The sequence below is a fragment of the Euleptes europaea genome, chromosome 6 (genome assembly GCF_029931775.1).
Source record: "Euleptes europaea isolate rEulEur1 chromosome 6, rEulEur1.hap1, whole genome shotgun sequence".
Taxonomy (NCBI): Eukaryota; Metazoa; Chordata; class Lepidosauria; order Squamata; family Sphaerodactylidae; genus Euleptes; species Euleptes europaea.
Window position 1 is genome coordinate 77,479,862 of NC_079317.1, and position 288,358 is coordinate 77,768,219.

At 41.7% G+C, this 288,358-nt stretch overlaps 1 protein-coding gene across 2 annotated transcripts; it reads right to left on the reverse strand.

Annotated features, from left to right (window-relative positions):
- Positions 1–9,151: 9,151 nt before the first annotated feature.
- Positions 9,152–172,099, reverse strand: MPPED2 (metallophosphoesterase domain containing 2). 2 transcript variants are annotated; one of them, XM_056851102.1, is made up of 6 exons: positions 171,856–172,099; positions 110,534–110,715; positions 83,973–84,198; positions 20,078–20,193; positions 15,930–16,043; positions 9,152–9,616 (listed from the first exon to the last, which is right to left on the reverse strand). In XM_056851102.1, the coding sequence occupies exons 1-6, from the start codon at positions 171,981–171,983 to the stop codon at positions 9,498–9,500; spliced, it is 885 nt and encodes a 294-aa protein (XP_056707080.1). In that variant the 5' UTR covers positions 171,984–172,099; the 3' UTR covers positions 9,152–9,497. The 2 variants fall into 2 exon arrangements, with proteins under 2 accessions (XP_056707080.1, XP_056707081.1); XM_056851103.1 differs by lacking the exon at positions 171,856–172,099 and adding an exon at positions 95,025–95,122 and having other exon boundaries at positions 110,534–110,672.
- Between the last annotated feature and the right edge of the window lie 116,259 nt (positions 172,100–288,358).

The window sequence follows — 288,358 nt, forward strand, 5'->3', positions numbered from 1 at the left end:
CATTCAAGCATGTCTTTACATCGGGGACTAAATCCATCACGACATAGTTTAAGCAAGAAATTTATTACACCTTGTCTAAAAGCTCTTCAGAGTGGGTCTGAAAAATTAAAAGTAGGATTAGGCTTTCAACCCAAAGCATGTGCACCACCGGGAAATATTGCTGAATAAATAATGTTGCTTTTTTAATACAGTAAAAAAAATATTCATAGTGAAAAATATTTATATCCTTTCTACATTTTATGTGCATAGTCCAAATAGCACATTTGGTCCATCGAAGTGACTTGCATCCAACTCACAAATGCCCTTGAGTAACAAAAAGACAGGGTGATCCTGATGGATCAAAATCTGTCTACATTTTCAGTGCTGTCTCCGGTGAGTTCCAGATCAAACTGACCTTATCCAAAATCTGGCTGTGCTGCAATATTCACATGCAGCCAAAATTACAATCCACTTCACTCTCTGCTGCCTGTTCTGAAAATGCTCCTGTCGCGTGTCATTTTCAACTGACAAACCTACCTTGATAGATATTATATTTCCAAGCAATATTGCACCAGTTACAGCAAAAATAACGCAAGCCTGAAAAAGGAATGGTCAGCTACAGAGGTGTGCAGTTGATTTGTCTAGCTATACAAACTATACTCTCTTCAGGAAAAAAAATGGGCCTGAAGAACCCCAAACCAACACAATCACCACCAGTTCTCCCATAATAATATACACTGAAGTGGTTTGTGCCTAACAGATGATGGCTCACTGGGGCCTTCTCTGGTAAGTTGGAATTCTTGTTCACTCCCCGTTTCTTTCCTCTTTTTCTGGACCCGGACATGGAGCTCTTTGAAGCTCATCCCTGAAATGGTAGGAGTAAATTGAGTCCAGTATAATCCATTTGGTGCAGGTGAACTGATTGAAAGGCAACCAAATGTTGAATCATAGAGAAGTACTGAAAATATCAACCAGAAAGACAAAGTTTGTCTTCTTGCATCCCTGATTTGCTCTGTGTAATTTAGGATTGCCAAGTCTGTCTTGGCCACCGGCGGGAGGTTTTTGGGGTGGAGCCTAAGGAGGGCGGGGTTTGGGGAGGGACTTCAATGCCATAGAGTCCAATTGCCAAAGCGGCCATTTTCTCCAGGTGAACTGATCTTTATCGGCTGGAGATCAGTTGTAGTAGCAGGAGATCTCCAGCTAGCACCTGGAGGTTGGCAACCCTAGTGTAATGCCAATAATGACTTTGAATTGTGGCACAAGCATGATGGAGAACTTCTCTGTAATGGGCTCCTACTCTGCAATCTTATGGAAAGACTATGCGGCTCACTTCAGAACTTTTAAGGAAGCTACATGAGTGATCGTCTTTAGTCATGCTGAACTAAGCTCAATCATTCTTCACATTTCCTGCAGGAAAAAAAAAAAACAGGTTAAAGGCTTCCAAGTGATTGGCAGTGATTTTACTGTGCAATTTGAGGACAATATGATAGCTCTGCAATCAAAAGATCTTTGGATAGTACCAGAGGCGGATCTACTGTGAAACTAATGAAGCTTCAGCTTCAGGGCCCCTAATCCGAGGGGCCCCGAAGCAACTTTTTTTAAATGAGTGAATTTCTCAACAAAATCGATGGAGTTTTTTTAGCGATAGAATCATAAGCCAATGGGTTGAAGGGCTTAATATTGACCTTAGAATATGCTCTAAAACCCATTTCATATGGCCTCAAAATGTCCCTGTAATTGCCAGAAGCTATTCATAGCCTACATTTTGACAGCTGGATTGTCAAATCCTTCGTTGGTTACAGCTTAATAGTTTGATAGTTTTATTTCATCACTGTATGGCCCATTTTCAAGGACTCCACCCCACCACCCTGTTTGCTGACATTTGGGCCTCGAGGTCTTTGCAATGGCAGCAAGGCTCTTTGGACCTTGTTGGATGTTGCCTTATTGTTGCTGGTTGCAAAGGGCCCCCCATAACAGTTCAAGCTTCAGGGCCCCAGATATGTAGGTCCGCCACTGGATAGTACACATTAACCACACACAATTTTTGACTCAGTCTTTCTTGAGTGAGCATTCCATATGGCCTGATTTAATAGTCTCTTAAGATAATAAATTACGATGAATTTATATTGGTTAGTATGAGTGTTGATGTGGGCATCCTATCATGTTCTGTAGATAGATTAGATAGATAGACAGACAGACAGACAGATATAGAAAGAGGAAGAGTTTGTTTTATCTGCCGACTTTCTCTACCACTTAAGTGAGACTCAAACTGGCTTACAATCACCTTACCTTCCCCTCCCCACAACAGATACCTTGTGAGGTATGTGGGGCTGAGAGAGCTGTAAGAGAGCTGTGACTAGCCCAAGGTCACCCAGCTGGCTTCATGTGGAGGAGTGGGAAAACAACCCAGTTCACCAGATTAGAGTCTGCCACTCCAAACCACTGCTCTTAATCACTACACCACACTGGCTCTCTTGACCTTGCTTGTTAGAACTGTGAGAATATCTTCAATAGAAGAAGCTGTAAAAAGGAGAGTAGACATAGGTCAGGTAGGTACCTTGGTACGTTAGGGAGGTGGCTGGGTTTCTGGAGAATTTTGTTGTTTCAGTGGTTTTTAAGAGAGGGCTTAGTCAGAGAATCAGTCCAACAGGCTGAGTTCAAGAACACAGGCTGAGAATTCAAGAACACCAAAGAGTAAAGGTGAAGGTTTGGACAGAGTTCAACCTCGAATAGGAAGCAGGTAGGAAGGTACTGCCTTCCTCTGAGCAACTCTAATAGAAGCATCCCTATTAACAGTTTGTGGCAAGTTTCCTCAGCACTTCAACAGAATGCTGGCCTCTTGCTTTGTCTCCAACGATTTCCAGTTGCCCATCTCATGTCATTCATGCCGTACCAGACTGCAGTGACCATATATTTCTAGCTTCGACAATGGAGCCACCAAATTATTAACCACATCTTTCCAACACCAACACTGCACTTCCAAGGAGTGTGAGAAAAAGCACTGTAATCAAAATGTAATGGAAAACATTATGTGAATTCCTGTTTTTTTCCCCCAGTTGTTGACAGAAGAAATGGCCAACCTGTGGATTGGTTAGAGATAAAGGTTCATGGCTCTAGAGCTTGTTGAGAGTGAATCACAATGGAATGCTTAATAGGTTTTTAATTGACTCACAGGTAAACATAAATAAGAAGCAAGGATAGCACACAGGAGAGCTGTTGTTATGAGTGAAGAGCCTTTATGAAATTGAAGACCAAGATTTCAGATGGTGTGTGTTGTGGGGAAGCTTGCTGTCTTTGTTTTGCATGATATGTTGATGGCTACCTTTCCACTGTTAAAAGGAAATGTAATGCCGGGTTGTCTTAAGCAAGTGAATGGTAGGGAATAAAAGATTTCATGAACACCTCTGTAAAAGATCAGAACAGAAATTTGTCCCAAAATTTGTCCACTTGGCCATAATAGCTAAATGTAGAATTGTTCACCTAGACAGAAGACAAAGAAATGGATTATAGAGTTACGAATTATGTTACTCCCACTACAGGTTAGTGTCAAGGATGTTAGTTCTTCTGCTTATTGTATTGAAATACTGACAACTTCAAAATGGGTTGAAAAGCAGCTCAAGCAAGGATTTTAGTACGTAAGCACCAAAAAAGAATGCCAGATACTTTTTGTGATTTAGATAACACGAATACGTGAATAATAAGTGTTATTTACTTACATCCTGACCTAAATTAAAAAACCTTGCTTAAATCCTAGTAAACGTCAATGTAATGTCATTAGCTATTGGTAGGAGTTAGTTATTTTATCAATCTGCCTATTAGACACTGTTTTGGCATAATGCTTGTAGAATTTGCCTGGAGTAGATCAGATTGATCTGAAAGTCTCTGAGTCTAATAATGCTTGACCTCGAGGTCTGCTGAATTCACTAGACACAGAGAAGTGGAGAACCAATCGCCTTGGTGGAACATCCTTTTCTGCAGCCCTCATTTGATAAAGGCCTTGACTGCTTTCAACCTTTTCAACATGACTAGATGAAAGCTGCCCCCACTGAGTGGAAAGGTTAATCGACTACAGTGTTGTTAATCAATCACTTGAAAAGGCTGAGCACCGGCAGGTCCCTCTTCCGTCCAGAAGGTTCTTGCATAGTCATATGGGACCTTCTTTTATAACTTAAGAGGAAGAGACAAATACGAAGTCTACTTGCGCTCTGAAGGTTTTGGCAATGACAAGATTACAAGTGAGTTTGTATACGGTTCCAAAAGTGAGAATAAGAATAAAAATGGACATACTACAGTTGAGCCCCTAGAATTAAGATAACCTTAAACTGGTATGTGCTAGTTATGAAAGGGGAGGGGATTAGAAAACTATCATACATTTGCTTAAAATATAACTTCATCTGTTCTGTTCTAGACAATACATTTTGACATGTGGCCTTAACAAGCTAAAGATTGGACAATTCATCCAAAACTGGGTTACGTAGCATGGTATAGAAGCAGAGCAAACCCAGAACCCCCATCCCTTCCTCTACACTGGCGTGTGGAACTTGTTTGTTATGAGAGCCAGATATGATATAAATGTCACTTGGTTGGGCCAGGCCATGCCTTGCCAGCCCTGATCGAGAGTAACAACCATAAAATCAGCACATATTCAAATATAAATATATCAATAAACAATTAAAATACTAAAAACATAACACAACAATCTTCTGACTATTACAACCATAGGTGGCGCATAAAATCATAAACCATTCGCTGGAAGGTTGTAAATGGCAGGACCCCCTCAAGTTAAGTGATGAAAGGAGGGGGCGGGGTAGGGAGGCTAGCATAGATAACACCTGCGGCTGCCCTCAGTTGTAGGCCTGGTGGAATAGCTCTGTCTTACAGGCCCTGCAGAACTCTTTAAGGTCCCACAGGACCCTGATGTCACCAGAGCATTTCACCAGGCCGGGGCCAGGGCCGAGAAAGCCCTGGCTCTTGTTAAGGACAGCCACACATTCCTAGGGCCGGGGACCACCAGTAGATTAGTATCAGCTGAATGTAGTGTTCTTCGGGGTGGTAAAGCAGGAGAGGTGGTCCTGAAGGTACAAGGGTCCCAGACTATGTAAGGCTTTAAAGGTTAAAACCAGCACCTTGAACCTGATCTGATACTCCAGCTGGAGCCAGTGCAGTTGACAAAGCACTGGCTGTATATGGTCTCAGGGCGAGGCCCCTGTAAGGAGCCTCACCGCTGCATTCTGTACCAGCTGGAGCCTCCAAATCAGTCTCAAGGGCAGCCTTACGTAGAGCAAGTTACAGTAATCCAGCCTAGAGGAGACCGTCGCATTGATCACCATGGCTAAATTTGGGTGGGAGTGCACAGACAGTGCAGTTTAGAATTTTATCACACACTTTGGCCAATATAAACCATCCTCCCAGAAGGACTATTTGTTATGGTAGGGAGAACATGCATGGTTTCCCTGTCAGGGCAAAGAGTACTTCCTGGGGTAGGCTAATATTAGAAATAAACAGGGGAAGGGTTAGACCCATCCTTATCAAGGGCTCTAATTCAAATTGTTCCCCTCAGCAGCTACCATCAATAGACATTTAAAGATAATACAGGATTCAATCACAGATTTCCAATGCCTCATCTAGTTTGTCCCAAAGTTCTGCTGATTTCAACAAGGGAAGAACATACAATATACATCTAAGGAAATCTCCCCTATGGAAATATATGCCATTAACTGAGACGCTGCTGAGAATACCGGTGTGTCAATAATTTTAATGGGTAGTTTATATAGTTTGCAAAGAGTCCAAACAACTTTTTTTACTATTTGTATTAACCTGTGAGTAGAGCGTAACACTAAGGGTTTTAATGGTAAATTGTACTGTGCTGGTCTATAACTGTTTTTAATAAAGATTGATTGATTGATGCCATTAACTGTGCAGTCCTAAACACAGCTCTACCAAGCCCACTGTACTCAATGAGCTGAGAATAGTGTGGATCTTCTTAGGATTGCACTGCAAAACTACTTACCGTGGCTTTGCTCATGCTCATAATTTGGAAAGAAAATTGGACGCAAACCTATTTGAATCAGAGGGAGGGAAGTGTCTAACAGCATTGCTTCTAATGCCTTTCATACAATTAAAGATAAAGGTAGTCCCCTGTGCATGCACCGGGTCATTACTGACCCATGGAGTGACGTCACATCCCGACGTTTACTAGGCAGACCATGGCCGAAAATGCATGGTCACTTTAGCCTCCTTTATTCCCTGTTTCAGCCAGGATTTAGCCAGGATCGAACGCACGTTCGGCGAAACACATGTGTTCGATTCTGGCTGAATCCTGGCTGAAACAGGGAATAAAGGAGGCTAAAGTGACCATGTGTTTTCGCCCTATGTTTACAGGGTGGTTTACTCATTTTACCCTGAATATAATGGCTACTGCTCATGAAAAAAGAAGAAACAAAAGCTCAGATCCAGCAGAGCCCTACCTTGAGCGGAAGCACTTCTGCTTGCGCAAGTGGAAGTTTCAGATTTTTCTGCCGAACGCTCCCTGTAGCTCCACTGAGATCACTATTTATGAGCCGTAAGCCTGCAAGAGGAGTTACCTTTGGCTGTAGAATGTCCATCCATGCCATTTCTTCTTGACTTTGCCAATATGGTAGACCCAAGACAGGTTACCAGTTTTTTTTTAAAAAAAGTTAATTAAAAATAAAATTAAAAACACACCATGGGATATGTTTCTACTGCAACCTATTAAAACCACCTTCACACTGCTTCAGAATTCTTTTATAACAGCAAAATGGCAGAAATATTATGTTGGGCTTCTGAAGACAGGAGTGTCCACAGTGAGGGCATGACCACAAATAGCTGGGCAGTGGAGAACAGTAAAAAAGGTAAAGGTAAAGGTTCCCTGTGCAAGCACCGGGTCATTCCTGACCCATGGGGTGATGTCACATCCCGACATTTTCTCGGCAGACTTTTGTTTACGGGGTGGTTTGCCAGTGCCTTCCCCAGTCATCTTCCCTTTACCCCCAGCAAGCTGGGTACTCATTTTACCAACCTCAGAAGGATGGAAGGCTGAGTCAACCTTGAGCCGGCTACCTGAAACCAACTTCCATTGGGATTGAATTCAGGTTGTGAGCAGAGCTTGGACTGCACTACTGCAGCTTACCACTCTGCACCATGGGGCTCTTTTTAACAGAAGAACAGTAGCAATGTGAATATTCACAATCCACAGTATGCAGGTGTGCAGCTGTAGAAAAACAGGCTGGAACTCAGCTTATCAGCTGCTTAGCAGGGAACGGAGAGACTCAAATCCAACCCCTGCTCTCCTTCTCTAATAATTGAACAGCAGGATGTTAGCATTTTAAAAAAGGGCTATTTGCACAGATCTGCAGTTATTGGATTGACCTGGGGGACTGTGCCTACGCTCATAGAGCCCCTAGTTGGATCAAACAATCCAAGTTTTAGAAGATCTACTAAATTCAGAAGTGGGGCACAACGAGGATGATCGGAGCCTGGAGAATAAGCCCTACAAGGAAAGGCTGAGGGAGCTGAGAATGTTTAGCCTGGAGACGAGGAGGTTGAGGGGGAGGAGTATTTTTGCTCTCTTTAAGTATTTGAAGGCTGTCACTTAGAGGAGGGCAGGGAGCTGTTCCTGTTTGCACCAGAGAATAGGACTCACAATAATGAGTTTAAATTAAGGGTGGAAAAATACTGGCTGGATATTAAGGGAATTTTTTTTTTTTACAGTAAGAGTAGTTGAACAGTGGAATCAGCTGCATAGGGAGGTGATGAGTTCCCCCTCACTGGCAGTCTTCAAGCAGCAGCTGGACAAACACTTGTCAGGGATGCTGTAGTCTGATCCTGCACTGAGCAGGGGGTTAGACTAGAAGCCCTGTATGGCCCCTTCCAACTTTATGATTCTATGATTCATAAAGTTGGTAAAACACTGCATTAAGTCATTTGCAACTTTTAGACAATAAGCTATGCAGAGTAGAAAAAAGACTTCCCAAACAAGAAATATTTAAAAATCTTGCAATTTTATTTGCATATAAAGGCCGCTAGATATATAATATCGCAATAACTTCAAAGAAACAACTGCTTTCCTAAATTCCATTAAGGTAACATAAAAACAGAATAAAGCTCAATAGCATTTACAGTGGTAAAACAGAAATAACTATCTGCAACAATATTTTGTGCTAGCAAGATTGCATTTACACACAGTGCAAAATAAGGAAAGAAATGGAAAGACAATTCAAGAATATTTTAAATATAAAGGACAACAAAGCCTTATTTTAGATAGGCTTGATTGTATTCATTTGATTCTATACATGCCTGAAACTGCACCAAGATTTTAACTCAAGCTCTTGAAGGCCTTGAGCGCTTGGAAAAAAAGTGTCACATCCTTCATAATTTAGATGTGCTGTACAGCATAATTTTGCAGATGCTACACCGGCACTATTAAATGCCTAGCTTAGTTATAATGCACAAAAAATACATATATATAAAATCCATATTTAAAAGGAGTCCACATTTACATGTTTTTTACTGCATGGAACACCTGCTCATTGCAGCTTTCATCCCCGTATTTTTTAAAGCTAAAATAATTTAAGAAACTCACCAATATAGTGACAATTTAGATCATCACATACAAGATGCTGCTATCTAATTGGCCGTTAAAGAAGGCAGAGGCGAACTAAACCTAGGAGTCAGTTTTCCCTTCACTGATTCATTGCTATTAATAGGCAGCACATGTATCGGTGGGGAAAATGGACCATGGTCCTGATCCAGCCATCCGTTATGAGTTCAGAAGCTCTGATGGGCACTACAGCCTTTCTGACCAAGAAGGGTATCTTCCTTCACTTCCATGAAAATAACTGATGCAGATCAGCATCCATGGAGACGAACGGAGATCCCACCTCCTGCAAAACAGCTCCACAACTACTATCCCAAGAGAGTTAGGTGCATTTAAGTCCACTGATCTCAATGGGCCTAAGTGCATTTAACCCTGTTGGATGCACGGCCTGTTGTATGCATAAGAACTCATACAAAACTCTGGATCAGGGAACATACATATGAAACTAAAAATATAGGAGGGCAGAGAGTGGAATTTAGCACTAGAAATATTTTTTTAATTTTTTTTTTAAAATCAAACAATAGTTGTGCAAAGCTGGGTGTTTTTTCTTCTTCAAACACACTGCCTTTTTAAGCTTATTTAATAATATTAAAATAAGGTGTCTCACTCATTAAAAGAAAGCTTGGCTGTCCTTTTGAGAACACGAACAATTTACAATGGCAAGTTCATTAAGAAAACATAAAACTTCATTTTACAAATTCACAATGCTTTATCGATTTCAAATGGATGCTGCATTTCGAAAAGAAAAAAAAAGCACAACCTCTATCTTCTCTTTTTGTACCAACAATTTACAAAAAAAGCCCCACATCATTTGTAAAGAAACATGTTAAGATAATGGATTTTTTTTTTTAATTAGAAAAATGGCAGTTTATGGACCTTTCCCCCCCACTGCAGTAGTGCTTCATGATCCTTGCGGGGTTGGAAGGTCAAATATAATTGGCGGGTTGGTTGGTTGAAAGCTGACTGTACATGTTGAGGCATTAATGTACGTTGTGTAACCGTCTGTCATAATGCCGTAACCTGTAGGGAAAATGTGTCACACTTACTGTAATGTAAACAAACAGTGCTGACCTAGTACAGTGCCTCAGGGTGGCTGCTGACAGGGAAAAAAGCTCCTTGTAAGCAAGCCTTTGGAATCAAGCTCGGCAAAGCCTTTCAAAACCTTTGGAACACTCCAGAGCTGCCACACTATTTCCAGATTCAAACATGCAATGCACTTTGGCTTAAATAAGAACCACCTGTTTGGTTTTTTAAAAAAAATAAAACTGAAGTTTTGGAGGTAAAGAAGCCGTAGTTTTATAACAGAGCTGAATACGAGAGAGGCCCGCCCCATGCTTAGAGATCCTTGGCTCTTTTGTGACCTGAAATATTTCAGGCATAATAGGATGAATCAGGGACAAGCGTTTACCACCGACCCGCTCCTTTTCGTGCACTTATACTGAAGCATCCGATGCATGTTGAGCTTAGGCGTAAAGTGAAACTTCTTCCCAAATAGCTGCACGTTACCAGACTTATTTTCCTTTCACGCAGGGCCAAAACAGATGGGAGGAAGTTCACAGATCTCTGTCAGTCTGTAAAAGCGAAATTGTGCACAAACGCGGCTCCAGTTTGGATTTGAGCCATGTGGGAAAGAGAGAGGATATTTAACCCTTCAACTCCCTCTTAATTTCACAGGCTCCCGGTGTTTTTCTCAGCATTTCTTATGGAAAAAAGAAGGTTTTTAAAGGGTCTGCCTTTTCTCCTTTTAAACACCACTAGGCATGGGAACATATTTTGGTTCTTAAAACAGAGCAGGGATTGAAGAATTAAATTTCCTCTTTCTTTTCTGTGTGGCCCCTATCTGAATTGCGGCTGCATGTGTGCACAATTTAGTCTTTACAGACTAGAGATCCATCATCTTTGCCATGTTTGTTTTGGCCTTCGGCGATAACAATCAATTTGGCAGGCATTCAGTTGATTGCTCTTGTTATTTAACTTTAAATTTATCAACATTATCCGTAAATAATCAAATCTCTATCTGCACTCATAGTTTCAATAATCATACTTAGGTATTTACAAACATTTTCAAAAGGTGAATCACCAAACGCATTAACAGACTATTTACAAAATTATTCAGAATTTTCAGTCCTTCTGTCATTTAACTGCATTTGCTGTAGCTCCTTTTCCCAATATAGATCTAAACAAATTACATTGATTTTTTTAATGCTGTAACTCTTAACAGCATATGCCATATTTTTCGCTCCATAAGACGCACTTTTTTCCTCCTCAAAAGTGAGGGGAAATGTCCGTGCGTCTTATGGAGTGAATGCCGGCTGGGCGTGTGCACATCGGGCCGGCGTTCCCCGCCCCGACGGCCAGCTGGGAGGCGGGCAGGGCCGCACAGAGCGAGCCGGCTCACGCGCCCAGCCGGCCCTGTGCGGCCCCGGCCGCCTCCCAGCTGGCCGTCGGGGCGGGGAACGCCGGCTCATGCTGTCCAGACGCGCACGCGCCCAGCCGGCTCTGTGCGCCCCGTTAGCTGGGAGGCGGGTGGGGTGCACAGAGACGGCTGGGCGCGTGCGTGTCGTGACGGTGCGAGCTGGCGTTCCCCACCCCGACGGCCAGCTGGGAGGCGGGCGGTGCCGCACAGAGCCTGCTGGGCGCGTGCACCGGCTCGCTCTGTGCGGCCCTGCCCACCTCCCAGCTGGCCGTCGGGGCGGGGAACGCCAGCCCGACGTGCACGCGCTCAGCCAGCATTCACTCCATAAGACGCACGGACATTTCCCGTCACTTTTGAGGAGGAAAAAAGTGCGTCTTATGGAGCGAAAAATATGGTATATGCTGTTAAGAGTTACAGCATTAAAAAAATCAATGTAATTTCTTTAGATCTATATTGGGAAAAGGAGCTACAGCAAATGCAGTTAAATGACAGGACTGAAAATTCTGAATAATTTTGTAAATAGTCTGTTAATGCGTTTGGTGATTCACCTTTTGAAAATGTTTGTAAATACCGTCGGGGCGGGGAACACCGGCTCGCGCCGTCCCGACGCGCCGCGCCCAGCCGGCATTCACTCCATAAGACAAGTTTTTAGAGGAGGAAAACAAGATTTTTTCTTGTTTTCCTCCTCTAAAAACTAGGTGCGTCTTATGGAAAGGTGCGTCCTATGGAGCGAAAAATTCGGTAAACTTCCTCTAATCAGTCACTCCTAACCCTTCAAAATACCAATCTTGATGAGTTAGCCTATTTAAGTGATAACCTGCTTTCTGCTCAGAACAGAGACGAAAGCTGAGAATTTACAAAAACTAGTAGATTGTGGTAATTGAACAGGGGACCCCAGCCTTTTTGAGCCTATGAACCTTTGGAATTCTGACACAGGGTGGTGGGCGCAACTACAAAATTGCTGCTGCAGGAGCCAACCACAAAATGTCAGAGGGAGAGGTTATGTATAACACTAATACTAAATCTCAACATTTCAGGCAAAAGCTTTGTTTAGCCCTTTAAAAGCAACATATTGATTTAAAGATCCCCCCCATTCACACAGTGAAAATCCTTGTGCCGAAGCAACATTTTTTAACAGTTTGCACAGCCAATAAGAAACCCTGCTGTTTACAAGCTCAATTTGGCCCTGCCAACTTTCTAAATCAATTAGCAGGTTCTCCGGTCTAGTGGGATTCATAAACAGCTGATTGAAAACCTTTCCCCACAGAAGATCTTTCCTCCTCTTCTTCAAATCATCCCTCCCAGAACTATCAACTTCTATTATTTTATTTTATTATTTTTACCCAACTTTGACTTTTATTCAGAGCTGGTATTGTATCAAAATAAAATTTGATTGATTGAATTAGCAGGCACTAGGAAAAATGTCATCGGGTGCCCTGGCACCCATAGGCACCACATTGGGGACCCCTACAATAGAATGTGGGGGTAGAATAGTGGGGACCTCAGGTAAGGAAAGTGTAGGTGAAACTGCTGTGTGGATGCTGCATTGCTGCTGCAAACACCTCTGCATTCATAGTGAACAGTGAAAACTACATGGAAACATATGTGTCTATGGGCAGATATCCTCATATGCACAGCAAAAAAACGTATTGCTTAGATATGGCTGGTGCACATACAAATTGTGAAGGTGTGAACTAGACCACAGCTGTTTCTACTGTTTATTTCAGACACAGGAGAGGGGGCTGTTAAATTATTGTTTCTATGGCCACTTCCCAATGCGGACTCAAAATGGCTTTGAACTTCGTTCTCCACTCTCACAACAACCACCCTATGGAATACATTAGGCTGAGAGAATGTGACTGACTCAAGGTCACCCAGTGAACTTCCAAGGAAGAAATGGGGATTCGAACCCAGGTCTCACAGAATCCTAGTCTGACACTCTATCCACTATGGCATGCTGACTCCCAAAAGTAGAGCTTTTCCAGTGTGCTTCTGGTGGCTTGTGATGGATAACAGCTTGCTTGCTTCTGATTTGAACTGTATTTCTGTGAACTGAGATTTTAGCTGATTTTGTGTAAGCCGCTTTGAGTTCTATCGATTGGGAGAAAATCAGGACAATATTTTAAATAAATATATATTTTTAAAAAATTAGGCAGCCAAGCAGTTGGGAGTGGTGAGTTAAATGCACAGCCCCAGCTAAAGAGAGGTGATTCTCTATTAAGCTTGCTTCTGTATGTGTATCAGGGCTAGCTGGATTGGGACATCTGACATTGAACAATTACGAACAATTTAGGCTAAATGTTATCCCCCTTATTTTAATGAGCTGCTTCTTTGTCGTGGATGAGGCCTGAGCAGAACCTGAATGGTGTCAGCGCTCGTGAATACTAAGTAAATTACTTTTACATATACAGGATGCATGTCCAGCCTGTTTGTATTTTTAAACTGTACAGCGCTGTGCCTCACAGTAGTTTTTCATAATGATCTCCCATGCTAAGAGCCCTTTGCTTTCCATCAGTCTACCACTAATGCCACTGGAAGTTTGATTACTTTCAATCTCCAGAGCAACTACTAAAGTGACGGGCAATTTGCATGTTGTTGTGAAGTTTTTTTCTTCTAGTGTTCACTTAGCAGGGATATCCGAGCATTAATATTTATACAAAACCATTCACTCTTTTCCTAGACACATAAGAGTACTTGTCTGGATACTGCCATGGTTAAGACTATGCCAGTGCTTTCATCATAAATTCCTTATTTACAAGACTTCATAACCCAGGCATAAAAATTCATTTGCATTAAAAGTCATGTGGATTTTGGAAAAAATCAACAATGCCAGGCTCATGAGCCATCTTCTCTTCTGTGAAGTTCTTCAACCCTGTGAGCCTATGGAGAGCTTAATTAGAGTCAGCAGAGAAATCTCCAGAGGGGGTGAAATATAAAGCATTTAAATGTGTAATTTTTAGTCCTAGGGTCACAAAGTCTCGCTCTCTCTCTGCTAGTGTTTATCTCACTAGGATATAAAAGCCACTAACGTTCATTAATATTTAAAAAACTCTTACACAATGTATTTTAAGTAATCTCTCTTCGCCTCCTGCCACAGAAGCTTATTGAGCTAGAAATTTTCCAGGGCTTGAAATTAACAAGAAGGGTTAGATGTTTTGAAAAGGGGCTCTGAAATATCTTACAGGCTCAAAAAACCATAACCACAATACAAAACTTAATTCAGAATTTTCTTTAAAATTCCCTTTCAATATAATTTTTTTCACCATCTGCCTGAACATTTTAGTTATGCTGCCCATTGCCCTCGACTTTCTATAAGGAACATATGCAGAATGAAGCCTCCTGCTGCAGTAAAATCACCATCTTTGGGTTCTTTCATTTTATTTGACTGGCTCTAAATGGTTTAAAGATGTTCCTTACATTTTCACATCACACAGGCTTCTCAGACTGCCCTCAGTGGTTACAGCAAAGGGAAAAGAAAATTGATCTTGCTGCTGTCTAGTGAAGACTTACATTTCATCAGGGTGGTTGGTGCTTTGGAAGACACCGGAGTTTCTGAAAACACTCAGCCAGAGCATCTGAGCCCTGCAATTCCTTCCTTTGCTGAACTTTTAATTGTATCAGTTCGCCAATATAAAGCGCAAATGGAGGTGACTCCAAGGCCAGGTGTCAGGGATTTGTGAGGTCGGGGAAGGGACATGGGTGGTGCTCTCATCACATGCAATGTGATGTCACTTCCAGGGAAAACCTGGAAGTAACATCGCACTGCTCTAGAGATCACCAGAAACTCTATGGTTCCTACAGCAATACCATCTGGGCCTCCTAACCCCCCCTTTTATAGGCAGTGAGCAGATTTATGCTTGCCCATGAAGATTTATGGATCCAATGGGTTTCCAGTATGCTGTGCGGGATCCAATACCCTCAGCAACTCAGATGTGCTAACGGATGATTGGCATAGCTGTTTTTTGGAAGCCTTCAATAGGATTGTTCCCTGACATCCTCTTCAACCCCGTTCCAAATTAGCCCTCTGGCATACCATGGGGCTAAGACAGAAAAAGCAGGAGCTTAAGACGATTACAGCGAGCTTGATAACATACTCACGAGGAAGCTACAAGAACAAAGGGTGTTTATGAGCTTCTATACGATGGCAGTGAAAGCTTATTATGCTGCCTCTGTTGCATCTGTGAGCTCTTCCAGGCGCCAGCGGTGTGGGCCCCTGCGCTGGCGGAGGCCTTCGTCGGCCTCCTAAGGCCTTTGGGTCGGGTTGCTGGCGCATTTCAGGAATGCACTGTTAGAGTCCCTCCCAATTCTATGGTTTTAATAGTTACCTTTAGATTTGCCCCCTGGTTACTGGTCTCTCAATATATTCAATTACTAAAGGCATTGATATACTACCTTGCCCTTCCAGCTCAGGGAGGTTTATAATAATATTTATTTACCTTAGAACATAACTTTAAAACCATACAGAGGCGCTTAAAACATTTGAGAAATGTTGATTTTCTGGTGTGTATGTATTAGCATGTTATGGCCATTAGTGAATGATCACACTAATCATTTCTGCTGATGGGCAAGGGATTTTTTGCTGATTCACCCCTCCTGTGGCAGAGCTCTGAGTCTCCCCTTATGCTATTCCTGTGAGGACCCTGTCCCCCAGGAGAAGCATTTTGAGGAGGCACTTTGAGTTGAAGCAAAAGGGGAGCGGTGGAAAAGTCATACTCCACTGAGGTAAATCCTTCTGTCAGTGGAGATTTTCAGCGGTATCCAAATTGTAAAAATCTTTTGGTTAAACACAACATTCCCTGCATTTAAACTAACTTTTATACTTGTGCTTGGCATGTATTTAAAAGTCTTCTGGTGCAACATACTAGAGATTTTATATTCTGATATTTTTAAAATGAACATATCATGTTTATTTCTTACCTTCATGGATTCCTCCAAAGACATGGAGCTTGGGTCTTACTCGCCTCTGTACTGTGTTTAACAGTTCCACACAGCCAACTCTCTGCAGCTCCTTTGGAACCCAGTCTCGAAAACCTAAAAGCAAAATGTAATCAATATTCTTAATTTTCTCTATTCAGGTAAGGTTTCACATAGATTTTCAGGAAGCCATAATTCACTGAAGGTTTATTGCATTATCTGTAATCCTAACATTTCCATTAATGCATACAATGGCTTTTAAGAAACTTTTCATTGTCATTTTTGTCTCTTGGTTCCTGGAGATTTTTCCCCCTTTGAAGTCTGCCCCCTCCTTCCCAATTAACATTTTTTTCCCATTTGATTTATTAGACTACAGATATGGATTCGTCTATACTAGTTCTGTGACATTTATTCCCGGCAGTGGCGTCACCTCCCTGTTTTTTTTCCATAATGGAATTTGCCATGCTTGTCATAGTTATGTTATCACACACTGGCCAGATTCAGCCTTGGCCCTTCATGTTTGGTAGATACTCAAAATACCAAAACAGGGTAATGTGAATTACTTAATGGGCATATGAAACCACATGTATACTGAGGCCTACCCTATTCTCTGACATTTTGACTAATGTAAAGTGTATGAAATGGATAATAGATGGGACAGTCACTGCTTATACAATGTTCTGTATCTAGCAGAGCTTCATATAGTAACCTTTTTGTTTGGAATAACTGGAGAGGTGGAGATGGCCTTCAACATTAACAAATGTTCGGCAAATGCAACAAAAGAGCACAGAGATGTGTGTATTGCCCACGCTGAACCTCACATGCTCACTGAAGCTACAAGATTAGGTCAATAATATTCTATGACTTTCAAAGCAAAGAGGCCTGTTTATACCTACTTCTTGCCACTTATAAAAAAGGCAATCCAGCGAAAGGATGTTTAGCAAGTTAGCATTAATTAATTACTATTAAAGAAAACAGCACTTATTTGTACAGATAATGCAGACATTTCTACAGATAACGCAGACATTTCTACAGATGATGCATAAAAACAGACATCAGTTATGTAATATGTCCATGGCCTGGTTTCTTGCATTCAAAAAGATCAGAAGGGTAGAAAGACCTGAGAGGCGGAAGAGCCAAATCAAATCTTAACGGAAGCTGCACATTCGTCCTTGTTATTACCGAACAAACTTCAAAGGAGTTACACCAGGGATAAATTTGGATAATGTTATTTGAACACAGTGAGACATACATTCTACTGGTTCACATAGCTGGTTTCTTAAGTAAATATAGTTTGCAATTGAGTTAGGGGTGGGGGGAGAACAAATTCTGGCATTCTTTTCAGCGATGCAATTTAAGGTACCGTTTTTAAAGGATCATTTAACACCATGACTCACCATTGGAATTAAAGTTATAAACTCAGATTCTGGTAACATTTGTTCTTATCCTAGTTGTGCACAAATAGTTACATTAAATAAATTAAATGTTAGTAAAAACTAAAACATTGTACCAAGAAAGGGCCTAGCAAAACAGAGGCAAGAAAATATCATCTCATTTTTGTCAGAAAGTTGTCCTTTATGCATTCAGTGAATAGACAGTGATTTGAATGGTATTTTAAAACTAGCAAGGATCTGTGTGATACTAATGAGGAAATTTCCCCACTGGTCCCTGCTTTCTCCTCCAGCTTTTTACAACCCCATACTGCTGTCATAGCTGCCTTTCTCCCTGCCACTCTCCCCTCCCTGTATCACCCTTCACTGCACCTTTCTCCCCCATCCACCAGCTGCCTATACCTCCCACCTCTTTTCTTCCACACCCTCCTGGCTGCCACCTCCAGCCCCTTACCTGCTTCCTCCTCCACTGCTGCATTTCTCCCCCTTGGCGTGCTGCTGTCCCTTTCCGTCTTTGCCTTCCTGCCACCACCATCTCCTCTCTTCCTTGCCCTGTTGCTGTCGCCTTCTCTTTCCAAGGCTGCCTGCCCACCCTCACAGCCCCAATGCCACTTTCATTCAGCACACACCTCTTTTGGTTACCAGGAACCAGTTTCTTCTCCTCCTTCTGGCAGGAGTAACCACTGCTGATCCTACTTCTATGCCAACAACCACTGGTCCCTCTTCTGCTGGCCCTTGACACCCTGTAAAATGGCAGCTGAGATCTCATGACATACTGTTATGAGGCGCCTCTCTCTCTCTCTCTCTCTCTCTCTCTCTCTCTCTCTCTTTTTTACAAAAAAAAAAACTTTTGGAAATTTTAATCCCCCTGGCGTTTTAAAGAAAGTTTTCAGATATTTCTGAAAAGCTAGGTAAATTTTTTTTGAAGAAAAATCTCCCATAACTGTACTGGGCCCCATGGTGTACCCATGTAGTCTGAGGTTCAGCATTGATGTATGATGATGAAATTGTCTCCTGCAAGTCTGAATCTTCACACTTTTTATTTATTTGATTTATTTATTTGATTTATACCCTGATGTTTCCCAGCAAAGTTGGGCTCAAGGCGGTTAACAACATACTATAGATAGATTGATAGATCGATCGATCGATAGATATATAGAGATATATAAAGATAGATAGATAGATAGATAGATAGATAGATAGATAGATAGATAGATAGATAGATAGATAGACAGACAGATAGATATAGATAGATATAGATACACACACACACACACACAAGGTTAAAACATGTGGTTAAAACCGTAAAACCTAATCTAGATGAATTCAATATATAGATGGTGCCCTAAACTATACTCTTGCTCCCTTGCCTATTCTTGGAAGAGATCATTCTCACATGATGATGGTGGGCCAAAAAATGGCAATAGGGAGGCCACCAGACAGAAGTGATCGTAGTCTCTATCTGCAAAAAAGGTCACAAATGCCTCACAGCTAATCGTCGAATTTCTAATATTTTGAGAGTCCCTTGGAAGGGACGTAAGAGACCCGAATACCCTAAGCAATTGTGTCAGGCGAGAGCTCACAGATGCCATAGAGGCAGCATAATAACCTTTCTTAGCAGCCTTCACTGCCATCTCATAGAAGCTCATAAACACCCTATAAGATGTTCTTGTAGCTTCCTCGTGAGTATGCTATCAAGCTCGCTGTAATCAAGCTCGCTGTAATCCTGCTTTTTCTCTCTTAGTCCCATGGTATGCCAGAGGGCTAATTTGGAACAGGGGTGAAGAGGACGTCAGGGAACAATCCTATTGAAGGCTTCCAAAAAACAGCTATGCCAGTCATCCGTTAGCACATCTGAGTTGCCGGGGGGTATTGGATCCCGTACAGCATACTGGAAACCTATTGGATCCATAAATCTTCATGGGCAAGCATAAATCTGCTCACTGCCTATGAAAAGGGGGGGCAGAGTGGTAAGCTGCAGTACTGCAGTCCAAGCTTTGGTCATGACCTGAGTTCGATCCCAACGGAAGTTGGTTTCAGGTAGCCGGCTCAAGGTTGACTCAGCCTTCCATCCTTCTGAGGTTGGTAAAATGAGTACCTAGCTTGCTGGGGGTAAAGGGAAGATGACTGGGGAAGGCAGTGGCAAACCACCCCATAAACAAAGTCCGCCTAGTAAACGTTGGGATGTGACATCCCCCCATGGGTCAGGAATGACCTGGTGCTTGCACAGGGGACCTTTACCTTTAGGAGGCCCAGACGGGCCTTCAGGGAAAATGGTCTGACCATGGCACTCTATCCATAGAGATTGGGCCTATATTCACACCCACTGTACAGATCAAATCCAGCGCGTGGCCTGCTTGATGCGACACATACCCTTAATATATGATAGCATCAGTGTGTGAGAACCTGTTTCGTAGTTTCATCCAACAGTATTCCGCTAGCATTTAAAGGCCCATTACTACATGGCTGGGCCCAACTGGGTGGGCATCTCTACCACCAGAAGCCTCCCACAAAAGTGTCCTGTACTGTTAGTAATGGAAAGAATTGATGCTGTATACATGTTTTAATGGACAACATTTAGTGAGTCCAGTGGACTGACTCCACTCCATAGAACTGAAAGGCAACCATATTTTCCCCCTTACACTTACATATCCTTGATTATACTTGTACAAAGTGTCCCTTAATGACCAAACTAAAATGCTTACTGAGAAAGTTCTTAGCTTAAGGAATCTGGACACTATCAGTGTTTGTGTCACTTACCAAGAGGAGGTCCATGGGTCATTAATATATCAATACCTTCAGGAATAAGGTTCCATTTGTCCAGCAAAGATTGACCTCTGGGTAAGTTAAAGCCCCATCCATTAAACCACGGTGTCCTTTGGAGGAAGAATAAGATAAACTGTGTCATTATGAGAGATTACTTTTCACATTTGTGCAGCAATGCAAATTCTCGGTAGCTAGTGCTTCTTAAAGATCGTGTACAGACAAATGAGAGCAGAAACAGGCAGTTATAGTGAAATAGGTTTAATCCAGTCACATAGATCCTACACAATTGGCCACAGTCTCCAAGAGACAGACAGATGGAATGTTAAACAAATTTTTTTTGTCATAGAGCATAGATTTAAGATGCAGAAAAGCTATTATTTGCTGTATTAATTACACAAATGAAAATTACAGGATTCATTCTTGTGAATAATTACTACTCCATAGGGCACGTGTTGTTGCCAGAGGTTATGCTTCAAAACCTGAAACTGAGCTTGGCAGAAAAATGTTCTGAAAAGCCTTTTCTCATGCTAATGGAATTGTTTCATGTCTTTATTTATTTTATTTGTTGGATTTGGATGCCACCCATTCCGGACTAGGTCAGGCTCTGAGCGGCTCACAGCAAGAACACAATACAATAAAACACCATATATTAAATACAGTTAAAAATGAAGTTACATCAATTAAAAACAGGCGTCACCGAACTACAAGCAGTAAGAAGCAGTGCTGGGCAGACATCCAGAGGGAGAGCACAATCAAACAAAAGCAACCCCTATTAGATGATATATCATGACAATCACACTTGAATTTTACCAAGGCAGATACTGGAATATATATATGAAAACACACACTCCTATTATGTATAGGTGGTGTGCCAGTGTTTATTTAAAAGAAATATATTTATTTATTTAAAGGGTATTTATTTATTTATTTCACCACATGGATCTTCAAGGCAATGCTGCAACCTCTAGTCACTGTGGAGGTTGCACCAAGCAATCTGTATTGATCTCACAAACCATCCTACACTACCATATCTTATTTTAAAAGATCAGGCTGCCAGATTATGGAATTCACATTTGAGGGGTTGAAATTGCAGATTAATAATCCAACTACGTATTTCAGCTAACCAAATCATTTTCTTAGACACACGTATTCAGCGAACCAAATCATTTTCTTAGACACACAACAGCTGATGTTGCTTTTTATTGATTGTACTTCGTCCTTTTTGTCTTATTACTATTATTATTTCATTAGATTTATATTTATTAGATTGTAGACAAATGGTGTTGTAGTTACAGCAACTAATACATCTGAAATCCACAAAGCAATCTTAGATATGAATGCAGGGGGGGAGAAAATGAATGACTGGACAGAGGGTATTCCAGTTATCCTGCTTTTAGAAAATACATGAGGGAGATTCACATGGTTGTACAGCACATCATCTGCTGCTTGTTTTCTTTCTGAACTCATAATTTTCCTCAGTCCAGTTTATTGTGTGCTTGGGATGAAGCAACCATCTTAGGTACAAACCTAGATTCAACATACAGCTATATTAACCCACTTTGTAGTTGCACCCATTGGATCACTTTACAGTCAATCTTGGTATGCAACTAAGTACCTAGTTTTAAGAAAAAACACTGCCGTAGATGGGACAGCCAAGTCATCAAAAATTGTCTGACATTTCCTTTGCCACCCACAGGTAACACATGGGAGCCATCTCAGGTGAATAATTTCCGAACTCCTTGCCTGACACAAAGCATAAAGCACCCTCTGCAATACATCTCAAATCTCAAAGGCAGTTAATAAATACTATATATGACGATAACTAAAAACACCCAGAGGTGGCGATGGAAAGTGCCATAAATCTGCTGATTGGATTTGTACAGGTCAATTAATTTTGTTAGTATTCATATTATAGGTGCTTTTTTACTGTACTTTTTGCAAGCCCCTTTTGAGTTGGCAGGACAACAAAAATGAGAGTACAAAATGTAGATGCCCATAATTTAGTACAGCAAACCACTGCTTAGTAGGCTTCAGATGATGAAACATATATATATGCAGAAAGAAGTACAGAGTGGAAGCTCTGCTTTGACCCATTATCAAGGAAACATCTGTACAGCACTATATCTTGTTGTTACCTTGTAATCTTCAGTCCTCTCTAATTCTCCCACCCACAGCAGATAGGAACAAGAAGGATGAGCAGTAGGAAGGAATACTAAGGTATGTTATTGCCTAACAATGGCTGCTGTGTTCTCTAAGTGCTTCTGATAGGACATAAGCAGTAAGGAAGCTTAAAAGGATGCTGAGTAACAGGTCCAGCTCCTCCTCACCTTTCCCACACATAGCCTACCAGCCATATGGACCCTTAAGCACAGCAGGCTTTTAGATTGCAACAGAAGGGCTACAGCCAGCGTTAGAGCAAATGCTGTGCTCTCAGAAGGTGCCAGTTTAATCTCTGGCATTTGCAGTAAAAGGAGTTCTGGTAAGAAATCTGATAATTGCTTTGCTTGGAGCTAGGAAGAGCTGCTGCCAATCAGAATAGATATCCTGGGCTAGATGGATCAGTGGGCTTTAGTTGGTATATGACATCTTCTGAGAAATCAGAACTGTAAAGAAAGGGGCAAGGGAGAGGAGGGAGCGGTGGGCAGGTGTGTAAACGGAAACAAAATGCCAGAACAATCAGAAAAGGAAAGAATTTTTGATTAAAAACTAGCAGGCCAGATGGCACCTCCTCCACGTCTAGATTTAGTCTGAGAACTACCAGTTGCTTTCGCTACTTTATGGCTGTAGCAAGGCTGGACCAATTATTAGGTTTATCATCACACTAAGTGCGATAGAGCAGGTTAGTCTCTGTGTGCGAAGCATGGAATGAACTCAGATTCTTACTAGTCTCCACAGTTTAGATCATGGACACTGTTTTTATCAACCAATGGGATTACAGGGGCAGCATTTTCAGGTGTAGGAAAATTTAAAATGCTAGAAGTATGGTAAGCGGACATAAAGGAGAAATTAGTAGGACAGCTGCAAAGGGTTTTTCTCTTATCGACATTGAGGCGAACATTACTGAGATGTCAAACTGAATGGTGTTTGGACCATGTTAGGAGCTGTGTGTGTGATATCTCTGACCAGCCCAAGACCCATACAATTCAACATTTCAAAGATACCTCAAAAGTCATACAAGAATGAGACTGGTGTGTTATATAATATATACTTACAAATGAAAGTGGTAAACTCAGTAGCAACTACATCACAAAGATAACATAAAAATTAGCTCACTCAGAAGGATCCATTTGGGTTATGAAACTTTTCACCTTCACCATTTTCATGGTGATGAAGTCAGTAACACAAAGCCTGTTTGTTTCTTTTGTAACATATATTCTTGTGTCTTAAAATCAAAACAAAAAACAAATAATATATTGAGACTTCTGAAGAGAAGCAGTTCTTTTCCCTTAATACAACTGATTGACTGATGTTAATAATACAATGAACAAATAGCTTGGGAGATGAAATTTTCAAAAAGGTATTCTTTCAATCGCCTGCATATACCTCAAATCCATCTCTAAAGGAAACACTCTCAAGCAATAACAGTAATGAAAGCCTTTTTTATTTTGGTCAGCACTCAAAGTAAAACATGCAAACACCCATGATTACTAGGGAGGGTGATCATCCATTTGCAGAACAAAATTACAGGACAGGGCATTAAATATGCATTCTCAGAATTGTTCAGTTATAGGACTGCCCTGTAAATATGGCCTGAGAGTATCTATTTCAGTTTTTACATTTGGGATGTAATAACAGAGAATGTCCTCAACTGAATGAACTGAAAAGAGAACAGGTGACCTTTTTGCAAAATGAAGAAGAGCTTTTCAATAAAGCACGGAATGCGCAAATATTTGCATGCATCTGTGCCCTTTCTCCATTTAATGAAATGAATGGAAAGATAAAATAAGACAGAAAACTGTTGTAAAGGTTGAGCACATGAAAACAAAAACCAGCGAAAGCCTAAGACACACTGAAAAAAACCAAAATCCTTTCTGTAGCTTAAAAGAAAATCTGAGAAATGCTTCTAATATTTATGTTTAACCTCAAAGCTTCAGCTTAATGTATTTGAGCACCATGTTCTTGTAAATACCCTCTTGTTGCTCAGGAAAGTACCCAGTAGCAATTGCTATAAATCTATAAAGGTTAAAAAAATGCATTTTCAAGGAACTTGTGATTACAAACATCAGGATATTCAGCGGAAGACTAGGTAAGTAAGAGAGCAGGGCTGCCTTCAAGCATTATGATAAATTGTGGAATGTGCAGTGAACACTGGTTAGTCTAGAAAACATTAGGAACATATATTGCTTCTTGCCTCCTAGTAAGGAAGCCACTCTCCCTGCACTGCTTCCTGTTGCCTGTGAAGCCTTGAGGGGTGACCTACTGATCTGTGAATTCAGACACTTCAACGAACCAAAAACCATACAAAATGTAGTGATGCCATCCAACAAAACCCAGTTTGCATGACCAACCGCATTCAGACATAATGAACTGCGGTTTACTCACATTCAACCAATGGGTTGAAATTAAATCAAAAGAGTTTCCATCTAGACATTAGAAAGAATTTTCCAAAGTTAGAGCAGTTCCTCAGTGGAATAGGCTTCCTCGGGAGGTGGTAAGCGCTTCTTCCCTGGAGGTTTTTAAGCAGAGGCTAGATGGCCATCTGTCAGCAATGCTGATTCTATGACCTTAGGCAGATCATGAGAGGGAGGGCACCTTGGCCATCTTCTGGGCATGGAGTATGGGTCACTGGGGGTGTAGGGGGAGGTAGTTGTGAATTTCCTGCATTGTGAAGGAGGTTGGACTAGGTGACCCTGGTGGTCCCTTCCAACTCTATGATTCTATGATGATGGTTGAATGCTGCTAGTTATGTTCTTTGCACGAGTTCTGTCTTTGGCATCTCTATTTAAAAACCTTACGGTAGAGGATTGCCAATGACATCTATCTTAGATCCTGGACAGCCACCTCCAGTCAGAATGCACAAGTATTCCGTATATTGGACAGACCAATAGTTTGTTCCAACCAAGCAAAGGAGAAATACTTGGACTGAATGCAATTTTAGATCCACTGAACTGAACTCCAAAAGGTGCAGTTTAACTGAATACATTGGAAACTAAATGCTCTTTAATGCAAGACCTTCCATTTAACCTGGTGGTGCACTGAGCTGCCCATTAATGGTGACCAGACTGTCACGCAAGGTTCATTTTCCTTCATATCCTCTCCGCGGGGTTATGCATTACAGATGTTTTGTTTGTTTGTTTCCTTTGGTGCAGAGGGATTTTTAGGCTGCTCAGAATTTATATTAGCAAAAGAAAGGTCAGAAAAGGCCACTTTGTACTTGGAACGGAAGGGACTGATGTTTATGATGATTTTGCAGTGCAACGAAAATATGTGGTTCGCTCTTGAACTGGCTCCTTTCTGCTGGTGCAGCCTCATTGTTTTCAATGGAGCAAAATGCCCCATTTTCAGAAAAAGACCCTTTTAAAGGCTTTTAAAAGCCTTTTGGCAGCTGGGGAACGGCTTTGGAATAGCCACAGCGGTGCCTTGGCCATGCTGTCCCTGGCCACCGAAGGCTCAGGAGGTCATAGAGCATGGCCAGTTAGTAAAGTTGTTTACATATTACCAACTGCAAGAGCCCCAGCCAGTCCATCAGTCTGGCCTGCATCTGGAGAGAGAACGCTTAGAGCTGAACTGAGAAAACTGCTATTTCTTTTCAGATATGTGAAGGGCCCAACCAGGGAAATATTGCATATTAGAATTAGATATTGTTTAAAACTCTTTCTCTTGAGTCAGTCTGAACTGCGGCAGGAGAGAGAAGGCCTAGAGCTTAACTTAGGGAACTGCTAATTTCTTTTTAGGCCCAAGAGAGAAAAAGAAAAAGAAAGCACCCAGAGCAGCAGCAAGAGCCATTGAAAGAGTATATGGGGAAGAAGCAGAAGAAAATAATTTCTATAAGTTAACATTTTGGACTTTCTCTTTTCCTTGTGTTACTGGGCACTGTTTGCTAGGATTTGCTTTTGTTCTGAGTACCCTTTCTGAAGGACACTGAAGATCCTGTTCAAACGGTGCTACATTCATAGCCATTATGATTCAGTTTTACCTATAGTTGTAAAGTTATTTGGTTTATGATAAATGTTTGTTACCTTGAAAACCATAACACCTTGGGTTTTTTTCTTTTTGAAGCAACTTCACATTTGCTTGCCAAGCCACAAAGGTGCTTTCATTTATTGATTTTAATCCCCCCCAACTCTCCAATTGGATAAGGTAATTTAGGAGAGGGATCTATGTAGCCAAGGTTCTACTGGGTTACATAAAATCTAAGATTCAATATTCTAAAACTTGCATATTTTGTAATAAAAATCAAAATTTGGGTGTCAGGTTATATTGGATATAGCTATGCCTGGTTTTCTACCATTTGCCCTCATGTTTCTTAAGAGGTGGGGAAGAAAATGAAATTCCTTCCACAATTTGAGCTTAACACTACGTAACAACTTGTCCATAAAGGACAAAAAACCCTCCCATTTGAGGTTCTCAGACTCTAATTATATTGCAAAATAGTTAATGAGGCCTGTGATACATTTTAATATTGTAAAATTATGAAAATAATTTTAAACTTAACTCTAGGGCAAATTTAATGTACTTTAAAATTAAGAGCCAACACAAAGATTAAGCATTGCAGTATTTTTGGGTGCTCACAGATACGAAGTTTGCCAGCCCTACTTTTAATGTACTCTCATAGATTTTGTGTGTATGACACACACACACACCCCACACACAAAGTAAACCCTGCAAATGGAACTTTTCTCCAATTAAGAAAAGTCAAAGTGCAACAAAGTACTGTAAGGAAAAGACCTGCTCCAAGTTCTGGGATGGAATAAAAATGAAAGACTGGAATGCTTGTGATGATGCCGTGAGACGCGCATGGGACCTTCTCCTTGCTTCCAGTAATTTGTACATAACGTGGGCATAAGCCTGCCACATGATGATAAGCTGTACGCTGAAATTAAAATTAGGAGACATACTGAGAAAATGCCATCAAACATATGGCTTTTGTAAAGGTGACATCTCCATCAATATGAATACTTTCTGAGGAAATCAAGCGGTATTCCAATTAATACAGTATACCTAGCTTTTACAAAAGTATTCAATAAGATGATGTTTTAACAAGATCCCCCTGAAAATTAAGTTGTCATTTAATGTCTTCTTTAACAGTAACGTGTTTATGTTACAGCAATAATTATATATATTCATTGTGGTGCGGTGTTAATTTCTAAGCTCTGTGAAACTATAAAGGCAAGTTGGATAAAGAAGGTACACAGGACCTGAATACGCTATAGATGAAAGCCTCAATTCACCTTGGGCTATCAATATGTGGAAGCTGGTTTCGGTGAATATAATTCTTGCAGGATGAGGTACTGAACACTGCAGGCTGTGTAGTTTCTGACCATATTCATAGGAGTGCTGCTGCATGCACATACCTACAGTCTAGGGTTGCCAACCTCCAGGTAATAGCTGGAGATCTCCTGCTATTACAACTGATCTCCAGCCAATAGAGATCAGTTCCCCTGGAGAAAATGGCTGCTTTGGCCATTGGACTGTATGGCCTTGAAGTCCCTCCCGTCCCCAAACCCCACCCTCCTCAGGCTCCGCCCCAAAAACCTCCCATCGGTGACGAAGAGGGACCTGGCAACCCTACTACAGTCTCTGTTTGGAGGTATAGGAATAAGAGCAGAGGGTTAAATGGAAGGTGACTGAGGCTGTCGTAAAGCTGGGTTATAAACCACATTTTAAAAAAATTAATACCTCAGAAATATGTTCTAACTCTCAGTTCCACCACCACTTCCAGGGGAAAATAATGTATGGGAGTTCAGGTATAACACTGCCTCCTCGCTCCACCCTTTCTTCTCTCCTCTTCACCAGCATTTTCAAAGTAGAGATCAGTAAACCACATAATAATAAGGGCTACTTGCATTACTCTTTTGAATTAGAAGGTCTGTGTAGGCCCTCAGAAGGCAGAGCTGGCTCCAGTTTGCAGGATTTGGCAGAGACCTGCAGCAGTTGAGTTAAAGACAGTGATCTCTGGCAACTTGATGCTAGTCTAACGGTAGTAATCAGAGGAAAGACTGAACTTGCTACTTCCCTTACTTTATTTACAGTCATAACCATTAAGTTATAATTATTCTGCACTCTGTGTGCAAAAGCACTTTCTGAAATCTTGATAGTAAAAGCCACCAGAAAGTTTTTTAATCTTCTACTGTAAAAAAGGGTGGGAGGAAAAAGGCCTAGAAGAGAGAAAAAAAACATTCAATACAGTAAGGAAAAATAAGTGCCTTGAGGCAAACCCATTAATGATTAAAATGAATGTACAATTTAAAATTTAAATGTAACTGTCAAAGTATTTTGTTTTAATTAACTCTGTTAGTAACGTGCCTCCCCCTCTCACTACAAGCTCTAAAATTATCTGTATTCTTGGGCATAAGACTTGAAAAATTCATCCTTGATTTAAACTGATTGCAGCCAATTGGATGACAACGAAGATGAATTTTTCCTCTGTTTGTTTTGCCTTTTGGGACTTAGGAGTGTTTTCAAGCATCTCAAAGTGTGAAAAAACAAGAACTCTATTATAATGGATGCACTGCCTTCGGCACTATTCTAGGTGGAAAGTCAACTGATAAACTTTATAAATTAAAAATGATTTTATGAATTGACATTTTTATGAGGTGTAAGATTTTGATATTCTGTTGTACTTGATTGAAATTTTACAGAGTAACTAGATGCTAGTAGTGTCACAGTAGCATTTAAAAATTTAGGACAACTGAATTAGCAACGTATCTTCATTACACTACAGAACTGAGATGCCATGAAAGTTTATGTTCTTTAAGAAAATGGGCAATTCAAGGAAATGTCTGGTGACCCCATTATAGCAACTCCTAAAAGTTACCATTTGTGATTCTATATCAGGGTGTTTGAAATCCATATTTTTCAATTTAAAAGTGCAGCACATTATCTCAGGAACCAAAACAAAAAGTCTTAATGGTATTCTTGGATCCATCATAAACCCCCATTCTGTGGGCCTCTCCTCACTTCCAGAAACACAGGCTGTTTCTCTGTCCAGAGTTGCTTTTGTGGACACCTTCTTCAGGACTGATAAATATCACCCATCTTCCAAAGCTATTCCTACTCTCCCTTATTACCTTAGTTAGCTCTTGTATGCATTTATGTGTGTTTGCCACTCCTGTCTTTTATCAATAAAGTTTTTCTGGTTGAACATCAGTCTGGTGTATTAGAGAGTTTCGCTGGAACAATCTCTGTAAACATTGGTCTTTCAATCTCAGTTACCCTCTCTTGCACAATCCTTCACTCAATCTCCAACTAATTCCCCCAGTTCTCAAGAAGACTATCTACTTATGGTTACAGATGAAAAAAAATGGTATTTTTGAAGTTGTATGATTTTATTATTCCTTTCTTTTTTTTGCCGCCAAGTCACAGCTGACTTATAGTGACCCTGTAGGGATTTCAAGGCAAGAGACATTTGGAGGTGGTTGGCCATTGCCTGCTTCTGTGTCATGCCCCTGGTATTCCTTGGAGGTCTCCCATTCAAATACTTGCCAGGGTTGAGACTGAGAGTGTGTGACTGGCCCAAGGTAGGGCTGTTGATTCGGTTCGGCCCGAACTGAAAATCAGCCGAATTTCCCTTGATTTGGCGGTTTTTAGTTCGGGACGAACCGAACACAAAAATGAAGGGCAACCGGGGGGCCGAATTCAGTGAGTTCGGGAGTTCACAAATAAATCCGGCAAATTCGGGGCGTCAGTAAGCAGCATAACCGTCAGTAAGCAGCATTGTCCTCCCCCGGCCAATCGGTGGCCAAGCTGGGTCTCCTTCTGGCCAATCAGTCAGGATTGAATACTGGAGGAATCAGCTGATGTGCGGCCCGGCCGGGGAGAGAGAGAGAGAGAGAGGGAAATCCTCCTGTGTGGGGGGTGGTGGTGGTGCTTGTGCACATTCGCTCCTTTCCGTGGCTGCAGGGGGTGCATTTTTGAGGGTACAGACCCCAAACTTTCAGTGGAGATTCAGACAAACCTTCTTAAGAGACCACCCAAGTTTTGTCAACATTGGGTCAGGGGGTCCCGAGATATGGGCTCCCCCCTTTTTTCTTTCCATGGCTGCAGGGGGCGCATTTTTGGTGGTACAGACCCCAAACTTTCAATGGAGCTTCAGATGAGCCTTCTTAAGAGACCTCCCAAGTTTTGTAAACATTGGGTCAGGGCCCCCCAAGATATGGGCTCCACCCCTTTTTCCTCACCCCCTTTTCCATTTCCGTGGCTGCAGGGGGCGCTTTTTGGGGGGTGCAGCCCCCAAACTTTCAGCATAGCTTCAGACAATCCTTCTTAAGAGACCACCCAAGTTTTGTAAAGATGGGTTCAGTAGGGGCAGAAATATCGGCTTCCCCCCTTTTCTCTTTCCGTGGCTGCAGGGGATGCATTTTTGGGTGTGCCGACCCCAAACTTTCAGCGGAGCTTCAGACAAGGCTTCTTAAGAGACCACCCAAGTTTTGTAAACATTGGGTCAGGGCCCCCCGAGATATGGGCTTTCCCCTTTTCCCTATTGGGATGAATGGATCACCCTCAAGAGATGCATACATATGGATCTCATATTGGATACAAATGGAATCATATTGGATTACCCAGCCTCCCAGCCCCTCCTGATGGAACAGAAGACAGCCACAGTAAGACCCCTTTGGGGGCTTTAATGTATAATTTTTCCTTTCTGTGTGTGTGTGTGGGGGGGGAAGCAGAGTCTGTGTGTGTGTGGGGAGGGAGCAGTTTCTTTGGGTGGGGGGGAGCCAAAGGGGGCTTTTGCCGGTTCTGCCTGGGGTGTGTGTTCCCCCTCCAGTCTCTCTCTCCCTGGTTTGAGGGGGGGCTTCAGTTTTATGTCTTCAGGTTTTCCCTCATTCATAAGATCAGTTAGGTTATTTTGATGCTTGCTCAAAACTGGTTTTCAAATGGTGACTTAAAGAATGCATCTGCCTGGTCCCAAGTCCAATGCAAAAGGAGAAATTCCACCCCTTCCTGCTCATTCTGCATAGCTAGCTGCCTCTGTCCCTTTCCATGGTTTGCAAACTCCCAGGTGTCAGGTGTTGCTTTGCATTGTTCCAAAGGTGTTGCATTGCGTGCTTGTGTTGCTTTGCAGTTGTATTGCTTTGCAAATTTTTGACACCTGCCCCGCCCTTGCTCTCAGCTGTTTGTCGGGGCTGGGAGCTTTGTGCGTGGGCGGCAAGCTCTGCTCGGAGATACACATTAAGGGTGGGGGGGACCCCTTTCGGGGCCCATATCTCAGCCCCCCCTGACCCAATCTTTACAAAACTTGGGGGGTCTTTCAAGAAGCGTCCTTTGAAGCTCCTCTGAAAGTTTGGGACCTTTACCCCCAAAAATGCCCCCCCAGAGCCGTGGAAAGGCGCGGTTGGGTTTTTAATGGCTTTATTCGGCCGAATTGTTATCCCGAACTTTGAATTCCCGCCGAATTGCACGGACCCGAAGCGGGGGAGTTCGGACTTCGGCATATCCCGAATCTAAACGGGCCGAATTCAGCCGAATCCGAACTATATCGATTTTTTTAAAATTCAACAGCCCTAGCCCAAGGTAAACCAGCAAGTTTCCATGGCAGAGTGGGGATTTGAACCTGGGTTTCCCAGATCCTAGTCTGACATCTTAATCACTACACCACACTGGCTCTCTATTATTCCCTTATCAACTCTTAAATATTTAATAAGAGCACAGAATACTCATGCCACAGAGTTGGCATCTCCTCCTGCTGTACCCAGGTAAAGTTTTGAAAGTGATCCTATGAGAAACTCAAGTGGGGTTTTAAAAAGTGTTGAGATCAAGTGTATATTGCTGAGCTGGTCTGAATTCTGCATTCACCTAGCAGCAACAAATATTTGCATATTGATTTGAACTCCAGAAGAAGTTGCAACCCACTTTTCTTACCACCACTCCTTCAGCCAGCGGGGCCATTTTGAAAAATTGCCCGTATTGCGTGTGATGTGACATCACTTCCACGATTACCACTTCCAGTGACTTCTGCAGTTTTTCCCAGAAGTGACATCACATTGGACATGACATGACACCCCAGCAACCCTAGCATAGACCTCCATGCTGACCAAGTACATTGCCACCACAGAATATAAAGACCACATGAATGAGCCCTTATAAATGAACTAATAAAATAAAAGCTAGTGTTTTAGAATAAAATTATCAAATTTTAAACATTCAAAAGGTATTGTTCGACATACGTCTGTAAGAACTTTGAAATGTGTATAGTTATGTTTAATTCCATAGACAAGAAAGAGCTGTTCAAAACATTAAGTATGGACATCATATACATCTGATACCATTTACTATATATGTAAATTTATTTATAGATATTGTCCCTTTGCATGTGAGTTTAGTAGAAAGCTCAGAAGCTCACCTTATTGGGGATATACCATTTTGTCTCCACTAAGCCAAAGAAAATTATAGTACATATATGTGCTCTGTGTTCAAAAATGTATTTTAGCATTTTCAAAGTAGGCATTGGATTTAGGCTTAGTATGAAAAAAATAGGGATCAAAGAGAGGCAGTTCTGTCAGTACAACCAAGAAAGAACTAATTAAAAGAAGGGTGGGGCAATAATGTATCAGATTAAAAGAGAGAATCATGGAGTTTGGAAAGAACAGTTCTGGGGGCAATGAATGCAGCCGCTGAGTTAAGAGGAGATTCATATTGTAATTGAAAAAAAGATCAGTGTAAATGTGGGTCACTCATTTCTTTTAGCTTCAATATTGTTAAATAAAGAGGTCAGCTCACATAAGGGTTGGCTTATACAACATCTAATTTTAAGCCCTCCTCTCTTTGTTCTGTTTCCTGAAAGATGACCCCTTTAACCTTTCAAGGAGATTCTGATCACCACACATTCATTCAGTAAAAGCCAATCTGAGATAGTGGTTAAGATTAAACTTGACTGGAAGCATTCTGTAGTTATTAAGAAACACTGTACTAGGGTTCTTGTGAACTCCATGCCCCCTAATTTTAAATAATAGATAAAAATGCAACTTTCCTTTACTAGAAGGTACCAATCACCTCTACAACAAGTTACAAGTGCACAACCAGCCCTACCAGTTGCTTGCATTAGTGACTGTTCACAGGGTGGGAAGAGACTAAAGATTTCTAGAAATTTGGGAGCCAAAACAGGGGTAATGATTGGATGTTTCTGGAGTGGGGGGATGTTCCTGTTACTTTTTCCTTATTGGATCAAAACTTAATTAATAAGCATTTTCTATAGCAAATAATTCCTCACATATTATAATATTTCTAGATTACCTTTCAATGAAAATGTTCAAAAGGAGATTTGTGGGGGGGAAACTGTAAAATGCAAATATACGTTTTGCCACATACTGTTAATTGTCAATAGTAATTACCAATAGTGGAAGAGAAATTCACTAGAATTGATCCAAACCACTGAGGGGTATCCAAAGATGCCCTTCTATGAGTGGAAGACTCCTTCTACTTAGGAGGATACCTCAGCAAAAGGGTACCTTTACATGCAAACACATACTTTGGAACTAACACATTCTGTTATGCTTCTGGCCTTTTAGAAGAGCCTACTCTTTACTGCTAGGAAAAGTTGAGGGCAGCAGGAAAAGAGGAAGACCCAACAAGAGATGGATTGACTCAATAAAGGAAGCCACAGCCTTCAATTTGCAGGATCTGAGCAGGGCTGTCAAAGATAGGACATTTTGGAGGACTTTCATTCATAAGGTCGCCATGAGTCGGAAGCGACTTGATGGCACTTAACACACACACACACACTCTTTACTGCAAACTCACCCCAAAAGGGGCTACATACTTCCTCTTTTACAACCTTTCCTGCATTCCTGCTTCTATTCTGAGCTATTGTGTATGAAATCAGCAAGAGTTTAATCTATTATTCTTATTTTGGGCTTCAAGTGAGCTCTGTTCACTTTGTAAGAAAGAGCCAATGTGTGTTCACTTTACAAATGAAACTGGGGACCAGTACCTGGATAAATGTGGGGTTTGTCTCACATGTTCAACTGTACATGCATTGAACGTAACATGAGATTCACTCAGTGCACATACAAAATACAACATGGATTGTATGTGTGTTCATTGTAACTTGTGAAAAGGGATATAGTTAGCATAAAATACTTTATACTTTAAAAAAACAATGCTTCACTGATTCTTTTACTGAATGTTGACTTCTGACCTCTTTTCATGTAAGTAGAAACATTCAAAAAGCCTCTTCACTATTACTTATTTACAAAATATAACCAAAACATTACTCACACTACTAGTGGAATGGCAATCAGTATGAATTATTTATGTAAAGAATGGAGTATGGAGCCCCGAATTTCATGAACCTGAATAAACCTTCACTGAAGTACCAAAAAGAAGAAACTCTATCTATCTATCTATCTATCTATCTATCTATCTGTCTGTCTGTCTGTCTGTCTGTCTGTCTGTCTGTCTGTCTGTCTGCCTGCCTGCCTGCCTGTCGTCTGCACACATACACACCTCTGCTTTTGTGACACATTTCCCCTTTATTCAGCACGTTTATATAGCCCAACCCTTCCAGCTATCTGCTCAAGGTGGCTCTTAAAATAGTCACATGTGTTCATATGTAAGTCCTTCCACAGGAACTTTGAGTATATTGTAAATTTTACAGACATAATTCCTTGAATCATAGATATATATCAAAAAGGTCAAATGACATTTAGCTGAAGGAACAATATAATAAGGAATTTACATCACTATTTATTGGAGACTAAATGACTACAAAGTTAACATACATTTTTTCAGTTAAAAAAACTACTGAAAATAAAAGGCCATTATATTTTATAATACAAAAGGAATTACTTTTGTATGAGGTCATGACAGTACGAAGAAATTGTGTTTTTTTGTTGTTGCTTTTTTGCAGAAATAGCAGAGGTACTGGGTATTTACTTTAATATTTGTGTTTTGTTTTCGGCAAAACGTTGCAGTTCATGACACACAATCTTGTACTATTGTGGAGTACAGATTTTATACTCCAGGTTTCCAGCCCCAGACAGTCTGATCTGATAAAACTCTGAAACTTACAGTAGCCCATTATATGGACAAACTATTCATTTTATATTCACCTCCCTGTCATGTCAGTGCAGAGGTCATCTAAAGAGAGGGGCTAATTAATCAAGCTGTCAGAGCCAATGAGGAGGAGCATGTTAATAGGACTTTTATTTCACCCAGGAAAGCAGCCGCCTGACAGGAACCAGAAAATATAGCCTCAGTGTTGCTGTTTATTAGCAAGGCTGAGATCGGTAGTAATAGGAGCCAAGCAGCTTATGCTTGATAAAGTGCTGGGTGTCAGAAGCCAGCAGCGACCAGAAATTAGACTGACAAGAAGCAAGATTCTTTTAATATTGATAGCTGATAAATAAGTCAAGGTCCTAACATGCATCCCAATCAAAACATGACCGCACATTCCAAACAGGCAGGGAGAATAAGAACACTGTCTCTTCTTCCCCCCGCCCCAGGTTTAGTTTGTATCTGAATGCTGTCTTTTAAAAATATTTGTTCTTTTCATTGGTAAGGATGAAAAATTTGGCATTCAGCTATCCTAGTCCTGATGCTCAAGAGGTATGTGGGACACCTGTTGGGGATCTCAAATGTTGCCAACAGGTTGGAGAACAATTGCTGTATGTTTTTCCAACAACAGCATAGGAGAAGGTACAAGCATGAAATAGACGGTTGACACAGACTTGGTTAGGTAGGCAAAATACCCTCTCCAATATAAGGGTTAGGTTCCATTATTTTCAAAAAGAAACACCGCCAAGACCATGGTGCTACTGTTGGCTAAAAAGACTGACTCAGGAATTGAGGTGTCTCTTATTCTGAATGGGGTTCCACTCCTCTTAAAAGAGTGGGTTTATAGCCTGGAGGTGCTGCTGGACCTGGCCCTCCTGTTGGATAAGCAGGTGGTAGTGGTGGCCAAGAGTGTTAACTGTTGAGTCAACTGCAGCCTTTCCTAGGTAAGGAAGATCTTACCACTGTGGTGCAGTGAAAACATCTAGATTAGATCACTGCAATGCACTTTTATGTGGGGCTAAGTGCCCAGGAAGAGTGTCCAGAAGCTGTAGTTGGTACCCAATGCTGCAGCGAGAATGCTGGCTGGAGTGGATCGTATCACTCTAGTCTTGCTCCATGTACAGTGGCTTCCAATCTGTTTCTGGGCCCAATTGAAGGTGCTGGTCTTGATCTTCAAAGCTTGGGACCAATTGAAGGTGCTGGTCTTGATCTTCACAGCTTGAAACCTTAAGTACTAAGGTCAGCATTCCTTAAGTACTATTTCCTCTTACCCCAACCATTACAGTCATCTTCAAGGACCTTGCTTCAGGTGCCCCCATCAAGTAGGATAGACAGGTGGCAACCTGAGAAAGAGCTTTCTCAGCCCACAGCATCAAAACTGTAGATCAAAAAAAAATATTAACAACTTTTCTAGGCCATCTGTCCACTCAAATAGGGTCCCCAAAATGAGGACCTCCGTGGGTTGATTTCTCTGTCCCTTGCTGTCATTATCTTCCTCCAGTGGGTGAAGACTTTTTTGTTTTATTTGGCATTCCCATATTGACTGTTCTTCTGGTTTAATTCCTATTTTATATATACATATAGTTCTTACAGTTGCTTTTAATGTCTTTTGAACTGTTTGCTGCCCAGAGGACCCTAACTGGAAGAAAGACAGATACAAATATTTAAATAAATAAAAATAAAGTTACTTCAAAGGTATATCTAGAACTTTTTAGCAATCCTTAATTGATTAAGGATTAATCTGCAGCAATTTTTAACTCTGCTTTTCTCTCCATTAACTTAGTACTTCAAATGTTCTGGATACTGAACAAAATTAATTACTCTGGCTACTAAATGTATTGCTTTTATGGCAGTAATGTTTGATGAATGGATGATAAAACTGAAACTGAGTATTTTAATATTGTACAGGCCTGTGTTTCTTCAGTCCACTGTATATTTAATACTAAAGCCCACAGTTGTTTTTGTTTTATAAACTATTTTCAGGAGCCTTTTAAATTGTGTTTATTAAGTCATAAATTTCAAGATGAAGGCAGTGAGATGTTCTCTATTTACAGCTCATTCCTGAGCCTTGCGGCAGCTGGGGACAACATAGCCAAGGCGCCATATCCTCACCTCTAAAGAGGTTCCCCAGCTGCCACAAGGCTTCACAAAGCCTTTAAAAGAAAATGGGCTTTCCCCCCATAGCAAACAGCAATACTGCACCAGGTAAAACCTGGTGCAGCAATGTTGTTGCTCGAGGGGGCGTTCTCGGGCTGGCTTTGGAAGCTGACTACTGTCAGCTCTGCCCCAAGGAACCCACCCACACACCAGCGCCGCATATCTCTTCCAGGATTTAGGTCCCCAAGAGACTGCAGCGTTGGAGGGGAGGTGTGCAGCTCCACGGTGCCCAGGCGCCGACGGAACAGCCCCTACTGCCAGCATAAGTGCCCCTTATTCCATGATAAGAGGCCATTTACGGTGGCAGTGGGGTCACACCGCCTCCAGCCAACTTTCGTCCCCCCTCCTTAGTCGTTTCAAAACACAGAATCACTGTTTTTGAGTCAGAAGCTGGCAAGCACACATTCTTCCACTTTGTATGGGCCACTGTGAACAGAGTTCCTTATGCTGCTGCTATTATTATTTATATAGTCTATCAATTACATGAACTTTGCAAGGTTAAATAAAACAGATCACTGCTGAAGGCATAACAATAGAAGACTAACAGCCCATTCCTGAAACAACAGCGTAGGGGAATGGCAGGGAAGAGGCACAGCGGCGCCTCTTCCTAAGCCGTTTCGCCTACGCCGTTCACGGCTTTCCCACCTTCAAGCGGGGCTTTTTGCTGCATAGGGAACAGCAAGGCTGCACCTGCTAAAAAGCAAGCACAGCACCGCTGTTCCCAGTGCCGGCGTACCGGGCCGAACCGGGATAGGGGGCCACCTAACCAGTGGCTCCTCCTCCTGGCCCGTCCCCATGCACCGACGTGGCCACTGTACGCTGTGGCCTACGCCATGGAGAGGCCGCACCAGAGGAGGGGCGAGGCACAGCTCTGTGGCGCTTGGCCGCCGGCGGAGCCACCCTCCCCGCCAGCATAAGTGCGTGTAATCATGAGATTGCACGCACTTATGCTGGAGGCGGGGTCAGGCTGTCTCCTAAGAAGTTTCGCCCCCCCTTTCAGGAATGGGCTGTAAGAACAGCAGAGAAATAAAAGGAAAACATGGGTGAAATAAAAGGAACAGCATCTGATCAGGGCTCAATAAATTATGTACCCAAAAAGACTGGTGGTGGAATTCAAAAATTTCCTCCGGGAAAATGCAAATCAGCACTCATATATACCTATGGGTGCCATCAGAGAGTTGGGAAAATGTCTGTGTAAACTCAGCCACAAGGAATATGGAAATCTTTGGACACTGAGAGTGACAGAACACTGTGAAAAAATGCACTGCAAACAGGAGATGAAATCAGAAACTGACATTGGCACAAGGCCATAGAAAACACCAAGGTATTACACTGAATACCAAAAAAAAAGGGGGGGGGAGTTGGAAATAGAAAGCCTTTGCACATACACTTGTTTTGTCATCAGTATGATGGGCATGATAAATGGACTTAGCAGCAGAGCAGCAGAGAGGAAGAAAAGGGTCAAGATATAGCAAAGAAAAGCCAGAGTGAAGTAGATTATAGTAATTATAATGAGAACTAACAAGAGCACGAACCAGAAGTCTGGCTGTATAAGTAGAACATAAAGGGACTAATTCAAAAATATGGAAAAGGGTGGACAAAACAGAGGGGCAAAACAGAGGGACAAAAACGAATATAGGAAGAAAAGACAGGGGAGAATATACAAGAGTTCCAAGAGTATATGCTTTTATTACATGATAATTGACTGTATTTTGTTTTAATTATTTTTATTTATACCCCAATTTTCTCTGAGTGGGAGCTTAAATTTTTATTTATACTCCACTTTTATCTTTGATTGGGAGCTTAAAGTTTTCACATCATCTCCCCCCCCCCGCACTTAATCCTCACAACAACTACCTTGTGAGGGTAGATTCGGCTGAGGGATTGTGACAGGCCCAAAGTCACCTGGTGGGCTTCCATGGTTGTGAGGGATTCAAACCCAGTTGTCCCAGGTCCTAGGCCAACACTCTAACGACTACAGAAGAAAAAGAAATGCATACATGCATTTCATATTTTGATATTTTGAATTCAGAGAACTCTACCAGCTGTCAACACTTAACAGAGAAAAGAAGGTGAAAATGCTTGAAGAAATTTCAAGAATGGAATGGAAAAGGTCAGGTGTGCTTAAGTGTTTTTTGGCACTGTTAGCATAAAAGATTATAGGAGGTGACTGAGGATTAAGGTAAAGAAAGGAAAGAAATGAAGTTCCTGATTAGTGGTTGGGGAACTCATAAAAGATGAGAGATGGTGGAGGAGGAAGAAGAGCCAGCAGAAGGTACAGATTAAACAATTCAAAAAGCTGGAAGAAAGAAAAGACCTGAAATCCTGAAGAATCAAGTCTATCCAAAAGAGCAAAGAGATTCAGAAAAATAGGACTACACTAGACCCTTGTTACAGAAAAGGTATGTGCTGCACAGGGAAACTGTTAGCATATGAAAAGAGTCTTTGAAGTGACTGAAAAGGGTCCAGGTCAGTGGAGGAGGGTCTTTCTAAGGTTTATGGTTGTTACTCTCAAGTTTTATGTTACCTATTCTTGAGAGTCTCATTATTTTAGTTCTGCTCATGTTCTTTGTCATTTATTTCTTCCATTTGGGGGCAAGTCATAAAGATTTGGATTCAAAAAGTTCTACAAATGAATTTTATAGCCATTGACTATGATGACCCAGGTAAGGTCTCCAGGTACAGTTAAATGGGATTTCTCAATAAAAGAGCCCATTTGTGGCATTCTTTGAATGTGGAAGTGGATTAGAAATCAATAAAGATAGCAGCTGTAAAATTGCCTGGATGTTGCCAGGTCCAGGGGGCAGCTAACCAGTGGTAGGGGCATTTATTGCTGAAAGGTGGGTGGATTCCTGTCTGATGCTGCATTTTGGAAGCACTCTGAGACTAGTGAGAAGGTTCAGTGCTTCCAAGTGATTATGATGATCCCACTACATCAGAGATGAGTGCCCACCATTCTCCAGAACTGGGGAAGGGCAGGGAAGTCTGCCCGAACCTATACTGGGCCTGGGATATTTTGTTTCTGAGTGCATCGGAAGCCTTGTATTAGGGAATGCCCTTGCCCTTTGACAGGTCCTAGAGAGGGTCAGGAGCTCTCCCTGAGCACATTGGGATTCACAGACACTTGAAAGCAGAAAGCTATCTCACTAGTTCTGAGTACCCTGAGGTGAAAAACTGTAACCATTGGGGAGGACCAGGTCACTGGCTATCAAGGTCTGTCAAAATGTGTCCATCACTGGTGTTGAATGTTTTACCAGTTTGAAAGTGCAGATACGTAGAACAGAGCATTTTTTCCAGAAGAAAGATAAAAATCAAACCATGCACCTTAAAGACAAACAATATTTTATTCCAGCATAAGTTTTGATGGCCCAGTTTTGGCTGGCTGGACTCTGCTTCGAGCCTAATGCTATCCATACTCCAAATTACTTGTGTGAGACTACTGATTTCCTGAGGAATCTATGATCTATCAACTGTCTTCCAGAGAATAGCATCTCTCCCATGGTGGATATGGGGAGCTATATACCAACAACCCACACAAAGATAGACTACACATAATCAGCAACATTACCCATGATAATATGACAGCACAACTTGCGGCTCAGTTTTGCCACATTGTCCTTAAGCATGTTTACTTTAGACCTGGAAACAGCTTGCTCCTTCAGGATAACAAAGCAGTCATGGTTATTCATATGGCCCTACATTATGCAAACATATTCACTGCTGAATTAGAGCATCACATAACTGTACAGTGGTGTCCAGAAAACAAACCTGCCATGTGGCTGGTCTATGCTCAGACTGATGTTAGAATGAAAGCTGTTGAAATCTTGTTGGAATAATTTGGACGCATGGGAAAGAAGCTCATGAGAGATTCCAATAGGACTTCAACTACTTTCATGATACTAACATCAGTATACACAACAGGTGCATTTTCTTGATACCACTGTAAAACTATGTGATGGACACACCATCCCCCCCACATACAGAGATCACTAATCTCTACACAATGCTTTTGAGCTACCAGTTTGAGCATGCTAAACCATCTACAGTCAAGCATTATGTCACAACTGCTTTTGCTCCAAACGTTTGGTCAGGGACACATACCTGAAGAATTTACAAAAGGTTTCCTTGGGATTGCAGTACCCACCCAATGAAGTGAAGAAACAGATTGGTAAGTGTAAGCTCTAGCCCTGCGGCAAACCCAGAAACAGATTTCAGCAGATGGCAAATCCATGAAAGCAGTTTTATTGGTTAGAATCGACAGGTTTCAGAAGCCATATTCAAAAGGACACTAGTAAGGGTCAAAGGCAAGGCACATAGCATATATGGGAGAGCAAAAGGAGATAACCGGTTACCCAGGTAACCCCCACTCCTTCAACAGGCAGGAAGAAGCACTTGGTGATTCCCACAGTATGGGAATCTACGAGGAACGTAGGCTTAGACTGGCCTTGATCAGAATAGCACAACAGCAACTGGAAGCAGCACAACAACACTACCACATACCATCCTCATGGCCTGCTCCTGACAGTAAGTCAAACTAGTACCGCATAAATAGCCTACTAAAAAACAGGTCCAAAAGAGGTAAGAACATAACTTCACTCAGTGTTGCCTACAGCTCCCAGCTCAATCTAGTCATTGTTAGTGTTCTGTAACCCATTCTAGATAGTGATCATTCTCTCTCATACGTCTTGAGTGGCAGTCTTTTCTTTGCTTACAGGCAGCCCGTAAAACAGCTTCTTACTAACAACAGGCCACCTAAACAGACAGACAAATGCTAGACACTGCAAGAAACCAAGCTGCCAACTGTGCCAACATCACCATTTTTCAACAAAAGAACTCTAGTGAGAAACTCCAGCAGGAAATTGCTAAATTGGGATTAAGAAATTTCAAGCTATTTCTACCCCCTCCCCTAGACTGAACTGGGATGTGAGGTTTTATCTCCTTACCTTAACAAAATCTGGAACTCCCAACTAGCTTAGCATTACCACTGTACTGTATCTGTATTTTTCCTGCTTAAATTTCAATTTTACATAATTATATTTCATCCTCTGGCTCCCTGACCTTGCCTTTTGCTTGTTTTTATTTTTTAATACCAACTATATAAAATGACAGCTAATGAGGATCCATTCATTGCATCTAAATAAGTTGGCCATTGGAAGCTTATGGTGGTAGTTTTAAGGTTCCACAAGACTCCTGTATATTTATACCATGCCTACACATCGCTTTGCTTGCACACATAGATATTAAACCTGCAGTTAGGCGGCATTTCATTTTAAAGTTCTGTATAGCACCTAGCGATTCCAGGCACTCTGTAAATAAAAAATAGTAATAACCTTTAAACATGGTCCAGTTACCGCACAATACCTCCAGACTAAGTTTTGACTCTGATATGGAAGCAGTGAAAGGCACTGTGCAATCAGACATCTATATATCTAATTCCCAACTGTGCCCCCTATCTGCATATACTTAAATCCACAGATAGGGTGCAAACTTAATCCAAACAGATGTTTCTTCAAACTTGGGGTACTCCCCAAATATGCAGAAAAATCTGAAAACTAAAACAAAACAAAACACGGGGGTTTAAAATTCTCCCCAAAATAAAAATCATTTTCAGCACAAGCACAGAGAACGTGCTTACTTCAGGCTGCTAGCTGCAGTGCAGCCCAGGAGCCATGCAAGGCTCAGTGGGGGCCTCTGCGGCTTTCAGCAGGGGCCTCGGTATACCTACCCAGAGAAGTCCGGGAGAGCTGCTGAGAGAGGGAAAAAGAGAGGGGGAGGGGGGAAATCTTGATGCACCTGCCCAGGCGAGCCGCCGGGAAAGTAGGAGAGAGGGGAGAAGGAGGGAAGCCTCAGCGTGCCTGCCCAGAGCAGTCTGAGTGAGCCAATGGGGGGAAAGCCTCAGCGCACCTGCCTGGACTGCTCTGGGTGAACCGGCGAGAGCAAGGCTGGGGGGAGGGAAGGCTCAGCATGCCCGCCCGGACTGCTCTGGGCGAGCCATCAAGAGCAGGGCTGGTGGGGGGAGAGGGAAGCCTGCAGAAAAGGGGGGTGAATCTGTGGAGAGGGAGCAAGGGGGGGGGATACGATGGCTGCTCCTGCAAGTTTCTTGCGGGTCCCCACTTGTGGAAACTAAAAAGCAGTATGATATTGAATTAGATGTGCAAAACTCTGGGACGATTTCCCTGGAAGAGTTGTGGGCACAAATAACTTACAGTTCTAAAATGAGCCGGGTAACTTTACAAAGGCTATGTAGTAGTTTCTCTTCTGTTTCAGTTGCTCCCTATTGGTCCAGAAAGTCTCCCCACCTCTCCCACCTATACGCATGGTTCCCACCTTCTCGCAACTTTCCCTCGCTATCATGCATTCTCAACAAATGCATCCAGAATCTTGTTTTGTGTGGTACATATCCATCTTTTGTTTAATCTCAAGGCAACCAAATAATGCTTTCCAAGACATAAGACTACGGCTGTTACCGCACTAGGTATTCACAGTGATGTATTAAGAGTTTGAAAATGTTATTAAAAATACTGTTCACACTTTCTATGTATTCCCACCGATGTATTAAGAGTTTGAAACTGTTATAAAAAATACTGTTCGCAGTTTGTTTGGCCCCTTTAGCTGTGAAGACGTCTTCCAACCGTTTTTTACCAGTGGCATCCAAAAACCCTTTTAAAGCGATGTTTTTTATAACATTTCCAAACTCTTGATATATCGCTGGGAATACCTAATCCGGTAACAGCCTATGTCTTGGAATTATTTCCTTACCTCTGCAGGAATCGTTCTGTTATCTCAATTCAGAAGGGAATCTGCACCTTAACCTAATGACACAGCTATAGGAACTTTATTTACAGTATGAGAAAAGAAACCATTCCTTTCTAACAGCTCCATTAAATCTAAGCCTCATTTAACTGGTAGGACACTTTTACAATGGGCCTGCTGACATACGGTGATAAATAGCTGCATAACATCTTTCAACAATAGCCATGCCGGTAGCCCTAGCCATAATGTGTATAAACACTGAATATTTTTAAACAATGCACAGCCCTCAACAGCAGGAAGTGAAGTAACTCACAATATAAACATTTTCGCTAACCTATTTTCCTTTTTCTGAGAAAGAGAAATGTCTACTGAAAATTATTAGAATTAAAAGTTTCTGAATAGTCCTGAAAAGTCTTTGAAATTGTGGTCCGGGCAGAAAGATTTCCTGAAACCTGATGCTTTAAAGATAAAAGAGTTGGCAGTGGGATGAAAGCTGCCCTACCCTTTTTTAAAAAACATGTCACAGAAATGAATGGAATGGCTTATGAATACATGCATCTCGCTCATTCAGGAGCCACGCTGGTGCCTATCTGTCCTGAAACATCGGTGTTAGGTTACTGTGCAAATCTAAATAACCGTTAGCTAGCATGAACTTTTCCCGCAAGAACAATGAGGGGCAGAGGAAGGTTTTGCAAAAGAGGCTTAACAAACTTCCAGAACTTTAGTAAGATGCAAGCACAAGGGGCTTCTTTTAAGTGCCTGAGCTTTCACTACTTGGGCACCTTTTACAATTTGTTACACATTACAAATCACAGCAGTAGCGAATGAATGCACAGATGCCTAAACTGAAGGCTAAATGGAAGTTTATTTTGAAAGCTCCATGCGTTTCCTGCCCGTAGCCAGACTCTGATTTAATTTTACATACAATGATATCATAAAGCTGGACATGGAAAAGCTACAGTATTTACGCTGGAGACTAAGGTCTGACATTCTGTCTAAATGAAATTTCCCAGTTGTCCCAAACACTTTTTATCTTGTTTCCATGCTGGCAGTTAGAAATGTCATTGCATATTGCCACTGTGACAGATGAGGAAAAGCACGAGAAAGCAACCTCTGTACTTGTGCAATGTGGCAAAATGTGGAAAAAATTGAGATTATGCTCCACAGTGGTCTTGCATTTGCGGCTGTCCTATTGCCGACCCAGCGCTAAATGGGGAAAGAGGCAGCAGCAGCCGAATGGTGGACCCGCCCACCCCATAAGCAAAACTAGTATACAAAGTTGGTATAAAACGGCCACAATTTTATTGGTTACAGCTGAACAGGCCTTGGCTTAGCACTGGGACTGGATCTATGGCATCGGCTGACCCGACCTCCTACTTCCAGCCCACCTGCTGGGAAGTAGCATGGGATGGCAGTATGTGGGACTCCACTTGGGCTTGAACCACTTGGTGATTCACCTTGGAAGGAGGCTGCCCTGAGAGCCCCCAAGCTGGGCATTTCCCCTGCAAAAACTCCCCAAACTTCTGTCAGACTGACTTCTGTTAGTAAAAGAATGTGAGTTTCTGAGTTTCACAACCTTGTTCATTTTTCCCATTCATCAACTGAAACTGATCTCATTAAAAAGCATTCATACAAATTTATCTCACCCCCTTCCTCCAAGCAGCTTACAGTGGCATATATATGGTCCTCACATTTTATCTCCACAACAATCCGGTGAGACAGACTTATGGAATATAGGGTTGACCGGCCCAGAGTCAACCAATAACCCTTATGATTGAATGAAAATTTGAATCTAGACCTCACAGATCCCAGATCAACACTCTCAACAAGGATGAACAAAGACAGAAGTTTTCACAAAATCCAGTACAAATTTTAAGATTTCAAAAAATGTCTGCAGAATGCATGTTACATGCAAATTGGGAAAGCCCTAGTGGTTTCTGTTATAATTCTGAATAATTTATGCAGTGAAAATAAAATCGTTAAAATGACTGCCAAATAATGGAATGAACTCTCCCAACAAAAGGAGGAAAATTTTTCATCATTTAAGAAAATCTAATGCTAACATTATCTGCTTACAGGAAACGCATATACTCCCTAAGGATGTTTTCAGGCTGGAACATGCTAGGTTGGGTACTTTATTTACGGCTTGTAATAGTAGTAAAAAGACTAATGGAATAGCTATGTATATACCTGTTTTATTACAACCAAAAGTTATTTTTCAAGATATAGAGGGAAGAGTTTTGCTGCTGGAGGTAACAATTGGTTTCCAAAAGGTATTGCTTGTGGGAATATATGCACCTAATACAAATCAAAAGGTATTTTATGAGAACTTAGCATTATTATTAGCTGAATATGCTACAGAAAAAATGATATGGATGGGGGACTTTAATGGAGTTAAGGTACCTAAGGTTGATAGATCTGGGAAAAAGAAAAAAGCTAGCAATGAAGGAAAGTTACCAGGGATTTTTGATGTCTGGAGGTTGACACATGGTAATATGAAGCAATATACGTTTTTTTCACAGAGACATCTCACGTGTTCCAGGATAGATATGATATGGATGTCAGAGGGTCTGGTACAGAATTTAGAAAATTGTGAGATTCTACCTAGGGTGTTGTCAGACCACAACGCGGTATCAGCTAAAATTGAAATGGGAAATAGAGGTTATAAACCCTGGAGAATTAATGATTTTCTATTAAATAATAAAAAAATTGTAGATAAATTGAAAACTGAAATATTAAATTACTTTAAAGAAAATATGGATAAAGGTACCAGCGAAGACATAGTTTGGGACGCTGGCAAAGCAGTAATTAGGGGATTTCTAATTCAACAAAACATAAGATATTATAGGGATAGGGAGACTAAGAAAAAATGCATATTAGATGAAATAAAGCAGGCGGAGAGATATTTAAGTAGATTGCAAGACAAAGGGGCTAAACTAGAACAACAAAATAAGATTAGAAATTGTCAACATCAATATGAATTTTTACTTGCTGAAGAAATTGAACGAAAAGTTATGTATACTAAACAAAGATTTTTTGAACATGCTAATAAACCAGGTAAAATGTTAGCTTGGCAAATTAAACAGAAAGATAAAAAATTACCAATAACTCAAATAAGAAGGGAGGGCAAGATAACAAGAGCTAAAGAGGAGATAGTAGATACATTTGTGAAATTTTACACAGATTTATATAAAAAAAAGTTAGTTTCAGAGGTAGAAATTGAAGTTTATCTTGCTAAATGGGATTGGCGAAAAATAACACAAGAAAATAAAGAATTTTTAGATTCTCCAATAACCAAGGATGAATTGGAGCAGGCTATAAAAAAAAGTAAGCTGAATAAATCTCCTGGACCAGATGGTTTTACAGCATATTACTATAAAACATTTAGAGAGCAATTAATCCCCTATCTTTTGGAAGTCATGAATTTAGGGATGACAAAAGGTATTACCCCTCAGACCTGGAAACAGGCAAATATAGCCTTAATACCAAAGGTGAATTCTGATACATTGGAAGTTAAAAACTATAGACCGATTTCATTGCTAAATATTGATTACAAACTATTTGTAGCAATTTTAGCTACTAGACTAAAAGGAGTACTGAACCAATTAATACATGATGATCAAGCTGGATTTCTACCAGGAAGACTGATTAGTCAAAATGTTAGGGTGGTAATTGATCTTTTAGAATATGCGGAACAAGACACAACACCAATAGCTTTTATATTTTTGGATGCCGAAAAAGCCTTTGATAATGTTAATTGGCAGTTTATGATTAAGGTATTAGAATATATGGGTTTTGGTGATAGTTTTAAAACTGCCATAAAAAGTATATATACATATCAAACAGCTAATTTGATTGTGAATGGGTCTTTATCACCAAAGATTGAAATTCAAAGGGGAACGAGACAGGGTTGTCCTCTTTCCCCTTTACTTTTTATTTTAGTATTAGAGGTATTACTGGATAATCTTAGAAAATCTAATGATGTAGTAGGGGTAAGAATAGGGAGAAATCATTACAAACTTAAAGCTTATGCGGATGATTTAGTATGTTTTTTGATTGATCCGATTGAACAGTTTGACAGATGGAATAAAATATTGGAGGTTTATGGAAAGATTTCAGGTTTTAAAATTAATAGGGCAAAAACAAAAATTTTGGTTAAAAATATGACTCTTTCACAGCAACAAACATTGATCAAAAAGTCGGGACTCAATATTGAACATAAAGTTAAATATTTAGGTATATGGTTATCGAATAATAACCTTAATTTATTTCAGGATAACTATGTGAAACAATGGCAACAAATAAAAAAAGATCTGATAAGTTGGGAAAAGGTCCCTTTATCACTTTGGGGAAGAATATCAGTAATTAAAATGATGTTACTGCCTAAGATGCTTTTTCTGTTTCAAAATTTACCAATAGTGACAGGGGTACAGATATTTGAGGAATGGAAAAAAGATATTCTGAGATTCCTTTGGGGTAAAGAGAGACATAGGATTGCATATAATAATTTAATAGAATTAAGGGAGACGGGAGGATTGGGATTACCAGATTTAAAAATGTATTACCAAGCGGCATGTTTCACCTGGATTAAAGATTGGATTCTCTTGGAGAATCCTAAATTATTAGAATTAGAAGGATATAAACTACGATTCGGGTGGCATGCTTATTTATGGTATGAGAAACAGAAAGTGAATAAGGAATTTAATTCTAATATTATCAGGAAAAACTTATTACAAGTATGGAATAAATATAAAGATGCTTTAGAAAGTAAAACTCCCGGTTGGATAAATCCTATAGAAGCTTTTATGCGAAGAGGTGCACATCTAAATTTGGACTGTGATATCTATAGAGAATTGATAGAATATAGAGATGGGACATGGATATTGAAAACGCGTGAAGAACTTCAACTAAAAGACTGGTTTATGTTTTATAAACTAAATGATGTTTTTATTAAAGATAACAGATTGGGATTTAATCATACTAAGTCTAACTTTGAGATAGTATTATTGAAAGGTAATAAAGGATTGATTGGTAGGATTTATAAAGTACTTATAGAATTGAACTTAGAACAAGAAAGGATCAAACCAGTCATGTTGAAATGGATGAGAGATTTAGGATATAATATTGATTTGGAAATTTGGGAAAAGCTTTGGAAAAATGAATTTAGGTTTACTATTTCGAATGAAATAAGAGAAAATTTATATAAAATGTTTTACAGATGGTATATAACCCAGGTTTTATTAAGTAAAATGAAAAAAGATGATAAAGCGTTATGTTGGAAATGTGGTCCTGATATAGGAACGTTTATGCATAGTTGGTGGTTTTGTAAAAAAATTAGGAGATTTTGGCAATTAGTTATGAATGAAACCAATAATCTTATTAAAGTAAAAATCAAGCGAGATCCCGCTTTTTGCTTATTGGGCATTCCAAATAGAGAATTGGATAAAGGTGATAGAGTCATATGTCAATATAGTTTTGCAGCAGCTAGAATTATAATTGCAAAAAAGTGGAAGCAAACGATTAAACCTTCAATTAGAGAATGGAGAGAAAAATTATGGTTGTATATGCGGATGGCCAAAATTACAGTATCTTTACATGGTAAAGATATGGAGGAATTCAAAATTATGTGGTCAAAGGCCGCTGCATACTGGGATAAATCGGCAAAAACGGATTTTAAAAATATAGTTAACGAATTATAGTATAATGTGATTTTAATTAATGTATAATAATGTGATTTTTTTTTATTAGTCAACACACCCCATCGGAAGTCCATTGGTGATGGGCACTGTGGTGGGTGGTGGATTTTTGAAGTAGTAATATATATTCTTATATGTATAACAAATTATGTATAACAATATATGTATAACAATATTAACAATATATGTTTTTATATGAACAGTGTAATAACAGAACTGTACGCTCTATGTATTTTTATTTTTATTTCTTATTTTATTATGTATTTTTTTTCTTTTTTTTTCTTTTTTTTTTGGATTTATTATAAAAATCAATAAAAAAATTAAAAAAAAAATGACTGCCAAATCTTCAGAAAGTTTAAGTTTCATTTTGGATCAGACTGCTTAGCCCAAATGTTCACTTAGGCTTTACAATCCCTTGCCCTGTTATTATCCTAGTCATAAATAAACACGATATTGATATGTAACTAGATGCAAAGAGAAAGGAGTCATGTAACATCTGATGTGCATTCAAATACACATCCACTTTATTCCCATGAAGAATCACATGCAGAGGATTCTTGCCATATTTGATCTTCTAGTTAGTGTTCCCTGAGGAACAAAACAAAAAAAGTGTAACGAGAGAAAACAGTTCTATGAATCTTTCCTGTGGGATTCAAGTAAAATATAAAGAACGTTTCATGTTAAATTATATTGGACACAGACATAGCTTCTTATCAGACTTCTTATCAGATATAGCAAATCTTATTCTATAAAAGAGCTGGATCTGTCTTGGACATTTTAGAAAAGTGTGCATTTCTCCTTGCCTCTGATATTCTCAATATCTTATACATGGTTTTTGATAAATGAATGACTATCTCAAGCTGTTTCTCTAAATATTGGATGTTTTTATTTGTAAGAAACTGAAAAACTAGGAATTCAGTTGAGATGAAGTTAATTTCAGTGCTCATGTATGAGGAAAGAGCGTTACCAAAATGATGTTTAAGAAAAAATGCCATACAGATTTTAGCATCAACAAGATATTACCTGAACATGTGTTCTGCTGTGGTGATAATAATAACTTTCCTGAATGCAAATGATGCACTGGTACAATTACTAAGCTTTAAAAGTCAATTCTGTTTAAACTCTGAAGTACTTTACGTTATTTAATTTCTTTCCCCCCTAAAATATTCTTCAGATTCATAGATGTGTGTGTGTGAAGTGCCGAAGTGTCGCAGCCGACATATGGCGACCCCTTATGGGGTTTTCAAGGCAAGAGACTAACAGAAGTGGTTTGCCAGTGCCTTCCTCTGTATAGCAACCCTGGACTTCCTTGGTGGTCTCCCATCCAAATACTAACCAGGGCTGACCCTGCTTAGCTTCTGAGATCTGATGAGATCAGGCTAGCCTGGGCCATCCAGGTCAGGCCCAGATTCATAGATACTAGCCCCAAATCAAGGCTCTGTAAACACAAAAGAAGCATTGCAAATCCATTTGATGGCCTGACAAACAAAGGCCAAATTCAGAGTTTTTGGAGATGTAGGGTAGCCCCTTTCCTTTGGAAGGAATCCCTGCCAACCCAGTAATATATGGATGGCAAAATCAAATGATACAATCACATAGGCAGTACCAATGTTTGTGACACCGCATCAGATGAGGAATGAATGCTAGCATGAAGAGTACCCACATGATCCTTATGACCCAACACAATCCCACCATTCAAATGTTATAAGTAGTGCGGGATCCAGTTAGTCATGAGGAAGCTGCAGCAATGCTACTATGCCAAGGTAAGAACATGGAAATACCTTGTTAATTAATAACTTCACTTTCTACACCAGCTGTAGAAGAGTGAGAATGCAGTGGTCGGAGGGCATAAGCACGTTAATTCTGTTGCACCTTCAAGAAGGTAGGCCCTGATTCATATCTTCCCAAAGAGGGAATGAACTATAATTCACAGTTACAAAATGAGCCTCTGTACCACAAGACATACTCCTAAAATTATATATCCATTCTCAGTTATTAGATACAATTGGGGAAGTACTCTGTGCTCAGTGCAATACAGACTGAGGTTTTACAGCAGATAGAAGGGTTCGTTTTAAACACATCAACTTTAAAATCTGGTTAAGAATTCAGGCTGTAATTTTTTTTTACCGGGGGAGACGACGACAGTGCCGGCAGGCTAAAAATTACACTCATTTTTTCGGACTATATAATCTGATTATTTCAATATAATAAAGTTGCATCGTTGCTTCATAATAAGAACCATCTTTCTCTCAAAGCCAAATGAAGTGAAACCAACTCTTTGTGATTTATCTGGCACTATATTTTAGTTAGATGTAACATTAATCTTTAAGCAAGAAGCAAAACTGTTGATGGCAAAGAAATTAAGGAACTGGGTGCAGCCCACAGCAGAATAGATACCATCTCCCCAAGACTTTCCCATTTACCAGATATAATCTCCCTTCCCCTACAAGCGTTAACCTGAGTCCTCTTCAAAATTATAATGAACGCTCATACAATCTGTGCACAGTGTACAACTGTTTTTAAATGTATGTGTGTCTTGAGTAATTTTCATGCTACATTCAACACATGTTCTGCAGAACATATCATTGAAACCCCACACTGATCCAGGCACTTGTTCCGTTTCATTTTTTTAAGTGAATGTGAGTTGGCTCTTTCTAACAAACAGGTGTACTCATGCACATGCAAGCTGTACATGTGTTCACTATAACATGTAAACAGGACTGATGGATAAGGGATGTGTCAGCACAAACCTTAACCATGGTTAACACAAAACAGTGTTCATTCATAATGAAGGAAGATTTGAAATCAGTTAGCCTTAGCTTTAATTAAGGGAAAGGGAGAGAAGTTGGGAGAAGGGAATGCATGACCATGGTTAAGGGATCCAGCCCATGGCTTTTTGCAACTAGCCCTACATAAATGCATGACAAAGAATATACAGGAGGCTGTTTAAAATACATATTTTAGCATAATTGTTAGCACCACAAGACATTTAATATTTGACCTTTAAATTGAACAGAATTATTCTTAAGATTAACTTCTAGTCTGTTCTGACTACCACATGCATTATAGTAACATATTTCAAAGAAGGCAGAGACTACAAAAGCACGGGAAATTCTCTTCTGCTCTGTTATAGCCATAATATGAATGTACCTGGAAAGAATGAAAAGACTGCAATTTGGGATCTTTTTCTTCTTGGCTTTCCTCAGGAGAGTCTTTATTACAATACCACAGGCAATGCTGAACTCAAACCCGTATAACTGAGCTCAGCAAACTGACTGCAATTTCATTGCTTACTGGAATCCCAAGCTGGGGAGCCCTGGGCCTTGAAATATAATTTCCATGAAGCTATGCAAGTTTGAACAGCAGCTCTTCTATACTGGATGGTTAACAGCTGAGCGTGTCCAGAGAGGGAGTCACAGAATAGTAAAATTAGATTTAGTGCTCGAAGCGAAGATTCTCAGCTAACCTCATGGTTGTTTTGAAGAATTGCCACGCTAGCTGAAGAACACAGCCCTGGGAATGTAAAGCAGGAAATCAACAGTTGCCATAAATTACTAAGCTTCCTCTCTTCGACTAGTATGCTCAGTAATAAATTAGAAATTATTCAGATAAAAGGTTGTCCATTGAAGGGGAGCTATTTATACAATTACGTTTGTGTATTGTAACAAAGTTGATCCAAATAAGCACTTAAAGCATTCGTGCCTTTTTGCCCTAACTTACACATTTGTGCATTTGTGTGTATTACTGGGAAGGGGTGGAAAATATTTAATTCAAGTGATTTTTTACAAAAACACACCATACAAATGTAAACTCATGGTCAGGCTACAGATCCAATCTCTTTTAAATGCTGCCTTGAGGAATAAAAAGCTATAATGGGACCAATGTAGGCTTCAGTGCTGGACAAAGACTTACCACGTGTGTTGAAACTTGTATGCACTGTGGTTTAGCAGGCATGCAATGGTCTGAAATCAACATACTATTCATGCTTACAAAATATGGCTGCTTTGACAGTTTTGTCCTAGAATAAATAGAACAGTCAACTGTGTCGCCATTTTATGTTCCTAAAAACACACACAGAATTATCTGTTCAAACCCAAACACTTTGGATCCAAAGAATCATGCCATTAATTTTGTGAGGGGACTTCAGATTTTTATTCCGTGACTAGCAATTCTGTCTGTCTATTTTTACTCTACCTAGCCGCTAAGGAGCTCAGGGTGCCATCCATGGTCCTTTTGTCACCTGTTTATCCTCACAACATTGCTCTGAGGTAGGTTAGGCTGAGAGTGATTGACCTAGAAAGCTTCATGCAGCACTGGCACAGAGGGGAATTTCAAATGTGGCTTGTGATAAGGCAAGGCTATAGGCTTTGCAAAGACATTCAGTCGGAAATTCTACTAGGGTAGTATGATACTTTTAAAGGACCCCGAGCGGTTGTTTGGATCTCAGAGAAAGGATGAAATCCAACACACACAAACCACTAGGAATCAAAGGAAAAATTCCCATTGTTTTAATGTAACTGAATTGCAGCCAATGGACTTCTGGCAAACAAACTTCGGTGCACAATTTCTCAGTTGAACCTATCGATTTCAGTTTTAGCATGGCAAAATTCTACCAGTGTATAAATAATCCATATAATATTACACTATTTTCAAAGAACAACCTGGTTAACTATCATCCATGAAAAGTAAGTATCATGCCCTCCAGTGATTGTCACAGCAAAATAGTTGTATTTATTTCAAGTGAATTCGGAGTTTGTACTGCAAGAATTAAACAAGCCAAACATATTAGGTACTATCATGGGCCATAGTGTCATAAGCATTGACATTATTTTTTAAATTACTGTAATATTCAGAGAACTCAATTTCAAATTTACCTGTCATGACAGAGTACATTTCCAATTAATCACCAAAATATATTCCTAAATTTATAAATTCAGTAAGCAATAGGTATAGTGCAAACCACCGTTTTTCAAGGAGCAATTCTAGCAAGGTTGAAAGTTGAAAGCACAGTTTTCCAGTGATTTTGCTCTTATCTGGCCTATCAATTCCAAAAGCTACAGGGGCGGAGAGGGAGCCGACGGCTGCATTTCACTACGGCACTTGTGTTATGGCATTCCTCAGGGCTCTATTTTGCTCCTCAAGTTATTTAACACATATGTGAACCCCCAGGAGAGATTTCTGGAGAGTTCCTCCAGTGAAACGGGGTGAGAAGCAGTCAATATGCAATTCTATTTCTACTTGTGGCTGCTTTTTATCAGTCTTTAATATGTCTTAAGTATCAAATAACGACTATGCTGTTAGAGTTGGTTCAACCCATTCAAAAATACAGCACTAGGCTCTGTTAACTTACTATATTCGTTATCTAAATTACAACATCCAAATCTTAAATACAAAGTACAAAGATGCAGTTATACAAAAGCAAGTTAGAAGGCACAGAAACACCTTATTATCAACTGTGAACAAATAATCATCTGTCACCCTGAAAAAACGCGCGGAACGCCAAAGTCCAGAGGACGCCAAAGCTGTCCTAGAGTATCAGTCCTGCGCAGAGCAGCAATTATGTCAGCAGGGAGCTGGGCTAAAGCTGATCTTCTTGCCGCGGACAAACGGAAATTCCACTGATCAGGGTGCAGGTAATGATCCAAGGGATCCCAATGTGCGATCTAGATGTTATACAGCACGTTTCGCATCAGGCTTCATCAGCCAGTAATCTAATTAGTTTTCTTAGGGCATAGTAGACCAATAGAAAGACCTCTTTAGGATCCTTTATAGTTCCGTGTGTCCTTCTAGATCACAAGTTTGGATCCCTTGGATCATTACCTGCACCCTGATTAGTGGAATTTCCGTTTGTCCACGGCAAGAATATCTGCCTTAGCCCAGCTTCCTGCTGATGTCATTGCTGCTCTGCGCAGGACTGTTACTCTGGGACAGCTTTGGCGTCCTCTGGACTTTGGCGCTCCGCGCGTTTTTCCAGGGTGACAGATGATTATTTGTTCACAGTTGATAATAAGTTGTTTCTGTGCCTTCTAACTTGCTTTTGTATAACTGCGTCTTTGTATTTAAGATTTGGATGTCGTAATTTAATATGTCTTAGGCTTTTTTTATATAGTTGCTGATGCCACTTGTGCCACTGTGGCAGAAGGGAAAGAAAAGCAATGCCATAAATAAACCTATTCCTGTGCAGTTTGGCATATCTAACCCAACCAAAATCAATGGTCTGACTTGTCTAACTCTGCATAGGATTGGGCTGTCAGAAGGATAGTGTTATACAGCTGTATATCTCTAAGTACTGCTGTAAAATGAGATGCAGTATTAGGTGCACGTTCTGGAATTTCCAGCAAGTAATACACTTTGTAATAAACATGTGCAGCTTTTGGCTGCTGCTAGATGATGAGGAGTTCTGATCTGGATGGCCTAGGCTAGCCTGATCTCATCAGATCTCAGAAGCTAAGCAGGGTCAGCCCTGGTTACTATTTGGATGGGAGACCACCAAGGAATACCAGGGTAGCTGTGCAGAGGAAGGCACTGGCAAACCACCTCTGTTAGTCTCTTGCCATGAAACCCTCCCAAAAAAGGGGTCGCCATAAGTCGGCTGCGACTTGACGACACTTTACACACACACACACAGATGATGAGGAAGGTGGGATACAGATAAAAAACCCATTAAGCAGGTTCTATTGCAGGGTAGACATAAATATGAAGCAGAAAAGCCTGCTTCTGCCCTTCTCATTACTAGACCAACCAGTAAACCCAATTACATGTAAGCATTTGCTTTCTATAACATCAGGAAAGATTGAATAAAATGAGGAACTGATTAAGGAAAACAGTAGCACATATGCCAATTAAAGTACTTCGTACATATTTTTAAGCAGGAATATAAAAATCAAAACTGAACATGCACATCTGGAGATGTCATAAGCAATGAGTTTTATTTTGCTTTCATAAATTAATCTGCAGATATTAACACTATTTACACTGACTATTCATTTGCACCCTTTTTCTTTGCCATCCTCCACACAGCATGACCATTTAACCAGTGGTGTATGCCACCCAATGCTCTGGCTTACTCTGCATGCCCTCTTTCTACACCTTGCCATTGCTGGTCTATCTTATCAGTTTGGGAAGAAATTTCAACAAAATTCTTCCCCTGGTCACTGATATCTCTGGGAACCAAATCCATTAAGATATTTCTGACCCTGCTCATGCTACTTTAACTGTCTGGTGAACAGGAAGGAACTGATAAAAATAGGATTACAATGCCCTTACAGATGAACTAGCCAGAGACTTGATTGTGATTGATGCTTGAATAAACATACAATAGCAGGCCATACATCTCAACAAGGCTTTGATAGAAGTAGAAAAAGAGTGTAGGTTTTCACTGCCTAGACTGTCGTGTCCTTTTCTCAATGAAACATTTGGGAAAGAAGCAATTCACTGTGAAATCCCCAGAAGGGGTTTCTGGTTTGTTTCTTTCATTAGAAGTAAACCAGAGAAACAAATTCTACAAGCTTGCTATTTATACGATTCCATATGGCAACTGTGAATGCACAAGAATGAATAAGGCCATTTTTCTTCAAATGATCTGAATCCCAAGTTTCCATGGAGTAAAACTTAGATCAGGGCTACCCATTAAATTGTGGTGGGAAACACTAGTCTAAAGTAGGAAAGCAATTCAGGCAACATGGCTGCTAATTGTAATTTCTCATCTGCCATGCTCATGGACCTATATACAAATCATGTACATTATACACAAATAAGAGCCAGGGCTCTCTAGCTTTGCAATGTATTTCCAGTGTTGCTGTTGGCACTGAAGAATGTGGTCATCATAGGTTACATTCAACACTTTACAACCTAACTACAGCAAACAGGGTTTGTGCATATGAAAATCAAACTGAATTGTTTCTTTTAAAACTGAGAAGAGAGGCAACATGGTATAGTGGTTAAGGTATGGGACTAGGATCTGGGAAACACAGGTTCAAATCCCCACTCATGACATGGAAGCTTGCTGGGTGACCTTGGGCCAGTTACACACTCTCAGCCCTGACCTGGCTAGTATTTGGATTGGAGACCTCCAACAAATACCAGGGTCATGATGTGGAGGCGGGCAATGACAAACCACCTCCAAATGTCTCTTGCCTTGAAAACCCTATGGGGTCGCAATAAGTCAGCTGTGACTTGACAAGAAAAAAAAAACCTGAAGCATTCTAAGGCAGCTTTTATTCAGCTAATCTTGATGTTGTCTAGACAAACCTGTTTTTATGAGGATGCTTTTAGCATAATGTGAAGCCATCAAGCAAAAGTTATCTCTTATAAAATTTCAAGATACAGCAGGACATAAATTGCATAGTCCTTGACAAACACTCTAGCATAGAAGAATTATCCTCCTTTTTCCACTGGGAACGAATAGCACACATAGAATTCTACTTTTAGTTCAAGGTACATGTTCATCTTACATCACCCCACCAACAGCAAAGCTTTTAAATAGAATCAGTTCACACCACTGATGGGAAATCAATTGAGGTACATGTATGTGTGAACCTGCCCTATCCGTATTTTGTTAACATTCATTCACCAAAGGAACAGGAGTAACAATAATAATTTTTAAAAATCTGCCTGCAAAGCAACTGCTTGTATGGAGATAGCCAGTGGATAATTTTATATGTACCTAGTGGTATAAAGTTTTTCAAAAGTACCCAGGCTGCAAAATCCAGTGCTGGAAACACTGGAGGGACGTTCACAAACATTTCTGTAACTGCACTGTTGCATTAACTGAATGAAAATGGCAGACTAGCAAGCCGGTCCCTGGTGCTTTCAGCTATGTGGGGGTGGGGTGGGTACAGCAGATAAAGGTGATATACCTCTTCAATATAGCTAACAACCTAATCACAACAAAAGGAAAATGTGTTTAGTTTGAATGGTATTATCAGGAGTGAAACAATCTTATGCAGCATCTGGATTTTGTTTATGAAAAATGGGAGGGGGAAATGAAATACACTGCTCTTGTTATCCCCGGATAAAATTATTGGGTAATGTGGGTGGATACCATTGTGGAAGAATTTTGTTTCTCCCTCTGTTCGATCTAGAATGCCACCGTAACTGAGGAAAATGGTATAAAAAGTTCAGGGCAGGACAGTTGGGACCTCTCTCTCCTTCCTCTCCATCTATCATGGAGCAGAGACAAACGATGTAAGAATATTTGTGTTTCCACTGGGGAGAAAGGTAGGGTATAAACGATTAAATAAAATAAAAATTTTAAAAATCTGTTTCTCTTTCTCAACAGCAGCCCCTCCTGCCTTCTCAACAGTCGTTTCCCCTCTTCTACCCCACATTCCTCTTTATTTCTTTTTTGTTTAGTTCTTAGCCTACCTTTCTCATTGAGATGCAAGGTGGACGACTATGCTTTGACCCCTTTTAATGCTATATACACTTTTTAAATCCAAGGCCATTTTACACCTGGACAGGTAGTTAGGGGTTTCTTAAAATATACAGGCTAACTTACAGACTAACCTTAAGCTTGGATTTCAATTAGGTAGGCCAGCAGTAACTAGGAGGGTAGACTAATGAACTTCTTACTGACAAATAACCACTTGTTATTTGTCTTTTATGGTTTCTCCACTGTTCCTGTACCATGTTTTCAGATGTACTTATCTCCTTTGAGTAGATGTTCCTATTAATTATTTTCTTATCCATCATTAGTATATACTGCTGTGTCTTCGTAAACTGTTTAATTTAATTTTTGTTGAGTCTGTTCCCCCCCCCCCCCACTGATTCTGCATGGTGCACTGGGACAAACGAGGACTCAGACTGACACCAGGCTAGAGTACTGGACTTAAAGCAGAGACACCCAGATTCAAACCCCAGCTCATTCATGAAGCTGACTGGTCACTAACTCTCTGTCTAACCTAATTCACAACGTTATTGGGAGGTCTAGGGGTATGCATTCAGATATAGTTGAGCTGAAAATATAACCGGAATAATACCTTATTGGTATTTTTCAGGTATATTCAACATCCTAAATATATCTGAGAAGACTTCCAGGATACTGAAAAATTGGTCCCGAAAAATCCTGGAAATTTGCAGGATTTACTGGAATTATTGAGCCTGCATTTGCAGGCTCTGGGGGACTGTTCCCCCCCCCCTTTTCCTTTGTTTCTGTGTCGCAGGGGGTTTCTATGGGCTTGCCAGGCTGCTTGTGTCAATTTCAAGTCTGTCAGTTTCAAGAGGTTCCCCCCCTTCTTTGCCCGAGTTGCTTTGAGTCTCTTGTGTGGTTTTTACAGTGTTGCACAGTGCTTGCAACTCCCTCCCACCACTTGGATTTGTTCTGCTGTGGTTTCACTTTGGTTCTGTTGAGCTTGCTGGGAATTGTGTACGGAGCCATTTGTTCTGTTGGGCTTGCAACCCCCTCTCCCCGGGCCTGGATTTGTTCTGTTGTGATCCTCTGGTCCTGTCGAGCTTGCACTGCCACAGTGGCACTGGGTTCTGCTGGGCTTCTGCACATTGCCATTGATTCTGCTGGGTTTGCAAAAGTGCCTCCCCCAGACTTCAGTTTCTACTGTAGAGATTCTCTGGTTTGATTATGGTTCAGTTTGGTTTGCGCCATTGGCTTGTGGTTCCACTGGGATTACTGGGTTCTGCAATGATTCTGTTGGGCTTGTTGTTCATTCTTCCATGCTGCTTGCAGGCATGACTTTTGCCTGAAAACAGCTTGGAGGCCTCCACCCAGGAAATGGTGGAGGATGGCTGGGGGTACCCAGTTCAGGGGCCCATAGAATTGGACCCCTTGGTCTAATCTACTTGAAATCTGGCAGTTATTTAAACAACAAGCACCAGCAGCTCTACTGCAGTTTTGGTGCCTGTACCTTTAAAAACACCCCTCCCCAGCCACCCAGACTTTTTCCCCATAGAGAATAATGGACCTAAAACATTCAGAAACCCAAAAAGCCCCCGAATCAAAGTACCATACCAGTTCTTGGTATTAAGGAATATCAGGTATACTGATATTTTTCACATCCAATATAGCTAAAGCCGAAAAATACCCCCCCCCAAAAAAATATTTGCACATCCCTAGTGAGGATAGGATGAATGTGTGCTATCCTTAGAGGAAAGGTAGAATAAAAATAAATATAATGATATAGTAGGTGTTTTTGCTGTGCCTAGCCTCTCAATAAATTTCCCCTTGGGTTCATATTAATGATCTGGAAGAAAGCCTTGGTTACTTTAACACACTAATAAATTGAAAGGCGAGGAAACAAAACAGAAGAATTCTGCCAAATGACCTGGCATCAGCAGTAACAGTTTGTGCGTGAACATGTATGCACACACTTGCATATAACAGAACAGAAATAGGATTCATCCTGGTAAAATGGAAATGAATAAATGCCATGTCAAAAAATCTACGGACAGGCGGAAAGTCAAGCAGAGACATATCGGGTGAAAGACAGGATATGGCACCCCCTCAGTTAATGTGACACAGTTAACTGAAACAACGCCAGTAAATATTGCATAGGATTGCCAAATAGATAGTAAGATGGTGTAGCAAGCAAGTTTATCCCTTGAAGACTGAAAGTGGCACACCATCTCAGAGAAGATCTTTCAGCAAAAAATACTGTTTCAGAAGCCCACATGTAAAATAACAACTTCAGTCCTATACGCTTTTATACACACTTATGATCCTTCAAGAGGTGCTGGGGTTACCTAACGAAGGCAGAGAGACTCCACACGGTACTGAGATATTCAGATGTTACGCCCTGTTCTACAGTGAAGAGCTATCTGTCCAATAAGGCTTTCAATAAGTAACCCAACCACATGTGTCCAGTTTCACAGGAATAGGGGGTCAAGAAATACAAACATGACACCTTGTTTCAGGAAGCTGCATGAGTATTTTTGAAATCCAACAGATATAAGCAACGACATATGGAAATGTGGTACAGTGGAAAATTCCATTATAAGTTTAGAGTTATTCCAAAAGGCATCAACCAAGCAGCTACACACTCATATGTTCTTCATAAGAGCCCTTTGGGTATTAAAAAGGGTGGCAAGTTTGGAGTTGAAGAAATGTACAAAAGAAAAAGGACAGGTAGAATTATCCCTGTAAATATTACACACAAAGGATTCCTGGCGCAGCTGAGAGGTCTATATTAAGGCACTGTGAAGGAAATGGAAATACTTAGGCTATAGCAAGTAATCACAGAAAGACAAAAGAGGCAAAAACAGCAATGGGAGCTCAACAAGTCTCAAGCTTCAGGGAAGCAAATCCTATAGGCATTCATAAATCACTCTGAAGAACTCTGAATGGAAACACTGTGGAAATGCTACTGTTGGATTTGAATGGACATCACCCTCTGTAAGAGAGACCCACATAAGCAGCAATCTGGAGGCCATATCCTGGCCAGGGCTGGCTTCCATTAAAGGCCAGGGATTGTAGGCTGTATATCATGGAAAATTTCCTGTCAGTAACATTGATTACCCAGAGCAACAGTCTCCAGGAGGAAATTACAGAGCCTCATTGCTTGAGTTATTTAGAATTAGAATGGACAAGCACTCAAGATGATAGTACTGAGAACAATTCAGCACTTGCAAGACAGCCTAGTAAGAGTTTTCCATCTCTAAACCCCCAATATGCGCTCAGAAGACAATAAGCACAGAGGCAACTCTTTGCAAAATTAAATCACCAAGAATCAACCAGAGAATGGAAATTAAATCACAGGAATGTATTTCCCTCTTTGTAAGTATTAGCATTAATCTCATGCAAAAGTAAAATATTAGTTAATTTGATTCTCTATGCCTTCCAGACATAGGTCGAAATGAATCAATACAGGCAGAATGATTTCTCTGATAAGTGAGGCAAAGAATAGAAATAAGGGTCTGTAGATAAATCAAGTGAAAAAGTAATGACTGAAACAAAAAAAATCAAATTGTGAATATGAGCAATATATTGGACGAATATCCCTGTTGCTAGTTAAGCTGCATAATGATGAGAGGGCTACATCCCGCCCGAAAAACATTCAAGACATCATAGCTTACTATACATTATACTTTGTATAATTTTGTTCATATTTTTTAAAAAAACTTTCAAAACCCACAAAGGACAGCCCTCCCATACAGCTCATATAATTGACATAATTTGCATGCAAAGCTGCTTGAGAGTTACCAGAAACACTAAAAAGGTTCACAGAGATACTCTGAGACTTTTTCTGAAGATGTACAGCAAAAACAAGAGCTTAGGCAAAATATTTGAGGCACAACACATATTTACTCTAGGGTCTGCTGCATTTCTTCCTCCCCAACCCCCAAAATCAGATCATTTGATGCACTGAAGTTACTGAATAGCTTTGTGTTAGCAATAGGGTCGGTTAATCTGAAAGCACACCTGCCATGAATTAGGTCTGGACTGTGTCAAACCAGCAGTGTTAGTATAAGACTGATACTTTAAGTTCAATATGACATAAAAGTTCAGCATGGATAAAACACAATCCAAAAAAGCAGCCCAAAGTGAAGAGCCCACAGACCATTTTCAGCAGGCATTGTGGAAGACAACCGGAGGAGGGAGATGTCTTATTCCTTGGATGGAAATCCTCCAGCCCATGGACATGCTCCATAGGATCTACCCCAATATCTAGGATGAGGAGTTTCAAGGCGTCTTTTTCATATGTGCAGAGGAGTCATGATATGTTAGGTAATATTAACTGCCCCAAACTGCATCAAACAAACCTGGGTCCCGGAGATAAGGTCACAAAATTGTGACGAGACATTCTATTCTGGCTACTAGCTCAAAATTCCTCTGCCACAGAAATGACAATTTTTGAAAAAGCTGTCAGAGACACAGGGCATTGCTTTATCAAAATGGCACCAGGCTGTACCTTATGCTGGTATTTATTTACATTACAAGTTGAGCATCCCCTATCTGGACATCCAAAATCTGGACGGACCCAAAATCTAGACCTTTGGAGCTGACATGAAGGCAGATCCACCGCTGGGCTTCTCTAAAGCCGGGTGGTGGAGATCTCACTTTAGCTTCCCTGCTACAGTTGAACTTCACGTGGAGTTGACTGTGGCGGGGAGGAAAGCTAAACTGAAGTCTAGGCACACTCGCAGCACGTCCAGACTTCAGTTTAGCTTCCCTTCCCGCCGCAGCCGAACTTCAGATCCAAAATCCACACAGATCCAAAATCCGGACCACTTCTGGTCCCAAGCTGTCTGGATGAGGGATACTCAACCTGTATTTAAAAACCACCTTTCTCACTTGGAGACAAGATGGATTACACAGAGTGAGTCAATATAATCAGCAGGCTGGGGCATTCAATAAACCATACAATAGTTATAGAATACAATAGAGTTATAGAACCAATCAGATATCACAAAACAGAACTGAAGCAAAGCATAAATATTAACATGACACATTAAATGATGCAAAATGTACATAGTAGGATCCCAGTTTCAGCAAGCTAAACACAGTAGTATAGAGTAGACCACGGTCCCTAATGATTTCTCCAAGTAACTTTGTGAATCATTTAGTACACTGCAACTCTACTGCCTGCATAGAAAAGCCCTCTTGAATAATTCAGAGATGTAGCATCAGCGTCCCATGGACTGGAGAGGAAATTTTTCTACACACACATATGCACACAAGCAACCCTGTGCTCATTCCTAGGTACAAAAGAAGGACACATTTATTTTGCATCTATGGAGCAGGAAGTGAGAAAGCCCAGTATCACTTGCTGCTAAGACAAAAACTTGAGGGACCCAATTGAGTCCTTGAGCAATACAACTATCCATAAAATTATGCAGCGTCTATCACAGAAATTTCAGATAGGGGCTGTGGTATACGGGGAGAGGAGGCTTGAAATGGCCCAGGGAACATATTTGCCACACAGGGGATACACGTATAGACAGGTGACATATAACTTTCCCCAATAGACCAAAGAGAAGTTCCTTGCAGTTGTTTCAGGTTGGAAGACAGCACAAAGAAAAGGCTTAAATCCCTCACTATGCACTATGCTCCAGATTCAAACTGCACTCCTGCATGTCTGGGAATCAAGTTTCTAGGAATATCCAGCATGAGGCTGCTTGACAGTCCTCAGGGTAGATCTAGAACAGTGGTTCCCAACCCTTTTTGACCAGGGGCCACTAGGACTTTTTTGTTCGGTGCAGGGACTCCAAGGTTCAAAATAAAAATTCAGAGAATTTGAAAATAAACTTTAATCATAACTGTTAGTTAAACACTAAACTTAGAATAATATTTGAATATATATTTTTATAATAGAAAAGTTTTAATTGAAAATATTAATTTATTATGGGTTTATAACTTTGTTTCGCGACCTTAATTTAGTTCTCGCGGACCCCTGGGGGTCCATGGACCCCCGGTTGGGAACCAGTGATCTAGAAGCAATGTACTATGTGGTGAGGTCCTGGAATGCTCTCCATGTGTACTGCTAATTAGCAAGATTTTCTTATCAGCTGAGAGCCTTAGTCAATTTCATTTTCCAAACACTGGGAAAGAACTCAACTGTATTTCTCTGCAAGGAAATCAAGATATGAACTAGGAGTGTGAATTGAAAAGAAAAGAGCTCCTGTCTCTGGAAAGCAAGAAAAGAAGAGGGGAGGGCACCCCCCCAAGCACCCCCTCTACTCTTAGGGTTCCAAAGTTCAAGAAAGGCCGAAAGGGGGAAGACTGTCCAAATAGGTGTTGGAAAAAGATTAACTACTCTGAGTGCCTCCAGGGAGGAGCTTCTTCCCATTGGTTATGGCTGCCCCACCCTGGACCACCAGAGAAGTCACAGCTTGGTAAGCATGAACATTTGTGCATCAGTGCAACAAAATGACTTTAAAATCACTATGAACACCAGGGCTGGGGATTTCTTTGGTGTCTGGTCTCCAAGCAACAGTATAGTCACAATTTTATCTCTTTTTCTACAGCCACGAGAGCTGGAAATATATGGTGGTGGAAGGTGCCATCAAGTCACAGACAATTTACGGCGATCCCGTAGGGTCTTCAAACCAAGAGAGGTTCAGAGGTGGTTTGCCATTGCCTGCCTCTGCATAGCAACCCTGGTCCTTTGGTGGTCTCCATCCAAATTCTAACTAGGGCCAACCCAAGCTTCCAAGATCTGTCGAGACTGGGCTAGTCTGGACCATCCAGGGCAAGGGCAGGAAATATACAGTCAACAGGAAACTATTCAAACTCACAATAAATAACCAGCCCTACAAACTGGTGACTCACTGAGCAGCTAAATAAAAAGCAAAACAAAGAGATTTCATTGCATGTTTCTTTTCATGGTTTTTACTCCATCCAGCTTATTAAATTATTGTCAAGGAAGAGTAGCAACACCATTTCCAAAAAGCCACAGGTCTCTTGGTTGCTAGTTTCACCTTTGCTTTCAGTTTAATGGTTTCTGTGTCCTAATAGCTAATAGTCCCAATGTTTATACATCCTAACATCCCAATAGTTTCTGTGTCTTAATTTTCCCTGATCATTTGTTTCCTGTTTATTCTTTTTGACTTTTCAGAGTTTTCTGGCAGGAAACTGGGAAATGCTTGTGGTTGATTCTGTTGCTTCTTTTGTTATTCAAACTGGTTTGCTTTACAATGTTTGTGGTTCAATATACATAACCTAAAAATACTTGGTGGTAACAGAATAATCCAACAGCAATACTCCCCCCCCCCCTTATTTGGTTAAGCATATGTCCCAAGAGGAGTGGCACAATGATGAGTATTTTATTTTTTGTATATGATGCTGTGACTTTATCACTACAAAAGGTGCATATACAATAAAGTACTTTTAGAATTACTGGTAACAGTTATAACTACTACAACACATGAGAGAATGTTGTGCTAGCAGGCGGTGGTGTACTACCACTGTCCTAATTACAGTCAAAACAGTTGTGATGTTCACATCTTCAGCAGCTCTTCAGTTCCTGGTCATCTTTGTCCTCAAGATGTTTGCATGACGAAAGCCTTATGGAAGACTTAAAGGACCAGACACCAATTGTTCTATGTTATCCTTCACATGATGTATTTTTGTCCATTTGGGTATAAAAAATCTGTGCAACAAACATGCACTGTCATGCGTGAAAGTCATGCAAGTCACTCTTATGTGAATTTGGAAACCACGGGTTGGAAAAACTGCATGGTAAAAGCAGCTCTGAGATGTCCCGGGGGGAAAATAGAAAGAGATATAGCCTAAGTTTCATTTGGAAGTCGTTCTTCCAACAAACGTCCTCAGAAACTCTGTTGAGAGTGTGAGGTACAATAAATATAATCAAATATACCATGTAATAGAGGAAAAATTACAGCATCATGAAATAGAGTGAGAAATTTCTTTTGACCTGGAAAACTGCCAAATAGAAGAGCCCAAATGCACACAGCTTGTGTTTTCTGTGACAACACCTTCCATTCTCAAACAGCTTGTTGTTGTTGCTGTCATCAAGTGGTATCATGGGAACTAACAACCAATTAACAATCTGCACCAAGAAGTTGGAAAGGTATTTCAGGACAATGACATATATAATACCCTATAAATGTTATAAGGAACACAGAGCTGCATACAGATTGGTTACAGGAGGCAAGTCTTGAAACTACCAACATTAAAAACGCACATTCCTATCCTCAAACTGTGACAAGAAGATCTCCAATTATCTGCAAGCTGATGGTGAAAGTGATACCGAAAAATGCTAAAGCACCGAAGATTTATTTTAAACTTCTATTACAGTTACTTGAGCTGCTCTCCAAGAAGTTAATGCTGAAAATTCCTAGATAACCACATGGATCTCCAAGCAAAGGAGCTCACACATGGGATATGTACTATTGCCCCATCTAACAATTATCTACTAGGCAGGGAAACACGTGTGCATGGAGTTCAGGGCTTGCCACAGCTCCTCCATTACATCCAACAGAGAAAGCAAATTTCCTTTTTCACAAGGATCTGATTCCTCTAGTGAAATAAATGTAGGAGCTCATGCATGCGCATTAACTTCCATGTGTGTATCAGAGAGCACACACAGCTCTGGACAAAGGCGAATGCCTTATTAAAAGACATCTTGTATAATTTATATTTTTCTTTTCATTTTCAAATAAATAGAAGGACTGTTAAAGTTAGAAGTCAACTGATCTCAGCAAGATTTAAAAGGAGTCGGGTGGCATTCCTAAAGAGGCAAAAAATGTCAACAAACCCCTGTAATTTTAGAGCTGAGGGAACACATTCTTCAGTTTTATAATGAGGGCTAAAGGACACATGCCAAGAAAAATGAAACATGATCCTGTGCCTTTAAGCGTAACAATGTTACACAGTGTATGTGTATTTGTTTAACACAGACACACAAGCCCTTATTCTTTCCCCAATACTTTTTCTGAGCTGCTGATTTCTGCTAAAGAATTTCAGAGTTCCTGACAAAGTTGTACTATCCTCCCTTATACCCTCCGCCAGTTCAGTACTAATAGGGTTGAGGAACTTTATTGCCGAACATGGTGCTTTCTGTCCCTTTTTAAAGGCCTCAGTTAATTACCAAGTAAGACTATGAAAATAAAAGAAATGAGACCCATTCTACCCATCAGTATATCTGAAGCCTATCATGTAAGCTGCCAATTGGTTTTTCTCATCCTACCAACTCAGTATCTGCTGTTAATTTGCTCGCAATTTCGAGAACATGAAGACTGTCAGCAAAGTCCATGATGCATTACACAACTTATAATGGGGGGGGGGGAGAAACCCATCTGATGCTTTTCTGACAGTGTACAGAGACCAAGTGTGAAAGCAATGGAAAGCAGTAAAAACTTTACGGCTATTTGTACTAAAATATAATTGTAAATTCAGTGGGAAAACAGTGGTACCCGCTGTTTCGGCTCCTAATGCAAGGAAAATGAGCAGAATTATGACAAATTATTAAGGAAAACTAGCCATTCTCCTTCTCTCTTTCTCACTTTATAACTTGGTCTAAAAGTGAGAAAGACAGGAATTGGTTCTTGAAAGCTTGAAATAATCTAGCCATTCTATGTTATTTGTACCACTTAATATTTTGATTTTTAAAAAGAAATAAAATGAATGCACCTTATAGAAACCTTGAGCCTCTCAGAGGTGAGCTCCAATGAATTATTTGTGCATGACGTTTTGATCACCTAACAGATTAAATTCTCAGAAATAATGGGGAGGGGATATCCACTAGCATTCATTAAAAGCAACAGGGAAGTCATCTTTTTGTTTTCATTCTCAAGACCTGAATAAGGTAAACTTGATAAAAGTGTTAGAGAATGTTGCTGAACAATGTTCCTGTTGAGAAGAAAAAGGGTTTCCCACTCAAGAGTTATGAGAGCCATAGAAGACTTTTATAATAACCCTTACTAGGAAGTTATTGAGTTAAAGGACACAATCTTACTATAAAACCATTATGTTTGTGTTGATATCAATGGCATTTTGATGGCCAGCTGAACAAGAGACAAATGGAAGTGACAGAAGTTGGCATCATCTGCGGCAGTGAGCACTTACATATGGCGACCAACTTTAAAATTAATCGAAGCTGTTTTATACTGTATGGTTTTATATATATTATTGTTACACCACTATGGGATTTGACCAGAGAGATGAGCACCAAACCGCCTTATTTAGTACATTAAACACGATAGATAGTCGGCCCTGGTTAGTATTTGGATGTGAGACCTCCAAGGAAATCCAGAGTCACAATGCAGAGGCAGGCAATGGCCAACCCCTCTGAATGTCTCTTGCCTTGAAAACCCCACAGGGTCACTGTAAGTCAGCTGTGACTTTACTACCAAAAACAAAACCCCAACACAGATACCCAGCAGCATGCCCAGAATCTAGGCAACTTAGCCATATGATAATACTATAACAATAACTTCAGGACAGAGATGACATTTCATTTTCAATGTCCTTCTGGTTGGCCTGTCCCTTTTTAGGACCTGAGCTGTTCAGCAAAAGGCAATGAGAGGGGCCTCTCTCCCCATTTCCTGTGGCATTAGATATCTCAATTACTGCCAGAGTTTCAAATACCACAATACCCCTTAGAGTATTATAATGTAGAAAGCCAACATGAAACTAGATATAGTCTATGTGCTATGGAGACAGATCTTCAACTTTAGGTCCATGTTATGCCACAATAAACCATGTGGACAAGTAGATACATTCATGTTAAAATGTCACCTCTGACTCCACATAATTTAAGAGAAAATCCTATCAGGCTCCATGCTAACTCTACAGAGATTTTCTTTCTTTTCAGCCATTGTCTTTCTACTTTCAGCAACTCTGCTGCTAATGGCATTAAATACTACCAGACCCATCAGAGGAAACTCAAATTTTCTGCACCTTAGAGACTGTAGATACGCACCACTGCACACTCCAATTGCAAACACACACGAATGCTTCTGTGTGTTGCAAGTTATTTTCTACATACAAATTCTACTAAATTGTAAGTTAGTAGGCACTACTTGAATTCTCTTAGGTCTTTAAAAAGCTTTCAGATGTACCAGGAGAAATCACCTGTAATGAATATGGACTGATATTTCTTTCCTTTGGCCATTCCGAGCAGGCAATTTACATTTTCAAAATATATGGGTTATAGTCAGTTTTCCCAATTTGATGGCAATTACTCTTTAGAAACCTCTGACAGGCTGAAAATCTAAGAATTGCAGCTGTTATTCTTGGTTTGATCCCTCTTCTTAAATTAAAACCACTAGCTGAATGAGGATTTTTTTCTTCTGCAAATTTCAAATGAACTGCATATAAATCAAACTTTCCAGCATCTCTCACTTTAAGGCCCATGAGTCTTCTGGGCTAGAGCACCTGCATCCAATCTCCAAGACAGATTCAGAGAGAGAAAATACTCTTATTATTCAGATAAATGGTACTCTTAAAAACACATGGTTTTTAATGTTTTATCGATTTGCTGTGCTTTATGTTGTTGGCGATTTATGTCGTATCTTAAATTTGTTCTCGTTAATTGTAAGCTGTTTTGAAGGTCCTGGGACCAAAAAGCAGGACAGAAATATTTTCAAGGAAGTAAAAAAAAAAACCCAAAAAACACACCAAAACACCAGAAACCAACTTTTATTGATAATATTTAACATGACTGCTCACGTAGTTCTTGTCTGCACACCTGGCCTGATCCAGCAAGAGAGAGTAACTCCCTTCCACATGCATTGGCAGACTTCATCACACATTGCCCATGCTGATCTCCAGCTGAAGCCAATCCACATCTGCATAATAATTAACTCATCCATGCCCTGACTGGTTGCCCATGTCTGCTGCTGGATCAGGGCCTTGGATTTTATATTTGTTCCATAATTTTATTTTATAAAAATGTAACATCATAGAAAATATGCAAAAGAGAAAGAACATGGTTACATAATGAAACTGACTGGCAGTAGATTCAGAATAGATAAAAGAAAACACTTCTTCATACAGTATATAGTAATTGGATGGAATTCTCAAGGTTGGTGATATTTGCTATCTTCAGTGCTTTAAAAGTATGTGCAAAGTGCCATAAAGTCACAGCCGAACTATAGCAACCCAGTAGGGTTTTCAAGGCAAGAGACTAACAGAGGTGGTTTGCCATTGGCTGCCTCTGCATAGTAACCCTGGTATTCTTTGGAGGTCTCCCATCCAAATACTAACCAGGGCCTACCCTGCCTAGCTTCTGAGATCTGACAAGATCAGGCTAGCCTGGGCCATCCAGATCAGGGCAGCTTTAAAAAATGGTACGATAAATTTATGAAGGATAGGTCTATCAATGACTGTGAATGTTCGGATACCACATGAATACTAACCACTACATATGAGGGAATAACAGAGGAAGGCTATTTTTGTTCAATCCCTGCTTGTGAGCTTCCCAGAGGGATCTGACTGACCACTATGGACAAATGGATTCTGACCTAGATGCACCTTCATCTCAGCCAGCAAGGCAATTCTTATGTTCTTATGCCAAGATATTAGAAAGCCCTGTCCTGCTATTGGAGATCTTTTAAGTAGAAATTACAACAATTGAATCCAGAACCTCATAAATGGCAATCATGTTCTCTATACAGACCCATTTAACTAGAAACAAATCCTCTAACATATCCAAAACCCTACAAGACTTTTCCCATTCTAAATACAAGTGGGTCTACTTGTGGGTTTACAAATGGCATGATGGGAAAGATAAAGAGTTCCTTTACCAGATGGCAAACATCAACTAATAAACATCAAGTGTTTCCATTAGGACAATAAGACAGTCCTCATTTAAAGATATGTAATCCTGAAAGGTTATCATTTGAGTGTGTATTAGATGGGAGGATAGGTCTATCCATGGCTATTAGCCAAAGTGACTTAAAGGGAACCTTTAAGGGAATACCAGTGCCAGGAGGCAACATCAGGGAAGGCTTCAGCATCTATGCCCTGTTGTTGGACCTCTAGAAGAACTGGTTGACTACTGTGTGATACAGGATGCTGGACTAGATGGACCACTGGTATGATCCAGCAGGGCTCTTCTTACGTTCATATGAGAGGCACAGTACAAAGCATAATGAAATTAAATTTTAAAATCTCTCTTTTTTATTTACCGTCTCTTACATTTCTTTTCCATCTTCCAGTGGAACCCTAAAAACTACCCAGGCAGTTAACCACATTTCAAATCTCCCCTAGAGCTGACTAAGAAGAATTGAAAAATGCTACTTTAGAATCACCTTGCTCAAACAAGGTGACTAGTGTCTTTAACCATGAGTCTTAAAATGCTCACCTCTTCTCAATTCCCCCACCAACCAACCATCTGTACACATATTTAACACAGTTTGACACAAATTACAGACTTAATTGAAGTCAGATTAGAAAATTGAATTTGGGCCGTTCTCAAGTTTCCTTTGTATAATGCAATCCCTACTGTGTTGGTATTCTGCCCTAAAAATCCCAGCATCAATGCACAGAAGGAGAAAGAGAAAGAATAAGGAGCAGTTAAGAGTTCAGTTTTTTTGCTGCAGGAAAAGGGTCATGTTGCAGTTAACTCAGAGACTCAGAGTTAAGGGAATATCTTTTCCTGATTTGTTTTCATTTAATATTTCATAGCAAAGAGCCCACTTTCATGCATGTAGGATGCAAAATGTAATGACTTCTGATACAGCTAGAGAAAGTTGGATCCAGGGTGAAGCGTTCAGGGAACAAAGGAGATAATATGTCTAAGTATGATCAAAACACGAAGCATAAAAACCAAATCTTTAAAATATGTGGCAACAATTTTTGATGCACACAGAACCCCAAATCCAGATCTATATTTTATAAATATTTGCTGTTCATGCACCTGTTCAGTAGCATTGTGTAATATTACAACAAATCTCCCAGAGAAAGACAATCAACAAGATGCAATATTATTTTTTAAATCTAAGTTTATCAACCTGACTCAAAGTACCTAGATTATGTTGATCCTGACACAAAATAAATTATATACAAATATATCACTTTTTAAAAATTTCTATGTTAAGATTGCTGTAGCCTTTAGCTATCAGTACTAAACAAGTTGACTTGACGTGAAAATACATTGCCAGGATTTCATTAGCACTTAATACCGAAGAAAAGGTAGAATCCACCTCCTATTAAAGTCAATGGCAAAACTTCTACTTAATACAACTGAATTGTTCTCAAAGTGCTTATAATCGGGGTTTCAATCCAACTAATAAGAATTACAGTGGGTAGCCGTGTTAGTCTGTTTGCAGTAGTCAAAAAGGGCAAGAGTCCAGTAGCACCTTAAAGACTAACAAAAATATTTTCTGGTAGGGTATGAGCTTTCGTGAGCCAAAGCTCATACCCTACCAGAAAATATTTTTGTTAGTCTTTAAGGTGCTGCTGAACTCTTGCCCTTTTTGACTAATAAGAATTAGATTACATTATATTAGAAAAATATGCAGAAATGCTTTATTCTCAAATATTTCAAACTTATCATACTTCTCCCCCCTCTTGGGAATAACCTTAAACGCCTTTTTACAGAACTTCATTCCCACATTTAACAGCAAAGAAAGTCTGAAACTTTCTCCGTCCAAGGCTTCCTGAAACTGTTCATCTTGCCTACAGTCACTCCAGAAAGCACAAAGAGCTCTTTACCCTCCAGCTTCAACCACACTGTGCTGCTAAGGCCCTCAGATGACCTTGTCTTCTTCAGTGTCGATATTTGGGTAAAAGCGATTCTAAAATGTCTTCAAGAGATATTCTTAAACAGAATTAAAGCCAGGATTGTTAAACAGGATTAAATGAATTAAATAAATACTAAAAATAGCTGAAGATGGGGTGGAAGATAAAAGTTTGGTTGGTGGTTAGGTGGGAAGGAGACAGGAAGCAGGGAAAGGAGTGGATATGGGGACTGCCAGTTGGAGGGGGAAAGGAAATAGTGGGGGGAAGGAGATACATGGGAAAGTGAGACGCCCCCCCCCCCAATGTGCTTGTGGGATCTCCTTGTGGGTCGACACTATCCCTCTGGGCCTGGCAGCTTTGCACAGAAATAGGTTGATGGAGGAGGGTAAGTTGAATACAGGGGGCAGATAAAGGTAGGTTGGCTTACAGGTGAGAAGGAGAGAAGGGAGTAGGAAAGGGGGAGTGTCTATGAGACTTTCAGGGAAGGGAATGAGGAAATAGTGAGATAATTGAGCTGCCTCCCACAAGTCCTTTTGCGTCCTCTGCTTGTATATACCTATTTTGCACCTCATGACTTGACATTAAACAGATTAGGTGATTAGAGTTAGAAACCGGTACATGCTCAGATTTAATCTCTTCATAAATCTTGATAAAATTTTCCTTGTTCTTGTTTGGAGGTTCTAGCAGGGGAGCGCAGCTATCGTATACCCTTGACCGAAGCACAGTACACTCCGTCTATCTGGGATGGTCGTCCTCTTCCACCGAGCGCACAGCTTCGGGAGGGACGCACATGGAGTGGTGAGGGAGGTAGGGGACACCCGCCTAGCCAGCCAGATCAGCTGAATCAACGCTGGCAATCAATGGGGTGACAGATGTCGCAGCCAGATCGCCCTCATATCCAAATGCATATATTCCCCCTTGCCCTACGAAGGATCTTATCTCCTGCTGTTGGGAAAAGCTCTTTGAATATTTGGAGCTGCTTGAACAGCAATTTCCTTCTTTAAACATTATTCTAGCTGGAGATTTTAATGCTAGGGTGGGCCAGAATAGTGAGGAGATAATGGAGAAGCTGGGTCTCCCTGCTGAAGGTTTCCCCTCTATTTGTTTATCTGACTTGAGTTTTTCTAGGGACTTGGTTTATAATGATGCTGGAGTCCATTTAGCGCAATTATGCTTAAGGTTTAATTTAAATATTTTAAATGGATCTCCTCCTTTTGATTATCCTGGCGAGTTTACATATTTGTCTGTCAGCGCTGTAGTGTTGTGGACTATATGTTAATTTCATCGTCCTTGAATAATGAGATCCAGGCCTTTTCAGTTATGGATAGAGTTGAAAGTGATCATCTGCAGTTGACTTTATCATTTGAGATGGTCAGTTACGTTTCACAGGATATCCATGATAGTACATCGAGAGACAAAACACTTATTAAACTGCCCAGAATTTCCTGGTCGATTAAAGCTGCTCAAGCAATTGAGAGTATTTTGGTTTCTGATATCTTAGATGAATTTGTATCCTCTGTGGAGAATTCATCTCAGAATGGGGTTTGGCTGTCAAAGTTTAATAATGTCATAAACCAACTTGCTGGGGCATTAATGGCCCAAAAGGAACAGCAACCGCATAGTAGGGATGTACCAATATCTGGTTGGTTTGATAATGAGTGCCATGTGTGGAAATGTCAGTTACAATCAATTTACCAGCGTTATAGAGATTTGAATTTATTGCAACTTCCAAAGGAGTATTTCGACCTGAAAAAGGCCACCTACCTTTTATATAAAAATAAACAAAACAAATTTATGTTAAAAAATTGGGAATCCCTCATACAAGCAACAAAGAAATTCTGGTTATTAATTGCGAACTCATTGGAGAGCAATGGCTTGGTTAATGGAGTGATCACTATGGGTGACTGGCATGAATATTTCTCTATGATTTTTCAGGGTGGTAGTGATGGCCGGGATGAAATGTTTTATCCCAATTTGACCAGAATGGGATCCGGTCCAGCTTGAGGAGGTTGAATCTTTGATAGCATCTATTAAGCTGGGTAAAGCTGCTGGCCCGGATGTTATTCCATCTGATGCTATCAAATCTTTTCCTCATTGGTGGGCTCCCTTCCTAACAGCCCTGTTTACGGTTATAGATAGAATTGGGGTTATACCAGATGACTGGAGAAACGCCATAATAGTCCCTATTTTTTAAAAAGGCGATCCTCAGCTTCCTTCCAACTATAGGCCAATCAGCCTCTTGTCTTCCATTGGGAAGCTATATGCCAGCCATTTAGAGAGAAAGCTTAAAACCTGGATTGTAGATCAACAAGTCCTGGGATAGGAGCAGACTGGCCTTTGTCAGGGCAAATCAACATTAGATCATTGTGCCGTTCTAAACCATCTTATAAGCAAATATAGAAAAGGGAAGGGGCCTAAATTACATGCTGCCTTTTTAGATTTAAAGGGTGCCTTCAATTCTGTACCCAGATCTATGCTATGGAAAAAACTGTATGATATGGGGATTGATAAACGTCTTTTAATTCTATTAAAAAACTTACATTCTGGAACTACTTGCCAGATAAGGTGCTCTACTGAGGGTGAGTTAACCCCCAAGATTTCAACAGAAATTGAGGTAAAGCAAGGATGCATCCTGGCGCCCACTTTATTTAATCTTTTCTTAAATGATTTGGCCCCCTTCTTGAGTGGTATAGATGGTCATTGCCCAAAAATAGGGAATAAGCATGTAGCATTGCTTTTATATGCTGACGATGCAGTCCTACTTTCACTATCAAAAATTGGACTGAAAAGATTGATAAATCAGTTTCTAACTTATTGTTCTAGAAATAAACTATCCCTAAATTTTGAAAAATCTAAAATTCTGTTTTTTAGGAAAAATTGGAAGCTCACTAAATGGACCTTCCAAGGTAAATCCATTGAACTGGTTAAATGCTTTAAATATCTTGGCATCCATTTTCAGCATAATTTTAGTTGGGCCACTCATGTTAGGGAAACGGCAAAAGCTATAAATGGTACAGCTCTTGCAATTTCTCGTTTCTTTTTTACCAAAGGAAATCAGTTTATTCCTGCTGTACTTAAAGTGTTTAATTTAAAAATCTGCGCTAGATTACTATATGGTGCGCCAATCTGGATCTCTGCTTTCAACGCACTGCTTGAACGGGTTCAAGCAAAGTTCTTGAGAAAACTTTTAGGGCTTCCAGCCTGCATATCTTATGCGGCCATATGCTTGGAGTTGAACCAGAGACGTCTAGTAACTAAGGCCTGGATGATAACGATTAAATTTTGGCTACGTCTTCATTATAGATGTGACCCTAATAGCCTTATTTACCTTATGCTCGCTGAGTACCATAATTTGGTCCTGCTCTCTGAAAATAGTGCCTTTGCGTTGATCAAACAAAGACTTATCGATGTGGAGTTACAAGAATTGAAAAGCCTTGCTTCTGGCCGTTGCTCTCCAGTGCTCTGGGGTATTCCTTATGGTCCCTCCTTTCCGGAATACTTTTCCTGTTTGATTGAACAGTCCCTTTGTAGGGCATTTATGTTGTTTCGTTTTAATGTTCATCCTTCTATGGTGTTATATGGGAGATTTGAGAAAATCCCATACACAGAGAGATTGTGTCCTTGTGGGATGAACAAGATTGAGAATAACGAACATGTCCTACTTTACTGCAAATTTTATAAGGATCTTCGTAACATTTACTTAAAGTCTAGTCTGCAATCTCTTGAGGGGCTATCTGATCATTGTAAAATTTGTAAACTTGTTGTAACAAAGAACAGGAATATCATTGAATCGGTAGCGAAATTTCTCTACTATGCTTCTAGGAGGAGATTTTCTCTTGACTCCTGACGTTTTTGTAATTGTTTTCTTGATGTTTATGCCAATAAAGGTTGTGTGAGTGAGTGATAAAATTTTCCTTAACTTCTGCAACCAACAAGATAATTTAAAAATGGGAATGTAATTTAAAAGGTAACACTCTGGTTTCTGGGACCAAACAACTTGCTTGAAATTTCAAAGTTTTTTTAAAAAAATCAATGGGTTTATTACAGAAAAGGAACCATATAAGGGTAGGTACAACTCCCATAGCCCATTTTTAAAAGATCCTACTCAAATATTTAGGTAGACATTAGTATTTATACGCACTGTTGGCAACTAGCACCCTTAGGGATCTCTGGTCAGGGGAGAGTACCAATTTCCTCACCAATGACCTCATCTTTCTCCACCACAACTCTTTTCACAGCTAACCATAATCAAAGTACCAGGCTAAAGTTCCATATGCCTTTTCTACAAGGAAGATATATGAACTGCAGAAAACAAACAAAACTTGTTTTATCCAAGTTTTATTTTCAAATTGGGACAAAATATGCAAAACACTTCACTTTGTGTAAGAGACTTCCCTCTCACCACATACTGTACACATAGATAACTACCCCTACTGATCAAAGAAAAGATGACATAGACTCATCAGGGTACCTGGCAACAGGAAGTCCTACTAGTAATATCAATAATAGCAACACACCATATAACATTATGGCATATCTGAACAGCTGCCCGTCTCCAGACAGTGTCCCACTGAGATGCACTCTGATAGGCATCTTAACAGAGTAATCTGTGCTATATTCCATTCCTGACACACACTCAGATACACTACAGTCAGATGCCACAGTAATTTCAGGGCCATGACTGTTAGTATGGTCTCCACAGTGGTAGAAACTATTCCTGTGTGAGGTAGTTCTGCACCCCACCACTCACAGATCAAGCTGAAAGATTTCACATATTTCTGCTGATTTATTCACAGCAGAACTATGCAATATCCTGAAGTACTGGCAGTGCAGGTAAATGCTAGAATAGCATATAGAATAAGCAGTTCTATAAAGATACCAGGTCACTATTTTTTATGGACATTTTCTTGTAGCTGAACTGGATAATACTTGGGGGGGAGCTATTTGATTTGCTGCTGCTGCTGCTGCTGCTGCTCCTTGTCTGTTTCGATGCTGCTTTAAATTAAAGGGGGGAAATCCTACTTAAATTGCAAAATGAAATATGAAAACATGGGGGGGGGGCGCGATCATTTTAAAATGTTCATTTCAAATATTCCTAGCAGAAATTGTGGACAGCAGACATCTATCATCTTTTTTCTTGGAAATACTTTACAATAAGCACTCTGGGTTAAAGAGAAACTCTACTTTAGTCAGCTGAGACAAAGTGTAATGGAGATTTCAAGTATATACAGCATCAAATTAGCAGACTGTCAACGGAAGAGCAGAAAGAACAAGGTTTACAATGTCCTCCTTGAAGAGTATAAGGTTGGCTCCAAGGACACCCTTCCACTAAATGGAGAGTCTTCCACTAATAGAACTAAGATGCTTCACTTACAGAAGAAGGGATACAATCCACTGTGTTTTACTTACTTTATGTGAGTAAAGAAACGATCTGCATTGATCAGATGATCTACTCACTTAGAGAAAGTGTTCGTATAAAACTCATTAAAAAAAGGAATGACATCAAGCTTAACTGGGTAGCTCTAGGAAGTTTCACACTAATCAAACAGCATGCAGATAGTATAGTCAACCATATTCATTTTCTAACTTCAATTACTCAACTCAAACAAATACCATAGTCTATGGTTAAAATACATTTAAAGCATTGAATCCAATGGTTCCTTTCCACTAAGACAGGAATTTTCAACTGGAATAATAGAATCACAGGGTTGGAAGGGGTCACACAGGCCATCTTAGTCCAACTCCCTGCTTAATGCATGGCGAATGGAATTGTGCCTTGTGGAACTCCACACTATAGGTCCCACATTGATGACAACTAGTTTCCAATAGCAACCCTTTACATCCAATCTGTGATGAATGTTTTGAAGCAGTTCAAAACACATCCCCTGAGATCTACTTCTGCCTCCAAGCATCTCAACAAGATGGCATGATCTACTGTATCAAATGCTGCAGATAACTCCAATATGAGCAACAGAGATACCTGTGTCTATACTCAGACGGAGGTCATCAACTATAGCTAGCAGCACTATCTCTGTTTTGCATGTGTGCATTTTGTGCACACATAGCCTGGACATAGCTATGAGACATAGCTATGGGACATAGCCAGTCCCATAGCCTGGCTTGAAGCCAGACTGAACAGGGTCTAGAGCAGTGATGGCGAACCTTTTAGAGACCGACTGCCCAAACTGCAACCCAAAACCCACTTATTTATCGCCGAGTGCCAATGCGGCAATTTAACCTGAATACTGAGGTTTTAGTTTAGAAAAAACAACACATACATTAACATCTTTTGCCTTAAAAGAAAAACACAATAACAGAGCTTTCAATGATACAAACAACTTTTTATTGAAAGGTAAAAGTTTTCATTTGGCATGCTTTTGAACAATTAATGTGATTTTTGTTGTGTGCTTGCTGATAATTTGTCCACCCTTGGCTCATAGTTTGTAAGTTTGAGAGCAACACATGCTGCACTCAGGTCATCTGTTAGTCTGTTACTGGTGTCAGATTTGATATAATTCAAAGCTGAAAACAGCTGCTCACAAGCATAAGACGATCCAAACAGAGTAAGGAAAGCAATCCCAAGTGCTGTCATTGACTTAAAATTATTTGGCAGAGAATTCCACACTTTAAGGATTTCGTTTTCAGAACTAACTGTGCTATCCTTTGGCATCCCTTCTATCTTCTCAAGTGTTTCATGCAGGTCATGGAATGTATTTTGAAGCACCCAATAAAAATCTAAGTCAGTATTGTCAGTATTGCCTACTCTACTCAGACTGGCAGCAGCTCTTCAGGGTTTCAGGCAGAAGTCTTTCACATCACCTCCTTGCGTAGTCCCTTTAGCCGGAGATGCTGGGATTGAACCTGGGACCTTCTGCATGCCAAGCAGATGCTCTACCACGGCCCCTCCCCAGGCAAACTGCCACCTCACCCGACCTGCTGAAGCAGACCCTTCCCTCTCCCCCCTGCAAACTCCACCAGCAAACGACCCCCCCCCAAACCCAGACTATGCAAACGGAGGCTGAAACCCCCCCACCCCCTCTGGCTGAAGCAGACCCTTCCCTCTCCCCCCTGCAAACGACACCCCCCCAAAACCCAGACTATGCAAACGGAGGCTGAAACCCCCCCACCCCCTCTGGCTGAAGCAGACCCTTCCCTCTCCCCCCTGCAAACGACACCCCCCCCAAAACCCAGACTATGCAAACGGAGGCTGATTTCCCCCCCCCCCCGCCATTTGAGCTTTACCACTCAAACCGTTGCGGCAGCTCTCTCTCTCTCTCTCTCTCGGCAGGCGGACGCCCTGGTGGGAGGGCTCGGGGAGGCGCAAGCACGCTCCGTGGGGCAGGCGACTCACGAGTAGGGAGGCGACTCACGAGTAGGTAGCCGGTGAGCACCAAGTGCAGCCGAGCTGCTGCTGCTGGGCGTGGGAGGGCCTCCGGAGGCGACAGGCAGGCAGGCAGGCAGCTCCTACCTCGAACCAAAAAAACTCCTGGGAACCACGAGGCACCCGGGAGGCTACAGTGGAGGTGGGCGGGGCAGAGCCGGAAAGGCCAGCGACTTGCAGGAAGAGCTAAGTCACGGCCTCAGCTCAGAGAGGGAGGGGCGAGGAGCAGCTGAACCGCGGTGAGCCGGGTGTGCCGGCGGAAAGAGCGACGCGTGCCAGAAATGGCACGCGTGCCATAGGTTCGCCAACACGGGTCTAGAGCAAATGAGTTATCCAAGAAGACTTTTTCTCCTACTACCCTCTCAATCACTTTGCCCAGAAAGAGGAGATTAGAGACCAGATGATGATTTGCCATATCATTTTTCTGTAGGGATGGTTTTTAAAGTAGCAGATAACTGCCTCTGAGTGGCTGAGGGAAGGTACCCCGAGTTACTGGCTGTTTTATAATAGATGCTATGGGTTTCTTGATATGGTCCTTACATAATTTTAGCAGCCAGAACGGGCAAGGGTCCAAGGTACAAGAAGTGGCCTTCACAAATCCCAGGATCTTGTTAACATCCATCACGGAAACTGGGTTAAAATGATCTATGAGTACACTGTGTGTGTGTAAAATGCTGTCAAGTTGCAGCCGACTTATGGCGACCCCTTATGGGGTTTTCATGGCAAGAGACTAACAGAGGTGGTTTGCCAGCGCCTTCCTCTGCAAAGCAACCCTGGCATTCCTTGGTGGCCTCCCATCCAAATACTAACCAGGGCTGACCCTGCTTAGCTTCCGAGATTGGGCTGTACCATGCTGCCTTCCCTTCTAATGAGTACACTAGGTGGTGTATTAAGCTTTTCTTCTGGTGTACCTATATGTTACAGCTGAACATACTGTTGATCTTTCATCAGTTGAGGGAACACTGCAGTGTTCTCTGTGTACTCTTTGGGCCTGATGGCTCTCATAGGTTGGTGTCCCCACTTACTTGTTATCATCTTCAGACCATCCTCATCTATAAGATAGTCCACCTATATAAGGTGGCTATGTAGTATAGGGCGCCATCTGAATCTGTATATTATAAACTGGGATTTTATAATATTAGACTGGAATTATGCTGTGATGTATGGTATGTACTGACTGTTGGAAGCCGCTCTGAGCCTGGCTTTGCCAGGAGAGAAATAAATAAAATAAAAAGTAGCAGATTGTTTACAGTATAAGAGAATCACTGGATCCAACCCGCAGGGCTATTATAATGGCTCATGGCATTTATTATTGTACTTATTTTAAGATTTTAAATCCCACTTTTGATTGCTGTATTCAATGGTGGCTTTCACCATTTAGACACACAATTAAACAAACAAATTATCTATGTATCTAACAGCCATGGGGCCACACTGACAATACAGAGACTTTTCTCCAAACTTGGGGGGACCCCCAGGCTTGCTGAAAAATCCTAAGGCTACTAAAAGAAGGGGGGTTACAACCCCCCCCCCCAAACAGAGAACAGTTGACTGTGCAAGTGCACAGAACTGTTTTCTGAATGCAGGCAGGCATGCGAGGAGGAAGGCAGGAGGGAAAGAGAGACGATTGCACACTGCCAGGCCTCCACAGATGAAAAGGAAGACGATGACAAGAGTGTCAGCAGCTACTGTTGCTGTTACTCCCTCTCAGCCAAGTTTCAGGCAGGCAGGGAAGAAGAGTCTCAGTTTACTCCCATCTCAGGGGGTAGGGGGAAGAAGCAGGTATTGTGGCTCACCCCCCCCCCGGGCAACAACAATGCAACCAAGGCATTACTGCAGCTGCTCTTCCCCACCCCAAAGCTCAGGCAAGTGGAGGAGAAAGAGGAGGGAGAGATGCTGTCTCCAACCACCCCCTTCCAATTGATGCAACGAAGAATCTCCCCAATAGGTTTCCTCAAACAATGGTCCTTAGCTGGCTGGAGAAAAGCAGGGGAGGGGAAGGGCAGGAGTGATCACCACCATTATAGTTCCCATCAGAGCAGCAGAGAGGACAAATGGTTGGTCTGAGTCTGGGTTAGAAGGTGGAAGGATGGAGGTGGCAAGGGGAAGGTGGGGGAAACAGAAACAAGGGGACATAAGTGACGGGGAAGAAGGGCTACAGGGAGACAGAAAGTTAGGGGGCATGAGTGACCCAGAAGAAGGGGGGAGACAGAAAACAAAGAACATGAGTGACAGAAAAGGAGTGGAAGAGAGGGAAGGAAAGACGGGGAGTGGGATGCCCTCTCCTCACAAGTTCCTTATCTCATAATAATATCAATGTATACATTTCACTCTCATGCTCAATTGAATACTGGGATTAAAATTTATTCTATCAGAACGAATCAGAACTTTTGATTCCAAATGTTTGAAACTGTTGAATCCAATGTCAAATACCCAAATGCAATACTTGACAATACTACTTAACAATACTTCCCTAAGCAAATATAAGTTACACACATTAATTTAAGATACTAACCAGACCAGTTTGGTTACATATCTATTCTCAAATATATTCTCAACAGACCTCACAGAATTATCTGTGGCAGGAATTCTCGCATACAGCTGGACGAATCATATATACAACCCAAGGAAGTTTTAACTGAGACTTACCAAGGGGCGCCATATATCCGGAATCCTTTGACGGTTACCTCAGAGTCTTGCAAGTAAATACTATTGGTCAGAAGTGACTGAACATTGTCAAAATCCTCTGGTTTCAATTTGGATACAGAGGGAAACCGGTAGTAATCCTGTTTAACAAGGTCTGCCATGAATTCTTTATCAAATGTCAGTTCATGATTTCCAGCAATCACTATTTTATATTCATATGGCAGGTTTCCTGAAAGGACAACAACAAAAAAGCATTTAATTAGTACACGTGTGTTCTATATCAAAAATCCCAAATGTAATGGCACACTGGATACATTAGCATTCTAGTGTAAAGGAAAAGCCATTACTGCCACTCTGTGTCACTCAGCAAAAATATGCAAAAGAAAGGTATAGGCAGCTATGCTCTTAAACACCCTCAGGTCTCTGAAGAATTCAGGCAGAACCTCCAGATCACTAAATGTAGATGAATTGCCTCTTAACATCCTTTGACCACTCTGTCATGTTCCCAGTAAGGGGGTATAGAGTGGTAAGGAAGATCATATTCTGCTTTGCATATTTATCCATTAGAGAGTGTAAGTATGGAGTGGTGGGAATGCTAAATTATTCTAGGTAATTTTACATGGCAAGAGTGTTCTCTGGTACGTTAGCTATTGTTGTAGTATACATATTGAGGATCTGGCTAAAAGCGAGTCTCTGTAAGAACCTGGAAGACACTAAGAAAACTTCGCGCCCATCTCCCACAGCAATTCTCGTAGCAAACATAAAGAATAAGTTGCTTAACTCTATCTGTACAATCTGAAGGAAGTGTATGCATAAGTAACTGGAAGCTTTTTACTGTAACATTCTACAATACTCTTCATGGTCGCTTTATGAATAATGGGCTTGCACTTTTTCCAACTTTCTGTAATAGGGCTACATCAAATTTTTGCCCACAGAAATTTTGAGAGCCAAAAGTTGGATGTTTCAGAACAGTGAAGTAAGAATTCTTATGTAACCCTGTCCCTTCCTTTCCTTTTTCATGGACTGTTCGCCACCTGTTTGAAGCTGTGTCTTCCCCACCACTTCAGCACCACTTTTAACATATGGGATTCCTTCTAAAATGATCATAGTCAATAACAGATCGCAGAGGCACTCAGATTGGACTATGTGGTGATGTTATGGATCCATATCAGATTGAAGTAAATGTCTCACATGACCACATAAAGCTGCCTTATTCTGAGCAAGTTACCAAAAAGTTTGAAAAAAGGAGGTATGTGAGAAAAAAATCAATGTCAATTTTAAAAAGGCTAAACGTATACCGTATATACTCATGTATAAGCCGAGTTTTTCAGCCCAAAAAAAGTGCTGAAAAAGCCCAACTCAGCTTATACGCGGGTCAATACGGTAGGGGGAGGGAAGGGGGGAGGGAAGAAACATACCGCCGCCACCGCCAGCCTGCCCGCACGCTTTCTCTGCGGGCCAGGAGCGGCCCGCTGGGCCTCCTGCGCGCAGGGAGGGGGCCGCCGCCTGCCCGCGCGCCTTCCCTGGCGGTGGCGGTGGCCCCCACCCTGCGCGCAGGAGGCCCCGCGGGCCGCTCCTGGCCCGCAGGGAAGGAGCACGGGCAGGCGGCGCCCCCCCTGCGCACAGGAGGCCTTGTGGGCCGCTCCTGGCCCGCAGGGAAGGGGCTGCCGTCGCCGCCTGCCCGCCCGCCTGCCTTAAGGTAAGCCTGCGGGGCGGAGGGGCTGCATTTCCCCCTTGGCCTATACGCGGGTGCCTAATTTTTCCCCATTTTGGGGGTGAAATTAGGCACCTCGGCTTATACTCAGGTCGGCTTATACCCAAGTATATACGGTAATCCAAAAACTTTAATCAAATTATAAATATTACAATATGCCTGACCAAAGCACTGAACATCCAGATGTATTTTTTTTAACACGGACCAGGTATCTCACTTTGTTGTTAGTTTGGACCATCAGAGATAGCTATCCAGATGGTTGATCTTAGTGGTCCAAATTTCTCTATAAGCCAGGTCAGGAAGAAGTACTGTCCGAGAGTGTGTACGTGGCTATATCCAATGGTCCTAATTAGGTGTGTGACAAACCTATGTGTGTAAGTGCAATTTTACTAAAAGGATTTTTCTAGACTAGGGGAAGATATCTACTAGGGGAGTGCACAAAAATGGTATATTCAGGGGGTTTTTCAGGAATCCGATTTTTGGGGGTCCATTACTCCTTATGGGGAAAATTTCTGGGTGGCTGGGGGTGTTGTTTTTGAAGGTACAGGCACCTAGATTGCAGCAGAGTTGCTGCTGGCTGTCCTTTAAATAAACCCAAATCTCAAGTAGATTGGATCATAGGATCCAATTCTTTGGTGCCCTGAACAGGGTGCCCCCAGCCATCCTCCTATGAAGGAAAAAAAAAAAATCTCCAAGCTGTTTCCAGAGCAAAAGTCATGCCTTTAAGCAGCGATCACAGGTCAAATCATGCCTCCGATTGAAGAACCAGCACAACAAGACTAATAGAACCATTGCAGAACCCAGTAATCCCATTAAAAACACGAGCCAATGTGCCAAGCAGAACACAACCAAAATCAAACCAGAGAATCTTCACAGTGGAAACTCCAGGTGGGGGTCCCTTTTGCAAGCCTAGCAAAACCAGTGACAATGTATAGATGCCTAACAGCAAGGCAAGCCCATAGAACTCTCCCAAGACACAAAAACAAAGGTAAGAAAAGGGGAGGGGGGAACAGTCCTTGGAAGCCTGCAAATGTTGGCTCCTGAGCTTCCCAGTAATCCCCGAATATTTCCCAGATTTCTGGGGACCATTTTTTCAGTTTCCCAAAAATCACAGATACATTTGAGAAAGCCCAAATATACCCGGAAAATACCGATAAGGTATTTTTGGGGAATATTTTAGGCTCCAGTGGATCTGAGTGCACATAGTACCTAGATATGTAACCAAAGACTGTGGTATTTTGAGCCACATTTTGAAATATTTATAATTTTATTAAAGTTTCGCGAATATAATTTTAGATTTTTAAAATTGACATTGATAATACCATATATACAGGGTTTCTCTCTTTTTTCCCACCTGTTTGGTTACCTGATCTGTTCTGGATTGAAATCTTCCCCCCTTTTTGTTTATTTTCATTGTGTTATAATGAATCAGACCAGTGGTCCATCAAGGTCAGTATTGTTTACTCAGACCAGCAGCTGCTCTCCAGGGTCTCAGGTAGAGGTTTTCACATCACTTACTACCTGGCCCTTTTAACTGGAGCAGCTGGGGATTGAACCTGGAACCATTTGCATTCAACACAGGCTCTTCCACTGAGGCCCTTCTGCTCTCAAGCTCAATTACCAAATATCTCCCACCACCAAATTTGTCAAAATACTGAGATGCATTTCACAAGGTAAAGTTTCTACAAAATGTACACCACCCTATTTTATCTCATCCATAGTCTAAGGCTTTTTTCTTCTCTCAGGATATGGTTGAAGGACACACAATACTTCTCTAGCAGAAGGATCCATAGTCTTGATCACCTTCCACTTTAAGCTGATTAAGGTGATACAAATCCTTTTTGGCAAGATGCCAGAAGCCTCTCATTTTCTCACCTGCACCTTGTGAGAAAATCTTTTTACTGATGTGTATGTGGAATTTCCTACAAACCAAGAAGTACCTTGTCGCTTAACAGTTTTGCTCAAAATATCTCTTTTCTGTCTTTGATAGATGCAGGTTAGCAATCACTTGTCTCTGTCAAAGGAATGGACTAGCCATTCATTGGTGGATGACTTAGAATAACCTACCCATATTCATTTCTTCTTGTTGAGGTCATATATATTTCAACACTTTAATGTATTGGCCCAAAAGATATACTTACCAGCCACTCCAAAATGTAATATTTCTCTCCACCTGAAATGTATACATTTGGCACTCTTGGTGGAGCTTAGAGGAGAAGAGTCAATTAAAAATGTAAAGGAGGGGGGATGGCTTCTTTGTTAGACACCATCTTGAAAATGATTTAAAGAACAAGGGATTGTTCAGAATTGTGTTTAGAATCTTGCTTGGGTATATCTGGTATGAGGCTGTAGACAAAATTTAATAATTTCTGTTTTATATTTTTTTGCCACTTATTAAACAGTTTCTATTTTTTGCTTTTTAAAATACCATAAACATTTCTGATTTTCTTTCCCTTTACATATATTGTTAATTTTTATTACATCCCACAGGCCATTCAGAAGCAGAAAGAAACGCTTCTGTAAATTAATTACCTATGTAAATTCTCATTCATCTTGAAACAACTAACAGTTTAAGGGTCAGAATCAGAGTACAGTATACACAGGATGTTAACTCGGCTTGTATTATCATTACAGAGAAAAGAAACTTAGCCACATATACAGTAGATCTTTGGTCATCCCTCGCCAGTGCTTGTGGATTCATAAGAATAAGCCTTAGCCATGTTCCCTGATGATAAACCTGGGGTTTCTTCTGCTCCATATATAGGAAGGACTAAGGCATCTAACACTGCGATCCTAAAGATAGTTCCACCCTTCTAAGTCCATTGAAGTCAGCGGACTGGACTGCTAGTCACCTAGAAAGAAATAGCTGGTGACAATCAAGAGAAAAGGGGAGCCTTTGTAAGGAGAATACTCTAGAAATTAAGAAACCTTCCTTCCTCTTCCTGTGTGTCATGTCAGCAACCTTACAGAATCGAAGCAAGTATAGGCCTATTGTTGCTTGGATGGGAGACTGCCTGGGAATATACTGCCTTGAGTTCCACGATAGATACAAATGGAATAAATTCAATAAATAACAAACATTAGCTTTCTCTCAGTTGTTACATTTTGGATACACACAGTATCATGTAATACAGAAAGTAGGGGAGGGTGCTAGTTTCCCAGGATTTATGGTTAGTTTCTACGCATACTTTATTTTTCATTTGTGTGGTCTAGTGCAGTTTGTCCCTTTGATCCAAGGACATACTTATAGCTACTCTACTTTATGCAACAAAGGAGTTGGTTGCCTGAAGTTGGTTGTTTCCTGAAGCAAAAGCTTACGTGGAGAACGAACAGGCGCTCACAGACCTGAGTACATGTGCCTGAAGACCATAAACCCAAAGCCTTGGCAAAATCAGTAGCTGCTCATATCTGATTGCACTTTGAGCTTTGGAGACATTCCAAAAAGCAGCATGAGGTTGAAGACAATCTCTCCCCACCCCTCAGATCCAACCTCATGAAGAGGCTAAGCTCATCTGTGTCATGTTGTACTTCCAAAGTACCTTGAAGTGTTGCGGAACAAAATGGTTTCGCTTCAGTCTTTCTCCTGAGCATTCAGCAGGAGAAGGGAGTGCCAGGTGCATGTCACTTCCAAGATCTCGGGAGTGCTTCCAAAACACCACACATCTGCAAGTCAAGTCCACATCCTACCTCAGCCCCAAGCTCAGGAAAAGGGCTGATGCTCCTCATGCTCAGCTGAGGTGTGAAGATGCTTATCCATGACAGGTATGGCAAGCATATCAGACTTATCATATGCATGTCGTTTTTAACCTGCTAGTAACGCTGCCAAATATACTGCTAATGAATGTTTCTAATAAATTAGGATAAAGGATAAAAAATCTCTCATTTGCATAATGTTTTGAAAATTTGTTGGGATGTACTTGGATAGCATTAATTATGCATGCAAATTGCATGATTCAATGTGATACATGAGTATGGATTTAAATCAGTGAAAGTTTGGTTAAAAATCTCAATTAAGGTACAGACTCGGTGAGAAGACTGCCCATTTTTAAACAGTCGGCTATAAAATGGGGATAGCTATCTGCCTCAAAACATTGTTATAACATCAAAATTCAGAATCTATCTCAACCAGGCCTTTTGCAAACTAGGATCTCTACACTGATTATTTATTCAAGCATCTCTGGTCCTATTCCCCCCGCCACTGGAAACCATTGGAAGGATTTCTTGAAAATTACAACAGTTGTAAAATTTGACAAGGCAAGAAACAAAAATAAATAACAAAATCAGAAACAATCTTCTGCTGGGAGTGAACAGGATGCCGTGAAATATTTTATTAGTGATACTCAGTGGTCTGGGAGCCATGTGGTTCTTTCGGATGCCCCTCGGTGGTTCTTTTGGGCATCATTCCCCAATGTGGCCCCTGCCCCATATTCCAGTAAAAGTAAGCAAGGTCATTGCCTTACAGGACTTGTGGCTAGCATGCGGTTGAAATATACACTACTGCTGGGACTGGAGAACAGGTCAGCTGCGAGCCCTCCTGAGCTGCAGGCCTCATGCCAGGGATGGAAGTAAAAGGTCCATCCTCTCCAACATCCTCCACCCTTCTCTGCAGCCTCTGCATTCTCATTCCAGCATCAGGGAAGCAAGCTGGCCACGGAAAACAGAGAGTGCAACTGCTGCAGGCACACTGCAGGGAAGAGAAGCTGCTGTGCACAGTGGGATGGTGGTAGCCTTACTCCCCTTTCTACAGGACCAGCACACCCTCTTTTGTGAGCCTCGGCAATCTCACGCAGTTACCCGAGCTGCTGTGCCTCAAAATGAAGACAGAGTAAGAAGGAAGAGCCCTTTCTTTCACTCCAGACACACAAAATTCCACAGTCACGAGGACCAAAAATTCTGCAGACTCATAAATAATCTGGTAATTAAAAAGGTTATGTATTTAATATTAACAGTTATATATCTTATATTATTGCATGTATATGTTTGGTGGGGCGAGGTACAGGGCATACAGCGGTCATGTGGCTTTTTTGGTTTATGGTAATTGAGAATGTGGCTCTCCACAACCTACAGAGTGAGCACCACTGCCATAAATAATCTCCAAGTGAGACATATAATATCTCTGCTAAGAGACAAATGGGTAAAAGACAAATGCCAAATAGATTTTGCATGTTCACTGGCTATAAAATTCGATCACTGTAATGTAATAATGTAGAAAGGTACCCTAGTAGGTAAACTAGATATACAATGGGCTTGTTTGTATCACTATACAGCTACTGCTTTAGATTTAATTTTAAGCAACCAACACTTTCTATAAATTCATGTAATTCTCAACAGTTGCCCCTTGTGGTTTTGAATACAGGGTAATAATGAACAGGGGATCACTCAAGATACCCCAATGCCCACTCAGGGGTTGTACTGAAAAAAATCTTTAGGTCATTTTGAATCCATACACAGACACACTCAGATATGTTATTTTGAAATGACTTAAACCCAGTACAACTCCCTGGTGTATATATTAGCATACAGTGGCTGAAAAATGTCTTCCAAACTATTTGTGAAATCATGTCTAGGAACAATACATGCCCATGGCTATACTTCCTTATAATCATGAGCATTCCTTCATGGTTCGTGATGGATGTACTTCATTCCATCTTTAATCATTCATGGAGCTGAGTTTGCTGTAAATGCTTAAATGCTTTCATAATTTTGATCAGGCCTGGTGGGAGAAGCTGACCTGGCACTAGAGTTTCAATTTAATTTTCTGGGATTCGGGTAAATGAAACAGAAAAGAAAAAATGTCTTGCTTTAACAAAGTACAAACAGTACAAATAATGTTGTCCCCCCCCACCCTGTAAAGCCAGCACTAAAAAAATAGGCTTCATTCACTGATCCCAAACATACTTGAAAGCAAATCCAACTGGTTTCAGTGGAATTTATTTCCAAGGACAAATTGGGGGAGGGGAAGAAGATTTCCCTTCACCTCAAAAAGTTGAAAAGATATAACAATTACCTACAGGTTAGCACTGAAGCTAAGCAGAAAGGCCAGTACACATAAATAAGCAGCAAAGAATGAGTCCAACTGGACAGCAATCAAGATCACTACTGCAACGGGAACTCACCGTTAGGGATACACAAGACCTTCTCAATTGTTTCTGTAATTTTTTTTAATTCACCGAAATTTAGCTGTATCTTATTATACTCTAAGACATGATACTCTAAGATGGGACATTTTGGAGGACTTTCATTCATAGGGTTGCCATGAGTCGGAAGTGACTTGACAGCACTTAACACACACACACACAAGACATGATAGGATCTTGTTAGATTCTAAGACATGACTTGGTTTTGCTTTTAACTTTACAGTGGCAGGCCAAGATTAGAAATTTATAAACAGTAATTGCATGTGCTATGCTTGTGACAGTAGGATTTTCTAAATGGTTAGAATAGACTCCAAAGCCCAGACCAGCTTGCTGTTATGCATAGTTCCAAGACTCAAGAGAGTTTCCTGTCCAATACCTGACTGGGCTGGTTCCAATATATGACAATGGCATCTGATTTCCTACATGAAAATGTTGAGCCTCCTTCTAAGCTGGTGTTTCTATGGAGAAAAGTGCTTCTTCAGTGCAAATTTATGAAGATACAAGATAGAGGTTGTTAAAATATAAAAAACTCAGAAGCCACTGCAGTTGTGTACTGGGAGCCATATGTGAACTGGATAATTATTAATGATAGAAAGAAAGAAGAAGGGCTCAACATCCTGCAAGGTGGCAGAGCAAACCAGCCCCGCATCAGGGTCCTCCAACAAGAAGTCCTCTTCTGCCTGTCGCAGTCCAGTCGCCATTTTGTCTCACAGGGGACAGAGGAAGGGGCAGAAGACAGAGGAGAAATTTAGTTAAAAATTAGATAAGTAGATCAAATAGGGTAAGAAGGTTAGAGTAAGTTGTAGATAAGATCAGATAATGAAGATACGAAATGGAAATCTTGAAGAATTTTCCTTAGAGCCTATTCTAAGCATGGAGCTGTGCTGCAAAGCTGCTCTCCCCTCAGAGGCAGGACAGAAACTGAAGCCAGCAGGGCAATTCCCGCCAAAGAGACAGGAAATGAAGACTGATCCTGCTTCCCTGGGTGTGCAATGGGAATCATCACAACTTCCAAGATGCCCTTCCCTCAGAGTGAGAAAGAAGTAACAAAAGTAGAGGAAATGGACTAGGACCACAAGGAAGAACATTCCTGTATAAACTGACACTCTGATATTATCATAGATTCAAAAGACAACAACTCACTCATTTCAGTGAAGGAAGCAAGTCTTCCTTTACAATGCTGAGCTACCCCCTCCATGAAAGCGAGAAATCCTTCTTCCACAGGATGTCCATGTATGCATCAGAGAAACTACCAGGATCGAAATCCAAATCCTATCACTTGTTAATTAATACATGTTTCTTTCTTCCTATCATCTTCACCTATTAAACCTAATACATTTTCTGATGAAAAACAAATTCGAGAGGGGTAGACTTTTAGAGGGAAATGAAAAGGAGTCCTGTGACAACTATGAGATAAGCTTATGTAGACTAGCAGTGCGATCCTTGACTTCCAAGGATTTTACAAGTGTAGAACTCTGTTCAGGATTGCACTGCATCAGAGGCATCTAATTATAAGGGCTCTAGTCTCTGAAAGCTCATGCCACAATAAATCTATTAGTCTTTAAGGTTCCAGAAGACTCCTTTTGTTACTGATGTTATTGTAATATAGCCATATCTCAAAGCATCAGTGCTGAAAGCAAAATGGAAGTCTCTACCCTCTGAATAGAAAGGATGACACATCCCAGCTTCCTCTCTCCTTCTACTATACTATTATATGGGAAGCCCATTCCTAAAGGAATGGCGGTCGGGAGCAGCGGAGATGTGCCACCTCCTCTGAGGCTTCCTGGCGGCCGTGGAGAAAAAAAGGGGGAATTTAAAATTAAAAATAAAGAAAAAGGGGGGAAATTCCCCATTGAAAAAAGTGAGGCTGTGCCACCCCAAAAAACAGCCCTGCTGCCGCTGAAGGGGAAGTTCCCGGGCCAAATGGGCTGTGGAATCTGCCTAAAGGTAACTCCACCCCGGGAACGCCTCCCCCACGATGGCGTGGCTGTTCTCTTCCAGGATTTAGTTCCTGGACTGGACGCACAGGTGGCTGGGGCCGGCAAAGCTCCGTCACTCCCAGATACCAGCATGTTTGCACCCACGCCAGTGTGTTTGCCACTTTATCCCGTGATAAAGTGGCACCTATGCTGATGTGGGGTCATGCTGGATCCTATGGAGATTTCCCCCCCCCCCCAGATTGCAACCTAAGTTGAAAACAATTTTTTTTTACTTTGGGGGCATGTAAAGGGGGGCTGTCTTTAACGTATACAAATTTACTGGTATACTCATTCTATTACTAGCGGGCGCTGCTGTAGGGGGCTGTCATTCCCGCAAGAGGGCATGCCTTCCATCAGCTGGGTCCTGTGCTTCCAGGTGCATTCTCTCCCGCTGTTCTTTGAGGCCAAGTGAGAAAGCTTGGAGGAAGAGAAGCCAGCCTCTCTGTCAAACTGGGAAGAGGCTGGAAGCAGATTATGTGAATCACTTGCCCCACACAAGGAGAGCCCGTCCATAGACTAGGAGGGCAAATACAGTACATCTTGAGAAATAGTATTTTGTTAGCTAGTATAAATGTGAAAATATAAAATGGAAGTCTGTACCCAAAACAGCTTCCTCCTGGTGCAAGAAACCTTTTGCTAATCTAAAATTCAGAATCCTTTTAACCAGTACGACACAATTACACATACGTTACCTAAACTGCCCAAAAATCATCCTTACTTTTCACATACAATATCTAACTCACAAAAGGGGGAGCAACAGTACGGTTATATACACATACACACAATTAGAATGCCAGAAGTCAGACATTCCTCTGGTGATCAAATCCTTCTGATGAACAATCTCACAAATTGCTGCAGTTTTTAATCCCCCACAAAAAACTCCAGTTAAAAATGCTATCTGGTTTAGAAGGAGGCTGAAAGGATGCTCAAGAAACACACGGAAAATCCATCAAGGCAGGCAATAGAGCAAACAGTTGAACTGTTTTGGTTTTATGCAAGGAAAACACCAGGCTACAGCACAGGGATAAACAAAGGCCGAGACCTACAGAGTCCTGCTATAAATCTAAAGCTCACACATAAAAGCTCTTCTTTGTTGAAAATGTTGTTAGACACAACAAAACACAAATGTTACGTAAGAGCAAGCTCTGCCTCTGACCTTTCACTCTGTAACCGTCAGGCTTCATTAATTTTCACAAGGCCTGACAGCTCTAGCGTTAATACTCACGCTTGCTGATCGAGCCACACAGCAGGTTCAGACTGCTACCTTCTCCTCTGAAACTCATGCATTAGGGTTCCTTCCATGCTGGCAATGGAAAACCAAGTCTAAGAAACATTAAACACAAAAAACTACGTTACAATAATGTCACGGTTGAGCCATAAACCCATCCAAACAGGGGAACTACTGGAACCCCACCTAACTGTAAAGTCCTGACCGGGGGGGGGGGGGCATGACTTAATTTGTGTGGTTCCTAATCATCAGATTGTAAACCACTCTCAAGCTAGTGTTTATAATTTTATACATAACTGTTCAGTGACAGGTTCATTAGAAATAATACCACCAAATGGAGTAAAAATGGGCCGCATACAACATGGGGGATTCATCTGACACTCCAGCAGCTGTTAATGAGGGAATTCCTAACTTCTATGTTTTTTATGTCTCAACCAAAACATTATTCTAATGTAACTGTTTGTGATTAATACCCTTTTTAATTTTGTTAAATAAAAAAGAAACATATCACATAAATTAAAAAGTATCTCGTTCCAACAGCCCTGATATAATTTCTATTTATATCATGTATATCAGTTGATGAGTGGTTAGCATGGTTCATCAGTAAATTCCAGAACAACTTTCCACCAGAATTTATCAACTACTGCTCAATATGTTCTTGTTCTAACAGAATGCATCTTTACTCACACATATTTTTCCGACTTACACTCATGTAAGTATGTATAGGACTACAGCCTAAAATGACCAATGATTTCTTCACACAAATACTGTAATGATATGTTCTCAGATGTTATTGGGATTTTTTAAAACTAAACTTAATAAAACTGATCTTTGCTAGTAATATGTGACAACATGAATCACTACTTAGAAATGTTTTGTATTTACCTTTAAAACATTTAAAATTGCAAGGTAAAGGTATCAGAGACTGGCTCTTTCAATGGCGGGCAGCCCATTCCTGGGGGGACGTGTATACGTGGTGGCCAGGAGTTGCACAGCCGCACCGCCTCCTCAGAGGCTTCCCAGTCGCAAAAGAAGTAAATTAAAAAAAAGAAAATTCCCCCCAAAATGTGTTTAGCAAGGCTACGCCCATTATTTTGCTGGCATAACAATGACACAGTGAGAAGGGGGGTTAACAAGCCGAAATGGGTCTGGAAGCTGACTAATGTCAGTTCCACCCCTGGGAATAACCCAGGAAGACCCTGCATGCCAGCGCAGACTTTCCCTTCTAGAAATTCCCTGCTGGCATGGCAGCGACAGCAGCCAGCACAGTTGCATGGCTCCCTGGCACCAGCACGTTTGCCCCCAGGCTGGTATCCATGCCACTTTGCGCCGTGGTAAAGTGGCATGGACACTGGTGTGGGGTCACAGCAGCTGCTATGGAGCTTCCCCCCACCAGGATTGCACAGTTAGACTCTGACTCATCCAGATTAAGTTGTATACAGGTATCTAATTGCCAGAATGCCACTTAGCAAATGCTGCAATTAAACACCAAAGACTCGCTGATAATAATATAGTCTGTTAGTTTGATGACATGATGCTGGTTATGCATTGTGGTGCCACTATTCTTTCTGCATACGATTTTTAACAATAATCTCTACTTTTTGATACAATAATTAAGATCTCAATAAACTGAAAATCTGAAATCTGAATCTCTAGCAAGAATAAAAACTACAACATAATTATCTTGTCACAATCTTTGGGTTCATCAGATGGCGCACAAATTTAGTATGGGAGTAAAACTAAGAGACATCCTAGGGCCAATTTACAGTTATTCTATATTTACACAACAATAATTGGCTACCTACACAGAACAAAGCCCTGATGTTATTGAAACAGTGCTGCTAGTTTCCACTTTAGCAAGTAGTTTTAATATAATGGTCTCTCACTCCACAGTATTACAGAATATTTTATACACAAAGCTTTCCTGCCCACAACACTTGCATATATATAGGACCTGTGTGTGTACATCACAGCACGCATGTGGCTCACGACGGAGGTTCAAGCATCTTTTAAAATTCTACATAATATTTCAATGTATCTATGTACAACATTGGTATTTGGGAGAAAGAAAATACCAGGACCCACAAATTCCACCTCAAGTTTCTTCTCAGTCTGTTTTTAAAAGGTTCCAGTACTGAATCCCAGAGACTCAATACAAGGGAAATAATCTTACTGTTCATACTGCCAAAGGGCTTAAACAGAAATGGGTATCTTGAATTTGATTCAACCCAAATTGAAAAAGAACATTTTTGGTTGATATTACATTAGGCTAAAATATAGAAATGACTCCTCATACTATATAAATCTAATAAGAAAAACCCATCTCAATTTCAAAACTTTCAAAGCATTTTCTAGAAATGCATCATAGATCAATTTACATGGTACCTGAGTTGCTAAGCAAAACCAAATCACAGGTTTCAATTGGCTTAACTCATATTGGAAAGTGAGAGAGTAAACGCTTGGAAATGCAATTACTGCAAACAAACTCCATTTTCCCCACTCAGGAGGGAATTTCAGAGGACATTTTATTGCCATCAGATAATATTTCTAAAGGCATCAATACACAAATCCATTTCTTTGTAGAATCTTCATTCACTATATAACCCAATCTTCAGATTTTGAGCAAATTCTTTAGAAGAGGATATTACCTTGCACAAAGACACAGTCAATTTTAATCATTTGCACTTTGAAACTTCAGTGTGCCTGAACCAATAAAAAGTACCTAATGCACACAGCCCTGGAAGTACTTCTAACATTTCCTTCTAATTTTCCTTTGTTTCTGCAATTTACAATTGAAATTAAAGGGTTTCTTTTTCTTAATAAAAAGGGGAAATAGAAAATCTGTATAAGGAGAAAAGAAGGTCATCTTGTGAAACAATTACTCAATCTGTAATTAAGTTAATTATCAACTTCATGTTGGTACTGGAGGGGATGTGGTCCTGGGATTTTCATTTATAAATACTTTTTTCTTCAAAGACCAGTGAATACTACTATTAAGAATTTCAAAACAGTATAGTTTAGAAAGAAAAACATGATATAAATCTGACTCTGCAGATCTTAGCCAAAATGTGCTTTGAAAATAGTGAGAATTTTTGGAATGGATCAATCCAAAAACAGATTACATAGCCAAGCACTTCTGTTTCCTTTTGCATTCAGTGGAATTTTAAAGTGTATAATCAAATATGTACAGTGTATATGCCCAGTAGTTTCCAATATATTCTACAAAAAAATCCAATATATTCAGAGAGAGAAAGAGACTGACAGATGGAAACAAAAGCTGTATTTGACCCATAGCTACAAACTATATAATTTTTTCATAGGATTTAGATCTTTATGGCTTGTAAATGGTCTGAGTATATGTGCAATACTGCCATTTCTTTTCTAATCGGAATGTTCCCAATTTGGTAAACTAACTTTAAAAGACTTCTTTTTAATCCCTTATTTCTTTGCAACAGTCTGAAAACTGGAATAACCACATTGCAATTATCTAATCAATACAAATTCAAAGACATTTGTTTAACAGGTCAACTTTATGTAACTTGTAAGAACCCCCCCCCCCAACAAATTGTTCATAAGAAGAAGTCAATGGGTGGGCTAGCAGAATTTTGAGGAGGATTACATTAAAAGTGAGAGCCGGTGTAGTGGTTAAGAGGAGCAGACTAATGCCTTCCTCCTCTTAAACCCTTTACACACCCAACACAGCAAACCAGTGATAAAACTCAGTTGCACTTACCTATAAATGTTCATTGAGGTCTTCATGCAGACACACATTAGGACTGCGCCTGTGCACAGGCCTGCCACTGGAAAGACTTCTAGCTACTATCCATAAGGCGGCGCTCTCCCCCAGAGCCGGCAGACGCTTTCCTGCCCAAATGTCCCGTGCTCCAGGGTGGCGCCTCCCCTTTCCCTCAGTTCCTAACCACCGCAGCTGGGCCAAACCAATAAAACTAAGGTAAGGAGCCAACCGCGGGGCAGGAGGAAGGGAATGTGTGTCTGCACAAAGACCTCAATGAACAACAGTTACAGGTAAGTGCAACTGAGTTTTCATCCTCGTTTTCGTCCAGCCCCACATTGGGATTATAGCAAGCATGTACCTTACAAGAGGTGGGTGGTGACTTTACTGGAACAACGAGTGAAGAACGGCTTGACCGACCTCCGCTTCTCTTCTGGATTGTAAGTCCAAGGCATAATAATGGATGAACGTGTCACTGCTGGACACGTTCATATAAAACCAACCACTGGATGATATAAAACCACTATTATCTACTGCCATTAAAGTCATGGTCCCCACCAGTCATCTGAGCATTACACACAAGGTGTATAAAACTTGTGTTACATTGACTTTACTGCTTAGGAAGCATATGGACAACCAATAGTGAAAAAAGACTATAACCAGTTCTCTTTCTTAGGACAAATAACATTATTCACTGATGTTCACTGTAATCAAGAGCTGCTGAAATTTATGGGGTTTAAAGAAAATACCGAATTCCTATATTCTTGTACTATTCTAATTTTGCCTTTGCCAGCAATTTCTTTCCATGGGTGAATAGTAGTTATAATTACAGCTTAAACTTTCTTTACAATAGGATGACCAAATTGCTCCACAGTTTTGCCAACTTTTTCTCAGCTCTGCTCTGAGCTTCTAACAGCAGCCTGAACCACATAAATTAGACAGCTGTAACTTTTCTCCAACATGGAAGTATTTCTTTTACCTCCTACATTTCAACATTTTTGCACAAACAAACATTGCTAAGTCATGCTGTATTAGGCTCCTCTGTGAACTCAAATTACTTGCAAAATTAATACTTTTGCAAGTGTTTTATTACATCATTAGCGGTGTATTGCTTTGTTTTCCTACCACTCATCTTTCTTAAAGCTTTGGCTGTTGGGAGTCTGCTAAAGCAGACACTCTTCAGCTATAAGGTATTACTTACGTATCTTTAGGACCATGGCATGAAAAGAGAAGAACTCTTCACCAGAGATAGTAATTAACAGTGAAATTTAACATAATCCTCATTGGTTACTTAAGATCAGAAACAATTTGCATCTTAAGTATATTCAACACCAGAAAAGTGTTTGCTGTCTTCACCTCAAAGGCTGCCATCTCTGTTTTTACAGCTGGCCTTATGGAAGCACTTGTTTATTAATGGCTCAGTTTCTTCCATTATAACTGTACGCGTGTCTTCTCTAGCCAGTTGGTCAAGCAGATTCTGGAAATCATTTTAACATACCTAGATAAAGAAGCCATTTGTCACAGTAAGGGCTCCCCAAACCATGCATTCCTGTTACTATATGTTCTATATGCTTTATTTCTGTTCCTTACTCATAAGCATAAAAAAAGAAAGAAAATAATGATTTACTGGCAAAGCAGAAGATCTCTGCAAAAGCTTTCAAAATTACTTAGCTGGAATCTGTTCGTCGGGTAAAGAAGCCATACTAAAAATTTCAGCAAACTTACTCTAAACCCATCTACAGGGAAAAGTATTTTGAATATGTCCTCTAAAATAAAGACTACTAGACCTGTCATATACACAATTTGATTGACAGAAAAAATATTTTTTCAAACATAGTTAACAACCAAGAAATTTAATTCCCTGGTTTCAGCCTGTCTCCTCTGTGCCCTAACTCACATTCACTTTTTAATCTTGAGATAAAAGATAAAATCTTGTGGTAACATTTTCTATCCAAGGTTACTTCAGATAACAACTTTTCATACTGCATTAGTAAGATTATTTGCAGTAAAATGTACTAAAGTTTCTGGCTATCACATTTTATCCTGCCCTTTCTCCAAGAACCTCAGGAAAGCACATATGTGTCTCCATCATTCATTTGTTTTCCCATTAACACTCTGCCATCTTCCACCAGCCCACTTCAGGTTCCACTCCCACTCCTTCAGTTCACTCTACTTCTCTCTATAACTTCTCCTCCAACTCATGCAATAAACTAGGCTCAATTTAATGCATACATTATTGGTAGAGTTGCCAATCTCCAGGTACTAGCTGGAGATCTCATAAGAACATGAGAACATAAGAAAAGCCCTGCTGGATCAGACCAAGGCCCATCAAGTCCAGCAGTCTGTTCACACAGTAGTCTCCTGCTATTACAACTGATCTCCAGCTGATAGAGATCGGTTCAACTGAGAAAATGATTGCTTTGGTAATTGGCCTCTATGGCATTGAAGGCCCTCTCCTCCCCAAACCCCACCCTCCTCAGGCTCCGCCCCAAAAATCTCCAGGTATTTCCCAATCCGGAGTTGGCAACCATAGTTATTAGCCTTTTGTGCTCCTGTAATGCATCAGTTCTTTAGTCCCACTCCAGCCCCATAAGAACATTTTGACAGCCAAAATGTACAAGATTCATCAAATTCAGGAATGCAATTCAAGTATTTGTTTCTTGTGACTAATACTAAAATCTGAATTTGAAACATGATCATGGTGTTTCAATGACAACTATGCATTTATTTCAGCAAGTTTCAAGTAAAGAAAACCAAAACTGAAAGCTTGGTTTCACTGTTGGGGCCATGGCTGCCAACTCTGGGTTGGGAAATTCCCAGAGATTTGGGGGTAGAGCCTGGGAAGGGCAAGGATTGGGGAGGGATCTCAGCAGGGTATAATGTTCGAGTCCACCCTCCAAAGCAGCTATTTTCTCTAGGGGAACTGATCTCCATAGTCTGGATGTTAGTTGTAATTCTTTTAAATCATACAAACTGCCAGCCACTAACTGAGTTCCTAAGTATCACACAGGAAAGTACATCACTGGAATCAACTTGTGAGTGTGCAACATTAAGTTTGGAAACCATTTCCTCTAGTTATTCTGCACAGCATATTGCTTTGCAAAATTTGTTCATAATAAAATATTTCAACAACCTGCAACAATTTCCCAGCAAGATGCATCTGTATCCCTTGCTTTTCCATAACATTCAGGAAAAAGTCAGGCATTTTCGGTATAATAAACAGAAGCAAAAATATCAGGGTTTAGAAGATGCTGGCTAGTGGCCCAGCAGAACCAGAGGATTAATTAGCAAGTCAAACAGAACATTAATAGCCAGTAGGAAGCATGGTTCAGAAAGCTGCCTATTTTTCTTGTAATAAAGAAAATAAAGACACTAATTCTAGAAACCTTGATTAACCCCCTACTAGAGGTAATTACAATAAGGTGAGGGTCTGTCACCCTTGCATTAACATAAGTTGCTGCATACTGGTTTTCAGTGACACAATAATTCCTCTGACACTGTGAATAAATGCTAACGGTAGACTTTTGAGGCTCAAGCCCTCTTAGTAGGAAATGGTTTTAGCAGACCTTCACTCAGTGGTTGCTTGACCAGAGAAAATTCATTTTCTACCACAAAGAGCAAACTCATGAGACATTCAGTTGAGCAAGCATTTTCTTAACGCGCTCTAACATAATGTTCACATTCACCAACAATTATGGCTAAGCCACAGGAAGATAAATAGAGCCAACGACAGAGTCCTAAATACTCTCTGTCACCTAGTCTAGGCCTTACAGCCGTATACAACATAAAATAAAAAGGGCTCTATAATAGATGGGGCACTGCCAACCAATTTTAAATTGAATTACACAGCCTGCTAATCTTTATGATGAGATAAAATTTCTTTGAACACTACACATTACGCTAAAATCTCCAGTGCCTTCTACACCAGCTCCAACACTCCTGTTTCTGACTGTACCCCTGCAGCACTAAAAGTATTGTTCTGCACAGAAAAATGCAAAGGATTCTACCTTCCGTTTTTCTTGTATATAAGGTTGGTGTGTATATTGACAATATATTCTTCATTACTGGTTAAAAACCTAACAGAAAATGTTCAGGGAATTGTGAGCACTTCAGAGTAATCTCGTGTAGGTTTTTTCATTATTGTTTTCTACAACTGTCTAATTTTGCAAGTTTTCATTTTAAAATGCTTTCATTATATATCTTTGGCAAATTAATTTCTTGAAACCAGTCTATACTACTATTAAACAACCAACTGCAGCAAATAGTTTTAAAACATTCATGTGATAAGAAAGTCCCATCCTTAAATTGCGATATATTTCCCAATGGGCTTTCTTTCTTATATGCCATTTAAAATATGCAATCAGAAGACAATTTTGGAAAGATCTGGACAGAAGAGAATCTGAGGTACAGTCATTAGTTTTGTACAAAAGCAACCACATGACAATACAAATAATGCTAATTTCCCCAATCCAGCCAATTTTTTGGTGCAAGCAACCATTCCACTAATCTAATGGAACCACAGAAAACCTGCTATTATTTAGAAACAATAAGAAAACTCATATGCATATGAAATGGAACACTTTATTTACCCAACCATATCTTTGGGTGTGCACTGATAACCAACAAATAATTATGTAAACACATTAAAATGTAAAATTTCCAAAATATGCAGAACGAAATTATTCCAATATCTACAACCTTTCTCATAAATGCTCAGACTTAAATTTCAGCAGACTTCCTAAGGGAGGTAGATATAGAGTTCAAAAATAGCTACTGTGAACACATTTTTCCAACCTCTGTTTCAATTTAATGCTCCGTAGACACTGTCAAAAGAGCTACTGCGGGAAGTGGGATGTCCACCATCTTGTGAGAGAAACTGGAATCCTGGAAAGAGAAGTTTGTCCCTAAAGAGGTAGTAACATTAACTACTACAACTCAATCCAGGACATTCAAACTTAATCAGCAGTTTCTTTTAATCACAGATATTGAAAATACAAAATCTGTGGCAACAACAATGAGTTGTGTGCAGCAACATGGCTCTTTACAGAAATTCTTCATTCTTCATAAAATAGATGAAACAACAGAGTTTAAAATAAGTGGCAGATGGTAACCACTGAAGTGAGAGAATATATCAACCTATTAAAAATAGATTTGTTTCCTGTTGTGATTATTTTATTGCAAGATATTTCCAAACTGCCCTTAGTTTTAAATTAATTGAGAGAAGCCTGCATGAATCTTCTTCTCTATTTTTGCAAATGTGGACCTTAAAAAAAAAACACAAATATATAAAATTGCTAAAAGCTGCTAATTTTGAAGGATATTTCAATTTTTAATATTTTCCTTCTAGATTTGGCAACTCCAAAGGTCATCATGTATGCCCCTTATTCACCATTCTGGGGTCCAGAAACATACATCTTTGTACTGTTCAAAGTCAAGCATATATATCTGTATAGTGTTTATGTACAAGACAAAATAGGTTGGGAAATACCTGGAGATTTTGGGAGTGGAGCCTAAGGAGGGTCGGTGTGGGGAGAGGAGAGACTTCAGTGGGGTATAATGCCATACACACTCCAAAGCAGCCATTTTCTACAGGCGAACTGATCTCTGTCACCTGGAGAGCAGTTGCAATAGCAGGAGATCCCCAGCCACCACCTGGAGGTTGGCAACCCTATCCCAAAGACAAATATAACTATGATCTACAAGGTGTCATATACAAATGTGTATTTTGAGAGGAGCATTAACTACATTAATATCTCAAAATAAAAACAAAATGCAGCAGGTCCAGAGAAATGCTAAATACAACCTTAATCAGATCCTCTTTCTATCATTAAAATCCCAAAAAAACGAAGTAAAAAATATATATGCAGACTGCTGTCGTGGAATTTAATGTCAATCATGTATGCTATACAGAATGTTTGTATTTTTCATAAGTCTGATTTTATTTAGTTAGCATAAATAGGCAAGAATTGTCAGAGTAACAAGTTGCCCATAATAATCTGACAGAGACAGCTGACAGGCAGCTGTCAGATCAGAGGCATCTAGGATGATGCAAGAGGCAGCAATAGCCTTGCAGGTTCTAGGGTGAACTGCAACTAACCGGTTTAAAGCAGTAAGGTAGCTGTCAGATCAGAGGCATCTAGGATGATGCAAGAGGCAGCAATAGCCTTGCAGGTTCTAGGGTGAACTGCAACTAACAGGTTTAAAGCAGTAAGGATGATGTAATACTGTGGCCAGGTCTACAGGTGGCCTTATTGGTTTCAGCTGGAGTTCTGTATATAAGCCTATGTAACTGTAACTCTGTGTTGAGAAGTTTAGTGGAGAGAAGTGTATGTGATGGTTTGTCTTTTATCTGTGCACTGTAAATTAAACAACACTGTTTTCTATAAAGCAAGGAGTTCTGGTGGTGTGTCCTGGATAACTACTAATCTGCCTGCTTCCACGTCAAGAATTTGCAATGGGTCATAGAATCTGCTTGTAAAACTTACTGAAAAGTTATAATCAGGCACTTTTCTCTTATTGTCCCAGCACACAGTTATTGTCCTTGACACTGAATTACTCATGAATACATTTTATGAATCATTAGGTTACTTCTAGATCGAGTTTTTAACCCAAACACTGTGAATTTACCAGATCCATGAAATACAAGGTTTTCATATTGAACCTGAAACACACAAACTTCTGATCTTCCCCTTACAGTCTGAAGCGATCACAATGTGAACCAATCACAGATCAATAGGGCAACGAAGGAACTGCCACCATTTTGCCTCTGCAAAAAATTTAAAAGCCAAACAACCTCCCAGAATCTTGGGAAAGCCTGGTAAATGGGAACGAATCAGAAGTAATGACTGACGGAATAAGAGGAGGGAATAAAATAAATAATACGATCCATACAAAAAGAAAATTGAAGCAAAAAATGTATAAATGCACAACTTCATCAGAAGGAAGCACAGAGAAGATACCCAGATTTGCCATCCATGATAAGTAAAACCTGGATTGTCATTTTAAAATAAAAACAATGTTAAAAAAATCTGACAGTACTTTGAAGATTCAGCTGTGACCACTTGCACCACTGAAGAGGCAAGTTAGAAATTTAAAATGAAAAACACCCTGATCTGTCAACAATGTAAGTGTCTGCCATGGAAACGTTTCTTGCTGAGAAATCTGAGCAATGCACATCAAGTTGTTTCCAGCTATCTGTGGGTATTTTCCATGTTTGTCTCCTCCAGCTGTCCTTTCTGACCTGAGAAAACCATGTGGATCATGAGCTGTGCTAGGAAAGGGGATGAAATTGCCTTCCTCTTCTGTCAGCAGAGTTGAACACATGAACACATGCAGCTGCCTTATACTGAATCAGACCCTTAGTCAAACCGGCAGCGGCTCTCCAGGGTCTCAGGCAGGGATCTTTCACATCACCTACCTGCCTAGTCCCTTTAGCTGGAGATGCCGGGGATTGAACCTGGAACCTTCTACATGCCAAGCAGATGCTCTGCCACTGAGCCACAGCCCCTCCCCTTTTCCACTGACACTAGAAGTAGAAAGGGTGATTTAGTCCCCTCCTCATTGCACTCCCCACAGCTATTCGTCCTCATTAATCCCACAACCCCACAAATCAACTTTTTCAGTATTAGAAGGCCTGCTGCACTGAAAAGAAAAAGGTAAAGAAGATCTGTGCCTGTCAGTCCCTTGTACTGATGGATCACTGGCTCCAACCCAGCATGTGCACACCTAGCACAACACTATTTAGCAAGATTTCACTTTTTCTTCATCTTACACATTCACCATTTGGGTTGGACGAAACATCACCACTGCATCACAAGCAACTGAGTTTTAATTCAGAACTCTTTCAAGAGGCATCTCACGTGGCAACCACAAAAACTGCCCAAACAGCTGCTAGGGTCATGGACATTTTAGAAGCGTCATGCTGCCTGCAATCCAAGAGGTGCATTCCATGATCCACTGTGATACAGCAGAGAACGCCAACATGCAACTCTTATGACTGTGCAATGCAACAGAATGTCTTTGGCCAGCCCCACAGAAATTTAATGAACCGTAAAGGGAAACCGCCCTGACCTGGATGGCCCAGGCTAGCCTGATCTCGTCAGATCTCAGAAGCTAAGCAGGGTCAGCCCTGGTTAGTATTTGGATGGGAGACCAACAAGGAATACCAGGGTTGCTGTGCAGAGGAAGGCACTGGCAAACCACCTCTGTTAGTGTCTTGCCCTGAAAACCCCAAAAAGGGGTCGCCATAAGTTGGCTGCGATTTGACGGCACTTTACACACACACAAAGAGAAACCAGAACAGATATCTGCAATACAACAAGATTAAAGAATCATCCCTTTAAATAAAAGTAAAAGTACTAATCCTCTTCCACCTCAGTAGTCTATTTGAGAACATAGCTTCAGGATCTGGTTACATAAAAATTAGTAATAACCATATATAACCAAGTACCATAGGCAACCTTCTAAGATTACTCAGATCAGTACGATGGGACCTGTCTATTGCAATACATTTACACTTTCAAGACACCTCTAAATCTACTGGCTAAGTAACCCAAATTGTACATTTTCTTTGCACTCATAGGTTTCTCCACTTTTCCTAGCATACAGCATAGGAAGAGAAAAATTATCCTATGTCACTCTGCAATAATTACATCATTAAGGTAGCTCCTGTTCTATATGCAATTGATTGCAAAGGATTAAAAAGTACATTATGATATAATAACACAAAGAATATATGTGGAGAAAAAGACACTGGTTATGGCATGATAATTTTAATCCTTTCTTCAAACTCATAATGCTGTGTTTACTCCAAGGTCAGTTAAGTTACTATAAGGGATTTTTAATGAAAACAATTATAAATTTAAAATAACTGTGTTTAAGGCATTTAACAGTCACTAAGGTCAAGTGATTACAGCAGTTACAAGACCCCCGGGACATGTTCACACCAAAACAAAGTGAATAAATTACCTCAGCAGGCGTGTGTAATCACTAAGTGACCACAAAGGTCATGCAGTGTACAAGCCCAGACGACTTTCATGCAAAACCAATAATGAAAATTTATCAGTCAAGGAGAAGGGGGAAAAAACTTAAGGTAAAATAAACGTTAACTGATGGGCTACTGAACAACAGAGGTTAGAAGACAGGATGCGGAACTTTAATAGGATACAGAAGTGGCAAAAGATACTAAGTACAGGGAAGAGCAGAAAAAAAAACCTTTTATTAGCTATGTTGAAAAGCAGCTCTTAAAACCTTTGCTCAGCAAAAACTCCTAAGGAGGCATTTCAAACACCAAGGATTTGATCCAATGCATACGTCACAAAGAACCAACTATGAATAGACTGTATGACACAATGAAAAGGAAAAAGATGGTTTTTGTATCTCGGCTTCCCGTGAAAGGGATAAAAAAAAATATATTGGCAGTCTTCAGCATTGTACACGCCAGAGAGCGCTACAAAAATAGTACATGGCTCTCCTGTCAATGACTTGACTATGTCCCTGTTGTGTGGTTCTTAGAGATGATGGGAGGATTTAAGCATTTTTGAATCTGTGAGTTTGGGGAGGAATAACTGGGAGGAGACACCATATTTGGCAGTCACGGGACTTCCCAGTCCCACCCAGACTTAATTTAGATAACTCTCCTAAATGAGAACTAGGGAAAAGAACGCTTTTATAAGGCAACAAAAGGCTAAAAAAAATTAATGCTGCAGATTCATAATTCAAAAACAACCCAAAGACTTTGAATCTGGGTCTAGCAAGTCTTTGTCACCAGTTGCCCCACTGCTCCACTTCCGACCAAAATGGCCCTTACCTTTGAGGGGGCAGACGGTGGTGATGGCTTGCTACTTACAAATCCCATAATGACTGTCGTATGGAAATGATGCTCGCAGTGCGTTTGGCAGCATCATGTCCTGCTGGGATCATGGGATTTGAAGGTTCTTTGCCTCCTTACTAGTTTATAATATTGTCTCCCTACCAGTTCAGCCCAAGAGTCAGAGAAGTCATAAATCCCATGATCGCATTCCTGCTTAGACTGCCACTTTGAGAAATCAGGCAGTAGGGATTTAAGTACAGCAAGCCTTCTCATCACTGGCCTCTTTCACACCTTTCTCAAAATTAGGGCTTTTTTTCCCTTGGTAAGGGGGATGGGACCAGCTGTCAGGGAGAACTGAACAAAAAACACATCAGGGATTTTTGAGCCTTCCTATCGAATGCTTGAAGTTTTGAGGTTTTTTAAGCATTCAAAACAACCGTCCCTCCCCCCAAAAATTAATTGTTTTTGAGGTGGATCATGATGAGTAACCATATTATTCTGTCTGTAGCAGTAGAAAAGAGCAAGATTTAAGTAGCACCTTAAAGACTAACAAAATCTCTGGCTGGGTATGAGCTTTCCTGAATCATAGCTTACTTCTAGCTAGCTGTATCTGAAGAAGTGAGCTGTGACTCACGAAAGCTCACACTCTGCCAGAAATTTTGTTAGCCTTTAAGGTGCTATTGGAATCTTGCTCTTTTCTACTGTTTTTAAGATGACATGGAGATTTGCACACCACTACAAAACGTAATGCAAACTAAGCATGAATTATTATTTTTAATTATATAATTCTGTACTCTTTTCAAATATGACAGACTATCTCCTCTCGAAGCCAGTAAATGGGCCTAATGTGCACAAGTAAGAGAAAAACAATATCCAAAAGGAGACAAAGACTATAAGCAATCGAACAAGAGTGGAGAAGACAGAGTATGGACAGTAGGAGACCGACAGAGGAAAAGGTAAAGAAAGGCCAAAATGTGAAAGATCAGGTATTTCATTTTTTTTAAAACTTTTATGTACCAAAATGTCACTTCTCTCATCTCCCCAGGGCCTTCCAAGAAAATCCAGTGGGATTTAATGATCCTATTAGGGTCTTTTACAGACCCCGTCAGTTGACACCAGATATAATAGTGCAATGTCACAGCCATGCTTTAAAAGACTTTTTATATAATGATGTAGCTTCATTTAAACAAGCCAAACTTTTAAGAAAACCAGCTCACTCTTTAGGGTCATCTGGCCATTTTACGGTGCATTTCTAGGCACATACAGATGGTCTCAAAAGTTCTCAAAAGCAATGTCTGATAACATGAATGTCCAGTTTGCTGGATTTAACACAACTGCTATTGTTGTTCAATTCACATATTGAACTGTTATGTCAACTTAGTAAGGACTCTCTAAGATTAGTAGGCTGTTAAGATAAGCTTAGCAAAAGTCAGTATGCCAACAGGTGTTGTGTTCCTTAGAGACCATACAAAGCATAAGAGAAATTCGTATGGATCCTACCAATATCCAGCAACTCCATAAATAAAATTTATTTATTTATTGTCATACCCCACTTTTCCTTTTGGCTCAGGACTGAAGCCTTCCTAAAATCTAAGCAGCATTCCTCCAAATTAAGTGGCTCACTTAATTCTGCTGCATTGAGTCCCTTTTAAAGATACACTGTACAGTGCATACTGTTGATATTACTTTTGCACATGGTACCATCCAGGATGTTCACTGCAGAGGGGCTGGGAGCTGCCACAGTGTAATTCAACCTTTTGTCAGCACCATCAACTGTATGTATAAAATCAAATATCTAATCCCTCCCTAATTAACAGAATCATATTTTGACTACACAGATAATGCAACAAAAGGACTAGGTCATGGGATGAATGGTCTTCATATCTCTAACACAATCAGAAGGCTGTGAAACTTGAACAGCAAAAGGTTAACCGAGGCCACCAAAATGCAGTAATTCCTTACCTAACCAGTCATTAAACTTCTTAACCTCAGAGGGCAGCCCCAACTCAGTGAAATCGCCTGTGTGAAGCAAGATGTCCCCATAAGGCATCTGGATCCCATCTGTTCTGGAGTGTGTGTCTGAGATGCAGACAAATCGTGTGTGTCCTGCTGGTTTCGGGGTGTCGTATGGAATAGGGTCGACCCTAAAGCAAACATAAGAAATCTCATTAAAATGAAACATGCTACTAATGTTCAACATATTTGGCACAGTCTTGTCACACTACAGGTATGCTGCCTGAGAGCTGATGATTCCTACAAAGCTCAACAGTCCCCTTTCCCCCTCCTATGTACATAGGCACCATGATAGAATCTTAAGAGGAATGGGAGATGTGTGCACCTCTCACATATCCCCATGCAACCTTTCATATCTTTCCAATGCAAGTTACTCATGCTCAAGCAAAAATACTGTGTACCAAGTTGGGGAGGAAGGCTAAATGGAGATTGGACGGGTCAGAGTGCAACACATTTGGTTCAGTTTCAGTCACCTTTATTGGCATAAAAATAGTAATAGTAGTTAACAGAAATACATAAAACTCCATACTCACTCAAAAGGGTCTCACATATAACTCTTCAGTTTTAAATGCTGTAATAATACATTCTTCCATACAACAATGGACCTATCACACAGCCTAGCTTACACCAGCACCCTTTTATGTATTGTTTCCCAGTGTCTGTAGATTGCCACAGCTGGTTTTTCCCCCTTACCCTTTATTTTTATTTTTGATAATAATTGCCAGAAACTCTGCCACATGTTTGGAGACAGCGGGTATCCTATCCGCTAATAAAAAATTGATGCCATCATGTGCTAAATCTTTTACGGACATAAGGTGAGGGTTGATTAGTTGTTTATAATACAGGGGACAATATAAGAGAATATGCTCCTGACCGCTGCATAGTCTTTTGTTCCGAGGAATACCCCTGTATCTACCCGAAACTATGGCTGATGGGAATGTATTTTTCATTCATTCATAACCTTATTTATTGGCATGATAGCTAAAACATCAAATACAAAAATGAGACGGAATGTATTTAATCTGGCCAACGTGAAGGCTCTGCACTGGGAGGGATGGACTAAATTGAAGAAATATTCGGCCATTGTTCTTTTAGGGAAGGAAAGGCCAAAAAAGGTAGGTGAGCAGATCTTATTCGCTCCAGCATTTATTTTCTGCAGTTCCATGCCCCAAATTCTCCCTGTAATCAATCTAAGAATGTAGGCTTCCCCAGAATTTAGCAACTCCCCTAAATTAATACCAAGAGAACTAATTTTCCTTTCTATGAATTGGGACCATTTGAATACATAAGGGTCCACAACCAAACCGGCTATAAGGCTGTTTGGGGGAGCACAAAACTGCAGGCACAAGAGCAACACATATTTCCCATTCCCCCTGAAATGCCAACATGCTGTCTGCATAAGTGCTAGTGCACGGGTGTAGGAAGACAGAATGTGAAAATTAGGTCACTATTAAGCTTTATGGGAATCCACATACAGACACTAGACCAGGGGTCGGCAAACTCATTAGTCAACAGAGCCAAATATCAACAATACAACGACTGAGATTTCTTTTGAGAGTCAAAACACCTTTTAACAACCATTCATGCACGGGAGGTTTTGCCTTGGATTCGCTGCTCTCTAGATGCACATTTTCCCCATCTGCATTCTCAAAACTCTGCAGGGGGGCTTATTGTTGAGTTTTGAGAATCTGGATGGGGAAAATGTGCAACTGAGTGGCAAATCCAAGGCAAAACCTCCCATTCATAAATGGCCAATAACCCCCCATGCAGAGTTTTGAGAATCTGGATGGGGAAAATGTGCATCTGAGTGGCAAATCCAAGGAAAAACCTCCCATTCATAAATGGTATTTCGCCTCACCTACCTGCCCGGTCCCTTTAACTGGAGATGCCGGGGGGGTTGAACCTGGGACCTTCTGCGCGCCAAGCAGAGGCTGTGCCGCTGAGGCTCACGGCCCCTCCCCATGGCCCTCCAGGGTCTCAGGGGGAGGTCTTTCCCATCACCTGCTTGCCCGGTCCCTTTAACTGGAACAGCCGGGGGTTGAAGCTGGCGCCTACAGCTGCCTGGCCAAACTCACCCAGCCGGAGCACTACCCAAGCCGGTGGGCTGCCGCGCGAACTCCGCTGAAACTTGGAACCGGGCTGGGCGCGCGGCCGGGACGCCGCCGGACCCCCCTGCCCCCCGGGGCTCTCGGCGCCACTCCAGCGCCGCCGAGCCCCGACTTCCTGCGCCGCTTGGCTCAATTTAGCCAGCGGCACCGCCGAGGGGTCTGGACGGCACCCCCTCCAGCCCAGCCGGCGGCCGTGCGCCCTGGCGTGTCCCCGCCGGCGCTGCCCTTCTGCGCTCGGCCCGGCGGTTCCAGGACTCACCATGCTTGCCATAGTAGTTCTCCTCACCGCCCGCCATGCCAGCACTTCCTCCTCCTCAACGCCTCGGCCTCCTCCGCCAGCCAAAACCAGCAGGAAAAATCCCACCCGCTGATTGGCTGCCGCCGCCCGCCTTGGCACCGCCAGCCCTCTAGCGCCACGTGCAAAACCCGGCCGCACTGTGAGGGGAGGGAAAGGGGGAGAGGAGGAGGAGAGCGCTTTCCAGAGTCGCACTCAAGGGGCCAAAGAGCCGCATGCGGCTCGGGAGCCGCAGTTTGCCGACCACTGCACTAGACCAATGGTATTAATAAATCACACCCATTATTTCATATTATAGATGCTGACATATATCCACAAACATAACGCATATAAGTGCATTTGCCCATTCATGCGAACATATGACATTTTTTAGAAAGAGAAACAGATATTTCAGATTTTGTTGTGCTTCTTTTGTTACACAATCATATTAGTCACTTAGCAGACTGTATCTGTGGACTTTTACATTTTTTACATCAGAGCAATGGCAAAGTAACTGTTAATCTATGTAGCATCCTGATACAAAAGATACAAACTTTCCTAATGCCATCTATTCACATCCCTGTTAAATTCCCTTCCCGGGCAATACCCCCAAATCTCACCAGAAATTTCCCAAACTGGAGTTGCCAGCCTCTATCTGTGATTGTGCCCTTTTGCTACCTCTGCAATTGGTACTCAAACATGGAATATGTATTTAAAAGCAAAGCACAAAAACAAGTAGGTTGACTCACATGCTGAGAATGAAGTATTGACACTTTAGTGGTAAATAGTGAATCTTGAGACAACATATATCTAACTACTCTGTTCAGAAGTCTGAAGCTTTCCTCCAGCCTGAGGAACCAGCCTCCAATTTAACAGGCTCTTTCTACAACAGAAGAGGAAGCCTCCTAGATTTCAGACTTCACTGAGTGGGGCGGTAGAACACAGGACAGTATGATGAAGTGCTTAGACCAGGACGACTTGGGTTCAAATCCCCAAGTCGTCCTTTAGACCACTTACTCTCTCAGCCTAACATACTCACAGGGAGGTTGCTAAATTAAAATGTAGGTGAGAACCATGTATGTTGGCCTGAACTCCTTAGGAAAATGTCATTATTGATGATGATGATGATTCATAGAGAATCATAGAATGATAGAGTTGGAAGGGACCACCAGGTTCCAGTCCAACCCCCTGCACAATGCAGGAAATTCACAACTAAATGATGATGATGATGAAGAAGAAGAAGAAGTGGAGGAGTTGGTTTTTATATGCCGACTTTCTCTACCACTTAAGGAAGAATCAAACCAGCTTACAAGCATCTTCCCTTCCCCTCCCCACAACAGACACCCTGTGAGGTAGGTGGGGCTGAGAGAGCTCTAAGAGAGCTGTGACTAGCCCAAGGTCACCCAGCTGGCTTCATGTGTAGGAGTGGGGAAACCAAACCAGTTCACCAGATTAGAGTCCACTGCTCATGTGGAAGAGCGGGGAATCAAACCCGGTTCTCTAGATCAGAGTCCACTGCTCCAAATCACCGCTCTTAACCACTACACCACACTGGCTCTCATTTATTCATTCATTCAATCAATCAATTTATAACCTGCCCTTTCCCGACCAAGGATAATATGTAAATAAAATGCAACATACAGTTTATGGGTTTTCCCCTCATTATGTTCAGAAATTCATCAGACTGTTTCCATAGACAAAATATGTGCCTAGATTGCAAGTACAATTGTGATTACAGTAGCAGATTTATATTTTGTGCCTCCCTTCCCATCTTCTGCAATAACAAAGAAAAAATGAGGGGGGGGTCACAATGTGGCCTTCTATGGCTACAATCTTATTTCCATCAAGAGCACTTCCTCCAGAAAACGAACTCCTGTTTTCAATGCTCTAGTATACCTTGTTCAGGTCTGCCTATATGCATTAGAGATGGATAGATTCATCAGACCTGGGCACCCCTTTGCTTATATATTCTTAATATAATTTCCTCGCTTCCTCAAAGCTCATTCCCAAACACACTTGCTATTTTCAATTTTCAAGCTCTTCTTTCCCCCTGCAGGGGAAAAATATTAGTGATAATAGATGAATAAAGGCTATTTTCCGCCACAACTATAAAATAACCTAGATAGGGAGAAGTATTTCCAATACTTCGTTCACTTTTTCTGCTAAAAATGTAAAAGTATGGTAGGATTTGTTAAGTTTTGTTTGTCCTGTGCCTTGAAAATTCAAAAGTTTAATGTGTGAAGCTGACATAGAAATAAAGTGATAGGGGGAAATATGCTTTATGGCATGCCATACTACTTTTACAGGCATAGAAGGGCAAGCTAAGAAGCTGGCAATCCTAACACGTAGCCACTATGTGTTTGCTCTTATTTCTCTCACTGAATAGTCCTATCTTTTCTGTTACTTTCCAATCATCAGGGTCAATAGCTCTAGAACAGTACAATATTGTTTCATTTAATCCTAACATTGACTCATGAAGAAGTACCATGGAAGTACTGTGGAAGTTCTTGTGCTTCATCTAACATATTATCCATACAAGAACTTTCTTCTTTGGCGAAGGCTTTGAACTGAAAATACTTTCCTGGGAGTAATTAGCTTTGCCAAGAATGCAAGGATTTCTGCCACAAAGCATGACTTTCTCACCTCCAATCTTGTGGCGGCCTGAAATGGCCCCCAAACCAAGGGACCCCCGGGAACCAATTTCAGAGGACATTTCAGGCTGCCATGGGGAGGAGAAAGCAAAAAACAAAAACCCCCAACAACATCATGCTTCATAGGAAGAAATCCTTGCATCTATATAAACACTATTCAGGATCCAGTCCTGGCTTTTGCTTCATATGCTGTTTTACAAACAAACCATGATGAACTGCCATACCAGAACTAAGACGTTTGGGAGCCACCAGTGGCTCTTCTGGGCGTTGTTGCCCAATATGGCACCTACCCTTTGTTTCAGAAAACTAAGCAAGGCTATTTCCCCATAGGACTTGTGGCTAGGGTTACCAAGTCCCCTCCTGGCAGCAGGCAAGGGATGGGAGGGTAGGGTTGCCAGATCCAGGTTGGGAAACTCCCGGGGATTTGGGGATGGAGGAGAGGGACCTCAGTGGTGTTCAATGCCACAGAGTCGACCCTCCAAAGCATCCATTCTCTCCAGGGGAGCTGATCTCTGTTGTCTGGAAATGAGCTGTAATTCCAGGGGATCCCCAGGTCCCATCGGAGGCTAGCATCCCCACTTGTGGCTAGCTTGTGGTTGAAATATCCACTGCTGCTGGGATTGGAGAACAGGTCAGCTGCGAGTTCTCCTGAGCTGCAGGCCTCATGCCAGGGATAGAAGTAAAAAGCCCATCCTCTCCAATATCCCCCGCCTTTCTCAGCAGCCTCTGCACTCTCATTCCAGCATCAGGGAAGCAAGCTGGCCACGGAAAACAGAGAGTGCAACCACTGCCCCTGCGGGCATACTGTAGGGAAGAGATCCTGCTATGCACAGTGGGATGGTGATGGCCTTAACCACCATCTACACCACCATCTACAGGAGCAGCATGCTTTTTTCCCAGCCTTGGAAATCTCATGCAGTTGCCTGCGATGCTGCACCTCAAGCTGAAGAGAGAGAAAAAAGGCAGAGACCTTCCTTTCACTCCAGATACACAAAGTTCAACAGTGGTAGGGAGAGGAAATCCTACATGGTCATAAATAATCTGATAATTGGGATCGTCTTGGCCACGGGGATCTGTTCTGAAGGAGACTGCTCACCCGCGTGAGTGAGGAAGTCTCCTTCGGAAGCCTGGTGGTGTGAGCAGCTGTCAAAGCTGTCAAAGCCAGTTCTTTTTAGTTGGAGGGTATATCCCCCTCCAGACGGGACTGGGTGAGCCCCGTCTTTTAAATAACTCTTATGCTTGATGCAGATTAACCCACTGAATGATGATGATTGGTCAGACCAAGTTGGCTCTAATTACACGACCCCTACCTCAAAAGAGCCCCAACTATGGGGCCCTAACAAAACCAGTCAAAGATAGAAAAATTGGAGAAAGCACAGAGCTGTGAGCAAAGGCAAATAGCCGAATTAGGCTTTTTCGGGAATCACCTATTCAGCTTCGGGTCGATTCCCAGGTTTGGGTATTCAGTCAACCTGAAAATTGCTGAAACGGCTAATTTCATGTTTATTTTCGGTTTGGGTATCTCGATATGCACAATGATTAAAAGTAATCAGGTCTTTTTAAAAGTTATAGCTATTTCTCATATTATTGTATGTGTATGGTTGGTTGGGTGATGCATAGGGCATGTAGTCATGTGGCTCTTTTGGAAGATGATGATGGAGAATGTGGCTCTCTGCAAGCTGTGACTACCACTGTGACAGTATTGTTTTGCTAAGAAAGGGATAAAGAATGGATATTAAGTCCCTGAGACACTTCCTCTCTTAATTTACATTAGGTCAGGAATATTCCCAATACATTCAGAATTCTTCAGTCCACTAAACCAGAATCTTAAACCCTATAAAACAGAGGGCATTCCCATCCCTGGTGTAATTCTAATGATCTGAATTGAGAGCCTGGAAGTTACAGCAACTAAAGGATCTGTTTCCAAGAGGAGTAATGCTGACAGGCTCTTAACCCTAACCTCCTTGGCAACTCTAACAGCCATAAGAGTGTCTTAATGAACAAAATAAAATGGCATCAGTTCAGACCTCAGGATAATGAATTGAACTTCATTTACTTTGTTATAAGGTGGCACTTGAAGATGGCACTATTACTGCAGTGCCAAATGAACTGAAGGATAGCAAAGGGGGATAACAGAAAGGATTCATAATCTTGATGGACTACTAAGGGCTTGTTCAGATCATCATTTTAAATGACGCAGTAGAAAACACCCTCCCAGAAATGAACTATTTCATTTTGTTTATCTTGCTTTTGTACCAGGCAATTCAGAACTGTCACTCCCCCTCCTTCCATGCCTCCTTGTAGCACTCTACCCCCATTAAATTTCACCTCCATGCCCCTTTCTCTGCCCCCACCTTTCCCTAGACCTTCTCTTCAGTATTGTTATGTATATATAATCACCATATAAAAACCAGAAAATATTGTTTAAAAGTCATTTTAAGTATCAGAGTTTTGATTTTGTATGTTTATTTTCAACCATTCATCTGTTATTTGCTGCGGGAGGAATCTGATGCAACTGAGATGCAAGGGGAGTTAAAGGCTGGGTTACATCATGCAGCAAGAACATTTAGCTCAGAAACTCCCAGATTGCCCATCTGCACCAATACCTCAAGATGATTTACTTTTCCAGCATTAAGTTGTCAGAGTGTTGCTTGTTTAATAATCAAATCAAACATTACTGCCATTAAATCTTAGCTGTAAAAGATTTTCTCTAGCGTAATAATATGTGACTTGAAAAAGTATTCCACTTATTATTTAAAAAGCTTTGCGGAGGGGGTTGCCACTTAATCAAATGTGCCGGATGCTCCGCTTGTTTCTCTGCCTCACCCCCACACAGAACAACCAAGCCCCTCCCATCGAGAACACCATGGCAACAGCCCCAGCACCTGGTAGAACCCTTCCACCTGAGCCACAGTGCCATCCTAGGCAGCAGGTGGACAAACAAGCTAGTTGCCTGGATGCCGGAGAACTGGCTCCTGACAGCTCACGGCAGGATGAGGGGAGAAAGAGGCACTCGAGGATGACATCAAGGGTGCTGCCAGCTGCCAGAAACCCATCAACAGATGGAGGCTTTAAGCTGGCCAGCTGAAGAGGTAGAAGTGGGGTGTGCACACACCCAAAGACCCAGAGGTGTGGTGGCTGAGGGGGAAGAAGCTTGCCATTTAGATGATTTCAGAAAATGGAATCTTCTGGATAAACAAGTGCTGGATAGTTTTTTACTGTATTCTGAAGGAGAAAACATTAGGTAACAGGCTTTCCCCATTTTTCATACAGTTTCAACTAAAAAGAAACATTTAGAAAGCACTCTCCTATGAGTTTGAGCCTCTTTCAAACCAGTTTCAAGTCCTGGCTAAGAATTAACCCTGATTTGTATGGTCTTGGTTAGCAAGGCTTCTCACTTAACCCTTACCTAGAGAATTAAGGTCAGCAGCAGGAAAGCAGGGGAACATCTATGCATGAGAAAGGAAGGAGCACTAAAACTTGATCAATAAATATGCGATTGAAAGCAAAGGTAATTGATTAAAAATTCAATCCCATGGACTTCCCGTAAGCCTTTGAACAAGGTTGAGGTAATGAGAATTTTATACCTGAATTAGCCCTTTGCAAGGTTATTAATTCAGGAAAGTTGCCCCGAATTAGCCATCTCTAAAATAGCACTGGTAGCCTAGGGCTCTAGAAACACACTGTAGTAAATATATAGACCACCTTCCTCCAAAAGAATAATTTGTCAAGAGTGCTGGTAATCTTTAACAAAACACTCACGTTTTCTACAGTTACACAAAACAGGCTCAACTTCAAGTATACCTGCACCCACCATGCTATGTCAGAATTCCAAATGTGTCCACAGCCTCAAAAAGGTTGGAGACCCCTGCCTTAGTCAAAAGGGCTCACACAGGTAACAAAGGAGGCATTCCCAGGGACGGGGCTCCCTTTAGTCAGCTCCCTAAGCCCTTTCACCCCAGGCGCGAACTTGAACCTGCAAAAACCATGTTTCACCCCCATGTAATTCAATGGGGCAGTTACATGAGGCTTTGAGGATAAATACATTTTCCCCTTCTGTGCTGGGCCACCAAGCCGCTCAGGAGGTGGTGTGGCTGCGCCGTCTCTTAGCCCACTGTAACTACCCCCTCCCTTAGGATTGCACTGTCAGTTTGGTATTTTAAACAAGCACATCTAACAACTTCTGTCCATTACATTCACAGGATTCAGCTTCAGCACAGAAACACAACTGTGATATTTGGCCATTCAGCTTGAGCACACTTACTTTATCTCTGTCCATCTTATTCCAAACAGCCCCATTTGGATGTATATCAAGATGTGCATAACAGTTGCATTTAAATAATAACACCAATGCAGATCATATTTTCTAAAGACCTGGGTCTCCACTGTTAGGAAAATTCACATTTGCCCCCTCAAGAACAAAAATGTTAATACCAAATAATTTAATAGGCAAATTATTGAAGCCATAGCAGCATTCCTTTGGAGAGAAAAAATTAAGCAATTTTAGCAATCTTGCTACCTTGAAATACTCTAATCTGTTTTAACACATCTATATAATCCCTTCATAGACAGCATGTTATCTTGTTCAGCTCTAAACAATGATTTCTGTTACAACCCTTTTCCGCATTCACACCACCCAGAAGCTATATTCTGTTAGCATAAAATAAGGATATTGCTGCCCATGAACACTGCTATGTGTGCCTTCATTATAACTCCTCCACTGTGTTTATTTGAAACACAAGTGTAGGCCAAGAACACTGAAGATGGGTCTGCAGCATGAAGAAAGCCAAGCTTTATATTAATAATGTAATAAGAAGAGGTTTTGTGGCCAACCACACCGTAGGTTATCTATGAACAATTATTTGTGCTTATACTTCCATCTTCAAAAATTAATGAATTAAGAAATTCTCAGTAGGAATACCTAGGACATTCCCATTTATCACCAGTGTTCCTGACTTGCGCCGTCGACAATTATTCTTCCCGAGTTAAATCATTTATTTTTCAATATGTTACAAAAATGAATTATGGACAAGATAAAAATATGCCTTTAGGATACTCTTAGAAAACTCAATTTAAAAACTGTTTTACTTTCAATTTTATATCAGTGAAATACACCCACACACACAGAATAGAAAGGAATGGTAATAAAGTTTGCAATTATAGCACAAGTCAGTTTGGAAGTCAAATAGACTGAAATGCCTCATTGTACACATCCACAAATCAAAGTTAAAGCTTTACTACTTATTGAGCAGAAGCTCTCCCTAATGAGAAAATCAGATTAGCAAACACTTCATATTCAAGAGTGCAGGAGATTTGAAATCTTTGGAAACATGAATGTTCTCTGAATTTGGTCTTTTGCAAAATTCATTTCTTGTTTATTTGTTTGCACAGCAGATGCTGCCATGCACTAGAGAATATCAGTTCCTCTGCCTAATAAAGTGAGTATATATTTCTTGGCTCTGAAGTGTGGAAGAAAACTGTCAGCTTAAGCAGCTCGAGGACTGAGAGAGATACACGCTGCGTGACATAACGTTTTATGATGCCGAATGAGATGCAGGCAATGTAATTTCACTTATGTGATTTACTTACAAGCAAAGCAAATACAATCTCACTGATTACTTTTTGAGACAAAAGACTGAATCTACTTATTTTGAAATGATGCCATAGCCATGGAAAAAGTACAGCTTACCCTGTTGGAAGACAAAAAAAAGTGACATTTCCTCTTTTATGCCAAAAATAAAAATGATGACCCAAACATTTTAATGAACTCATGTGTTAGGTCCACTGAAGATGTTAACACAGGCTTTCTGGAAAACCACGGTTTGCATATCAAGCGCTAACCTAAAGGGAGGATGATGTACTCCCTTTTCCTGTTTATGTTGTATTAACCACAGATTTAGTGCAGGCCTGCACAGCTTGTGATATGTCAGGTCTAATCCATTCCACTAACCATGTACAGTGGCCCATAGAGACCTGGTAAACGTCTTGGTTTGCTGCATGGCTGGGGGAAATGGTATTGGTTTTGTATCAGGACATTCAAGGCAGCTCACACAAAACATTTGAACAATTAAAAACAACATTAAAATTATAAAATAATGCAATAAAAACACACAATAAAACAACAGAACCAGGGAGGAGGGCCAATTACCATTATTGGGGGTATGCCAAAAGAAATAAAGTCTTCACCCACTGGTGGAAGACAACCAATGAGGGAGACAGACTAATCTCGCTAGGGAGAGAGTTCCAAAGTTTTGGTGCCAGGACAGAGAAGGTCCTTTCTCAGGTTACCACCTGTCTAGGCTCAAATGAAAGGGACAACTGAAGATGATCAGAGCGAGCTGACAAGTTGAGCCTGGAACAAGACTGCAGTGATATGGTTGTACCACTGCAGTCAACACAATGTATCATGCTGTACCAACTTCCACAGTGTTCAAGGGCTGCAGGTAGGCAATACATGGCAAGTAGGCTGCAGTCAGCTTGGTGGGTCAGAGGTTGCCCAGACTGCTTTAGAATTTACATGCATATTGGTGCTAGTCAGGTTCCCTTTTAACCACAATTTGCTTCAAACCAAGGATAGCAAAACAATGTAATTCAAAATCATGCTTAACTTCTACAACTGAAGGGAGGGTAAATTTACTTGTGGGGGGCATGATATATGAGAGCTCCTGATCCGCAAGACCTGGTTTGCATGGAACCAGTGTTATACCTTACTGAACCACAGCCCCAGAGTTGAAAAACCAAAGCATTTTTATTTTTCTCCCACTGTGAGCTGCCCTTAATTCATTCATTCATTATGAATCGGTGAAACTTCTCCTAACAGTATGTCTAGTTCAAATAGTACATAGTGAAGATGTACAGTAAGTACAAATTCACATGGAAGCTGGAGCCATGCTGTTGGTCTGACATGTTGCAGTAAACAAATAATGAAGAATGGGCACGAACAAGTATTTCAAGACAATTAGAGCCATTCTGGGCCATTTCAGGGGGGGAAACACAACTCCTCCTGTTTAGATAGCATAGCACATACTGTTGATTGTGGTGTCGCTGGGCAGGGATGGAAAAGGACCTGGATAGTGGTGGAAAGTGCCATCAAGTCACAGCCAACTCATGGTGACTCCACAGGGTTTTCAAGGGAAGAAATGAACAGAGGTGGCTTGTCCCTGCGTGCCCCTGCCTAACAACCCTGGACTTCTGCGGTAGTCTCCTATCCAAGTATTAACCAGGGCCAACCCTGCTTAGCATCTGACATGCTCAGGCTACCCTGGGCCAAGAAGAAGGACCTAGCTTCTGCTAAAAGTCCCAGTGTGAGTGTATATACTGAGAAACTGATTTTTTGATGCATTTTCTTTCAAAATTGCAACACATGTATGGTCTGAGGAAACAATAAACAGTAATATCACATAGCTGTCAAGGCCTGAAAGCTCATACTAGCTGTTAACTTTTAAATGCAAATACACATTATTATAAAGTGTTTTAAAATATGCCTTAGAAGCAATTTCAAAATCTCACAACCCAACTGTAAGAGTGGAAGGTTAACTTTATCTAGGGAATACCTTAATTCTTTTTGTCCACAAGAGGATACAATTTTCAAGTGCCAATGACAAAGGAGGCAGATATACACAGATTTGTTTAATAAGGAGAAAGCTAGTAGTAAAGAACATTGTTTGATAGTGAACTATTCTAATTAAAACACCATCTAAAACCACAAATTAAAGACACGATTTATACAGTGAATGCTTTCAGACCCAACTTTTAAGTTCTGCTGAAAACAGGGAGGGAAGGCAGTATGGTATAAACCAATCTTGTCAGATCTCAGAAGCAAAGCAGAGTCGGTACTTGGAAGGCAACGGCAAACCAACTCTGTTTCTCACCTGCCTTGAAAGCCCCTTGCTGGGGTTGTCATAAGTCAGCTGTGACCTGGCAGTGCCATCCTAAGCAGAGATATATCCTTCCATTGAAATCAATGGGCTTAGAAGCTTAGGAGGACACTGTTTAGAATACCAAAATACCATAGCCATAAAGTTTGGTTCTGTACTTTGACCTATGAAAACGTTTATATATCACAGGTATTAGGCTTCACAAGGGTAATTATTTCTGAGAGGCCAAGAAAGACGGCCACTGCTCCCACCTAGAGGTATACATTTTTCCCTGGTGCACATAAATGTAGGGACTGCTTCATTCATTTCAATGGAAGCAGTAAAATCAGTTCACAAGTTGCTTTGTAAAGAAATTGCAACGGTTGATATACTGCCCTCATGGAAATGGATAAGGCAGTTTGGACTAGCAACAGCAGCTCCTAAAAGAAATTACTGGATGAGATCATTTGTGTTTCCATATTGGGACTTTAAAAAAAATACTGCATTAATTTTGCTCTTTAAGAGGCATTTATTTAAGTCTTTACATGCTGTCCTTCTGCTTGACTACTTCCTGCTCAAAGCACCTTACAATTAGAGCAACACCTGAGATATACTAGCTAAAAGGTTTTTTTTTTTTTTTAGTGACTGCTATGACTGCATGGAGGGCAAGGGAATGAGGTAATACGTTCTCTCCTCCATCCTCTTGCTCCAGCTGCTGCTCTTTAAAGGTTCCACAGTGTGTCGATGTGTGTTTGGCGGGGAGACGTACAGACCATACAATAGTGGCTGCCTGTGAGCCACGGGGTACTACTGATTTTAAAAAAGGCCATTTCTCCCACCCTATATTTTTCCACCTATACAAAGTTCCTTTGGGGCTGCCACAGGATTCTCAGTGGGCTGAGGAAAAGGTCTAACCATTCTCAGACGTACTTGTATTTTCTTATTCCAGAATTGAGCACTAGTACGAAAAATAAGCTGTTGGATTAAGTCCTGGTGAGGGGATGAATAACATGCTGCAATATTCAGATTATTAAATTATTTCTGCGCTAGACTGATCTGGGGCTAGTTAGTAAACTTTTTACTGCTGAAGAACACACAGCGGTATATCCTCTGAATGAAACAACTGCATATGTATTACATGCTTTGGACTTGCCTTACTGCTTTTGTCAGCTGGCATTCAATTTTTAGTTTATCTGCTTCTGGCACATTTGAGCCACTGTCTGCCAGACCCTACAGCCAAACTCTGCCTGTAGCCTCACCCACTCAGACACAGGAACCAGCCCTTTTTGATCTGTGAAGTGCATGTGATTTATTTATTTTGACTTATTTTATATTTATAAGTCTTTACATAAGAACACTACAAAATCCTATTTGCTCATCAAGTTTATTATCCTTTACCCCAGTGTCACTGCTGATTGCCACAGCATCTGCATGCAAACGTGTTAACTGGGTGCAGGATTGTGGTCTAAGAATTTCTGCTTCCCTTTGTGTTCATTTTCCTATTAGTGATATTATTGATTATTCACCAACCTCTTTATAAAACCACTAGTCATCCAGAGAACAATAAGAAGTGATTTTAGCAGCTCTCACACATTTGGAATGATTGGTGTAAGCTGTTTTCTGAATAACCCATAGACCAGAATATTTCACATTACTTCGTCAGCAAATATGAATAACAAATGCAACTAGAGAAATCAGAGTTGGTTCAAAGGCTCCATTTACAGAACAAAGGGCTAAATTGGCAATGAATAATTCAGCCAGCTCCAGAAGTTTCTTTGCATTCCTTCCACATTGGAATATTCAGGAATGTAGGGGACCCTTTTGTAGTGCATACCATGGATGCACAAAAGAGCAACCTCAAACCTTGGGCATTCATTACCGGCATGCCTGCTTACTTAAGACCTTAAATCTCCAGTAAAGCTGTAGTGGAGACCTGTACCAGGGGTTTACACAAATATATTGGAAGAAGTATTCCATTTGAGGTTTCTGCTGTTTTTTAATATAAAGATAAAGGCCTAATTACTTTACACTTTATAGATCATCATAGAAATCGTATCCCAAATTCTGTGGAGACATGGCGCTACGTATGATCCTAAGAAAGGACCTGCTGAATCACACCAGTAATTTATCTAATCCAGCATCCTGTTTCAAGCAGTGGCCAACCAATTGCCCTGAAGGGCAACCAAATAAGGTTTACGGGCCAAGGTCTTCCACTGAAGTTACCTCCTAGTACTTGAATTCAAGAGGTTTTCTGTCTCTGATTATGGAGATTCCCTTCAGTCACCATTGCTAGTGGCCATTGATGGACCAATCCCTCATTAATCTGTCGAATCCCCTTTTAAAGCCATCATTAGTGAATTCCAGAATTCACTGAGTAGTACTTCTTTTGTCCGCCCTTTAACCACTGTGGTTGCCCTCTTCTGTGCTTTTTCCAACTCTGCAGTATCTTTTTTGGGATACAGTGACCACAACTATACACTTTATTCCAAATGAGGCTGCACCATAGATGCATACAAGGGCATTACAATACTGGCCATTTTATTTTTAAATCTTTTCCTAATTATCAGCAATGTTTTCCTTTTTTCACTGATGTGACACAGTGAGTCAGTACTTTCATTGAACTGTCCACTATGACCCCAAGATCTCTTTCTCAGTTTCAGCAAGTTGAGGCCCCATCAGCATTTACTTAAAGTTGGGATTTTCATGTTCCAGTATGTATCACCATACACTTTCCTACACTGAACTTCATTTGCCACCTTGTTGCCCAGTCACCCAATTCAGAGAGATCCTCCTGAAGTTCTTCACGATCTGACGATTTTCACCACCCTGAATAATTTGGTATATCATCCACAAACTTGTCTACTACACTGCTCATGACAATTCCAAATAATTAATGGACAAATTTTCCATCAAAATTTAACGTTCTTCTGTGGGATGGATGACTACCATTGCTACATAAACATTGTGTGTGTGCTTTCAAGTCACCACTGACTTATGGCGATCCTTGGTGGGGTTTTCAAGGAAAGAGAAGGGCAGAGGTGGTTTGCCATTGCCTGCATCTGCGTGGGCTAAGAGAGTTCAGAGAGAATTGTGAATGCCCAAGGAAGCTTGCATTGGAAAGAGTTTATAATCCCCAAGAATCTATGAGTAGAAGGGAGGGCTAATGAAGTTCACAAAACTTAGATAATGCACAGTGACTGGAACCAGACTTATTTGTTGTGATTAGGTGCAGAAAACTGCAACCTTTCCTAATGTATCTCTGGATCCTAACTCTTCCACTTCCACTATTGCAACACTATGCCATTTTACATTTTGAAGGAAATGCGAAAACCACCCAGCCATTTTTTTTATTTTTTAGCTTCAAAAACAGCTTGAAAAGCACAGGTTCATATTATGAATGAAAAGCAGAGTTGCCCAGTGTTAGCTTTGCAGCCTCTGTTCAGCAGAATCACTTCATAACTGCTTGATTTGTTTCCCCAGGGAATGTGCGACATGAATGCCGCATGAACTGCCAAACCCCGGAAAGGAACATTTCAATCAACTGCTACAACTGAGAATCAGACCCCCAGTGTCCGTTGGCCAGATGCTATTTCATGCCCTGTTAACAACTCTACAGCATGGCTATCACTGCTGCTTTTTATCTTTTGATCATTTCAAATATCATCTGCTGTGGTCAAACAAAATGTTAGCCTCGAAAAATAAAATAAATATTCCCTTCCAATCGGAGTTTGGCTAAGATAGGATACTACTGAATTTGAATACAAGGAGTAACTGAAAAAGAGCACATTTTCACACAGTCTAGAAGGGGTTGTGAAGCTATGGGATTACAGCACTGGAAAAACCATGTTGTATTATCTATTAAACCCTATCCCAATGTACACTTCTCTACACCAGTAACATTCCTAAAGGATATACGGCCAAGGAAGTTTATAATCCCTAAGAATTCCAAAATTTCAGAATTCATTTGTTTGTATGCCTTTTATAGTTAGGGATCTTTCCCCAATATTAAATAAACCTCCCTCAAATTTAAATCAAGCGTATGATGATTTGAACAGTCTGACCTTCTTTAAAAACTAGATCCCCAAGGTCAGATAGGAGCTTAAAATGTATTTATTTCCTTTTATTTCTTAATAAATATAATACATTTTCTCAAGAAAAACATTTCTATCATAAAGCCCAAGTGAAAGACTAAGATTTGCATAAATCAAGGTTAAATCTTTGTTAGCTGACCTTAACAAAAGGTAACGAATACATGAAAATGTTTCCTTTTTTCTATGTACAAGCTCGGTTATCTCAATTTTTTCTGTAACTTTCAATACACAGCTCAGTAATTTTTTTTCATAGACAATGCATCAGGAATATGTTGTTTTGAGCCTATAGTCATATTTCCAGACACCAGAAGGTGTGTAATTATGGTTAGATTTTTATAGCTCTCAAACTGCCCATATATCCTAAAACAAGAGTTACCTGCTTGATGGAACTAAAAAAAATTACCTCAAATTTCTAGTCTTTGGAATCAACATCACATGTTCCAAATTTATACGCTCAAAAAATCTTCACAGTTACTGCACAACTAATCCATGTAAATGACCATAATATGCACTCTCGTTCAAAACCACACAAATACAGAAGAGGCTTTGCCATATCAGATAAACCTCCACCTAATTCAAGCACTCTTTGTAAGAATCCCAGCAACCAGCCAGTACTAGGTAATCCACCCAAATTGGCCAGTGGTCCACAACCTAACTTCTCCTTTATCTGCTTCAAATTCAACTTCAGATGAGAAAGAGCAAGTGTCACTTCCTGTTACCATATGTTAATTTAAACTTTTAAGGAACTTACATCATGAAAAATAAGCATTATCAAAATCCAGAAACAGCTTGTCCACACTGTGCATTGGATGCCAAAAGAAAAATCACAACTTATGCATACTTCCTCTTCCATCACAGAGTCTTAGGCGTTTACTCTGTTAGTGATCAACTCTTGGGCCCAAACATACAGAACTCTACTGATGGTCACATACAGCTCTCAGCTGAAATGGGTTCAAAGCATCATTAATGACCTACAACCTATGCTGGACAATGTTACTCCTCTCTCACAGGCATTGGAAGGCAACCCTTTTCTAGTCCACAGACAGTGTCCTAACCTTAAACAACTTCTCACCCACAATATTGCCCTTCCTAACATGGACATGGACTCTGGGACTATGTATGCCATCAAATGTCAGCAATGCCCTTCCGCTATCTACACTGGACAAAACAGGTCAGTCTCTATACAAAAGAATAAATGGACATAAATCTGACATTAAAAACCACAACACTCAAGAACTAGAGGGAGAACATTTTAATCTTCCAGGTCATCCCACTGCTGTGTGTGTGAAGTCATTTTGCTTCTGACTTATGGCAACCCCATGACTTAATGACTTCCAAAGCATCCCATCATTGCCTTGTTCAGCATTTGTAAACGGAGGGCTGTGGCTTCCTTGGCTGGGTTAATCCATCCCATGTTGGGACTTCCTCTTTTCCTGCTGCCTTCAACTTTTCCTAGCATTATTGATTGTCTTTTCCAGTGACGCTTGTCTTCTCATAATGTGACCAAAGTACAATAGCCTCAGTTTAGTCATTTTAGCTTCTAGGGAGAACTCATGTTTGATTTGATCTAGAACCAAGGTAAATAAAAATCAATGATTAAAAAAATAAATGGATTTTTAAAATTTAAACTGTTTTTTAAATTTAAATATGATTTTAATACAATGCTTTTTGAGAGAAAATCTATCTAAAGATAGCTTATATTTAAGATGCATTATAGTCCAAAGGTTATTCATCATGAAATAAGGATTAGTTTTTAATTATGTAGCATGAGACTGTATACTGATGACATGTTTAATTGTTTTTGGTAAATGAATCCCATTAATCCATTCACAATGTCATGCTCTTCCAGAGGCATCTGTAAGATTATGTTGGGCAATTTTTCTATCTAGAAGATATTTTCAGTGATGCATGGTTTTGCAGTTCTCAAAACTGTGAATTTGTGTCTACAGAGATAACATGCCCCTTCTTCACAGCAAAATTTTTATAAAATACACATACAGAATTGAGTAAAAGACCTTAATCCCATTGTTCCTTTGCAAATCTAAGTACACAGAATCAACCCCTTGCCTCTTAAGTGCTAAGTTTCAAGACGTTCAACAAATAGAAGATTGTTTGGAGTAGAATAGATCTGCACAAGGAGCTAATTGTGAGGAGGGAGGGGCAAGTAACAAAAATGAAAGTGAAACATTTTGAGAAGAATTCTCCACAAGTCTTGGGATCTTTGTGTTTATAGTCTGAGGTTTATCATATTATTCTCTCTCTGGAGGAGAAAACCTATAATGTTAGCAGCAGGCCATAATAGAGACCCAGTTTGGGAATATTTTAATGAAGTTCCTCTACCTATGGGTAAGGCAGTCATGCATACAAAATACAAACACTGCAACAAAGAAATGCAAGGCCTGGTGGCCCGAATGAAACAACATTATGAGAGGCGCTATGATGAAGACGACAAAAGGAACATGTGTAAACAGGCAGGATGTTCAGGTTGCTAAATGTTCTGAATTCATCATATTTCTTAAAGGCTGCCTTGAGGAACTGTGATGTTTGAGCAAAAAAATAAATGTGTTATTATTACTGCATGTTGCTGTCATTTTGATACAGTTGTTATGAAGAAATAAAGAGTTGAAACAAGCAAATATTCCTTTTGGGGGGCAGTACAAAGTGGCAGTAAATGAGTAATAAATACTAAATAAGCAGAAATTATATCAATATTAAAATAACAGCATTGACTTTTTTTGTTTAGGGGAATCCATCATCAACATAAAGGATTCTGGAAACTATCCACCTTCAAGATCACCATCCTCCTGCTTTACAGTTTCAGAGTTATCTGTCCAGGATAGTGTTTCGGTCACATCATATATATCACATATCCACAGTATATCACCTAAAAGAAAGAAAAAAATCCAACCATCCAGAAACCACCATAAATAAGTCTGTGATAAAAAACCTGCAGATTAGAAAAAGTTAATTGTTGAAAAAATTGCCCAGTTTGTTTATGCGAACAACTCTTCTTTCCATCTGATTGAAAACCCACACTTCATTAATATGGTTCAGTCACTGAGATCAGGGTACAGTCCACCTAGCAGAGCAGATGCTGAAAGGAAACTACTGGATAAAGTGTATGACAGAGAAATGAAGCAATATGCAACAGGTCTAGAGTAAAATTGTTAACCTTAGTCTTGATGGGTGGAATAATGTCCACAATGATCCTGTTGTGTGTGCTTGTATAACAACAGAAGAAGGGCATGTCTTCCTTGCAAAAACAATTGATATGTAAGGAAATGCACACACAGCAGAATATTTACAAGAAGTACCAACGAAAGCTATAATAAAATGAGAACAAAAATTAAAATGTCTAGTATGCAATTTGGTCAGACAATGCTGCAAATGTATGCAAGATTAGAAGAAATTTAGAAGAGCATGAAGAGAATACAAAGCTAATAACATATGGTTGCAGTGCTCATTTGCTGCACTTCCTAGCCAAAGACTAGAGTGTTCCAGAAATAGAGACTAATGTCGTTGAAACTGCTCAATACTTCCGTAACAATCATTTTGCAGCAGAAGCTCTGAAAAGATTGGGTAGAGCCAAGCTAATGCTCCCACAAGACGTTAGATGGAACTCCGAAGTGGACTGTTTTGAGTATATCAAAAACTGGCCTATTCTGATGACAGTTTGTGAACAAAATCGAGAGAAAATCGATGGCACTGTCACGGCCAAAATCATCAACACTGGGCTTAGAAATTTTGAATGTATGCTGAGCATCCTGAAACCCATTTCTGAAGCTAAACAAAATACAGAAAAATAGCTGTTTTATTGCTGATGCTGTTGAAATTTGGAAGGAACGGAGCACTACACAATGACAGAATTAAATTACAAGCATTTCAAAAAAAAATGGGACAAGCACTCCAGCTCATTTTCTTGCAAATATTGTCAATATCCAGTACCAAAGTCAAACCTTAAGTGCTTAAGAAGGGGTGTTAGCTATGACATGGATATCCAGCAATCATCAAACTGTATTGCCAACCATAATAAACTTCAGAGCTAAGGGGGAACTATTCAAGAAATACATGTTTACCAATGATGTTTTGAAGAAAGTCACACCAGTGAACTGGTGGAAGTCACTTATTAAGCACTTGGATTTAAAGACTGTTGAAGTAATACTTTCACTTTTTACAACAGTAGCTTCTTCTACTCACTGGCATAGAAAAAATATTGTCTTCCTTTGGATTCATTCGTTCTAAATTGAGAAATCGTTTGGGACCCAATAAAGCAGGAAAGCTTGTTTTTCTTTTCCATATTATGGACAAACAAGAAAATGAAGATGAAGATGAGTGAGTTACAGAAGACAGTATTTCAAGTTTTTCATGCATGGACCTGGCTTTTAATGTAAGCTTTTGTTTTTTTTAAGCTATTTTGTTTAACCACATCAGTTAACAAACATTTATGTTTAAGCAGATACAAGAATATATATGCTATAATGTTATTGTTTTAATGTGCAATCCTGAAAGGAGGGGCAAATGGTCATAGGGCCACTTACGCTGGCCTTTCTGGACCGCGGTGGCAGCATGGCCCTTGGACGCCAGAGCAGCCTCCCGCCAGCATTCTCCCGGCGTAAGTCCCTGTGCTAGTGTCCCGGGAGGAGTTCCTGGGGTATCCTGGGGGGCGAAGCTGTCATTAGGCAGCTTCCTAACCCCGTTCACATTGGGAACGCCCCCAACACAACAGCATTGCTGCGCTACCATTTTTGGTTGCGCAGTCTGTCTATTCATGATGGGGCCTTTTCCCCCTTTTAATTTAATTTTTTGTGTCTGCGGATTGACCCCCTCCCCTTCAGGACTGTGCCTTTAGTTAAATAAAATTATTTAAATGGTTCTTATTAAAGTAATTATTATTTTTCTCCTTCCAATAAAGTACAGCAGAAAAGTTGTCCAAATATGCATGATTAACCTATTCAACTGGAGATAATTCATGTCGCAATAATTTCATAATTATCTATGTATTTCTAATAGTATAACCAAATCAGTAATTTTTATGTAACTGTAAAACTATTCCTAAAAGCTGTTTATTGTCAAAATGAAATCTTCATCAAGTTGCAAATATTAAGATTATACCAGCAAAAATGAGTTTCTATGTAGAAAACCATGATTTAAATCTAGCCTTACTGACTAGTGATTTAAATTGATTTGATTTAAATAAAATCTATCCTTTCTAGAACCCACTGATGTGTTTTTTGTGGTCCACTGTATTTGTAAATTTCTCCTCCAACATCACATTTCAAATGAATTAACTTTCTTCCTCTCAGATTTATTCAGTGTCCAACTTTCACAGCCATACCATAGTAATGGGGAATACTATGGTATGAATTATCTTGATCTTGGTTGCCGACAAAACATCCTTACAATTTTTTCTAGCTCCTTCATAGCTGCCCTTCCCAGTTTCGATCTCCTTCTGATTTCTTGGTTGCGGTCTCCCTTTTTGGTTGATGATGGAGCCAAGGAATAGAAAATCTTGGACAATTTCAATTTCTTCATCATCAACTGTAAAGCTGTATAATTCCTCAGCAGTACTTACTTTTGTCTTCTTGATGCTCACCTGTAAACCTGCTTTGGGATGTTCTGCTTCATCAGGAGTCGTTTCAAGTCTTCACTATTTTCTGCCAGTAAAATCATCTGTATGTCACTTTTGCCAACTGGAAACCATTCTGTTTCTCCATATTCTGTCATAACAGTAGCCTCTTGTCCAGAGTAGAGGATGCACATCAAAATAATCAGATGTTGCACACCCATTTCTTTTGAAACCCACCATATTTTTACATGATCCACACAGTGAAAGCTTTGCTGTAATCTATGAAACACAAGCTGATTTTCTTCTGAAATTCTCTCATATGCTCCAGTAACCAACGTAAATTTGCAATATGGTCTTGTCCTTTTCTGAATCCAGTTTGCACATCCAGCATTTTTTGCTCCATATATGGTAACAGGCTTTGTTGTAAGACTTTGTTGTAAGATTCTTATGTTCTTATGTTCTTATTTTGAAGATCACTTTATTCATGTGAGAAATTAATGTGACGGTCTGATACAGTCTTTGATGTTTCCTTTTTTCGCAAGTGGAATGTAGGTTGAGTGTTTCCAGTGTAGACTGTTTCCTAAGAGTGACAGTCCTCAAACAGAGAAGCTTCAAGGGGAGATTACAATGTCAGCTAGTTGAACTTGAGTTTATTTATAAGTCTAGAGCAATGGACCTCCCCACTCAGGGCTGATTAGAGACACAGGATTCTTATCTCACTATATATGCTAATTTTCTGCCTCCAAGCATATCCCCTTTGCTCTAATCAAGCTGATTTTCAATGCTCATTGTACCAGTGTTCTGAGTTCCTTCTTTGCAACACCCCTCTCACCTTCTGACTGAGATACAAGGACTCAGAGATCTCCATTCCAATTCATATCTGATGAAAGGAACTTTGACTCTCAAAAGCTCATACCCCAAAAATCTCTAAGGTGCTTATGGACTAAAATCTTAAATATTTGAAAATTGCTAACACAAGTCCATCAATTTTCCTTTGTATAGGAAGAACATTCAAGGTTTTCCTTTATTAATTTAGCCTGTAGAGCAATTGTTTTCAAACTTCCTTGCTTCAATAAACCTTTTCCAAAATAATTAAGACTGCTAGGGAACTCCTGCATGACTGTCACTGAACTGATAAGTATTGTAAAGTATTTTGGGAAGTGTTCTAGGTTTTCAGTTCCCATAGGGTGCCCCTAGTAGTTCTTCAAAATTGCTCTACATGAACTCAAAGTCCAATAGAGCCAAAGTGGTGCAGTGATTCATGTCCAATATAATACAAACAATCTCAAAGTTAGGAACACGACGATTACAAGCAGATAATGACAAAATATAGGTAAAATAGAAGAGAGGAATGTAAATGCTAACCTCAAAATTCTGTAGAGAGAAAAAACACTTGATAAAAATAGTGAAAGATAACCATTTAAACATAATAAACTCAGTAATGGAAATGTTTATTAAAAACTGAGGAAAATCAAGAAGCAATTACCAAGGCATAAAAACATATTCGCGTGCCAGTCCCCGTCCCCAAAATACGGATAACAAAAGAAAAAAGAAAAAGAAAAAAAAGAATGAGTGCAATCTCAAAGAGAGTTACTGCAGTCTAAGCCCATCCATTTCAATGGGTTTAGATTGGAGTAGCTGTGTTTAGAACTGCACTGTAAGCTTGGTTGCTAGATATTAATAACTGTACAAAACAGATGAATGGGGAGAGAATTAGATAGACTCAAAAATGTTTGAAAGTTAAATTGTCAATGAGTATCTTGGTTGCAAGCTCCCAGTAACCCGACCTTTACCAGGGCAGCTCCAACAATTGTGGTGGTGCAGTCAGAGTGTCAGACAAGGCTAGGTTTGAGAACCCACTCTGCCTTAGAAACTCCCTGGGTGACCTTGGGCCATTTGCACACTCTCTATTTAACCTACCTCACAAGATTTTTGTGAGGATAAAATAGAGAAGGAGAGAATAATGTAAGGTGTTTTGGGTCCCCATTGGGGAGAAAAGCAAAGTATAAATGCAGTAATAAAAAAATGAATAAGATGGAAAGTATATAGGATAAAGAAAGGGAAAGGCTGGAACCCCAGAGGCACCAATCCCCAGGCAGACAAATCCCAGTTCTGCATCACCTCACTACCTAAGGAAGGCACCACACCAATCAGTGCATAGCAGCGTCTGTCACCCTGGCAACTATTCAAGGCTATGCAATGTTGACACTGTGCCAGTTGCCAAGGTTACAATGAGCAGGAGCAGGGTCATCAGAAGTCTGGTCCTTGGAAACAAGGCTAGAAGGAAGGGAGTGGGACTTCAAGGCCTATGATGGGCTTATCAAACCCCAGCCAAGCAGGCTTAGGACTCCCCCCACCACTGTCTTTTAGGATTGCCAAATCCAGGTTGGGAAATTCCTGGAGATTTGGGGTGGAGCCTTGGGAAGGCAGGGTTTGGGAAGGGGAGGGACTTCAGCAGGATATAATTCCCTCTAAAGCTGCTGTTTCCTCAAGGGGAACTAAGCTCTGTGGTATGAAGACCAATTCCAGAATATCTAGAGGCCCCACCTGGAGGCTGGCAACCATATTTCACAGTAACCACAGAAACCGTGTGGATGAAAAATAGTGGCAGGGAGAAGAAAAAGGAGGAAACAAGTATGTAATCCCTCTAGAGAGGGAGTGCAGGGACAGAACTGCTCACGCAGGAATACCAAAGAAAAAGTTCATGACCATCTCAGAGCCCTGCAGTTCCCTCCATGGAGCAGACACAAAGAGAATACAAACAACTGAGAAACTTTGTTCAACAAACTGAATGTAATGGAGAACATCAAAGTAGTTTCAGATTTACGTGATAGAGAGCCAGTGTTGTATAGTGGCTAGATTACGATTGGATTAGGATCACGGAGACATGGATTCAAATCCCTACGTTCCACAAAACTTGCTAGGTGATCTTAAGCCAGTTACTGGCTCTCAGGCTAACCTGCCTCTTACAGTTGAGGCTCAAATGGAGAAAGAGAGAACTGCTTTCACCACCTAGATCTCCTTGGAGGATGGGATATTAATATGACTGGCAAACAGACACATAGAAATGGACACATCTAAGGCATGCACAGTAATTGGACAGACATGGGGATAGAAATCAGATGTATTATAGAAAACAGAAAAAGAAATAAATACATGCTTAACAGATGTGTGTCTGTTGAGAAATAAAACATTAAAAAGTAGGAAGTCGCAGTGTGAGAATCTACTGAAAAAAATCACCTCAAATGTTAAGCTACTCTGCTTGAAACACTAAAGTTCTTCCAACAGAATTTCAGGAAGAACTAAATAATAATTTAAGAATGCAGTTGATGTTAAAGGAAGAAAATAAAACATAAGGACATGTGAATTACTGGTAACACACTTAAACTGTATTTTGTTTTTTTTGTTTTTAATCATTTTAAAGTTTTAAATGTTTACATAAGCTTGTTTTCAAAAATGCAAGAACAATAATATTAACAACTTAGGGGAAAAAGGAACAAAATCAAAAGACGATATAACTGTTTTGCAAGTGCAGTCTGTATTAGGGCTGTTGAATTTTTTTTTGGTAAAATTCGGATTTGGCAAAATTCGGCCCGCTTTTATTTGGGAAATGCCAAAGTCCAAACTCCCCCTATTCGGATTCATGGAATTCAGCACGAAATTCAGCATTCCTTTCAGGGTAGCCTGGAGGGACCCAGGGGGTCCCGAGTTATGGGGTCTGGAAGGGGTCCTCCCCCATCTGCCCATTAGAATGAATGGGAGCAGGCAATCCTTAATGTGCATCTAGAGAGCAGCAAATCCAAGACAAAACCTTCCATTGTTTCTCGTTGGTTATTTATGCATGGGAGATTTTGCTTTGGATTTGCTGCTCTCTAGATGCACATTTCCCCTATCTGAATTCTCAAAACTCTGCATGGGGGCTTATTGTTGAGATTTGGAAATTTGGCTGGGGAAAATGTGCATCTAGAGAGCGGCAAATCCAAGGCAAAACCTCCCATTGTTTCTCGTTGGCTATTTATGCACGGGAGGTTTTGCTTTGGATTTTCCGCTCTCTAGATGCACATTTCCCCCAGCCAAATTCTCAGAACTCTGCAGGGGGGCTTATTGTTGAAATTTGAAAATTTGGATGGGGAAAATGTGCATCTAGAGAGCGGCAAATCCAAGGCAAAACCTCCCATTGTTTCTCGTTGGCTATTTATGCACGGGAGGTTTTGCTTTGGATTTTCCGCTCTCTAGATGCACATTTCCCCCAGCCAAATTCTCAGAACTCTGCAGGGGGGCTTATTGTTGAAATTTGAAAATTTGGATGGGGAAAATGTGCATCTAGAGAGCAGCAAATCCAAGGCAAAACCTCCCATTGTTGCTGACTGATAAAGGGTGGCGATGTTTACAACTCGCTCCGCTTTACCTTGGGAGCAAAGTCCCACCGTGGCTCTTCCGAGTAAGCAGGCCGGAGGATCAGGACTGCCCACCCTTTCCTCTACATTTTGCTTCCTCCTGTCACCGCTTCCTCAGCCCCGGGGGCACCCAAAAACAACGAAGCCCGGGGCGGAATTTAGGGAGGAGACAACATGGCTGAGCTGTCCCTGACAGGGGAAAGGAGAAATCCTGAGCAGGGACACCTGCGGGGGGCCAGGGAGGGGGGAATAAGCAGGATGCTGCATTGTATGGCACACGACACAACTGGCACATACACAAATGCATGCCCGCTACACACCATTCCCTCCCCCCATCGCGAAAAAGAAGGCAAAAGCTCGGATTCTACAGACACAGCCTACAGAGACAATCAACCCCCCCCCAAGCAGAACAGGCCCCCTCCATGACAAGAAGACACAAATTCCAAACAAAGGAAAACAACGGGGCAGCCAGAGAGAGACACTCACCGACCCACACTGACCTCCAGGAGAAGGTGGCAACCAGTGAAAACAGCAGAACACACACCAGCAAGGAGGCAATCAACCCCCCCCAGCAGAACATCCCCCCCTTTGGCTCCCCCACACACACACACACAGACTCTCCCCCCCCCACATACACACACACAGGAAAAAAGTTATAGAGAAAAGCCCCAAAATGGGTCAAACTGTGGATGTCTTCTCTTCCAGCAGAAACAGGGGTCAGGAGGAGTAATCCAATGATTCCAGGAAGCAGCAGCAGGTCAGCTCAGCTCAGGATCTCTCACGATCAGCACAGGATCGGCACAGGAGCAGCAGCAATGGAAGGAATACAGACTCACACACACAGACTCTCTGGCCATTTATGCACTGGAGGTTTTGCCTTGGATTTGCCGCTCTCTAGATGCACATTTTCCCCGTCCAGATTCTCAAAACTCTGCATGGGAGCTTATTGTTGAGTTCTGAGAATTTGGATGGGGAAAATGTGCATCTAGAGAGCGGCAAATCCAAAGCAAAACCTCCCATGCATAAATGGCCTCTCCCCCCCCCCCGGAACCATGCACACGCACCCCCACACACACACAGGGATCTCTCCCACACACACACAGACACTCTCTCTCCCCACCCCTGGGCTGCACAGCAACCCGGGACCATGCACACGCACCCCCCCACACGGGGATCTCTCTCTCACACACACAGACACACTCTCTTTCTCTCACAGTGGCCAGGCTCACCCACTCATCCGCGACTGATTGGCCAGCAGAAGACCCAGCTTGGCCACCTATTGGCCGTGGGAGAATGCTGATTCGGGGTCGCCGAATTTGTACGAATTTATCCAGCGTCCGCCTGAACTTGCCGAGTTTGGCTCGTCGTTTTCCCACCTTTTTTTACTTCAGTTCTATTCGAACTAGAAACCGCCGAATCGGGGGGAAATTCAGCTGTTTTCCAGTTCGATGGAACCGAATTGACAGTCCTAGTCTGTATGTCTGTTTGTTTTGGGGTTGCTACCGACAGACTGAGAAATTCCTGGAGATTTAGGGGCACAGCCTGGGGGGGGGTAGCTTTTAGAGAGAGGAGAGAACTCAGCAGAGATGTAATGCCATAGAGTCCACACTCCAAAGCTGCCATTTACTCCAGGGAAATTGATCTCTGTAGTGTGGAGACCAGCTGTAATTCCAGGAGAACTCCCCACCTGGAGACTGGGGATCTTAGTATCTGTCCAGAAGCACCCCAGTTTTAAACCTATCCCTACTATTATTAAGCTGGGCATAGTGAAAGGGGATATAGTTTGCTATTTTTACACCAAAATATAGAAAGAAAAACGAGGAGCCAGGGAGACCTTTTCTAGACTCAGTCTGAAAACAGCCACTGCAAAATGGAATAGGAAAGCTGATCAAAAGCCAAGTGGCCTATACAAGTTATTACTTTTTAATCATGCAACCACTAAGTAAGCTTACTGGTCCTAAGTAGGCCTTCAACATTAACATCAAGTGCACCATGAAATAAATAACGTCAAATAATATATGACACCAAAATAACACCAATAAAATGCTAAGCTGCAAGGCTTAGCATAAAAATGAAAAACACTAATGGAACATAGTGCAGTTTGCTCATACGATGTGCAGTCTAGAATCATGCATAATGTAACAGTGCAACAGCTAACAGCAGGCTCACACAAGATAATTTACACTTGTTTTTATGGACATGCGGAACTGATCTTTGAAGCTGTCCCTAATGAGATGCTGCTTGGTCCTAACAGCATCCTGAGAGAGAGTGCTGGGTTTCCTCTCCTGCATCCGGTGCATATTTATCAAGTGGAATATAGGCTCATTTAAATTGTACATGTGGATTCGTGGCTTTCCTTTCCCCATTAGAAAGGAGCAGATTTCACACTAGGGGAAACCTCTTACCTGCCAATTTTTTAATTGCCACTGCCACTTTTGCAATTGCAAATAACCAATAGTGTCTAGAAGTGTGATACTGAACCATTCGTAGGTCTACATTTAACCTTCATTCTTAACTTGGCATTGTAGTCTTGATTGTATGATATTGTAGTGACTTCACCATCATGGATTACTAGGGCTGGAAAGCTCACATTTCTTAAGCGATTCAGGCACTTTCCTCACCATGAGATGTATAGCGTGGGGGCAGCTTTTGAGGATACAGAGAAGGATGGGGAAACAGAAAAGTGAAATATTTGTTCTTTTGTTTCCACTACACTCTCTATTGTACATAGTTATTCTAACAGTAACTTAACAGACTAACATCTTTCTAAACCCGCTGAGTGCAATGGACTTGGAACAATATAAGTCCACTTAGAATTGCACTGGAAGTGACTAACCATACAATCCTGAAGTGAGAGGAAAGGGGTTTGGAGGTGGAGTGACCCCTGCAGCAGCGTAGGTGCCACTTGCACCACCCAAATGGGCACTTACGCCGCCGCAGGGCCACTCATGTTGACAAGCTGAGTGGCAGCACAAGGCACATGTATTGGCGCAGCCTCGGCGGCTGCGTTTCTCCACCACAAGGGATCGAGCCGATGCCAAAGAGAGTGTTCCATGGGGTGGGGCTGATTTTAGTCAGCTCCCTGAGACCTTTCACCCCAGGAATGCCCCCTTTTGCCGGCACAAACATGCGCCTGTAAAAAGGTAGCACAGCTTTGTGATACAGACTGGAGCAATTTCACTGGATATTCAGAAAATTACATTTTTGGCGCGCGGCGCTGGGCCAGCGAGCCTCTCAGGAGGCAGTGTGGCTGTGCCATCCCCAGGCCCGCCACAACTACCCCTCCTTAGGATTGTGCTGTTTATGGCTGTTACCGCACTAGGTATTCCCAGCGACGTATCAAGAGTTTGGAAATGTTATAAAAAACATCGCTTTAAAGGGGTTTTTGGATACCACGGCTAAAAAATGGTTGGAAGACGTCTTTACAGCTAAAGGGGCCAAAGTAAGTGTGAACAGTATTTTTTACAACATTTTCAAACTCTTAATACATCGGTGGGAATACACTGAAAGTGCGAACAGAATTTTTTATAACATTTCCAAACTCTTGATACATCACTGGGAATACCTAGTGCGGTAACAGCCGATGAAGAGAAATTCTATATCAGGGGTGGGGAACCTTTTTTCCGCCAAGGGCCATTTGGATATTTATAACATCATTCGCAGGCCATACAAAATTATCAACTTAAAAATTAGCTGACCAAGCACCAAGCAGGCAGCTGTCCCAGATGACCCCTACCCCGCGTGGGCAAGCAGGCAGGCATCCAACCGGTAGCGCATTCGCCCACCTGGTGGCACAGGATGGTCACCTGGTGGCACAGGGTGGCACAGCCGGGCATAGCCGTCCAGCCGCACACCGGAGTTGCTCCTGCTCTGCATGGTCGGGGCTGGATTCTACAGCCGACTCCTGCTACCTCTGCCTGCAGGGGTGAAATGAGGACACACTGGCTAAGAACCCCCCCCCCCGCACATTCTGGCTCTGCCCCCTTTAACCCCTCCATTGTCGCCACTTCTGCTCCCAGCCCTCTTGTAGTACAGAGGGAATATGTTTCTCTACGGCCTGGGTGGGAAAGGGTTAACACAGTTTCTTGGGCGGTCCTGGCAGCTCCATAGCTAACGACTCTTCTGCAAGGGGAAAAAAGTTTCCTTTTCTCAGCGAAACAAACTCACATCCGCCTTGAATAGAGGCTAATCCTGTCCGCGGGAGGGGGCGGATCACCAGCGTTAGATCCTTCTGAGCTAGAGATCTGCAAGGACCCACGAAGGGCCAGACCAAATGATTTCGCGGGCGTACAGTTACCAAAGAATATAGAAAGAATGGTAAATATTAATTATAAAGAGATATGGAAAAAGATGAATAAGAAGATGGAGGAATGGAAGAATAAAAGCTTGAGTATATTAAATAAAATTAGGGCAGCCAAAACGTTTATAATATCAAAAATGATGTACTTGTTTCAGACTCTCCCGGTGGAACTAGATTCACGGCAAGTGGGTGCGTGGGATGAAGCTATTAGGAAATGGGTATATGGAGGAAAGAAGGCAAGAGTAATGAAGAAAATTATTTATGCGCCTAAGGAGGAATTGGGATGGGGTCTCCCACAATTACAACAGTATTATGGAGCATTTCATTTAAAAGCATTGATGGAGATTGAGGGAGATGAAAATATGAAATGGATAAGAGTAGAGAATTAATTAAATCAAGGTATGGGGAAATATGGGATATTTACAGAAAATTTAAATAAAGCTTTACAATTAACCAAGGGCCCGAGACGGGCAGTATTGAGTGTTTGGAAGAAATGGAAAATGAAGTGGATGAACAAACAATCAAGATGGACCCCAATAGTCTGCGTGAAAGAAAGGGTCATAGATGGTAACTTAGGGTTAAAAATGAAAAATAAGGGTTATTATAGAGTGACGGACAGATTAGATCACCAAGGAAATTTGAAACCTTTTCAAAGAGTATTAGATGAAGTGGGCCAAAGACATTGGCTGGGACTGAGTAAAACAAGGAAGATGGGGAGAATGTATGAAAAGAGAAGACAATGAATTGGAAGAGTTAATGAAGAGTGACGCATATATTAGAAAAGGATTAGCAGGGGGAATATACAGAATGATGATAAGATATAAAGAATTCATAATTAGACTAATACAGGCAAAATGGGCAAAAGAAACTACAATATCAACACAAATGGTGAATAAAATGATGAAGGGTATTAAAATGTTGAAGATGGATAGATATAAAGAGTTGGAAAGGAAAATAATGCTGAAGTGGTACAGAGCACCGGCCCAAATAGCACATATGATCAAAGGAATGAGACCAAATTGTTGGCATTGTAACGCAAAAGAAGGGTGGTTCTCACATTTGTGGTGGGAGTGCCCAAGGGTAATAGAATTTTGGAACAAAATACTTAGTAAAACTAGAGAATTGTTTAAGATTAGACTTCAAGTAACTGTAGACCTGATGTTTATGGGAATAATGGGTGTGAGAAGGTAGAAAAGAGTGAACAAGAGATGTTTAAAGCGATATTAGCGGCTCACGCAGTTATAGCTTTTGGATGGAAAGAAAAAACGAAGTGGACTATGGACAGGTGAAATAATTATGTGTTCGAATATGTGCAAACAGATGTATTGGGATACTTAAAACAACAGACGATGGGAGAAACAGAAGAAATGGAACTGAAGACTAAGTGGAACCCATACATTAATTAGGTGAAAAGAGGAGAAGCCAACGAAGAGACTTTAGTAAAACTAAAAAGGCTATGCTCATGGCTGAAAATATGAAAATATGATATTATGGATTGGTCCGTGGTGGGAAGGAAAGGGGGGAGAAGGGGAAAATTTGTATTGGAAGAAGGAAAGTGTAAATTGTAATTATAAAGGTATGGAGATGTAAAATGACCTCCAATGCAATAAAAATATATTTAAAAAACAACAACAATAATATAAACTTAACAAATAAATAAATAAATACATATTCATAAGATATCAGTTTATGGAACATGCTAACTATGCAAATATATGAGTACCGTATATACTCGCGTATAAGCCGAGTTTTTCAGCCCAAAAAAAGGGCTGAAAAAGCCAAACTTGGCTTATACGCGGGTCAATACGGTAGAGGGGGGAGGGAGGGGGAACTTACCGCCGCCGCCTTTTCCCAGCCGGGAGCGGCCGGGGGGGGGCCTCCTGCAGCTGCAGGAAGGCCGCCCCCGCCAGATCTGCCGCTTTCAAAGGCCCTCTTCGGCCGCAGGGTGGAAGCGCCGCCGCCCCCGCTGCCTTTTCCCGGCCGGGAGCGGCTTCCAAAGGCCCCCTGCGGCCGCAGGGAGGCCGCTCCGCCGCCCCCGCCGCCTTTTCCCAGCCGGGAGCGGCCTCCAAAGGCCTCCTGTGGCCGCAGGGAGGTTGCGCCGCCGCCCCCGCCGGGCCCGCACCACTTCCCGCCGCCAGGAGCGGCCTGGGGGGGCCTCCTGCAGCTGCAGGAAGGCCGCCCCCGCCGGATCCGCCACTTCCCACCGCCAGGAGCCCAGAAGGTAAGCCTGCGGGGGGGAGGGGTTATAAGCCGACCCTCGGCTTATACGCGGGTGCCTAATTTTTCCCCATTTTGGGGGAGAAAATAGGCACCTCGGCTTATACGCAGGTCAGCTTATACACGGGTATATACGGTATACAATACTAACCATACAAACTTTCTCATGATATATTGCTCTTAGGAAAGAAAATGAGAACTCTGCTTTTTCTGTAGAAACTTTGTTACACAGATGGTTTTCAATATTAAGCTATGCAAATTGACCCCCCATGACAACATCTTTATCCAAATGATCGCAATAGAGCATTCAGAGGTATTAAGATATTAATGTACTTGAAGCTCTCTTTGTTCAGCAATGATGTCCATATGACAACATTTTTCTACTAGTTTGCCTTCTGTTACAAGGAAAACTGGATTAGGAAGAATGGTTGCAGTTATGAGACTTCTTACTAATGAGGGTCTTAAGTAAGCAATCTGTAACAAAATGATTACACTGTATTTCACATGGTTGCTAACATAGAATTACAGTCTACTATAATTTCCTCACCAAAGAAGGGTTTACTATGCCTGATAATTCACGCTATTTCTATCGTTGCATACAGCCTGATATAAAGTATGCTATAGGCAGAAACGTGGGGACAATTTATCCCGGGGCTAAAATATCTTCCTTATTCCAGACGTGGATCTCAGATAGTGAAAGAACAATCCACGTCCCATTTGAACCATTCAACATCTCATTTGCAGTTTCGGCATTTTATTTTGTATTAAAGCACTGAGAGAGCCTGAGAGGTAGGCACTCCCCAATTTTTTAGGAGAGGAAATTCATTTCCAACCCACACAAACTCTAGTGAAGCACTGAATTTAATATTCTGCAGGGTATATATAACTGCCAGCCTTGTTTTAAGATTACAAAAATTGTAAAAAACTGTGAAAGAGACACCATTTTAGACTACTTCCTAAAAGCCTTCATTCTCACTCAGTACAACATAAATAGCAAGGTTTAACTAGGGTGGAGATAGGAGCTAAAATGATGGATCTTTTTCCACATGGCAAGGTAAAAGATGAAACTTTCGTTCCTAAACACCACAGAGCTCACATAATGAAATTTCCCCCCTTACAGACGTAACATTTGCTGACATTTAGTAGACTTGGGGGGAGGGGGAATGGAGAATTGGGGACCAAAATAAATTTTGGAAAAATTACAGGCAATGTTGTTTTTTGAAGCCTGAATATAGTTTAATGCATAAATAAATGTATTTCACTGCATACATACGAACATATATTGCATCATTTATAACTTATAACATTGTAGTATTTGACACATTTCTAAAAATTAAAAATGTAAAGTCCTTAGTTTACAAGTTAAATTATGAATATACCCAATACTTCAGAGGAAGAGAGCGGCAAACTTCTACACCACACATTACTCTGATATGTGTATCTTAGATTCTAGCATCCAACATGTTGGAAAAAAGAAACATTGAAAATAGGAAATAAAGTTTGTAAAAAAAAACAAAAAAAACCCCAGAACTATATTACTAGACCGGGGTAGCCCATGCCTGGTGGGGGTGGATCCACAGCAGACGGGAGTGACGCAACCCCACCGCCTCCTCAGAGGCTTCCTGGCCACCACCGGGGGGGGGAGCCTTTTTTAAATGGAAAAAAGGGGAAATGCCCCTTAGTGAACAGTGAGGCTGCACCACCAAAAAAGGTGGCCGCTGCTCAAGGGGGCGTTCTTGGAGCAAAAGAGCTAGGAAGATGACTAACAACAGCACCACCCCTTGGAACCCCCGGGAATGCCCCCACGATGCTGGCACGGGTTTTCCCTTCTAGGAAATCCTTTCTGGCATGGCTGCGATGGCAGTGGGGGCCAGCGGAGTTCTGCAACTCCCGGTCGCCGGCATGTTTGCCCCCGTGCCAGCACAGGTGCCACCTTATTCCATGATAAGGTGGCACCTATGCAGGTGAGGGTCACATCAGCTCCTATGGAGCTTTGCCCCCACCCCTCAGGAATCCACTCAAACAGGCTCACATAGTCATAGCAGGACTCACAGCATATTAGGATATCGAGTTAAGCTTGAACTGATAACACCGAACCCTTCAACAGTGTATTATTATATATATTACAGCAGCTTAATTGGACAAATTTAGTCATGTTTAAGTGGACAAATTTAGTCATGTTTAAATATTCTCAAGTCATATCTGTGAAAATGTTATATATTTTCTATACACAGAAATCATTATCTAATACTGTTTGTTTGTTTGATTGATTTTTACCCCGACCTTCCTGACCAAAGTCAGACTAAAGGTGGCCAATAATCTTTTACCTTCCATAAAAATGTGTTACTATACATCTTAAGTGAGTAACAGTGGAATCCTAATAACACTTTCCTGTGAATAAGCCCCACTGAACAAACCTCAAGTGATTCTGCATAGACGTAATTAGGATTGCTTTCAAAAATGCTTAAAAAGCATTTCATTCCATTAAAAAAATCATTGGAGATTTTTTATTATTATTAAAAAGTAACTTTTGGCCCCAGTATAGTCTTCCTGGCATGCTTTATGAGTATAGTAATAGCACCCATCTCCACTTACATGAAACTGTGATGATGTAGAACACCAAACATCCCCAGTAACATCCTGTGCTGAATTGTTTATAAAAAGGTATTAGTAAATAGACAAGCTTCAAAATAGTCCAATATGCTGTCAAAGTATTTTAGAGCATTAATAATTCTCACCAAACCCCATTTCTTCATAGATATTGTGGCAAAGGTTGCCAACTCCAGGTTGGGAAATTCCTGGAGTTTTGGGGGTGGAGGCTGGGGAGGAACCTCAATGGAGTATAATGCCATACAGCCCACTCTCCAAAGCACCCATTTTCTCCGGGGGAACTAACCTCTGTTATCTGGAGATCAATTGTAATCCCAGAAGACCTCCAGACCCCACCTGGACGATGACAGCTTTAATCCTGCCACACATTTGTGTAATCCCACTATGTTGATTGTGACAATGCACAGTGGTGCACAGCATTACCAATGTACATTGGTGCATTGATATGATACCATGGTCAACTCATGACGCTAGCATAATGCCAGAGACTATGACACTGGTAATGTAATCATTATACATCCCTGCCACTTATTTGCCAGTGCAGCAGCTCAAACTCTTTATTCATTGCAAGCTACAAAAAGAAGAAATGGGATAGGATAAAAGTTATAGCATGGGTCATTAAAGTTATAAGATTTAAAAGACTTTCTAAATGGTATCTTCTGAGCCTTGTGCCATCATCTGGAGACTTTCCTATGTGTTTACTTATTTCATTCATTTTATTTAGCTGTTTCTACGCAGCCTCTTTTCTCCAGTGAGGACTCAATGCAGCTTTTGACATTCTCCCTTTTTCCATTTTATCCTCCCAAGAACACTGTCAGGTAGTTTAGGCTGAGACTCAACCTGAGAGTAACTGGCCCAGGATCACCTAGTAAGCCTCCATGGCAGAGTGGGTATTTTAATCGTGAGTCTCCCAGATCCTAGTCTGATTCTCTAACCACTACACCACAAAGATCAAGTGTTGTTGTTTTTTAAGGCAATAACAAGCGGGGGACCCGCAAAGACTTGAGAGGGGCATCTAATTTTCCCTCCCCCACTATTTCCCCTTTCCTTTTCCTGAAAACCTCCATAGCCTCTTGTCTTTTCCAGCCCTTCTTTCCTTCCCCACCCACTAGCCAACCTACCTTTATCTCCCCTATCTTTAGTTTTCTCTCCTTCCCTATCCCTGGCAGCCTCTCCCTGTGAAAAGTCTGGCCAAGCTGTGCATGCTAGATACAGGCCCAGGCCCAGTTACATGGTAGGGGAATGTGCAAGTTTCCACTGTTTCCCCTGTATTCCTTTGTCCTTCCCAAATACTATTTCCTGTATCTCTCCTCCTGGTAGCCCCCATATCTTCATCCTTCCCTGCTCTCCTTTCCACTCACCGCCTACATTTTATCTGCCCCCCATCTTTAGCTATATTTATTATGTATGCACTACATTTATATCCTACCTTTCTCCCCAGGGTGGACTCAAAGTAGCTTACGTCATTGTCTTCTATTTTATCTTCACAACAACCTGTTGAGATAGGTTTGGCTGAGAGTGTGTGACTGACCCTAGGTCACCCAGCAAGATTCCACGGCAGAGTGGGGATTTGAACTTGGGTCTCTAGATCCTAGTCAGAACATTAACCTATACCCCCTGGCTTTTGTGGGGTGGCTGCTGTTGAACCGCAGCAAGCTGCCAGGCCTGAGTGAGTCATACATGTTGTGTGGTAACAAGTCACCCGGTGGTTGATGCTAGGCCTGGCCCCAATGAACACACACACACACACCTTTTACTGACAGAAACCAAGGCTTCAATTGGCAATATTGTTGTAGTTGACTAGCAACAGCCATAGAGAACATTTGTTTCTTAAACCTACAGGCACTGTTTCCCTTATTTTGCAAGGGTTAGGTGTCTGCAAACCTGGGACTTTTATCAGGATTGCAAAAAGATCTCCCTTGTTTACTCATGACTCCAGACTCTGGATTTAAGTACCCACAGATTTGGCCATATTGAGAATCAGATATACTGATGATGAACACAATAATGTTGGTCATTCTCCAATATTAAAACTCCTGTAATAGCAAGCTATATTAGTTTGTTCAAATGTTCAGAAGGCTTGCTTTCAAGCGTATATGCTGACAATAAAAGCCACACACTCAGAAGTAAAATATGCTGGAGAGCCGTATTTAATAGTCAGCATTTCCTCAATGGCTGCTTTCTACTTCTTTCAAATCAATTGCTCATCTTTCATTTTCTCTACATTTTGTTTCCTGCCTAATGCTCCCATTGGTACTGTGCACCTGCCATTTTACTACATTCCTATAGTGTTTTATTAGACAGGAGGTATGGTTGCTTCTGTTGCCCTCCACATAGCACCAAATGAAATACCACTATTTCCTTCTGACACAATGTAAAATCATCCTTCAAACTGCTGCTGGCTGCCTTTGCTGCAAACATAATCTTTGTCTTAATCTGCAATGCCTATCAAGCAGCAAAATTCCACTGACTTGGAAGTCTTCAGATCAAACTGTTTAACTCAAACGCCAACAAAACAAACAACTCAGAGGGAGCTAGGATCATTGCATTGAAAACTGAAAAGTGTCTTAACCTTTTGTAGACATAAATTGGCTCAAGGCAAAAGCCTGGGCACATATAATACGTAATTATCATTAAAGAAGACCAGTGTGCAAGAATCTCATTACAAAGTGGATTTTGCATTCAAACTGTGCCCCCTTTCTTTAGTCTTGACCATGTTGAAACTGGTAAAAGATCTTTTTTGCAAAATCTACTTGCCATTAAAGGGAATCTAATTCAAAGCTGAAAATATTCAGAATGTTAATTTTCTTGAAATGAATAAGGACAGAACTCAGTTTTCCCTTCTGCCCACAGAAAAGGAATACTCCTCTGATGTATATGTATCAAAACAGTCCCTTTTCCCCAATGCACAGAAATTATAGTAACAGATAATTAACAACAAATGGTAAAAACTCTACAAGTTAAAGGTCTTCGTTCTATTGCCAAGCTGATGTATCAAATTCAGAGGCAAATAAAGAGCATGCTTTTTCCCATTAACTCTATGGCAGTGTCAAGATTCAGCAATGCAAAGTAGACCGGCAAAACACAATCAAAGGTCACACTGCAAAATAAACAACCCCAAAAATAATACCTCTAGAGAATTATTATTTCCTTTTTAATTCACACAGGGTATCTAAAAACATGTATCACTGCATTTGAGTCCTGATGCCTCATTTATAATGATAACATTCCTAGCACACAAAATAGTCTAGAAACTTCAAACAAACAACTAAAACTATCTCTAAAGGATGTAAAAAATTGTACCATGGATTTGGTCTCTTGTTTAAGGCCTGAAAAGTGCTTATTCTAATAAATGACCTGAGGTATTTTTAGCTAGTCATATTTACATATTTGGAATACCAGTTGTTATGCAGGGATTTCCCTCTCCCCATGCCAGACATAGCTTTTCTTCAAGACAAAAGCTAAAGACAAAACAAATCAGCATTTAGAAAGATATAGTGTTTGTCAGGTTTGATTCATTTCAAAAACTGGTGCCAATACCTAGGATCCTCATACAATTTTTTGGGTTCAATGAAGGTCTCAACATCTTGTGACTCACAAGCCGAACACAGAAGCTCAGTAAAACCCTGTAGTTTTTTCTCCCAGTCTGGCGCTGCAAACCAGGGAAAAGTTATCAAATTCCTAAAAGGCACAGTACATGGTTTGAAAGGTTGCCTTCTGCTCAAATGTGGTTTAACACCAGCAAGGTTGGCCTTGTATTCCCTGTATTACAGACTGAAAGCTGATGTACAGTAATAATGCTATTACTTCTCCACAAACTTGATACAGCGGTTAACATTTCAGAGTGATGTGCTGACCCTGGTGCTCCTAGTCACTGCTTTCAATTCCTCATGCCACACAAACAGTAAATGTGGTAATAGCAAGATCTTCTCTTAAAAATACTTTAATGAAATATGTCTTCGATTGAAACAGACACAGACACATTTACTTGCTTGAGCTATCCCCAAGCCACTGCCTATCAGGGAAGGAAGAGAACTACCATGGGCTGAATGATCGCAAGTTATTTGATTTTATGTGCCTGGTAATCTTAGCCAATGTAAAAGTGCTGATCTGCTACAAAATGATGGCAAGTATTTTCTCCTCTCATGAACATCTATCTCCCAGATTCTTCCAAACCCTAAATCAGGGTTGAGGAACCTTTTTCCCCCCAAGGGCCACTTGGATATTTATAACATCATTCGCGGGCCATACAAAATTATCAACTTAAAAATTAGCCGACCAAGCACCAAGCAGGCAGCTGCCCCAGATGAATCCCCCCTCATGTGGCCAAGCAGGCAGGCATCCAACCGGTAGCGCACTCGCCCACCTGGTGACACAGGATGGTCTGTTGCACCAGCTGGGCATAGCTGTCCAGCCGCACGCTGGAATTGCTCCTGCTCTGCATGGTCGGGGCCGGATTCTACAGCCAGCTCCTGCTACCTCCGCCTGCAGGGGTGAAATGAGGACACACTGACTAAGAACTCCCCCCCCCATGCATTCTGGCCCTGCATTCTTGAACCCCTCCATTGTCGCTACATCTGCTCCCAGCCCTCTTGTAGTACAGAGGGAATACATTTCTCCATGGCCCTGGTGGGAAAGGGTTAACACAGTTTCTTGGGTGGTCCTAGCAGCTCCACAGCTAACGACTCTTCTGCAAGGAAGGAAAACAAACTCACATCTGCCTTGAATAGTGGCTATTCCTGTCTGGGGGAGGGGGCGGATCACCAGTCTTAGATCCTTCTGAGCTAGAGATCTGCCAGGACCCACGAAGGGCCAGACCAAATGATTTCACGGGCCTTAAACGACCCCTGGGCCTGACGTTCCCCACCCCTGCCCTAAAACAAGCAATGCCCTGAGCAGTTTTGTTTTTTTAAAAAAAAAAAGCTTAAAAAATTAGAAGGCAATATTCTGCAAGTTTTAGATCGGGGAGTCAAAAATAAGGCACGTAGGCCAGATCTGGCCCCTTGAGAGCTTTATCTGGCCTGCGAGCCAGACGAGGCAGCCGCTCCTTCTACTCTTGACCTGGGCTGGAAAGGCATGGCTTGGCCCCCACCAAGTGACAGTTATGTCATATCCGGCCCTCGTAACAATTGAGTTTGACACCCATTTAAGATAATTCCCACTAGTTGTGAAGGCCACTCCGGCTTCGGCTGGAATTCTGACAAGATGTGAACAATTCCAAGCATCTGTTTGTTTGTTTGTTTCATCTCTGTTCAAGCATCTAAATTGTTGACACTGACTGCTGGGTGAAATATTCTCATTCTGAATCTTGAGAATCCCTTCTTTTTAAGATGTCATAAAAAAATTACTTCAGATGTCACTATCTTAGACACTGCCTGCTTCGCTGTTCCCCTTTTTTTTCTATCCACAACATACATCTTTGTCGCTCTCCTGGTCAATTTCTGTCCATTTCGATCGCTTTTGAAACCATTAATTCATCTATGTGACTCTTGCCTATTTTTCCATGTCTTATACTACTTCTATTTGGGTTGTCAACTCAGAGTTGGGAGATTACTGGAGATTTGGGAGATGGAGCCTGGGGAGGGTAAAGTTTGGAGAGGTGAGAGACCTCAGTGGGTTCTAATGCCATACAGCCCACCCTCCCTCCAAAGCAGCCATTTGCTCCAGGGGAACTGATCTCTGTAGTCTGGAGATCAGTTATAATTCAGAGAGATCTCCAGGTTGCACCTGGAGGTTAGCAACCTTAGCTTCTGTACATTTGTGTGGTAAGTTTCTAGAGGAGGGCCTAAGGGCAAAGTCCCTGCTGTTATAATTACTAGAATCTGCATTACTTGAAGAAGTCTAGTAGGTTTTCATGAGGCCACTTCTACGGACCGCAAAGCTTTGTTATCAGGAGGCGTTCCTTTTATCCCTTGCCAAGTAGGAGAGAGGAGTTAGTGTTTGAGGATTACTATAGGACTGTCCCTCCTATTTATTTACTTCACGTATACCCTGCCTTTCTCCCCAGGGGGGACCCAAGCGATCTTACTTCATTCTCCTCTCCTCCATTTTGTCCAACAATCCTGCAAGATATGCTAGGCTAAGAGTGTGTAACTGGCCCACAGTCACCAAGCAAGCTTCCACGAAGGAGTGGGGATTCGATCCTGGGTCTCCCAGATCCTAGCCCAGCATTCTAATCCCTATACCACTGTGTAGAATCAAATGAAGGAAAAACAAGAGCCCAATAGATTGGAGGCTGGGACAGAAACAAAGGCATATTAGAATTTGGTTTCACTGTATTTGTTTCCGCTGTTAGCCATAACCTGACCTGGACAGCCCCAGGCTAGACTGATCTCGTCAGATCTCAGAAGCTAAGCAGGGTCGGCCTGGTTGGTATTTGGATGGAAAACCACTAAGGAACCCCAGGTTTGTGATGCGGAGGAATGTCTCTTGCCTTGAAAACCTCACCAAGTCACTCGACAGCACACAAAAAAACAGCTATAACAAAGGCTATAGACTAGAACGGCAATCCTAAGCACACTTAGGAAGAAGTCCCACTGAACTCAAAGGAACACTTCTGAGTATATATGCATATGACTGCAGTGTGCATAGTAACAAAAGACTTTTATTCTAGATGGGAGTAACCAGACAAAACAGCAGTGCAGCAAAATTTAGACATCTCCCTCCACAAAATGGGTTTCATTAAAAGGTTAGTTGATTGTAAGCCACTCTGTTGCCTATGGTTAGCAAGGGTACCTAAACCAAAATCCAAAACCAAGGCTTGAAGTTAATTTATTAGCCAGTTAGGCTTAACTATGATTTACTGTGATGCATGAATGCAGACATCCAGACTTAATCCTGGTTTGTTGCCCAGTACATTCCACGGCTATAGGGAAGCCTGGCCGGAAGGAAACCTCTCCCACGTTTAATCGCTTCTCACTAGCAGTTTTCCTGGCCATGCCCGTATAAGAAGAGTTGGTTTTTATATGCCGATTTTCTCTACCACTTAAGGGAGACTCAAACCGGCTTACAATCACCGTCCCTTCCCCTCCCCACAACAGACACCCTGTGAGGTGGGTGAGGCTGAGAGAATGTGACTAGCCCAAGGTCACCCAGCTGGCTTCATGTATAGGAGTGGGGAAACAAATCCAGTTCACCAGGTTAGCCTCCGCCGCTTGTGTGGAGGAGTGGGGAATCAAACCCGGTTCTCCAGATCAGACTCCAGCGCTCCAAACCACTGCTCTTAACCACACTGGCTCTCCTTAGTTCCTAATGTGCCCAGCAACAGCCAAGAATCCACGCACATGGCAACAACCTCATCTCCCCCTTCAACTCCTCCCTCATAAAAAGCCAGGGATGGTTCTTTTATAAATTCATGGCAGGGGGGACAATACCAATGGATCTGCGGCATTTTTAATCACCTATGCTCCAGCAACACGGTCATCTAAATAAAATTTTGATTTATTTTCCCCCCACAGGAATTCTGGGTTGGAAGAAAAGCAAACAGGACAGCTTCTCCCACTCAAGGCTCACTGCTACTGTGTTCAGTCACACTGCATCTCTGTGCCCAGGTCATCCCCTGGTCAATCACCCTTTCAACACCCTTTCCCCCACCTCAGAGCTTCCATTTCCTTGGATGCTCTCCACAAACAATTAGGTGTGAACAATCTAAATAGCACATTCCTTGCCAGCTGGGTCACCAGCCCAAGCACTGTTTTCTCACACCTAAAAAACCCCCACAACTCACTGGCACCCAAACAGAGACACACTGGCTTCTATTACCTGGGAAAGATACAGCTGTCCAGCCCTTAGGGTTGCCAGGTCCCTCTTTGCAACCGGCGTGAGGTTTTGGGGGTGCAGCCTGAGGAGGGCGGGGTTTGGGGAGGGGAGGGACTTCAATGCCACACAGTCCAATTGCCAAAGCGGCCATTTTCTCCAGGTGGACTGATCTCTATCGACTGGAGATCAGTTGTAGCAGCAGCAGATCTCCAGCTACTACCTGGAGGTTGGCAACCCTACCAGCCCACCAAGGCTCCAGCTCGGGAAAAGCAACCGGTAAAGCCAAGACTGCCAGTGGGAGATAAAAATAAAAGTCCAATGGCACTTTAAAGGACTAACAAATTTATTTCAATACGAGCTTCTGTAAGTCACAGCTCGCTTTTCCAGATAGATATGTGAAGGGAAACCTTTTTTATTTTGCTATGACCGACTAACATGGATACCCTTTTGCAGCTGCCATTGCAAGAGCATCAAAACTGTGAGTCACCTCCCCCGCCCAAAAAAAAAAAAAACACCTTGTGCAACACTACTACTCTACCTACACTAAGGATGATCAGTATGCTCCTGGCAGTTGAAAATTCTGGGAGTGAGTGAGAAAAAGAACATGCTTTTTTCCCCCCTGTAAAGGTAAAGGTCCCCTTGGGCAAGCACCGAGTCATTCCTGACCCATGGGGTGATGTCACATCCCGATGTTGACTAGGCAGACTTTGTTTACGGGGTGGTTTGCCAGTGCCTTCCCCAGTCATCTTCACTTTACCCCCAGCAAGCTGGGTACTCATATTACCGACCTCGGAAGGATTCATATTCAAGGTGGATTGCGCAATTTTAAAACAGTGAAATAAAAGAGTATGCTGAATACAAGTGATGCATTAAAACTGGAATACAAAATCAGAGAACAACGCAAAAGTAACATTGTAATGCGTGCAATAAACAATGCAGTAAGGCTGGATGAAAGGTAAAGGCCCCCTGTGCAAGCACTGGGTCATTCCTGACCCATGGGGTGACGTCACATCCCGACGTTTTCTAGGCAGACTTTGTGGGGTGGTTTGCCAGTGCCTTCCCCTGTCATCTTCCCTTTACCCCCAGCAAGCTGGGTACTCATTTGACCGACCTCGGAAGGATGGAAGGCTCAGTCGACCTTGAGCTGGCTACCTGAAACCGACTTCCGTCGGCATCGAACTCAGGTTCTCCCATTTATTGTTTATTCCCAGTAAGTTTGCTATTCCAATATTTAGCATTTGTATGCCCAAGTTTTGTAAGGTCTACATTATAATCCCCAAGAAACAGTTTTGATAAAAGTCTGGTAACACTTGCCATGTGTAGCGGGGAGAGTATTCATGAAGAATTGTTTCTGAAGTTATCTACAATAACTGTTTCTATTTTGAATACATAACACTATAAATCCCTTTGTCACTTCTTTCGCATGGCTCCTGCTTCCTTCACTTATCAAGTCTTAAACGATACCTCTGTCAACTTGCTTAAGACCTGTTCAAGGCCATCCTATTCCATAGTGAATACTACCAGAGATTGTTAGATTTCTAGGAGAGTTATTTAATCTGGTAGAGTGAGTCTTCCACTTCCAAACACACACACACTCACACAGAGCTTTGAGTAAGGAAGGCATAATAACAATTCTAAGAGGAATTATACTGAGGGCATTACTCTGCTTCAGACTTTAACAAAACCCAAGGCAATGTGGATGGCAGAAGGCCATGTGTGCTGTAAACCAGAGAATTCAGCAGGGTCACTCCAGAGGAACACACCGAAATGCTGTACATTTCTGCAACCCATTTCCTATTATCACCATTAAATTAAATCCCAAATTTTCCCATTATCTCTACAGTGAAGTGCTGGCCAGCATGGTGTAGTGGTTAAGAGGGGCAGACTCTAATCTGGAGAACCGGGTTTGATTCCCCACTCCTTCACCTGAGCAGCAGACTCTAGGAGGGGACACTTAAGGTGGCCTGGCCACTGGCCACCCGGTCCGCCAGCTGTGCTCCGGGGGGGACGGCCTTAAAGAAATCTCGCCTCCTTCCACACCGAGTGGCGAGCCTTCAGTGGCGGTGCTTTGTGATGGAGCACCTGAAACCTCTTGCGCTCCAGTGGGGGGGGAGGCATTGCAAAGAGCCAGCCAGGAGGCGGTGCTTTGTAATCTCGCCTCCTTCCACACCGAGTGGCGAGCCTTCAGTGGCGGTGCTTTGTAATGGAGCACCTGAAACCTCTTGCGCTCCAGTGGGGGGGGGGAGGCATTGCAAAGAGCCAGCCAGGAGGCAAAACGCCAGGAAACTGCAGTTACTGCCACTGGGGGGCATGTGCTGTACCCACAGCCAGCAAACCTGTAGCCTGAAACCGGACGGACGCCTGCCTGCCTCCCCTTCCCATGCGGAAGGGAACCACTGCCTGCTCACTAGCAGGTCTCCCGCCCAGATACTACAGCAATTTTCAAAGTTCAATAGATCAAAGCTTCAGCTCTCAGGAATCCTCTTGCATCAACTAACGTGATATCTATCTTCCAGTTTTGAGAGGCATACTTAGTCCTAGAGGTCTACATCTATTAATTACTGCCACATCTACGCATACTGCAATTACTTGCCTACCGTAAATAACATTCTTTATTCAAAGGCTTAACTATTCATTTATGTTATTTAAAGGGTTGCCAAGTCTGGGTTAGGAAATACCTGGAGATTTTAGGGGTGGAGCTTGAGGAGGGCAATTGTTTGGGGGTGGGAGGGACCAAATATAGCAGGCTAATTTTTAAGTTGATAATTTTGTATGGCCCGCAAAAAAGATTCCCCACCTTTGTACTATGGCAATTAGTGGAAATGAGCCATTTGGGTGGGTTCTTTTTGGGTGGAATAAGGTTAACAATGGTGGGATGATACTCCTTGAGGGTTAGATGTTGGACCCTGGGGTATCTAGTTGAATTTCTGTGCGCACAGAGCCTCCAGCAGATGTTAAGGGAGTTGGTGACACAGCAAGGCTTTCCCCTCAGTTGGGCACCACCACACAGGCTAGGATAGTAGCCAGGTGTTTGCAAGGAAGGCAAGAAAAAGGACAATGCACCAAAACTAATATTGTTCAAGACAAACCAATATTAAATTATTATGTGCAAGATAAATTCTGGTCTTACAAACTAACCATAGTTAAAATATACTATGATTTCCACATGCACCAAGCCCAAGTCTGTTTCAGGTCATGTGCAAACAGTGGATAACCACACTCACAAAGGTACCCGTATTTTGGCCCACAGACAGAAGAACTGTTTTGGGTCAGTGATCATTCATCTGATGCACTAATAAGAAATATATCAAGATTTCTGAAGGTTTGGTTCTTGCCCTCTCTATTCCACAATCTCAAAAGGAATGTCACAGAGCTTTTATGTTAGTTCTATAAATCTCTTCAAATTGTCCTACAAAAAAGGTTTCTCCCAAACACTTGAGAATTGCTGCTTTAATGGTCCCATTTCTCACATTATATACAGAGGTGGCATGATAACAATCAGAAGCCTAGGTATGGCATTGTTGTTAACCCTTGAGTATATATTGCTCGGTTTTATTCTTTTACTTCTGTTTTCCCAAAGGACAAGAACTAGAACACCTTTAAATAGGCTCGTCCTTGTTTAATCCATAAGAGCATTACTTGTCAAATTAATTTTATTTATTTACAAAATGTGTATCTCACCTTTCTGCCCTTACAAAAGCCACCAAGGTGGCTGACGATTTAAAACATACATGATATAATCATTTTAAAACCACTAAAATCAACCCCCCCCCAAAAAACACACACACACACACACACACACACCACACATCTGCATTTGGCATTTTGTTGTATTTGTTACTCTCTCTCTTTAGGACTATTATATAATTCCAAGGGGCCTGAAGAATTAATAATGTCACAGCACTAGTTGCATTTTTTTGGTACAGATTTTTTTTAAAAAAAACAACAACAACAATACTCAGTAGACTGTCTAGATGTTGTTCAATTGCTTCAGAAAAGACCTTAAAATGGGTGTCACAGGAAAATCAGATGTTAAATGAGAGGGGAAAGGCCATCTTGTAACCTACTGAGCAGTGCGCTATGAACACAGTACATTCTCCCCCATCAAAGGAGTTTACATTTCTTTAGTGGACAGGACAGTGGCATTTAAACACAGCAACCTGAGTCTCTTGGTATAGTCAGAGTATTCTAAACATGCTTTAATACAAGAAGACGAAAAGTATACTTAAGACCAAAAAGCAGCCAGTTAATGGAATACGCACTTCTGTGACAAAGGCCACTACAATCTGTGCATAAGGGGATTAGCAAAGGAAGTGATTTCAGTCTTTTGGGCTCAAATTAATGAGATTGCAGACAAATGGCATGGAGGTCTGGAACCCACATTTTAAAGGGATACCAAAATCTTGGAGAAGGTGAAAAGCTACAAAAATTGTACAAGTGACGGAGACAGATTTTCCCCCCTTTAGTGTTAAAACGATTGATGGCTGATCTAAAGAACATTGAACTGTCTGCTTGATTTTAATATATATGTGTTCTATAAGTGAAAAGGTATTAATATATGTTTGCTGTAAGTAAAAAGGTGAAGTCTAGTTTTCCCTGTGCCTTTCTGCTCTTCTCAAGGAAAACAAGACTTTTAGTATTGGGAAAATCTTCTCTGCAGCCAAGAAAGGAGACTCCAACATTAGACAGAAAGAGAAGAATCTTTCTCTCCAACACAAAGACAATGAAAATTGAGATTTGTTCTACATTATCTTCAACAATAATTTGAAACCAATAATTTGAAACCAAACTATTGTTACCAAAAACAGACCAAATATGAAAAATTAGCCAGGAAAAAAATAGAGATTCTACTTTCCCTGTAACACTTCAGCATAGAAAATGGGGTTTCCGCCAATCTTGAATTCTTTCTATCCAATACAGATTTGCAATCTTAACCATACTTACCTAAAAGTAAAACTATTTGAAATTAGTGGTGCTTTTTTCTGAGTAAAAACTGTGATTCAACTGTAAGTGGTCTTGGACATTTGTGCTGTCTGAAGTGCAGAAACAAAGGGTGTGATCTGACACATTTTAACACTTTACTGGTCATGCTCCTGAATGTAGTGTGGAAAGTTATGTTGGGGATGTTAGTTTCTCACACCTGAAAATGTGAACACATCAGAAACACATAACACCATAAAAGACTGAAAAGTACTTTAAGCACTTTTAAATGGACAGGTGTTCTTCTACTTCACCTCTCAGAAAGGAATCCAAGTCACTTTCACCTACTACGCATGTACAAGAAGCAATTTGATTTGAACTGCTTCAGACAAATTAAAAGTTCCAAAAATACAACAGCAAAACCAAAATGCTAACGTAAGTTAACGATCTTTATGTACAGCAATAGTCAGTGGAAATCTTGTAGTCTCAGAATGCAGCCTACCAGTATTGTCTAATAACAAAGCTACCATCTGACCTAAACATCTTTGCTTCATTCTTTATAATGCCTTACAGAAGCATGTTCCTTTATGCTACAACCTATAAGGTGAGCTTTCTCATCCGTACCATCTGGGCAGCAAAAGTATACCACAATGGCATACAGAGAAGTATTCTGGGTGCCTGCATCAGCTCTCTCATGGAGAATGCTGAAGTACAGGCCATTCTCCCCCTTCTATCAGCAGAACAGCCCATCCCCTAGATCACTGGCTGTTAGTCCAGGTGAGTACCATGACCTATGAAAGAGAAATGCACCAGACAGCAAACACCCACTCTGCTGACAAATCAATTGGATCAAACCCCCAGTTTTCATGAAAATTTCATGTTTGGACTGGCTTTTAACTACACGCAGCACCATACTGGGGGGGGGAAGCATACAGGGAGCTGACTAGAGTAGGTTTTTATACCCCACTTTTCTCTACCTTGAGGAGTCTCAAAGCAGCTTATAATCACATTCCCTTTCTCTCCCCACAACAGGCATCTTGTGAGATATGAGGAGAGGAGAGGGGTATTCATGAGGAGAGGGGTATTCATGGCTATTAGTTAGAATGGATACTAGTCATGCTGCATACCTATTCTCTCTAGTATCAGAAGAGCATGCCTATTATTTTGGGTGCGGTGGAACACAGGCAGGATGGTGCTGCTGCACTCGTCTTGTTTGTGGCTTCCTAGAGGCATCTGGTTGGCCACTGTGTGAACAGACTGCTGGACTTGATGGGCCTTGGTCTGATCCAGCAGGGCCTTTCTTATGTTCTTATGCTCTTATGAGATAGGTGGGACTGAGAGAGTTCTGAGAGAACTGTGACTGGCCCAAGGTCACCCAGCAGGCTTCATGTGGAACAGTGGGGAAACAAACCCGGTTCTCCAGATTAGAGTCTGCTGCTCTTAACCATTACACCATGCTGGCTCTCAATAGACTGGCAACTGTCCGTGATGCATCAGCTGAGCAACCTGGAGGTGATGTGCTGTGGCTAGGCACCAGCACGGCTACCCCATGAAGCAATACCAGCACAAGCTGCTGCGCTGGCAGAGAAAGGGTAGACCCAGGGGCGTGGCAGGAGTCAAACTCCCTAAAATGCCCTAAGCCTAGGAATGACCCCCCCAACTGTTCAATGGCAACAGAGCGTCGCAAACAGCATACTGAAAATATTTTTGCTATGTCCCTACTGTTACCACCATCCCAAACATTAAAATTAGTTTTAAACTCTTAAAAGACCTTTTTTTTTTTTTTTTAACAACACAGATTGTCAGTTAGGTACAAGAACTGATGATTGATTCACTGAAGAAGAAGAAATAAGCAAACTAGGCACTAGTGCCCAAAAGAGTTTCTCCATCAAATGTTTGCATGTCAGAATACAGGTTTTGCTGTTTGATGCATGGTGGCTGGCACTTGGTGGTAAAGAAGTGCAAAAAAAAAAAAGACTTAATAATGCTACATGTGATCACTTGACTAGTTTATTTACAGTATTTTAGAACTTTAATGGGCATTATATTCAATGGTTGGATTAGACCAATGCTTTAGTATCATTGTGTGCTTCATAACATGGGAAAGATCCAGGCACTTAAATAAATAATTTTGGAGACTGAAGAGAAAAAAGGAGAAAGCCATGGGGCCAAACTGTATTTGGTTTAAATAATGAACAAAATTAATGAATAAGATTGTCCCTGTGTAAATTTAGTCCAAGTATGCTATATGCTCCTTTAAATAATTGTACATATGAAGATGTTTTCTATTAAGGTATGGTTTATAAATATGTGAAGCCTATTCTATTCAGGGCAATCTTATTTTAGTACTTATTTGTAATAATTATAATTATAAAAATTATAAAATTATAAAAAAGAGGAGAGAGTATTATTTAGAAGTGGTACTTCACACCACATTCTATCACACACTTCGCATTCTATCACACTCAAAAAAAAATTGTTTCTGGAATCACAAGATGTTTTAAGAAAGACGTGGAGAGAAGGGATGAAATTCAAGTATATTTTTGTGAGCCACTGAATAACTGTTTCACAGCTGGCTCAGCCATGCTCTGCTTATTTTAATCTCCAAATATAGTAGTAGATCAAGAATTTGAATCACAAATATGATTGACATTGTCAAAATTGTAGACTAAACTAACATATTTATCAACACTTTTGACAGTTCTCAAACAGTCCTTGCTCTCCATAGTTACACTGCATAAAACCACAAGTGCAACAACTGGTGTTAAGGTTGGAAATTGGATAGGAAAGCTAGATCTGTGTACGTGAACACATACTAACCTGCTTCCAGGCATGAATGGTATAAACTACAAATTGTAAAATACTGTCAGAAAAAAATATACATATATTCATTAGCATATATAAAGTAAACCTTGTACTGCTATCTGAAGACCTCTAGCCAATTGTACTGTTACATAAAAATGGATTACTCATATTTATCGTGCAAAATAAAACATGAGCCACGCTACACACATTATTCCCATTTTACCAGTATTTCTAACACCCCAATCATATAAATATATTTCTCAGAAGTAAGTATAATTGGTTTCAATGAATAATGTTATTGGGACTGCAGTATAAAGTTCCTTTGCTCCCATTATTAATAAATTGCCCTTGTAGCTTAGCTTATATAATGATCCATCAGCTGATTCAACTTCAAGCCACCGTAAACACACTGGTCCTACTCCTATGCTGTTCTGCATGTACCCACAAACTGTGTATATCCTTAATCCAGACGGTGCATCCATATGGAACAGCTTCCAGGAACAGAGCTGAAAATTATACAGCCCTTTCATAATTTAATCAACATTTTAATGACACTAGTTCTGATCTCTGTGGGTGTCAACCCAAAGAGAACGGAAGGGGGCAGCTGAGGGGGCAAGTTCTCTGAAACACACCTGATCCTTTTTTGTTCACCAGAAGTACAAGCAGAATTGTTTGCATGGAAATGCCAAAGTCTGGCCTCACACAAAACTTTCAACTTGCATTGTAGGATTTGACAGCCAATATTACACAAGCCAGAGTTGTATTGTTTCCCTGCATTTCCCTTATAAGTCATATCAAAGTTTGTTCATTTTACATGCTCAAAATGAAGATTTTTTAAAAAATCAAATAAATACTTCACAAAGGGAAATATTGGAACCATAAAAAATCATATCTAATCAGAACGTACTTGAATATCAGCTGTATCTACCTGGCCAGTTTGGTCTGTTGTTGTTTTAAGGGGTGGGGGGGAAGGAACCTGAAATAGACTCCTCCGACGTCACTGAAGAGCTAGCATTACATCAAAAATTTAATGTTCTCTCTGCTGCGTTGGCTTGACTAGAAACTTTCAGGAATGGGATGACAGTACAGAAGAGTCAGATGCCCAGCATCATTTAAAACTATGATTTCCACAAAGTGACGCAGGATCCATCTATGGGGTAGTTGGTGAATTGCCAAGCTTCCAGCAATATTTGGATATGGATCGAGGCAAAGTAGCAAAGGAGGTTCATGCCATTTCACTTCCAGATCAAGAATTAGAAATTGTAGGCCTTAAATAGAGACCAAGTTCCATTAGCGGACCCCCTTCACTAAAACAGCAGTAATTATCAGCTTGAGACCCCTTAGTAAACCTGTACTTCATTCCTTTTGGTCTGAAAAACTGGAAGACAATGGGAAGAAAGCACACTCAGAGAGGTAGAAACCCACATTTAGGAGGCATCTCTTTTTAAACATCTGTTGTCTGTTTACATAAGTGTAAGATACCTCTGACTCAGGGCCAAGTCTCATTTCAGCATCTAATGGTGCAAGGGGAAAACGAAAAGCATGAACTGAACATTGATCTAGCTGTAAGGGCAAAGCAATCAGATGATTATTTTATAACACGGTCACCTAAAATAGATGCTGATCACATTTTCAGTTTACATGGAAATTAGTCTCGCTAATAGCATGCCTTCACATAAGTGAAGTTATGACTGGGTTGTTTGGATGTATCTAGAACTGCATTTCCTGTTCTCTCAATCTGTACTTCATTTTTAAAAATATATTTTAATTCAGGATGGATTTGATTTAAATCAAATTGATTTAAATCATGATTTAAATCATTAGTCAGTAAGACTAGACTTTCATGATTTAAATCGCTAGTCAGTAAGACTATATTTAAATCATTGTTTTCTACATAAACAGCACTTCTCACGATGTTTCATTGGGGCCACCAGGCCTTGCCTTTCTTTGTTGCAGTGTTTGCATTTTGCACACCTGCCTGCCTTACCATAGGTAGAGGAACTTCTTTAAAATATTCCCAAACTGGGTCTCTTTTACAGCCTACTGCCATTATACGTTTTCTCCTCCAGGGAGAATAGTGTGATAAACCTCAGACTATTCACACCAAGATCCCAAGACTTGTGGAGAATTATGCTCAAAAGGTTTCACGATCACTTTTACTGCTTGCCCCTCCTTCCTCTCACCTAGCTCCTTGTGCAGATCTATTCCACTCCAATCAATCTTCTATTCATTGAACTTCTTGAAACTAAGAATTTAAGAAGGGGTTGATTCTGTGTACATAGATTTTCATAGGAGCAACAGGATTAAGATCGCTTTCTCAACTCTGTATGTTCATTTTATAACGTTTTTGCTCTGAAGAAGAGGCATGTTATCTCTGCACATACAAATGTACAGTTTTGAGAACTGCAAAACCAAGTATCTGTGATAATATCTTCTAGATAGAAAAACTGCCCAAAATAATCTTACAGAAACTTCTGGAAGAGCATGACACTGTGCTAAATTAATGGAATTCATTTACCAAAAAATGTAAACACTGCATCAAAATACAGCCTCATGCTACAGAATTAAAAACTAATCCTTATTTCATGAAGAAGAAGAAGAGTTGGTTTTTCTCTACCTTTTAAGGAGAATCAAACCATTTTACAATCCCCTCCCCTTCTTCTCCCCACAACAGACACCTTGTGAGAGAGGTGGGGCTGAGAGAGTTCAGAGAACAGTGACTAGCCCAAGGTCACCCAACAGCTGGTTCTCCAGATTAGAATCAAAGCTGGTTCTCCAGATTAGAGTCCACCACTCTTAACCACTACACCACACTGGCTCTCTCCTTTGGACTATAATGTATCTTGATTTTTTTTATTATTTTAAAAATTATTGATTTATCCACCCTGTTTTAATTGAAATTTTAAAATTTTTAAATGTATATACACCAACAACATACACTATAAAATCATTCTGCTTTTCAGAAGGATCCCATCCTTAGTTCAATCATAGTGAAACATTCATATCTAGATTTGCTTAATGCTGCCAGTAAGTTAGAAAGGGTTTCCAAGTTCTAAAGAAAAGAGGTTTTTGCTGACTTCCATCGTTCAATCAATTTCACTTACACTTAAAAGTATAATCATCTACCACACCATAATAATACAAGTTTTAATACTCTGAACTTTCTGCAACTTCAGTGCATAAATTCACGGGGAAATAATGTATGAAATACTGCACATACTCTGCAGATCTCGATCACGCTGATTAAACAAATGAGAGATCTTAATAGCTTCAAGGGCCCTTTGCTATTGAACAAAAGGGACCTAACTAGCCGAAAACCAATCCTTTGGGCTTAAACAAACGCTAGAGCAGCTGTACTTAGCAACTTGCACTACACCAGGTCCAATCCCTGGGAATGTAAGAGGCCAGCTATTTCAAGAATTATTTTCACGTCATCCTTCAACCCTCACTCAGTGCAACGTATACGCGAATGAAAAAAGCCAATAATTCTTTGAACAAGCTCAAGTACTCCAAAGAAGCTCAGAAATTCACTACAGTAGCATTCTGTTTTGCACTAAGCAGTTGCACAAGAAAGTCAGCAATTCTCTGTAGTGGTTAATGTTTTGTATGCTTTACAGATCTGTTTCATCCATCTCCCCTAAATACTCCATTAACAAACACAAAACCAAAAAGCACTGGAAATATTTCTATGGGACCAGAACAATTTTAAATTATGACAATATTTTATGACAATATTTTATGATCTTGTCAGTGAAACTGCACTAATACAGGCACCACATGGAAGAAGAAACAAGTACAGTTATGGAAATAAAATTCCCAGTCCTTAAAGCTTTTTGCCCACTCTATTTTTCTGGGTGATAATGAGAACTTTTATTCAAGGTACACATTAATTTTCTTTTAATTTTAATATTGTCATTTGCGAGCCAGTGGTGTATGGTGGTTAAAGTGTCAGCCTAGGATCTGGGAGATCCAGGTGTGAATCCCCGCTTATGCCATGCAAGCTTGCTGAGTGACCTTGGGACAGTCACACACCCTCAGCCGAACCTACTATGACACCCCTTTCCCCTCACACAGATTGCCTACCACCCTCTACACTTCTCTCAGGTTCGGGATACACGTAGGTCAGGGTATTACACTTGCCACCCCTCTCTCTTTTTAAATATATATGACCATTTCACACCTCAGGTCCTCTCTCTCACTCACAGGGACATTCACAGTCAGGGTAGCCCAGCCCCCTTTAATAACAAGCCCTCACTCCCACAGAGTTATTGCAGCTCAATCACTGTCCATTCACACGCTGCCACCATGCTTCTTACAGCAGCCACTTTATGTCCCCAAGGCTGCGTCAGAATTCCTAAGGTGTCCACAGGCTCAAAAAGGTTGGGGACCTCTGATCTACGCCCTTGCCATATGGTTCATGGCCAAAGGGAGATTGGAACTAGGGTTGCCAGCTCAGGATTCAGAAATACCTGGAGAATTGAGGGTGGCCTGCGAGAGTGGGATTGAGGGAAGTATTGAGAGAGCAATACTTTATCTACTACACAAGCTACATATGCAAACTATACTCAACTATAACACAAATTCTACCTGACAGCCAGTCAGATCCCAGGGAGAATCTCTTTTTCCACTCCAACTCCTCCTAGCCAAGTCACATCCCCTCCCCCACCTTCCTGTTGAAGGTTTAGCTTCGCAAATATGCAACTGAAATTCCAGAGGAAAATGAAGGTTGGAAGAAGGGTACTGCAACAACCCCCCCCCCAAAAAAAACCTTGCAAGCTCCCTACCTGTAATTTATCTTTGCAAAATCGCTCCTTCCCAACCTGCTCCTGTTTACAAAAACTTCCAGTACTTCCTGTTTCCAAGTAACATGCAGCATACCGCTTAGAAAAGCAGTTAAAAGTGCCACTGTAGCTTAGATATCCAAGTTATACCTCTGGACTGATGTCAGTGCAAGCTTATGCTCCACCGTATACCTTGAACACGTGAACACATGAAGCTGCCTTATACTGAATCAGACCCTTGGTCCATCAAAGTCAGTACTGTCTACTCAGACTGGCAGCAGCTCTCCAGGGTCTCAGGCAAAGGTCTTTCACATCACCTACTTGCCTGGTCCCTTTAACTGGAGATGCCAGGGATTGAACCTGGGATCTTCTGCATACCAAGCAGCTGTTCTACCACCGAGCCATAGCCCCACACCTTCCTATGTATAGTTTAACACCCCCCCAAAAAAAAGGCAACATGAAGGGGAGGGGTATGAGCTGTACTGAAACTGCAGCACTGGAGGAAGATTTCTCCTCCCCCCACCCACAGCTGTTATTAGCTTTAGTAAGAAAAAGAAGAAAAAAATACAACTTGAAGTACCAGGCGTATTTTCCTACTGAACCGAAGGAGGAAGTTTTAATCGGCCGTGTGTAAAAAACTTTCTCCAGTGCTACAACCCTGATCTTAATCAATTCCCTCCCCCCCCCGCCCCTCTTTTAGTTTAAAGTACATCTTGGCAGATCTGATCACATGTCACCCAATACACTTACCCAATTTTGGCCCTGGTGTAGGTATACAAGGGCAGAAAGAAGAATGGATCAGAATGCCATGGTCTCTCTGCTAATCACAAAAAGGTTCCCGTTTGATTCTGAGACTTTTATCAGAAATTGCTGCTATGCTTTAAAGTATTTTCCCCTTTAGTAGCAGCCCTCAACCACGTATCCTGGGGTAGAAACTTATAGGACAAATCTAGAGGAAGTGATGTGAAAACTGTCATTTGGTATGTTTAACAAGAACGGGAAATGCACTGATTTTTTTAGAACAGCATTTAATTATGTACCAGAAAATCAGACTATGACCGTGACTGTGGGCAAGCAGATACTCACATCCATTGTAAATAACAGTATAATATCAAAGACATGACCAAAATGAGAAAAAGATTTGAATCACGGAGATTGTGCCCTACAGGTTTTACTTACATGAAGTTAAACTCGATTAGGTTTAAACATATGGGCCACAATCCAGTTTGGCAAATTTAAACCCAGAGCAGTGTCGACATAGATTATTTACCCACCAGTTTTATGATGTGCGGTTAGTACTAAACCTAAACTCATGTGTTTTTAAAAGCATACAGGCTATGAATCCAGATTTCTGGGGCTGGTATCATTGTTTCTGTAAAAAGGGTGGTAAATATATGCATACGGGTTTGAATATTTCCGCACAGTCTGAAGGCATAGCTGCCGAAGTGAAAGCTTTAAGTTTCTTTTAAGTAATTTTCAAACTTTCATGATTGCAAAGATATGTTTGAAAATGTAAGAACCAAGTACTAGAAACAATGACACAAGAACACATAGCCGCCATGAGCCTGGCTTTAGTCGGGAAGGGCGGGATAAAAATATTATTATTATTATTATTATTAACAACAACAACAACAACAAGGCAAGTAAAAAGAAGGCAAATGTCACTTTTATTTCTGCTCTCCTGTTTTAAAGGTCGACTACCCACTTCTAGGGAACATTTTCAGGATGAAAATATTGTCGATCACTGTACTGTGCAGGGCACTATAGCCCCAGCACAGGTTCAGCATTACAGCACTCATGTCAAATGACCTTCTCAGTAGCTGCTTAATGATGACACTACAGAAGTACACATGCACCCCTATTACCCAAAGCCAGGTGGTGCTGGTCAGGAAAAGCAACATGCAAACACACAGAAAACATCTATAAAACATTTAATTCAATGTAATCAAGATACAGTACACAGTTCCACCCATGTTCACTAGGCTGGAAAAGATCTAACATCTGGGTGTCTTATTGCTGCCAAGATTGGAAGTGGGAGTCCAGATCATGTGTTCCTTCATTCAGTTCTCCTCTCTTCTGAGCAAATTTCACCCTGTCCACCTTAGTTGTGGATAAGTGATGTTGGCACTAACACGAATGCTAACCGGTTTCCTTTTCACCAAGGACACCTGAATGAAATTCTGAGTAGACCTGTTTTGAATGGCACTGTTTATCTTTTAACCAGTCCTGAAACTGACAACAGCACTGGCCCTTTGCAGTGATAAGTTCGGCAAAAACCAAGCTGCCCAAATCTGTTCTATGGGTTCTCAAAAATCTATCGATTTCCCAAAGGGCTGCCATTAAAGTTTTGTCTGATCCTCCCAATCCCTAGTTTCCCCACATCTGCTTCGCTGTCACGGTAAATCCCCTTCACTATACAGATGTTGCTTAAGAAACAAGACTTGCCACAATCATCACTGTTAACATATACGAACTCCTCACTTTAACTTTTAACAGTAAAAATCTAAACAGAACAGTTTTCACAACATTATTTTCATGCCTTTTAAGCTGAAGCAACAAGGATCTAAAATATAAAACAATCTGCTAAAAAAATTGCATTTAAAGGTACATAAACATAACTTGTTTACCTGTTCTAGAAATAAAACCAGGTGATATTTATTTTTGGTAAGAACTAGCTGGAGACAGAAGTGGTTTGATTTCACTTCTACTGAATATAAAGGGTAGCATCCTATTTATTCAAAGTGGATTTGGACTAGAAGACTTCATAACTCTAAATTTTCTCTTTTCCAACCTATTTCATCATTCAGGACAGCTTAATTGTACATACTGTCAATGCTTATGGATATCTGAAAGGTATGCAATGAACAGTGTGTACTGTGGAGATCTGTACACCCCATAAGAATTTACAGTTTGCATCAAAAGGAAGAATAATGTTCACTCTGAAAATAAATGACCTTTGTTATAATAATGTAGTTTTAAAGCTTCAATTTGTCCAGGTTCAGAAATGATGAAAACAGCTGCACTTTCCCAAAATGCCCTCTTAATGAACTCTGATTTTACAAATATCTTTAAGACAAAAGCCATTACAAAAGACACTGAATTGTTGTACTATTCACTTGATGCAGAAAATATACCTATGGTCAGATACAACAGTTGACTAACAGTTTGTTGTTAACAGCAGCCTGGAATTCCCTTCCGGTTAGTCCATCTTTTCACAAGCCAATTTGGTCACATGGAAGGGCTTGCACAAGAGCTTTAGGATTTTATTCCCCCGATGTCTGGTTTCCACTCCAACACAAGCTCACCACATCAAACTGCTTTTTACATTTTAAGATTTTTAAAATTCACCCAGGTTTCCACAGTGCTTAAAGAAAGCCTCCTCCAGAAAACGGAGGAAGATCTGGCCGTGTGCTTCTTTGTATCGCTGCCAAGATCTTTTTAAATGTTTTGTGATAAGCCAACTGCTTTTCCTGAAGTGATTAAAATATTTGCATTGGCAAAGAACTTTTCTGCCTTTCTCTACAGCTGAAAATAAGCTACCTTTCCATTTTGCTTCTTGAAGAACTTTGCTTAACTCAAACGCTTACTTCCAGCCCCCAGCGCAAGAGAAGTTAATCCAATAAAGAGATACCACTGTGTCCAGTTTGTATTACTTAGCAAGTGCAGTACAAGTAACAACATTCCTGAGAATTATCATCATGCAAAACCTATTATCAGTTGAATGAATAAACACTTTGGGTCAACCTGAGGTCAAAAGGTGCCTCCTTTTGTTTTATAATTTAACTGATCCTTCAGCCAATTGAGGAGGAAAGGAGCTTAAACCAGAAGCAACTGATAGGAAGAACATCTCGCTTAAGCCTCAGTTAAAACATGCAGATATATGAACACGCACACATATATACTGTGCCTAGGTAGGTACTTTCATTGTTAGCCAGACGATACCAAAACATGGCAAGGTGAGCGAGGGAGTGTTTGTTCGCTCTTTGTGGGTTTAGGTTCAGGCCATGCACATTATTTTCCTGCAGTATTTGTATTTCTTGGGACGAACAGTTCAGCAGTCTTGAAAGCCTTTGTCTTCCGTGTTGTAAGAGGAATGCAGCATGCGGCACACGTTCCCCTTACAACAAGGAGGACAAAGGATTCAGTGATCAGGAGACAATTAGTCCCAATTAGGCCTATTTCGCAGCTGAGTGTAAAGGGTGGGGGAAGGGGGTTCACATTTTCAAGAAATATGTCCCTCTGGCAAGTTCCAGTGAAATCAATAAAGCTACAAGTCTGTTTCTAGGCCTGCAGCTCACATACAAAATTGCGCTGAGCTTTACCAAGTCTCTGACATCTGGAGCTCTTTGAACACAGTTTTTTTTTTTGCCTGATACACCATGCATCACATTTTGGCTGGTTTTGTCTGTTTACTGAGGAGTTATCAATGCATTCTAATAACTCCCATCAATCATCAATTCAGGGATGGGCCACATGGACTTCAAATTTACTGCATCTATGCCGTTAAGGCTTCAAGCCTCCATTTTTATTTTATACAAAAAGGTAGCTGGCCCTCAAAGTTGCACACGTTATTACGAAAGTGTTTTCACACAGTTTCAGCAAACAGACAAGAGAAAAAGCTCATTTAAAGTTTTAAGTCTTGCAATCACTAAATCACCATATACAGTATTAACGTATTTTCACGACCAAGGACAACATTTTTGGGGGGGGGGGCTAAGTATACTGTATACTGTAAAGTGCAAAATATTTACCAGCTCCAGTTTGACTTCCAGTAAGTATGCAGAACCTTAGGCAAATTCTGCAAACTGGATACAGCTAAACTATATGGTCTTCCAGTTATTGATAAGAATTCAAACATGGCGTTCAGTCTTTTAAAAGTTGGTCACTACTAATGCCGTTATAAAAGGTACAAAAAACAAACCTTTACTACTACTTACATATGTACATGTGGAGGCTGGAACCTGCTCTGGTTAATATTGTAATGTGTGAACGCCTGGGTTGGATTTGAGCTGTATTCATCCACTGTGATGGTAACTTTGCCTTGTGAAGGAATTCCATGAGCCATGCTTCCTCTTTATAGACATGAGCAATTTACAACTTTCCAGAGCAAAGGGTGGGGGTGGGCATTGTGTTTCAGCCAGTGTCGGAATTCAAAAATCTCCTCATGAACTCTGCAGACTTCTGGAACAAAAGAATTACACAAAGACATTTGTTTAAAGCTATGAAATTCCATTTGGGACCTTAGGTTAACCTAGTTTACGATGGTTTCTTATGGAAATATGAATTGATATATTCATTTAATGTTAATTGTTCCCTGATGTTACTAGCAATGCATTCCTAAACAGAGTTACACTCTTCTAAATTCATTACAGTCAATGAGCTTAGAAGGGTGTAACTCCACTTAAGACTGCACCATAAGTTTCCTGTTTTGACATGTACAAAATATATTCAGAGCACACACAGTTCAACTTAAAACAATGCAAAACTCTTCTTAATTTAAAAGATACACACTTGTGCTAATCAGAATAGTAAACGTTTCTTTTCCCCCCTAAAGCTACAAAAGTCATGCAACTTTGGACAAGCGACATGTCCTCCGTTCCCCCTCTCTTGTCTCTCCTCCAAATCCATGACAAATACAGTTCCATTCTGATAGCTCACACAACATTTCCATAAAAGTCGGCTCATCTTACACATTACTGTAAAACAAAAAATAGTCCTATTATTAATGTCAAAGTATCTCTTGAATATAAAATTGATATTTCAGAAACATTACCAGCATATCTACGTCCTATATTTCACAAGGTCGATGCTCAAATGACAAAGAATGTGATTATACAAATCTATCATTCAGTCATTTTTAGAAAAATGTGTACAGTTCTGGTCACTGTGCCTCAAAAAAGGATGATGGAGGTAGAAAAGGCACAGGAAAGGCCAACTAAAATCATCAAGACATGGGAGCAGCTTCTCTGCAAAGAAAGGCTAAAGAGGATAGGACTTTTACATCTAAGGAGCACATAGCAGACATTTATAAAATTATGAATCATATGAAAGAAGTGGCTAGGAAATCTTCTGAAGAGAAACCAGAGTACACTCTCTGATACTAGAAGGGCTATCCAATAACACTCACCAGCATGAGGTTCAGGGCAAGCAAAAATTATGCATTCTTAACACAATGCATAATTAACTCCTGGAACTCACTATCATGAGATGTGATGACTCCCACTAGCAGAGATGCCTTTTAAAAATGATTAGACAAGGATAGGTCTCATCAGGGGTTATTAGCCGCAATAGCTAAAAGAGAACTCCATAGCTCAGATTCTGAGCAGAAACACAGGGAATGCTCACCACCACCATTTCCAACTCACAAGTTATCCAGATTCCCAGTCTTGCAAACCGAACCCTGAACTAGATGGGACTTTAGACTGATTTACCCATTAAGGCAATCCTTACATTCTAAAGGAAAGGGAATAAAGAAGATTGCCTCTTTCTTAATGTTATGTACCTCCATTTCCTCCCAGATCACCTCATTTCCCCTTAATCCAAAAGACCCTGGAAAACAGCATGAGCACGGCATCATCTACTGAGACAGCATCATCTATTGTTCCATTGCCCTGAATTTAAAGAACATCAAAAATGTATTTTTAAAGATTTTAAAATTCTTCTGATTGAAAATCCTATACATTTTAAATCCAAACTTTAGTTTATTAACTTACATGTTTCATTATCTAACCTAAACCACTAATCAAAAGTATGTGCAGTTCTGCCACCTGGAAACCTACTGTCCCAGTGCATTCTGTGTGCATCTCCTATTCCTCTATTTCTCTGTAAATATCCATTGTATTTACCCAGATGTTTTGGGTGCCACCCCAATTGTCATTTAGACAAATGCACTTATCCTACCTCCATTTAGGGCTCCAGATATACTAAACCCTATCAGACTGAGCTCAGGCATATAAGGCAAAACTAACGGTAGAATAAAATATGTTTAATTGCAAAAAGATCATAAAAGAATAATATTGTGTTTTACATGGTGCTCTGCGTAAAGCAAATGGCCATTCAAGATGAAAATCGCCTGGTTGCAATCCACTTTGAGCTTTCTAAGATGTGGTCAAAATACAAAGAGAGAAGCATACATTAAAGCAGGAGAGGTGGTTGCATTTATACGCTAACTCTCAATATAATCAATATTGGATAAAATTGAGACTATCAAAAATGGAAAAGACAGGTCTCCTACGATAGACAATGCAGTCTTAGATCTAAACAGAAACAGGATCTGATAGGTGTAAATTCAAGCATCTAGAACCTCAACTTTGCATTAAAAATTCTCTAAATTTCAGTTTGGCAGAGAATTGTACAATACAGCTCTCCAACTAGCAGATGGCCTGCCATAGGCCATTTATTTTATTATTTTACAACCTCAGGCCTACGTAGTCTTCCATATGTTAGGCAGGTTAAGGAATCCCACTAACTTCCTTTATAGGAATCAAGATCTTTCCTTCATCTAATAAGAAAAGAACAATAAGATCCCATCAAGCAGATTTTAACCAAAACCTCTTGTCATTTAATATATTCTGAGAGGTTATTTTCAGTCTTTGTCTCAACCTCTAACAAGTTATTTTAAAAATATAATAGCATGGAAGACAAACTCTACATAGCACGATTCACCAAGTAATTTTTTTGCCCCATTTGTGGTGTAAGGTATCTGACTACAAATTGTAATGTAGGAGCTTCCATCCCAACTTTGCAGCTGTTTTCCTTAATTTCCCCCACAATTATATTTTACTGTTATTTTGCACAACAGTAAAACACAACACCTGCTTCCAATTGCAGTTCTGTTGTGAAGACTGTAATTCTCTTTTGAGACACTAACTATGAAGACAGTGTGCACTGCAAAACTGCATAATTGCACTGCACTGAAAAGTAAATACAAATGAAAACATCTTCCCCTTTAGAGAAATGACTGTCATTAAAAAGAATGTTAGCCCTAAGAGCTTAGAGGGAGGGAAGAAAAGAACACACTTTTTATTGTTACAATTTTAGTCTTGAAGGAGTAGCATTGAAAAGGCATGATCATTTCCCCACCCCCACCCCCACCATCAGATTCTGTTGGGTAGAAGTCAACATGAACAAAATACAGCCAAAGTGTTTGTCCTTTTAAAATATAGGCCCCCTATGTTTTTCATTAATTTAGCACAGGCAGCAATTCACATTTTCTGTTTTCATGGAATTCAGAAATTGAGCTCACTGATGAGAATAACAAGGTATCAATTGCAAATGCAATGTATGTCTACAATATTCAAAACTTAAAATGTAAGAAAAACAAGCACCCAGCTAAGCAGGAGCAGAATATTGATAGGAATACATACTTCTTTGAAGTTCAGTTTCACTTAGATTTTTTAAAAGGGAAATTATTACACTCACATTCTCATTCTTTGTAATGTCCTGTATTAAAATGTGACAAAGTTACAGAAATAGTCTTTGAAATGTCAATCAGTGGTTATCAAACTAGCAAATAAAGGTCCTACATTAGTGACTTGCGTTCCCGCTTATTAATTTTCCTTTAATATTTTTCCAAGCAACCCAGCTCTCATATCAAAAATGCCTGATTATTATCTGCTTTAATGAGAAGCTCTTTGAAGAAAAAGTAAGACAGAAGCCAAGTACTTCAAAACTTTCATAAACCAATGTACATTAGCCTCCCCCCATGAGGACTTGTGTTTCTTTCAGCTCTATTGTTCTTCTTTTCCCTTGACAACAATCATGCCTTGAGAAGACTGGAACATCTGAATGGGAGCGTTCCATAATACTAAGCACTTCACTGCGTATTTTAAAGCCACAACTATGATAATAAAAAATGAAGTACCGTCTGAACATGTATGAATGTAAAACTCAGGGGCTAGCCTGAGAATGACAGCAAGCATATGGCAAGCATGCAGTCAGTTATGTTTCAACAGTGAAAAGTGTCACAAAAGCACATGAACTCACTGATTTGGCTGGAAGTCTGTAAAAGAAACAAATGCAGTGCTTTTTAATGTATTTCATATCACAACTCATCCCACACAACAAAAGCCGCTGAAAAATGGCTGATGTTATCACCTCAGCAGATATTTTCAGCGTGGGGGGGGAATTATGTACCCATGAAGTACATTTAAGAAAATTAACATCAAACCCACCATTTGCCCTGGTGTGAAAACAGCATGGGGGGGGGTCACAATTTTACTCCTCAGCTGTAGTGGATCAGTTCTCCTTTACTTGTGACTGGTTTTAGCTTTTTTAAAAAAATGGCAGACGTTCCAGGAGAATTAAATAAGATTCTGACTCGAACATCTCCTAACAGGTTCATGTTGAATATCTGTTATTCAGGCTTTGGTGAAGCAACACACATATTAGCAGGGCAATCCTAAACCGGTCTACTCGGAATCCTAATGAAGCCTACGCAACAGGGTTTATTCCCAAGAAAGTATTTTTAGAACTACACTGTTAATAAATATAACAATATAAGGATTGAGGCTGGTAAGAGCCTCAAAAAAAAAAAGGCAAAAAAAAAAAACACCCCACAACTGCGTACATTTTAATACTTTCCCTACCAGCCTTTCTGGCATAAGTTTACCCAACTACTGCAACCCTGTGGAACACCAACTTCAGCACATTAGAACCAGATTCCTGTTTACAGCTGCCCATCCCAACATATAACTGGAGCATTAAAAAACACCCACCCACAACTCAGTCTATTCTGTATATCAATCAATCAAAAACCTTTAACGGCATATAATTCTGTATATAAATTTGTACAGGGCGGATGTCTGCGGGTGCCCACCAAAGTTTTATCAAACGCGTTTTTGACCCGAGGAAAAAAATGCTCTCCCACCACGCACAAACAGGTTTTCATTCAAAAATATATATATATTCTCTTGCACGCGCACACACCCTCCCTCCAGCAGAGAAAACCCAAGGAAATAGCCATCCCTCTGTGGCAACGATGCCCCCTGATCCACACCTTTCGTCCTACAGCAGGCGCGCCAGGGGAAGCAAGGCTGTTTCTGCACGGGAGGGTTTTGGCTTGGATGCGCCACTCTCTAGAGGCGCATTTCCCCCACCCGAGTTCTCAGAACTCAACAACAAGCAGAGCTTTGAGGATTCAGAGATGGGGGGGAAATGTGCATCCAGAGAGCAGCAAACCCAAGCCCAAAACCTCCCGTGCGTCGCCGGCCCAAGAAAGAGGTACCCGTTTGCGCGCACTACCTCCTCGTGGCCGTCAATCCATGCCCATCTAAGCAGCGACGGGCACTCTCGCTTCCCCCCCCCCCTTCTCTCTGGACAACTCTCCTCGGGAAGGTGGCTGGATGCACGCCGGGGCGTTGGGGGGCTCTTTCCCTCTGCGCCCCCCCCTCTCTCTCATCCCCTCTTTTCCCGAGCTGGGAATGATTGATCACAGCCCGCCGCCCAATGGCTCCGACCCGGCACCATCCTGGCTCTTGGGCAACATCCCCTTTCCCCAACGTCATTCATCCCAGCCGGTCTCTTCCCCCCACTCCCCCGGCCCTTTCCCACTCAAACTGGCATTATAATGCCAGGTCAAACGCAGGCACGCTCGCTCCCGGCAAGCTTCTCCTTTTTTCATCTGCTCAACTATTGGGAGGGTTTCCTTCCCCCTTTTCTTTCCCCTTTCCAAAATCCTTTTTTTCTGTGTTTTGTGTGCGCGTGAATGCATAAAGTTTTCGTCCGCCCTTCTACTCAGATCTCTACCATTATTGCAACACACACACACACACACCCATTCACCTCGCTCGCATTTTGCACTAAGGTTCCAGAGGATCGGGCGCGGGGAAGCAAGTACATAATCACATTGGGGGGGGGAGAGAGATTGCAATTGCACGCGTTATAGCCTCGGCGATTGCACTTTTCCTTCCCTTCCTCTCCCCCCTCCCCCCGGCGATGCACCCCCCCCCAATAAAACCTCTAAAGCAGTGGTTCTCAACCTTTTTTGCTTTCACCATAATATAATCCCCCCTTCCCAAGATAGTAAAGAAAAAACTACAATTATACAGATTGCAAACAATCTACAGGACAGCATACTTTGCTGAACATTGGTCCCAATCCCCTCCCCGGAACCCTAAAATTCCCCCCCGGGGGGGGGAATTCCCCCCTTGTTGAGGACCCCTGCTCTAAAGGTTTCCGAGTGCCCTTAGGCCTCGGGAGGTCATTGCTTGCAAATGCACGTTTCGAAAAATGTAGAGGTCTTTGCATGTGAAAGAGACGTGGGAAACTCCAGGTCGGAAACCCATTTGCAATCGCGACTTTTTTTTTTGCACAGACCCCCCCCCCTTCAGCTTCCTCCCCCTTTCTTTTGCTCAGGGGAACGAGGCAGGGGGCGAGGGGGGAAAATGCCCCTTGCAAATGCAAAGAACACTGCCAGGAGGACGCGCAAAACACCCCCCCCCGGCGCCCCACACCTCCCTCCTCCTCCTCCTCCCCAGCCCGCCGGCCCCCCGTTTCAGTTTCCCAGCTCACTGTACTTTGCATTGCCCTCCCCTTGATCTGCCGTCGCCTCGGTCTCCCCGGCGGCGCGGCACAATGCTCCTTTGGCCTACCCTTCCCCCGGTCGTGCTCTAACATTATAACCCCGATCACCCGAGACTCGCGAGTCAACAGCCGGCGGCATTAAATCTCCGCCGCCAAATCTATTCCCCGGTCGCACCCCACACCCACACCCCCCTTCCACAAGACATGAACGCCAAAGCGGGGGGGGGGGAGCAGGAGGAGAGATGGGGGCATTGGAAACCGGGGGGGGGGAAGAGAGAGAGAGAGAGAGAGAGAGAGAGAGAGAGGGGGGGGCAAAAGGGAGAAGGAGGAAGAGAAGCAGACACTCGCGCAAAATTAGCCTTTTTCCCTTTTGCAAACAAAACAAAACATTAAACAAAAAAAACCCGGTTAGATCTACTAGCTAAGAAGATGCGCGGTTGTTGATTTTTTTTTGTTTTGGGTCCGATTATTGTTCCGCGGCAGCTTTTCGCCCTCTCTGATCCCCCTTGTACTTGTACATGACAAGGCACCTCTAACCCAAGGCTTTGTGTTGGGTTATTTCCCCCCCACCCACACACACACCACCACCACCACCTCCCCTCTTCCTCCTTCCCCCCATCTGATCCCTCTTCCTTTCTCCCTGCACGGGGATGGGGATCATTTACCTTCTCTCCCTCTTTCTATTTCCTTGGAGGTTGACGTGTGACTCCTAGGGATGCCTTCAGTGCTGGGGAAGGAGACGATCCATGAGGACGGTGGCGGAAAAGCTGGTCGCAGGGAGAGGGAGGGGAGAGGGAGGGGAGAGGGAGGGAAAAGGGTTTTTGTTTTTTTGTTGCAAAGGTGGAAGGGCTGGCGAGAGGCAGGGCAGAACCTCCGACCCCACCACCACCACCCCCGAGAGTCCCCAGGAGGCAGGCAAGAGGAGGAAGAAAGGCAGGGGAGAAAGAAGGAAAGGTCTGAAAGGGGGGGGGGAGAGAGAGGAGAAAGAAGAAGGAAGAGAGCGGAGCAGTGCAGTAAGGAAGACTGCCACTGGGGTCAGGGAGCAGAGCACCAGGAAACAGGGCGGCCAAGGCGCTCTCCACACATGCACACGCTCAGGCACACACACACATGCTGCCAGCTCCTCCTCGCCGCCGCTGATCCTTTACTTCCCTCCCCAAGCCCAAAGGGAGCCAAGAGGGAGAGCATCTTCTGCCAAACCGCTGCCAAGCCTTCCCCCCACTCCCTCCCCGGCACATGAAATCAAAGAGGAATGCCAGGTCCCGCCAGACCTAGGGCACCAGAAGGTGTGCCTTGCAAAAATCTGGAACAATAAATATCCCCCCACTTCGGTGGTCATTATGCTGTAATAATACTAATAAATAGTCATCGGTAGTGGGGGGGTTTTTTGCTTCTGTTGAAAGCAACCAGGCACATAAAAAGTATTTAAAACCGGGGGGGGGGGGGGAATAACCGTTGGGGTTTGGGGAGGAAATAGTCGAGGGAATTGAACGGGAGCACACCTGGACCCAGATCAAATGGGGACCCAGATCAAATGGTGTGATTATGGATGGGGTTTCCCATTGACATCAAAGATGCTTTGCGTGGTGGCAAGTCCCATAGACTCCCATACAAAGATGTAGAGGATTGCTGTGCTCGCCCACCAGAATCAAGGTGTATAAACAAGGGACTATGGGATTAAGAAAAGGCGCACCTGGCAGCTATGGTGTCTTCACAAAATTGTAATATAAACTGGAATAAAATTAAATCGCATCCCTAGGGGGTTGGGCAGGAAAATTCAGGCATCTGGTTTGGGGACCCAAACCAGGCTTTCTTTGTAATGGCTTTCTTTTTTTGCATACAAAAGATATGCCTCTTCATTGCTGAAGCTGGGTAAAATTCGCAGTGGACTGATTTTTTCTGTAGTACAACTTAATCTAGTTAGTCAGGAAAACAAAACAAAATCAGACAAATTTGGAAATGACAACACATGGCCACAATTGCCCAAAGAAAAGAAATTGCACAATTATTGGAAGGCAATTTAGACAAGGATAGATTTAAATATCTAGTATTATTTTAATGGGACGAGGCAGGATGTCGCAGTGGCCTAAAATAATCAAGTCATTAAAACTTTTTACCTATGTCAATTTTTAAAAAAAAATCCAATATGACTCCGTCATTCAAAGGATTTTGTCAGCCTTAACATATGACTAGCAAGCAAATATAAATTAATTGTGGCGAACACAAGAAAGAACTATATGCGACAGAGAAGAAACCATTATCATAGTGAAGAGACAGTTTTGTGGCCAAATAGATATAAAGATATTGCCTAGCCAAGTCATGCCCAGTCTGTCTGCCCCCTCTTTGTCATGCTTATTCTCCAAGTTGGTGTTCAAGACAATTTTGCATGATGCCACCATGCTATATGATTATAAAGGATTTCTATTGCCACTTGTAGCGCACTGTTTACCATAGTGACAATCTGAATCAACTGGGGTGCCCCAGTTTGTATCCTGAAGGCTTATTTCTGTGGCTCAAATAATTCAGCAAGAAAAAAATACGGAGCAAAAGAAGTATCTGCACTTATTGTGATCACTCCTTTATTGTTCCACTGATACATAAAGTTACAGAGAACCAAAGAGAAATAAGTCTTAATCATTATTCAGCTACAAAACTACCTAATAATTTTGTCCCTTGTTTGTTGGCTAGGAAAAGACAATGATTCCCCCCCCCCCCTCAAGAGTTAAAGGTGGTTGCAAAGAAGGATAACTGCTTATGGGACATATCTTTAATCAACTTTTGTCTTTGGAAAATACATTTTGCTGGTTTTTATGCTGTTTCAAAATATGCCAACGTGTTTTGACAGTGGAACAAAAGAAATGTGTTGATACCAACCAGAGCAGTGGCTCTCTCAAACCACTCTCAACTCTAATAAAACTGTTGTCTATCTCCAATCGGTCATGCCAACACCAGACTTTGCTACTTTCTCATGAAAACACAATAATCATTATTTTAAAATAAACTATTATATAAATTTTCGTGTATTTGCTGCTCAGGTATTTTGCATGAAGTTACAACCATGTATAGCAATGATGATAGGTAAGGAGAGGGTGGAAAATTACAGTACAGTTCCTTATAACAGACTTCACAAATAAGATTTTTTAATATAATGCATTAATGGATGGAGCAAAACTGGGGAAAAGATTATGATTTTCATGTAAGGTTTTTACCACTTTCCCTGCTTTTTTTTGGGGGGGGGCATGATGCTTCCTTTAATTTTCTTTATTATTTTGTGACTTCTTTGCAAAACCTCAAACCAGCAGGGTGCAAAAATAAATTTGGGGCCTATGCCTTTAAATGAACCCTGACTAAAAACTGTATGGATCTTGCAGAAATTTTTTAGGCCAGGGTCAATTGGGACTTCAGGCCACATAAATCCATAAATGGTAAAACAAAAAAATACTGAAAATATGTTTCCTGCTCACCACGTATCTGAATCAGATGGCCTTGTATAAAAAGTTCAGTCCCTCAACCTGACCTACACCATGTAAACTGCTCTCAGTTCCTTGGGAAATGGGGGGGGGGGTAGAAAGTTGCTAGGGTTGTCAGGTCCCTCTTCATCACCACCGGCAGGAGGTTTTTGGGATGGAGCCTGAGGAGGGCGGGGTTTGGGGAGGGGAGGGACTTCAATGCCATAGAGTCCAATTGCCAAAGCAGCCATTTTCTCCAGGTGAACTGATCTCTATCAGCTGGAGATCAGTTGTAATAGCAGGAGATCTCCTGCTAGTACCTGGAGGTTGGCAGCCTTACTCAAAGAAGATAGCTAGGGAGCGTAAATAGCTTATGAGTATCCAGTCAGTTTCTCCACAATTATTATCTTTTTGCTTGATCTCTGTGGGAATACATCCACTATTTTCAGTTAATGGAACTCTACTGAGCAGTTCAAATTCATCCACATACAATGTATTTTCTTAGGAAGAAAAGGCTACTAAAGCCAATATAATAGCCATAATCAATCACCTATGTTCCGCTGAGCTGGCTAGTGGCAAATAGCAGACCTGGTCTGAGACTTCTTCTCTGTTTAATACTTTTCCCAGATAAAATCTACAGATGAGCAAAATACCTTGGTCAACTATGCAAATGAGTTGTCTTCATGAAAGATTAGGTCAAAGAAGCAAAGAATTCAGAAGAGTATTCTTAAGAACTAGAGAGCACTTCTTGTGGCGCCTAGAAGTGCTTTCAATTAAGAAAATAACCATGGGCAGAAACGATGATTACTAGGACCCCTGCATTTCAGTTTTCATTGAAATTTCTCATCCTGAAAAAATCACCCAGTACATATTTGAGGACTATATTCCATCCAGAGGAGTAGTCATGGAATCTCTTAAAGCAAAGGTGGACCATTTAATCTGCTGTATCTAATGAAGTTGGTTGTTGTCCATGAATACTTATGTCACAATAAATGAATTCAATCTTTAGGCTTTCACAAGATTTCTTTTTTTTTTAGGATCTTAGTTCCACCACCTCACAATGAAAACAACAATGAAAGATAAATGGTGGATAACCCAGCTTCCATTTCCCCCTGTGCTGCTGAACTGAGAGGAAGATTCTCATTAGGATGTTACTTTTGCATCACGGCAATTCTCCCTAGCTTAAGAGAGAGATCTTATCACAGTGCTGATGAAGCAGCAAGGAGAGCTACTGAAAGAAGCCTTACAAGATGTCCTTTGGGCTTCCTTGTTTTATTCACTGGGTCAAAACTCTTTCACAGGATACTGGTCATCTGTTGCTTTGATCCTATTAAATAAAATTAAATAGCCAATTGGAACATTCCCATTTGGCCTCTGTAGAAAGAGAAAGAGATATAAAAGAGGCAGCTAGGAGGCAACATTTGGGATTTCCAAGTATTTAGTACTTGCTGAGGATAAAGTGTAGACGTCTGGGGAAGGCAATGGCAAACCACCCCATAAACATAGTCTGCCTAGTAAACATAGGGATGTGATAGAATCATAGAGTTGGAAGGGACCACCAGGGTCATCTAGTCCAACCCCCTGCACAATGCAGGAAACTCACAACTACCTCCCCCCCACACACCCAGTGCCCAGAAGATGGCCAAGATGCCCCCCCTCCCATGAACTGCCCAAGTTCATAGAATCAGCATTGCTGACAGATGGTCATCTAGCCTCTGCTTAAAAACCTCCATGGAAGGAGAGCTTACCACCTCCCGAGGAAGCCTGTTCCACTGAGGAACCGCTCTAACTGTTAGAAAGTTCTTCCTAATGTCTAGATGGAAATTCTTCTGATTTAATTTTAACCCGTTGGTTCTAGTCCGAACTTCTGGGGCAACAGAAAACAACTCGGCACCATCCTCTATATGACAGCCCTTCAAGTACTTGAAGATGGTTATTATATCCCCTCTCAGTCTTCTCCTTTTCAGGCTAAACATACCCAGCTCCTTCAATGATGTCACCCCATGGGTCAGTAATGACCTAGTGCTTGCACAGGGGACTACCTTTACCCTTTTTTAATTAACAAGACATCTCTAGTTTAAGATACTTGCGTGTGTGTGCCATCAAGTCACAGCTGACTTATGGCGACTCTGCAGCTTTCAAGGCAAGAGACACTTGCAGGTAGTTTGCCATTGCCTGCCTCTGTGTGGGCTGAGAGAGTTCTGAGAGAATTATGACTGGCCCAAGGTCACCCAGCAAGCTTCATGTGGAGAAGTGGGGGGGGTGTCAAACCTGGTTCTCCCAGGTAGAGGCCATCACTCTTAACCGGTACACCATGCTGTACTCTGACTAGCGGCTGCTCTCCAGGGTCTCAGGCTGAGGACTTTCACATCACCTACTGCCAGATTCTTTAACTGGAGATGCTGGGGATTGAACCTGGAACCTTCTGCATGGCAAGCAAATACTCTACCAAAGCCCCTCTTAAGTGCAGTATAATGTGATAAATGACAGTCAAATTAAATGTTTTGGTAAATATGTGTAACATCTTCATGGATTCTAGATGTAAAGTACCTCTAGAAAAATTAGCTTGGGGAAGCAAAAGGATGGGGAAGACCACTATTAGGGAAGCAAAGGTTTCACTACATTACATACATTCAATACATACGTTAGAGAATGAAGGTAAATCATGTTGTTATTAATATATTTATGTTCTTAATAAACTGGATGCTGTGAGAATTCTCTTCAGAAAAAAAGATTGCAGCAACCTTTTTCAATAACTATGACAGCTCTATTATTTCCTTCCATCCCTTCTTCACTATATGACAAAGATTGGCCAGCTCTTCACGTGCAGCAAAGAATGAGATGAGACCTACAGATGTGGAAGAAAGAGGTGGTAGAATGGACTACACCATTGCAGTTTGCAGGTGATGGATTCCAATTCTGAATGCTCTATCAAGTAAAAAAAAAAAAAAAACCAATCCGTGGAAGTAGACACTGTAGACACTTAGCACAGCAGGGAGAAAGCTCTACCCCCTCTCTTTGCTTAGTGTTTTGTCTGAATGTTTGCCATGAGTTTTTAATATCAAAGAACATTCTAAACTCTGAGCCTCCACCCATAGTCTGGCACAGTGGAATCTATTCTACCCTTTCAGAATCCTACCACCTGATTGTCTTGCATATATAAATGAACCCTGAGGTGAAGGGATTGGGAGATTGTCGAACAGACTATACCACTCATGGGTGAGGCTGGAAGAATCACATTTTTAAACGTTTGCATTTAGAAAACCTCTTGCAGAAAAAACATGCATAGCAGGAAAGGGCTATTGCCACTATCTTCTCCATGCTGACGGAAAATTAGTATAGCATGGAGAAGGTACTTATAGAAATCCAAATAAGGGTTTTTCCTCAGTGAAAGAGCTTTCAAAACTAAAATCCACCACCTGCAGCGCTACCCTCCATCTCGGCACTCTGTCACTTTACTGACATAGGTCAGACTTCAGTGGTACAGTCTCTGGACTAAGCCTCACGGGGATTCCCACTAATTGCAGCATCAAGCCACTAATAGACTCTAGTATTATAGCTTGCCCCGTGGCACAGAGTGGTAAGCTGCAGTACTGCAGTCCAAGCTCTGCTCACGACCTGAGTTCGATCTTGACGGAAGTTGGTTTCAGGTAGCCGGCTCAAGGTTGACTCAGCCTTCCGTCCTTCCGAGGTCGGTAAAATGAGAACCCAGCTTGCTGGGGGTAAAGGGAAAGGCACTGGCAAACCAACCCGCAAACAAAGTCTGCCTAGTAAACGTCGGGATGTGACGTCACCCCATGGGTCAGGAATGACCTGTTGCTTACACAGGGGACCTTTACCTTTTACTTTTTACTATAGCCTGCAAGCCTATGCACTCTTCCTTGGGAGGGACTCCATTCAACTCCAGTTGAATTAATGGAAGCTTACAAATAAACACACAAAGGATAGTGATGACTGAGCCTGGAAATAGTGAATATTCGAAAATTGAAGAAGGGAATCTGAGGGCCATGATGATATATATATATATATATATATATATATATATATATATATATATATATATATATATATATGCTTTTTGCACATGTAAACAACAGGTGCTCTTTAGATACTTGGCAAAGGTACATATAATCCAGAAATATATTTCCAAATGTTTCCCTCACCATTGTTATTGTTACATAGGCAGATCTGGTGAGGAGGCTGGATGAAGGGTAGAATCATAGACTTGAAAGGGGCCATACAGGCCATCTAGTCCAACCCCTGCTTAATGCAGGATCAGCCTAGAGCCACCCTGACAAGTGCTTGTCCATCCTCTGCTTAAAGACTGCCAGTGAGGGGGAGCTCACCACCTCCCTAGGTAGCTGATTCCACTGTCGAACAACTCTCACGGTTAAATTTTTTCCCCTAATATCCAGCTGGTACCTTTCCGCCTGCAATTTAAACCCATTATTGTGAGTCCCATCCTCTGCTGCCAACAGGAACAGCTCCCTGCCCTCCTCTAAGTGACAGCCCTTCAAATACTTAAAGAGAGCAATCATGTCCCCCGTCAACCTCCTCTTCTCCAAACTAAACATTCCCAACTGTGTTGGAGATTATTCCATTTTTCAAGTTCATGTTTAGATCCACTGAATGTTAATGAAAGCTCATGTCAAGGACTCTTAAGAAAATCTGTAATTGACAGGTGACAATTCTAGTGTAAAGCATGAAGATCACATTTGAATGATAAACTGCAAATTAAAGACACAATGAAGTCTTAAACACTATTCCATTTTCCTGGGAATGAAAACGGTAGGCAAGATATGGTTGTCCATCTTTTCCCCCATTCCAGGACTAATATAATTTTTTATAAACAAAACTGTATGGATAGAAGGATTGAACCACTTCTCCCATACTGCATGGCTGCAATTTAAGTGAAAGAAACACTGATATCATGTGTCCCAGCATCTAGCCTAGTTTATTCAACAATCCAATACTTCAGCACATTTGACTCTCACTGATTTCAGTGAAACTCTGAAGCACATATATAATCAGTTCCCACTGTTTTCACTTGGCTGGAGCATGCTCTAAACACAGGTCTTTCTGGCATTTATCTTTGTTGGCACATCTTTTGATTTGTCATGTTCTTTTTGTCTTTCAAATCAAATACTTGTTGAAGAACTATAAAGCACCTTTCTAAAGTGCAATAAAAGGTTGTGTGTATCAAGCTATTACATCACAGTAATATCCAAATTGCTTTATTTATAGGTAGGGCCGCCAGCTCTGGATTGGGGAATATCTGGAAATTTGGGGGTGGTGGAGCCTGAGGAGGGCAGGGTTTGGGGACGGGAGGGACTTCATAATGCCATACAGTCCACCTTCCAAAGCAGCCATGTTCTCCAGGTGAACCAATCTCTATTGGCTGGAGATCAGTTGTAATAGCAGTGGATCTCCAGCTAGTACCTGGAGGTTGGCAACCCTAAGAGTGGGTGAGGAGGGCACCTTTCCTTGCTACATTTAAGAAGGCATGTAAGACATTTTTATTCCAGAGACATTTTTGTGAAGGGTAAATTTCTCCAGCAGATTTGGTCATGAGTTTGCTGATCATATGTTTTAATTTGTGTGTGTTTTTAAATCTGAATGTTTTTAAATTGGTAATTTGTCTGTTTCAGTATTGTTAATTGAATTACTATGTATGTATTTGTAACTTGGTTGCTGCATTGTTTGCCACCTCGAGTCCAAGGAGCTAAGGTGAGAGAGAAGGAATGTTTTAAATAAACAGATATTTAAACATGTTTCTAGCTTGAATTCTGTTTTAACAGCAGACTTCACAGAAAATGAAATTCTTGGGTAAACATCTTTGGGAAATGCTCTGCAATAATCCGTGTAGCTGAGCTTTTTAATCAAGAAAGTACAACTGGCAAAAGATTCTGAGGATTTAGGGTGAAGGTGGTAAAATAGCATATTTCTGAGCAGTTGCTAGACAGAGGTGTCTTCATACGTTGGGTATACTGATGCAGACACTTATAAGGCACTGTATCAATCCAACTATGATCCCTGGCAGTGAAAATTGTAGATCAGAGACTAACAGAATTATCACCAATGACATAAATAACCAACAGCTGCAAAAAAAAATCTCTATTTCAGTTGAGGATTTTTTCCCCTTCTGTACTTCCTCCACTTCTGATTAATCACCCCACTTCTAAAAAAGGTTGCCATCTCTGGGTAGGGGAAATTCCTGGAGGTTTGGGTGTGGAGCCTGAGGAGGGCAAAGTTTGGGACCTCAGTGGGGTATAATGCCATACAGTCCACCCTCCAAAGCAACCATTTTCTCCAGGGGAACTGTTATCTGTAGATCAGTTCTGATTCCAGGAGATCACTGTACCCCACATGGAGGTTGGTAACTCTAGTTCTAAATCAACCATGGGGAGTTGCCACTGGACAAACTACTAAAACAGAAAGGGGACGAAAAAACTTCAGCCCAGAAAAATGAGGTCACCAAGAAGGTTGACAAAAAGCCTAATCACAGAGCGAATACCAATAGGTTACATGATAAATTAACAAAACTTTAATACATTACAAATAGTGAAAACATTTCATTAAATCCAAATGCATTTCTGCCAATAGGCCTTCCTCGGTGGTACCAGTTGTTAAAATACACACCATAAAGCAAAATTATTCAAAATACAGCATTTCTGACCAAGCTTTAAAACCTGAAAAATGATGAAGAAGAAATAGGGGGAAAGGAAAAAAATCATTTAGATTGTGTGAACATTTATAAAATTTTAAAATATAATTTCCAAAATTTCTGATCTATATTACTCACACACCCAAGAAGTAGGGCCAGTTCATTAACTAAATAATCCTCCTTCAGTATTGGAATATATTAGGACCATCGCTACAAGTGTTTTACTGGCGTATGCTGTATTAATAAATCTGATCCGATCTGATTAGGACCATCAAGAATAATTTTTCAGATTGTTATACCTGGTCCAAATATCTAAGACATAAACATTCATTAATACAAAACATGCAAGTCTGGGATCATCGTATCTGTGGGACCTCCTCTACTGATATACCTCCCAGTGGGCATTACACTCAACTGGTAAGAACTTGCTGACAGTCCCTGGCCCTAGAACCATCTGGCTGTCCTTGACCTGGGCCAGTGGTTTTTCATCCCTGGCTCCTGCCTGGAGGAACTCTCTGTTGAGTGAGACCTGGGCCCTGTGGGACCTTGTACAGTTCTGCAGGGCTTGTAAAATGGAGATGTTCCTACAGGCATATGGCTGAGGACAGTGATGGCTTGTAGATCTGCTGGCCTCCCTGCCCCTTTCCTTTCCTTTCCTTTTCCTTCCCTTCCCTTCCCTTCCCTCTCTTTCCTTCCGTTTTCCCTATTCCATCCTTTTGATTTGACCTCACTGTGCCTCCTCCACCCCTGATACTGTTTGCCCTCCTGGTCTTGGCCAGGAGGCCTCCTGGAGAGATTTGAATTTCATCTTACCAACCCTCTTGTATAGGTTATCAAGGTTATTGAATTAAGGTTCCTCTTTTGTTTTAACTGGTAAAAAGGTAAAGGTAGTCTCCTGTGCAAGTCCCCTGTGCAAGCACTGGGTCATTCCTGACCCATGGAGTGACGTCACATACTGACGTTTACTAGGCAGACTATGTTTACCAGGTGGTTTGCCATTGCCACGGGGCTCTTTTAACTGAGCATAGTGTAATTTTATTTGGATGTTTTAATTGATGTAAATCAGAATTGTATATTTTGTTGTAAGCCGCTCTGACCCCGGTGCTGGCTAGGGAGGGCGAGGTACAGATGCAATAAACAAACAAATGAAGGGAACAAAAAGAGAATTAAGAAAGAAATTCTTGTAGAAAACTATAGAAATTTACTTCAGTAAGCGAGATTAGGGTGAATCGTAGCTCTGTAGCATGTATATCCATGTTCAGAAAGCAAGATACAGCAAATAATCCCCATTGCTATCGCATACCTATATTAGGCTGTGAGAGGATGGAAGATGATGCAGTACATGAATAATGACTGTCACATCACTTTATGGTGTATATTTTTATAATTTGTATTACTGGTTTAATGATTTTTTTTTTTTGCTATTTGTAATGTATTAAAGTTTTGTTAATTTGTCATTTATAACCCATTGGTATTCATTCTGTTATTAGACTTTTTGTCCGGTTTTTTTGGTTAACTACCAGCAGCTGTGCCGACATAGGGAAAGTAAGAAGAATGAGCTCAAATTATCTGGCACTGACCTTTGCATAAAGGAGGCATTTTGCCTCCTGCGTTTGTCCCTGGTGACGTCTCACCTTGTCTTGCCTTATCTCTATGGCAAGGCCTTGATGCTCCTCTGTGCTATTTGTGTCACATGTGAATGTTGTTAATACAGGTTAAAATGTCCAAGAGAAATGGAATGTACGAGTACATACTAGCCAATGTAGCATCTACATTCACATCACACAGACAATTATGCCACATATAATAACACTCAATGTCCGTAGTACACTGCTAGTACACATGAACACATGAAGCTGCCTTATACTGAATCATACCCTTTGTCCATCAAAGTCAGTATTGTCTACTCAGACCAGCAGCTGCTCTCCAGGGTCTCAGGCAGAGGTCTTTCACATCACCTACTTGCCTGGTTCCTTTAACTGGAGATGCCAGGGATTGAACCTGAGCCCTTCAAGCAGATGCTCTACCACTAAGCCACAGCCCCTCCCCCTCCCCAGTATTAGCTTGTGCATCTTGCAGGGAATATGCAAAGCTTCCAAACGTTATCCTTGTCATACATTATCCATCTCAGTACATCCCTTGTGTGGGATTCCGCAAGTCCCATATCAAGAACAATATCATCCTATCTGAATTTGGGCATACAATTTCCAGCACCGCTGCAGCAAGTTAGCCTGGTGACTGCCACTTGAAAAGTGACATCATTAAATGAGTGTTCCCGTGCTGAAGGTCTAAAGCAGTCCACACCCATCCTCTGATGACATCTTTTAAAAATTAAAAGTAAAATAAAGCTTGCTGCTCCGTGTCACTCCACAGATCAGGGATTTACTATCTGTAAAAGCTGCACTTACATGAAGCTTTCTGAGAAGGTGCAGAAAAGAGCAACCACAATGATTAGGGGACTAGAGCAACTGCCCAATGAAGAGAGGTTAAAACGCTTAGGGCTGTTTAGCTTGGAAAGAAGGTGGCTAAGGGGAGACACGATAGAGGTCTATAAAATTATGCATGGTTTGGAGAGAGTGGAGAAGCTTTTCTCCCTTTCTCATAATACTAGAATGCGGAATCATCTGCTGAAGCTGGAGGGTGAGAGATTCAAAACTGATAAAAGGAAGTATTTTTTCACACAACGCATAAATTGTGGAACTCCCTGCCCCAAGATGTGGTGATGGCTACCAACTTGGAAGGCTTTAAGAGGGGAGTGGACATGTTCTTGGAGGAGAAGGGGATTCATGGCTACTAGTTAAAATGGATACTAGTCATGATGCCTACCTGTTCTCTCCAGGATCAGAGGAGCATGCCGAATATATTAGGTGCTATGGAACACAAGCAGGACGGTGCTGCTGCAGTTGTCTTGTTTGTGGGCTTCCTAGAGGCACCTGGTTGGCCACTGTGTGAACAGACTGCTGGACTTGATGGGCCTTGGTCTGATCCAGCATGGCTTTTCTTATGTTCTTATGTTCTAAGCTTTAAAGTACTGTACTGTCAGGTACTATAATACTGTGGGGTGGGGGGAGGTAGTTGTGAATTTCCCGCATTGTGCAGAGGGTTGGACAGATGACCCTGGAGGTCCCTTCAAGTTCTATTTTTCCATGATTCTATTATTCTATCTGGGTCTCTACCAGACTATTTTTCAGCCCTGTACACGAAAGACTTGGACATCTCCATATTTTCATATATGGCTTATGCTCTGGATAGTACTTCTTTTTATCCTTTGACTTGACATTAAAGTGAATGTTTTGTAGTAACTACTGTACCTCGGAAGTCCTCAGCCAACAGCAATTGTAGGGTTTGAAGTGTGTTGTCTCAGACAGCTCCATTCTACTTGAAAACCATTCTCCTCTAGTTATTGTCTAGCCTTTGAATTTAGAGTTGGCAAACTGGTCGCAGTATGGCTTTGAGGCATATGGAAATTGATGATGAAAGTGTCTAGTGTAACTCGAAATATAATTTGATGAAAACTGAAGCAGTGAACTGTGAGAAACTGTTAAATCAGTGTCATCAAACAGTGCTTGAAAAATAATGACAAAGAAATACTACCAGCACATATGAGAAATGCCAGGCAAAGACTGTGAAATAACATTGCAAATGCAAAAATTAAGGGCATGTATAACATCTGTTTTTAAATGATTGTTCCAACAAACAGATACCAATCTCCTTCCACCCAGAAAATGCAGCAGAAAATTCCCTTCCAGATTTGTTTGTGGTAGATGGTGGCAGCATCACATCTTGACTAAACTGCTGAGCTCCAGAGCTTGACACCCATTATTTACAAGGACTCCCACATTTGGTCCTGTAGAGAAAACTCATAGCCTGTTCACCTAATGAGAACCCTTTGCAGTGGCTGATTTGAATCCTGGTTGGGTATTTAGAGGTTCAGGCAACAGAAAGAAATGGAAATAAACCATTCATTACAGTTTAAGAATAATATCGCAAAGAAGGGTGAAACATCAGCAATAAGAAGATGACATCTTTATTGTAGTTTAAAAATCATACATTAGTTGTGTGTGTGTGTAAAGTGCCACCAAGTCGCAGCCAACTTACGGCGACCCCTTATGGGGTTTTCAAGGCAAGAGACTAACATAGGTGGTTTGCCAGTGCCTTCCTCTGCACAGCAACCCTGGTATTCCTTTGGTGGTCTCCCATCCAAATACTAACCAGGGCTGACCCTGCTTAGCTTCAGAGATCTGATGAGATCAGGATAGCCTGGGCCATCCAGGTCAGGGTCATACATTAGTTGCAAGTACATTATAAGCTGACACTGACCACAGTAAGCAATCTAGGTAGCAGGTTTGTTTTTTATTGTTAAATGGAGTCAAACAAGAACAATTCACAACATTAAAATAAAGACAGTGTAGTATTTCCTTCCTTCCTTCCTTCCTTCCTTCCTTCCTTCCTTCCTTCCTTCCTTCCTTCCTTCCTTCCTTCCTTCCTTCCTTCCTTCCTTCCTTTCTTTCTTTCTTTCTTTCTTTCTTTCTTTCTTTCTTTCTTTCTTTCTTTCTTTCTTTCTTTCTTTCTTTCTTTCTTTCGTCCCTTTGGCCAAGTTAATAAAAATTATCAGTTATTTCTTTTCAAGAATGGTGAATATTCTGCTTTATCAGTGTTTAGTTGGCAGCATGCCTCGGGAAAGGTCTATAAGCCTTTATTTTTTAAGACGTGCCAGAAAATGTCTACCAGTAGATTACAGAGAGACAGAGACAGCTGGAAGGATTGGAGCTGGGGCTCTGATTTTCATGTCAGTGTCACACCTAATGCAAAGAGAATGCAGATGATAAACTGTGAGCTATGTATGCTGTTTCATTGTTGGCGGTTTTGCAGAGCAATAAAAAAACTTCAGCACTTTAGTAAGCAGATAATATAAAAGAAGAGAGAAAAACTTTAGTGTTGGTCAAAGAACGAAATTTCTACCCACATCAGGTTAAGTCAAGTCAGAACATTAATATTTCCTTTTGTGTGTTTATTTAAGTATTTATTAGCTCCCTTTCTCAGAGGAGACCCAACACAGCATATAACAGAACATCACATCAATAACATACCTCGTTTTTTGAAACATTTTCAAAACAGCACCCAAATGTAATTGTTACTTCATTACGAGTAAGAAAGTATGATATAAATTTATGTCCCAAACTATCCCTGAGTCCCAGCACAGTTTATAACAAAATACTCGCATAGCACTTGCAATTTAAAATATCCAATTGGCCCCCATCAAAAAAACCTTTTCGTAGAGAAAAATTAGGACTTAGTCACCTGACCAAGAGTGTAAAGAGGTGTGGGCAGTATTGGCTTTATGTGGCCGAGGACACATCTGCATAGAAGGTACCTGTGAGAGAAAACTAGTTCACTGTCTGATGCAAACAATGCGCATGAACACAAGTCCTCCAAGCATGTATAGGTCTGTTTTGTCTCTTTCCAAAAATCAGTTTGGCTCATGCATACACATAAATGACATTCACATTTAGATCAGAAATAATAGCCCCAATGTGTGTAAAATGCTGTCAAGACTGATGGCAACCCCAGCAAAGAGCTTTCAAGGCAAGTGATTAAGCTGATATGGCTTCCCATTGCGAAGAGGGACCTGGCAACCCTAGGAGAAGGCCCAGAGATATGGCAGGAGTTACTAGGCTTCTGAATCTACCTCAGCCTGAATATTCCCCCCAAAACCATTGGAAAGTTATGCCAGCAAATACCATAGCATAGCCCATAGGCACTAGGGTTGCCAAGTGCCAGGTGGTGGCAGGCAAACCCCCGCCAATCCACCAGGTTGCCCGCCGACCAGCTGAGGGTACGTCAGCAGTACGTCACTTCCGGTTGCATCGCAAGAGGCCTTTTCCACTCAAACTGGGAGTTTGAGTGAGAAATGGCCCTTTGTGGTGTGTTTTACAACCGGAAGTGCTGCATCGCAAGAGGCCTTTTCCACTCAAAATGTAAGTTTGAGTGGGAAATGGCCCTTTGTGATGCATTTTACAACCGGAAGTGCTGGATCGCAAGAGGCATTTTTCAGTACTGCATATCCCCAGCCAGAACTTCCCATAGTGCAGGAGGTAGGACTCGCAGCACACAACTCTGTCTCTGAGGTCTCTGACATGCACACTTAGAGCACACGTTGTTGCTCTCCACTGGTGGCAAAGCACGGAGAAGGGGGCGCTGAGCACCACAGAAAGAGCACTTGGTACTAACAGTCAAGGAGGAGACCAAAGTCCATACTGTGTAGCGAACACGTCTCATTCCAGAACCCTTAAAGGTACCCCATCTCTAGAGACACAAACTGAAGGGGCAACCGTACATTGACAGGTGGGCAGGGGCAGGAATCCAGCAGCCCCAGCTCAGGCATGAACCCCTACCTGCTTGCGCGTCTTGAAATTTTAAAACATGGCAAAGGGGGCAAAGCACCCCATTGAATCAACACCCTTCAATTTCTAGGAATGTTTTGCTTTAAATGCTGGATCTGAGCTATTTAGGATGATACTAAGAATAAGATTCCCCCCCCCCTCCCGCCCCAATATCATTTGGAAAAGCCCTAGAAAAGCAAAAGAGCTCTAAATTCGCATGACCCAATCTGGGCAGTAAATTACTATGGATAAGCAAGTGAAGACTGATGAAGAACACCATTACAGTCAGCTTGGTGAGTAGATTTCTATCATGTTCTGGAAAAAAAAATTGAGTTAACCCCTTTTTCATCTAACATATTCGTTTATCTGAATCATTTTGACAAATTGCCTATGGGATGTTGCAAAGATCAAAACTTAATGTTCTTCATTTAAAAAGGTGATTTGAGAAGACTTAGGAAGAATGCTTTTGAAAAATCCAAATGGAGGCTTTTGGGATTTCAGGACAGTATTATTATAGCTCTGTTGGTTCTAAAGAAATCCTAGATAAGTATGGTTGTATCTTTTATTGGCCGAGCTTTGTTAACTGATAAAACACAAACATTTGAGTCACAATTGATTGTAGTTGTCTGATGCCAAGTTTTGTGTAATTGTTTTTTGTCATAATTGCCAATTTGCTGGTCATAGAATACTGGTCATACCAAACTGCATGCTCTCTCTCTCTCTCTCTCTCTCTGTCTGTCTCTGACTATGTTCTGTATTTGTCTTACTAGTGCTATTACTGAGAATTCTAAGCAATAACTTCATTATCAAAGTTTCCTTCTTACCCAGAAACACCAATAAAAATCAAAGCCATTTGTAGATTTTTACAAGTACCTTCAAACCTTTCTGGGCTCCAGGTTACTCCCTGTTTTGTATTTAAACTTCCATATGCCATAAACTATGTGAATAATGGGGAAGCACAACTTCCATGTTTCTTTGTAATATTCTAATAGTCAACATGAAGTATCCACTGTGACTTCAGGCACCATACATAGTGGTGTGGAACACTTCACACCTGTGCTCAAGGAAGTCCTTAGATGACGAGCGAGAGAGAGACACACACAACAGAGAGAGAGACTATCATGCCTTGACCTGGATAGCCAGGTCACCAGATCTCAGAGGCTAAGGAGGGTTCTTGTCCCTGACTGGTACTGGGATGGAAGACCACAAAGGAATTCCATGGTTACTATGCAGAGGTAGGCAATGGCAAATCACCTTTGTTCATCTCTTGCCCTGAAACCCCTTTGGAAGCCACAGTCAGGTGTATCCCATAGTTTGCATAGTTTGGAGCAAGCATTCTAAAAGACGATTCCAACATATAGCTGTGAGTAAGGTTGCTTAAAAAAAATTTCAGAAATACATCACTGCAACGATAGGGTGTTTATTGTAAGGAGTAATATTGAGCTGTGGGAATATCTTATTGAATCTGAATGCATAAGGCGTAAATGAGGCTTATGTTAAGAACATAAGAAAGGCCCTGCTGGATCAGACCAAGGCCCATCAAGTCCAACAGTCTGTTCACACAGTGGCCAACCAGGTGCCTCTACGAAGCCCACAAACAAGATGACTTCAGCAGCACCATCCTGCCCGTGTTCCACCACACCCAAAATAATAGGCATGCTCCGCTGATACTGGAGAGAATAGGTATGCAGCATGACTAATATCCATTCTAACTAACAGCCATGAATACCCCTCTCCTCCATGAATATGTCCACTCCCCTCTTAAAGCCCTCCAAGCTGGCAGCCATCACCACATCCTGGGGCGGGGAGTGCCACAATTTAACTATGTGTTGTGTGAAAAAATACTTGTTTTTATCTGTTTTGAATCTCTCACCCTCCAGCTTTAGCAGATGACCCCTTGTTCTAGTATTATGGGAGAGGGAGAAAAACTCTCCAAACCATGCATAATTTTATAGACCTTTATCATGTCTCCCCTTAGCCACCTTCTTTCCAAGCTAAACAGCCCTAACCGTCTTAACCGCTCCCCATAAGACAGTTGCTCTAGTCCCCTAATCATTTTGGTTGCTCTTTTCTGCACCTTCTCAAGCTCTGTAATATCCTTTTTTAGGTGTGGTGACCAGAACTGTACACAGTATTCCAAGTGTGGTCTCACCATAGATTTGTACAAGGGCAGTATGATATCAGCAGTTTTATTCTCTATTCCTCATCTAATTATGGCCAGCATGGAATTTGCCTTTTTTACAGCAGCCGCACACTGGGTTGACATCTTCATTGAGCTATCCACTACCACCCCACTGTAGCTGCCAGCACAGATCCCATCAGTATATATGTGAAGTTGGGATTTTTTGTCCCAATATGCATCACTTTACACTTACATTGAATATCATTTGCCATTTTAATGCCCATTCTTCCAGTATTCAGAGATCCTTTTGGAGCTCTTCACAGTCCGATTTTGTTTTAACTACCCTAAATAATTTGGTGTCATCTGCAAACTTGGCTACTTCACTGTTTAACCCCAACTCCAGGTCATTGATGAACAGATTGAAAAGCTCCAGTTCCAACACAGAGGCACCCCACTGCTCACATCCCACCATTGTGAGAACTGACCATTGATTCCTACTCTCTGCTTCCTATTTTTCAGCCAGCTCTCAATCCATAAGAGGACTTGTCCTCTTATCCTATGACTATGAAGTTTGCTTAGCAGTCTTTGGTTGGGGATTTTAAGCTAACTGGCCTGTAATTTCCTGGGTCCCCCCTGGAACCTTTTTTATGAATGGGTGTTACATTTGCCATTCTTCAGTCCTCTGGTGCAGAGGCTGATCGAAGGGACATATTACATATCTTTGTTAGAAGTTCAGCAATTTCCCATTTGAGTTCTTGAAGAACTCTAGGATGAATACTGTCTGGTCCCTGTGACTTGTTAGTTTGCAGTTTGTCTAGACGTTTGTTCTAGGACTTCCTGCCTTGTTACCACTATTTGCCTCAGTTCCTCATTTTCCCCTCTTCAAAATCTCTGTTCAGGAGAAGGAATCTGCCCTGTATCTTCAATAGTGAAGACAGATGAGAATAATTCATTTAGTTTTTCAGCAATTGCTTTTTCCTCCCTTAGAGTTCTGAATATGGAGCCTGTAGGAGGATTCTAGAATTATGGACCCAGAGCTACTCAATTATCTCTGATAATTGTTTCAGTTCCTACAGTTTTAAAATGTGGCTTTGCAAGTGATCATTGTGCACACCTGTACACTTTTCAGTTTTGGATGGAAATCACAGACAACAGTAGCAACATCGATGCCTGCATCTATGAGAACAGAGTCTGTGGCATCCCTAGAAGCCTGTAGCAGCTCCAGCAAGAACTTATGGAGACCAGGTGGGAGAATTTACCAGGCAGTGGAAACTGCAACAGGTCCCACCATGTTTAATTAGACAACTGCTGTACCACCTAGCACAGGCATACATGGGGCAGCCCCACCTCTTGAAAGATCCTACTTAAGACTTGAAGTGGCCTGTGGCCATGCTGTCCCATCGCAACAAGGGCATAGCCCTTGTTGCAGCCCTTGTTGCAGCTGTTTGCGCAGGCCCTGCAGTGCAGGCTGTTGTTCACTTTATCTCTTACAGGTAAATTGTTCCATAATAAATATGTGCCTGGCAGAGGATACTTCTCTGCAGCTGATTTGGTTCTGGTTCCTAGGTAGGTAGGTAGATTTGTGGGATTAGATGGCTGGTCTTTCTGCTCAACGATTGCATTTTTTCTGAGTTGTTTTCTGGTGGAAATTTGGTTGTTGTTTTTTCTTTATTTATATTTGGTCAACTATGAATAATGGAAAAAACAACCAAATTTCTACCAGAAAACAACACAGAAAAAATGCAATTGAATTGAATGCATTGAATGCTTACTGGGTTTTGATCATATATTAATATTAGTATTATATATTAAACTGTATGCTCATTTTGTATTTTTTCCATATCTTTATGGTAGGATATCTAGTGCAAGCTTGGAGGTGTTATTTTTACCATCTTGCTGTTGTGTTTTGCCTGTCTTTTCTACCTATTAAATGTGCCCTGATGGGCTGAGCATCCCAGTAATGTGTGGGCCTGGGACACTGGCGGACCTACATTTTTGGGACCCTGAAGCTTGAACTGTTATGGGGGGGCCCTTCACAACCAGCAACAATAAGGCAATATCCAACAAGGTCCAAAGGGCCTTGCTGCCCTTGCAAGGACCTCGAGGCCCAAATGGCGGAGAACAGGGTGGTAGGGTGGTGTCCTTGAAAACGGGCCCCTTCCCACCAGCAACATAGTCTGGGTAATCGCTGTTATCTTCAGTGGGGATGTTCTATGGCAGATGTATTGGTTCATTCTCTAATGGAGAGGTAGGTCATCAGAGGGGGCTCGTTAGGAGTGCAGCCTAAATTGAGAATTCAGATGTCCTTTTATGCTTCCGATTGGCTGTAGCCTAAGGGCTGAGGCATAAAACTATTAAGCTGTACACCAACGAAGGATTCAAGGATCCAGCTGCCAAAATGTAGGCTATGAATAGATTCTGGTGAGCTCAGCGAGCCCATACAGCTGGGGTTTCGGGTGCTGCAAGCCCCCAAGAAAATTTTGAAATTTGATCAATTACAAGGACATTTTGAGGCCATATGAAGTGGGTATTAGAGAATATTCTAAGGTCAATATTAAATACTTCAACCCATTGGCTTATGATTCTATCACTAAAATAGCTGGACTGATTGAGGCACACAACAGCCTTGACCATTGATTCTTGAGTAGAAGCTTGGGCTTCTAAGAAACCGTCATAAATATTTCTACTCATCTGCATCTTGTAAACTCACATTTACTGTTTGTTTACTTTGTTACAAATCACAGGGCTACGGAGGTGGAAAGATCAGCTAGTACAGCCTATCTACATATCATAGACACACATACACTGGGACAATGGCAGGGAATAATAAAATGTAGCATTTTGCTTGGTTTATCAAACCATCATTTAGAATAAACCCTTTATTTGTGGAATGAAAGCAAGAAAACTAGCATAGTACAAACAGAAGCACCTTAAATCATTAGGACATAAATAAGCCTTAATGAGTGGGTTGATATACGCCTTTTGTTTTCAGATTGAGAAGATATCAACCAGAGGTTTTCTTAAGCACACAGGGCTGTTTTGCAGCTGTAGCTTGAATATCACTGATTGCATTGGAAAGGGCATACTATTTTGCTAGGGGAGAATTGTTCTACTATCTGTATCTTGGGAGAATATCATAAATACTAACAGTGAAGAAGATTTTGCTAAGATACATACAGAGCTATCAAATTAGCATCTTTTAAGCACTTTTTGCTATGAGTCAAGCACAGCCATGGCATAACATGCCAACTGTTTTGTGTCATTAGATTTTCTTAAATAGATGCACACTATTGTCTTTGTTTTTACACTGAGAGATGTCCAAATTGCAGCGAAAATGGAACACATAGCAAGCATTTCTGAAATCTTTATTCCCCTCCCCTCAATATACACAACTAACTTCAGTTGCAGTATCAAGAGGGAATGTAATAGAAAATTAATTAAAATGCAGAAAAGACAGGTGCTGATTTCATTTGACAAATTATGACAACAAGAGCCCTGTTCAAAAAATGAAGCTTGCACAGTGAATATACAGGGGGGAGAGTGGGATTGCCTAGTTAAATCCTACCCCTACCTTCATTTTATTCATTAGACTGTGTGTATAAAAATTGTACCTACATGGGATCCGTACATATGACTGTGAGCCCTGCAAAAACAAAGTTCCCAGCTGTGTTGACCAGGTTATCAGCTGTGCAGTCTGCCTTGGCTTCAGGTTCATAAACTATATTCTCACTGAAAAGCTAATTTGCACAAATATAGGGACTGCGCGCACAAACTTGTGATCATGAATAAGTTAGGGTGGGGCTATCCCACATTCATTCATTGCCTAAATGCAAAGGACCCTATGAAGGGCTCCTCCCTACTGCACAACCTGGGCCTTAAGTCAATCTGACTCTTGATTTGGTGCCAATGGAGTTTCTCAAGTGGATGTGACTGAGAGCCAATAATAAAAAAACATGGCCTTGCATCCAGCAATCATACGACTTGCTATGCCCATAAGAGTATGATTACTAATACCTTTTCTGCCATAGGCTCTGGAGGGCTTGCTCTATAGAATGGAAGCCAACTGGTTCCTTTAGAAGTCTTTATTCCCTACTGCTAGTTCCTATATTTTTGGGTATGAGAACAAGACAATCATGTCACATTGACACAATCATGTTTTATTAATTAAGAAAGGCTTCATTTTTAATAACCCATTTCTCCATATTCATGATGCTATTATAATGCGGTATTTATTCAACAGAATGGTGTGACAAGTGCTGTGTTCAAAATATCCCCCTCCATTTTTAATGAATATTATGAAATTTTACACTATGTTCCACCTGGCAGAGGTCATCAGAAAGTATTTAAAAAAAAAAAAAAAAACTCTGAACGCAATAGATGTAGTTTGCCCAGTAGATTAATACTGAGCTGTGAACTTTTATCCTCTGCAGCAAGATTTCCATCCAGCTGACACAGAAGTGACATGCAGCAACACTTACAACCAGGGGGATCCAATTTAGATGGAGTTCAAATGGTTTCAAGCCACTCATAGGTCACAGAGGTAAAGTATGCATAAGAGAGCTGACTTTAATCAGTAGGCTTTCAGTAATGTCATACCAGAAGTGATGGACCACATTGAAAATGAGCTGGATGTCAGAATGGAGAATTAAATCCATGCCTATTGTTAAATACCCTGAGTTCTCTCAGCATTTACATAGAGATTTCAACATGTGTATGGATAGGATTTTGCTTCATAGGACAAAGAAGCAGGGATCAGAATAAAAGCCGCAGCAAAAGCAGATTTATTCATTACTGAAGTTGACTGAAATTCTTCCTTTTAATACCGGTTGTGCTTTACATGCACAAATAAATCTTGTATATAGGAATATATATCTTGTATACATTCACACAAGCACATTTTGAGGGTCCCTCCCAAATTGTAATATCTTTTTTTTTTTTTTTGCCAGCCCGCAATGAGCATGGAGAAGGCAGCAATCTAAATTTTCCAGCACAAATCTACCATCAAGCAAGCAACAGGGGCAGTCGTAGGTCTTTTATGCATGGGAGTTTTACCTGGAGTTCGATGCTCACTCAACCCACACTTTTCTGTTGTGAATTCTACAAAATTCTATGCACCAGCAAAATCACTAGTTCAATTTTTTTTGAGGCTTTTGATAAGGTTCCACATAGTATTCTAGCTGACAAATTGGAGAAATGTGGGTTAGATCCTATTATTGTTAGAAGGATCTGCAACTGGTTGACAGATCGTACCCAAAGAGTGTTAGTTAATGGTTCCTCGTCCACTTGGAGAGAAGTGACTAGTGGAGTTCCTCAGGGATCTGTGCTGGGCCCTGTGTTGTTCAACATCTTTATAAATGATTTGGATGAAGGAATAGAGGGGATTCTTATTAAATTTGCAGATGATACTAAATTGGGAGGGGTAGCAAATACGGTAGAAGACAGAGCCAAGATGCAGGATGATCTTGACAGGCTGGAGAAATGGGCTAGAACTAATAAAATGCACTTCAGCAAAGACAAATGTAAAGTTCTGCATTTAGGTAGGAAAAATCAAATGCATAATTATAGGATGGAGGAGACTTATTTGAGCAGTAGTGTGTGTGAAAAGGATCTTGGGGTCTTAGTAGACCAAACACTGAACATGAGTCAGCAGTGTGATGCTGTAACTAAAAAGGCAAATGCAGTCTTGGGCTGCATCAACAGAAGTATAGTGTCCAGATCACGTGAAGTGATGGTATCGCTTTACTTTGCTCTGGTTAGACCTCAACTAGATTACTGTGTTCAGTTTTGGGCACCACAATTTAAGAAAGAAGTAGACAAGCTAGAACGTGTCCAGAGAAGGGCAACAAAGATGGTGAGGGGTCTGGAGACCAAGTCCTATGAGGAAAGGTTGAAGGAGCTGGATATGTTTAGCCTGAAGAGGAGAAGACTGAGAGGGGATATGATAACCATGTTTAAGTACTTAAAGGGCTGTCATATAGAGGAGGGTGCCGAGTTGTTTTCTGTTGCTCAAGAAGGTCGGACCAGAACCAACGGGTTGAAATTAAATCAAAAGAGTTTCCGTCTAGACATTAGGAAGAATTTTCTAACAGTTAGAGCGGTTCCTCAGTGGAACAGGCTTCCTCGGGAGGTGGTAAGCTCTCCTTCCATGGAGGTTTTTAAGAAGAGGTTAGATGGCCATCTGTCAGCAATGCTGATTCTGTGACCTTAGGCAGATGATGAGAGGGAGGGTATCTTGGCCATCTTCTGGTCACTGGGTGTGTGTGTGGAGGATTTCCTGCATTGTGCAGGGGGTTGGACTTGATGGCCCTGATGGTCCCTTCCAACTCTATGATTCTAAATCCGGAAGCGTCTGAGTCCCCATCCCTTGAAAATGCTGCTTTGTAATTGGCTGTAGTGCACATCCAGTTCCCCTCTTGTCTGGTGGAACACCAAGTGCTGTTTAAAAACTATTTCCCAAAATGGAGCTCTTTAAAAGGAACAGGGTGTGTGTGTGTGTGGGGGGAGAAACCCACGCATCATTTAAAAACCCATTATTATGTGAGGCAAATGTCTGCTCAGAAAAAACTTGAGGTGGGAGACAAAAATCAGCATCTGAGTCCTCACCCCTTGAAACACTGTTTTGTAATTGGCTGTAGTGCTTTCTGTGAGAAAAACATCCCCCCCAGCTCCCCTATCCCACACTTTGGATTATGCAATTTGACCTGGGCTGGTCTCAGGGGAGATTGAAGAATCAGGTTTTAACAGCATCGGGAAGACCTGGAATTTGTGACGGCTGGGCATGAGGTCATCTCTGAGGGAAGGAAAACTTGTGCATAAATCCAAGGAACAACCGAGTCACTCTGGGGGCAAATGTGAGTCAAAGCACCCATGCATAAAGGACCATAGTGATTCTGTGGTCCTGGGCAAAAGTCCAGGATGGGGCTCCAGAATTACTGTCTCCCACCACTGTCACCCTCCCAGGGCCAAGCAAGGTATGGCCTTCACCCTGTGCAAGGTGATGGGAGCCACTTCTGCCACTGGAAGGCAGCTGGCTGAGCCTTAGACAGGGCAGGCATGAGCAGCAGGAGGAGCTTGCTCTTCTTTCTCCCCTTCCTTGGTGGGGCGGGGCAGTGAGTGATTTCCCCCCCCCCAAAATTGCTGGGTCCAGGGCAGCTGTCCCTGTGGTCCATTGGCTAAGACCACCCCTGGCATGCATGCATTTGGAAACTGGGAATGCTGAAAATTGTATCATGAACAGAAGAAGTAGGTGAACTTACCATAAACTGCCTTGCTTACATGTAAAGTGAGCTGCCTCCGGGAACAAATTGCTTGAATGTTTTCTTTTGACATTTGTCTCAGGCCGTATGCCAAGCAGCTTTGCTCCTGCACAGTAGCTGCTTGTGCCACAGGGCCAGGAAATGCCCTGCTAATGAGTAACACAAATTGCAGCTTGTGATTGCACATCCTACACACTACCTGCAATCCTAAAGAGAGTTATTCCAGTCTAACCCCATTCATTTCAATGGGCTTAGACTGGGTAAGCCTCCTGAGGATTGTGCTGTTGATTGTCCAAATTACTGGCGAAGAGGTAACATTCTCCAGGATCATCTTTGCGCCCGTCCAGTCCTGTCTTCTGACCTGCTCATGCTCTCAGAGGGGCCTGCTCAGGAGTAAGGAAACTCAAAGGGATACATACTTGGTATGTAAAATGTGCCTGGCCATGACTTGGGATTGAAAGAAATCTGCGTAAACTAGAATATAACTTTCAGGCTTTTTCATATGACTTTTTTAAAAAATGAGGTTTTTTAACAGTACAGTACTAAATAGTAGTAAAAAGAGGCATATATGTGTGTTTGTGTACACACACGACTTACATAGAAATCTAGAAATTCAGGCATAATACTAGTCAGTTCATTGTCATGTCTATTGTTAGCTTTTTGAATTGCCAAGTCCAAAGTTTTTCTGTCCAGTTTTTTTATATGTAATGGAGTTGAAGCTTTCCAGTTAGGGTTCTCAACTCTGGGCTGGGAAATTCCTAGAGATTAGGTGGTGGATCCTGGGGAAATATCCCATATTCTTATTCGATCCCTACCTTTAGCTTCCCCCCCCACCCGCCCCACATCTAGTCAGGAACTCTAAGGTTTTTAATGCATTGGAGAAAGGTGGGGAAGGGGTCTCATGTCACATTTGAGGCACCACTGCTTCCACAATAGTTCCTGATCTATAATAATTCATGACATATTTTGAATGAATTGGGATCCTTGGTGCCAAATTAGCTGCTCACTGTTGACAAACACGGTCTATGCCTGTGTCCCAACTTTTCTGCTAGTCTCTATTACAATATGGCTTTAGATCCTGCTGTAGTTCCGATCCCTTCATCTATACACATTTCCGTATTCTAGTGTAATTATAAGGCTTCAACCTGTAAAACCCAGGAATGCAAACAAGAGATCGTTAGAAGACTATAAATAAATAGTATGCTCCCATTCCCTGAAACAGAGCCAAGCATTGTCTTTAATTATAGCAAGTTACCTTTTTTCATGTTCTGTCGTGACTTTTCTAACAATTTCTCTCATGTTTTTTTCTTTTCTCTCTCTCACCTTTTCCCCTTGATTTTGGATCTGTTATGCCCACATTATCTGGACGTGTCCCTGAACATGTTGTGATGGGTTTTCACACCCAATTCTCCATTCCCTGACATGAAGGTTGGGTGAATGTCAGCATTTGTGTCCTGTTGTTATGCGTCCAAACATCTTTGTTTATTGCACTTCCATTGTTCTGTAGTCAAAATCCACAATTGCATTTTCCTGTGTAGCTAAGGCAATCCAGGTGTAAATTATTGCTATAATGCAATGACAGAGGAACAGCCAATGATGTGTGTATTTAACACTTGTCTCTAGGCATATTGTCTGGTCAGACCTTAGTAGATATTCCACAAGGTAGTCCACCTTTTGGCTTTTCCTCATGCTCATTAAATACATTTTTGTAGAAATGCATGCAAGTATAAACTTGTGACAAAAGCATTTCCTTTCCTGGTTTTGTTTGATCCCCTTATCACAAGTAACAGCCCATTCCTGGGGGGGGGGGTTAGGTGGCAGCCAGATGAGGCACAGCCTCCACAGCAGGATCCAGCCCCTCCACCAACGCCAGAATGCTGTGCTTACTTGCGAGCCCTGTGAAACTGCTCCATGGCGTTCCACGGGGCTGGTGTCGTAACTCGCAGTAAGGGCAAAGAGGGCATTCCCAGCCTGAAAGAGCTTAGGAAGCTGTGTAATGGCAGCTTTGCCCGTCAAACCGGTGTTGGGACCGGGGCTTTTCAACCTGTTCATCAATGACCTGGAGTTGGGGTTAAACAGTGAAGTAGCCAAGTTTGCAGATGACACCAAATTATTTAGTGTGGTTAAAACGAAATCGGTCTGTGAAGAGCTCCAGAAGGATCTCTGCATGCTGGAAGAATGGCCACTAAAATGGCAAATGAGATTCAATGTGAGTAAGTGTAAAGTGATGCATATTGGGACAAAAAATCCCAACTTCACATATACACTGATGGGATCTGTGCTGGCAGCAACAGACCAAGAAAGGGATCTTGGGGTGGTAGTGGATAGCTCAATGAAGATGTCAACCTAGTGTGCGGCTGCTGTAAAAAAGGCAAATTCCATACTGGCCATAATTAGATGAGGAATAGAGAATAAAACTGCTGATATCATACTGCCCTTGTACAAATCTATGGTGAGGCCACACTTGGAATACTGTGTACAGTTCTGGTCACCACACCTAAAAAAGGATATTACAGAGCTTGAGAAGGTGCAGAAAAGAGCAACCAAAATGATTAGGGGACTAGAGCAACTGTCCTATGGGGAGTGGTTAAGACGCTTAGGGCTGTTTAGCTTGGAAAGAAGGCGGCTAAGGGGAGACATGATAGAGGTCTATAAAATTATGCATGGTTTGGAGAGAGTGGACAGGGAGAAGTTTTTCTCCCTCTGCCATAATACTAGAACACGGGGTCATCTGCTAAAGCTGGAGGGTGAGAGATTCAAAACAGATAAAAGGAAGCATTTTTTCACACAATGCATAAATTGTGGAACTCCCTGCCCCAGGATGTGGTGATGGCTGCCAGCTTGGAGGGCTTTAAGAGGGGAGTGGACATATTCATGGAGGAGAGGGGTATTCATGGCTGTTAGTTAGAATGGGTACTGGTCATGCTGCATACCTATTCTCTCTATTATCAGTGGAGCATGCCTATTATTTTGGGTGCGGTGGAACACAGGCAGGATGGTGCTGCTGCAGTCGTCTTGTTTGTGGGCTTCCTAGAGGCACCTGGTTGGCCACTGTGTGAACAGACTGCTGGACTTGATGGGCCTTGGTCTGATCCAGCAGGGCCTTTCTTATGCTATTATGTTCTAACCACCCCAGGAATGCCTTGCAGGCTGCCGGCACATGGAAATACGCCAGGAGAACACTGGCAGGAGGTTGTGCTGGTGGCCAAGCCCCACGCAGCAATGTGGCGTCCCAGGGCCAGAGTGTGTGCCACCCGGGACAGCATAAGAGCCTGTTATCCCAGATTAAATGGGCACTTATGCCAGAGTGGGGTCACTCTGGCTCATATGGAGCTTCACGCCTGCCCCCTGGAATGTGCTGTAATTTAACAATAAACCCATACAAGTTTCCTAAATTTCCACAAACATTCTGCTGTGTTACACACTATCAAAGGAAGATGGTAAAACAGTAGTCAACAGTACTATGAAAACAAGTGTGTGGGGGGGGGGAAACAAATGGAAGAACTCGGGAAGCTGAATTCAAAAAAAGTTTAAAAACCCTTTTTTCTTAAGCCATCTCAAGACCTATAATGCATTTTATTGTTTATTGGAGGGAAGAGGGGGGCTTTTCTGCTGATTCTTGCTGTAGTTGCCATACCTCTTTCTGTGAGGGTCTCTTGTTACCCCAGCAATGCCTTTTTGGAGGTCAAAGGAGACTGCTGGGGAAAGCAAAGTGGATCATGCATAGGGTGCAACTTAGTATTTAGATAATTGGCTTGAGATGGCATGACTGCAATTTTACGTAAATACACTACCACTGATAGGCAGCATGTTCATGTAATTGCAAAGTTTAAAGTCAACTGTAAGCATGGAAGTTTGATAAACTGGATTTCCATATTCTGTGATTCTCCCCTCCCCCATTTATTCACCCTTCTAAAATTCAAACATCCCATTAAAACCCCTTCCTGTGTTGGGCACAACTGCAACATCACCCCAGGGAAAAGGCAAAAAGGGCTGTGGTTCAGTGGAAGAACCTCTGCTTTGCATGCAGAAGGTCCTAGGTTCAATCCCTGGCATCTCCAAGTAAAAGGATTAGGTAGCAACTGATATGAAGGACCTCTGCCTGAGATCCTGGAGAGCTCCTGTCAATCTGAGTAGACAATACTCACCTTGATGGAGCAAGGATCTGATTCAATATAAGGCAGCTTCATGTGTGTGAGTGTGTTGTCAAAAATAAAATGAGTAAAAATGTAAAAAATAAATTATTGGGGTTGTAAACAAAACAGGTAGACAATACAAGGCAATATACAATGGTCACAAGAAAGGACTACCCAGAAACGGTGATGTAGACTTAGGAGGGAAGGCAAGCTGGAAATGGAGGTTGATGACGTCACCCCATGGGTCAGAAATGACCTGGTGTTTGCACAGGGGACCTTTACCTTACCTAACAGTCTTTTCAGGAGTGAAAAACAGCAGTCTGGCTGCACCGTTATATCTGTGGAAATATAAAGCTGAAAGAAAAAGTGTAAAAAGAGAGGGTTTGGAAAGCAGGATGGGTCCACAAACACTGTCAGCACAAGAGAAAGAAAGAGAAGGAAAGAGGGGAAGGACTGTGGGAACCGAAAAGAAGAAAGACAAAATAGAGTCCAGCCACTTCATTGTGAGTTTGCTTGGAAAGAAGCACAGATTGTGAAGGATCACACAATTTGCTCCGTTTTTTTCTGGTTTAACTAGGAACAGGAGACTGCAGCAACCAAAGAAGAGAGCACTAACCAGGAAACCAGGATAATGAGATATGGTATGAATGCTCTCACCCTATTGTATGATCAAGAGTAGCAGATCACATGAAATTGCAGCAGCATGCTCATGTCCTCAGTTTTAATTGCCACTGTTCTGTAAGAGCACATTCTAAAATCATTAGCTGATGTATCTCCATAATTCAAGTTTTTCTTTAAATATTGGTATACAATGTATTCTTTCCTTCATCAGATACTTTTCCCATTTTTTTTTGGAGGTTTCAGTACATAGGGCACCCAGTTGCCAAATGCTTCACAGAGTACTGTCAAAAATTCTATAGCTTTTTAGCTAACAAAATATTATAAGATATCAAAATGTTATCTGTGGAGAAGATGAGTTTAGCCCTACTTTATTTATTTAAATGATTTTTCCTATTGTGTAAGCTGCAGTGAACTACAACAAAAAGGGGTAGAAAGGCCTCAAACAAACAGATTTTTAAAAGATGGAATCCTTTTCTACCAACTTCTACCTTTTCTACCAACAGATTTCAATCGCAATGGGCTTCCGGTAAAATCCCCATTTCAGAGCTTTCATCAAGCTTCAAGAAGTACCACGTGCAAATCTCACCTGTAATAAAATGCATACCTACATAATATCCACACACATTTCCAAAAAATCAATTGATTTATAATAAATTTGTAATAAATTAATTATAGTTCTTAAAATTTTATGCTTACAAAAATATTTTATGCTTATAAAAATATATCTATTTCATCCAAATTTCATCCAAAGGAGGTTTCGGCTCTGCTGCCGCAAAAAAAAAAAACACCTAAAAGATGATGTATTTTGGGAAAAATAAAAAGGGGAGTTCCTGGCCCGAAAGGGCTTTAGAAGCTGCCTAAAGGCGGCTCCACCCCCAGGCTGGTGCTGAAATGCCCTGGGAATGCCTCCCGGGATGCCATTACACCCCAGGAACGCCTCCTGGAATGCCGGCGCAGCCTTTGCTGGCATTTGGATGCCACCAGAAGGCCCCGTCGGCGTCCCGGGATGGTGCTGCTGTGGCAGCGGCCGGTGGCCGAGCCTTCCCACTGGTGTGCGGGCCACTAATGCTGGCGTAAGTTGCCTGGACACTTCCGCGGGGGGTCGGGAAGCCAGCACAGGCCCTTCCTGGCCTCCTAAAGGGCTTTCGCCCTAGATGCCAGCACGGCTCAGGAATGGGCTGTTAGCCTGAATTACGACATGATGCTACAATGTGAACATCATGACAAAATGGAGGTGCTACTTGTGGACAGAAGAACTGACCAAGGAATAAAGTGTCTCCTGTTCTGGAGCAGGTTCATAGTATGAGGGTGCTGCTGGACCTCTTTCTGAGCAAAAGAAAGGCATTTTAAAGATGAGGGTTGGATTTCTCCCCCCCCCACACTTCTTTCAGATTGCTGCGTTTTTTGTTTTTTGTTCTTAAAATGCTTTTTTATGCGGCAGTTGGGTTTGCGGGGAAGGAAATCTTCTCTCACGGTGAGTACTGTGAAGTAAGCCAATTACAGAGCAGCATTTAAAGGGGTGGACTTGATTTGACCTTGGGAGACTGCTTTTCTGTATTAATGGCTCGATTAGCACACAGTTTCGTCCCTGATCATTCAAGCCAATGCATACAGTTTCCCCAAAATCGGGTTACATTAATGTGCAATGAACTCAGGTCCAACCAGGGAGATCCAACCCATGCATAAAAGGCCATAGAGTCCAATTGCCAAAGCAGCCATTTTCTGCAAGTGAACTGACCTTTATTGGCTGGACATCAGTTGTAATAGGAGATCTCCAGCTAGTACCTAAAGGTTGGCAACTCTACCCAATAAATATCTAGATTAGACTATTGCAATGTGCTTTTCTTACAACATAAGAACATAAGAAAGGCCGTGCTGGATCAGACCAAGGCCCATCAAGTCCAGCAGTCTGTTCACACAGTGGCCAACCAGGTGCCCCCAGGAAGCCACAAACAAGATGACTGCAGCAGCAGCATCCTGCCCGTATTCCACCGTACCCAAAATAATAGACATGCTCCTCTGATACTAGAGAGAACAGGTATGCAGCATGACCAGCATCTATTCCAACTAATAGCTATGAATACCCTTTCCTCCATGAACATGTCCACTCCCCTCTTAAAGCCCTCCAAGCTGGCAGCCATCACCACATCCTGGGGCAGGGAGTTCCACAATTTAACTGTGCGTTGTGTGAAAAAATGCTTCCTTTTATCTGTTTTGAATCTCTCACCCTCCAGCTTTAGCAGATGACCCCGTGTTCTAGTATTATGGCAGAAGGAGAAAAACTTCTCCCTGTCCACTCTCTCCAAATCATGCATAATTTTATAGACCTCTATCATGTCTTCCCTTAGCTGCCTTCAATAGCCTGTGGGGGATCCCCCATCTGTTTTTTTGGTTACACAAAAAATATCATTTTTTCTACTGAGGCACAGAAAGTAGAGACAGAAAGACTTTTGAGAATATTTTTGCTTCAGTGAGAGAGCTGGGGCAGTCTAAACAAAAGGGAAAGAATGTTGTACAAGGCCTTTGGCTGTAGAGGATAGGACCAAGAATAAATTAAAATTCAAACATAAATACAATTCCTGGTTGCAGATGTATGTTTTTACAAATAAATGGAAGAGCAGCTTAGTTAACATTCCAAAGGCAGAAAGAACAACGGATCTGTGTTGCAGAATTACAAAGCTGAAATCTAGAAGTTAATTGTAGTCCATGTCTTATTTTGTTGGGAGATGTGAAAATCTCCCCCCCCCCACTTAGCACAAGACCCTGAAGAGGCAGGATAGGAACATAAGTTATACTTCCTGCTGTCGAATCTTTAGGATGTTCAAAGTGATCCATAAGCACCACTTACATTGATATATTCAATTAATTCTATTTTATTTCCTGAATAATAATTAAGTGGCAGTAAGTGAAAGCCAATGTATGGTGACCCCCCCATGGGGTTTTCAAGACCAGAGATGAGCAAAGGTAGTTTACAGTTGCCTTCCTCTGAAGATCTACCCTGGTCTTTCTTAGTGGTCTCTTCTCCAAGTACCAACTATGGCTGACCCTGCTTAGCTTCCAAGCGCTGACAACCTTGTGCTAGTCTGGGCTGTTTGCTTAAATCACTTATATTAACATGGGAGTAAGTCCTGGGGAACTCAATGAAGAAATGGGTGTAGGATTGGGTTATTGTACTGAACATTTGTCACACTGAAACAAAACAACTTGTTTCCATGTACATACGTTCATGATGGAGGTACCCAGTGATGCCTGCCCAATCTCTGTTCCAATTATTTAACTTCCTGCTTGACAACCATGTTCCATTGCCTAACCGGTCTTATAAACACAAAAAAAATTTTAAAAAAATATTTTGATAGATTGCTTAAACCTTGTTTCTCTCAAAATAAAAGTACAATGTTTTATTCGACCTTGGTGGCCATGGAAACAACTGATCTCTTGGCACTGTACAAGAGCCTTTAACATATATGAAACACAACCGTGTTCATTTTCTGTTCTTAAGGATATGCATGCTCAGACATCTCACTATTTCCTCAAAGCACCAATCTTTTCAGCCCCACATCAACTTATTTAATCATGACCAGTTATTGATTGTTGATTGGATGTCTAACAGCAAATCACAGGCTAAGGTGGAACAGGCAGCCTGCCAGCACTCAGCGGTGTTACGATTTACAGAAAATTGGGAATTTCTTTCTCTGGAAGGAAAGCGGGAACTTTCAAAAAAATGAGTTTAATTAATAGGTTTGGTTGAGGACAGAAAGTGAGCCTCAGTCTCCTCCCCTAAACTGGTTTCCAGACATAGTTGTACATTAAGTGTTGAACTGTGACTGGGAAGACCCAAGTTCAAATCCCCACTGTGCCATGAAGGTAGCTGTGTGATCTCAGACCAGCCATTCTCTCACTCTACCCAACCTGAATGAATGAATGATTTATTATGTTCGAAGACCAGCACACGCAAATATATTACTAGAAATGTTGCATAAAAATTGTTATATAGATTATATTAAAATAAGCAAATACGATTCATTAAATTAATACAGAGCTATGACAGACTGTAGCAACTTCACAGAATCTAGTCACTTTATTAGGATTGCCAAATCCCTCTTTGCCACCAACGAGAGGTTTTTGGGGCGGAGCCTGAGGAGGGCAGGGTTTGGGAAGGGAAGGGACTTCAATGCCATAGAGTCCAATTGCCAAAACAGCCATTTTCTCCAGGTGAACTAGTCTCTATCGGCTGGAGATCAGTTATAATAGCAGGAGATCTCCAGCTAGTTCCTGGAGATTGGCAACCCTACACTTTATCCATGATCTGAGCTTCATGGTCCAAGAGGAGAATAGAAACATACAATTGCTCTGATCTACTTGGATTTTGTTATTATTATTTTTTGCGAAAAGAAGTAACAAAATAATGTCTATGACTGCAATAAAAAGAACAACACAATAAGACGCTCCCAACAGTTTCAACTTCTGTGCTTTTGCACACTGGCATATAGGTTCCTGGTATAATACAACACAGTATCTCTCTTTCAAGAGTGTGGAGGGGAGGACTTTAAATCAGGCCAAAGTAAAAGTTTTCCTACATTTGGAAAATAGTAGACTGGCCAGGTTATTAGAAGGCACAAACTTCCTGTCCCTGAAGAAATGAAATTCTGTGGCAAGACTTAAATGAAGTTGTAATTCAGACTTAAATGAAGTTGTAACTCAGTCTGAGTTCCCCTCTCCCACTTTTATCTGACTCTCAACATCATTCACCATTCCATATGCCTGCAGCATTCATTAAATGTTTTTAAGGCTTCCGCTTAAGTCACATTTTTCTGCATTCCTGGGGATTCCCCCAAGTATCGAAAGAGCCCTACCTTGTTTATAGAATGTACCATCATGTGGTTTTTCAGTATCCACACAAGGACCAGGCAGTTTATTAGTACACAGAATGATCCCAGGCCCAAGGCATAACTGTACAAAATGCTGGAGATCTATGATCCAATATCCAGCCATCTGATATTTTGGGAGGAGGGGGATCATGGATGGTCACACCACTGAGATAACGGGGGGGGGGGTTAATCCTTGCCTTCCTTATATATTCCAAAGACAAATCCCTTCCTAAACACACACAGAGTAATAACGAAGCTCAAGACAATGCATTCTTCTGGATTAAATAGAGATCTAGGATTCCTGTCTCATTATCAATGCTAATTTCTCCACGCCTACTACCCCTCTGCATATCACACCTAATCCAATCATGCCTGCTGTCATTTACTTGCTTTTGACATTCACATTGCCATTGTGTATCTAATTCATTCTTCTCTACTTAAGGATAAATGGAATCACATTCCAGCTGTATCTGAAGAAGTGAGCTGTGGTTCACGAAAGCCCATACCCTGCCAGAAATGTTGTTAGTCTTTAAGGTGCTACTGGACTCTTGCTCTTTTCTACACAGAGACAGTATTATAATACTCTGCCATACCAGTAATTCTGCCCTATTACCTAAGTTCTTTTTGTGCCACAGAACTTAAGGTTGGAAGGAGGCAGTGCTACGTGTGAATCCTTATGAGGGATTCTAAGAACCTTTTGCTCCTGTTGAAGGGGTATAAACCGGCTCAGTCCTCTATTTTTTTGGGGGGGGGGGGCAGAAAATTATAAACAAAACAGGCACTGTCCAAAATTTGATTAAGGAGGAGTCTGACAACCTAGCTGACAGCCTAGCTGGATGAGTTATGGGGAAAGCTTATTAGCCCCATGTTTTCCAGCTAGGTGAACAGCATTTGCACCAGGATAGGGTAGACTCAGCTGGCTATGCCTCACTTGCCAGGTGTAAGATGAGACCCCAGCTACAATCCAGCCTTTGTACTTTTGCAGTTAAAACAGGAAGGGCTCAGCCTGCCAAGTTCCAGTTAGGCCTTTTCCAGCAATTTTTTTTCACCTTACTTGATATGCAGATTTTGGTTTCCTATGCATTTTTATTGCTGTCTTTGGCATTCAGCGACATTCGCTCCCCAGCCTCTAGTCCAACTCATCTCATTAATTAACTTCCTTAACGCCTCAAAATCTGCCGCTCAACAATCAAATCCCTTGTGGTTCCAACCACTCTCCCAATTAAATCAAGCTGTACTAACTCATGAGCATTTCATCCATCCTGCCACCTTTTGCTCTGTCATAGCTCAACTACTGGCCAGCATCAAATCCAACACAGCATTTCCTTTCCTAGTCTGAGTGACAGCTTGATTGGAAAGGTTCAGACTCAACACCTCCAGGAGTATCTCAACTGTACTATTGTTGAAAGCATTCAAGAGATCATGTTCAGTGTTGAAGCATGAGCCTGGAGGACTGTAACAAACTGCCAACAGAATCACATTATTGATTAGGGCGGCCAGATACCAGGTAATGGCGGGCAATTGCCCGCCAATTATGGGGAGCTGTCCGCCGCCCCTCAGCTGGCCGGCAGGAGGAAGCAGACCAGCTGAAGGGGAGCAATTAAAGTCACTTCCAGGTTTACCTTGGAGGTGACGGGGATGCTCTAGCACATTCCTCCAAAAACTCTATGGAAACCATAGAATTTTTGGAGGAATGTGCTGATGCATGCTGGAAACCATAGAGTTTTTGGAGGAATGTGTTGAAGCGTCCCTGTCACTTCCGGGTTTACCCCGGAAGTGACGTTATTGTGCCGATCACCCCTCCCCAGCCCCACCATAACGAAGCCCCCACCGGTGCCAAGGGGGGACCTGGCAACACTATTATTGATACATGTTCAAATTACAATATGTTATAAATTCCAGACCCGCTCTGTTATGCTAGGGCTAACTTGCTCATCTACATGTTACATTGAGGTCCCCCCCCCTTGTGTGTGTAAAGTGCCGTCAAGCCACAGCCGACTTATGGCGACCCCTTTTGGGGGGGGGGTTCATGGCAAGAGACTAACAGAGGTGGTTTGCCAGTGCCTTCCTCTGCACAGCAACCCTGGTATTCCTTGTTGGTCTCCCATCCAAATACTAACCAGGGCTGACCCTGCTTAGCTTCTGAGATATGACAAGATCAGGCTAGCCTGGGCCATCCAGGTCAGGCCCCCCTACCCTACCCTTAGGTTAATACTTTATCTTTGAACCATGGCAGTCTCCATTCTCCAAAGCAGACTGACAAAATAGAATGGAGTCATTGTACAGAATGAAATGAAATTGGTAAGAAAGATAAGAAGGTTCTGCAGTGAAGCAACTTCTTGTTTACAAAGCAACCCAACCCACAAATCATCACTGTTCTGTGGCCTCTTCAGTTGCTTGGCTCATACAAGCTGCTTTTTTCCTGCTGGTGAATCACACTGGCAGATGGTGCCTCCAGAAAGCTGGAATCAGACATAAGGCCAATTGTCTCTAATGCAACCACTTCCACCATGCTTTCTCTGACAAGCTTCAGTCCAGCTCTGTTCATGGAAGAAATGATAGTTCAATGGAACCTTCATGTTTAGGGGCAGTGTACTTATGAATACCAGATGCAAGAGAAAACAATGTATCGTGCTCTTCTGCAGAACTTCCAGAGGCTGGATGAGTCTGACCACTTCTGGAAATGAAATGCCAGACTAGCTAGGCCAGTGAGGATGTTATGCAATAACTAAACCCAGTTAAAACTCCTTGGCCACACATATAGACTACTTATCATTTGAAGTAGTTGAATCAACTTCTATACCTCAAGGGTGGGAAAACAGCATTTCTCCCCTCATGGGCCAAACAGCAGCTGGGAGGGGGATAGAAGAAGAAGAAGAGTTGGTTTTTATATGCCAACTTGCTCTACCACTTAAGGAAGAATTAAACCAGCTTACAGTCAGAATCCACCACTCCAAACCACTGCTCTTAACCACTATGCCATGCTAGAGCAGAAAAATGGTGCAAGATTAGGGGTTCAACCCTCCCTCTGCCAGCATTACTGCTGCTGCTAGCAATGTATTAAGAAGAAGAGCTGGTTATTATATGTCGACTTTCTCTACCACTTAAGGCAGAATCAAACTGGCTTACAATCACCTTCCCTTCCCCTCCCCACAACAGACACCCTGTGAGGTACGTGGGGCTGAGAGTGTGGCTAGCCCAAGGTCACCCAGCTGGCTTCATGTGTAGGAGCTGGGAAACAAATCCAGTTCACCAGATTAGCCTCTGCTGCTTATGTGGAGGAGTGGGGAATCAAACCCAGTTCTCCAGATCAGAGGCCACCTCTCCAAACCACTGCTCTTAACCACTACACCTGGCTGGTTCCCTCAACTCAAGCTTTTTTCAAGTTGCCCAGGGCAGTTTACATGGGGTGGGATCCCATGGAATTGCTGGTGGAGCGGATCATCTCCTGTATCCCCCCCACACACACACACACAAAAGCCTGCTGTTTCTCTGGAACTCCTTTCTGAGGATCAGGAGAACCATAAATACATACAACAGATTTACCTGGCAGCAACAAACTAGTCCACAGAGGAGGAAAAGGGAACAGAGCAGGTGATAAAAGCTCTGGCCCACCGGCAACAGTCTCTCTCTCCAGGGGTTTAGCTCCCTGCACCCAAGCATTTCATTTTTGCTTAAAAGCAGGCCCCCATGTTGCTTACTCAAGATCCCAGGGAAGGAAGTACATTCACATGCCAATTCATGCTCCTTGTGCCAGTTATGCAAGTGAGAATGCTAATTTCCTGAAGAATGGGGACATTTTTTCCTACCTGTCTAAAATTTGGGAGGAGAGATAATGTTGGCGAAAGGTGCAGCCCCTGGGAAATTTATCTCAGTTTGGCAAGTTACATCTGGAAATGTGTCTCCCATTGAATGGAATAGGAAAAGGAAATTATTGGATCACTGTCCTAAAGTGACTAGCTTTAATTCTGATTTTATGGAACCCAACTTAGGTTTTTAAAATGATATGCAACCCATTTCTGAATCTGACTTTATTTTTACCCTCCTATATACATATGGAGAATTATTAAAGTTAATATAGAATATTTCCATTCATTTAAATTATCCTTTAAGTTGATTATTGCACCATATGGGTTTGATCTTTGACAACAACAAAGGAGCAAGGTGATTTTCTTTTAAAAAATAAAAATAAAAAACATTGACAGGCTTTTACAAAAACTGCCTAGACAACAATCCCATTCACTATAGGAAACATCCAGCCAAAATGTAAAGTCTAGTTGATTTGAACACATGCTTAGCTGTCCCACAGCACTCAAAATGTTTAAATTTGGCTAAATCATGTACCCGTACTTTAAGCTACAGTACTACATGAGCATCCCAATGCTATACATGATTACTCAGAAATAATCCCATGTTGCTCAGTAAGGCTTACTCCAAAGTAAGTATTCATAGGATCAAGGCCTTCATCATATAGTCTGTAAGTCTTATCCACGCCTATCTGAAAACAGGAGAGCAATTCCATATCAGATCATGCTTACCTGGCTGTTTGTCATCTAGTGTTGGGCACACCTGCTATAGAAATTGCAATTTCTTGTTAAATATATGACCAATCTAATCTCTTTTAAGCAAGATAATGCAGCTTGCAGAATTCATGCCAGTGACCTACTATAAAGAGTGCTTCTATCATTTATTTATGCTTCCATTTAACATGTCTTTATTATATTTCTGTTCTGTCCATCTCCAAGTGTTCAGGATGGCTAACAAATAGCAAAACATATTTAGCACCTAGACAGTATTAAGATGAAAACAGGCATGCATTCATAAATGCGATACAAGTGGCGAGCATCCTGAGGCATGCCCTGAATCTTGAGGCATTTGTTTTCCAGGCAGAGAATGTGCATTCAAACAGATTCCACCACATTAAGAATGTCTGCCTGTTTTCACCTTTAGATGTAATAGAACACATACCTGCGACACAATTTATGTGTACAAAAGCATGAAATACACTACCTGTGGCTACGGGTCAGAGAAGTGGGAGTGAGATACCAAATTGGAAGGCTGAAAGAGGGGAGCGGACATGTTCATGGAGGAGATGGCTATTCATGGCTACTAGTAAAAATGGATACTAGTCATGATGCATACCTATTCTCTCCGGGATCAGAGGAGCATGCCTATTATATCAGGTGCTTTGGAACACAAGCAGGACAATGCTGATTCAGTTGTCTTGTTTGTGGGCTTCCTAGAGGCACCTGGTTGGCCACTGGGTGAACAGACTGCTGGACTTTATGGACCTTGGTCTGATCCAGCATGGCCTTTCTTATGTTCTTATGAGATTGCAAGTGAGAAGAGTCAGATGTGCAAACAACAGGAAGGGTGGGACATTTGGGGGAAATCTATCATTACTTTCCTAGGAAGAAAAGGGAATTTAAAAATGTTAACACAGAAAAGAAACAGCTTTGCATTGTTATGTGCATTGTATGATGCCATTGTATAATGGTTTGGTGAAACTGAAGTCTGGAAAACTCAGAAGCATCCAATTGCTTGCGCTGATGAGATCAGTATTTATTTGGTATTACTGGTGATATAGCAATTCTTAAATAATTAACCTACAGCCTAGATGTATGGAATTGCCTCAGTAAGCTCATCGCCCTTGACTGTTTGCAGTTTAATTAGTGAAATAAATAATTTACACCCAAAAAGTGTGCACAAGATAGTACCAATAAACCTGATAGCACTTGTTCATTATTTGAAGAAAATTGGATGAAGCACACAATTCCCTGAGTACAAGCTACCCTGCAGAGTAAGAGGTGTGTTAGTGCTATTGTATCTGGTAGGGAGCCGATGGGAATCTCAGAATTGCTCAGTTTGTGGTGTTTGGAGACATGTCTAGCATTTTGTATGTGAACTATGCATTCAAGTGAAAAAAAGAAGTTTCTTTTGTAGGAATGTCCAAAGACAGACAAATGAGATAGGCACACAATTAAGCCTAAATTCAGCAATAGTATGAAAGATCACACACACACACATATAAACACACACATCAGTATTGCTTAGCACCAGATGGCAATTCAATATCCATTAGAAATCGAAAACTTCTTCAGAGTATTAAGGTATTGCATCTGGCTCTTTCACAACAAAATATTGCATCTTCAACAAACCATGCTCAGTGGTAGAGCATATGCTTTGCATAGAGAATGTCCTGGGTTATTTATTTATTTACTAACGAAATGTGTATCTCTCCTCTCTGCCCTTACTAGGACCACCAAGGTGTCTAACAATTTAAACATACATGATACAATCACATTTTAAAACCATTCAAATAACCTCCAAAAACACACAACATTAAAACAATTAAAGACAGTAAAATGCACACAAAACATTAAAGACAGTAAGTAAAATACACACAAAACATTAAAACAGCAATTGGTTAGGAAGGAGGGATCATTGAGGGAATGACAAACAAAACAAAAAAGTCTTCACCTGCTGGAAGAAGATGATAACAGATGGGGACAAGCGAATCTCCCTGGGGAGAAAGTTATAGAAATTTGGTGCCATGACCAAGAAGGCCCAGAAGGTGAGGCAGCCTAAGCAGGACCTCCGAATATGACAGTTGGGTGGGTTCATAAGAGATTATGACCGATCCTTCAGGTGTATTGGTCCCAAGCCATATAGGGCTATGATGGTCAAGATTGTGCCTGGAAACAAATTGGGAGCCAGTGTAGATCGGTCAAGACTGGAATGATATGGTCCTTAAGACCCACTCCAGTCAACATCCTAGCTGCAGCATTCTGTACCAATTGAAGTTTTTGAACACTTCTTAAGGGCAGCCCCACACAGAGCACATTGAAGTAATCTAATCTAGATATAATCAGGAGTCAAGAAAGAAACCTTAAAGGAACTTTCCAGTTAGTTCCAGCTAAGTTTCACTGTTCTCTGAGTCATGCAGGTGTAACCCCCCACCCCCAATGCTGGTGGTTACTCATCAAAGTCATCTACTTAGGCCTATTAGCCCACACAGTTCAGCTGTGAATCTGGTATGGGGGGGCACTCATTCTCACCCTAGAAGGTTCCAGGGATACAGCCCAGTGATTGTTTGAGGAGATCAGGAGGTTATGGCCAGCAATTCTCTATAAGTATAGTCTGTTAGAGAGAAGAATCCTTATCTCTTACCCTTTTCCTCCCTACCCCTCCTTGCTGCCAGAAGATATTGTATTATGCTCTGGAACCAACTATGCTGTTGTAGGACCAAAGTAAGTAATATAGCTAGACAACTTTGTTATTTTTGTGAATTTACATTGCCACGGAACTATATGCCTTGTTTTTAATATATTTTCTTGGATTTCTTCCATAAAGCCTTCTTTTGCTTTATGGTGTGCATTACTCGGAGAGTTACTGAGATCAAACCCAAGTAAAGCTGGGTTATGTTACGGCAACAAGGCAGGGTCAGCCTTGACACCAGAGCATGCGCCACTGTGGCCAGAACTTCTAAGAGACTGTGAAACACAAAGCTCTAGTTTGATCAGCTATGAATGGACTGTTTTAAAAATGTGGTATTTCATAAGTGTGATAGACATGTAAGCAGGAATGTTTTATTTAAAAAAACACACATTTCTGGCTGAAACCCATATTTGGAAGCTGGATTTTGCTGAATCAACCCATCATTCTGTGCTTTGGCCAGATTCTATCCCAAGCTTTTCCATTTTTTTATGATCAAGTAGCAGCTGATGCGAAAGCTCTGTCCTTGAGACCCCCAGAAAGCTGCTTCCTGTGAAAGTATGCAATACTGAACATAACAGGTCAATGTTGTTGTGCAATTTGAAACAGTTTCATGCCAGGGCTGACCCTGCTTAGCTTCTGAGATCTGGGCCATCTAGGTCAGGGCAGTCAACAGTTATAGTCATTGACAAATAAACTAATTTCTATCTAGGATTAACAATAATGAGTAGGCTTGACCACTGATTAGCTACTGTGTTGCATTAGCAGCTGACACACAGGAGAAGAATTTATGTACGTTAACATGAGTTGATCCTACAGTCAGATCCAGATGCCACTTTTTCTTTGCCTAGCTGCTAATTTCAGTATATCTGCTCCTGTTGTTGGACCAATGAACAAAATGATGGCTGTCATGAGAAGCTTAAGTCCAGAATCCAAAGCAATATTCCAGGTGCTGTTGATAGCTAGGTGTCTTATGCCATGGTCCTGATCAGAGATCTTTCAAACCTGCCACCTGCATTTCAGTGTGTGGTAAACACCATTCTTTCTCATGCTTGCAATGCTCCCAAATATGACTGCCATCTTGTCAGTGACTATATGCAATATCAAAAGTCTTGAATCAGAGATGAAGTGAAAGTACGGACATGCTCCATATTTTTTTCTTATAAGTGGTTCAGACCAAACCAGGCGATTAGTGCCATCCTAAGCAGAGTTATGCCCTTCTAAACCCATTGACTTCAGTGGACCTAGAAGCATGTAACTCTGCTTAGGATGGCACTTTTCTGCAAAGGGTTGTTTGGTTTCTTCAAGAAAGTATAAACCCAAAAAATGATATCACTAAGGCCTGAGGATGATGTTGGATCTTCAAGGATGGCGTCCAATAGAATACCAGTGATTCAGTGTGATTTGTGAGGTGTAGAAACCTACCATCTCACCTCGCGTAAGCCAACTGCCTGATGGACACCTGTCTACCTGAAAGTCAGAGGAAATTATCCGCCTAACCTCCTTGGTCCCCCTAGGCCTCTTTAAAAGCAGTTGGCAAGCTGCACAGGCCAGTTCCTGAAATCTCACAAGCCACCATTTCTGTTTACCTACTGTCACAGCAAGTAAAATGGTGAACACATTCTCAAAAAGAGGAAGTAATCTTGTAATTTCATAAGATTCAGGAAACCCACTGTTTTGGAAGAGAGGTATAACAATGGAAAGGTAAGAGTAATTAAGTCCTCTAGATCCTAAGCAGGGACAAACACAGCAGTGGTGAGGATGGTTGCTGCTGCTGCTGCTATAGCCTCTGACTAGGTTTGTGCAAAAAAAAAATAATTGGTAAATTTCGGGTTCGGGTTTATTGGGCCCGATTTTTTGGGGGGGGGGGGTAAACCCGAAATATGCCGAATACCCATACCGGTAAATATTTGTATTCGGCTTTATTTCCTGGTTTCCTGAAAAAACTCGAGTCCATTATAGTCTATGGAAATTTTTTTCAGAGCTCCCGTGGGGGCAATTTTGGAGGTAGAGTTTTCAAATTTTCAGGGTAGCTTCAAGGGACTCTCCTTGCATGAACCCTGAAGTTTGGTAAAGATTGAGTCAGGGGGTCCCAAAGGGGTTGCCCCCTCCTCCATAGAGCAGTTTACAATGCTTCTCTATGGAGGAGGGGTGACCCCTTTGGGACCCCATAAAATTGGACCCCGTCTCCCAAACATTACCAAATTTTGGGGTTCATGCAAGGAGTGTCCCTTAAAGCTCCACTGTGAATTTGGTGACTGTACCTCGAAAAATGCCCCCCCCGAGAGAATTGTAAAAGTACTTACTTTTCATAGTCTGAAATGGCTGCTTCCTCTCCAAAGAAGAATGGGGAAACTCATTTTCCCATGAATGTTGAAATAGGCCTGCACCATATTGTGCAGGCCCATTGCAAGCATTCATGGGAAAGTGAGTTTTCCGATGACTCTTGGGTACGGATTGGCCATTACAGACTGTGAAAAGTAAGAATCAAACGGGACTCAGGCAGAATCCATAAAGGAAGAAGGAAAGGAAGTCTAAACATATCACCTACCTTGGCTCAGTCCCTAGTCTTGTAAAATTCTGTATCGCTAGGGTAGTAAGCCCCAAGAGCCAGTCCTCCTTGCTTTCCTAACAATGCTCAGGAACAGAACAAAAAACAACAGTCTTGGCATCTCGTTTTTATAGATGATTTGAAGATGAGTGCCCTTTCACCCCATTGGTTTAATTTCCTGCAGGAAACTAGGCGACATGACTTCACCTGGTCAAGCGGCCCAATCAAAATGTGTGGATGAAATCATCCTTGCACCATTCTGCTAGAATGGCCAGCCATCTGAACTGTCAGACTTCAGGGCACCTGTGCCTATTTTTCTTGGACATGATCTCCATCTCCCTATGGAGCCTTCCTGCCAGCAGCAGCACCCTGTGGTTTTGGTGATTCAGATAAATAGTTTCATCTTATTTACGGAGGAAAGGGGGAATTTTAGGGAGGGAGGGATGGCCTGTCACCGCAGCCTGTTATTAAAACCAGTCCAATAACTGAAGTCTACTCCTGTCCTGTCATTTAGCAACAGTCCTCAGGATGCCAACTGCACAATAGCACATTTTTAAAAATAAAAAATGTGTGAACTTCTGGAGTCAAAAGCGAATCAGGGTAATTTTAACATGCAGGCATCAGATGCGCAACTGGTTGTTCTGTCTCAGAAGAAAGCTTTATCTAAATAAAGCATGGGGCATTTTATCATTCCATAATGGAAAAGACCTGTCACTCCTTGAATATCATCATATGGTCGGTGGCCAGCAGATAATGGACTGCTAAGAGTCAAGGTGACTGGCTTTGAATGCACACAAAACTAAAAATTATAGACCTGTCATTCTGTGGGCAGGCCGCAATTAGCGGTCTATGCAACTTGGAATTTCCATTTTGCCAGCTGAATAATCAATTGGCTGCAGTTTTCTCCATTTAGTGACATTTTAAACTCTTTTATTTTAATTTTTTTTACTCAGGAGGATTTTCAGATGAATATGCAGTGCACTTAGGCAGATGGAATCATTTTTGAAACTACACACTGCCTATGTATACAAACAAAGAATTTTATATGCACCCCCTCTTATATTAATTCTCTGTGGCTATGCTCACATTTGTAATGTTTAGCAAGGATTGTGTGTGCTAAAAGAAAATAAGCAATAGCAGATTTCTAGGCTGAAAGCCAGTTTCTCTCTATTAACTATTCAATCCCAAATTTACTTGGATGAATTTTGATACCAGTCCACTGACAATGTGGCCAAGCATGGCTATAGACATTTCGGGGTTCCCCCACCCCCGGTTCTAGTAGGGAAGGGGCAATAACGCATAAGTATACAAAGTGCATGAAGCAGGAACCTTGTTTGTTTACTATGGCCAGAATCCAAAGATCCTTGTGTGCCGGCCTACAGGCTTCAGTTTGCTGTGTTTTGTTTCTAGTTGCAATCCCTTAGGCTGTGTCAGATGTGGCATTGGAGATTTTCCCAACACTCATGAATGGTTGGGAGTGGGGGTGGGGGAGACAGGGGAGATATAGGGGATTGCTATTGGAAAGGGGAGTTTGAAAAGCCTCATTGCCCGTGAAAAAGCAGCTTCATATTTCCTTGGATTCTGGCCCAGGTGACCCTGAAATCCTATGCACAAATACCAGGATTTTCTCCATGTAAGAACACTTTTACTAGACACACCAATGAAACCTAGCATCTACTGCTTACAGTGGCCCGTGGTGCGCCATAATTAGTAATGGTCAGTGTTTACATACGAAAACAGATGCAATATTCTAATCTGCAATACTCACTTGTAATTTGAAATCTCAGTCTGTTTGTAATTAAAATAGAGACATGTTATGAGCATATGTGCCTATTTTGTTCCTGCATGGTTAGCATTCATCATCAGACTAAAAATAAACAGGAGTCTTGCGGCACCTTAAAGATTAACGAGTTTTTATTCTAGCCTGCATTTTCATGGACTAGAGCCATGGACCTGGTGCTCCTGTTTATTTTTGCTGCAACAGCCTAACATGACTACCCACACTAGGCACCCAAAGCTGAAAGCGCTCTTGGCACATCCTCAGAAGTTGATTATATTAACCCTCTACTCAGTCTTCCAAGAAACTGTCCTTGATTGGTGAAACGGACAACTTTCTGTAATGGCAATGTAGTTTACAAATCAGTATCCATTTGTCTTAGAATTCCCCAGTTACAAACAAAGAAACCAAAACACCTGTATCCCAGGGACAGATCGCTGTATGTTGTAAGTATGACATTTTTAAAAAGCACATAAAGATCGCCATTGTTCAGGATAGGGTTGCCAACCTCCAGATCTCCTGCTGTTACAACTGATCTGCAGCCGATAGAGATCACTTCACGTGGAGCAAATGGCCACTTTGGCAATTGGACTCTATGGCATTGAAGTCCCTCCCCTCTCCAAACCCTGCCCTCCTTAGGCTCCACCCCAAAAACCTCCCGCTGGTGGTGAAGAGGGACCTGGCAACCCTAGTTCAGGGGAAGAGGACCCTCGAAATCCAACTCAGAGAAGAAAAATAATGACTCCTGAATAAATGAACTTACCAAATAAATTGCAAAATTGGCAAAGTCTATAAGTTTAAAGACAGCAAAGGGAGCATTGTGTAGTTGCCTGGGCAATATATTTCCTTCTCAGTTCCCAAGTGGCTTTGCCCAGTGTGAGAATACACACTTGCAAATAAAAGAAATCAGCCAATTTAGAACCCTAGATTTGTAAACAAGCTTGCCCCAAAGCATATGCTGATGCAACTCGGAATTGGTGAGGTATTTGCAATTTGAGCCAAATCATAATGTTCCTAGGCCACAGCAAGTCTTTTTGGAAGCCTTCTCCCCTGCATTTCTAGTTCATGTCAGCCCTGAGCTTTTCATATTACTGAGATTTTTATTGCCAGAACATAGCTGAAATGGCCATTTTCCACGGTTTCGACCTAAAATAATAAATCTTGCTTAAACTTTGGCTCAGCATAGCTTAAGGTTTGAAAACCTTGCTGAACCTGAGCCAAGGTTCAGAGCACAAGATAACGTCTAGTTAATTTCTCATAATTTGGGATTGTAGAATGAAACATGCTTTCCAGAGCTTTCAACGAGCTATTTTGCACCTCCATGTGATGGCCCCAATCCTGTAGCTGCTCCAAAAAGCCAAAAGCTATTTTTAGAGTAACAGAATTTCTTCCTGGGATGCTGAGTGGAGAAATGACCCAGAAGCCATGGAAGTAAAGAAAAGTGCTGGTAGTAGGGTTGCCAGGTCCCTCCTTTCCTCCGGTGGGAGGCTCTTGTTGGAAAGTGCATGCGTGTGTGTGTGCATGCGCGTGCCGACGCACACGGACCACTTCCGGTTTAGAACCGGAAGTGCCGCCTCACAAGGGGCCTTTACCTTTTAGTTTGAGTGGTAAAGCGGCCCTTTACCACTCAAACTAAGAGGTATAAGGCCCCTCGTGAGGCGGAACTTCCGGTTCTAAACCAGAAGTGACATGCGCGGTATGCACACACGCATGCACGTTTGCCTGCAGACCCTCAGGTGGTCAGCGGGCGGAGGGGTAAATTGCCACGGGTTTGCCCACCACCAGAGGGAACCTGGCAACCCTAGCTGGTAGTCATTCTGGAGTCTTGATTGTAGCCTCTTGCTGGGTTTCCAGGCACTTGTTAGAAACAGACATATAATACTGTGATGGGACACATTGATATAAATATGGAATGATCAGGAGTGTGAAATGAGCAATTTGAAATCTTGGCAATCTGGGGGGGGGGAGGTCTTTGGCTGTCTTTCTTCCTGTCCTTTTTCTTCTCTCAATAATTGCTATAGAGATCTCAAGATATTTCTGGTCATTAGAGAAGGCAGTTAGAGCCAAGAAGAACCTGAACATTCTCTTTGAGAAAAAGAAATTTCTCAATAAGAAGGACGCATCAGTCAGAAAGGGCCAAATGATTTTTTTGGCCACTTTCATTGAATTTAAGGACTGGACACCAGGAATCAAGCTACTTCTCAGTGCAATTATGAAATATTGATATATCTAATTCTCAATACGATTCCATCCATGAATACAAATACAGATGTTGGGGCCATCTCTCTCTACAAACCTGAAAACTCTCCCAGGTTATCAGAAAAATCAGAAATCTATACAATGTAAATTTGGGGGAGGGTTAGTCCCCCCCAAACAATAGAAACAGCACCCTAGCTTTAAGAAATGAATGCCTGTCAGTTACAGCTGTGGCCATTGCTAGGCAACCATGACAATATTGCCAGCCTTCAGACTTTGGTTTCTGTCTATAAAACGCAGGGGAAAGGGGCAGAGCTGCTTTTACCTTTGAGAGAGGACACATGGGGGCCAGGCCCACCAGCAACCACCTAGGTTGCTTGCTACTGTCCAGGATCAGCCACCCTACAAAAGCCACTCTGGTGTAATGGTTAGAATTTCAGACTAGAATCTGGGAAACTCAGGTTCGAATCCCCACTCTGCCATGGAAGATTGCTGGGTGACTTTGGGCCAGTCACACACTCTCAGTCTAACATACCTCACAGGGTTGTTGTGAAAATAAAATAGAGGAGAATGATGTAAGTTATTTTGGGTCCCCATTGTGGAGAAAGGGGTGTATAAATAAAGATATAGCTGAAGATGGGAGCAGAAAAAATGTTGGTTGGTTGGCTGGTTAATGGAAAGGAGAGAAGGAAGCAGGGAAAGCTGAAGATATGGGGGCTGCCAGGAGGAAGAAAAGAGGAACTAGTGTAGGAAGGGGATTCAAAGGAAAGTGAAGTGCCCCTACAAATTTGTGCAGTTCCCCACATTGCAACTGGGCCCAACACAATAGCTGGCACCATGCAGAGTTTTTCCAGAGAGAGGCTACCAGAGGAAGGAAGGAGAGAAAGCTGAAGAAAGGGGGCAGATAAAGGTAGGTTGGCTGGTGGGAGGGAAGGAGAGAAGGAAGCAGGAAAGGGGGAGATGCTACAGGGGTTTCAGAAAAGGCAAAGAAGGAATAGTGGGGGAGAGAAAAATGAGATACCCCCTGCAAATCCTTGAGGGGTTCTTGCATGTTATTTCATAATCGGCAAAATTAGCATTCTATTATACATTTTTCTTTTATCGTAAGTACAGTATTAAACATATTTTTACAGAGACAAGTTGCTCTGTTTAGGGAATTTCACTGGATCTGAGGTGTTTGAGATTCTTGGATATAATCAATATTGTTCACATTTAAAAGCAGTGCTTCTTCCCCTCTGGTTTAGTTTTTCTTTCAGATCTGATGTGGCATTGTGGCTAAGACAATGGGCTGAGACATGGAAAACTGCCAGTTCAAATCTCATCTCAGCCACATACGCACTAGGCAAGCTGCTCTCAGCTTCAGGATCCCATCTAAAAAATGGGGATGATAATAGTGGTCTACCTAATAGGGTTTCATTAATGAGAGAATGTTGGGCTAGGATCTGGAAAACCAAAGTTCAAATCCCTACTCTGCCATGAAAGATTGCTGGGTGACCTTGGCCAGTCACATTTTCTCAGTCTAAACTACCTCACAAGATGGTTGTGAAGACAAACTGGAAGAGGAGATAATGATGTATGCCATTTTGGGTCTCTATTGGGAGAAAAAATGGGGTATAAATTAAGTTTATTAATTAATAATGTTTGTGAAACATCATCAAGGGCAATAACGCACGGTCGCTTTAGCCTCCTTTATTCCCTGTTTCAGCCAGGATTCAGCCAGGATCGAATGCATGCGTTTCACCGAACGTGCGTTCGATCCTGGCTGAATCCTGGCTGAAACAGGGAATAAAGGAGGCTAAAGCGACCATGCGTTATTGCCCAATGACACAAAGCTCTCCCAAGAGAAATTTCACTGTGTTGAACTTGTTACCATTACGTGTTCTTTTTGCAGCCAGAACAATAATTTAGCATTACACATTACAGAAAGGAAGGTTTGAACTCATTATTAAAATGTCCCTACTTTTAAAAAGTAGCAAAGGTGTGGAGGACACTACTATATCTAAACTGAAAAGATTAGGCCATTTTGCACAATAGTTTTCGCCTCTCCTTTGGGGTAAATCTGCAGCGGGTAAGGACAAACCACAATTTACAGGCACCAAACCTCACGGCACTTCATTGGCAACATTCACAGAGTACTGGAAAAAATGCTGGGAATTCTGGGGAAACTTGCCATCTAGCTTCTTTACTGCATATCTGCATGTGTGCATGATTCTCAGCTTTGCATGCAGTTCATCTCCTATTGAGATAACAGGCCAATGAATGTTCAGTGGTGTACAGTGAATGAATGAATGGTTTTATTTGCATTTATCCATAGGCCATTACAAACCAGTGGTGTACAGAATTAAGTAATTTTACATACAAGTTGGCCTCAAATAGTACATGTATTGAGCCATTCATAAATAGGGTTGCCAACCTCCAGATAACAGCTGAAGATCTCCTGCTATTACAACTGATCTCCAGCCGATAGAGCTCAGATCACCTGGAGAAAATGGCTGCTTTGGCCATTGGACTCTGTGGCATTGAAGTTCCTCCCCTCCCCAAACCCCACCCTCCTCAGGCTCTGCCCCAAAAACCTCCCACCGGTGGCGAAGAGGGACTTGGCAACCCTATTCATAAAACCAGGATGTGTGCAGATATGGGTCACAAATCAACAATTAAAAGCGTCCTCAATACGAGAAGGCAGAGATCATCTGAATGGACTTTTAGTAAACCCACACCGTTTTTTGTTTTTAATTCATTGTTTTGACACTTAGCACACATAGTCATGCCTAGTTTTGGGTGTAGAATTGGTGGCTTTGCAATTTTGTATATGCTGACTATATGCAATAAATAAAATAGTATAAATGCACACTTAGTTGGGGAGGTATTCTCAGTCAAGCAGCCTGACTCAGAATTTGAAAACCTGTGTTTAAATAACAAAGATGCCTGCTTTTTGAACCTTCAAAAATATATTTACAGTAAAAATGACAAAGCATTTGCATTCACAGTGTGGCTATGCTAAGATATGTTATAAAAACTTTTTTGTGTTTGGTCAGGAAATAAGCAGGTAATGGAGTGATCTTAACCTGTTTTCATTAATACTATTTCATAATTTAATTGGACATTACATTTTATTTATCAGGATGTGTTTTCATGTTATTACGTATTGCTGACCTTCAACTGGGTTATATAAAAAATGGAAAATGAAGGAATAGGTATCTTCTATTATTTGTTAGATTTTTATCCTGCTCATTTTCCAAGGAGCTCAGGGCCCTGTACATGGTCACCTCTCCACACAGCAACCCTGTGAAATAAAGTAGATTGAGAAACCATTACTGGTCCAAGATCACCCAGTAAACTTTATGGCTAAATGGGAATTTAATCCAGGTCTTCCTGGCTATAGTCCAGTACACAGCATCACACTGACTCTCTTTTTGTATTTTAGTGCATGGCTGTGACCAGAAAAATTAGGGGAAAGAAAGAGGCCTGAATAGTTCCTAGATTATAAATATTTTTGATTATTTTCAACTATGAAAGTAGTGTTGGGAATGCATTAAAGTTCTGAGACACTCCCACTCCCAAACCCTGGGGGAATGGTTCATTTCAAACTGTGTATCTAGGCAGAACTGAAACAGCATTTAGCTACCCAAGCAGAAAATCGTATTTGCTTGTGACTTGAATAAAGCAGTATGTGTCTTACACACAATTGGCATACAAAGTGAGGGGTAGATCTGATGGCCAAATAGGTTAGAATTCTGGTTCTAATCAGTCATTGTCCGTAATTAAGGGGAAAAGGGCTGTCCCTCATTGTAGTGTATGTGTGACCTTTTAGCTTCAATCTCAGTGCTTTAAAGGGTTCAGCTATATTATAGAGAATAGATAACTAATTTCACTTAAGGCAGAACTATGTAACATGCAATTCCCAATAGTTTTAAAAGAAGTTTCTTAAAGATGCTGCCATTGGGATCACAATTCTAAGAGAAGACTGACAGAGAGGAGGGGCCTTCTAACTACCCCCTTGTCATTTTCCTGCTAAAAATCACCACTTCCAAGCTTTTACTCTGCCAAGAAAAAAAAAATTCTGTGTTGAAGACCAAAATGTACATTTCCATTTTTGGCATGATGTAGGAAGAACGCCCCCCTTCTATTCCTGCCGATGTGTTTGAGATTATTTTGCCATCATACACTGTCATGCATTTTTCTAGCATTCAATCACTTTGTGGTCATATCAAATAAGGATGGCCACTGAACTTTGTCAGTTTTCCAAAGCCACAGTCTTATCATGCAATCACACACATGCCTCGGGCAAAGGAAGAGTGAATCGGTCTCATTGACTCCTTCACTCCCATTATATACTTAAGAAGCTGCAAGTTCCAGTGTTCTTGTCAAAATCATCTCTCCCCTCCGGATTCTAGAACAGAAGTACCCAGACTATAAAATGCCATGCTGATAAGAGGGAGTAGGAATGGTACGACCTGCTAACTAGCCCATTGGCTAAGTGGGCCACGGTAATGCGCCCTGTGGCACATAAGACTAACCCAATGCAAGCAAAGCATCTGCAGACCTCTGAAAAAACACTGCCGTCCCCTGAAGCACGGCATGCATAGAGCAGAAATTTCAGTGCACAAATGACAGCATCAATGCAGGCAAACAGCCATCAATGCTTGTCATGTAGGTGTGCCCTCAGCTGCATTTTAACCTGTGTTCAAGCACTTTTTCAGACTATTCCATGCCTGCAATACAATCACTTTAAGAAAGCAATTGCACTCATTGATTCTCTCAGGAAATTAAGGAATTGCTTCTGAAAGAATGCATTCTTTGTGTTTTTTTTTTAAAAAAAAACACCAGCACCTGTAGATTTGACATTAGTGTGACCATAATTGAGGCAGCCTTAGCATGTGACAGATTAATACTACACATTCAGGCCCTTGAGATAGGTGTCAAGTATGAATATTGTCCCTAGCTTCCCAGTAAAATGGTGGTGATGAAAACTGAGAAATTCACTCAAGGTATTTTGCAGATGGAGTATTTTTCTGGGGGGTGGGCGGGGGAGAGGGTGATTCATCACGCGCACGTGGCTCTTTTTTATTCCAGCTACCCCGAAGCTTCTATATAAGGTTTGCATTAGATTTGCCGTAATTTTCGTTCTCGTGCACCGCCACACTTGAAATGCAACCGCGAGCCACGCATGCTGACAGACTCCATTAGCATTAATGCTGTTCTCTTATCTCCTGCTCTCGTTCCCTCTCCCCCCCTCTCCCCCTCCCTTTCTCGTCTGATGGTTCACTGACACAGTTGACAAGGCTGACACCGCCAATCAGCTTCTACTCAGCAAGGTCACTGTTCAGACTTGACTCGTGATTGGCTGCTGTGCTTCAGTGTGTTATTACTGTCTGATTTGATCGGAGGCAGGGGGTGGTCTCCAATCAAACAGAGAAAAGGTCCTGGAGAAGGTAATTAAATCCTGTCAGAGGCAATTATCGGTTCCAGGGCCGTGACTCTGGCACTGAATGCAGATGATCTGAAGCTCCATTCTTGCAAAAATTCAAGAGGGCTTCTGGCACAGATCAGTTAGACATAAAGGAAACCGCAGGCTTTCCCCCAAACAATGCACGTCTGTATTTTAACCTTTCTGCATATCTTCCCCCCCTCCCCATCCTTATTCTTAGGATTTGGCTACCGCTGAATAATTTTCTTTTCCTCCTCTCTTTCTAATTAAATGCCTAACAGGATTTCCCTCTTCCCAAAATAAGGACAAATTAGAGAAGACAATGACTTTCCTAAATTATATATATATATATATATATATATATATATATATATATATATATATATATATATATATATATATATAATATAAGCAAATGAAAGTGACCTTACGTCAAGTCAAAATGGTCTTGAGCTTCTGTTGTCGTAGGCTTGGCTCTTGTGCCTAAAGAAGGCTCTCGCCTGTAGTGAGTTTGTCCGTACTGTATTTAGGCTGCAGTCCTACACACACGTTACCTGGGAGTAACCCCATCGAAATGACTTCTGAGTTAACCCATAGATCAGGCTGTAAAATACTTACGCAGCCTGTTAATGCAACACAAAGAGCAGAGATTTTTATCTTCAGACTGCCCTAACATCTTTTTAAAAGCTGACAAATACCATAAAGGCCACACTATTTAAATTGCCAAGAGTCGGTTCAAATAGCAATTTGTCTACCAGATAAACCTTCCCGTTTTAGAAAAGAACAATAAAAACTGAAAATACATTAACATTTGAAGAAGAAAGGAATGAAAACAAAACATAAAACTGAAGATTTCATTATCAATAATTTTCTCATCCATTTTATAAATCAATGTACTTCATCTTATATGCTGTATAAACATAGCAAAATAAAATTTGCTGTGATAACATAACCATTATAGTAAAATAAATGCCTTAACACTTGATTACGCTCATTTTAACTTCATTGTTTTCTAAATGGCTTATACTACAAACATAATCCGTTTCAGAGCTAAGTGTACTCTAAGTCTGTTAAAGTCAAGGTGTTTAAGCATGTTTAACTTTCTGTAGGACTGCTCTTAAATGCCCTACAGATGTTGTGATGTTTATGTAAAAGGTAAAGGTCCCCTGTGCAAGCACTGGGTCATTCCTGACCCATGGGGTGACATCACATCCTGGCGTTTACTAGGCAGACTTTGTTTGCTGGGTGGTTTGCCAGTGCCTTCCCCAGTCATCTTCCCTTTACCCCCAGCAAGCTGGGTACTCATTTACCATAACAGTATTTTGGAACACATCCTTGCTGCACATGTGTGTCGATGTGTGAGCCCGGGGATTGTCTCTAATGTTGTGAAGCAAGATGAAGAGTTGCCAGAACGTCATGCTTGTGACATAAGTAGAGTTGCCAGCTCCGGGTTGAGAAATACCTGGAGATTTTGGGGATGGAGCCTGAGGAGGGTGGGGTTTGGAGAGGGGAGGGACTTCAATTCCATAGAGTCCAATGGCCAAAGCGGCCATTTTCTCCAGGGGAACTGATCTCTTTCTCCTGGAAATCAGTTGTAATAACGTGAGATCTCCAGCCACCACCTGGAGGTTGGCCACTCTATGGGTAAGAGCTTGGGCACTGTGCAAGAACTTGCAGCAGCTGTGCTTCCCACCCCACTGGGCCCACACTCCACTCATACCCTGTGCTACTTGCAGCTAGAATTCTGCTTACAACAGCAGCAGGATATAATAATGGAGCTGTGGGGTAGGCTGGCACATTATCTGGGCTGGGAACTGTCAACGGTTTATAGAGGACTGTGACTGTCCATAGTTTCATACTGAGTTCTAACATTAACTTTCCTTGGGCTCACTTTTACCGCAGGTTCTGAATGAAGAGAATGCATACAGACCTGTTCAATCACCTTAAGAGCTTCTTAGGCCCAAGGCGTACAGACTGCAATAGGATGGGAGCTGGGTCCCTATGGTGCAGTCCCACCGTACTCCAATTTAATCACAATGTAAGGACCAGATGGTTTTAGGCAATGGTCTCTCTGTGCATTTTTTTAAAGGTACTGGTACTCATACATAAGGTTGCACCAATTTCTACCAATTCCCTCTCCCCCTGCAGATCCTAGGGTTGCCAATCTCCAGGTGGTGGCTGGAGATCTCCCGCTGTTACAACTGATCTCCAGCCAATAGAAAGTTTCCCTGGAGAAAATGTCCGCTTTGGACTCTATGGCATTGAAGTCCCTTCCCTCTCCAAACTGTACCCTCCTCAGACTCCACCCCCAAAATCTCCAGGTATTTCCCAACCTGGAGCTGGCAACTCTAACAGACCCCACTAGGCTGTTCCTGAGGATCCACTCTCTCTTTCTCTGGCTGAACGGGGCTGGCTGGCACACACAAGGATCAGGACTTGGGAGAGTCCCCCCAAAAAGGTGCCAGTACTCAGTATAGGTGAGTACCATCACAAAAATACACCCTGTTTCCAGCAATTTCTAGGTAGAAGAATAATATCAGCGAGGTGACTGATGTTGGGTTTCCTCTCCACCAGCATCACTCGAGGAGCTAGACCATCTTTACACTGGAAAATGCCATATCATTCACCCTTTTTCCATGTAGTTCTTTCACCTGGACATTGCTGGAGCAGCATGGACCCAAGATTGCCACATTACTGCAGTAATATATAAATTGTGCCTTCCATTCAGACAATGAAAGATAAGCAGAGGGTCCAGATAGGGTTGCCAGCTCCGGGTTTGGAAATACCTGGAGATTTTTGAGGCGGAGCCTGAGGAGGGCGGGGTTTAAGGAGGGGAGGGACTTCAATGCCATAGAGTCCAATTGCCAAAGCGGCCATTTTCTCCAGGTGAACTGATCTCTACCAGCTGGTGATCAGTTGTAATAGCAGGAGATCTCCAGCTAGTACCTGGAGTTTGGTAACCCTAGGTCTAGACCATTTCTGTTGGGTTTTGCCTCCTCAGGATCTCTGCTAGGCCTCTTTGGCAGCCATGACAGAACATCTTACACAAAATCAAGGATAGAAGCTTGGCAGTGTTTAAGTAACAACCCCTGAAAGAAATATTAGCTGGGAAACACCTTGGAGTCTATCTACCACTAAGGCTCATATCCCTGCTTTTGAGTCCCATCACGCATCTGTTCTCTCTGTGTGTGTATTAAGTGCCATCAAGTCGCTTCGGACTCATGGCGACCCTATGAATCAATGTCCTCCAAACATCCTATCTTTAACAGCCTTGCTCAGATTTCGCAAACTGAATGCCGTGGCTTCCTTTATAGAGTCTATCCATCTCTTGTTGTGTCTTCCTCTTTTCCTGCTGCCTTCAACTTTTCCTAGCATGATTGTCTTTTCCAGTGATTCTTGTCTTCTCATAATGTGACCAAAGCACGATAGCCTCAGTTTAGTCATTTTAGCTTCTAGGGTCAGTTCAGGCTTGATTTGGTCTAGAACCCACTGATTTGGTTTTTGGCAGTCCATGGTATCCATAATGCTCTCCTCCAACACCACATTTCAAAGGAATCTACTTTCTTCCTATCAGCTTTCTTCATTCCCCAGCTTTTACCCTGATACATAGTAATAGGGATGGCATAAATTAACTTGATCTTGGTTGCCAGTGACACATCCTTACACTTAAGAATCTTTTCTAGCTCCTTCATGGCTGCTCTTCCCAGTCTCAATTTCCTTATGATTTCTTGGCTGCAGTCTCCGTTTTGGTTGATGATGGAGCCAAGTAATGGAAAGCCTTGAACAATTTCAATTTCCTCACTGTCAGCTTTAAAGTTGAGTAATTCTCCTGTGGTCATTACTTTTGTCTTCTTGATGTTCAGCTTCAGTCCTGCTTTGGCAGTTTCACTTTTAACTTTCAGCAGTAGTCGTTTCAAGTCTTCTCTATTTTCTGCCAGTAATGTAGTGCCATCAACTTATCTCAAATTGTTGATGTTCCTCCCCCCTATTTTCATTCCACCTTCATCTAAATCTTATCCAGCTTTCCTAATTATATGTTCTGCATACAGATTGAAGAGACAGGGAGATAAAATGCATCCTTGTCTAACACCTTTGCCAATTGGAAACCATTCTGTTTCTCCATATTCTGTCCTAACCATGGCCTCTTGTCCAGAGTACAGGTTTGCATCAAAACGATCAGACGTTGCGGCACACCCATTTCCTTTAAAACCAGCCATAGCTTTTCATGATCCACGCAGTCAAAAGCTTTGCTGTAATCTATGAAACACAAGCTGATTTTCTTCTGAAATTCTCTCGTATACTCGAGTATCCAACATAAATTTGCAATATGACCTCTGGTACCTCTTCCTTTTCTGGATCCAGCTTGAACATCATGCATTCCTTGTTCCATATATGGTAACAGTTTTGTTGCAAGATTTTGAGCATCACTTTACTTCCATGATAAATTAATGTGATGGTCCGATAGCTGCTGCAATCTTTGATGTCTCCTTTCTTGGGAATTGGAATATAAATTGATCATTTCCAGTCTGTGGGCCATTGTTCTCTCTGTACCCTCATACTAACCGTTCCAAAGAGAACCCTCGTACCAGGACCAAGAGAACCAATATAATATAATGTTTATAGTGTCACACTAGGATCTCAGTTCACTTGGATTGGGTTTTTTCTGGGATGGGCAAAAAGAGTTCCAGCATTGCACCCCAGTGTTTACTTATTTGTGTAACTATCACACAATGCCCTACAACATTTATAATACTGGTTGGGTTTTATTTGTGTTCTAACTCTGATTTGTGCAAATTATTTTCATGGCAAAGGGAAATCAAAATATTTCTTCCATGTATATCTTGTATTGTTATGTTAACATATCTGCCAGTAAAATATGATAAAACTTAAAATAAAAAATAAAGGTAGCAAAATAGCAAATACTCTCGTACACTATTTATATAGCTCTAATCAATAGCTATCCCCTTGTCTTTTATGTAACAATGAAAGAAACAAAAACACACTAAAGTGGTTTCTAGCAAACCTGAAGGGCTAACTTTGATTTTTTTTTTTAAAGAAAAAAACCAGGATATTTCTCATCTCACATAAATTTCAGGAACCCAATATCCAATCTTGTGTTGTTGTTTTCCCCTTCCCATACATGTCACACATCAAATTCATTTTGACAGCTGAACAATGTTGCCTTTATTTCATTATAGTTTTCTTATCTGAAGTCAAAGCTTCATGACAATTTCAAAGAAAGGAAAATAAAGAACGATCTTCTGGAAGATAGGTACCGTATTTTTAAGAGATCTCTTGCAGATATGTTGGTAAACATTCCAGCTGTGTTTGATTGGCTTTGAAGGCAATATCCAATTCACATTGTTTGCAAGCAAGTTTCTCTAGGTCCTGTGTTTATGCCTCTTATTTGCACATTTTACAAAAAATAAGGCATTATGCCTCCATCCTTGAAGTAAAAATAATACAGGTTATTTGGAACTTCATGTCTTTGTCAGTCTTGGGCCACAATATGCAGTTTGACTTACATCATGTTCCAGCAAGATATGAGCACATGAAGCTGTCGTACTCTGATCAACTAGCAGCAAATCCCTTCAAGGTAGGGTTGCCAACCTCCAGGTGGTGGCTGGCAATCTCCTGCTATTACAACTGATCTCCAGCCGATAGAGTCTGAGTCTACTGAACTAAATGGGCTTAAAGGTAAAGGTAAAGGTCCCTGTGCAAGCACTGGGTCATTCCTGACCCATGGGGTGACGTCACATCCCGACCTTTCCTAGGCAGACTTTGTTTGCGGGGTGGTTTGCCAGTGCCTGCCCCAGTCATCTTCCCTTTACCCCCAGCAAGCTGGGTACTCATTTCACTGACCTCGGAAGGATGGAAGGCTGAGTCAACCTTGAGCTGGCTACCTGAAACCAACTTCCGTCGGGATTGAACTCAGGTCGTGAGCAGAGCTTTTGACTGCAGTACTGCAGCTTAACACTCTGCGCCACGGGGCTCTTCATAGACTGCATAAATTCGGCCCAGGCTTGTGCTATTAAAATATCTCTGAGGGTGGCAGGCTCTGGCAAGCTGCTCCCCCCCGCACTAGATCCTTGCCTAACATTATACATTATTTATTTGAAAAGCTTGGCGTCTTCTCTTCCCAAGGAACATATGGTATTATTTTTCTACCAGATTCAGTCAGGATGCAGCATGCATTCCTGGAATTCATTGCACGGCACTGGAGAGTAACCAGGATTGCTTACATTTGCTACGCAAACTCCGCACTGCATGTCCTTTTCATCTCTCCCTCCCGAAAGCTTTGCTTTGGTCTGGCTGTCAGGGCTACCGCAGGCATTTTTCAGCGTAGTGACAGGCTCTCTGAGGTTACTTGCTGACATCCAGCTATTCTTTAGTAACGCTAGCTTACTGTAGGCTGTGTTTCTTCTAACCTGAGTTGGGTTGAGAAAGAGATAACAACACCTACAGAGCCTGGGAGAAAAGGTCACAGGTGGGAACTGTTTCTATTAAGTTCCTTCCCTCTGGAATCTTCTCTTCATGGGTTGCGATTTACATTTCTGAGAATGAGCTCGATTTCACTGGCTTCTGGACCGTCATGCAGCCTTCTCCTCCTCCAGGAAATGGTGTGGCGTTTTTTAATCCACAAGCCCCAACTGGGGGGGAAAAACTGTTCTCGTGATTTTCAGATTTATTTTTGCCTCCTGTGTCTCAATTATACACCTTGGCATATAAGCCAAGTAAGTACTTACCCTGCAAGTAAGTACACAATGGGTAGCCGTGTTAGTCCGTCTGTAGCAGTAGAAAAGAGCCAGAGTCTAGAAGCACCTTAAAGACTAACCAAATTTCTGACGGGGTATGAGCTTTCGTGAGTCACAGCTAGGATTGTCAGCTCCAGGTTGGCAAATGCCCGGAGATTTTTGGGGCGGAGCCTGTGGAGGTCGGGGTTTGGGGAGGGGAAGGACTTCAATGCCACAGAATCCAACTGCCAAAGTGGCCATTTTCTGCAGGTGAACTGATCTCTATCGGCTGGAGATCAGTTGTAATAGCAGGAGATCGAATCATAGAATCATGGAGTTTGAAGGGACCACCAGGGTCATCTAGTCCAACCCCCTGCAAAATGCAGGAAATTCCGAACTACCTCCCCCCCACACCCCCAGTGATCCATACTTCATGCCCAGAAGATGGCCAAGGTGCCCTCCCTCTCATGATCTGCCTAAGGTCATAGAATCAGCATTGCTGACAGATGGCCATCTAGCCTCTTAAAAACCTCCAGGGAAGGAGAACTAGTACCTGGAGGTTGGCAACCCTAGTCACAGCTCACTTCTAGCTAGTTGCATCTGAAGAAGTGAGCTGTGGCTCAGGAAAGCTCACACCCTGCCAGAACTTTGTTAGTCTTTAAGGTGCTAACTTACTTTTGCTCTTTTCTACTGCAAGTAGTTCAGTGTATAATGGAGGTGAATTGCAGAAAGGGCCACTACAATTCTTTAGACAGTCGATCAGCTTTTGGTACAACTTCAAGAATATCGATTTGTATTTAATTAAAAGGTTTCTAGTTCGTATCTCTCTCTCTGTGTATTTTTTTTTAAACTCAACTAAAAGCTTATTAGGTGGCTAATAAAAATTAAAGCAAAAAGTAAAACAGCTGGGCCATGTCCACACTGCACGTTTGCAGCTCCAGTTTCCGCAGGCTTTCCTTGCAATGTCCCACTTCATCTCACCCGAAGGATTCCAAGGACGTCTCCAGAGCACAATTTCTCCATGTTAAGCGCATCCGCTTATACGGCGAATTAATAAAATAAAATGTCTTCCACACCCGGTGCCTTAAAGTGGGAACATGCAATGTGTGTTCAATCCACTTCCTGCTGCCAGCCAACCCCCGCACTCCCCCCGCCTCCCTTACTAACGCTGGACCAATCGCCGTCCTTGCTTGGAGCGCCGACTGGGCATGTGTGGGAGTGTGCCGGTCTTCGGGCTTATCAAATGCAGCGGAGAAAGGCAGCGCGGTGGGAACAGAAATTTACAGTAGTTTTGGATATTTGTGTACTGGACGCATGTAAATTGCGAGGTAAGTTGCTAGTGCGTTCACGGGCCAGGTCACGACAGGAAAACAGCATTAAATAAAGAGGCGTGTAAAATACTACCAAAAACACAGCATATAATACTGGGAAATAAAACCCCACAATGCAAATAAACTGCCATTTATAAAACTGCCCTTTCAGAAGCCAGGACCATGAAGCTAAACAAACATCTGAGCAGTGAAACAAAATAATAAAACAACACCAATTAAAACAACCAAACAACTAAATTGCTTCCAAGCACCTTCAGATCAGCCTACAAATGCATGGGAGAACAATAATGTTTTTAACCTTAAACAAAATATATACAACACCAGGCAGATCTGAGATAGCTGTGAAGAGGGAGTTTTGAAGGAAATATTACAGAGTTTAGTAACTTTGAATATTTAATGTAAAACAATTCCAGTGTGGTCCTCGGGGTGAGCCAGTTTCCCCATCCTTTTCAACTATAACTGCCTTAATGCTTTAGTACAAATTATTTGCAATGCCTAAATTACAAATAAACATTTATCCCAATGGTTTGGGCTAACCTCCAAGCTAGAATCATTAATTCAGATAAATAAGTTATTTGAAAATCGGGGAGAGTTTGTGAAGAAGCAAAGTAAATTTGGGGCTTACGTTTACCATAACAAGAAAAAGAAAGCCAGAGGTGAGTGTCCTCAAGATAGTTTGTGGGTCTAACGTCAGATAAAACGGACAAAGATCAGCAAGATATAATAAAGTATCTTGTAACGGCAGCAAGAGTAGTAATGGCGTCTATATGGAAAACAAAAAACATCCCAGAAGTCCAAACCTGGATTGACAAATCCTTGGAGTATTTAACAATGGCACAGCTAACGGAATCACTGAAAGATAACACACCAGAACAACATCAAGAAAAATGGAAAATCTTTTATGATTACATCAAAACTAAAAGATAATAGCAAGAATATATAAATAACAATATGTCTCATCAAGAAATAAATTTTAGTTTATTTATGATATGGAAATAACGCACTATAATTAATAGGGGGGTAGAAACTTTGTAAGTTAAATTGAAATTTAATCTATGCTTTCTTTCCCTTCCCATTTCTTTTTTCTGTATACCTATACAATATCGAAAATAATAAAAATATAAATTAAAAAAAAGATAGTTTGTGGGTCTAAGCATCATCAGAGTCCTATCTACAATGCTAGAAGATTAGTTAGTTAATTTTATATGGTACAAAATGTGTATCATTCTCTAAGGAGATCAGAGGAGTAAGAACTAAGAAAAGCCATATTGGATCAGACCAAAGTCCATCAAGTCCAGCAGTCTGTTCACACAGTGGCCAATCAAGTGCCTCTAGGAAGCCCACAAACAAGACTGCAGCAGCATTATCCTGCCTCTGTACCGCAGCACCTAAGATAATAGGCATGCTCCTCTGATTCCTGAGAGAATAGATATGCATCATGACTAGTATGCATTTTTACTAGTAGTAGCCATGGATAGCCCTCTCTTCCATGAACGTGTCACAGAATATTTGATATAAATTAAACTGCATGTTGGTGAGTTGCCCAAGACCATCCAGTGAGCTTTTCAGCTGTGCAGGGATCTGAACTTGGGTTTCCTACACCCCAGCTTTGATATCAGCCCATGAAATCACACTGCTGTACAATCCCTCTAAACTGGGAAAGCAATGTGGCATACATGATGCTCTCAGTTCCAGAGGGATATTTTTAAATTACATTTAGGCTATGTGTATAAAGTGTATACAAAACATATATGAATTTGGGTCCCGTCTCTTATGTATATGCAAAAAATCCCAAAATGTTCCAATATATGGAAAGATCCAAAATACGGACCACTTCTGGTCCCAAGCAGTCCAGATAAGGGATACTCAACCTGTATAGGTTTGTCACTTGCTGACTTGGGGCCCTACTACCTCCTTTCTAAAAAAAAAACCAAAAAAAAAAACACCTGATGCTGTTTCAAGTAGTTCTCACTTGTGCTTTCTTCCTGAGCTATCATGTGATATTGCCAAGGGCTGTTAAGTACTTTGTGCATGTCAGTCCTGAAGAAACCACACTATATGGACAGGGAAGCAATTTTATGTATGGTTTGTCATCTCTGTTAATCCAAGCAGACACTGTGTGCTTTGGGCTTCACATGAATTAATGACAAGAAGCCACAACTGAAAACAATGAAAACAGCAATGGCACTGCAGTGAACATTGCTGGAGAAAATCTGGGCTAGGCTGATTGCCTTGGCTTTTCGCTGGGGATACTGGCATGAATATGCTTCTCATTAGCCGCTCATCAAGTCAGTATGCAGTCTTCATGGACTGTGTTTGTGGTGATTTCTCACTTAACCCAGTTCTAATCAAAATGTTGGCCACAAAAATATAGCACAGAGACAGGCGCAAAAATACTCTCTTGAACACAACCAAGTACCTTTGCCCTGGCAACTGGGGCCCAGAATTATAATTTACTGTGGACCAAACAGAATCCTTAGCAAGCTTAACAAACACTCATCTGAAATCAGCGCCAAGACCAAAATCTCCCACATGGGGTGAGTAGAGAGGTTTTAGGATTTCAAGAAGAAGGAGGAGGAGTTGGTTTTTATATGCCACCTTTCTATGATTTATAAAACTTCCAGAGAAAAAGAAGGAGCTGATTATTTCTGAAACTAAGCTTAAAGCAAAGATTCTCTTTCTATCCTTACAAGCCCAAGGGAAACTTAAACAAAAGTAAGCCTGTCCCAGTCAAGAAAAGTGGAATTTGATATGTATTATTGAACTTGTTCCTTGACTCCAGTAGAAACAGGTAGAAGAGATTTCGTTTCTCTCCAAGCATTTCCTGCAGAAATGACCTCTCTATATATCAAAGCACCTAAGCCAAATCTAACATTAGCCCTGTAAATGCAAACAAGTTCAGTATTGATCTGTTGTAGAAAAGATTTGAGTCCAAACACTAACACACTATAAAGGGGGGGAAACAAGCTTGATTAGAAGCTTGCTTTTCTATTATTTTGCCTTTCTTGCAGCAGTGAGTTCTAATGCACAGTTTCTTGTACAGAGATTGTACATTCCATAAAGCCTGATGAAACATTTGGGGTACATTATATAGGAAGAAAAGAATAAATCTGTGTCGTGATAGAAATCTTTATGCCTGTGACTACATGGCATCAGTTATTTGGGGGTTTTGGGTAGCTTTGGAGGGAAGGGATGCGGGGAGGGAATGGCCTGCATCCAGGAGCATTATTGCAATCAGTTGTAAGACCCAATCCCTGTCTCAAGATTTAACATTGCAGTTTTTTACGTAGTTAATCAGCAGAGACCATTATTCTGTAACTACAGAATCTTTGTAAGAAAAAAAAATGTTTTAAGCCAAACCCCTCAATCAATAGAGAAGGGAGCATCTATGTAGGGGAAACATACAGAGATAAATACTGGGATACTAAGCGAAAATTGACATAAAATGTGAGGAGGAGCTGTAGTGCAGACATTTCTACATTGTATGTGTGTAGAATCAGCTTTCACAGACAATAATATGGATGAACATTTATAAATCCTGAATCCAAACAGGGATGCCAGGAGTATTCGAAATGGAAAGGGACATCATGACACTCTAGGAATTTCAACCATCTCTACAGTAAAACCATAGAGATTTTGACATTCCATGATGACATTTCCTTTTCTGAACAGGGTTGCCAGGTGCCTGGTGGTGGCGGGCAAACCCCTGGCAATCCACCCCCCTGCCCACGAGCATACACACCTTGGCACGTCGAATCGCAAGGGGCCTTATACCACTCAGACTCCCAGTTCCCAAACTCAAACACCCAGTTTTGAGTGGTAAAGGGCACCTCGTGACACAGCACTTACGGGTGTAAACACATTGCAAGGGGCCTTTTACCACTCAAACTGGTATAAGGCCCCTCATGATGCGGTACTTCCGGTTGTAAACTGGAAGTGACGCTCACATGCGGCTGCGCACACAATCCTCTCAGCTCTGCCCCAAAGCCTCCTGCCGAAGGAGAGGGGGGACCTGGCAGCCCTATTTCTGAAACAGGAAGTGACTTCCACATGCTGTTTTTCCACCTGCTACTCCATTGAGCAAAGGCCAGGGATAGGGAGCATCACCAGGAGGTCCCCAGCCATTACCAGCTATGGGGCAACCCTAAATCCACATCATACATATTCTTTTTTATAGTTAATATAAATATTCTATCTACAATAATGATTTCAAAATGATTGAAAATATCATTTCTGGAGCCTTGCTGTCTATTTTCAGGTTCCTGGTGAACTGGAGGGATGTGAGTGACTCAACACAGACATCACCCAACCAAAACAGTATGAACTATCTTTCACTGGGATGGTGAGGCAAAGATATCTATCACATTTGTATCTTACCCTTCTGCCAAGAAGAATAGCATTTCCGTGTCTCCCCTCCTCCATTTTATACTCACAAAAACCCTGTCAGTTAAGTTAGTCTTAGAGAGAATGACTACTCAAAGCTTACCTGGGAAACATCATGGCTAAGCAGGGATTTGAATGTAGACCTCTAGGTTGCCAGCCTCTGGGGAGGATTTTTTTTTTTTTTTGAAGATCTCAGAATTACACCTCATCTCCAGACTACAGGGATCAGTTCCTCTATAAGAAATGGCAGGGTCAGAAGGTAGACTATATGGCAGGGGTGTCGAACTCAATTGTTACAAGGACCGGATATGATATAAATGTCACTTGGTCGGGCCGGGCCATGCCTCGCCAGCCCAGATTGAGAGTGGGAGGGGGTGGCTGCCTCAGCTGGCTGACGGGCCGGATCTGGCCCACGGGCCTTATGTTTGACACCCCTGCTGTATGGTATCGTATCCCTACTGACCTCCTTCCCACATCCACGCTCCACCCTCAAATCTCCACGAATTTCCCAACGCAGAGTTGGCAACCATACTTGTGCATGACTTGAGTTTGGGAACTGTCACCACTATGCCATACAGGCTCTCTTCATTGGCTACATGTGATGATAGGATCTTGGTCTTGTGAGTTCCACCAAACTTTTTGTTTCCTCTCAGTGAGGAATTTTAAAGGAAAGGAAGCTTGGTTTCCACAGCTTCTAGCCAACATGAATGCCTGCATAACTTAAGAAGAAGAAGAAGAGTTGGTTTTCATACGCCGACTTTCTCTACCACTGAAGGGAGACTCACACCGGCTTACAATCACATTCCCTTCCCCTCCTCACAATAGACACCCTGTGAGGTAGGTGGGGCTGAGAGAGCTCTAACAGAGCTGTAACATGCCCAAGGTCACCCAGCTGGCTTCATGTGGAGGAGTGGGGAAACAAATCCAGTTCACCAGATTAGCCTCCACTGCTCATGTGGAGGAGTGAGGAATCAAACCAGGTTCTCCAGATTAGAGTCCACCGCTCCAAACCACGGCTCTTAACCAGTACACCCTGCTGGCTCTGACGAAGCACTTGGGTGACTTCATCTAAGGAGCTTCCAGTTTCAGATACTTATGACAGAAGATTAAAATCAAAACACTCCGAATCTAAAGTCTAGGAAGCCCGTTTATAATTGCACCTTTTATACCCTGCGTTGCACTCCAGCAGCTGAATTCTGTAGCTCCCAAGAGCCATCTTACAGAGATGCTTTGCTGTTTGATTTGGCACTGTTCAAGGGCCTTGGCAGATGATCAAATAAAGGGCACAGAAGAGCAAGAAAAGCCTTAAGAAACTGTTGGGGCTGCTGCTGTTACTATTTTTGTGAAGAGAAAATATAGTTAGCATAAGATTGCCTGGCTATTAACCAAGCTTGTATTTCTCTGTTTTTTAACTTTTTATGAGCCAGAGTGGGTATTAGTGGTTAGAGTTTCAGACTAAGATCTGGGAGATCTGAATTTCCACTCTGCTATTGAAGCTTGCTGGGTGACCTTGGGACTAGGGTTGCCAACTGCCAGGTAGTAGCAGGAGATCCCCTGCTAATTCAATTGATCTCCAGCCAATAGAGATCAGATCGCCTGGAGAAAAATGGCCGCTTTGGCAATTGAACTTATGGGATTGAAGTCCCTCCCCTCCCCAAACCCCACCCTCTTCAGGCTCTACCCCCAAAATCTCCCACCGGTTGCAAAGAGGGACCTGACAACCCTACTTGGGACAGTCACTCTCTCTCTCAGCCTAACATATAGGGTTGCCAACCTCCAGGTAGTAGCTGGAGACCTCCTGCTATTACAACTGATCTCCAGCTGATAGAGATCAGCTCACCTGGAGAAAATGGCCAATTTGGCAATTGGACTCTATGGCAATGAAGTCCCTCCCCTCCCCAAACCCCGCCCTCCTCAGGCCCCACCCCCAAAACCTCTCGCCGGTGGCGAAGAGGGACCTGGCAACCCTACTAACGTACCTCACTAGGTTGTTGTGAGGATAAATTGGAGGAGAGGAGAAGAATGTAATATGAAATATAAAATACAAAATTAACAATGTAAGCCTCTTTGGGTTTCCACTGGAGAGAAAGCCAGGGTATAAATGAAGTAAAAAAATATGTTGATATAACTCAGCAAAATAAATGCTGTTCATCCCATTGCAATGCATGTTTACTGAGAAATATGCTATGTGTCCAATGGAGCTTACTCCATCCTAAATAAGCATGCTTAAGCTTGCAAGACTTGTTCATTGGATCTCCTCATTAGCAACTCATTGTTCTGACAACTCTAGAAGGCATGGAGATTTGTTTCACGGTTCTAGTGGGCTGCAACAGAAGAAAAGCATTTGCAGTTAACAATCCTAGAACCCTAGCTGAGAATATTTTTCCTTCAAGATACAATGTACCGTTCCTCATTATTTTCTTCACAAAGTCCAAAATCTTATTCCTTAAGTCTTCAAAACATTCCAGTTTTTATTAGCTTAAACTGGCCCGAAGTACTGTTTTATATACATTAGAACATGTGGGAAAGAATGAAACATGAATTACAGAGGATTTAAAAAATATTCTTAAATGTTCAGAAATACTCAGAGACAGCATACAGTAAAAAGACTCTGGTTGATTAGGCATGGTCGCTTTAACCTCCTTTATTACCTGTTTCAGCCAGGATGAAATGTTTCAGTATGCACACTATCTCATTTCTTGGAAGCTGAACGCGTCTTCGACACAAAACGAACCCAGCTTTTCCCATTCCTCTTCTGGCCCGAATTAAATCGTTCATCCTGGCTCATTCCGGAGGCACAGTGTGTGCATGCTCCATTCTCGGGTTGAGCTTCCCCATGCCATCACGCCCCACCCTTTTCCAACCCCCTCTTCAAGGCAGCACGTAGGGGGAAACAGAAGATTGGCGTCTCTCACAGCCAATCAAGAAGCAGTGTGTAAAAAGGCAGGGATTCAAGTGCTTCCTGCTAGGGCTGTCAATTCGGTTCGGCCCGAACTGAAAATCAGCCGAATTTCCCCTGATTCGGTGGTTTTTAGTTCGGGAGGAACCGAACTCAAAACTGGCGGGCAACCGGGGGGGCCGAATTCAGCGCGTTCGGGAGTTCGCGAATAAATTCGGCAAATTCGTCCGTCAGTAAGCAGCATAACCATCAGTAAGCAGCATTCTCCTCCCCCGGCCAATCGGTGGGCAAGCTGGGTCTTCTTCTGGCCAATCAGTCAGGATTGAGTACTGGAGGAATCAGCTGATGTGCGGCCCGACCAGGGAGAGAGAGAGAGAGAGCGAAATCCTCGTGTGTGTGTGGGGGGTGCTTGTGCACATTTGCTCCTTTCTGTGGCTGCAGGGGGCGCATTTTTGGGGGTACAGACACAAAACTTTTAGTGGAGCTTCAGATGAAGCTTCTTAAGATACCCCCCAAGTTTTGTAAACATTGAGTCAGGGGGTCCCGAGATATGGGCTCCCCCTTTTTCTTTCCATGGCTGCAGGGGGCGCATTTTTGGGGGTACAGACCCCAAACTTTTAGTGGAGCTTCAGATGAAGCTTCTTAAGATACCCCCCAAGTTTTGTAAACATTGGGTCAGGGGGTCTCGAGATATGGGCTCTCCCCCTTTTCCCTCCCCCCTTTTTCCATTTATGTGGCTGCAGGGGGCGCTTTTTTGGGGATATAGCCCCCAAACTTTTAGCATAGCTTCAGACAGTTATTCTTAAGATACCACCCAAGTTTTGTAAAGATGGGTTCAGTGGGGGCAGAAATATCGCCTCCCCCCCTTTTCTCTTTCCGTGGCTGCAGGGGGCGCATTTTTTGGGGTGCAGATCCCAAACTTTGAGTGGAGTTTCAGACCAGTGTTCTTAAGAGACCACCCAAGTTTTGTGAACATTGGGTCAGGGGGTCCCGAGATATGGGCTTTCCCCTTTCCCCTTTTCCCTATTGGGATGAATGGATCAGCGAGCCGATCCTGTGTGCATCTCCTCCAGAGCAAAACGTCCCGTGCCTAATTGGAATAATCTTGGATTACAAGTCCTCCCCTCCTGATGGAACAGAAGACAGCCACAGTAAGACCCCTTTGGGGGCTTTAATCTATAACTTTTCTCCTGTGTATGTGTGTGTGTGGGGGGGAAAGCAGAGTCTGTGTGTGTGTGGGGAGGGAGCAGTTTCTGTGGGTGGGGGGAAAGCCAAAGGGGGCTGTCGTCGGTTCTGCCTGGGGTGTGTGTTCCCCCTCGAGTCTCTCGCTCCCTGGTTTGAGGGGGAAGGTTTCAGTTGTGTGTCTTCTGGTTTTTCCCTGTTGCAAAGGTGTTGTTTTACAAGGTTGAGTTGCTTTGCAAACTGGGAGCTTTGTGCATGGGCGGCAAGCTCTGCTGAGAGATGCACATTAAGGGTGGGGGGACCCCTTTCAGGGCCCATATCTCAGCCCCCCCTGACCCAATCTTTACAAAACTTGGGGAGTCTTTCAATAAACGTCCTTTGAAGCTCTGCTGAAAGTTTGGGACCTCTAACCCCAAAAATGCCCCCCCAGAGCCACGGAAAGGCGCGATTGTGTTTTTAATGGCTTTATTTGGCCGAATTTTTTTTCTGAACTTTGAATTCCCACCGAATTGAACGGATCCGAAGTGGGGGAGTTTGGACTTCGGCACATCCCAAATCTAAACGGGTCGAATTCGGCCGAATCCGAACTATACCGAATTTTTTAAAATTCAACAGCCCTACTTCCTGCTACCTCTGAGTTCTTTCTGAGCAAAAGAAAGGCTTTTTTAAATCAAGGCTTGGATTCCTCCCCCCACCCTTCTTTCAGATTGCTCCATTTTTTGTTTTTTGTTCTTAAAATGCTTTTTTATGTGGCAGTTGGGTTTGGGGGAAGGAAACCTTCTCTGCCAGAACGCTGCTCAACTGGCTGCACCCTGACCTGGCACCTGAGTGCCCCCGCCACAAGACCCCGTCGGCCGCCCCGAGATTCGTGGAACTGGACGCCCCGGTCTGCACCCGCAACTACGGGGCAGGACCAACCTGGATTCCAGCCACCGTGCAGGAATCAATGGGACCGGTGTCTTACCAGGTCACCACCCTGGAGGGACAAGTCCTGCGCCGGCATATTGATCAGCTCCGCCGCCGCCCTGCGGACCTGCCTGTCGTTCCTGGCCCAGCAACACCACCTGCCGTTCCTGTCCCAGCGACACCGACGCGTTCCAGTACCACGGCACAGGAGCCAGCAGCCATGTTGGAAGACGAGCGGCCAGAGGATCTACTTTCCCCCGGCAACACGTCCACCGCAGATGGCTCAACGGAGGGTGCCCCTGCCGCCGCAGATTCGTTCCCCGCTCTGACTTCCCAGTCGGCAACCCCTGTTCCCTTGCCATGCCATTCTCAGCGCACCGGAGCACCACCGAGCCACCTAAAGTACTTTGTGTGTTCTTGCATTGTCTGGACTTAGCGGGGAGGGGTGTTATGTATGTATATAGTTAGGTGATATGCAGGGGGAACTTAGGAGCTTGAGTCATGAAAGAAGGCTGCTAAGTCCTGCATGCGCCACTGGCCCAAACCGGCACGCGCCATTGGCCCTAAGCCGGCACGCACCATTGGTGACCCAGGGTTGTTTCCCCCCCCTATCATGGATCGGGGGAGTGGCCATGGGTGGCCAGGGGTGCATATAAGCAGGGCCGTTCCACTGTGTTCCCCAGTTCTGTTCTGTACTTCAATAAAGCGGTTGCATAGAGCATGAGGTGAAGATTAACTTCTGTTTGGAGCTTCAGCTGGAAGTCTGCAAAGATAACAAGAGAACAAGACACAGGTTTTTTCCTCAGTTTTGATTCCACCCCCCTTAAGCCTCACCCACAAAAAAGAGATGTTTGACCACATTTTTGCCGAACACAGAGTTATACAAACTTGCTCATCTTTTGGATGTTCTGTCATTTGGAAGAAACTGTTCACCATCATTAATAATTAGGGCTGCCAACTCCAGGTTGGGAAATACCTGGAGATTTTGGGGCAGAGCCTGAGGAGGGTGGGATTTGGAGAGGGGAGGGACTTCGATGCCATAGAGTCCAATTGCCAAAGCGGCCATTTTCTCCAGGGGAACTGATCTCTATTGGCTGGAGATCAGTTGTAATAGCAGGAGATCTCCAGCTAGTACCTGAAGGTTAACAAAAATCACAGCAGCTATAGCCAGCCCATCTTCATATAATGAGGACAGTGATGCAGCTCAAAAGTCACTAACATTTATATGACCAATACTATGTGTATGCCCTGAACTGGATGGTCCAGGCTAGCCTGATCTCGTCAGATCTCAGAAGCTAAGCAGGGTCAGCCCTGGTTAGTATTTGGAATACCAGGGTTGCTGTGCAGAAGAAGGCACTGGCAAACCACCTCTGTTAGTCTCTTTCCTTGAAAACCCCATAAGGGGTCGCCATAAGTCAGCTGCGACTTGATGGCACTTTACACACACATGTGTATACATCCAATTACCAGCTAGCTAAGTGCACCTAACTAATCAAACAATTATAATCCATCAGGAATGGCAGCGCCTTTTTTTCAATGTCACCCACACAGGAAGCACAGAATATAGTAGTGAATTGGTTTGATCAAGTGCTTACAAACCAGTACACATAATATTGGTCATATAAATATCAGTGACTTTTGAGCTGCACCATTGTCCTCATTGTATGAACATTGGCTGGCCATAGCGGCTGTGATTTTTGTTAACCTTAATTAGTACAGCACAAGTCTTTTTTTTACATTACCTGGAGGTTGGCAACCTCCTGCAAGACAGAGCTTTTCCGCCAGGCCTACAGTTGAGGGCAGCCACGGGTATCCTCTTTTGCTGGCCTCCCTACTCTCCTCCCCCATTTGTATGTTATTTTTGTTAATTGGGGAGGGGGGGCAACCTGCCACTTAGAATTATTATTAATTTTGCTGTTAATTCTTTGATATATTTTAAGTGATGTTACCCACCCTGAACCTGGCCGGGGAGGGCAGGTTATAAATAAATAAAAAACAAACAAATAAATAAATAGCTGAGCACAGTGGTGTGGGTGGGAGGGAAGGAGAAGGTGGTAGAATGGTTAGACCCACAGGCCTGCTAAATTGTTACCAAAACACTATTTTCATGGGGTGTTTGGGGGGTTGTTGTTGTTGTTGCAAAACCTTGCCTCTTCCAACTCAGTGCTAGGTTTTCTGGCAATGACGTACATTTCAGTACTGAAGGCTTTTATTGTTCAGAGGCAGAGCGGTACGACACTCGAGTCATAGGCATCTCCCACATGCTCCTTTCATTGTCAGGAGGATCACAGGCAAACTGAAGCCTCAGTCCTCATCTTTTAAAGAAATTGCTTCTTAATGGGATTGACTTGCTTACTCATTAATGACCTGCTCCTCTTGAAATAGAACATGGACGACAGAATATTCCTTGTCATTTGGGCAATATCAATTCTAATCTAATACCAGATCTTCTATTTAGCTAAGTGCAGTGCGAATCAAAGATCTTGACTTCCCAGTCCAAACATTTGCTCCCTGGTTTTAAGTATATTAAGGAACACAAGCTCACTGGCAGGATACAAAGGGCCATCCTAAATAACAATGACAGGTAGTTCACCCAGGCTTTCCAGTAGACAAAAGGGAAGCGGGAGTTTTAGGAAGAAAAAACGAGGAAACTGGCTGTTCGGTGTTTGTTCTGTGATTGGAGACCCTGAACTCCTCTCTGAGAGCTGAATTACAAGAGCTGAGTTGCCTGGTCACATGGTGCAGCTCCACTGGGATGAACCGCTCCATACTGCAGGTGTAGAATCTTCCATAAGAAAATATTTAAAGGCGTAACAACATTTGTACAACTCCCAAGCCTTTAAAACAAGGGTAAAAAGGAACTGGCGTGCCGACCCCTGTACATATTTGCTTATTTCATTTACAGATAAAATGGAAGACAGAAGAATGATGTAAGCTACTTTGGGTCTCCATTGGGGAGAAAGGTGATATATAAACAAATTAAAAATACCTCTTTGGGTTAGCTCCATAAACAGTTCTGGCCCGGGCAAGTCTAATTGGAATTGGATCCAGGCTGTGCCCATCTATCCTTGTCCTGAGACAGTTTCATTTTTGAAGAACAGCTTAAACTCCAAGCTCAGCAGATCATAGTTGTACCTGCCCTAGTTCAGAAAGGCATAAGCCCCACCTTCATTTACCTGGAGATATAACATTTGCAGAAATTTTGAAAAATGCAGGGCAGAATTCTGAATATACCATACTCAGACAGGATCTGCCCTTGCTCTTCTGGCTCTATTGACTCATTAGCCCATGCCCTTTTGGAATGCCGCTTTTACAAGGAACTTCGATCGCACTATATTCCCCCCCTTTTAATATACAAATCCAATACCTCTGTGACTGACATAATGCCTTTTTTACTAAGCGATAGGGACCCCAAGGCTACATTGTCAGTGGCAAGATTTGTTTCAATCCTTATATCCCTCCAACACTAGATATATGCTGCTCAAGATCAATTGATCAAGGAGCTTCTAAGGGATAAAAGGAAAGGAAATTTTGAAAACATGGTGGGAAAGTGTGTGTGTACATGTGTGGAGGGACATCCTTGGTATTTTTTGGAAAAAGTTGGGGGAAATTTGGGGAAATTTAAATACATGCAATACTTTCTTATCAAATCTAAATTTATTTTATTGCTTTAACAACACCAAATACATAATTGATACTGAGGATATAAAATTTTACCATTCTGACATATTTATGAAATTTAAAAGTATAAATGCCTTGGTATTCTGCAAGCAAAATCACAAATTTGCCCAGTACTAAACAGAAAGAGCTGCCAACTGCAGCATGTGATGCTACCTTAGCACGTGTCTGGTGAGGTAGAAAAAATAAAAGTTGAAAATAATTTCACACATCTTGTAGCAGAGAAGAGGAAATGTGATCTTCGGATGCATAGTATATTTGGAGCTTTGGGGGCAAGGACGTGGGGGGCTGCATCATTGTCTGCGCTGCAACATCACTGCCGGGGAAAACCTATAGCTATAGAGCCCCATGGCGCAGAGTGGTAAGCTGCAGCACTACAGTCAAAAGCTCTGCTCATGACCTGAGTTCGATACTGACGGAAGTCGGTTTCAGGTATCTGGCTCAAGGTTGACTCAGCCTTCCATCCTTCTGAGGTCGGTAAAATGAGTACCCAGCTTGCTGGGGGTAAAGGGAAGAGGACTGGGGAAGGCAGTGACAAGCCACCCCGTAAACAGAGTCTGCCTAGTAAACGTTGTGATGAAACGTTGCCCCATTGAGTCAGGAACGACCCAGTGCTTGCACCTTTACCAGGTATCATGTCCAGGCTTTCCCCAAAAGTTACATTATGGTGCAGACACCATGAACAGTTTTTTTTTTATTCTCCTGCTGCCTGTTGGAGCAGCTGTGGGCAATGAGGACTGCCAGCAGGAGACCTTCCACCATAACAGGAAGCCTGGCAACCCTCATTTGGATAATGAGCTAAATTTTATAAAATAGAAAGCATTGAACTCTTCAATATTCTATTAACTTAATATATATTGTAGCAAGTGAACTAGAAAAAATAGTGCCCTTGAAAATATGCTACATCTAGTTAGGGTATGCACAGCAGCTATTATCGAAAGCTATCGATGGCTTTACATAAAAATCTTTATACAACACATTTAAAGTGAGTAAAGCTTTCTCTCAAGCAGTTCCCTCATTCCATTGGGGGGGGGGGAATCACAGGAAGGTGTTTTTTTTCAGCACTCCTTCAAATTTCCATTTTTTTCCATTGAAGACATTGCGAAAAGTTCTTTTAAAACCCAGAAAAAAGTGTTCCCATTCCCTCACCCCTCAGTGTTTTCCATTGTTTTCTTAAGACTTCACATCTCTAAACCCACTCTACTTCAAACTGTGGCATATCTGTGACTCTTATGGGCACAGAAAACATGGAAATTTCTTGGAAGTAACTGTACATTGTTTTATGTTTGCCAGTGTCTAGAATAGAAAGGCAGAGTAGAGGAAATGAAGACAGAGCAGTCTTAGTAACTCATGATTTGCTGTTTATGATACATTTGTTTAATCAAATCAATTTACTTAATTCACTTTGGGGTGCTCATGGTCTCGTTTTGTTTACCTGTGCTTGAAGAAGTCCCGAGAAATTCTGCTTTGACTGAAAATTAAGACCGGCACAGAAACATTTGGAAAATATAACTGCAGTGTTGTGATTTGTAACCCATTCTTTCAGAGGCTTGTTTTGAAGGTATGGAGTTAACACTTCAAAGCTTCTTGGCCAATTAACCTACTTAGCATAAAGGAAGGAGCAACACCATCCCTCTGATGCTGAATGTTGAGGGGTTAACTGAGACCTGCAAATGGCCATCAATTCAATATTCTGTATTACTTTTATTCAGCGTCATAATGCAACATTAGCCGACCCTGGCTTTTTCGAGAATCGGGTATTCGGCTTTATCCCCAGATTTTGGACTTCAGTAAACCCAAATCATGAAATTTTCCAAAATGGCAAATTTTGGGTTATTTTCAGTTTGGGTTTATCGATATACATAACCCTAGGTGGGTTGCCATTGCCTACCTCTGTGTAGTGACCCTGGACTTCCTTAGTGGTCTGTCATCCAAATACTAACCAGGGCCAACCCTGCTTAGCTTCTGAGATCTGACAAGATTGGGCTAGCCTGGGCCATCCAGGCCAGGGCAGAATAAATAAATAAAATAAAGGGTAACATGTCCCCGAGATCTCCATTCTCACTTTTTCCTCCAAATAATTTCATACACACTGTGTCTTGAGGGCAAACTGAATGTAACGTTTGAGCTACTGTGAGCAGAAATTCCAGTTAAAACACTGGAGCCCTACTTAAAGGTGCTGCTGAACCCAGGCCTCCTGGGTTGGATAAACAGATGGCAGAGGTGGTCACAGGTGCCTTTCACCAGCTCTAGCTGATCTGCCAGCTATAGCCCTTCCTGGGTGGGAAAGACATTGCCACTGTGGGACATGCCTTGGTAACATCTAGATTAGATCACTGCAATGCGCTCTACATGGGGCTGCCCTTGAAGACTGTCCAGGAGCTACAGTTGGTACATAATGCTGTTGCCAGAAGGTTGACTGGAGTGGGTCACAGGGATCATATAACTCCATGCTTGTTCCATCTACACCAACTCCAAATTTGCTTCCAGGTTCAATTTATGGTGCTGGTTTTGACCTTTAAAGCCCTATATGGCTTGAGGCCAGCATACCTGGAAGACCATCTTATCCAATATCAATTTACAGGACCACTCTAGTGGTCCCCACTTCAGGTGCCCCACCATCTGAGGCTAGATGGATGACAACCTGAGAAAGGGCCTTCTTGGTTATTCCACCAAAACTTTGGAACTACCTCCTCAAGGATATTCATCTCTCTCCTGCTATTGTTTTCCTCTGCCAGCAGGTATAAACACATGATACAACTAATCTATATCATTCTGAACTTAGCCTCAGAATGTGGGTCAAAAATCCAAACAATGGGGCCAGGGACAGACAGGGAAGTCCCCCAGTTTTGCAAGAAAAAAACTTAAAATTGGAAAAGGAATGGGCAAAAGAAAATAAAAAGTTTTTTTTATTGCCAAGATCTCATGAGATTATCTCACAAAATCACAGCAGCCATTTTGGATTGCCTGGGCAATAACTCAAAATGGCTGCCTCGGTTCCACTTTGGAAACTGGAGTTGAATAACATGGGAGTGGGGGGAGGAGCCACCAGGCAGGAAAGACAAGAAGGAGGGAGTGGACCTTAGAGCACGATATATCTCTCCTCTTTTGATACATAAATCCAGTGCCTCTGTGTCTGATACAATGCCTTTTTTAATTAAGTGATAGGGATCCCAAGGCTACATTGGCAGTGGCAAAATTTATCTCAGACATTATATCCCTCAAACATTAGATTCTATGCTGCTCAAGATCAATGGATCAAGGAGCTTCTAAGGGATAAAGGAAAGGAAAGAAGGAGGGAGTATGAAGTTATATTAGAGGGGGCAAGGAAAGAAAAAGAGAGCAATGAAGGAAGAAATGGAGGCTGAAAGAAGGAAGAAGCTGCAGGACCTGTAAGGGAGAGGGAAAGCTGAAGATGAGGGAGACTGATTAAAATCGATGGGAAGAAACTTTACACACTGTGTGAAGAGGAAATGAGGGAAAGCAGAGGTAGTTTAGGGATGAAGATTGAGGTGCTGGTACTGATTTTTAAAGCGCTATACAGCTTGGGCTGAGCATACCCGAAGGACCACCTACACCTATGTGAACTTACCTGACCACTAGGGTAATCTTCACAGGCCTTTTGTTGGGCGTTCCCACCATCTGAGGCTAGACAGGAAGCAACTCAAGACACATCCTTCTTGGTTGTGGCACCAAGATTATGGAATTCCTTCCCCAGAAAGATTAATCTATTTTCTTCTATCATTGTCTTCTGCCAGCAGATGAAGACTTTTCTGTTTTATCTGGCACTCCTTCCCTCATTCTCATTTATCTTACCTCCTGTTCATGTTTTTTTAATTGTGTTAAATTAGTAAAACTAAATGAATTAATTTTATGAAAAAAAAACTAATCTGTTCTATCATTGTCTTTTGCCAGCAGGTGAAAACTTTTCTGTTTTGTCTGGCTTTCTCTCACTAGTTCTCATTAACCCTAATACTTGTTCATGTGTTTATGTGTTTTGTTTGAATGGTTTTAAATCTGGTTTTAATTTAGTGAAACAAAATTAATGGATTCAGTGAAAAACACTGAATCAAAGATCTGGCCTGTGCCTCTAGCACAGCTATCCAAGACAAGCTAAAACTTCTTGGAAAACTTCCATTATCAAATTTGGTTATATATATATATATATATATTTTTTACCCCAATCTTCCTCGAAGGAACATTCTTTTCTCCTCTACTATATCCTTCCAACAACTCTGTGAGGTTGGTTAGGCTGACAGAGAGTGATTGGCCTGATGACTTCAAATGAGCTTCATGGAAAAGTGGGAATTCGAACCCGAGTCTCTTGGAACCAAGCCCAATATTCTGACCAGTCACCACGCTGCCTGTCTCATCAAAATGTTTTGAAGAGTTTCTAGCTAAATACTGCAGCAACAATGATCATCTGTTAACTGTGCTGGGACTGTAGCGTTGCCAACCTCCAGGTGGTGGCTGGAGATCTCCCACTATTACAACTGATCTCCAGGTGACAGAGATCAGTTCCCCTGGAGAAAATGACTGCTTTGGCAACTGGACTCTATGGCATTGAAGACCCTCCCCTCTCCAAACCCTGCCCTCTTCAGGCTGCACCCCCCAAATCTCTAGGTATTTCCCAACCTGGAGCTGGCAACCCTATGGGACTGGGAAAGGGAGTTCTTATGGTTACTGTGTTCCCATTCCTTCTCTAAGAGGTGATTAGCTCAGTGAAAGTCCAGGTAACCCATTTCCTGAACTTTCTTCACAACTCTTTAAGAGACATCTCTTTTTCACACTTCTTTGCCATTTCTGGTGTTCTGGATCAAGGCCAGAGACTCTGGATCAAGGCCAGACCAATACTTTCGACATTCTAAAATGTGGTTTTAAGAGAGCCATCTTAAACTACTCTACTCAGGTCTATTCAATGGAGCTTTCGCTTACTCCCAGGAAAGTGATCTTGGGATTGCACTGTTAGTTCAGAAAAGTTCTCCTGACTTTTGGATGAACAGTAATGGGAAATAAAACTAAGCGAGTGTGTAGGATGGGGCCCTGGTAATGTATCGCCAGATTTAGCATTTCAGAGCTGTATTCCCTGCCCAGAAGCACACGGCATGACAAACTGACCTGATTATTAGCAAACAAATCACAGAGCGGAGAATGCATAGCCAATCTGTTTGAGCTGCTGGTACAAAATGTGCATCTAGTAGCAGTGTCATTCACTCGGGAAACCCATCCTCCATCTATTATTAAGAGGATGGAAGCAATCTTGCTGATGTCTGTGTGTATGTTCACAGCTGTCTGGCAATTGGAGGGCAGTGCAAACCACAGAAGAAACATCATCTCAACTAACTGCTCGTGGGCTGAATAGCGGCATGTCACTATTTATCCCTGTCAGCTGCAGGCCCTATTAACCATTTTTAATGAATTACCCCTGCTTTTACTTTTGCCATCAGCTGTGACCTTCACCATTTAGCAACACACCGGCTCTTATAAGCAATAGTCTGCAACTCAGAAACCTGAGAAGGATTCTATCATGGCTCAAACTACAGTATCTATCACTAAAACAAACTGCTTATTCGAGCTGAAGAGACACTCTTATATATCATGAAACCAGCCTTCCATATTTTGAAATTTACTGCCCGGCGCTGGCTCTCTCTCTCTCTCTCTCTCTTAAGGAGGCCAAGCAACCTTGTTCATTTAATACTTTTGATAAACTTCTACTGACAAGGAGCTTGATTAATGATGGTTAAAAGAATTGAATCAAGAGTCGGAAAGACAGGGCCAAAAAAATCAGACTGCAAGGCTGATGGAAACAAGCCTCTCCACAGAAATATACGAGGGACCCTCCTTTTTGCCATGCCAAGTAATTACTTGCACAGGCCTGTTGTAATAATTCCTATTACAGCCAAAACAGAAAAGTCAGTAACTCACAGCCCTGGGACAAGGTGAAGGCAAGGCCAGAGTAGCACAGATCAATATTTCATTTACTCACTGAGGTTAGCTTCTATCCCTGTATCAAATTCTCTTACGGAGAGCCATGAAAGAAATGAGGTTTGCTGAAAAACACCCAATACAGGACCCTCATTTCCTTGGGGGTGCCCATAGACTAAGCGGAGCAGCACAACCTTTCAGCAGAACAATATGCACTCAAGGTCACTCATTACTCGCTGCTGTTGGAAAATAAAGTGCCATTAGCCTGATATGAGTAATGTACATCAATCAGCAGCGGACCAGCAAAAGTATGTTTTCAGCTTGCGATCCGGGGCTGGAAATGAATGAGCCATGTTAACACTTTCTGAGCAGTTTGACAACTGAGGGATATTTTTTTACCCTGGCATTATCGTTCCTTTCCAAGTGGATTCATTATAATCTCATTATTTTACGATCAAAACAGGGCATTTGTACCTTTTGGTTGGCTTCATTTCTTCCATCATCCCCCCAACTACCTTTCTCAATATTTGTTAAAAGCGTCCCACTAATGTTGATTTTGTGCCCCATCCGAGAAACACGGAGTAGGTGGGATTATTGGATCAGCACTGTTCAGAGTTCAGTGTTCCCTTACATGGCTTTTAAAAGAGATTTGTGGAGGGAAATCAAAGTTGATGATGATCTTTTATTTATGATGGAGCCAATCCATACAGCAATCCTTGATCCTCATGCTACCGTTGTGTCTAAAAGACAAACTATGGGTTTCCTTTTTCATACAGAGAAAAGAAAGCATATTATTCATAGCATTCATTAGAAAGGAATGATACGCAGCATAAAGGTTAGACCAACTCGAGTCCCTGTAGGTATAATTCTGATGTTTGTGTTAGACAGCAAGAAAAACAAGCAGCACCCCAAAGGAAAAATCAAACGAAAATAAAACCTCATCTACTTACAGGAAGTTCTAACCATCAAGTTCCTGGCAATTCTTAGAACTACTTGAAAGTGAATCGCCAGAAAATCTAGGGTAAGAACTTCCTGTAAATAGATGAGGCCTTATTTTTATTTTGGTTTCCACTGCCCTCCTCTGTCTTAACCAGTCCTTCATAACAGATCCATGTCCACAAGAAGCAGCCATCCATCAGCAATTATGGGCCGCATTTATATCCAGGGGCCGAGCTGCTGGTAGGAAGCTTTCTAACCCCTTTCAGCCCAGGAACACCCCCTTTAGCAACAGCCAGTGGCGGACCTACATTTTTGGGGCTCTGAAGCTTGAACTGTTATGGGGGGCCCTTCGCAACCAGCAACAACAGGGCGACATCCAACAAGGTCCAAAGGGCCTTGCTGCCCTTACAAGGACCTCGAGGCCCAAATGGCTGAGAACAGGGTGGTGGGGTGGAGTCCTTGAAAATGGGCCGTACACTGATGGAATAAAACTATAGAACTATTAAGCCATGCACCAGTGAAGGATTCGAGGATCCAGCTGCCAAAATGTAGGCTATGAATAGATTCTAGGGAGCTCAGCGAGCCCTTACAACTGGTGGTTCGGGTGCTGCAAGCCCCTGAGAAAATATTTGAAATTTGAACAATTACAGGGACATTTTGAGGCCATGTGAAATGGGTATTAGAGCATATTCTAAGGTCAATATTAAGTACTTCAACCCGTTGGCTTACGATTCTATCACTAAAAAAACTCCATCGATTTTGTTGAGAAATTCACTCATTTTTTAAAAAAGTTGCTTCAGGGGGCCCCTCCAGGATTAGGGGCCCTGAAGCTTAAGCTTCATTAGTTTCACAGTAGCAACATCACTGCTGCGCCACCTTTTTGTTGGCACAGAATCGCTGTTTTCAATGGGGCTTTCCCCCCTTTTCTTATTTTTCTTTTTAAAAAGGACTCCCCCTGCCCCCGCCGCTCCAGCACCCAAACCTCAGGAATGAACTGCAGTGTGCATCAGTTTTCCCCTCAAGGTCTCTTCAAGTACAAGGGGGCAATATAAAGGATGGGAGGGGGAACTAGGCTTAGACAATGCAGGTGCACATTCAGCAAACACATTCTATCACTCCTTTAGACTCTAGCAGCCAGCTGTTTCCCTTCTCCCTGAATTCCAAGTCATAATTCCAGAAAATGCTGCCAGCACAATGGCAGCATGCATGAGCAGCCATTGTTAAATGGCTGGGCTTCTTTTTTTAAATAAGAGGCAGGATTTTTCTGCATACCTCAGCAGGAAAAGGAGGTTCTCCCAGCTCCAGAGAGCCTACACTAGGGTTGCCAACCTCCAGGTACTGGGGAGAAAAACGGCACCTCTGTACTCGTACCAAAAGGTTTAGAAAAACAGTACAGGAAACTGTATATACACAAAGTGCAAATATTTATAAGCTACTGAGGTGAAACGTAGACCATATACGTGACATATATACAACACAATTATATACAATATGTACAGTTCACACAAAAAATGTAGAGAAATTCCCAAAGGTCTCAACTGAGTACCATAAATATATTGAAGAAGTTCCAAAGGTCTCAACTGAGTACCAAATGAATGCTAATATTGTAATCCTTGTGTAAAGTTCATATAGAGCCACAATCTTCGATGGATACGGCCGTTTCAGATCCACAGCAGTGGAAATCTTTCTTCAGTCCTTAATACAAAAGTGCTGTTACATATTCATCATTCCTTCCCACACAGGGTAAGTATGAGCAATCAGACGTCAGTAAAGTACATCACATAGTGCTGCACATGGAAGCCGAAACAGCTGCCCCTCCGGGGGGGGCCACTGAGGCAGCGGGGGCAGGGGCACCACTGAAGCTGCACAAGAGCAACAGGGCGTCCCGGAGCAACCAGACCTACAGGAAACCCCAGAGGTTCCGGGACACATCGTACTGGACACTCCACCCCCAATACCAGCCCCGTGCTACTCGCAGCAAGCCCGATCCAGACCGGCCTACTTGCAGGACTACACGTGCTGAGGTGACAACCGCAGGACCTTGCTTGCGGAGTGGCTGTTCCAGCTTAGGGGGGAGGGGTGTGATGTATGCAGCGAGAAGCAGCATCTATACTGAGCTTGGAGTTTCTCCAGGCTCCTGAGCTGTGTGCTCGTATTGGCTGCAAGACTGTAATTGTCCAATCACAGACTCGAGTGCTTGTGTGTTCTCATTGGCTACAACGGCTGTAGCCGCCCAATAGAGTACTGGGGAGGTGTGGCCTGAGGGGCTGAGCGAACATGTAAGCACGATGCACACTGAGTTAGCTAGCTGTAATCACAATAAAGCAATGTTGTATTATCTCTGCCTCCTGCCTCGTGTATCACCCATGCGACATAACAGAGGTTTTACCTGAGGTCATCTCTTTCCATCTTCCTTTTCAAGCTTGGAAAGCTGATAACCTAAAACTGGAGCCAGAACCTTCCCCCCAAGGATGGGCTTTTTAGTAGCTTATGCACTTTAAAATGAGGGAGATCAGTTTGAATGTTTTACCCATCAGAGCTTGGAAAAGGTTATATTCTTCATGCCAGCTGAAGAGAGCGTGAGCAGATGTATGAATGTCTGAGAAAACAACCACCACAGAAGTTTGAAAGAAACAGAAGCAGAGAGGCAGTGTTGTGATTTGGTCGAAGGTGAAAGCGCTTCAGGGCACCAGGTTCCTCCTTGGGGGTCTGGATGTGGGGTAGCTGTGCATCTTTGCCTCCACAGGTGCTCTCCTTAAGAATATTTGTAAATAAAGGTAATATTACAATGATACCATACGTTTCCATTATACTTTCTTGCAAAAGGAACTATGATAGCGCTGCCCTGAGTGCTTAACAATAACAGTTGGGTTTTTTCCTAAATCCAAGTGATCCTCCATCCACTCAGAATGATAAGATGAACAAATAGGATCCTAACTATTATTATGTGACTTCCAATCCATCAGATGGGAGGAGTAGGAGAAAAAAAAAAGTTCTGTCTCTTCCAGAAGTGAGAACAGCTGTTCTTTTATGGTAAAATTAGGAAAGCAGAATGTTATTTTGAAACAGGAATTTTCTATGAAACACATCAAACATTTTATTTCCTAGTCAAATGCTATGTCCGATTGATGGGTGCTTTCAGTAACATAATAGAAACTTTAGAATTGAATATGAACACAACAGAATTCCTTTTCTTGTAGCAACTTTAACAGCGAGAAATCTATTGTGATTAATTTAATGCCTGTATCACAATGCTGACATAAAAGGATCACTTAGCCAGATACAGTCATCTTGAGAAAGACATTCTGCAGTGGTTACAAATTGACTTTTTATGGAGAAAATAAGACTAATCCTAACCTATGGCACTGATATTATATTTTGTTAATATTTTATGAAATAAAAGTCCTCCCATTAGGGGTGGCAAATGGCTTTATAATTATAGCACTTTGCCGAGCAAAATGACTTCTCCATTTCATAGAAAAAGGACAAAATGCAATTTCATTACCAGTCAGCCAGTGTCTTTCATATTGCTACAGGTTTCAGAAATTGCTGTTCACTGATCTCCCCTTCCTTTTGCCAAATTTTAGTACAATTAAAAAAAGAAAAAATCATGATGCCTCCTTGGTTGCACACATAGCCAATTAAACAGTCATACTTTTGAAGAAAAGCAGCTATGGGGAGGGGAGTGTTGGAGCAGAGGAACGACAGGGGAGGGGTGTTTAAGCCTTTTCTTGCTGCTTCTCCACTTTCAATTCTCCCCAGTCATTTCCCCTCATCCAAATGCATACTTGCAAGAGTAAATGCGGTTAGGACCTGTGAAAGGAATACAGCCTGGGTAATTTACAACCGAAAAGTTGTAGATATGGAAAGGGTTAAACATGCCTAGCCCTCTGCCTGTTCTCCATTCTAAACTATCCCCCTCCAGAATTTGCTTTACTTAAATAATATATGGCTGTTATGACATACATTTCCTCATAATTCATAATTAGTTGCTCTGAAAACCTCTGTTGGTCTAATAGAAGTGCACTTCTTTTCTATGAATTGCTAGGGATATATTGTGGAAATTGTTCAGTAATATATTAATGTTTGTTTTTAAAAAAAGGTAAAGGCTAAGCACCGGGTCATTCCTGACCCATGGGGTGATGTGTTACCAATCAATCAATATAATGATAGCTGCAGTACCTTTATCCCATACATTCCAGGATGAATATAATAAAACACCCTCTGATCTTAGCTGCCTTGGGCAATCCTGCCTGAGGATTTTGGGGATATTTGAACAACTTCAACACAGCAAGTAGTTATATAATGTAGATCTGCAAATTAAATAGTACCAGCCCCAATGCCAGTCCACTGCTTACTTCCCTCCATTGTGAGAACTGCCTTTGCTTCCTGTCATTTAACCAATTTTTAACCCCAAACAGAACCTGTCCTCTCTGGAGTCCCTCTTGGTCACAGGCGGGAGATTTTTGGGGCGGAGCCTGAGGAGGGTGGGGTTTGGGGAGGGGAGGGACTTTAATGCCATAGAGTCCAATTGCCAAAGCTGAGATTTTCTCCAGGTGAACTGATCTCTATTGGTTGGAGATCAGTTGTAATGGCAGGAGATCTCCAGCTAGTACCTGGAGGTTGGCAACCCTAGTGACATACTTTGTGAAAAACCTTGAGAAAGTCCAAGTATATAATGTCTACTGGGTCGCTGCTGTCTATATGCTTGTTCACCTTCTCAAAGAACTCCAAAAGGTTGATGAGGTAGGACTTCCCTTTGCAGAAGCCATGCTGATTTTCCCTCAGGCTTTGTTCCTCGATGTGCCTAATAATTCTGTCTTTCATTATAGTTTCTACTAACCGGCCTGTAATTTCATGTTTCCCCTCTGGATCCCTTTTTAAAAACCAGTGTATCATTTGCTACTCTTTATTCTTCTGGTACAGTGGCTGAATTTACTGATAAATTATATATAGTATATGGGATAGTAGATCAACAATCTCACATTTGAGTTCCCTGAGAACACTTGGGTGTATGCCATCAGTACCTGGAGACTTACTGGTTTGTAATTTCCCCAGTAGCTCTAAACCTACATTTCTAATCACCTCAATTTGAGTCAGTTCTTTAGACCCCCTTTCTGAAAGTAGTGGCTGTGGCATTGGGTACATGCCCCACACTTCCCACAGTGACCACAGAAGCAAAGAATTAATTGAGCTTCTCTGCCATCTCCTCATTGTCCTTTGACAATCCCTTCATTCCTTGGTCATCCAAAGACCCAACTGCTTCTCTGGCTGGTTTCCAGCTTCAGATGTATTAAAAGAAAATACATGATATATATGTCAAAAACGACTTCCTCCCCCGCTTCCCATTTTATAAGAATAGTATGAATAATATGCTTTCCATTTGTCTAGAAATTCTGTGGTTGGTCTATTATTCAAATAATTCATTAATTTCACCAGTACTGCATACTGTAGTTTAATTTCCCAGTCTTCCTACCATGAACCATCTTCTGCTTTCCATTTTGTGGCAAATATAACTCTAGCTGCTGTTATCATATATCTAAATAATTCTTCCAAGATTTTTGGAATATTTTTGGACAAAATGCCCAGATTTGATTTTTAAAAATTTCTGGATTTCACCATATATTTCTTTCCAATACTTTTTTTGTCTTTTTTAAAGTTCTCCACATATGATAGAAGATACCATCCAACTCTTAGCATTTCCAACATTTCCTTTTATAATTCTTATCCATTTTCTCAATATCCTTTAGGGCAGTATACCACTGATAAAACATCTTGTAACAATTTTATCTTAGTGTTTTGCTTGCTGTAAATTTTATATCTTTTGTCCATAAGGTTTCCCATTGCTGGCGAGATATCTCTTCCTCCAAATTTTGCATCCATCTAATTGTACATGTTTTAATCTGTTCTGTTTCTGTGTCAAATTAAAGTAATAGCTTGTAAATTCATCCTAACAAGTGTTCTTTTTGCTGCGTGATCACGTTTTCAATTCTGTCAACCCCTTTATTACATCTCTTGCTATATGAATGTCCTTTTTAAATCTTAAAATTAGTTGAAAGTATAGTAGCCATTGTACATTTTTGCCTTCATACTTCTTCTTTTTTCAAGATGAAAAAAGATTATTCTTGAGGATTTATCATACCTCCATATGTTATAAAATCATTATACAGAGATATGACATATGGACTGTATGCCATTTTTGAGGTACAAAACAACACTTCCCCCTACCAATCCCTCCCTGTCCTGGCTATAGAGCTTATACCCAGGGATGATTGTATCCCATTGATTGTCCCCATTCCTCCATGGCTCTAAGATACCCACTATATCTAAAGTGTCATTTAACACCAAGCACTCCAGCTGCCCCATCTTGGCTTGGAAACTTCTAGCACTGGCGTATAGACACCTATAACACATTTCCTCTCCAAAAACCCTCAGGACCTTTGTCTTCACAGATGGCCCTCCTTCACCATCCTACCCTCATTCCCAGGTTCTATTATGCTCCTATCAATATTACCCTGAGTGTTTACGCTATTGTCCCTTTTGTCATGTGCTGATGCAGTGTGCTTGGATTGTTACTTACATGGCCAGCATAATAGCACAAGTTGGTACACATTACTAAGCAATCCTTGTACTGACTCCTCTATATTTGCTGATGCTCCTGTCTTCAGGTTGTAGGATGCGGCTCTAAATTTCACCAACTGGCTATCTCTGAAAGCTATCCTTTTATTGAATTATGTATGGCAGGAATGAAGAATCTTCTGAAAACCGAATGGAATTTTCCAAGGGCAGACGCTGACTGCCCAAGTTGGCCAATGTCTTGCTTATTAGGGTTCATATCCTTTCTACCTCTTGCACTGATTGCCACCAATTAAAAGTCAGGAATGGCTTGCTGATGACTTCCAAAGGATGGCACCTGCAGAAATATAATGGCTCTCTTGGTATTGTAGGAATGCGTATTTTCCTGAGAATGCCTCCTCCTGAGTGAACCAAAATCCCACTTTCTGAGAAGTCATCCATGCATAAAAATCGTGATTGCACAGTTCAGAAGAGAAGCCAAGCTGACAGAGCAGCTGCAGGGATAAGAAAGTATCCGATAACGCTGAGATTAAATAAGCAGAACGGAGACTCTTATTTTAACATCCTACTTTACTCACCCTCTTAAAGCTATATAATCCAATCCTTTGTCTGCTTATCTTGCTCTAAGTTGACCAAGGATGGTGTCCTAGGAAAGCTAATGCTCTGTATTGGGAAAAGTTGAATCGTTTTGTTAGATTTTGTTCTGTTTTGCAAAAAGTCATTGTCTGCAGTTGCACTGTTTCTGCACTTCTGAATACATAGAAACATAAGGAGATAATTAACTAAGGCTACTTTCTCATAGGAACACAAAAATGGCAGGAGAAGCAGCAAGAGGCAAAGGAATGGGCAAGTACGGCATCCGAGCAACACATTCCTGTACAGATGGAAGAGGCAGGAAGGGTGATTTTGTCCTCTTCTCGTTACTTTCTCCCAAACTTCGTAATTATTAGTTCATACAGATCCAAAGGCCCCAGAGATAAAGTTTCCCAGGGTCTCATGGGAAAGGACTACTGGAGGAAGGGTCACATGGGAAAAATCCATGGCTGTCAGTGCCTTCTGCAGATGGACTGCAGGATCCAAACCAATGTAGTCTGTGTGCACCCCAAAATAAAATTACGAGGAATGAAAATGTCTTTTCATACACACAGCAGTTTAAAGTTAGTTTTAGAGTCTCTTCCCCATCAATAAGCTCTCTTTCCCTGTTTCTTCTTGGACATTTCAAAGATTCTTTATTAATATCTCTTTTGCAAAACTCATAAAGTATGTTTTTAACCCCTTCCATGTGTAATCTGGGGAACCTTGGGCATGGAAAGTTCCATGCCTAATACTGTATTTGCAGGGTACTGCCTACCACAAGGTGTAATTAAGACATAAAAGATGACAATTCTGTTTACCTGTTAGTTGAGAAGGAAAGGGGCCCATGGGCAGGGAGATACAAGGCACATGTACATCACTTTGGAGGCATGGACTGCATCTCTATCCCTACCACATGCATTCAGTGAAATAAATGGAGCTGTTCCAGTGAACTTTGCATGTATCAACCCACTCTAACTGATAAGCAATCACAAAAAAAAACGTATGCAAGTTATATAGACAATTTTGCCCAAGAGTTAGACCATGAACAGATTAGACCAGACCAATAAATCCTATTTTTTCTAGGGGGATAAGGAATCTCAGATGTCTCCAAAATATATATTATTTTGGATAGTTATTCCCCTATCTCATAATTTATAAATTCCCACCACTATTTTGTTATAAAAGCTCACTTTTCAGTTTCCCAACATTGAAATCTTTCACTTGGGAAGATGGAGTTCCTTAGACAGAAAAAAAAGCCAACAGAAGCAACATCAGAATTAAAGGTAGAAAACTGTTTATTTATGTAACAAACAAGGAGGAATGCTTTGAGAATAAAAAGGCATAATATCAATTATACTAGCCTGCTGCTCTCAGCCTGTCTGCTTAATTAATTCCTGTTTAAATTATCATTATTCATAAATGACTCTTCTCTACAACTATTAATCTTCAGTTACATTTATAAACATAGATATAACTCAATTATTATCAGATTTTAATGTTTGACCTTGTAAGATGTTTTTTCCCTTCTTGCAACTGTCTGCATAATAGCTGTATTAAACTGTTCCTTGAATGGTATAAGCATGTTGAGTATACTGCTTCTTGTTTGTTTCTGTTTTCCACTTATCGTATACACATGGTGCCAATTAATTGGTAACTTTAAACAGTTTAAATCATGAATACTATTATGTATGCAGCGGGAAGCTGAAACTCTGTTGAGCTTGGAGTCTCTCCAGGCTCCTGCACTTGTGTGCTCCTATTGGCTGTAAGGGTTGCAGCCGCCCAATGATGAACTTGGGGGGCGTGGCCCTGCTCGGCCGAGCGGGCATATAGCAGGGGTTCACTACACGGATCTCCAGTTCTGTTCAGTTCTGTTCTGCCTGTTCATAATAAAGCAGTTGCTGTTGGACTCCGTCTCCGGTCTTGCATATCGCCCGTCTCCGGTCTTGTGTATCGCCCACGTGTACATAACAAATACAATGTGTCATTCACTTAGGGTAATAAATGGCGCTGGGCAAACCGACAAGTGGCAAAGTACCCAAACTATGCTGGCGCCACCTGATCCACTAGACTCCTCATTCCAGGGTTACTAACTCTGGCTTGGGAAATTCTTGAAGTTTGGGGGACAGTGCCTGAGGAATGTAAAGTTTGGGGAGGGGAGGGAACTCAGTAGGAATGGGATGCCATACAGTCTGCAATCCAAAGCTACCATTTCCTCTAGGTCATGATTGGTAGCCGTGTTAGTCTGTCAATAGCAGTAGAAAAGAGCAAGAGTCCCATAGCACCTTAAAGACATAAAATTTCTGGCAAGGTATGAGCTTTCATGAGGTTTCATGAAGAAGTGAGCTATGGCTCACAAAAGCTCATTTCCTCTAGGGTAACTGATCTCTGTAGTTGTATTCCAGGCCCCATCTGGAGGTTGGTAATCAGGGTTTCCAGCCTCCAGGTAGCTCTTGGAGATCTCCTGCTATTACAGTTGATCTCCAAATGACCAAGATCCGTTCCCCTGGAGAAAATGGCTGCTTTGGAGGGTGGACTGTATGGCATTAAACCCTGCTAAGGTCCCTTCCCTCCCCAAGCTCTGTCCTCCCTAGGCTCCACCCCTAAAATATCCAGGTATTTCCCAACCCAGAACTGGCAACCCTATTGGTAACCCTACCTTCCCCTACTGACATTGCCCTTCCTTTCCCACTAGCTGCAGTCTGCAGAAGTAACATATGAGCACGTGCTGTTTTCACGTTGCTGGATTCCTCTTTGAAATGCTCTCTGCAGTTTCTCTGTTGTTAGAGAAGCTAGCCACAATTAGTTTATCAAGCAGTTTACCTTTTCAGGTATGGAAGTAGCATAGGGTTGCCAGCTCCCAATTGAGAAATACCTGGAGATTTGGGCGTGGAGCCTGAGGAAGGTGGGGTTTTGGGAGGGGAGGGACTTCAATGAGGTATAATGCCATAGAAGGCGGGATTTGGGGAGGGGAGGGACTTCAATGGAGTATAATGCCATGCTACCTTCCAAAGCAGCCATTTTCTCCAGGTGAACCAATCTCTGTCGCCTGGAGATCAGTTGTAATAGCAGGAGATCTCCAGCCACACCTGGAGGTTGGCAACCCTAGCAGCTGGCAACTGGTGGGAGCCTGGGGGGCAGGGACATGGGGGACACCATCAGTGCTCATGATGATGTCATTTCCAGGGAAAACCTACCTGGTTTATGCAATGTGTCACTCACCTACTGTCCCTGGGAGTTCTACAGAGAGGATTTTAAGAAAAACTCTGGCATTTGGTGTGGGTTTTTGTGGAGATGGGATTATATATAAGGAAATACTTAACATAATAGTTTTAGTCACAGCTCATTCAAGCAGTTTTTTTGAGTCAGAGATGTTCTGGATCAGATTCAGGACAAGAATCCACAGGCCTTAAAATCTGGTAAAATGCAGCAACTTCTTCAATCCATTTTAGTGCACCAGCCTTCAACATCCTATTCAGTACTGGGGGGGGTGGGCGGGGGAGTTACCATTGTATTCAGGACTCCTGGATCTTAAAGGTTGTTCATGCATTCATTCAGCACAAGGCTAATACAATTTCAGGAAGTGAAGTACATAGCCAAGGTCAGGAACTGGCTCTTAAAAGCACTTACCAATAGCTTGCCTTCAACAATACATTTGTCAGGAAAATGAGCAAGCCCTATCCAGCAATGCCACCTATATTTAGAAGAGATGTTTTTAATATGCCAACTTCCTCTGCCACTTAAGGGAGACTCAAACCGGCTTACAATCACCTTCCCCTCCCCACAACAGACATACTGTGAGGTAGGTGGGGCTGAGAGAGCTGTGACTAGCCCAAGGTCACCCAGCTGGCGTCGTGTGTAGAAGTGGGGAAACACATCCAGTTCACCAGATTAGCCTCCGCCGCTCATGTGGAGGAGTGGGGAATCACACCCTGTTCTCCAGATCAGAGTCCATTAGTTGTTTTAACTCTTGTTTTATTTAGTTGTTTTAACTCATGCCAGTCTCTGAAAATCCCCAAACCTTTGCCTAGTTATGTTAATAAATACAAGCGGCGAACTTAAGCCTATGTATTCAGCACAGCCAATGTTAGTAGAGTCAGTGGAACTTTCTCAAAGGTCCACGTGCTTAGGCTGGGCTGTTGCTGCTGGTAATCTGGTTGTGCAGTTCTGGCGTGAATCGAGTACTCCTGCACCTAAACGGTCAGCTTCTGAGTCATCTGCATGCAAACCCACACCATTGGCAATTGCAAAGAATGCCGCTCCACAATCAAGCCGAGCACAATTGTGCCCAGCTGCATCTGTCAAAGTTGTTTATTTTAATCAAGCCACAATTCAAAGGGGAAAAAAGGGAAGTTCATGTTTCACGTATTCCTGTATTAGCAGACCAAGTGGGATGCCTATTTTTCTGGATACCAAACAACATTTGCAATTTTTTTTTTACCCTCTAAGAATGAACCTATTTGATATTCTTTCCTGTCGTGAAAGTCGTTTTGGTTTTCCTGTTTTTGCTTTGCCTTAATTTCATAGGGAATTACTGTGTATAGAATACACCAGCTCGTATGGTAGTATAAGCCAATCAGAACTTGTGTGACAGGACCGCGGTTAAAGTATTTTAATATGGGCCTTTCCAGATGGCAAAAGCTACTGAATTCCACAAATTAATTGCCAGTTGAGCAAAGAAGTGCTTCTTTTTTTGACTGTCCTGACTTGATTGCCCACCAGCTTCCCCAGCGTGTGCTCCATTATGGGACAGTAAAATAAATGCAAAGAATATAAAAAGTCAACTTAAAAAGAAAAAAGAAAGATCATAACCCAGTGCAAGCATTGTGATGGAAAGCGAGGTGACCTCTGATGGTCGGAAAGGGCATGCCTAATCAAAACAAAGACCTGTAGTCTTCGGAGGGGTGAAGGTGAGGGAAACAGTCATGCATAAAAGGCCAGAGTTTCCCCAGTAGCAAAGTACTTCAGTTACCATAAACCCAATTTTCCTACATACTGTATAAGGAAAGCAGTCATATCCCCCATAACAACTGTGCATTTGTTGTGAATTTAAACAATTACTTGGAAAGGTCTGCCAATATCTGTTTAATTTAGATGGTTCACTTGGCTGGATGGCACACAATACCCATTGATAAATTCTCCCTATACAGGACCCGTGGTGTGTGTGTGTGTGTGGGGGGGGAGGATGCTCTTAGCAACTGATTTTTTTTTTTTAGGTTAGAAAGGGGAGTAAGGGGAGACATGATAGAGGTCAATAAAATTATGCATGGCGTAGAAAGTGTGGGCAGGGAGAAACTTTTCTCCATCTCTCCTAATACCAGAATACGGGGTCATCTGCTGACGATGAAGGGCGAGAGGTTCAAAACAGACAAAATGAAGTATTTCCGCACACAACACTTACAGCCCATTCCTGAGGGGGAGGGCTGAGCCGTTGACTGGAGGTGGTGCAGTCGTGCCACCTCCAAAGGAGGATTCCCCCCCAAAGCCAAAACCTTGCCCTTACCTGCAAGCCCCACAGAACCGCTCCATAGCGTTCCATAGGGCTATGCCACCTAAAAAGGTAGCGTAATTGCAGGTAAGGGCAAAGGGGCCGTTCCTGGCCTGAAGGGGGGTTAGGAAGCTGCCTAAAGGTGGCTCTGCCCTGGAATGCCCCAGGAACACCCCCTGGGATGATGTGCACCTGGCTTAAAGCCTTCCAAGGAAAGTAGTTCCCCAGCTTCTATATGGGTCACAGCTCTGCATTTACAAAGATATTCGCCCACTGGATCCGATTGAAGTTTTTTTTTGGGGGGGGTGGTTCATGGCAAGAGACTAACAGAAGTGGTTTGCCAGTGCCTTCCTCTGCACAGTAACCCTGGTATTCCTTGGTGGTCTCCCATCCAAATACTAACCAGGGCTGACCCTGCTTAGCTTCTGAGGTCTGATGAGATCAGGCTAGCCTGGGCCATCCAGGTCAGGGCTCAATCGAAGTTTTTGAGGAAGATACTTGGAGTTCCGAGATGTGTTCCCAACACTCTCCTCCGATTAGAAACTGGAGTGATCTCTTTGGAGTCCAATATGTGGATCCGAGCACTTAACTATTGGCTAAAACTCATATTCAACCCTATTGGTCTAACCCCTATGATTCTAGCTGATAATCACTGCTCAACTTGGTAAAGTGCAATAGAGAAGATGCTCCAGAAACACGGCCTCTCTTCTCAAGCCATATTGCCATTGGGACACCAAAAAGCCAAGGAAACAATCAAACAGAGACTCTTGGACCATGCCCTTCAATCGGATAGGGCTCAGATTCATAAATATCTTGCAATACATCAAACCTTTCCACCCTGCAGACTACCTTGGATTCCTGGAAGTATCCAAATATCGAAGGGCCTTTACTCTTGCACATTTCAATGCCTTACCTTCAGCTCTCCTGGAAGACAGGTATCTCCGTACTCCCTTTCACCAACAACTATGCCTGTGCAAAACAGAGGAAGTGGAAACAATAGAACATGCTCTGCTGCAATGTCCCTTCTACAACAACATAAGAGCGCAGTACATTCTCCCCATATTGACATCCTTTCCTGGGAGATCAGAAGAAGTTAAAGTTTCCCTTCTCTTAGCAGACTCCTCTCAGAAGATAACCATTCAAGTAGCCAAATTCTGCCTCCGGTCTAGTGGGATTCGTAAATGGCTAATTGAAAACCTTTCCCCATAGAAGATCTTTCCTCCTCTTCTTCAAATCATCCTTCTCAGAATCATCAACTTTTTATTATTTTATTTTATTATTTTAACCTAACTTTTATTTTTATTCAAAGCTGATATTGTATCGAAGTAAAACTTGATTGATGTGCACCTGGGACAATGAAGGTGCGCCATCAGGAGGTTACGCTGGTGTCCCAGGGTTGTGCTGCTGCTGCAGCACGGGAAGGGTGGTGTGAGCAGCTCAACGCCAGTGCCTGTACCACTCTGGGCAACACAAGCGGCCTGGATACTGGCACAGGCCCCTGCCCGCCTCCTAAAGACTTTCAGCCTCCCAGCCCAGGAATGAGCTGATAGTTAAATTGTGGAACTCACTGCCCCAGCATGTGGTGATGGCTGCCAATTTGGAAGGCTTTAAGAGGGGAGTGGATATGTTCGGGCAGGATAGGGCTATCCATGACTACTAGTCAAAATGGATACTAGTCATGATGCATACCTATTCTCTTCAGTGTTAGAGGAGCATGCCTATTATATTAAATGCTCTGGAACACAGGCAGGATGGTGCTGCTGCATTCGTCTTGCTTTTGGGCTTCCTAGAGGCACCTGGTTGGCCACTGAGTGAACAGATAGCTGGACTTGATGGGCCTTGATCTGGTCCAGCATGGCCTTTCTTACGTTCTTATCTGATACAAGATTTGCATTAAACGAGTATTTCCATTTTCCTTCATTGTTGTATTCTCATTTTCTCTTAATAAATTTTTTTTTCATTAAACATGTTCAATCAATTGCTGTTCTCTGGTACAGAAACTTTTAATACAATTATTACCTTGGAGTGCATGGAAGTCAATTTGATCTACATTTCACTGCTGGCCTTGGATTACCTGGTCCTTGGCTTTCTCTGTTTTGCTGGACATGTCGCTTCCCCCCCCCCCCCCCGCCCAATGAGCTTGGTTTAAAACAACAATCATGACTGACTGAACTGAATGGCTGCTTTTGGGTACTTCCTGTTTATTTCAATGGAGCTTGGATAGAGAACTTCCTGATCAATTGTGCCCTTTGTATGACAGATCTCCATGGAAACTTTTTGTAAAGCTGACACAGAATTTCTGTGGAATGTCTAGATCAACTATACCGGTAATATTCAGTACACCTCTACCAAAAAAAAAAAAAAAAATGAATTTATGCAGTGGCAGTGTAATTAGAAATCTTCTGTACCAAATTCATATTTTTTTTTCTTAGAAGTAGATATTATCAAAGGAAGTAAAATATTATTTGCCTATTGGTGATGGCTGACAGCAAAAAGGTTTTGAACACTGCTGGAGAAAGTGATAACAGTACATAAATAAATGCGATATGACCACATGAAAGAAGCAAGAAAGCATTTTGGAAGTATCTGAATCTCACACTTCCCTATGAAGTAAATTCAAAATACAAATAGCATATATAGTGCTTTGCTTGCACTGTAATTTGTCAACTGTTGAGAAAATTGGCATGTCTTTTCTGCTGATTTATTGGTTAATCCCAGCAATTCATTGTGGAAAAGGCCAACAATGAATTACAATGTAGCAGGGAAAAAATTAAGCTCTGCATTTTAAAAGTGTTTAACTACATGGCCCTTTGGAACAACTTAGAAAGTAATTGCGTAGCGGGCTGCGGCACCTTTGGTGCATGCCAAATGTTACCTACAAAAGAGACACAAGTGACTTGTGGCCAGATCCCCTGTGGCACTGCAAAAGCACAGCAACTCAAAGAGTTCTAGCTGAGCCAGGGCACCTCATGCGTAAACACACACACCCTGCCCAATATCCTTTCCCATGCACTAGACAAAAGCCAATTTCACCAGGGTGACTGGCGACTGCAAGCCCCATTTGGAGCATGACTAGCTCAGATGCATTCCATATGAACATGTAGCTGCCTTGCAGTAAATCAAACAATTCATACAATCATAGTGTTGGAAGGGACCACCAGGGTCATCTAGTCCAACCCCCTGCACAATGCAAGAAATTCACAACTACCTCCCTCCCCCCCCCACACACACAGTGACCAGAAGATGGCCAAGATGCCCTCCCTCTCATCATCTGCCTAAGGTCACAGAATCAGCATTGCTGACAGATGGCCATCCAACCTCTTCTTAAAAACCTCCAGGGAAGGAGAGCTTACTACCTCCCGAGGAAGCCTGTTCCACTGAGGAACCACTCTAACTGTTAGAAAATTCTTCCTAATGTCTAGACGGAAACTCTTTTGATTTAATTTCAACCCATTGGTTTTGGTCCGTCCTTCTGGGGCAACAGAAAACAACTTGGCACCATCCTCTATATGACAGCCCCTCAAGAACTTGAAGATGGTTATCATATCCCCTCTCAGTCTTCTCCCCTTCACGCTTAACATAAATTGTCCGATGAACTGAGTGTGGGCTACTCTGTCTAGCAACAGCTCTCTGGAGTCTCAGGTAGGGGTCTTTCTTAGCAGTGCCACTTGGGATCCTATAACTAGAAGTGCCAAGGATTGAAGTTGGGACCTTCTGCATGCCAAGCATGTCCTCTGCCATTGAGTGATGGTATCGCCTCTCTATCATTTCTTAGCAAAATTGCTGAACACATGCCAGCTTCGTTATGCTAAATTTACCTTTTGGCACCCCACCTCAAATAGCGGTCTTTACCAGCACTGTTACCTGAGATTCTTTAAATGGAGATGCTGGGGAATGGATGTGGAGCCTTCTGTTCACAAAGCATGTGCTTTAGCACTGAATTGCAACTCTTCCCACGTGTTGGCACATAGCAAAATAGTTGTGTGCATGCCAACTCAATGTGCTAAATTTGGCCTTTGGTATCCCACCACAGACTACCTAAATGTGAGGTGGCAATGCAAAAAGCTGAAGTCAGGCTTGGTAAGGGGCTGCAGTTCAGTGGTGGAAAACATGGTTCTGGGTTCAGCTCCTGACATTGCCAGTTGAAATGATCTCAAACAGCAATACTGAGAAGGATTTCTGCCTGAAACGTGGAAGAGATCTTCTGCTGCTTGGTGCAGATGGTACAGAGATAAGTGGGTCAATAGTCTGACAGTATAAGGCCTGAAACAATCTTATAAACAGGGCTTAAAAGACCAAAAGGTCACCATAAGAGAAGGAAGTTTGTTAATTCAGAGGTGTATTGATGACACACTTAGCAATATGTTTGTTCAGTTTAGTCTAAAATTTATCTTATACCCGTTTTCAGCTAGAAAATGTGATCTCTGAAGTTCAATAGAAAACAGAAGTCTCAAGTTGCTAAAATGATATTCTTGTTTGACTACCTTTAGAGAAATGTTGTGATTTAGAGAAATGTTGTGATTTTGTGCAAAACACTACTCTGGGACAGTCAAGAAAGAGAAGTTATTGAACTTAAATGTACATATACATACACAGAGCTGTCAGCCTCCATTCGGCACAACGTGGTCTCGGCATTGATTAGTAACAGGAAAACAATAATCTCTAAATTAGTTGCCACTACATGCACTTTGCATGTATTTTTGATTCATATACTGTCTATTCAGCTACCTTTTCAAGCCTAATTGCTTAAAGAAACAATTGGATTAATAATTACTGTTCCCTAGCTGAAGATCACTCTAATGTTAAGTGCAGGTCATCTATTCTTTTTCTCGGGATCAGCAACAGAAATATAAAATTCTGCAGTCCAATTTTAAAATCATACTTAGCTTCAAGTTTGGAGCTTTAGATACACAAACATCGGCGTTGGACATATCCTCCTGTGAACATCAGATGGCATTCAAGAAAGCAATCCCCAAATGTATGTTTCACTCTACTCTGACTGCCTGTTGCGTTCTGCATTGGCTACAGTCGTTGGGTTGCAAACATTTTTTTTTAAAAAGCTGCATAGTTCGGTAAGTCTATAAAAAGCATGCCAGAGTCACATGCTGCGGTGTCTGTCGTGTGATGTCCTAAAGGCTATTCAGATGCTTTAGCAGTTCCATCATAAGACCCAACATGCTTTGATCAGGCCTGCAAAACATTCCTTGCACAGATTTGCAACGCAGGCCTTTCGGTATCGAAACTCTGTGAAAGCAAAACAGCAAATTTACGATTGATCTCTTTTACAAAGTAAAATTGACTGTTACACAGTATTCTTTTTTTTTAAAAAAATGGAATAATAGGTTTTTCATACGTATTTTTACCTGTGTCTGTGTGCATCGGAATCCAGACGAGACTTCAGAGAGGCAACTTCATCTTTGATCTATATTTAAATGTGTATCTGTATCTTTGATCTATATTTAAATGTATATCTGTATCTCCCCATCTCCTTTCATCCATATCTACTGTATGTCTCTGTTTGTGTGCATGGTGACCCAAACAAAGCAACTGCAAATGATAGACAGTACAGAACGATACAGGTCAGATTCACACAGAGGAAGGTCAGACTACTTTGTCTTTTCAAGGCCAGACATTTTAACTAGGGTTACCGCCAGACATTTTAAATCTGCTCAAGTGCGGCAAGTTTGTCTTGAGACTTCTTGCCCTGCCCTTTTCCGTTCCTAATACCTTTTCTGTTTTCGTGCCAGTCAACAGGCAATTTCAAAAGGCATCAATTTTAAATTTATTATCTCCTTTAAATGAGAAACAGTCAAGGTTTCCCCCACCCCACCCCCATTGCAGGTATTTTTTGCCCTTTCTCCAATAATATTGGACTGGCTTACGTTGTACTTTCTTTTTTCATATCACCTTCACAACATCCCTGTTGTTTTCCACATGGGGATAGGCTTCTGTAGTTTTTTTGACATTGCTGTCACTGTCAATACAACACAGTTGCAATGGGGCTTCATGTAGTTTCCCTGCCCAGTTCCACTGCAATGGCCATCCCACCACCCAGGGCTTTCCCAGGTTTTTTAAAAAAATCAGGAATGAAAATCACTGTATTGTTGTAACAAAATACAATCTGTGTACAGGGTTCTCTGAATTTCCAACTTTCCTTTTTTTAAAAATAAGTCTCTAGCCTCTTTCTCTGAGGTAATATGTCTTTCCCCTTATATCTCTGCAATGAAAGAGTCTAGAAACTTTTTAAAAGTTTTTAAAAAAGGAAAGCTGGGAATTGTTGTAATGTTATAATGATATAACTATATTCAATTGCCAATTTAAAAAAAAACAAAAAACAAAAAAGGACCCTGGTGGCAGGGGGAAGAGAAGGCCACTGCAAGGGACAGGGGCAGAAGAAATGGCTACCATGTAGGCAGAACCAGGAGAATCCAAACTTTTCCACCCACACAGCAGCCATCCAGGCTTTCCAAACAAAGGAAAGATCAAAGAAAAGCTGGGGGAAACCCTGGAGGTGAACAAACAAATGTACCATGATGATGTGAGGAAGCAAGAAAAAGCCCACTTCCCAACAGCATTGTTGTCAGGCATGGTCTGAGAGAAGAATGTTGTGGTTTTTCCAGGTGCCGGCCAAGGCCACCTCTGTGTCCTGTAAACAGTGTGTTTAGACTGCTCTCTGTGGGAATGCTCCTAGCTCCCTGACAGCTCTGGGGAGGGGGGTTGCCATGGTATCCAGATCTACCCCAATTTGCCCTTTGCTCTTCCATATATGCCCTATACTGTACCCATAGTTTTCACTAGTGTCCATTTGCTTCTGGCTTCTGCAAACCTGTAGATTTTCTAATAAATCAGAGTTCTTTAGACTGCCTGTCCGCTGGATTCTGTTTATGGGGTTATCACGGGACTAGAGCTTACAATTGTGCATGTAAAGTGCCATTAAGTCACAGCCAGCTTATGGTAAGCCTGTGGGCTTTCAAGGCAAGAGACTAACACCGGTGGTTCGCCATTGCCTTCTTCTGCACAACAACCCTGACATTCCTTGGTGGTATCCCATCCAAATTACTAGCCAGGGCTGATCCTGCTTAGCCTCTGAGATCTGATGAGATCAGGCTAGCCCGGGCCATCCAGGTAAGGGCTCCCAACAGCACTGAACGTTGGCAAATAACCCATGTGGAAATGGGCCCTGTGAGGTAAATGAAGCTGAGAGGTGTTGATTGTCTGAAGGTCACCCAGGGATCTTCATGATAGAGTGGGAATGTAAACCTGGGTCTTCCTAGCCTGGCATTATAATCACTACTCTGCACTAGATTTTTTTTTTTTATAAATATTTTTATTGGTTTTTATATTTAATGGGGATACAGAAAAAAGGAAAAGGGGAAAAAAACTTTTGATTAAACAATATTTTACATTAACAGAAGGAAAAAAAAAAGTATTGGTAAAACAAAATGCATAGTCCTCCCCCTTGTAAAGCTCAATATTACACTCAAAAACAAAAGACAAACGCTGAAGCGGTAGCTTTAGTATGGATAAAAGACTGGATGGACTTGTCAAATACACGTTTGCTAGACTTGGAAGGTTATAATAACTTAAGCGGATGGCATGGCTACTTGTGGTATGATAAAATTAAATTACAAGCAACATTCCGTAATCATATAATCAGGTCCTCTTTATTCCGTATTTGGATGAGATATAAACATATTTTGGAACCAGAAACACCAATGTGGATATCGCCTCAAGAAATGTTAACATTGCGCCCACTTAGACCAGACAAATTTATCACCTATCAAGATTTAATTAAATGGGATGGAAAGAAATGCTCACTAAAAGACTTTCAACTTCTTAAGGACGATTTACAATGGCTTCAATACTATCAAATTAAATCAGTTTTTGTACAAGATGTCAAAAAAGGATTTTCTAAAGAAAAATCTTCTTTTCAAAGGATTCTATTAGATAATAATACAAAACTGATTTCTAAAATGTGTAATCTCCTTTTAACATTATATTGTGAGCAGGACACGATCAAACCAACTATGATCGATTGGGCTCAAAATGTGGGACATGATATTGCCTTAAATAAATGGGAACGACTATGGTCTAAAGATCTAAAAGGAATAAAAGCACAGTCAGTGCGAGAAAACATTTATAAAATGATGTATAGATGGTATTTAACACCTAAGAAGATTGCAAAGATTTACAAAACAATGTCCCCTATCTGTTGGAAATGTAACAAAGAAATTGGTTCCTTTTATCATATGTGGTGGACCTGTGATAAAGCTAAAGACTTTTGGGACATGATCTACAATGAACTGAGACTAATATTACAAAAAAATATACCCAAAACACCAGAAATGATGTTACTGAGTATGATTCCAGACGACTTATTAACACAAAGAACCTTTTTGATTTATGCCACAACAGCTGCGAGACTGCTTTATGCAGCGAAATGGAAAGGGATCGAAACTCCCGAGAAAAAAGACTGGATTGTTAAAATGTTTGAAGTGACAGAAATGGCAAAACTCACAGCTATTTTAAATGAAGAAAGTGAGGCTCGGTTTTTGGGGGAATGGGAGGCGTGGATGCATTATTGTGAATATGAGTTAAAATTGGGAAAAATGGAAGAATATTTTCTAATCTGATCCAGAGGATTTCTTTGTCTTTTTTATAATGAATAAGTATAATTATATTTACTAACAGATTATGGTTTTCTTTTTGTTAAATGATATTGATAGAGCATTAAGATTAGATTAACTACGACGGGATGAATTTTTTATTAAGAGGTAGATGGAGGTGAGGGGGAAGTCACAGATTTTCCATTTTCCTTTTTTTATTACTATATGTTATGGAATTAGAACAACTTTAAGTTAGAATTGAAATTTTATATTGTTATAGATGTTGTTTATTGCAATGGAAAATTTATAGTATAAAACCTAATAAAATTTATACAAAAAAAAAAAAAAAGACAAAAACATGATACATTTGATCATTCACTTAACTTTCACCTATCTTCTAGTTTTGTTTTGTTTTGTTTTTTTGTTACTTTTTAGTTTTAATATATTCATAAAAGACGTTCCATTTATCTTTGTTTGGTCTTTGAATGTCTTTTTGTGGGAAATACGGCAGTCATGATCCCAGAGGAGAAATCGCTGTTTTGAATGGATCATCATAATACAAGGCAGCCTAAGAAGGCTGTCTTATACGTTATAGCCCAAATCCAGTTGAAGTTAATCATGAAGAGTCATGCTGTATTTGTTCCACGGGTTTCAAATGAACATAATTATGACTAACTTTGGCTGGATTATGGCCGTCAGTTCCAGAAAGCCACACATGACCTATCCTAGATGTTTTAAGTCTAGATACTTTACAGCTGAGTAAATCCACTGCCCGTTTATTGACAAGCAATATCAATATTGCAAGAGAACCAAAAAGCAATACATTTACACTAATTCCCTCCCCCCCCTCTCTCTCAAAGTAGACAGTGAAAAAAAGAAGAGAGGAAACACTGCTCATATTTCTGCCGTATGGCACCATCAAAGATTCTCTCTACTGAGGGGGGGAAATGCAAATTATTAGTATCTTTAAAATATCTTCCTCAGGGGCATTTGGCTACATCAGCACCACCTAGTGGGAAAACTGCACAAAAAAAATGGCAAAGAGAAAGCAGAATTCTTCGTGAAATGTGAACTGTCTTGGGCTTTCCAGATGGCATGCATAATGATTTATGGATGCAAAGGCAAACATTGCATGAACCATGACTTTTATGTAATGCATCTAATAAATATGACATTATTGATGTGCAAATGTCAAATACAATACTTGATATAGCAATGCGATGCCTTACTTGTCTTTCTCAAAAAAAATATTATTAGAGGAGTGCATACTTTGCAATTTCTGCTAACAAATAATTCATTGCTGATGGACTGCTTGCAAAACAGTTGCTGCTCTGAATGTCTAGCCTTGCCTTTGCTGACCCTCTCGTATGTTGCTTAAAATAATTCTCTCTCATCCCCTCGGTTTATTATAACACTTAGGAATGTATAGCAAAAACAAAAGCTCTGTAAACTACTTTAAGGAGGGCAAAACGTGTCTTTGGGTTGGACATCAGTTTTGGACATTAGATTATACAAAGGTAGACTCACAAACATGCATCAGTTTCTGCATTTTCGTTCTTGTTCTCGTTGTTCTATCCCTATCCAAAGAAGAGGGGCCAGGGCAAAAATGAAGACATTTGTCCCTTTTGTCTTCCTCCACCTGTGCTTCCTTAACAGACTCAGATAAAGAAGCCAGGAACGTATGTGCTTCTGCCAAGATGGTAGCGTAGAGCCAACAGAACATGTGATATTTGATTGTAGGATTTACAATCAAATTCGGCAAGAATTGATACTACCCATTTTGGCTGGCCTTCCAACCAGACAAAGATCCATCCAACTAATGAAAATACTTTCAGATAGGAATAATGAGATAACTTATAAAGTCACTAGATAAGCAAGATATGTATTAAGCATAGAATTGGCAAAATACATTAATGAATTAATCAGGAAAGCCCAGACTCATCAGTAGTAACTTAGCTGGAGACAAACAAGACTGTGGGGGTTACCGCACTTTGTATTCCCAGTGATGTATTAAGAGTTTGAAAATGTTGTAAAAAAACATCGCTTTAAAAGGGTTTTTGGATACCACGGCTTATAAATGGCTGGAAGACATCTTCACAGCTAAAGGGGCCAAACAAAGTGCGAACAGTATTTTTCATAACGTTTTCAAACTCTTAATACATCGCTGGGAATACACAGAAAGTGCGAACAGTATTTTTTATAACATTTTCAAACTCTTAATACATCGCTGGGAATACAAGTGCGGTAACCCCGTGTCTCTTATACACAACTACTTGGAAGAGGAGATATCAAGCCAAAACAAGCTGTCAGCAATCAGAACCCTAAGAGAGATAAAAGCCACATCCTTGACCTGGGATCTCTAATGTGTTGCCTGCGGGATGCCGTGAAGCCCACTGACAATTTTTCTGGCACCTGCCAAGTGTTTTTAAGACAGTGTGCGGCCAGGTAGGGCTTTTGCACAGCAAAGTTTCTGATTGACTATTGGAGATTTGATTGGCTGTACAGATTTTTTTGCATGTTGCTGTGGCAGCAGCTGCCACCACAGCACAAGGATCTACCCTGTGTTACTGAAGTTGAGCTGTGGCAATCACTTTGTGGCTGGCTCCGCCTCCTGCAGCAGCCATTTTACGGTAGCCATTTTGTTGTTGCACCCACCATGCAGTGTAAGAATTCCAAATGTGCCCACAGGCTCAAAAACGCCAGAGGCTCCTGTTCTAGACACAGTTTATACCCCATTTCTATGAACTGAAGAACTGCAAATGGTGACCTGTACCAGTATACAAGAAGCACCTATCTATGTCTGGCTTTGCAGCAAATTCTCATTCCTTTTTGTGCGTTATGTCCAAAGTCACTTTGCATTGGTCTTCACCACAGTTTGTATAGCTATTTCTTAGGGGAGGGGCTGTGGCTCAGTGGTATCTCAGGGGCAAGAACGCGCATGAACACATGAAGCTGCCTTATACTGAATCAGACCCTTGGTCCATTGAAGTTATTATTGTCTAAGACCGGCAGCGGCTCTCCAGGGTCTCAGGCTGAGGTCTTTCGCATCACCTACTTGCCTAGTCCCTTTAACTGGAGATGCCGGGAATTGAACCTGGGACCTTCTTCATGCCAAGCTGAGGCTCTACCACTAAGCCACAGCCCCTCCCCTAAATGTGCATAAATAAGAACCTTGCAACCTGACAGGGAACCACATCCACAGTCAGACACTGCATGCACAATTCATTGGCCACATGTAGTAGCTGGGCTGAACAATCAAAATCCTGTAAAGAAGCTACAGTCGGACCTATCAGCTGTTCAGGAGTGGGGCCTTGGAACAGACTCAGTCTCTCCCTATTTCCCCTCAAAAAACTGTCTACTGTGTTCCCTACTTCATAGAGGTCTTTACGTGCTTGTAGCCTTAACTGCTGTGCATGTGTACTACTGGATCAAGACCACAAAGCCTGCCTGCTAATCAGGCAGATGGAGGTCTGGAAACAGATCCTGAATGTTGGCCTCAACAGGCAAACAGCAGCTCAAAGTGGCTGTTTTGGGTCAGGAAAAAGGCTCGTGCGGAGGCTTAACACTCCCTCCCCCATCCAAATCAGGGACTCATGTTCTAGCTATTTAAAGGGGCAAATGGCCACTTATAATCTCATATATAGATTTCCCAGCATCTCATCTAGTATAGAACGTAAAGGCTGAGTGGATAAATGTTCGTTTGGGGGTATCCTTATCACTGTATACTTGGTTATTTTCACTCTTTCTCTCGATCTAAAATATATAATATTTCCCCCAAAGGTTTATATTTTACATCATCCTAGTCCTGGGGTTACATTTTCAAGGACTGGTGTTACAGACTCCGAAGTGAAAGGGTCTGACTATTTCAAACATTAAAACACAGCCTTTTTGGTCAACGCTGACATGGCTCTCTCCATGTGTGAAACCCAGGGAGATTGTCTCCCTGTGTCCCCCTCTCCAAAAAGAACTGCTGCTTATCTCTCTTCAAATAAGGCAGTTTATTGGCAAGATTTATTCCACAAGTGTCCATGTGAGTTTATTGCCCACATTTTCGTTAATTTTCAGGAGTTGCGTTTCCCCCTCATAATATTTGTTTCATTCTTTTTACCCGGAATAAAAGCTTTAAATTCATTGTTCTCGCCATTCGTTAATAACCTTTCTCAAAAGTAGGTTATAAAATACACCCAGTAAATGATTGCTGAGAATATGATAATAAATTCCCAGATTTTAAAACTGCAAGCTTAAAATGAATTTTGAAACAGTTGCAGAAATATAGGGTTGGATCCTATGACACCCTTCTGTCAAGTCTTCCTCCAAGAAGGAAAGGCTTCCTTCAACAAAGAGGAAGCCTGTCTCCATCCGAAGCAGCCATTCTCCATCTGAGGAAGTTTTTACTGGTGAAAGAAACTAGTGGAAGAGTGTCATAGGATTCAGCATATTAGAATGGAGCCAGCCTATAGAATATTAAAAGTGGAATCTAGTTTCCATCAAAATGTAATTGGCAAGATGCTGAAAATAATGTGTCCTCTTTTTTAAAAATAGGATCATCTGAGGGCTCCAAAGTGACCAAAAGACTCAGGCAGGAAGTTCGGCGTGTTTTGTAACATTTACAGCCCATTCCTGAAATTTGGGCCGAAAGGCCTTAGGAGGCCGACATCGGCCTCCACTGGCGCAGGGGCCCACACCACCGGCTCACGGAAGGCGCATGCTGGCGTGAGTGGCCCCAGTGCCGGTGTGCAGGCCCGGCCACCGGTCCCCGGCCGCCGCCACGGCAACGCTGGGGCCGGACGCTACTGCAGCCTCCCGCCAGCCTCCAGCCGCCGGCACAAGCCACAGCGGCGAGCCAGGAGGTGTGACGGCGCCCCGGGAGGCGTTCCAGGGGCATAACTGTGCTGCCTGGGGGCGGGGCCGACATTAGTCAGCCTCCCAAGCCGGCACGGCTCAGGAACGCCCCTTTTTAATTTTCTTGAGATACGCCAGCTTTTTGATTTTTGCTGGTGTATCTCGGGTTGCACAGTGAGGGTTGCACGGTGTTTTTGCACCGGGTAGAGGTTTTGGTGATGCCCAAACCTCCTTAGGAGGCAACGCCGCTGGGTTGCTGGGTTGCCTCCTAAGCCAGGCGCAGGTATTCTTTTCAGGAATGCGCTGTTAGAAACTCTGGAATCCCATTCCATGAGGGCCTCATTATGCAGTGACTGTGCATGTCTGGAAGATAAAAGTATGCTGAATGCTGAATTTACTTAATTAAGTGCAAATGAAGAGGCCTTACCTCAGGACAGAACTGTCTGTCTGTCTGTCTGTCTGTCTATCTATCTATCTATCTATCTATCTATCTATCTATCTATCTATCTATCTATCTATCTAACAACATACTGCTTTTGCTGGACAATGATACTCCTCTCTCACAGGCAATGGGAGGCAAACCTTTTCTTGCCCACAGGCTGCCTCCTAACCTTAAAAAAACTTCTCACCCAAAGCAATACCCTTCCAAACATGGACACAGACTCTGGGACCAGGACCTGCAACAAACCAAAATGACAACTCTGACCCAAGATTCACTCTGACAACACAATAAGGGGACCTAACAACATCAGCCATACCACCTCAGATTCATTCACTTGTTCATCTTCCAACATTATACATGCCATCAAATGCCAGCAATGCCCTTCCATTCTCTACATCGGACGAACAGGTCAATCCCTACGCAAAAGCATAAATGGGCATAAATCCAACATTAAAAACCACAACTCTCAAAAACCAGTGGGAGAACATTTTAATCTTTCAGCTCATTCCCCTGCTGACCTAAGAGTGGCCATCCTCAAACAAAGACATTTCAGGGAGAAATTAAAACTCAAGATTGCTGAACTTGAGTTAATTCAGAAGTTGAGAACAATGGATACCCCCAGGGCTGCATAGAAACATAGGATTCTTATCACACATTGCCAAAACAGCTAATTCATTTTTGGTTTGGGTATATCGATATGCACAACCCTAGTTATGAGGGATGAATTTGCCATGGCCAGCCCCATAT

Coding starts and splice junctions, on each gene's coding strand:
- MPPED2 (XM_056851102.1), bottom strand. CDS start 171,983: ATGGCTCATGGAATTCCTTCACAAGGCAAAGTTACCATCACAGTGGAT. Junction 20,194..83,972: donor CGGATATATGGCGCCCCTTG/GTAAGTCTCAGT, acceptor CTTCCTCCAAAG/GACACCGTGGTTTAATGGAT. Junction 9,617..15,929: donor CTTTGGAGGAATCCATGAAG/GTAAGAAATAAA, acceptor TTTTCCCTACAG/GTTACGGCATTATGACAGAC.